The sequence below is a fragment of the Perognathus longimembris genome, chromosome 9 (assembly GCF_023159225.1).
Source record: "Perognathus longimembris pacificus isolate PPM17 chromosome 9, ASM2315922v1, whole genome shotgun sequence".
NCBI lineage: Eukaryota > Metazoa > Chordata > Mammalia > Rodentia > Heteromyidae > Perognathus > Perognathus longimembris.
Window position 1 is genome coordinate 57,762,416 of NC_063169.1, and position 284,091 is coordinate 58,046,506.

The window sequence follows — 284,091 nt, forward strand, 5'->3', positions numbered from 1 at the left end:
TTCTAAGGACACCACCTAAAGAGCCAAGAAGCTTTAAAGACTGACATTTTCCTCGTCAGCAAGCATCATGATTGAAGTTCCTTCCAGGGCATCGGGAAACATGTCACGTCCATGCCGGGCCTTTGCCAGCTCTGAGCAGTACATCATGTAAGCAAGGAATCATACAGCAAAAAATGCAAGTCAATTGAATATTAACAATGTGCTTTTACTCATTGAAAATAGACCTCATAAGGAAAAGTTCCCTAAAGAAAATACAAGTCAGCGGATCAGAAAACATTTAGAGGAAGATCTACAGTGCTACAAACAGCTGTCCTGGGCGTATAGTTCATTTGGGTCATGTTGATGACATTTCTATCAGCTTCAAAGGAAAAAAAGAGATAATTTGAAATGGGATCTGAAATTTCCTTGAAATGTTGGGACAATGGGCTGAATCTAGCTAGTACCAATAAATCTTACTTCCCCTACAGGTCTTAGCTAAATCATATTTCTTGGCAAAAACTTTCCCAAATCTTAGACCAAATATATGTTTGATGTCTTTCTGTAGCACCATTCTTTGTCTCTTTTTCCTTCCATCCTTCCTTCCTTCCTTCTTTCCCTCCTTTCTTTCTCTCCTTCCTTTCCTTCTTCCTTTTCTTCCTGCCTTCCCTCTCTCTGTCCTTCCCTCCCTCCCTCCCTCCCTCTTACCCTTCCTTCCTACCTTCCTTCCTTTCCTCCCTCCTTCCCTTCCTTCTTTCTTTCCCTCTTTTCTTTTCCTTCCCCTCTCTTCTTTTCTTCTCTCCTCCCTTCCCCCCTCACTGCCTCCCTCCCTCCCTTCCTTCCTTTCCTTCCTCATTTCTCCTTCTCCCTCCTTCCTCCCTCCCTCACTTCTTTCCTTCCCTCTCTCCCTCCTTTCCTTTCTTCCTTCCTTTTCTCTCCCTTCCCTCCCCCTCCCTCCCTTCCTTCTTTCTCTCCCTTCCTCCTTCTTTTCCTTCCTTCCTCCTTTCCCTCCTTTCCGTTCCTTCCTCTGGCTTCCTTTCTTCTCTCCCTCCTTCCTGTCCTTCTTTCATTTCCCTCCTCCTTTCTCCTTCTTCTTTCTCCTTCCTCCTTCCTCTCTCCCTTCTTTCCTTCTTCCTTCTTTATTTTTATTTTTTTTTTGCTTTTTTTGTACCAGGTCTTGAATTCAAGGCCTCATGTACCAGCTCTAGTCCTAGCACTCTGCCATTTGAATCACACATCTCATCCAGCACTTTGCTAGTTAACTGGAGAAAAAGTTTCACCGGCTTTTCTGCCCAGGCTATTCTCCAAGCTGGGATCCTCCAGGTCTCAACTGCCTGGGTGTCGAGACTGAAGGGCCTGAGCCATCAGCACGGATTTTCCTATCCTTCTCTTTACAGCACATTGTAAGTTTGTTGAGGAAAAGAAAACAAACCTCTCCATCATTGTAGCTGTAGTGTCTATCACAGTCCCTGGTGCATAACAAATGTTCAGTAAATATATGTTGAAATAATAGAAGAGTGAAAGATTGTCCTGGAATAGAAGGATTATCTTCTACTCACAGGAAACAGAGCAATGCATATAAATTACAGTGAGATCAGTTTTGGCTTCACAGAAGGAAAAATATCCTAATAAATAAAGCTATTTAAAAGGCTATATGCTTACCCAGCTTTTAAAAGTGATACTACATAAATGTACTCTGAGATGACAGGTGATAAAAGCTAAATTTGATGGCTTTATTTTGCAGAATACAAATGTGTGTATGCACACCCATGCCCACACGCACACACAGCTGGAACATCTAGAAGCAGTCTTCCAGATGTTATCTGTGGGATGGTGCTAGAAATATTTCTAATTTTCTTGTTGTACATGGCTGTTTTCTAAAACTAGGACAAGAAAAGTCCTTTTTTCCCCCAGTCATGGGGCTTGAACTCAGGGTCCCAGGCACTAGCCTTGAGCAAAGAAAAACTCATGGACAGCTTTTCTTCCCTCCAGGCTAAAAATGTACAACTTTAAGCCAATGTGCCACTTACAAAAAATTCTTAATAGTAAGGAAATTATTGTACAACAAAATAGAGTATGGAAACTTCCTGCTTATTGGGGGCAGTTAAATGTCTTGTTAACTGACAGAATGCAAATGAATAGCCCATTACAGGAAGATGGCTACTTCCTCCAATAATTTCAATTTCTGTGAGTCTAGGCCATACCATATTTACTGCAATTAATAATTACAACTGTTATGAATATAGGGCATGCATAGTTAGCAATAATTGTTCATAATGGCTCAAAGCCAAGGACTATATAAATCTTCTTTTCCAGCTAATACAGTCTATCTAAAAAATGCTGTAGGCAACAGGTGTACACACATGCTTTCTGATGGCCAAGATGCCATGTCAGTGAGACACTACAGAAAAGAGGTATCTGTTTTTAAAATAGCCAGTCCTCCCATGGGAGTTGCCTGAAGCCACCTTCCTCTATTTATTTCCCAATCATGAGATAACACCGTCCTTCCACCTTACAACACCTCTCTGATCATCAATCTTTCAAGATTTCTCTGGGCTTGAAATTTTCACCTTGTTTGTCAAGTGACCTAATACTCATTCTTTCATTAGTTGTGTCTTGGGTACTGTCTGCAAATCCATTTATTTTGGGTTCTGCTCAGCCAGTCTGAAGCCTTTCAGATGGAATGACTCTAAGTGGAATTCAACACGAGAAACCCAACTCTTTGGAAAGCCTCTGGTAAAAATAGAAAGTCTGGGCTATGTTTCTCTTGCACATCTGAAGGTGTTCAGACCCTTCCTGTGTGTACTCTGTTGGCTTCCTTTAGGCACCCAGAACCTTTCCAACCCTTCCGTCCTTGGCCACATCAGATCCAAAATCCAACCCCACAAGAGAGACCCCAAAGTATTCTGTAGTTAATGCCAACAGTAGGAAGTGAGTTATCTCCTACATACCTGCACTGAGGAGGACCCCTCCCCTCCCCGCTTGAGGAAGTGAAGTCATAAAGACCAGGACTGTTCTTTTTACAAACAGACAAATTAGTTGGAACATAAGCTCAAAGAATCATCAGGTAAGCCATGTAGCAAGAGTCCCATGTTACAAGAGTGAATGCTATTGGTAAACGGGACTTCAGCTCAGGACATATTAGCTGACAAATCAGAACTCCCTGAACAGAAAGAGGAGATTGTTGTACATTGTGTGAGTCATGCTCCTGAGAAGATGGACTAATGGAAGGGGCGGCTCTTTGAGGAATGTAAGGGCTCTGTTATAGGCCCACTGGAGGGCAGGTCATTATGCTGTCACAGCATTCAAAGCACCACCCATGGACCAGCATCCTAGAAGCAGAATTAAGAATGCCATGGACAACTACAGCATCAGACATAGACCTAGGTATGTTACAAGATCCCTACCTGGTTCCTATTCATCGTTAGGTTTGTGACACTCTGGTCTCCTTGGTCGTTATTCTGCTCAGTTTCTTCCTACCTTGGTTCTGACCGTATCCTTGCTGCTGCTTCATCAAACAATTACTAATTTGTAGCCCCAAACTGTCGCAGCTACGAATTTACATCGTTACTTAACTTTAATATGTTTCTAATTTATCTCCCCTTCACTTTTCTCATTCATCCATCAAATTGGTAATTAAGAATGACAGGTCGTCAGCATCAGCCCAGCAACCAGGGAAATACCCAGCATCCTACACTAGGGGGCGTCTGAGGACCGGAATTCAGGCCCTTGAATCCGCACCCCCCCCCCCCCCCCCACCAGCCCTGATGATTTTAGTCACTGTCAACTGACTTCCCAATGGCATTACATGGAAGAAGAGAGACTTGCTAGAAACTTCCCCTACACTTACCAACCAGGTACCTGAGAAAGAAAGTGCTCCTTTCCCCCACTCTCTGCCCCAGCCCATTTGCCTGAGATGGGATTCAGGTGACCTACACACACAGCGGCAAGGAGCACGCATGTGTTGCAAAGCGCTCAGATGGGAGGTGAGGCTCTTAATCGTTCTGTTTTCTTTTCTAGTATGTTTCCTGTTCAATCGGGCAGCACAGAAATCGGTGCTGAGGTTTTGGCATTGCCTATCTTCTCTTCAGATCCCCTGATTCCAACATTCCAGAAAGCTTCAACTATGCGATCGAATTTTAAAAATAAACAAACTCCCATTCTGTTCTTTTATTTGAAGATGCTAAGAGATTTCCAAACAGAGGTGGTACGTGGTGTGGGGGTGAGGAAAGCAGAGATGATGCTGTGGACTGCCTGTCAAGTCTCTCTCTCTCTCTCTCTCTCTCTCTCTCTCTCTCTCTCTCTCTCTCTCTCTCTCTGGCCTGGAATATAATTAGAAAAACAACAACAACAACAACAACAATGTTTCAGTCATGGAAAAAACCTTTCCCTTTCTCCAAGGGAAGATAATACCCACTCTGTGGTTGTGTCTCGGAGAATGTCCTTACGTGTGTCATGGGCAAAGGGTCCCAGGATTTTGAACAATAAATAACTTGCCGTAACATTTTCAGTGTTGTATGGGACTCCTGAAAGGTCCTTGTGCTGGTGAAACCCTTTCAGAAATGATTTGCACTGTGTGCTTGCTAATAAGGCTCAGTTTCAAACTTGGAAAGAAATTATTATTTGTATCAACATGCAATCCTACACTTGAAGAAAATTGGAGCCCACTCCAAAACAAAATTAACATGGTTTCAAAGAATGACAGAAAAACACTTCTCTTGGCAGAAGACAACAGGAAGCCAGAAGGAACCGAGGAGAAATCCAATGGGGAGTGTAAGCAGCGAGGGACCTTCTCCATATGTGTGGCCATTAAACCATGCGTGCAACCCCTTATGCTGCACTTGCAGGGCGCAACTCTAACTTATTTTTAAAGCTTGTTTCTCTCTCGCTCTCTCTCTCCCTCTCTACACACACACACACACACACACACACACACACACACACCATTCCTAACATATTACCAAACCATTTCTTTTAGAAAAAGAAATACATAATGAAGCACATACAAGGAAAGTTTACAAAAAGACCTTGAGCTAGGTAATACACCCAGGTGACACTCAAATTATGACTGATTACTGTGATTGACATTTGTTTGGCAAAGGGTAAGCATAGGCGATCGGGAGGGAGGGACAACAACTTAGAGAGTAAGAGCTGGCTTCCTCATAAGCAAGGTATGTGACGTCAGTGCAGCGTGTGATGTCACAGGCAATGTGTGATGTCACATGCCACATGTGATGGAACGCGTGGTATGTGATGGCATGTGCAAGCATGTGATGTCACATGCAGCATGTGACATCATGTGCGGTGTGTGATGTCACATGCAGTATGTATGTAACATGCAGTGTGTTGTGTCTCCTGTGGTGTGTGGGCAAGTGGTGTGTGATGTCACACGCAATGTGTGATGGCATGCGTGGTGTGTGATGTCATGAGTGATATGTGATGTCATGCGTGGTGTGTGATGTCATGCATGGTGTGTGATGGCATGTGCAGCATGTGATGGATGTCATGACCATTATTAGCATGTGCACCAGTCTAGCTGCTGTGCTGCACACTTTCCCACTCCATCCCTCGTCTATAGCGCTTGGCGTGGTTTACATCTCTGTTGGTCACCTTCCTATCAGGTGGTCAAGTAGCTCACTGGACTTTTCCCCTATGACATATGTTTTCATTCTATGATGTAGTTGAGTGACCTCAGGGAAAGCAGACTGATGAGTTGCTATATCCTGTGTGTTTATTCCTACTGGGGAAACACTAGTATCAGTGTTACCTTTGCTTGGGCCCTCAGGTCTTCCTCCAGTGAAGGAAACGCTTGTTCCCTCTGAGGTGAACCAAGAATAGATGTGTCTCGCCTCTTCATTACTTTAGACCTAATATTACTTGCATAAGTCTTTTATTACCACAAATATAACTATTAGCAGGAGCTCTGTGGTGCTCAATCTTGTATTGGGAACATGCAAAAAAAAAAAAAAAAGCCCAGTGGCTTTACATGCTCCCACTTGGCTCGTCACAGTCACTTCTACTGCTTCACAGAAGGCACCAAGTAGAAACTACCCCATCTGCAGAAAATAAAATGGATCTGGTGTCCAATCTAGATGATGTGTACAGCCAAGAGGAGAGGGAAGGCCATTTCAAGGCCATGTGGGGATGCAGAGAAGCAGCGGGAAACTAGCCAGAAGAGGGGGTGTAAAGGCGTACAAAGAGGAGGATTCATCCCCAGCAAAGAAGCACGTGGAAGAGGCGCAGAAAATGGTTTGTAGAGTGCCCTGAGAGATTGGTGTGGGTCGTGATGGTGGTAAACCAGGCAACCAGCAGCCATGCCAGGGCTGTGAATCGAGCCGGAAGTCAATGGGGTTAGGGATACTGCAAAGGCCTGTAGTGGACATGGTGAGTTTGTTTTTAAGGTCTTTCTGCTTAGAACTGTCTACCAGAGAGCTAGTGAGTTTAGGCTAATCAATGCATGGAAGTTTATTATGAATATGCCAAGTCATCTTCAAAATGCACTAGAAGGAATTATCCTAGGCTTCTCTGACCATTTCATTTCCTCCTGTTTGCCTGTACACACAGACAAGTTCTGATAGTCCCTATACAGACACCGCAAATCCACACCCCCAAATTCACATCTAAGCCAAACCTAAGTGTTCTTCTTTATCTTTGTTGTTGTTGTTAAACATAGGACTGTGGTTTGAATTTGGCTTTCCTAGGCTGGGGCTCTACCCCTTGAGCCACTCCACCCGCTCTCTCATGTGTTGCTTATGTTTGGAGATAGGGTCTCACTTTATGCCTGGGCCTGCCCGGACTGCAATCCTCCTGTTTGTGCTTCCTCATGTCACTGGGAAGACAAGCACCTGTCTTCAGGCCCAGCCATTGGTCAAGATGGAGTCTCATGCACATTTATGCCAGGGCCAACCGGGAACCCCAAGCCCCTAATCTCTGCCTCCCTAGGGTCACAGGCTCGAGCCTCCACAGCCAGCTGTGCATTCATTTCTTTAAATCCAATTCCAAATTCCTAAGAGAAAATGCTTGTCCAACATGGATCAATGAAGCTCTGGTGCAATTGTAGCCAAAGTGGAAGGGTCATGGCCCGTGCATGCCTACTTGAATTCCCTTTTGTGGAGAAAGGGATGATTCCTGGAGAAATGCAGTGTCATGGTCAGACACAGATTTCAAAGGGTGTTTACATCAACCTGCCAGAAGTCAGTAAGGAGGGTTTTTTTTTTAAATCAATAATACCAGTTAGGATATGTCACAATGTCAGCCACGGTATGTTACAAGGATAGGAGGGTCTGGACAAAGCTGAATAGGGAGAGGCACTTGCACAACACAGCCCAGGACAGTGTGCATTGTGTGCAGCCCAGAAGAATACAAAGACCTAATGGGGAGCTGTTTAGAACAGCTTAAAGCTCCACATGTGCTGCTTTCTCCATGAAGATGAAGCTGGGCATACAGTTTCTAAACAACTAAGCAAGACCTACCAGTTCCCCAAACATGGAGAGCATTCCCAGTCAGATTAGTCAATTCACCACGTCATGACCAATGAACTACCCAGTGCTTGGTGCTGTTTGATGTTGGTGTCTTCTTGAGGCAGGGCTAGGAGACAGTAGGGTCACCCTTGGCTCAGGTAGGAAGTCCCTCTGGGCTTCTGAAAAGTCCTGTATGCCAGGAGAGTTCCCAGCCTCCTCTCACGCTCCCTTCCATTCAGACAAGCACGTGCTCCCCCCACCCTCCTCTCCTGCTTGCCAGAGTTTCCAGATTTGTTCTGTTTTGTAGTTGCGTCAAGCAAGCCACACTGACTTCCAAAACTCACAGAAGGCATAAATTAACATTTTATTATGTGTACTTGTTAGGGTCTCTTAAAGTAGACATGCAAATTTGAGGCTCCCATAGTAAATTGGGGCATACCCAGATTAGCTGAAAATAAACCAAGTTGCCCTGGCCAAACCTCAGAAAGCCGGGCCTCACAGAGCTATCCTGGGACAGAAATTCACCTCCCTCCTGCCCCCGGGTGTTTACCCTGGCCCCTGGCCACTTCCTGCTCTATTTGGCACCCAGGTCTTCTCTGTCCAGATGCCATTGGCTCATATGACTCCTGGTTAACTTTCATTAACAAGGAACCAATTTCACAAGCAGCTGTAGGTGAGCCTTTTACAGTCCTCTGGCAAATGACAGAGAGGTCTCAGGTCTCCATCAAGCAGTTGGCCAAAGAGATTTATCCCGGCTTTCCTTGGGGACCAGCTATTTTGAGTCTACCCTTTGATTTGCTCTTCCTACCATATAGATGTAATTGCAGCTTATAGCTCTTAAAACCTTACAGAACAAGAACTTGAGTCCAGGTAGAGCTTGATTCAGTTTGGCACATAGTTCTGGTTTGAAGAATTAGCAAAAATCAAAAAATGAGAACTACTTGACATGCCACTTACTGTTCTACCAGATTGCATTAAATGATTCTGTGGCCTTTCTTTGCATGCTGAGTTCGTTATATATTTTTCTATGTTGATTGAAGAAAAGTAGGCAGGGAGGTGAGGGGGAAGGCACAAGGGTGGGGGGGGGGAGAGGGAGGGAAGGAAGAGGAAAAGACTCTTCCCTGTTGCCACCGGAAGTTTTCAGGCTCATTTTTAACAGCCCTCATAGTTTATATGGTTATAAATAAGTTCTTTAAGGAGTATGTATGGAAGATCTCATACAAATGAGAAAAGGCAGGAAAGGTGCTTCAGTTTAATCTGGGAAATTCCTCCAAAGGCCCTGTGCTCTCGCACAGGCTCAGTCCCCAGGTTGACGTTATGTGGTAGAGCCTTTAGGGGGTGGAGCCTGAACCGAGGTCTTCAGGTCATTGAGAGCTTGCTCTTTAAGGAGATGAGGGAACCAGTCTCTTCTTGCTCTCCTTCATATCCTAGCCACAAGCTAAGCACTTACATTTCACCATATAATCCCTACCATAAAATGCTTCCCTGCCACTATCCCAAAACAAAGTAGGAGAGGTCAACCAAGCATGGCCTGAGACTGCCAAGACTGCAAAGACTGCCAAGACTGCCATCCAAAATAAACCTTTCTTCTTTGTAACCTCATTAACTCCGATGTCATAGCACTGGGAAGCTCCTTAACACCCAAGGAAAGGAAGACAAGGGAGTCTCCCATGGCCATCCAGCCTCCATCATGGACAGGAAGTCCTCCATCATGGATAAGAAGTCCTCCATCATGGATAAGAAGTCCTCCATCATGGACAGGAAGTCCTTCATCATGGAAAGGAAGTCTTCCATCATGGGTAGGAAGTCCTCCACCATGGATAGGAAGTCCTCCTTCATGGATAGGAAGTCCTCCATCATGGATAAGAAGTCCTTCGTCATGGAAAGAAAGTCTTCCGTTACGGGTAGGAAGTCATTCATCATGGACAGGAAGTCCTCCATCATGGAAAGGAAGTTCTTCATCATGGAAAGAAAACCGTTTCAGTGGTTCTCATCTTGTAGGTGGAAGGTTAGAACCCTGAAGTCCAAGAGCCATGTGCCAGCCTTCCTGTATGCAGACAGCACCTTGCAGGGGCTGCCGTTGGATCCTCCCTACCTTACTGGCTGTCTTGGAAATCACCTTCACATGAGTCCTAGGATGGACCACGGAGGCTCACATACCCGTGGCTGCCATGCTGCGGCCCCACTGCTCACCTGCCATGTTCCTATCCCCATTTGTTTTTCCTTCCAAGCAAAGGTTTTGAACCTCCTTCCTACCTTCCCCCACCTCTTGCCAGTTTTCCTGCTTCCTTTCTCATCTTGTTTCACTCCTTTCTTAGCATCTCATTTCACCTTCCAGCTCTGCAGAGAGCTATGTGTGGGTCTTACCTCCCCCCAGTGGCATTTAAAGTGTTTCTTGGTGCAAAACATCCTATTCATTGCCATAGAAACAGGAAGCTCAGTGTGGAAAAAAAGGAGTCTGACACTCTGAAGCTGTGCAATTCTGCTATTTTGCCCAAATCCATAAATGGCAACGTGCTGGGAGAGATGCAAAAGCCAACCGCTGCTAGCATAAGTGAAGGAAGGGCCTCCATTCCTAGGAGACACTCCACAGGCTTTAAAGCAAGCCCTGGAAGCAGGCAAGAGCCGCCTTCCATAGAAAAGACAATTGCTTCCCCTCCTGTGAAAAGTCCCAGCTAAGGACCGGGAGGGAGGTCAGATGGCTTTGCAGATCTGCTTTCTCATAGCAATCCTGCTTTTCCAATGCTCTGGCGTTTGAGAGTGTTCTTCCACGAAGCCCTCCCAGTGTTCTCAGCTACAAATCAGGACACTGACATCTGGGAAGCCTTGCTGTAGAGGTCGTGAGGGGAGTCAGAGTGACAGCTTCATGGCACCCCCTGAAGTGCTCACCACACCCTTGGACAGCAGGAGTCCAGGTCATCTGATCTCAGCTGTAAACCCCTCCCTCACGTAAAACTTGGAACGTCACATTCACGCCATTCCGAAAATGAACCCTTGCCAACTCCAGCAGTCCTTGAAATACAGGGAGAGGCGCTTCACTTGAGGAAAACCTGGAAAGGAGCTTCCATTCAACCACTAATTTAAAAAAAAAAAGTCCCCTCAATCTATCCTCTTTTCTACCCTTAGCATTGGTTCCCAAGCACCCTGCCCACTTAGGAAAGATGGGGTTCTAATCTACAATGAGTGGAAGGACAGGGAGAACTGACCTTCAAGTCACCGTGTTCAGCCACCATTAGCCTGGTGACATCTCAACGATGACCCGAATTCTAAACCCAGAAACTCTTCCTCTCCCCCAACTGGGACCTTCCTTCTAAATGTACTGTTAAGAGTCTGTGTGTGTGGTAGGCATTCACCAATCACAGAGCCACACACACAGGCAATGTTGCTTACATTTCTCCTGAGGTCCACACTCAAGAGAGCCACGGAGGCCCTGTTATAGATTCTCCAGCCGAGCCCAGCCCCACCAAATTGCCACATACCTCCCTTCATTTTTGGTGTTTGCTCCTGCCCTAAATCCCACAGGGCCAGGAACCAAATGACTAGGGAGTACCACTCCAGTCCTGAGCCCGCTGAAAGGGTTCAAATGAAATGATCCTAAGCTGTTTTCCTTGTCCTGCCTGCCCTGCCCCACCCATGGAAAACACAAGAAAGGCTCTGGGCTCTGCCTTTCTCTCCCTCCTCTATTATCCTGGAGCTTCTCCAGATGACCCTGTGCAGCAGGGGATAGACATTTCTCTTGGAAACTAAAAAAAAAAAAAAAAAAAAAAAAAAAGTGATCTCCATGGCATTAGTCTCTCTGTGTTATCCCTCCATCACCTAGACATCCTTCTTGCTCACCTCTGTCACCTCAGCCACAAGGATATCCTGGTTTCTCTCACAAGAGTCACCATTAGGGGCACACCCTGTACCAGGTCATGCTATCTTGATACTAGTCCAGCAGTGTTTTCACCTGTGCACAGGGGGACCGTATGTCCATATCAATGCCCTCGTTCACTCTCAGACCCCTCCCTCTTTGGCCTGGAAATCATATGTATACTTTAGTATGAAAGACAGAACATTAATCACCCATTAAATAGACTTAAAAATATCTTTTTGCAAGAGAACTAATCACAACTTAATCATTTGGTCTCACATTTGCACTTGAGGAAAGGATCTAAATGAACGTGACAGCTTTTCTAAAAATATCAGTGTTTGTCTTCACATAATAGACAAGAAGTTAAAGGAGAAGAGCCAGCTGCATGAAGTTTATACACAAAGCAGAGCTCAGAAACATGATTATGTAAAGGTTTCTTTAGTGAGACAGAGGGTGTTGTCCACCATGACTACGAAACTGAACAAAGAGAGGAGTCACTATGGGCCAACTGAATGCCAGGTCCTCCCATGTAGTTCAATGTTTGGTTATGGAGAAAGTACTCTGGGCTAGACACAATGTACTTAGGATACTAAGAAGTCACTTCAGTTGCTGCCATAACAAGCTTGTACTATAAGGCAAGAGCTTACCACACATAGTAAGTGTTTCCAAAAGATGTAAGCACAAGTTTTTAATAGAGAAGCATGTTTCCCATTCATGAGGGTTATAAACTAACTTTACAACTAAGTTTGAGGTGTGTTATAAGGGGGAAAAAAGGATAGTATATAGTAAGATCCTAATTATGACTGCACCAGTGTGCATAGAGACTATTGCCTAAGGTTCTAGAAGCCAAAAGATGAGCAGCTAAGGAAGCTATAGGGTGAGGCTGGAGACAGTCCAATAAACAGCACATAGCAATTGCCCTGCATGTTACAGACCTGGCCCCTAAGTCCAAGAATCAGAAAAAAAAATCACAAATGACAAAACAGAGAACTGATGATGAATAGTCCCACTTTTCAACCCATCCCCACATGTCTCTCCTAGTCTTTAGGTACAAGACTGCTGCATCTACTTGCTCTTCAACTCTCTAGCCTTTGTTCCCGGGAGGAGGAGCAGGGTGACTGGGTGACAGAGACAACTTCCCCCCCATTCTCTCAGGGAGGCTGACGGAGGTTGTTTGTAATCAAGCCTGAAAATCCTCTGACACACAGCTGCACTGTCTGTGATAGCACATACGTCAATGGGAAGAATTCATGATTTAGGAATGCATCCGAACTATGTTTTGCTGCTCCCTGCCCTCGCCCTCCTCAGATGTAGAGTTGTTTTGGTCCTCAGCAGAGTTATAAATAAAAAGCCAGCTCCAAGGATTTGCTGAAGCAAACCCAAGGCCAAAGGAGCAATCCTTCTTAATTGACCTGACTTACACAATATTTCTGGCATTTGGTCTTGATCTCCCCAGGCAAACCAGATTTCTATTTAAAAAGAGAAAAAAGAAATACAGAAAATTGGCCTCAGCATTATTTTAGAGCCATGGAATATGAGATGAGGGCTATTTAGAGATCATCTCTCCCTGTGCTTTCATCTTACAGATAAGGACTGCCAGCAGTTGCAGTGCTATTTACTGGGATTCTTCAACTGAGATTCTTTCTCATTTCAGAGGTAAACACAATTAGATTCAAACCTCAGGGGAGGGGGAGAAGAATTTTGTTTTATTGCTAAGTTATAGGTGGCAGTCTCTGTTTTGTGATTTGTATAAACTAGACAAAAGAGTAAAATAGACTATGGTCTGTACCCTGAAGGTGTTCAGTGCTTCATAGAACAGCCCTGGAAACCCAAAGTGACATCATTCGGCCTCTTCATTAACTTCCCCTCCTTGGGATGATTTGCTTCTCCGGCTCGCTCTCTCATTTCCCTATTCTGCTCCAGGTTATCAGAGCTCTGGCAGATGAAAACGGTCTGATAAATTCATCTACTCCAAAGTGGGGACAGAACTTCAAGGGGGTGAATTGGTAAAACAATGGCCTGCTGAGTAATATTTAAAAAAAAATAGTGGCCAGTTTTGACTACAAAGAGCATGTATTGCACAAACCATTTTATTGTGTAGTTTTATTTAATCATTGCTAACACTCAACAAGATAGGTATCATATTATTCTAATCTTTTTTTAAAAGAGGAAGAAACAGGGGGAGTGATTCTTATCTCTGACTCCAGGCCATTTTGAATTCAAAGCCCGTAATAGTCTTACTATATTGTTTGGAATGGGGCAATTTCTCCCCCAATGTGACTGCTGTAAATCCCAGGAACAGCAAGGACAATAATCACTTCTTCAAAGGCACTAATTATGGTTGCTTAGACTAAGTACACTTCCTTATTGTGTCTTATTGTGTATATTTTAGGTATATAGATGACTGGATATAGAGATAGATAGATAGATAGATAGATAGATAGATAGATAGATAGATAGATAGATAGGTGTTCACTGCTAACTAATTGTCCCATCTGGTCATTTTACAAAGTCTTCCTATCTCCTCTTACAACATATTTTCCTGTGTCTCCATCTCCTCCTCTTACTTTGGTCCTAATAATTTCAATAGCTTTGAAAAATCCCGTATCAAGCGGAGAGGTTCAGATAGTAAAGCCTCCCCTGCTTTACCAAATCAAGAACTGAATTTCTATTTCCCTCCACTGGGCCCTGTTCATGTTCATCATCATTACTGCATTGCTTACTTTCTCCAGGCTCTACTCGAAGACCCTGGTTCCTGGAAACAGTCTTCATTACAATATGTGGCTGAAGAGAGATGGCTGTGAACTGGACCTGAATCTCTCCCAAAACCCCATTGTCGTTTTTCCTTTCACTTCCTCTTTATTTCATTCCTGCTGCTATTCAGAGCTTTACTCTTGGGTTTTTTGCTTCCCTGTCTGCTGAGTGAGACATTGTACCAGAGAAAGAAGCCTGGGACAAATCCTGGAACTTGCTGGAATAGTACATTTCATAAGGAAATAGTCAAGCCCAAACCAGATGTTCATCTTCAGCTCTTAGGCATGTATGACATCAGCCATCTTGGCCCCAACACCCAATGACATTACCCAGCATGGAGAGAGAGAGACAGAGACAGAGACACAGAGAGAGAGAGACACACACACACAGAGAAACAATGTAACTAACTACCTACACAATTTCTTCAATCTAATCTGGAGTGGCATGACCTAGTTCTAATAGGAAAATTTAATCCTAGGTATCATGCTCAGAATGATCAATTCTGACAAAACCGTTATCTCTGCAGGGAGGTTTTGTCTGCATCAGCTAAAACTAATTTACCTTTCCAGACTCTCTTCAGTGAAACCCCACTTTCTAGACCATTTTCATTTCAGTCACACTCTCTTTGAGATCCTGGGAATAATTAAATATCCTTGATGACATGGTGAGTTTGGGGCCAACCCTACTTCTTGTAAGATAATATATGAGTGAGACACAGCAAGACCAAACTCTCTGTCCACAGAACCCAATCAGGGCCCTCCTTCCACATCCTTTCTCCTAAGCCTCCTCCAAACTCCCCTCTAAGAGAAAACAAATGTACCTGGGAGATGGGCATAGACTATATTGGGACGTTTATGTCAGGAGTTAAAATTACATTCTTCTTTTAGGGTAGACATGTTAGTATCATTTCTCCTTAGACATACATTTAACTTCTAATTGTTGAAAGGTGTGATTGTGTTACATATGGCATAGAGAGTTTTGCAGATGTGGTTAAGTTATATATCCTGACATGGGAAATTTAGAGTATCTAGATGAGACTGATTCAATCACATAGCTGGCTGTGAACAAAGAAATGGGTAACAGACAGGCAACACTGCTGACTTTGAAGAAAAAGGAAGAGATTGTGAGCCAAAGAAGGAAAAAAGAAACCCAAGGAAAAAAAGCTAAAAGAAAGAAAAGTCAAGAAAAGAAATCACCTACCCCCACCTCCAAAAAAGAACAAAACCCTGTTAACACCCTAAGAGTAAGGAGTAAGTTTAGCCTCTTGTAACTTTGTGTTGTTTAAAAATTCTGAAACTGATGACAGTTTGTTAGAGCAGAAATAAGAAACTAATGCAGTCCTAAGAGAGGGAAAGAACAGTCAAGGCCTTTGAATTACAAAATATCGACCTATGAACTGAAAACTTCAGATCCAGAAACACATTGGCTCTCCACTCTGCCTTCAGATGGGACTTTTTGCTACTTCCTGAAGAGACTCAGTCCGAGAAAATTTGAAAAATGAAAGAACAAATGTAAAATACCAACATTATCCAAGTGATCTAGGAACATGCATTGCTGGGATTGGGAAAGACATGGCCTGTTACATATTAATGCTTCAGTTCATTTCCAATACAGACTACTAACCTTTAAATTCCATGTCTTTTTTAGTTCAAAGTAAATAGCCATGTTGCAGTTATACATTTTTTTCCTAGGGTCAGAAAGCAATACTGAGAAACTGAGATCTTTTCTATTAAGCATAAGTAAACTCAACTCACTACTGAAGCTGGACAAATTGTTGTAGGTCCGTAAGTACTCATTGTGGAATTTGGGAAATGTGCAGTGACTGATCACTGAAGACAATGGGCAGAGAAGACTAGACTCAACCAACAATGAGAATATTGAGATTGAAATCAGGAAAGCAACTCCATACACATTTACACACTTAGGAATTAACGTAAAGATGTGAAGGACCTCTATTTATGAACACTTTAAAAATCTGAAAAAAAATAAAATTAAAGCAGGGCTGGGAATGTGAATTAGCAGTAGAGTGCTTGCCTAGCATGCACAGAACTCTGGGTTCAATTCCTCAGCAACACATAAACTGAAAAAGCAGGAAGTGGCACTGTGGCTCAAGTGGTAGAGTGCTAGCCTTGCGCAAAAAAGAAGCGAGGGACAGTGCTTAGGCCCTTAGTCCAAGCCCCAAAGAAAGAAAGAAAGAAAGAAAGAAAGAAAGAAAGAAAGAAAGAAAGAAAGAAAGAAAGAAAGAAAGAAAGAAAGAAAAGAAAAGAAAGAAAGAAAGAGAGAGAGAGAAAGAAAGAGAGAAAGAGAGAAGGCAGGAAGGAAGGAAGGAAGGAAGGAAGGAAGGAAGGAAGGAAGGAAGGAAGGAAGGAAGGAAGGAAGAGAAGGGAGAGAGAAAATTAAAGCAGATTTAAGGAAATGGAAGAACTTTCCATGTTCATAAATTGAAAGGATTAACAGTGAAAATGGCAATATTGCCCAAAGTGATCTACAAATTCAATGCAATACCCATCAATACCCCAACAACATTCTGCAGTGACATAAAAAAAAATCAATCCAAAAATTCATGTGGAACAATGAAAGACCACAGATAGCAAAAGGATAGCTAAGGATTCTTAGCAGTATTGGGAGAATTTTAATACAAAATTTCAAACTCTATTATAAAGCCATAGTAATTTAAAAATAATAGCTTGGTACTGACACAAGAATAGGCCTGATGACCAATGGAATAAAATAGAAAACCCAGAAATAAACCCATGGGCCTATAGCCACCTAATATTTGATAAGGGACTCAAAAACACAGGATGGAAGAAAGACATCCTCTTCAAGAAATGATGCTGGAATAATTAGCTATATCATATGCAGAAAACTAAAGCTAGATCCTTATATATCATCCCACAGCAGAATCAGTTCCAAATGGATCAAAGACTCAAATGGAAGGCCATATATCCTGAAAATATTACAAGAAGGGGTAGGGAAATCACTAGGGCTCTTAAGCACAGGTCAGAATTTCCTAAGTAAAGATGCAGAATCACAACAAATCAAAGAAAGTCTGGGTAAATTGGATTGCATCAAACTGAAGAGTTTCTGCATGATAAAAGACAAAGCAAATAAATAAAGTCCATGGAGTGAGAATTGTTTTTACTAGCTATGGATCAGACAAGGAACTCATATCGAAAATATACATAGAGCACAAAAAATTGATCCCCCCCCAAAAAAAAGCCCTCAAAGAAACAACAACTCAGTTAATAAATTGGGCTAAAGAATTAAAGAGAAAGTTCTCAGAAGAAGTAGTAAGAATGGCCAACAGACACATGAAGAAATGTTCAACATCTCTAGCCATAAAAGAAATGCAAATCAAAACAACATTGATATTCCACCCAGATAGAATGGCCATTATAAAGAAAACTAACAGTAACAGATGCTGATGGGAATGGGGCCAAAAGGAGACTTTATTAACTGTTGGTGAGAATGTAAACTTGTTCAACCACTCTGGAAAGCAGAAGGGAGATTCCTCAATGACCCAGAGCTTCCCTGCAGCCCAGAAATCCCATTTCTGGGCGTTTATCCAATAGACCAGAAACCAGGCTGCACTAAAGCTACTAGCACAACCATGTTCATTGCAGCATTATTTGCCATAGCTAAGACACTTTCCCTTCAGTGGATGAAAGGATAAAGAAAATGTGTTATATATATACATATATGTATATATGTATATGTATCTATATACAATGGAATTCTATGCATCCACCAGAAATAATAGGTATTATACCATTTGTGAGAAAATGGAAAGACTTGAAAAAAATTACATTAAGTGAAGTAAGATAGACCCAAAGAAGCATTTGTGGTAACTAGAACATGCTCATAAGTCTACAAGTAAACACACTGAATGGTAAAAGACAAAAAAAAATTACACTTGGACATGATAAATTATACAGGACTCTAAACATTCACACAGTGAGACCAAAGGAGAATATCCTCAGGAGAGGATAACAAAAGCTCAATAGTTATGTGCATATGATCATATAAAATGATGTTTATCAAAACGAACTCCAAGAAATGGATACAGAGTTTTTTTGTTATTTTGATTTTTTTTCCTCCTTTGTCACTGTTTTTTTTTTTCCTATATCTTTGTCTTGTATGTAAGTTTATTAGTTTTGGTGAAGGAAAAGTCGGGCACAGAAATTGTGGGACAAAAAGTGAACAAATGTAGCAGTGATACTCATTAGACATTATGTTGAGAATGGACTATACAGGGGCTATGAGTGTGGCTGAGCAGTAGAGTGCTTGCCTAGCATGCATGAAGCCCTGGGTTCAATTCCTCAGCACCACACAAACAGGAAAAAGCTGGGAGGGGTGCTGTGGCTCAAGAGGTAGAGTGCTAGCCATTAGCAAAAAGAAGCCGGGGACACTGCTCAGGCTCTGAGTCCAAGCCCCAGAAGTTTAAGAAAAAAGAAAAAGAAAAAGAAAATAGCCTGTACAGCTTGTGGGGGAGAGGAATAGGGAGGGAAAATTCTGTGAGAAAAGGAAGAGGTAAGACAGGTAAAAAAGAAATGTACTCATTACCTGATGTATTTAACTGTAGCCCCTCTGTACATCACCCTTACAATAACAATAAAAAAAAACTAAAATCATACACACAAAAAGTTGCTGTTTGCTGACCGATCAACTTACATGGCAGGTCCTTGAGTCATAATTGCATTTGATCACTTAATTAAAGATCCTTACTTTCATTCATGAAAATAGATGAAGCAATTGAAACTCAGAAAAATTGAAATATCTTTTCAAAAATTTGAGAGAGAAGTGGCTAAACTCAAAACATCTTCATCATCTTTGATCAGGGGCCTCTTGGTTTCATTCATAATTTCCTAGGTTTTCTGAGTGTGCCATGTGTTCAAGGACAATAGCAAGAATAAACAAGTGGGTCTGTAGCTGGTGGAAACAGTATTAGGTCACAAGTTCATGCCTTTATCCCCCTTCATCCTCCTGGTCTGGGTTTTTACTACCATCAGCTTCCCTTTCTCAGATGAATAAATGGGGAGCTAATAAACCCCTTCTTCCTCTAAGAATGTGATTTCAATCAGTTATCAAAGAAATTTCTTTTATGGGACTGGAATGGAGCTCAGTGGCAAAGCACTTGCCTAGTAAGTACAACATCCTGGGTTTGGTCCCCGGTGCCAACAATGAAAACCAACAACAACAAAAAAAAAAAGCCACCCAAATTTCTTTTATAATGGTTTCTCTAAGAGCCTTGAAAAATGTAGGGACACCCACATGCTTTGCAAAACCTGCCACACCTGGGCACCTGCGACTTAGGTTTCCTTTCTGCTCCCCAACATCCTTATATAGTCCTTGTGGCCATGCAAATTAGTCTTCCTGCTGTAGCAAAGTCAGTAGCCACCCAATATCCCCTCTATAGCCCACAACTCCACCTCTACTTTTTGACTCACCTCACAGATGGTTCATTTCTGTCGCAATGGCTGCTGGAGAGCAACGCTGGCCTCCTTTCTTCTCTTTCTCTTTACTGCCTTCTTCGGACCCTCTCATCCTTTCAGACACTAATATGGTATAATTGCATTGATGTTGCAAGAATGATCATGAATAAATACACTAAAGTTGTTTCTGGTTCCGTTCTCTGGAAACAACAATGACTTATTTTTTTTTTCCCCAAAGAAACCAACTTGAGCTCATTTAGGGTAGTGGTTAAGTATCTGAGTCATTTCACCATGTATATGAGTCTGTCATTAATATGCTATGGGAATCGATGAAACAAATCAGAGTAGTGGTGAGAAAGAAAAAATTCTGTTGGTTTGGACGATGGTTTACAGAGTTCGTGGGCAATGTACCTGTAGATAGATCAAAATACGTGAGTAAGGCCTTATAAGAAAGTTGATTACTTCTTGTTGAGATTGGAGTACTGTTGAGAATAAAAGAGAAAGCAATCCACCCAAGCCTGGCCTAGTTTTCTGGTTTGGAGTTCTGGCCCCAAAGTAAGAAAACCAGCATTCTCTTCCTGTGTTGGCTGTCTTGGGTTTTTGGGGGTTGCAAGTAACAAGTTGGCAGGGGATTGTAAGCAAAGAGAAACAAATTTCCTCCTAAAACACTGGGCAAAAATTCAGCTATGCTTTAGGCAGGCTAATATAGAGTGACATTCAAGGGGAAAGATATAAAGATATTAGGAATCAAAAATAAAGCAAAACAGAAAGCTTTATGTCAATTCAACATCCGAAAACCTAACTACCTATAATTTGCCTTAATGAGGACAAGAGTCAAATGTAGGAATAATAAACAAGGGAGAGATGAAAAATAAACTGCAGGATTCACAGGTGCCAGCCTGGATGCAATCAGACTTTAAAACACATCCAGATTTAATGGCAAATGTTCTGGTAGAAAATAGAGTCAGATAAATCTTAGATTTATTATAAGGCCCCTTGATACATACATTCCTCATGTTACTCCGCTTTTCAGTTGTTTTTTGAGGTAGGTGCTCTGTATGCGGCCCAGGCTGGCCTTGAAATCCATCTTCTAGCCTCATTCCCAAGTACTGTGATTACAGGCAGGTGGCATCAATTCAAGCTTCAAATTGCAGTATTAAAAATACATATCTCGAGGCCATGATTTGTCTATCATTTCTGAGGGTTACCAAATGCTCTATAAATTTCATTGGATGGATTTACAGTATGAGAGGTTAAGGAAAGATATTGACCTTTTTCTCAGGTAATTGACCAACAATGAAGTAAAGATATGTTGAGTAATTTCTTCCAATGCATATATTTCACTTTTAATTCCAGTTAATTAAAAAGTTACTTTTACCAGACAGATGATTAAGAACAAATGGAATACTCAGATAAATTAAGGTACCAAACAACAGTCATAACAGCTCTCCCTGCTGGGAGGTACTGAAAAAATGACTGAGATGATCAGGATTTGTTTTTCGTTTTTTGGGGAGGGGGGCTTTTATTCCAGTCTTGGGGCTTGAACTCTGCTTCCTGAATGGGGTGAACCACCCTGTAAATCCTGATCAGAAGCTGGGCTCAGGTCAGGATTTGGAGGGTCAAGATCTAGAAAAGAAAGGAAATGGAGAGAGAGAGAGAGAGAGAGAGAGAGAGAGAGAGAGAGAGAGAGAGAGAGAGAGAGAGAGCTGATGATATTTTTCTGTGAGCAGGAAAATTTCCCTTTGGGGGAAATTGCCAGTTTTAGTCTCAGAACCCACTTTATAGAGCTATAGCTAATAAGCAGAGAATCAAATACGAGCTTATAGAAATCTCAGAAGGCTGCAGTTGGGAAAGAAAAAAAAAACATTATGGATAAGGGTGGGGGGAGGTCAGGTTGCCAAAGCAACCTCTCCCAGCACAGAATCACTGGTGGAGGAGGGAGACAGAGAAGAAAATTAGATATGCAGCTCGTACTTGCAGCAGTGTGACTTTATACTATGGGGCGGATGGGCTGTGCATGCAGTTAAAGCTATGCTTTGAATGTAAATTTTTGATCATTTTGTGGCTAGGGATGTATGGTGTAACATCTCTTCCAGTGCAAGTCACCACCTCCCGGCAACCCCATAATCGTTAGAAGAAGCAGCTCAGGTCTCCACAGTGTGCTTGTGGCTCAGCTAGAGTGCTCAGTAGGTCAAGCACGTTCGGTGTACTTTTGATTTGCAATATTGTCATCTGAGGAAAAGATATTTTTTACAGAGTGTAGTCTCATCTCAAGGAATGTCACTGCTTATTCTCTCCTAGAGGCATGTGGAAAATTCATAAGCTATACACACACAGTCACACACATGCACGCACACACACACACACACACACACACACACACACTAGGAGTCAGGAAGTTATAGTACAGCACTTCTGGCCTTCTCACAGAGTGGACGTGACAAAAATTGTGCCGAACTTGACAAGGAGAAGAGGCCGCTGTCAGCAGATGCTCCATTCCGACCTCTGCGGGCTGTGCTGTGTGAAGGGCAAAATCGACGATGGAACTTTCAAATGGAGTGGATCAGGTCTCCACGCAGTTGAATTCCTACCCCACCCTGTCTACACACCGGTGCAGCTCTCTCTAAGGGGAGAGGATTCCATCTACTCTACCCACAATATTTTTATACACAATATCTGGCATGTAGTCAAAGGCAATTATGTCAAGGAAAGGAGCCAAGCAGAAAAAGAACAGGCTACAAAATACACAAAAAGCCCCAGACCCAGTAATATTCCAGTGATTAACTTTATTGCACTTGGATTGTGGTGACAAAATGCATGTGAGAAAATACAGGACAACAAAAACCAACAGCAAAAAGCAAAATAAGGGGCTGGTAGAGTGCTTGTCTTGCATACATGAAGCCCTGGGTTCTATGGTTTGATGGTTCAAATTCTCAGCACCATATATATAGAAAAGGCCAGAAGTGGTGTTGTGGCTCAAGTGGTAGAGTGCTGGCCTTGAGCAAAAAGAAGCCAAGTACAGTGCTCAGGCCCTGACTTGAAGCCCCAGGACTGACAAAAAAAAAAAAATAGCAAGATAACAGAGCACAAGTCATCATGGAAATTGTATCTTGCTCTCACCTAGCAATTTAAACTCTGATCAAAATCATCAATGAGACAGAACATACTGAAAGGACCATGTGAGGGCTAATGTATGTGTCAACTTAATCAGGCCACGTTCCCAGGTATGGGATGCCACATTATTCTGAAGGTTTCTGTGAATGTGAACCTTGAATGGAGTGTGAATAAAGCAGATTATCTTCTGGTATATGAGTGTTAATGGTCCTCACCCATTCAGTTGAAGACTTCATAGAACCAAGGCGGAGCTCAGGCTTGTCCACTCTTCCTGCGTCTCTATCCTCACAGCCTTCAGACGGTACCTGCTGTATCAGCTCCTCCTGTCTCTGGCCTGCCTGCCCATCTTGCAGGTTTTTAGCATATATAATTATATAAGCTCATCCTTAAAACAATTTTTTGCATGTACATACATCCCATCAGTTCAGTTTTTATGGACAACTGTGAGACTAAACCAGGGGAAATTTTTGAGATGTCTAATTGTCTCAAGAGGAGATTGGGAAAGAAACAATATTTATAATATAGGACTTAATATTTCGGAAGCCTGGTGGGCAAACTGAGTTCAAGGGGTAATGCAAACATATATTTCAGGTAGGAAACTACAATATGTAAAACTGAGTGCTTATTTGAATAACATCATTTATCGATGGTTTTGTCAGGTAAAAGGTTCAGAGATCCAACTCCGTAGACTAGAACTCATGATTTAAAAATTCTATAGTATACAATGTGCATGTGGCTTTTAGTTTTGTTTAAAAAATATACCACAAAGTCAATGCCTCTCTTGCTCTAGCAACATTAAAGAAATTATGAGCCTCTTCATTTGGCTCCAGAATATTAGACACACCCAAAGTAGTGCAAGCTTTTCTTAGAGGTACAAGTGTGTGTGCCCGCAGGAAATGAATGTGGGACTCCCCACTCTTACTCTTTGAAACTCCCTCTGGATTTGGAATGAGCTTTCTATAGAACAAAGTCCTATGACAGCTTTCTTGAAATAAGTGTATCAGTTGATAGCCAAGCATCTGTTTCTCCCATAAGCACTTAGACTTATGGAACTATCCAGAAGGCCCAGGGGAAATGATGAGATTCTATTTTTTTCTTTCTGATTACGAATGATGCACAACGTGTTAGGGAACTACCAGCCTTTCTGGCATGTGTGGAACTCGGGGTACAGCATGTCCAATGGGTAAGTTATTTTACTGACCATGAACTTGGGTAACCCCAACAACCTCAAGCATCTTTCCCCAAGATCCACTCCCACATTCTCAGTCATGAAGGCACCACCAGAAAGATGCCATCTGCTACAATCTGGTGAACTTTATACCCCTGAGCAGCCTACAGTCACCAAATCTTGCAGAGAGTTCACTCTTTCAGTCCCTACAGGCAAGAATATCTTACTTCCCACATTCTGCTGTCCTACTCAGTAACTGTGTCTACTTTTCAAGTCCTGATCTCTCCTAGTCTCATAATCATTGCTTCTTCTTGAGATTCATTTACCTAACTTTGTGTGTGCATGTGTGTGTGTATGTGTATATAGCAGAAAAGACCTTTGCTAATGAGTCTCTATGTCTTACATTTTCCTCTTCTGTAGAAATCCAGTGGCAGAGTACTCCAAAGGCAGAGTAGCTGTAAAGGAAGGAAACAAAGGGGCTCCAGTGATTCCCAAAGACCCACAACAGTTTAGCTTCCTGAATGTCAATTTTACATATCAACTTTTAGAGTGAATATGTGAAAGAGTGCTCTCGCTTTAAAAGAGGAAGGACTGAAAGCCAGAGATTTAGGCTCCAATGATGTATTAAAAGATAAGTCACTTATGAAGAAATGGGGATTGTCCCCACACTCGCAAAGCAATTCAGTGAGAGAGGAGACTAGAGCTAAGGTGGCTTGATTTCCCCATGTGTGCATTTTCTCTTCACCACACAGCAGGGAGAAAGGGTAAAAGAAACAATACTTGTGTCTTTGTTGTATGTGTTCATGATTACAATATGTCTTAATTGAAACCTAGGGTTTCATTGGCCAATGAGAGTGCAAATGTAGCCATCGAATTGTCCCATCCTATAATTGTGACCTCAGAAATCTCAGGAAGATCAGAGATGAATGAAGAAAAGAGTTGAAATCTTGGGCTAAAGAGGCCCTTTCTACGTGTGACAATCTAAATTCTGAGATGTTCACAGCATAAAGAGGCAGTAGGAATCCCAAATGACCCTTGACAGAAGCTCTTTCCATCAGGAAGGACATGTGCATTATACAGCAGCAGTATCAAGAGCTTCTTGCATATTGGATATTTGTGAAGTTGTTCCCAGAGGAAAGTAATCTGTATTTATCTAGTCAAGAAAACTTTCATTGGCTGGGAGAATGATTTTACTAGCCAGAATCCTTTGTAAATGGATCCATATACACAGGGATGCAGAAGAGTCTCATAAAGGGTTCTCCTAAGTTTTAAATCTACATGGTGTTGGTAGCACGAGTGAAGAGAGGCTATCAATCAAACATGGAGGTGAGAATCATCTGGAGAGCTTTAAAAAAATCCTGAGGAGGTAACCAAGAGTTTCGGTAGGTAACACCTTGACATTGGTATTGTATGATTTCTCAACTGATTTTAATATTTGGCCAAAGTCCAGACATACTGAGGGAAAGGAATCAAAAGAACCCAGAAAATTAGGAAAATTAGCACAGATGACAGGGAAAGGAAGATTTCTTTGTTGCAACCTACCAAAGTGACTCAGTGTGTAAGCAAACTTCATAAATGCGGAGTGAGCCATGCTAACACAGAATGCCACACAGAGTACCGGGTTGCTGAGCCTTGTGGACCCCAATGCACATCTCTGTCAACATAAAACTGCATCTGGAACTCTGCCTGAAAGGCAGCTACCCAATCCTCAGGACTTCTGCCTCCACTCCTGAGAACTGTGACATAGAGGGGCATGAAAACACATACACCCTTCCCAGACACCGCGGTTTGTGTGAGCCTCTTACACACTTGTAGCTTCTTCTCACTGCAAAGAGGAAGGAAACGCTGAGACAACAGATTTTTCTCTCAACTGAACCCCTTTATAACCTTTGCATATTTCCAAAGTAGTGGCTGCCCAAGTAGCCAAAAAGCTGGAGCTGGTGAAGATGTGATCACCGCTCCTCATCGGTGCTTAGTCTCTAGGAAGGCAACAGTGGGTCTCCAGCAAGGCAGTATCCAGTGCTGTCCTACACATGAAACAGAGATGTTTGTTGTTTGTTTGATTGTTTTTATTTGTTCTGGAAACCTGGCTTCGTTCACCAAAGAATTGTTCATCCTCCTCAAATTGCCCATGCCCCACAAACCCAAGAGGTTCCCAGATAGCCTATAATTCTGCCCCAAGAAAGGAGGGCAAAATTCAGGGAGCGGGAAGAAAAGTAGAACTATTGCCTTCCTGCAAATAGTGCATCTTCCTTACTTGTTTCCATTCAGTTAGTAAAAGTTACTGAAATCTGAGAGTGGGGGAAGGGAGGAGAGAGAGGAAGAGGGAGAGAGAAAAGGAGAAGAGGAGAAGGGGACAGAGGGAAAGGGAGAGGGAGAGAGAAAGAGGAAAGGAGAAGGAGGGGGGGCGGAAAGGGAAGAGCTCCTCCAAGGCAGATGGGAAGATGGATGATAATTCCAGGAGTCTGGAATTATGAAGTCTGGACCTTGCTTCACCTCTCACGTGCATAGGTCTAGGAATGGGCTCTCGTTTCCACATCCACTAACCAATAAGACTACTAATGGAGATGAGTGACCTTGCCATTATTGTGGCTGGAACTCAGAATAGAAAATGACTAGAACACAGAAGAAATTCTTTGAAAAAGAGTCACAGGTTCACCAACAGCAAATCAAAAATACTGTGTTTAATGCCTTAAGCAGTGGATAAAGGAATCATTATATTAAGGGAACAGTGAAGGAAAGAATTGAGACACTGGATTGCAGGAAGAAAATGCTATTCACATTTGGATCCGTGGTGATGCATATAAGAATGGAGTGTTCCCATTTCCCAAACACACATAGCCTTTGTTCCCCATATGCTGCTTGGATGCTCTGTGTTTTCACTTCTCATCAGAATTACTCAGAGCGCCCAGATCTTGGAGAACTGGGATGATGCTGCATCTAACAACTTGGCTTCCAATTTGGATCTCCTGGGAAATGCATTTCCAAGGGGGAAACAGTCCAAATGGAGCCCCACCGAGAAGCTTACAGCTTTCCCAGCTCCCTCCGTAATGCTGAGAACTGCAGGCAACCGTCAAGAGGCGATGAGGAGCCCAATGTGTTCCACAGATAACATCCACAGTGTGAAGGAGCCCGGGATATGGGAACGCCCCTGACAGCCCAGGCTGCTTCACCTCGGACCCAGAGGAAGCCCTGTCACTCAAGATGTATAACTGGCCAGAGAGGAGGCTGACATCTCCTGAAGGCTCCTCACCATCCAGGCAGGGAACACCGCCCGCCCCCCCCCCCCCCCCCAAGTGTGTCCTCATTTGAAAGGTCTATTCCTTTGCGGGTTTCTGAGGATCTGCAGGCGGGGAGCTTCCTGGGATGAACAGAAGGACAGAGTCTGTGCATGTTCACACATCTCATTTCATTCACTCACACTTCAAAAAAGCTTCAGCTTCTGTTCAAATTTCAGCTCCTATTCTCCAATCCAATTTGGGAGCTGGCAGCAGTGCAGCCGAGTTCAGGTATAATATATAGCTCCTAGCTGCCTCCCACTTCCAACCCTTGCTACCAAGTGTGTCGCTCACATTTCCCTCCTTTCAACACAGACCTGATGCTTTTCATGCCTTCCTCTGTGAGTGATGGATGCGAACTGAGCTAAATACGGAGACAGGGGTTGCAGACACATTTTGTTCCTGTTAAATGTTCAGCTTTTTTCTTGTGAATGCTTTCTCTGCTCCGCATTAACTTGCTTCCTTCCTGATTGCTGAAAAGTAGGTGCTTACCATGGAAGTCCTGGATGGTAAAGCAAGACTTTAATTTCTCTATCTACCTTTAGGTCTAAAAAGCTCTCGTGTTTACCTGTAAGATTTCATTTGGATAGAGAAATCCAGTCACTGTTGTGACCTTGGATAAACAATAGACAAATTAAGAAATGAAACATGAGTTGTGAAAATAGCCTTTCTAAAGATCCCCACTGAAAAGTCTCTTCTCTCTTTAGTAAACTAAATATGCTGAATCTTGCAAAAGCAAAGTCTCCCGGCTTTGGAGATGAACATATCCGGTCAGACTCCTGTTTCGGCCTCTGATAAGCCTGTGACTCTGGATGTCATTGTTGCTTGAAGGGCCTTGTTTTCCTGAACACCAGCACACTTTGGCAGCTTATCTGTTTCATCTCTTTAACAACTCAAGCTGGGGATGTGGCTCAGTGGTAGAGCCCTTGCCCAGTACAAAGTAAAATGTGGGTTCAGTCCCAAGCACTACCAAAAGAATAACCACAGAGAGATAGAGAGATAGATAGAAAGATCTATTTATTTTAAAATTTCATTTACTGTTGTATTTCTTGACAAGGATATTTTTGAGTAATTCAAGACAGTTACTGAAGAATGTCCCACATTTTGGAATTGTTCTATTACTTCCTCATAATTTGGTTCAATTTTGAAAAGTACAGCAAGAACACTAAACAGCCGATTCACACTCATGCTTGTTGCCCCATGCCAACCTACCCTTCAGTGCTGATGCCAGGTTATTTGCTTAGGATGACTTTTGTCCAACCTGAACATTCAAAGGGACTTTCTTCCCTTGTGACTAATGCATATCACTCAGTGGGATACATTTTTACACTTCATGAAGTTTAATTTGTCAAAAGCCTTTCGACTACTTGGGTCTTCTAGTCTAATAATTTTCATAACATGGACCATTTATTCATTTGTCATTAAGTCATTGAGGTTTGCAAAATGATTGTTTATAAAGTTTATTATTCTTGATTCCTCCCCTTTTCCTCTCCTCTCTTTCCTTCTTCTTTCATCTCCTCAGTTTGTGTTATATATGTAAACACCCAACTATTTGACTCATTCTGATAGTGAATTTCTTTTCTTCCTCCTTGTTCTCTTCTTTCACTTCTCCTTTTTCTTTAGCCATGCTCTCTGTGATGCAGGCATTTTCTTCTAAATTGCAACTTTATATGGCCTTTTTTTCTGCATTATCTAATCAGCTGGTCAATACCATCTAGTGTATTTTTCATTTCAGCTATGATGTCTTTCATCTTTAGAATTTCTGTTTGTGTCTTTGCATTTTATTTATCTCCTTATAACATTCATATTTTCCTTACTTTCAGATACATACCAAGAATAGTTATAAAAGTGGTTTTGGTATTGTCTCCCCATTCTATCAACCTCAGTCATTATAGGGGTGAATTTGCATGTATTTCTTTCTTCTAGATAGTCTTGGTAATATGTCTTTTACAGTAATTTTAATTGGATGGTGGACTTGGAGTTTTTAGTTTTTCAGAACTTCATTTTCTTGTATCTAATAATTTACTAGTATTAGAGTTTAATTTGGGGCCTCATATTTGCTCAGGTTGCTTACTAGGCTAAGGCTCTACTACTTGAGCCATGTCTCTAACTGCATTTTTGTTGTTTATTCTGCAGATAGGGTCTAGAGAGCATTCTGTTGTTGTTTAGCACGGCTTCAAATCACTACCTCTAAATCTCAGCCTCTGACATTGCTAGGCTTATAGGTGTGAGCCATTGGCATGCAGTCACCTTAATGGTTCAGTAATCAAAACCATCAGAGAAATTTCACTCCTGTCCCAGTGCCCTGTGTCTCAATCTGTGTACCCCACAGTAATGACCATTTTCATAACTTAACATCTCTTTCTTTCTTTTGGGAAAATGAGTGCCCACATATGTATGAGCATATATGTGTGTCTTCTTTTTCATATAAAAAACACACTGTAAGGCCTGGGAATATGGCCTAGTGGTAGAGTGCTCACCTCATATATATGAAGCCCTGGGTTCGATTCCTCAGCACCACATATATAGAAAAAGCCAGAAGAAGCACTGTGGCTCAAGTGGTAGAGTGCTAGCCTTGAGCAAAAAGAAGCCAGGGACAGTGCTCAGGCCCTGAGTCCAAGCCCCAGAACTGGCAAAAAAATAAAATAAAAATAAACAAAACAAACCACACCGTATTTGTGTATTTCATATACTTGTTTTTTTCTGACTTTTGCTGCTTCTCTTTTTATCCAACAATGCACTCATATGCTTTCTCTCTGACATCCAATTGTAGGTGTCAAATTGGAAAATTGGACATTAAGTATAAAATTCAGAGGAAACATAAGATCTCTCATGATCAAGTGATATTTCATTATACTTTTTTTGTCAGCTTTCAAGGAATACTTCCTTTTGTTTTTGTTAATGTCCACTCCTCTTGAATTTTCCCATAAACCTGAAGATAATAACAAACATTCTATTAAAGAGTTTTAAAGGATAGATTCCTCTTTTTTTTTTTGGCCAGTCCTGGGCCTTGGACTCAGGGCCTGAGCACTGTCCCTGGCTTCTTCCCGCTCAAGGCTAGCACTCCGCCACGTGAGCCACAGCGCCGCTTCTGGCCGTTTTCTGTATATGTGGTGCTGGGGAGTCGAACCTAGGGCCTCGTGTATCCGAGGCAGGCACTCTTGCCACTAGGCTATATCCCCAGCCAGATTCCTCTTATTCTAGATAAACTGTAACTCCACTATCTTCTCATCATTGGCCCCATTTTTCAAAACTCAATTCTCTCCAACAATGACCTTTGAGAACCTTCCGCAGTAATCACAGCTTGATTAATCTGAAGCAGCCCATTAATGAAATTGCCTCTATTCAGATTAACTTCCTATTCCTTCTACATATTTCTCTACAGGAGAAGAACACATTTACAGTAGCCAATATGAAATCAAGGTTTCTGATTTCTTTTCTTCTTTCAATTGATAATATTTTTAAGAGGAAAAACAAGATTTGGGTATGAACAATCGCAGCCCTGAATAAATCTTGCCATCAAAGAGCAAGCAGGCATGCACACGGGTGCTGGTCAAGTAACGCCTCTTGTATATTCTCTTGGAAAGATCTTTAAATAAGAAACAATTGAAGGTGGACATACCTATGATCCTAGCTACTCAGGAGGCTGAGATCTGAAGAGTGGTTCGAGGCCAGCCCAGGCAGGAAAGTTCGTGAGACTCTTTGCTCCAACTAATGATTAAAAAAGGCAAAAGTGGATATGACTCAAGTGACAGAGTGCTAGTTTTGAGTAAAAAACTCAGAGTTCAAGACCCAGGACTACAGTATACACACACACACATACACACACACACACACACACACACACACACACACACAGAGCAATTGATAAATGATGACAGGGACATGAGTTCTGATGGATATGTTTCATAAACTTCTGAGGCTATAAATTAAAAGTGAACCTTTTGATGACTGAGGAGAATTTTAACAGCAATTAGTGGCAAGGGGTTTTGTCCTGAGTCAAAAAAAACCTATTGGAGGCCATTGTAAGAGATGGGATAGCAGATAATAGAAACTTTAGCTAGGATGATTAAAGAGAAAGTGGAAAGGACAAGAAGAGATTCAGAGATCAAATGTCCAAAAATAAGAAGATTTAGAAAAGTCACTGGTGGCTGCAATATTGTGCTGTTTTGAAAAGAATGCTAAGAGTTCCTACCTTGAAGACTTGGAGAAGGCAAAATGGGTTTTCTGATGGGTTTGTTCTACTTTCTTCACAGTGCTGTCATATGTATTAACAAAAGTAAATGTGAAAAATATTTTGTTTATTGTGTGGTATTCTTATTTCCATTAACAAAAAGCCATAATAATATGGTTATTTAAGGGGGTTCCTTTTTCCTGTATGAAAATCTGTAACAAAATTAATTTTCCTGTGTAAAATAATTCTATACATTTCTGAACGAGCTGTTCGGAGCTACTGCTATGAAGTGCATTGAATTCCACAATATTGCAACAAAGCCTTCTAAACTCTTTTTTTTTATGCAGGAAAACTAGTTTGATTTCCTTATGGAGTGAATCAGTTGGATCACAGTTCATTTTTTTCCCCTGAGTGTGAATACATTGTGGTAATTAAGAGTTTCCCGTGATCCCTCTTCCCTACTTCTGTTCAGAGAAATGCATGAAAACTAGTTGTGAAACAAATAATTCGATTCTGTTAGCAACTTTGCTCTCCTCTGCTTTATACAGTGTATGTTATCCCAAGGGATAAATTCAGGCACAAACTTCCCAAATGATGTCGTGTTTGATTACATTGCCTTCTCCAGCCCCTGTTGGTACAGGCACATGGAGCACAGTGGCTACAGCACAGTGTATTTTTCTTCTGAAGAAAGAAATGAAGAATACCTAGTAATTATTGAGTGCATATCACATATGTAGACCATGTTAAAATGGTCTGATTCAACTGAACTTCCAGTCACTACTTGAAATATTTATTTATTCTTAACTTCATTTTACTGATGAGAAAAGTGAAGCAAAAAGCAACTCAACAATTTATCCAAATAACACAGATAATATGTGACGATGTCTGAATTTTAACCCAGGAAGTACTCCTTCAGAATGCATATCTTTAAGCACTGTAGTTTGCTGCCTTCAACAGTGTATTCCAAGGATTAAGAATGGGAAGGACAGAACTTGTTGGAGAATAAGAAAAGGAGAGAAGCCATTGAGTTTATGTTTCTTTGGGTCTGGCTCACTTCATTTAGTATGATTTTTTTTCCAAGGCTTTCTCCCATTTCCTCATGAATGGGGCTAAGTCATTCTTTCTAATAGGAATGTAGAATTCCATTGGGTATATGTACCACATTTTCTTGATCCATTCATCTACTGAGGGGCATCTGGATTGGTTCTATATTTTAGCAATGACAAATTGTGCTGCAATAAACAGCTGTGCTGATAGCTTTAGTGTGATCTTGCTTGTAATCCTTTGGGTAATTAGTAATTGTCTAGGATAGTACTAGAAGAGGAGTACAATAGCTCAATAGCAATGTACATATGATCACATAAGATGATGCTAAGTAAAATTAACTACAAGATTTGGAAATAAGTGGTTTATCTTTCTTATTGTTATTTTTAATGTCCCACATGAAATTATACCTTTTTCTTTTGTCTTTCTTCCCCATGGTTTTACCCCTGATGTCACTGTAACTGACTTTGATACATGGGGTATTGCATGTACATTTATCAGGACTAGAGAAGGGGAACAACAAAATCGAGAGACAAAGGGTAAAAGGAGAACCAATGCAACAGCAATACTTACAAGACAATATGCTGTAAACCAACTGTACAACTCGGGGGAGGGTGGAAAGGGAACTGGGGAGGAAGGAAGGTGGGAGAAAAGCAAACAAGGAGGTAACAAGTCTGATAAGAGATGTACTGCCTTACATATGAAACTGTAACCCCTCTTTACACCACTCTGACAATAAATCAATCCATAACTTTTTTTTTTTTTTTTTTTTTGGCCAGTCCTGGGCCTTGGACTCAGGGCCTAAGCACTGTCCCTGGCTTCTTCCCGCTCAAGGCTAGCACTCTGCCACTTGAGCCACAGCGCCGCTTCTGGCCGTTTTCTGTATATGTGGTGCTGGGGAATCGAACCTAGGGCCTCGGGTATACCGAGGCAGGCACTCTTGACACTAGGCTATATCCCCAGCCCCGCCATAACTTTTTTTAAAAAGAAAAGAAAGAGAGAATTCCAGGTAGAGGTATGAGGTAAGGGGACAACAGTTTCCTGGGTGAGAAGCTAGAGAGCAGAGCAAGTGAAAAGGTCTAGGTTTGAGCACATTTTGCAAGTTGTTACAATTGTGACTTTAAAGGGATCTGTGTAAACCTTGCAGGACCTGCTTCTTCATTTACCTAGTGAAGGTGAAAGTAGTACAGATAGCAAAGTTGCTGTGTGTTTTATAAAGCTTAGGCATGAAAAGAGTCTTGGCATCATGATCGCACAGCACATACAATGTAGTTCCATTATCATTATTATTGTAATGAAGAATTTGCCTCCCAGGAAGACCTCTGAAGAATAGAGTTTTGCATCTTCATTCTCAATTGGTTGATCACAGGAGCCAGAATATGTTACTGCTCAGACAGTGAGAAATATGAATACAGGAGGGACTGAAGGAGCACTAGAAGATGTTTGAGGAATTGAGAGATTTCTTTGGGCAAAACTCAAACTCTCTACCATGAACTCCCTGGCCATGGCCTGGACCTGAACTTCCAAAGGCACCTCCTTCTTCCTTCCTTCCCTCTCCCTTCTCCCTCCCTCTGTACTTCTCTTCCTTCTCTTCCTCATCCCCTCCCTCCCTTCTTCTGTCCCTCCCTTTTCTTCCTTCCTTCCTTCCTCCCTTCTTTCCTACTTTCCCTCCTTGCTTTTCCCAGGACTCCACCATAGCTTCGGGCTTTCATGGAGTAAAGTCTCAGAATTTAGGCTCCTTTTTTATCACTTATATTTGTGAGACAGAGCAGCATGAACACAGCAGCCTGCTAGACATCCACCACTCGCTCAGAACACAAGGAGATACCGTGTCTGCAAGGACAAGCCTTGCTTTGAGGAGAAACAAAGCCTCCTAGATAACTGACCCAAAGCTAGAAGAATGTCAGACTCTCCATGCACAGGTAAACTTAGGACAAAAATCTTAAATTGATATGGATTCAACTCCTTCCTTAGCCCATGAGGAACTTCAGAAATAGAGAAGTGGTTGGCTAACGATCATTTGGCTAGGGTTTAGCAACCATGGGAATGGTGAAATTGCTGCTCCAAAGGCCAGTGTTTTACACTCTGTCCATAGGAGCTCCAGAACTCAGCTGGTGCCCTTCAAGATATCCAGAAAGGAAGAAAGCAGTCTTTTCTGGACATTTCCTCAAGAAATACATCTTTTTAGGATATGTCTTGCTTATGAGGCCTCTGAATAACACCGTTGATGAGTAAAGGCCTCCCGGAAGTAGAAAGAGTTTGAGAACCACTGCTGTAGCGCTTTCGTCTCACAAACTATCATCACGAACGACTTCTAGAAAACAAATTGGAAACTTTTTCAACAATGGAACCTTTCATTACATATTTTCAGGTCATGCAAATCCTGAAGCAATGACGTTGAGCTCAGGATGTTTCCATGTCATATATATGTTCTCTGAACCTCATTACTTTTCATACTGATGTGCAATAATTTGGATAGGATAGATGCTGATAGATTAATAAACATTATCTATTCAAAAATATTTATCAAGTGCCTACTGCCTGCCTCAAACTTCTTTAGTTGCCTGAAAAAAGTCACACCCATATATTCTATCACTTACAAATATATCTGGATGATTTTACCACTGATAAAATTCAAACGCATCTTGAGAGTTTGCAGAATTTATCATAGCTTTTAGCTATGGCAATATTTTTCTCACTCAAACATTTTACTCATGTCCGCACATTTATTTTTTATATGAAAAGAAGTTTTGTGTGTGAAAAATTAGGAAACACTGATTAGACCATAGGACAGAAATAAATGTGGAGCACTAAATTCTGCATTTTTATTGACATAGACAAGGCAAAGATTTCTGCACACTTGCAGGTTATTTCAGACTTTTACATGATTTGTGAGACTTGCCACAACTATTCTTTCACACAGTATTACTTAAATTCAAGTTTCTGAGCAGAAAGCCTCACAGGAAATGGATACATTTGCTACACATTAATAAGAATAAAAATATTTTCAAAGGTATGTACATTCTTTATTGTTACACACTACATGACAACCCTGTAAATGTATAGGTCAATAAATCCTTATCCAGAAATAATAGCAGCATTTTTTTGGTCAGTTGTGGGGCTTGAACCCAGAGCCTGGGCACTGTCACTGAGATCTTTTGCTTAAGACTACCACTCTAACACTTTGAGCCACAGTGACACTGGAAGTGAACTTCCAGCTCAGTGTTTATTTGGTGAGGAAAGGAAAATTATAGTGAGGCTCAATTGTAACAAAGATGTACATTCACTAAGATGCTACCATGCAAATATCCCAGAACCTTTGGGAATATTGACTAGCAAATCTTTTTTTAATGCTGTTTCTTTTTGGCTTAGTCTCCAAACATAGTTTGGGTGGTGACTGCGAGGTAGTTGGAGATTGAGGAAGAGGCCACCCTCTTGCAGTTGAGAAGACCAGAGGAGTAAGAGGCAGCATCATAATAAGGAAGGCAGAACCCATCACTAAGAGTGCTGCAGGGACACAAATTGAACTTGTGCAGACAAGAATGTAGCCCTGCCACACATCAGTGGTTCACACCTGTAATCCTAGCTATTCAGGAGGCTAAGATCTGAAGACTGAGGTTCGAAGCCAGCTGGGACAGAAAAGTCCATGAGACTCGTATCTCCAATTAACCACCAAAAAGCCAAGAGTAGAGCTCTGGCTCAAAGAATAGAGCACTATCCTGTAAAAATGCTCAGGGACAGTACACAGGCCCTGAGTTCAAGAACACACACACACACACACACACACACACACACACACACACACACACAGTGCAAATGAGTATGGCTTTCTCCCTGGTCTCTAGTCTTGGCCCAAGAGCAGATACATCTTTCATAGGTGTTCCTAACATGAGTCAGACACATAGCTTGTGTGGGAAAAGCTATCTTTTTGCTAGCTCGCTCAGAATGAATACCTTAATATTGTGGGAAATCCCAATGCTTAGCCAAGAATGATGGAATGTTTGGGTGTTTGTAAACTTCTTGAAATTCTTTGACACTCTTTGGTCAAGTTGTTTTATCCAACCGTCGATACAACAGTGAAGATAGTGTCTCTTCAATCACACACACACTTCAATCACATATACACACATACACACAAAATAGTCATGTGGAAGCTCTACCTGCCCAGATTTTTTTTTTGGTTTTGTTTTTTGGGTTCTTTTTTTTGCCAGTCCTGGGCCTTGAACACAGGGCCTGAGAACTGTCCCTGGCTTCTTTTTGCTCAAGGCAAGCACTCTGCCACTTGAGCCACAGTGGCCACTCTGGCTGTTTTCCATATATGTGGTGCTGGGGAATTGAACCCAGGGCTTCATGTATACAGCCAAGCACTCTTGCCACTAGGCCATATTCCCAGCCCACTGCCCAGGTTTTGATATTTTTGAAATGAAACCTTTGGGAGATACTTATGTTACATGAGGTCTGAAGGGTGGGGCCCTAGTGATAGGACCTGTGCCCTTGTATGGAAAGGACACCATGACACCCGTGGGAGGACACCTGAGAGGAATGACAACCCTCGACAAGCAGGGAAGAAGGGCCTCATTAGGAACTGAGTCTGCTGGCATGTTTACCTTGAACTTCCAATATCAAAGGCTATACTAAAGGAAATGTCCATTGTTGAACAAGCCATTGGGTCCCTCCTATTGTGTTACATGAGCCCAAGCAGAAGAATGCAGAATGACAAGAACACAATTACATCTAGGTCAAATGGGTCTTCATAATAAATTGGCATGCATTACCTTCCCTTTATTTTCACCAGTCCACTGAAAATTCTTTTGAGTATAGACAGAGTTACATGAAGAACTCACAAATAATTCCCAGAACCCTTAGAAACTGAGGCACTGAGCGTAATGAGGATTTGTGTGTGTAACACTCATGCTAGGCCAAAGTCAAGGAATAAATAGAAAGGATCTTTGAGAATTAAATAGAAAAGAATTGAACCAAACTGGATAAACGGGGCCATTTCAAGTCAGGGCAAGCTCAGAACACTTACCAACAGTTAAAGACCATGACCTACAGACATTGTAACAAACTGCCGGAAAATGATTTGGCAGAATTCCAGGTAATACCTCACTTAGAACTGCTTCTAGAAAATAACTCATGAAATACCAAGAAAACTATAGATCCAAGTTATGAATCACAGCCTTCTTTCCTCAGAGCAAGATTTTATTTTTCATTCCCACCCATGCATGATATATTGGGTTTTGAGGTTGAAAATGGTATCTGTTTGATACCATTCCTTTTGGAATATGTGTTAAGAAAAATCTCTCACCTCAAAAAGTTTTAAACATATCATCCCTTGGGGAGTGAGAGAATGAGGAGAGCAAGCAGGGAACAAAGCTCTAATGGGAAAATGAGTCTGAAATCACATTCCCACAGACATTACCGTTTCCAAACAGCTGGCTACAAATTCTGGGTTGTTTCCTTTGTCTCTGCTTCCTCTTCATATCAGCAGATCCCCAGTCATTTTCTCCAATGATGGAAGGTCAGTACGTCAGCATCTAGGCCACTCCTCCAGAACCTTCCTTTGCATTCTCTTGGTGAGTGCACGCTGTGGACTTTATTGCTTTAGTGAGTAAAGATCAACATCCATGCAGCCTGCCTAGGGATTTAGTGATGCACCAGTTATAGAACGAAATGTCCTCAATAAATCATATTCACTGTGTTCTCTATTCATGCAATACAGGAAGTGCTGTCTCCACAGGCCCCTCCTGGGCTCTCCGAGATAAAGAAGTTTCCGCCATGTCCAGGGTCCCTAGAATAGGCCATTGGAATTATGTTCTAGACCCAAAGCATGGCCGCCCTAGATAGAAGAGAAAGGAAGTTATCTCTAAGTTGTCATCACTCACTGAAACTGCCCATCAGGACTTGGGAAGTTTGAATGGCTGAGATTCCTCTTAACATTGGCTACTTGACAATGGCCACATATGGATTTATAGATAAGCTTATGTCTATTACAGATCTAACTATTGTGGGATTTCAGTCGTGGTAGCAAAGGATATAATAAGTGAAGCAGATCCAACTGTGTTTGGTAGGTTTGCCTAAGAAAGCAGCAGATTTGACAGCTCAGGGTCTGGTTTAGAGGATCAAATGAATCAATAGATAAATTATTAATCATTTTGCTTTATGTGGCTTGAAACACATTCCCACCCTGAAGCAAAGCAGTAGACAAGCAGTAAAGTAAAGCATGATAATGAGTTGTGTTGTCTGCATTGTGGAAGATTGATTTCTTTGGAGAGTTATTCTGTGGGGATGTAGTAAGGTGTGTATGTGTGTGTGTGTGTGTGTGTGTGTGTGTGTGTGTGTGTGTGTGGAATAGAGTAGGGAATGTGGAACAAAATACTTGTAAAGAGAGGACATGAATAGTTCTGAATAGTTTAAAATGGGATAAAAACAATAATGTGCTTCTGATGATCAACACAAAGGAAAGCAGTAAAAAAAAAAATAAACCCATCATGAAACAACCAATACAACTTCTGTGTATAAAGTAGATGGGTCTGTTCATGTGGTGGAATGAAATAGAGACATCAGAGTGAGTTGTGACATACTTGCTGGACACCCAGTCTGTCCTCATGTTCGTCATAGCGTACAACTGTTTTAACAAGGGGCAAAGTAATTCCTGCTTCCTTCGTCAGTTCTTTGGAATGTGCATTGGCTGTGTGCCAATGTCAGGGGATTCTGCACAATACAGGCATGCCTGGAAAGCGGGCTGACGTTCCTCCCCACTTCTCAGAACTGTTCCTATTAGGAATGTGTGCGTACTTCCTCAGCCCACAGTCTGTCCTTTCTGATCCCCATATCCCAAACACTTCCATGCTTTAAAGGAAGCATGGGACTTCCTTGTTCATAGAAAACCTGTGCCCCTCCCCACATCTGGTAGTGAGCTACAAAACAAAGTCAATTTTCTGTTCTTTGAAAGTATCACGATCAATTCCACTGGAAATTCTGCCAATTAACCCATGCCTGTTGCTCAGATGAAATCTTTAGGTGTGATGTCTTTCCTTTTTCCTTGCACCACATGTGCTCTCCTCGTAGTTCATACCATCAAAGAAGAACTATGACTGTTTCTCCTGATGTCACCACTGTCACCCTCCAAGTTCCTATCATTGCTTCCCTGAGCCGTCACAATGTCTTCTAATTGGTTCCCTGTTTCCCCAAGTGCTGCTCTAATGCCGCAGAGTAGCAGGAAGGCTCTTCCAACATCTTGGAAACTTGTTGAAGGAAAGACTCTTGAGTTAGTGCATTGGACCTGAGGGACTTGCTATGGATTTGTGATTTCTGAATGTGTTAGTGGATGTGTGGATGTTTCTGTATGCATTGAGGATATGGACACACACATTCAACACAAAAGACATATTACAAGGGGCATTGTGAACTGAATAAGATGAATATAGATGGTAGCTTGGATAGAAGCATTATATTGATGCCCAATTTTGGAATAGAACAACTGTGCTGTTGTTAATCTGGGTGTATTAGTTGGATTTCTTCAGAGAAACAGAATCAATGGCTCTATTACATGTTGGAAGGAGCTTGTTATAATAAATTTGCTTACATGATCATGAAGGCTGGCACATCCTCGAATCTGCAGAACCGATTGGCAAGCTGGAGACCCAGGAAAGCTGATAGTATAGTTTTTGCCCAAAAGATGACAGTCTTACAACTCAGGAATAGCCCAAGTTTCAGTCTGAGCCAAAAGATAAGAGGGGGGAAAAACCAAAGACCGATTTTCCAGTTCAAAATCTTCAGGTAGAAAGAACCCTCTCATCTCTTGGGGAGGACCTATGCTTTCATGCTGTTCAGGCCTTCAGCTGATTGGACAAGTCCCACTCATTCTAGGAAAAATGAATCTCATTTTCTCAGATTAGTGATTTAAATTTCCATCCCACCCAAAACCACTCTCACAGGAATAGCCAAAAGAATGTCTGGACAAAAACTTGGCTCTCTGTGGTTTTGTCAAGTTAGACATAAATCAATTCTTAATCATATAGGGGTTACTTTTTCTTTATTAGAAAATATATACTGATGTGCTTAGAGACACAATGTATGTTATCCCTCTCAAATAATAGAGACGTTAAGAAAAATGTTTTAGAGACCTAAATGATGATGAAAATCAGGCACATATTAATAAGTGAAAATGAGTTTCTCTTTTTTGTACTCTTTACTTACTTCTGTTGAAATGATTTCCAAGTCAAAAGGTTATTTTTTCTTATGGCTGTCATTGTTCTGCTAAAAGTACTTCAAAGGTTTCCTGCTTACGAAGATTTTCTTTACTCAGCCTGCTTTGCTATAGGAGGCCCACCTCTCACTTCAGCTGCTCTCCATCTCCTCCTGCGTGGGCTGATATGGATAAAGGATCTATCCACAGGTGTGTGTATTGGCAGGTTGAGTTTCCAGTGTTGAGACTGGGAAAGGGTCCTTGCTAGAATTGTTCTGTGAAGGATATGGTAGTCCTTGAAAGAAGGAACCAGGCTCTCCCCTTCCTTTCTCTCTGTTTTCTGGTTTGAGATGAGACCATTTGTGCCTAAAGGTTCTCCTACCATGAAGGGACACCATCCATCTGCCTTATCAGATACTGAAACAATAGAGTCACCCAGTCTTAAACATCGAACAGACAAAACTATGCATTAAATAAGTCTCTTGCCTTCATATGTAGCCTGCTTCAAGTAAATCATTAGAGTAACTGGTAGCTAGACTCATATACCTCTCCACATTGAGCCTTCACTCACCCTGCACACTTTCTTGTCCTAAAATGTGTTCAGCTCCTTTCCATCACAACCTTCACCCTTGGATTTCCCTTGGCCATTTGTTCTCACTGCTCATGTGTCTTGTCAAATGTTTCATTCTGCTCTCTGGATCCACCAGGGAGACTCAGCCTTTGCTTTTCTGTTACACTCAATGGGTGTACATTTCCCAAGACCTGGCACCCATCCTGTTCACTGGTACATCTTCTCTAACTAGTCACTGCTTGACATAGGTAAGCAGTAAAAATAAAAACAAAGACATGTTTCACAATAGCTGGATAGTTGAGGGCCTGCAATCCCCAATCCTTCTAAACTAAACTTCTTTTTCTTTGGCCAGTTCTGGGGCTTGAACTCAGGGCCTGAGCACTGTCCCTGGTTTCTTTAGCACTCCACCACTTGAACCACAATGCCACTTCTGGCTCTTTCTATATATGTGGTGCTGAGGAATTGAACCCTGGGCTTCATGTATGTGAGGCAATCACTCTACCACTAGGCCATATTCCCATCCCCTAAATTAGACTTCTTACTCTGTTTGATATTTGTGTTTCCTTCCTTCATATAGAGTTTTCTAGTTGTGGCAAGAATTTTAATGATAAATTCTGTGATACTGATGGAGAGCACCAAATATAGAGATTTTCTCTGTGTCTCTGTCTCTCTCTCTCTCTGTCTGTCTGTCTGTCTGTCTGTCTCTCTCTCTCTGTGTCTCTCTCCTTATTGATCATTATGTGTATTAGGTAAGCCCTTTACCACTTGGTACATGCCACCTATCTTTTAAAAAAGTATCATCTTTAGGTAGTTGTACAAAGGAGGCACCATTTAACAAAGCAGAACGTGAACACATTGCATCTTCATCAGGGTCATCCTCTTCACCATCTCACTCCCTTTCCATTCTCCCCTTTCCTTACTTTTCTTAATTTTGTGGTATAACCCATGAGTTCTCAACTATGTTCTTCCACCTTCTCCCTTTATTTGTCAACCCTGCTCCCGTTATCCTCCCCCAGAAGTAACCACTTATGTTTTTCCATTGAATTTTGATTTTGAAATAGAGTCTTATTAACATTCCCCCTGGGCTGACCTTGAGCTCCATTTCCTCCTGAATGGCTGGACTCACAAGCATATATCACCATGCCCAGCTAGAGTGGCTAGCATATTCTTTTTAAGGATATAAAAGAAGTACTATTGATTGATGGGAGAAAGCACATTTTTTTCAAGTAATCCTAGAGTTCTGAGAATTGAACGAGGCTGACCTAGTTTAATGTCCAAAAGCTGATAGACATAGTAATAAGAAAATCCCTTAGGAACAGGTACCTGCATTCAAATATCCAGTCCAATATTTAAGAACAAACACAATAAAGGGAATCATAAATGCTTAACAAGTACAAGAAATAACCTAGCAATGGTTCAAAGGCAGATCACGCCAGAGAAAGATTTTTGAAGAAAGAGGGTTGGCTAGCTTCACAGCTTCAAATACTGAAGCAGATTCACTTATTTTAACTAGACCACGAGTTCTAGAAAATCAGAGGTACTGGTTCCCGGATGGTGCAGGAATAAGATTGGCAAACAGGTTGACACCCACCTCCTAACAGTTGCCACCTTCTTATTTGTTTCTGTTTGTTTGGGGGGGGGGGTTGGTTGGGGCTTTGGGGATTTTTTTGTACATTCAGTTTAACTGATGACTCCTTCTTCCTAATAAGACATAAGCTAGCATACAAGGCATTCCCTGTCTGCATTCACTGAGGATGAAAGCCAAGCAAATAGAAGAAATTACTTCCTCCTATCACTCAAGGAGAATGAGATTTCATTTGCAGCCGTGTGATGAGCAGGCCATAAGCTTGTCCTCTGTGATGCTCTGGCCTCTTGCGCTTCCATTCTGCAGCTGGACATCAGAGCAGCCACAGAAAGGCGCTCTTGTCGTTTCTGAGGAAAAAAAATCTAAGAGCTAGGGTCATGGCTCCGGTGGTAAAGTGTCTGGCTGCAGTAAAAATGTACCCAGGAACGTGTAAAGCCCTGAGTTCAAATCCAAGTACGCCCCACAATCTAAATTTCCAAGCTCAAAGTATTTAGGTGAAACTACAAATTCTAGAAGGACCTCCTTGCATCTCATTTGTTGCATGTTTATCTCCCTCAAATGACAAGGACACATGGACTTAAGTATGACTGAGCTCTTTTAGTCATCCATTTTTAAAATTCAAGTTACCCTTATGGTTGTGAATCTGTTCAATTACTCTCAACCTCTTCACTAATGGAAAATCAAAGTTTACCCCTAACATTTCCTAAGTTTGAGAGAAAACATAATTATCAGTCTAATTTTGTGTGTGTGTAATTTTGGTACGATTCGTATGGAACAAAACTCACCCTTTTAATAGTTAACTCTGCAAGTCCAGACAGATGCCGGCAATTGTGGAACCACCACCACCATGATATGAGAGTGTCACATCCTGGCCCCAAATTCCCTGCTGAGCCCTTGGAACTGAACTCTTTCTCCATCTCTATCCTCAAGAAATTCTATCAACTCTATCTTTGTATAGGAACATATTCATCTAACTCCAGTAGAGTAAGTAAAATATGAGTTAATTAGAAAGCATCATGAAGTCAAAATGAAATTTCATCTGCAAAAAGGAAAAAAAGGCAAGTTAATAATGATATCATTAAATCTATGACCATCAGATATCATTTGAAACTATTTTCTTTGTATTACATCACTGATATGTAGGACTCATTTAATAAGAAGAAATAATGGTGAATGTCATGGTAGATAATTAAAATAAAAAAGAGCAGTTTGGTCCCCATGGTGAGCAAATGTCATTTCTATAGCACTACCTAAATTATTAATTAGCTTATATTAACCTTCTAAAGTGATTGATAATAATTAAACAATCCTCCTAATCAGGAATGTGAAAATGTCCTCAATTTGAATCCTAGCTAATTGCTAATGGCTGCGTAAAGTTTTAGGTTGCACAGGATTTTGAGATTGAAAACATAAATAATATGATGAAACATTTAAGTCTTAGAAAGCATTAAACATTAAGTATGTATTATCATATTTTAATAACTATGTGAAATCCAAGAAAATATTTCTGATGTTAATGCTCTAAAATAGGAATATAAATTTTAGGGAGATGAAATAATTTATTCTAAGCCAGTCAGAGGTAAGAAATGATAGAACTGAGATTAGAACTCATGTAGCCAGATCTCAGAGGTATTTACTAACTTTGCCATATTACCTCCAAGCAATGAATCGGAGTGTGGAAGGGTAATGCAAGTGTTGAGGTGGAAATGGATCTGGGGTGAAATGTGAAGCAAATGTTAGAGAAAGAAGAGAGAGTGCTGGGGAGGAAAGAAGGCAGAAGGCACTGCAGACATAAAAGCCCAGTTGGTATAAGAACAAGGCAAGTAGGAGGAACCCAAGTTTTCAGGAAGCAGCCCTCTACTCTAGGTATCTAAGTTAAGCGAAGGATTCTAATCTTCCTCCTCAGTATTGGAATACTTGGAAGGTTTCAAACTGTCTGGTGACTGTTAGGTTTTTAAAGTAGGTAGCCGGTAAAGGAGAACGCCACGCGGTATTCAGGCAGGAAAGAAAGTTTATTACCGAACTGCTGGCCTGTGGCCAAGATGATCCATGGCCGGAGAGAAGGGAGAGAGAGAGAGACCCCCACCCAGCCCTGCCTTATATCTAGGGCAGGGGCAAGGGGTGTGGCCAGGTGGATTAGGATGTGACCTCAGGGAAAGGGGAGGTAACTGCCTCCAGGTCTGCAGGTTACCCAGGTAACTGGATGGAGACTTAATGAGGTGGGGGCGGCTACATGGAGCCCTCAGGGAGAGGACCTAACAGTGACAAAATCAAATGTAGATCTTCCAAATGTCCCCTCTGCATGTACGGGAGAAGGTTGTGTCTCAAGGCCAAAAAGGGAAGAAGAGCAGTTAGAAGGCCCTTGTGAGCAGTCCATTGAGAGATAGTAGCATATCCTCACTCTGCAATCCTATGCTTTATTCTGACACCTGGGGCCCTTGCTGCCCCTGGACGGACTACTGCTGAGGGATTTAAGTAACTCCTGGAGATAGAAAACCATGGCTGCTAAGCCTTGTCTGTCATATGCAAACTGAATCCTTTATCCAGCTCCTGTACTGCCTACTGCCAACTACCTGCATGAATTACCTCTGGGCCAAATACCAAGGGGGAGAGGCAGCTCCTGTCCTGCAGAGCCTGCTGGAATTATTCCACCAGCCAGTTCTAAGCCTGTGCATCCTCCCTGGCTCATTTTTCAAAACTACAAAAGTCTTTTTGTGGGGTTCTCCCTCACTCCCTCCGCCTCCTGACCAATCCTGCTGTGACTCTACTCCCTGCCTCCTGCACACACACAGAGTGTGGCAGGGCCCTCCTTTCAGGACCTGTGAGTGAAAACAACACGATGTTCTCTCATAGGCGTTTGATTACTGATACCTGCCAAAAGGGGAAGGAAGGGGCTGTGTTCTTCCTATAGCTATCCTTATTCTAAACTTGAGTTGAAAGGAACAGGGGGCAAAAAAGGCATAAAAGTTCTACTTTGAATACATTTCTATTGAAAACCCACTATGTGTTCAATATTATGGAAAGGCAACCTCATATGATAAAGTCACAAATAACAGCCTCATACTGCTCTTTCAAGAAGTACAAGAAGAGTTGAGCTCTTCTTGGTGGCTCATGCCTGTAATAGTAGCTACTCAGGAAGCTGAGATCTGAGAATCCCACCTCAAAGCCAGCCTGGCCAGAAAAGTCTGTGAGACCCAATCTCCAATAAAACACTCAATAAAAAAAAAATAAAAAGACCCTTATCTACAATAAACCACTTCAATAAAAAGCTGGAGGTGGCATTGTGGATCAAGTGGTAGAGCACTAGCCTTGAGCACAAAGAAGCTCAGGGACAGTGCTCAGGCTCTGAATTTGAGCCCCAGGACCAGCACACAAACACACACACACACACACAAATGTACAAGAAGGGTCAATGTTTTTTTGCATTTTATAAATCCCACACTGTGTGCTGTTTTGTCAGCTCCAACTTTCCTGCTATCTTATCAGGCAATCTTGATATGCATAGACCTGTAAATATGGAAGCACACAGCTTTAGCATGGAAAAAGGGCTTGGGTGAGTACCTCCTTTCCTTAAAGATGTGCAATCCTTATTTAAAACAATCAGGAAAAGAGCCGGAAGATTCATTCCTGAAGGTAGGGATGGGCTTATTGTGGATGGTCTTAATCACATCAAAGTCCACACTGTACAGGGTTTCTCAAAAGGAAAGAAAAAAAAGGAGACAATCTTCCTGGGAGAAAACTGGGAAGGAAGAAGTCAGCATTCCAAAATACCACTCTTGCTCATTCTCATCGTCCTTCCTCACCTGCGAGGCTTTGTTGATATTGGTGTTTATAGTTACTACTGGCTTTAAAATAGCTATTTAAATTCTGTGATCTTACTCATGGTTAAAGAATGTGAAGAGAAGGTTTCTGTGGTGATTTTTTTTTCATCTTAAAATTAAGGTGTAGCTGATTAATCTCTCCTATGAAAATGAATAATGTGGAAACAGGTTGTCAGAGAAGAAAACAGCTCATTAGTATTCATTCCGGTCTTCTTCTAAGACTTTTTGTTTTTGTTTTGTTTCCTTGTTCAGGATGATATGACAGAGAAGTCATTCTGATTTATGAAATTTACTTACACAATATCAAAGCCATAGAGAGAAACAAATTATTGTACATATCTATGTGATTTGCCTTGTATTTGTGAATATCTCCATCATTAGGTGGTGTGATTTGGTTCTGTCCCAAATTGTAGAAATACAGTCATACACAATGCAACCAGCAGTTGGTTAATTTAAAAGTAAATTAACCATGTATCAGTATACATGATACTTCAAATACTTTTTTTAACTTAAAATGTTTTAATGCACACACATCGACTATGTTTTACTATGTACACCATCTGCCCTTTGAATTTGGGTCTGATTGAATACCAGTCAGACTGACTGGTCCTGCCCCAGTGGGTCAGTATTTCACCTTCACCAGAGCAAAGTGGAAATTACGAGATATTTTTATTGACACTATGATTGCAGGCTGCTGCTGGCACTTAGCGAATCAATTTGAGAATGGTTGAGTTCTAGCAATGTGCATGAAAGTTCTGTACAACTTAAATGTCCCTCCAGAAAACACATTTATGAATTCAGTTAAAACTGAATTTAGGTTTACAACCATGTCAGTCTAGAACCTAACTGTCTGATCTCAAAGATAAATAAGGGTGCATAGATGTTAATGCCATTTCTACTGTAAGAAGACACTCATGCCCCCCCCCAAAAAAAAAACCTCGTTGTAAAATATGCAATATAAACCACAGCTCTTACAAGGAAATCAAGGCTAAGGGTACAACATTCAAAAATTGTAACAGTGATACATACAGAGAAAACAGAATGGCAGTAAAAATGGCAAAAAGTTTGACACATTAACTGGGTAAGAAAAGAACTAGAGGTGTGGCTCCAGTGGTAGAGTACCAGCCTAGAATGCAAAAATCCAAGTGGGAGCCCAAGGCCAAGTTCAAGCCCCAGTATCAGCACAGAAAGAGAAGAAAAGAGGAAGGATGGAAGGAGGGAGGGAGGGAGGGAGGGAGGGATGGATGTGGGAGTTTTTAGCCCCCCCCCCCCCCAATGCTCCCCTGACCTGCAGGAGAGACAGCTCGCACCCAGCCCTCCCTCACGGGAGGACAATCAGAGCATCTGGGAGTCAAGTTAGCAACAAGATCTCGTTTATTGAGGGGAACACATGTAAGGCACAGGAGCCAATCAGATCAAAGATCGGCAGGAAGGGGAGGGGTGTATGTGCACCTAACTAGGGACTGTAAGGGGTGGGGCGGAAGAGCTGGGGACCAGTCCTAGAGGCAGCCAGATTTTTCGTCACAGCCTACAGAACCGCCTCTGGGTTCATGTCAGGCACCATCTTAGCCACACGTGGCCCCAGGACTGAGAAACAGGTGGGGCCAGCTAGTTGACTTCCTCTTTCTGATCCAGGTGTGCCCCACAGAGGGAGGGAGGGAGAGGGGAAATGGAAAGACTTGGAGGAAAATATATTAAGTGAAGTAAGCCAGACCCAGAGAAACGAAGGTTGCATGGTTTTCCTCATTTGTGGTAGATAAAATGTACCTATAAAACTATAAGCAAACACAAAAGTGGGTGGTATGCAAGGGGCTACAAATGAATTAACTGAAGTATAATAGACTGCATGGAGAGCTCAAATAGTATAACTTGTAGACAAAGTCAAAGCCCAACAGACTCAACACCAAGAAATGAGTATCTGCAAGAGAGAGATAGGGTCAATACAAGAGAAGTAAAAGAATAAAGAGGAGAAGGAGGAAAGAATACCATCAAAGAATTCATTGTATATAGCTGAAAAATAAGAAAACTAAGGGAAGGGGTGGGCCGAAGGGGGTGAGAATGTTGAAGAGGATGAGACTGATCAAGATGCATCATATACATACACTGCTTTGTTAAATGGCACCTCCTTTGTACAACTACATAAAGATAATTTAAAGTTTTACAAAGAATGAAGGAAAGAGAAAAAAGGAAAGAAGGTACATCAGTTTGATAATACAAATTTGAAAAATAAAATAAAATAAATTTTTAAAAAAAGGAAAGAAGGAAGAAAAAAAGAAAAGTTAGGAAATACACAAGTACTACAAGAAATTCATGCCTAAAGTTTGCTAATGGCTGTGGGGATAGAAGAGATGCAGTTTGTGAATTATTCTGAAGTGGAAGAGCAAGGTGACCTGAAGTCTAATAGAAAAGTGACAACACTCCAAGTTATGTACAGGTGTGTCACACATCTTTCATGAGATGAGGCTGTCAGTTGATATGTTAAGTGTGATCCGGTGTGCTTGTGTATTACTATATGGAACCTTTGGCGAAGGGCTGATTTCTGCACTCACTAAGTGTTCCTCTGTAAAAAGGTCATGAACAAGTAAACCAATAAGGTTCCCATTGTTCCATGAAAAATCAATTGCACTGGAACAAATTTTAAAATAAACATAGAAAAACTAACTATAGAGTAAATTTTTCTCTAGGAGGGTAGATACTGTCACATCCTAAATGGAGTCACTTTACATTGGCTCTTTCAAACTTAATCAGAGCCGGGGGAATCAAGGGATAGTAGCTTGTCCATCTAATGTCCATACCTGGCTAACTTCTACCTGGATAGGAATTTACATTCTCCAATGCAGCCTTAGACCAGCATACTCTCCCCTGCCTCATTACCAGATGTCAGAAGTAGCTGGGGACATTTTCTACCAACTCCAGGACAGCCTGGAATGCTGGAGTCATCCAATTTCCCTAAACCCTTCCTTTGGCCTTTTGTGTGCTCTCTTAATACTTCTTTAAATGGAGACTTCTTTCAGGATCCATTCAAGGACTTGCATCTACCACCAAGGGACAACTGCTGCTTGCCCTCTCCCAGAGGGGCCATATTTCCACCTTTTACCCCTAATGTCAACACCCCTTGCCAGCAGGAATTAGCCAGAGAGAGTCTATATCCTTTTTCATAATTTTTAAAAGGCCAGAATATAAAGTCCTCCCCAGAGGGCTCCATGCAGATACTCCCCTACCTGCACCCAGTACCTGCGTTTAACTAAGTAACAGGCACACCTGGAAGCAGTTACCTCCCCCTTCTCTGAGGTCACATCCAATCCACCTGGCCACACCTCCCATCCCTGCCCTAGATAAGGCAGGGCCCAGCAGTAGGTCAGCCCTTCTCTCAAGCCATGTATCACAGGCTAGCAGTTCAGGAATAAACTTTTCTCTCCCACCTGAATACTGCATTGTGTTCTCCTTTATTGGTTACCTACTTTAATAAATCTTACAGATACTATGCAATTGATTCAAATTTGTATGTTGCTTCATTTGAAATGTCTATTTTATTTTTGATTATTTCAGGAAAATCACACCCTAATGACAACATTATTCGTGGTCTGTGAGCTTTCAATACAACCCATTGGCATATAATATGTAGTTACCATATTCACGGTGACCTACATAGAGATAAAATATCTATTTTGTTATATTTTCTACTACAATTTAACTATGCTATAGAGCATTAACCTATTAGAAGAGATTTTTATTATATTTTCCTGTCATTTATTTCTTATATGGCTATTATATTGAATTTGTGCGTGTGAAGGTATGGGGAGTGCATTTGCCCTTGTGTGTGTGTGTGTGTGTGTGTGTGTGTGCGCGCGCGCCATATCTGGAACTTGAACTCAGCCCTGCGGTCTGGCTTGACTTTTTCCCACTGTAGCTGGTGCCCTCCTAATTGGGCCAGGCCTCCATTTTCTATTATACTTAGAGGCAGATTCTATCAAAAGAACGCTATATGGTATTTGATAAGACTGAACTATTGATATAACGTGCCAAAAAAGTGAAGGAAATGTAGATTTTTTTTTATCAGTTAAAGATTTTATCAGGATTCCATGAGATAGTATATTGGACTTATGGTAAATTTAAATTAATTACAGATAGCATTGCTATTGATACAATGAAGATTCTTGGTTCTCTACTGTTTGAACATCACACAGACCCTTCCAATTCGGGAAAGCAGTCACCAAACTGATCCCAAGTCCTCTAAGCCTGCTTTTCTCCTTACTGTGAAAAGATATTTTCAATCCATATAGATGGCTCTTTCCCATCTGAAAGCTCTTGAATCACTACCATCCCAATCAATTCTACCTGCCCATTTATTTCAGATCTATCTTCGTTCCTCTATCTGGGCACCACATTTTGTTTAGGCCACTGATAGAGAAATAGCTACCTAGGGCTGGGGATATGGCCTAGTGGCAAGAGAAATAGCTACCTAGATGAATTCAATGTCCCCCTTCTTATCTCTCAGACTTGATCTCTCACAAGTTCTGCCTGATAGAAGCACAGTGGGAACCAAGTGCACAGTTACAAGCTTTGTGGCACCAATGTTTAAAAAAAGGACAATGATGAACTAATTTTAGTATCATTTTTATCAAATTCAATATACCCAAATTCATGTCAATAGGTTATTGCTCTGAAAAATTATTAAGGTGATACTTGATATTCTGCCTGTACTATGTCTCCAAAACTCAACATTTATCATGTCAATTTATCCCAAGTGCTCTTCTGCCCCATGTAACTATAATTCTCATATTAGTATAGCCTGAAGCAGAGTCCATTGGCTTGTTAAACCACAAATCCTGTCATACTACTTTCCTGCCTAGTATCTTCTCATTAGGCACATGTCTAAATTCCTAAAAATAAATGAATAAATTAAAAAGACTGGTTTTAGGGCTGGGGATATAGCCTAGTGGCAAGAGTGCCTGCCTCGGATACACGAGGCCCTAGGTTCGATTCCCCAGCACCACATATACAGAAAACGGCCAGAAGCGGCGCTGTGGCTCAAGTGGCAGAGTGCTAGCCTTGAGCGGGAAGAAGCCAGGGACAGTGCTCAGGCCCTGAGTCCAAGGCTCAGGACTGGCCAAAAAAAAAAAAAAAAAAAAAAAAAAAAAAAGACTGGTTTTATTCATCCTTCTACTTTATCTCTTACTATCTTTCTTTCCTGACCCCGCCCCTCACAATCTTTACACTTGTGTATGTTTTGTCTGATCTCTTGCTAACATGTCCTGATCATTATGGGGTCCTCACCTTGGCCTTTGTAACTCTTTTTTGTTGTTGTTCAATTTCAGCTCATATTTGAAATCCAATTTAGACACTTCAGTCTGTCTTGTCTCATATCCTCATTCCCGTTGCAATGAGTCTGTTACTAAAGGTCTTGTAATGCTATCTCTGTAATCTCCTGCTCACAAGTAGTCTTCTCTTTTGAACATAAAGCATGGAGTTCACAAAAAATAAGTGCTTTTAAATGGATAAACAACAGAATGAATTCCCTCTAAAAGCTTGCAACTATTAATTTACACCAAACAAATGATGGAATCACAGAATGGATGATTCTGGAGTCAGACAGACCTGATTTTTTTCATATAATTATGGGTAAGTTGTCTAACTTTTATTTCTTTTCTTCCAATTCTTCACTGATCTGAAATGGGAATAACGATGCACACCTTAGAAGGGCTATACAAAGTAGATGAAATAATGTAGCACCTGAAACGACACATATATATTTAAATCTAATAATTTCCTTTGTGTCACAGGAATGTCTGGACATCTTGACTTCAAGGTTAAAATTTACATAATTTCCATTAAAACAAGGCAGATTTATTTCAGAGGAAGATCAAGGTATTCTCCAAGTAGTATTAGCCTAACACAATTGTTTTCTATGATGTGTGTGTGTGTGTGTGTGTGTATGTGCGCGCGTGCAAGGAATTTCCAATTCTGGCCAACCTATCACTGTTCTTCACCTGGATATATTTCTTTTCTGATTGCCCAATGGCATGAAAATTAGGGTTCTGCTAGAAATCCCTAACATATTTGAATTGTTACCTTCCCAGACACTTGGTAAGGCTATTCTCAGGGCACTGGAAACTTAAAGTTGCCTGGTTGCTAATCAAGAGGTAAAGGGTATTGTCTTTTTGGAATATAAATTTGTTCTGGGGAATTTTACATGACAGTGTTTGGGTGTGGGGCATTTTAATGTTGTTGGCAGTACTGTGACTTCAATGCAAACCCCCTGGTTGGCTTTTTTTTTTTTTCTAGTTTCCTTTGTACACTCATATATGGCCAGCAGAAAAGCAACACAGGACTTTCAGGCCAGGGGCACAAAGCTGTCTTGTTACAAAACCTGCAGCTCCAAGGTAAAACCAGTCAGCAGAGCCAGGGCTCTTCTTGGAGCCTCTCCACTTAAACCTACAAGGGATTGTGAGCATTTAGAATAAGACAGAGAGGTAGAGTCTACCACATGTTCCCCCCAACCCCCGACATTGAGGAGACTGTTGTGCTTCCCTAAAAGTTAAAACTAAACAGAATGAAGAGCAATAGATGAAATGGCACCACCAATATCCTTTACTGGATACTTAGTTGTAAGCACCAAACATAATGCTCCTGTTCTATGACGGAGGAGCTGTAGTTTTCAGTTCGCTTCATTTTGTTGTTTTGGTTGCTTTACCCTCAATACCAAGCTTAGAACTGGTACACCATAGAAGCTGCATATTCACTGGATGAATGAATGAATGAAGAGAATGAATGAATGAATGCATCCAGTGATATGCGGCATGGCATTCAAAGAGGGAAAAAGTTCAGTGCATACCCGTGGCTGTCCACAGGAGCCACTAGCCACATGTGGCTGCTGAATTTTCTAGCAAAAGAAATAGAACTTGAGATCCATTTGGGGGGCGGGGTCAGTCCTCACCACTACATTTCAAGTTCTCAATAGCCACATGTGGCAATTGTATGTGCAAAGGGCAAACACAAAACACTTTTATCACTGCTGAAAATTCTACTGGTCTGCTCTGCTTTAAAATCTAATGCCTTCTCTTCTACTTCCTAAATCTATTAATTCAAACTTAATCAAATTGCTGTCCTCAGTTTGTATGAACACTAAGTGAATAGATAAAAGCATTTAAAGCAAGGCCGGGATATACTTCATATTATTACTACTGAAAATATATTTTTTCCTCAAAATTTTATTATCAAACTGACGTACAGAGAGGTTACAGTATCATACGTTGGGCATTGGATACATTTCTTGTACTGTTTGTTGCCTTGTCCCTCATGCCCCCCTCCCTCCCCCCCTTTCCCTCCTCCCCCCTGGTGTTCAGTTCACTTACACCAAACAGTTTTGCAAGTATTGCTTTTGTAGTTATTTCTCTTTTTTTACCCTGTGTCTCTCGAATTTGGTATTCCCTTTGAATTTCCTACTTCCATGTTATGGAAACAAGTGATATATCACAGTTGTAACCACTTTCAACGTCCTATGTGTATGTGTAGTTTCTATTATAGATAATGTTTTGTATCACCTTCCTATGTTTGTACCTACACTATCTCTGTAATCTTATCTGAGTATATTGGAAACCGTGTTTACTGAAAATATTTTTGTATTGGGATGCTGCCTGTGTATAAAGTGACTGGACCTTTAAACCATATATGATGTGTGCGTGTGATTTTTTTTTCCTACATGGCACAACAGTGAAAGACTCATCCAGGATAATACTTTTGAGTCTGAAAAATCTAATGCTACTACCTCCCTACATATCATATTGAAGAGTATTCCTAAAACTAAGTGCTGGTCTTACAAGCTAGAATTCAAGTCAGATTCTCCCTCAGAGTGGAGTTGTTTGGGATTTTTTTGATGAGCGTTATGGGCCTTGCCCTTTCAGAGCGGGGCCTCTGGTCGTCAATGAATAAAGCTTATGAAGATACAGATTGCCATCAGCTCTGATTGGCAGAACAAGTACTTAAGAAAAAGGAGCCAGCTTCCTGCCACCATACCTTCTGTTCATATAAGGAAGAAGCCAGCACAGCTACTCAGGTAATGCCAACTTTTGCTCCTGCTGGGGGAGTCACGTTGGACCTTTTGTGCTTTTTCTGTCTTATTTACAAAGAACCCTACCTGACCTTTCTATTTTGTCTTGGAAGATAGGAACTAATGTCTTTTATGAGTCCTTAGGTATTTTTTATGAAAGAGTTTCAATCTTAAAGCATTTTTTTAAACTCCTTAACCTGATTTTTAAATGAACGAATGAAGTATATCCTCAAAATCACTGTATTCTTTGGTTTGCTGAAATGCATTATACTAATACCAAAACATATCACAATTTTATTTCAAGAAGATAAGAAGGCTTGAAGCCCACTTGGAAGTATAAAACATGTCAAGATCTATTGCTGACTTTGAAATGCATTGTCTTGAAATGTATTGAAATGTATTGAACAGAATCAGGTGGTTTGATTTCTGGTGATGCCTTGCTTTTTCTAAGCAATGGATATACACTCACAAAACTATCCACAGAGATTTCTTGAATATTGAGAAATAGTGCTTCTCCCTTGTTGATCTTTAGACTCAGTTTAATGCTAAACAAAACATACCACCTCCACATACAGCCACCACCCCCACCACACACCACCTCCACAAACCACGTCCACACCCTGCCACCACCATACACCACCACCCCCCCACACCTCCACATACCACCACACACTATCACCCCCACTCCCACCCCCACCACACACCATGTCCACAAACCACGTCCACACCCTGCCACCACCATACACCACCACCCCCACACACCTCCACATACCACCACACACTATCACCCCCACCCCCACCCCCACCACACACCACCTCCACAAACCACGTCCACACCCTTCCACCACCATACACTACCAGCACTACACACCACCACACACCTCCACACACCCTAGCATACCACCTCCACATACAGCCACCACCCCCACCACACACCACCTCCACAAACCACGTCCACACCCTGCCACCACCATACACCACCACCCTCACACACCTCCACATACCACCACACACTATCACCCCCACTCCCACCCCCACCACACACCATGTCCACCAACCACGTCCACACCCTGCCACTACCATACACCACCACCACCACTACACACCACACACCACCTCCACATACCACGTCCACACCCTGCCACCACCATACACTACCACCACCATTACACACCTCCACATACCACCACACGCTATCACCACCACCACCCCCTCCACACACCACGTCCACACCCTGCCACCACCATACACTACCACCACCACTACACACCACCACACACCACCACCACACACCATCACATACCACCTCCACATACTGCCACCACCACTACCAGACGACCACCACACACACAACCCACACACACCACCACCACCATACACTAACACCACTCCCACTACACACCTCCACATACCACCACACACTATCACCACCACCACACACACACAACCTCCACACACTGCCACCAAAACCACCATACCACCTCCACATGCCCTGACCACCACCACACACCACATCCACACATCACCACACACTACTACCACCACCACCACATACCACCGCCACCTCCACACCACCACACATAACCACTGCCACCTCTACACGCCACACCACCACCTTCACACATCACCACCACCACACACCACATCCACATACCACCACACACTACCACACACCACCAACCACCTCCCCAACCTCAATCCATCACCTCCATATACCACCACACTACCATACACCACATACCATGACCATACATCCCCTTCACCACCACCAAACACCGCCTCCACACACCACCCTCACACACCACCATCAGTGCCACCACCACCACACCAGGTTCATAAGGAATTAAGACACAAAAATCACCCTGCACTCTCAAAATGTTCCAAGGACTCTTTTTGGTAAGATACAGGTGTTAAGCTACTGAGTTGTGCTGCCCTTTAATTCACCTTCACAAAAGATAGTTTAAAAGAAAGACAGTCTGGCTCATAAAATAAAATAGGTAGGTTGTAAATCTACCAATTTGAGATTTTTATAATGCAAATGCTGAGATTTTTTTAACCTTTCATAAGCCTCTGCTTTTATTACTAAAAGGGATCTACTCTTTATCACAAAAGTCCTGTGATTTATTGATATTTTATGATGTATTTCATAACATACTAGGAATCTCAGCACAAATAAAGCGTTTCAGATGTGTCTCTGTGGTGAGAGGGAGGGAGAAGAGCTGTGGTAACTTGCTCCATTCCTTACTTCTCTTCAGATATAGTGCATACTGCCCAAGCTTAGATGTGGAGGGTTCCATTTCTAGGGTCAATAAGGTAGTGACCACCATCTCTTCTAACCAGATGGTCAATGGAAGCCAATAACCATCTTGCTGTTTGTTAAAACCTTTGTAACCAGCAGGCCTCAGGGTTGGAAGAGGCCAGCAAGAAAAAGTATGTACGGTGTCCTAGTAGCACCAAAATTCCTTCAGAAACGAAACTGGGATATTAAAACGTAAAATAACACATAAGAACTAGACACCTCAAGCATGTAACTGTATATTTATTTCTCTTTTTAAAGAACACTCCTTAATGTAATTCAGTATACAAACTTGGTTTCACAGAATTATAATCCACTATATAGCACAAAGATAACCCCGATTGTATGTGCGTGCACACATGCGTGCATGCGTGCACACATGTTGCTGTATCACTCCCTCTGCATTTCCCGACCTACAAAGAATCTTCCCATCTTTGACACACATCCAAAGCCATTCTGAAATGTTAAATACAAAAGGCATCATCTTTCCCAAAGTTCCTTTTCCATGAAAACTTCTCTTCTCCATTCCCCCTGAGACAGCCAGGAGCCTGACACTTTACCCCATTCAAAAGGGTAAGGGGACTTCTCCTAACGCTGGTGTTCACCCTGTTACCTTGCCGACAGGCTGGTGGGAAGCCTGGGGAGGGGGTCTCTGCCCCCTTCCTGCTTCCACACTCAGCCCTCAGAGTCCAAGCCCAACCCCTCCATGCATCCTTAGTTACAGTTGCCACCCTATGCTGCAAGAACCAAGGAGACTTCTAAACTCAGGTCTTCATGGGCAGCGCACGGCACTGCCTGCCAAGCCACCGGGCCGGCCGATAACCAAGCTCTACCTACCACAGTCCCATGTGCTCTGTCACTTTAATTTCTAAAGACACCCTAGCATAGGTCTGTGGCAACCTAGTGTCCAATTTAGTTACATAAAATTGTACCAGTGATGCACTTGTACATATTTACATGGGGCGGAATGTTTTCCCATATTTTAGATGAGTATATAGATCAACATGTTCACGTAAGACCAAATACTTTTAATATTATTTATAACTGATTTTTATAAAGCTTTGAAAAAACTCACAATAGCACATTGTTTACTTTAATGCTTTACGGTACTATCAGTTTAAAATCACAATCAGCACTTAAGTTATAGTCAATCCAGCAAACAAGAGACAAAAAAATTTACAAGAACTGACTGATACATCCTTTATCTTGTTTTGTAACTAATGCATAAGTGCAGAATAAGATACTCTAGTTTAAATATCTTGTTTACAATGTACATTTTTGTTCTAGTTACGCAACAGTAAATCCCATGCTTCACATAGAAAAGCAATCCACAACATTAAGAAAAAAATGTATAATTTATGAAACAAAGTAAATAAATATTAGTATTACAGAATCAGAGCTGTACATAAAAGCTGTTCAGTTTTTATCATATAAAAATATGTTTTAGTGCAACCTCACATATATATTGATGCTGTTTTGCTTTACATCATTTCGATCCAAGTGTCCAAAAAAGGAAAGAAATTACATTTATTACAAAGCAGATACACAAATTCTAAAATATGTACAAATTACTGCTAAAAAATGCTTATAAGAATATAAGCAAAGTAAAGAAAAGGCACAAACATCTGTACAATTTTAAAAGTACCAGACCCAATAGGTTAATTTCAAATTTTGTTTTGGTCAGGCTCATGATGACTTGTTAGTTTACCTAATTCTTCTGAAATAACAAAAGTATATATAAGAGCAAACTACCGTAACTTAGGACAGGCATGCTATAAACTTGATTAATCTCTATTCCTAGAAAACCAAAAACAAAAAGAGGGGAGCCATGTGGAAAATGGAAGTCTCCATGCATCTTCGATCAATGTGGCTGACTCTTCTCTGCTGAAGGCTCCTTGCTTTCGTCTGTGCTTAAAGGGAATTCCTTGCTCCTATGGAAGTCCGAGGGCTCCTCATCCACACAACTCTGATTGTAAAACGTGGAGGGAGCTACCGCAGTCTGGGATGTACCAAAGTTGTCCTTTTCAGCATCATGCAAGTCAGGGTGGGAGGCTGAGGTACCGGGCTGACCTGGCTCAGGCCCACTAAAGTGTCTAATGCTAACGTGTGCACTTTCCAAGGGGTTCTGGGGGGTCTCCGGCACCCGAGCTGGCTGGTCGGCCCCAAGTAGGGCTGCCTCTTCTGTGGCAATCCGGAGAGAGGCAATGGCTTTTGTACAAGTTTGGATATTTTCTTCCTGTTCCCTCTCGGTTGAATTGAGGCTGTCTTCTGAAGTGCTCTGTTTCATCAATAGTCGAGGAGAGGAGGGGGTGGTGGGCAGACCCGATGCCGACAGAACGTAAGGGGCTCGCTTCTCCCGCAGCCTAGAGAGAACATAGGGGTCCTTAAGGAAGGGCTCCCCTTGCCCTGCTCCTTTCTTCTCCTCGGAGCCCTCCACTGGCAGAGGCAATGTGGGTGGAGGATGTAAACCAGAAAGGGCCGGTGGCATGGAGTGGACCATTTGGATCCCACCAACTGGCACCATGGGGATAGGAGCTCGCACTTGTTGTTGAGAGTGAAGTGGAAGATGACTGAAGACATAGTCAGTAGGACCCTCAGGGAAAAGGCTGGAGCCTGGATGTTCATAAGCACCTTCTTGGTCTCCATAGAGACTGAAGTAAGGAACCTGAGGTAATCCTCTCCTTAAGATCTGTATGGGAAAACAGAGAGCACAAAATTCAGATTCAATGGTTCTTCCTGCCTAGTCAAGTGACTTCACTCTTGCTAACTCAACTCGCTAGCTAGGCAGGGTAGCTGTAGCAAGTTTGCATTTCTCAAAACAGAAGGGAGACAGGTCTCCTGCAGCTGCATCTTCTAATCCCTGAACCAGGGTGCCACTCTTGCTGTTTGCAAGCAGCAGGATAATAATGCACTCAGTGGGTTTGCCATCAGAGACACCTCCTAGGATGAATAGTCTTCATAAGATAAAGAGAAGAAAACAGTGGATAATCACTAGACCACCCCCACCCCAAATCTATCACCTATTTATTTCATGGGAAAGTTTTCCACAGAAAGGCTGACCAGTGATTATGAAGAGCCACAACGGTTCTTCCAGCACGCAAGACACTGATCTAAAGGAAGAAACTCCTACTCCAGGGATGTCCTTTGCAAAAGACAAGTTCATTCATCAAATCACACATCAAGCCCAGTTAAATCCTATTCCAGCAGTCTCTTCCTAGGCAGGCACTTTTTTTTTTTTTTTTTTTTTGGCCAGTCCTGGGCCTTGGACTCAGGGCCTGAGCACTGTCCCTGGCTTCTTCCCGCTCAAGGTTAGCACTCTGCCACTTGAGCCACAGCGCCGCTTCTGGCTGTTTTCTGTATATGTGGTGCTGGGGAATCGAACCTAGGGCCTCGTGTATCTGAGGCAGGCACTCTTGCCACTAGGCTATATCCCCAGCCCCAGCAGTCTCTTCCTAAGAAAACGGTCTGAGTAGTTTTTAACAGAACATTTGTATTCAGTTTGATAGCTGGAAAACTAAGATGACTGGGTCTTGATTTGTCTGTTGATCTTATTATTTTCATTTCAACATTTTCTTGGAATTCATGAATTAAGGATATTTCAGCATACCAGGCACTGGTGGCTCACACCTGTAATCCTAGCTACTTAGAAGGCTGAGATCTGAGGATCACAGTTCAAAGCCAGCCTAGGCAAGAAAGTCCATCTCCAATTAACCAGCAAAAAGCCGTATGTGGATCTGTGTCTCAAGTGGTAGAGCACTAGTCTTGAGCAGAAAATCTCAGGGACTTTGCCTAGGCCCTGAGTTCAAGCCCCAGTATGAGCAAATAAACAAACACAGTAGCTGGAGGTGTGGCTAGCAAGCACAAGCCCTGAGTTTAAACCCTAGTACTGAGGGGGGGGGGGGGGGAAGCTTAAAATCTGGAGCTAAAAGTGTTTATCTTTTTACTCTGGTCCTGAAAATGGGAAATTTATAGTCTACATATGTTTCTGAGCAGAAGTCAACTATATTATCAGATTAATGAGTTTTTAATTATATCTCATCTTATTTCCTATGACTCATTCTAGTAATTGGTTGCCATTTTAAAGGACTTCTACTCTTTGTTTGGTTTGAGAACTTAGATAAAAAGCTTCTCAACTATGGTAGTAATCTAGGAGAAGGACAAAACTGTTCTAATTCATTTCAAAGATGTTTCTTTCCTAAAATCCAAGCAAAACTCTATACCCTTAAGCATTCATCTAGCTTTATTTAGATTGCAGTCCGGCTCAGGAACTATAAATTATGCATTATCTCTATTACTGTGTGCCATGCTTGGCATTTACTCTGCTCTGGGCTTCACTGTATTCAAACTGAAGGGGGAAAAAAAGAGATTTATTCTGGAAATGCATATGAAATGGTATTATCACCAGGATGTCATAAGCTAGGGAAGGTGTGAATTTTGAGTGTATTAGGAAGAATCAATTAAATGTCTCATACACACAAAATCTTTCTCATATTTGCTCTGGTTCAGAAAAGGGCATTTCTCTATCACACTCCCTTAGAGCAGGAGAACTATCATGCACATGATAACAATCTTTGAAGGAGATGAAGTGAATTTTCTCTTAATCACATTTAGGATAGATTTCAAGTTTAAAGAAATTCTGCATGGCCATTTTGTCCATTTTACTTCTGGTGTCATTTCAAGGCATCCATTGCATACACCTCATCAAAAAGTAGATCTGGGGACAGGGGAGGGGTGAAAGCCAATGGGAAACATGTGCCATTACAGGAAATCACTTGAGATCCTTGAACCTGGGTTGCAAATGGAGTGCCGAATTGTCTTCTAAAACCAGAATACATTTCCTATGTCCTAAAGCTATTCATCTTTTCAACAGTGCATCAGTAAGGGAGCTTTGGAAGCACGAGTAGAAAAAGAAGGCTTCCTGGGGGGCAGCCAGGAGCAGGACAGTACAGCATGAAAAGGTCAGGGGAAGGGTGACTGATCTATGTTTAGTCATTGGGGGGGCACTGTCAAGCAGATGAGTCCTTATCTTGAAATCAGCCCTATCCTGGGAGTGCTAGCAGTAAAGACAGTCAGCTCTCAGCATTCACTGCAGAGGAATGGCTAATTCAGAGACAGACATGTACACAGCCCCATCTCATGCGCTGCCACACTTTTATAAACTGTGGCCAAGGGCTGAAGCGACTTGTCCACGATCACGCAGACAACTGCCCCCCTGCTCAGGGGAAAGCCAAACTTGTCGTTTTTTTTTTAATGGAAAAGAAAATAAAAGATAAGTCTAGATTTATTCTATTTATGAAAATGGAAATGTGTTTGTTTGCTTAAAGACAAGACTAGAAACTCTGTTACTCTAGCCATATCCTTGAGACATACACAGTACCTCTTCAAAAATCATCACCTAGCCACGGAAGCAACAAGTGGCTCATTCCTGTAATGTTAGCCACTCAATCTCAGTATCATGGTTCAAAGCCAGCCCAGAAAGGAAAGTTTGTGAGATTCTTACCTCCAATCATAGCCAAAAAGCCAGAAGCTGAGCTGTGGCTCAAGTTGTAGAAAGCTAGCTTCAAGTGGAAAAGCTAAGGAACAGTGTCTAGATACTAGGTTCAAGCCCCAGTACTTACATTAAAAAAAAAAAACCACCAAATGAACATTCTTAATGTTTAATTCTAGTTATTTATCTTGAAATAAGAACGAATCCAAAGGTATTGGGCAGAAATGATAGTGTGGTAGGAAACCCAGTGACACACATTGTCTCTATACCTGCACCCTGGGTTCTGTGTCCAGACTAAGCTAGAAAAATCCATTTATCACACTGGGCTCTAAGGTCTCTACACACTAGAATCACCACCCTGTGAATTCTCCATCAGTGATAAAAAAGACAAAACACTGTTATCAGGAATCCTCAAAAAGGAATACTGGTAGTATTATTCCACTTGGGTTTGGTCATAGCATAACATCTTCATATGACATCGTCATCAGGAGAAATAGCTCTTGGGGCATTGTCAAGTCTATTTTTCTGACCACAGGCACATGTCTGTTGCGCCCTGTCCTCAAAATGGCATGAGAAAGTATCATCTGGGAACTGCTTGAAATCAAAATGCCTACATTTCTCAGATCTATTCTATCATATCACAAGAACAAAGTAACGGGTGATAGATCCTCTAAAGAGAATGAAACTGAGCAAGAGACTAAAGACTTCATCAATGGTAAAGTCTAAGATGTCTAGTAAATATAGAGCTGAGCTGATACTTTAAAACAGCAACAAAATGGAACCCAACGGCAAAGTAAAAAAAAAAATACTGGTGCAAACTCAGCAACTAATAAAACCAATCTCTTTTGGACAGCAAGACAAATTCCTTACGTCTGCTCTTTCAATTGCTTTGCCTAATGTGATTTTGGGTTATCATTTTTACAACAGTGTGCTTGTACTCGTAGCATTGTTTTTATGATGTAGTTGCACAGGCGAGTCCCGATCCACTGGGCCAATGCTAGGATGAGAGGTGCGGGGAGAACGGGGTGAGGCTGTGCTGATGTACCTGTGTTTTTATGAGGAAAAGGAGTTGACACTCATAGCAGCTCTGCTATCAGGAAACAAGGGATTTATGGCTCTCTATTCACGCTGCAGTGGCAAAGACAGCAGAAGATCACACCTTTCAACTTTTCCAGGACACGAAATCCAACAGAAGCGTTCTTTCTTTTAGGTTACTGATTTCTTTTTACATTTGTGAATAAGATATGACTGGATTGGTGCTCATGTCTCTGTAGGATCTGCACTATCCAGATGGTACCAGGCTTGAGAAAAGAAGAGACTGGGGTAGGGACTGGGGTGGGGGCCGTCAGAAGGGAGCAGGAAACCTTCCTAAAGTTTATAATGACAGCCTGAGCTTATGAAGGTGATGGGAGGTGAGGGGAGTGGCTACCAAGACATATATAGGATTGAGCTAGGATCTACCTATGCTTATTATGGCTGGGAAGGATACTGCTAAAGAACCCAGGGTATGAAGAGTTCAAGAAGGAACAAAGGCCAGCAGGAAACCAAAAACCAGGTGTAAAGCAAACAAATTCCTAAGATCTCACACACTCTGCCTGTGCTAAGTGCCTGCCTTACTTTTGCAAATCCTCCATCATCAACAAAGGCACCGTGCTAGTCTACCAAGTCATAGCAAAAGAGGGGCTTTTCTATGGATTTGCATTAAACCTTTGGCTTCCACATAACCCACGACCATCTGCTGTCATCTCAGTTTATAATGAAGATGCGTACTAGAAATCTTGGAATCCTGTCCTGGCTTTCTGTCAGCAAGAGTACCAGTTTCACATGTCCTTTCACTCACACCAAAAACATTTATTTTACATTTTAATTTTAAATACAGTGAGTGCATTTTTTACCAAGGCATTTTGGAATCCTCTCCCGGAGAAGAGTACGTGTCAGCGATACCTAATGCCCTGTGTCTCTGCAACCAGGCATTCAAGTGGTTCCATCTTTGTTAGTCACATAAAGCCTGTGTCTATAATTAGTTAAGCTGCAAAGGCCTCACCTGTTCCAAGTGGAAGCTTGGACTACCACTCTGCAGCAGGGCTACTCTGGGAGTAATGCCACAGCTGTGTTACTGACAACAGCATGCAATAGAAATGTCTTCCTACTATTTTCAGCCAGCAAGTTCACTCCTCCCCTTGAGAAAGCCCTAGGTATAGTGCATGCCATAGCAGTGTGTTATCAAGAGGCTCCAGGGAGCCTCAGCTTACACAGAAAGGGAGAGTGAGGTATACTTACAGGAGGCCCCAATACAATTGGTTCTGCTTGCAAATACTGCCCCATGGATAATGGCGGGTTGTGGTATAAAGCCCTTCTGGGAGACGGTGCTCGTATGGTGGTCATGTATCTTCTCTCTCTTCTGGGAGAGAGGTCTCTTCTCGCGGTGATGTCTTTCCCGGGAGACATTGGCCTCCTGGGAGACAAATGCCTTCTTGGGGAAGCATCTCTTTGGGACATCTCTCTCCTCAAGGCAGCTTCCTTTCTCGGGGATAGATGTCTCATGGGCGACAGCTCTCGTCGAGGTGATAGATGTCTTCGAGGTGACAAATCTCCTTTGGGTATCAGATACCTCTTTGGCGAATTATCTCGGCAGGGAGAAGAATCATATCCAGGTGAGGAATGGCGGCTTGAGGGGGAGAAGTCCCTCGGGGAAGAGCTGGGCTCTGAAGATAGCATGCCTTCCTCATCCATGACGCTGGGGATGTCCAACCTGTCTTTGTCTGGTTCTGAATCTGTACTTTTGCTCTGGAACAACCTCTGGTATTCTGTCATCTGAGTATCTTCACACGAGTCGCTGGGCGTCATGAGCTGAGTAACCTGAATACTTGGCAAAGTCACCAAATAGCTGATCAAGGAAGAATGCCCCAGGGAAGTGTCAGAAGGAACGCCATGGGGCACAGTGCCAACGTTTACAGGCAAGGAGGAGAATCTAGGAGGCTGAGGACTGGTGCTTCTCGATCTTGTTTTTGGTGTCAAGTCTCCCTGGTCATCGAAGTCATCATCATCTTCATCATCGTCATCATTATCATCTCCGTCTTCACCATCTGACTCCTCAGCATCTGAGAACTGATGGTCAGCTGAAATGCTGGACATACTATGCTTCTCAGATGCTTTGTGCAAATCTTCCATAGTTTCTGAAACAATTGTACAAGGTAAGACAGAGCAAGACCCCCAAATCTTTCCTTCCCTTCCAGCCACCCAGGCACAGTTACACCTGTGATGGCAGATAGTTCTCATGGGGCACACGCATTAGTTCTAATGCTTCCATATATCGATTTGGATTCATCCTTGCTCTATAAGGACTCCAGAGGAAGACCTAAATATCACTTTACCCATAGAAAAGCCCTAACCAGTGGATATTGCTTTACTCATTTACTTATTTGGTGGTACAACAGTTTGCTTTGTGCCAGCTAGGAAGGCACTCTACCACTTGAGCCATAAGCCAGATGTTCTGGATCTTATTTTAGATAAGATCTTGCTTTATGCCTATGCCAGCCTGGATCTAGTATAGTCCTCCTATTTATGATCCTCCTATTTATGCTTCCTTCACAGCTGGAATAATGACTGCCTACCATGCCCACCTTTCATTGGTTGGGATGGGGTGTCTTTTGTACTTTTTGCCTGGCTGGCCTTAAACTATGATCCTGATTTGCCTCCTGAGTAGCTAGGATTGTAAGTGTGAGCCACTGCACATGCTTCCAATTGGCTTTTTATATCACGTTTGTAATCAAATGAAATGCTATTCGTTTTTAAAAAATAGCTACATTTATTTCTCCACTGTGCCACAAAGCTCCCCACACATGGCAAAGAGGAAAGGGAGCTCGAAGATGACAAACCTGCTTCCTCAGTTTCCGTATCGTCCACCGATGTCATCGACACTCCCAACTCCAGGCATTTCTTCATGTGTGCTTTAGATTTCATATGTTTTGTTAGGTTTCCTAGAAAACACAATGAGAAAAGAGAGAAAGGGATTGGTTATCAAATGGTGACGATGGCAAATCCAAGACTCAAATGAACAAATTCGGAAGAACATAGATGTGTTTATATCTATTACACCTGGATTAAAATGGAAGGCAAAGAGCCCATTTCTAAATCTTGAGTTTTCTTTCTCACATTAGAGCTATAGAAACCTACAGTCACATAATTTCAAAAGTAGTGAGACAGGTGATCTTAGGCCTCCCTGTCCCCAAAGTCCTTAATACCTGCCCCAAAGGTCAGACTCCCAGAACTGCGCTTGAACAAATCGACATGGGCTGGGACACACACCTCAGAGAAATTTCAGAAAGAAATAATCTTATTGTGCTCAATGAATCCTGGACCGTCTGACACTGTTCATATAAAAATTTATCTCTAAGGATCCTCACTGGACAGAAGAAAAATGACACCAACTAATATGAGAGCCAACCTTGTAAATGAATTGAAAGATCCACACAAATACTGAACTAACTACTTACAGGGAGTATTATTTCTGTCATTTGCATTTACATGTTGGGAATACGGACTCTAACTTACAATAGCCATTTCTAAAATTTCTGAAACAGCAATTTTACCTTTTTATTTACCTTGAGACTTTATTATTCTAAGAACAAGAGAAGGGCTTCAGGACAAATACATTATAAGAATGATGATATACATAGTTGTATGTATCCTTATGTGTATATATTATCTATACTCATATTTATAGGTCTGTGGATATACCTTTTTGGTGTCTGGAATATTAGAAATTTTGAAAACACTAGTATAATCATCCTTATTTGAGATCTATAGAAGCAGTAAAGGAGAAGAAAAGAGAGAAGAGAAAAGGAAACTGAACAAAAGAAGAGGAGGAGGAGGAGGAGGACAAAAAAGAGGAAGAGAAAAAGAAGAAAGTGAAGAAAGATATTTTACTGGCCTTATGATTCTGACACACACACACACACACACACACACACACACACACACACACAGAGTCTCATAGAGAAAAATCTCAGGATAAATGATTTCTTGCTAAAACTCCAGGATAATGTATTAGACCCATGTTTAATTTGATTTTCTAAAAATGTATCACTTCTTCATCTGGTTTTTATAGAACTATATCCCCTGCAAACTCATATGCACAGGGAAAGTGTCATTTATTATTACTGTGAATTTGCCCTGCGTTCTAAAATAAAGGTTTTTATTTTCTTATCTCCTAGGGAACCTCTCAGAAAACATATAAAAGGCATGATTGTGCAAAGTGGAAGGTATTTAAAGGATCTTATGCAAACACTTCTTACTTTTATTTTTGCTTCAATGGAGGCATCCCTTTCATATAAATGCCTTTCAATAAAGAAATAACAACTATGTGGAAAGGCTATATGTTTACACTTCTGTCATATCAACACAAAAAGTTAGGATGTGGAGCTATAAAACAATATACACTTTTCTACTGTGTTATTTTAGCTGGCATTTACCTGCCTTCATGGTATTATGTCAGATTACTTGATATTCAAATTTAAAGTTAAGGCATTGGAAATGGTGAGAGGCTGGAGAGAGATGTCCACAGAATGCATTAGGTCTGATGGAAAATACATTTTTCTATACAAAATTCAAACAGCCTTGAGTGCACTACTACAGAACATCAGACTTAGTGACAAGTTTTTATGCTAGAACTGTAAATGAAGCAACTTTTGAGTAAAATATTTTTGAATGAATCAGCCAGTTAAAAAACAGACCTTAAAATATGAGAATGATAAAATGTCATTTCTAGGTATGCCTAATTCTCTAAGATTAACAGTTGTGGCCTTAGAGTAAGAAATTGTCTCTGTGTTGATAAATACTCAGGATGGAAGCTATCTGATTTCTATGCATAATTAATGCAACTGTGAATGGACGGCAGGGCCCACCTGGGAGTCTGTGTATCTCTCCATTATTTATAAGTTTGAAACTGACCATGAGCACACGAATTCTTCCCAACTGCTGCCCCGTTTTACTACTGCTCTGTATGCACTGTCTTCCTGCAGTCTCAATACCAATGCAAATATTACCTAGACCACATTAACATTTCCAACATGAAGTAATGGCTATCCAGGCAAATTCTTAGCCACTTCCTTTGGAGACAACTAGCCTAGCTCTACAGAGATAGCTCTTAATTAGTCATAAAAGGAGCCTTGCAGTCTCACATAACATCCTTTGATCACCACTGACATGAGGGAGGGGGGAAAAACATTTCATGGAGTCACATTTACACAAACAAAATTATCTTACTGCTTGCTTTATGTTTTTTAAGTACTTGGGTTTGAACAAAGGGCGTCATGCTCCTTCTGCAAGTGCTCCATTACTTGAACCATGTCCTTAATTCCTCTTGCTATTACTTACCTTTCAAGTAGGGCCTTGTGATTTTTGCTTTGATTGGCCTGGGATCTTAATCTTTCTACCTGTGCCTCTCATATAGCTGGAATTACAGGCAAGAATCACTGTGCCTAACTTTGAGGTAAAATTCCCTAATGTTTTTTTCCCCCCTGAACTCATGAGGAGCCATGATCTTCCTATCTCTGCCTCTGAAGCAGCTTGGATTACAATTTAAGTCAATACCTGGTCAAAACCATCTTACCTTTGATTAAAGTAAGTGACAAAGTAATATTCAGAATCCTAAATAGTCACAGAAAAAGTATTTTTTCCTCTCAAAAAAAGCATACTTGTACCTTTCGTTTTGAAGGCGAAGTTACATAACTTGCATACATAAGGCCGGACATCTGTATGAGTGCGTATGTGTTTTTTCAGCATGCTTGGTTTCTTACAGCGAATCCCACATTCTTCACAAATATACTTTCCTCGTCCGCGTCCTCTCACATATACATAATCTTCATTGGATTTATACCTATTTTGAAAAGAACCAATCCAGTATGTTTTAAATACTATTACCAGGTTGCATGGCCTGGGAATCTTTTCTGAACAATTATTCAACTTTCCTTTCATAAAATGTATACAGTAAATGCCAAGAAAAATTAGATTGTCAGTTGATTACTACAAGCAAAATGCAATTCCACATGCAATTGACAGTGCTATTAAGTGTAAATTTATAATCCTCAAGCATATATGCTTTAGTGGGCATACACATGCCCAAAGAGTTACAGATCTGGGCTTTCCTACTCTTTGATACCACTTAGCCTTCAATCAAGGGACAGCCCAAAAGGATATCAACGTATTGCAATCATCATGCTTTATGCATCGTTTGTGAACATTACATCATCTAAAATGTACATGTACAGACCCCCTCAACATTTGCTAAGATAAATATAACTGGTAACAGAGTTCCTTCATTTCTGCTTCTACTCTATTTTTACAATCCTGGCATGCAAGTGCTTCAGAAATTCCTCATTTCACACAGGCTGCGCTCATCCCACCAACTGTTGTCTACAGATTTGAGCTGCTCTCCGGGGATCATGAGTCTGTACCAATGTGGAGTCTACATTTCAACTGGCTTCTTGAAGGTAGTGTTGCATAATGAAAACTGGAGGTTCTATTTTTAATTTTAAAAAATCTACATTTTCCCACAAGAACTTCATAGAGAGGCTTGAAAGGCTATCTAAGGTCAACTAGTCCAATCAAAGCAGATAGATGAGGAAAAGATTAGCTCTTTCCCTTTGACAATCAAGAGAAGACACCTACCCAGAGCTCTAATATTCCATTTTGGTTACAATACAGTAATGCATGATGTATCATAAAGTGAAGTGGAGGCTTACAGAATAATTAGTTCAATGAGTAGCCTTATTTCTTAAATCACAGCTAGAAGTACAAGTATAATTATAAGTATGATGTCACTTTGGAAGTTTTTCCATTCTGGGGGTTCTCCTCATAATTTCTAACGGCAAACTATCATTCAAGACACCTCCGTTACTGTGGATTTACTTAAGAGAACCAGATTTGCATATTTCCCACCCATTAACAGCAAGGAAACCAAGCTCAACTTCAATCATCCGATCACTGAAAGGATTCATAAGAGAAAAAAGCCATTTATACATTTAAATTCCAATTCTGCTATGGATGCTATGCAATCCGAACACTTATCTACTTTATGGCCAGCATTAACCCAAGTGATAGTTAACTAGAATCAAATATATGAATTCATTAATTTTGCCTGGCTGCCTTGTTTAATTTTACACTTTCGACAAGAAATTCCATGAAATAGAACAAAATCTAAAAATTCAAAATGCCTTTCACCATTCAGTTTCCCTACACTGACATTGCTTAAAGGGCATAGAATAAAATAACTTTACAGAAAGCCAGTTTTCTTCAGGAAGGGCTTATTCCTAGCTTACTGCAGCCCCTCATTGTGGATGAGAAGGCTGAATCTTCAATGCCTCTGTTTAACTTCTTGCCAGAATAAAACAATGTAAAATGGTGTATAAAATTTAGCTGCACATTAGAAAAACTCTGTACAAAAAATATTTACAATAAGCGGTTCTGAAGACCTACACATGTGGATTTTGAAAGAAAAATTAAAAGATTTATTTAACTAAATGATTAAACTTATCAAAAGAGAAACAGAAAAGAAAAGAAAACAAAAGGAGAAGGGGAGAGGAAGGAAATCAGGTTCTACCACCAGCCAAACTTAGAAATGTGACTGGAAAAGGAAGACACTTAAGTAGGCAATCTTTTTTTTTTTTTTTTGTTTTTGTTTTTGTTTTTCCATATAGAAGTTCAGGACTTTGCCTTACAACTGGACATTTCCACTGGCACTTACCCTCCTTCAAAAATTTTAATTCGGATTGGCTCAGTTTGTTTAGATCCAATATCTTTATCTCCATGAAGATCTCCTTTCCCTCTTTCCTTTAAGATATTCCCCACTAATTTCCTTTCCAGTTTGCTGCCAAATATAAAGGATGCATCGGGTTTCATCTGCAGGACAAAAAAAGAGAGAGGAACTTCACATGCTTTCTCCAAGACACAGGAACCTACCCAACCCAGTCATCTGTTGTCTCAAAAATTAGCTTAAAAACCATGCCAAAAGCCTGGCTGCCTAAGACATGGGACACTACTAATAAAATGAGAGAAAAATGATGACTTTCACCCAGTCATTCAGTATTTGTTAAATATATATACACAGGTACTCATTAGCATTTACCCTGTGCAACTATAAAGAGACTTCAAGACCCTCTGCTTTGAAGTAGCAACCAAGACAATCTGCAATCTATATTAAAGAAGCAGTCTCAAAAATTGGAGGGAAAGTAATAACTGATAGAAATTTAAAAATTTAAATCCTAGCTGGGCATGGATGGCTCACAAGGCTGAGATTGGAGGGTCTTTTTTGGAAGCCAGCTTGGCAGACAAATCAGAGTCTCCAATTACCCAGCAAAGAGCCAGAAAGCATGGCTTGAGTGATAGAGCACTAGCTTTGAACAAAAGGCCAAGCAAGAGTGCAAGGCCCTGAGTAAAAGCCCGAGTACAGGCACACATTAAATTAAAAAGTTAACTTCTATATTTGCTTCATTTTTAATTTGCCATGAATTCCAGTATGTTCCTTATTAAGTTTTTTGTAATTTTCTATGTAAAGAAGTAACTGTCATACAGAAATAAATTTGTTAACATTTTGGAAAAGTTGATTTTGAAAGAGAAAATACCTGGAATAAAAATCTTCGTGAAAAATTCTGTCAGTGACCATCAGGCCTTAGACACTGGCCAATTACACATCTGTCAGCCTTCACCCCTCCTTCCCGATCTGGTCTTCCATGTCTGGATGCCCTGCCCTGTTTTATGTCTCCATTTTGCAATTCTCTGAACTCCTCTCCTTTCCCTGTCACTGACATCACTCATGGGAGAACAACCCACGGGGATTCATCTCAATGGGAGAACATCATGGCACTTGGTAAAGGAGTTATTTTATTTCTTGCCCCAGAATCCTCTGAACTAAAGACAGCCACCCACTTCTCCATCTCAGAGTAAGGCTTTTGTTCCTCAGTGCTCTCCTAATTCTGATCTTCTACTTTTTAAAAAATTAATTAATTTTAGTGTAGCTACCAGGGCCTGATCTATGAGTTTCAGGCTCTTACTCTCTTGGCTTTCTTGCTCAATTGGTGCTTCACCACATGGGCCATGCTGTCAGGCTGGCTTTTTGATGGTTCATTGACAATGGAGATGCATGGTCTTTTCTGCCCAGGATCTGAACAACTATCCTCCGGGTCTTAGCTTCCCAAATAAGTAGGTAGAATTAAACTCGTGAGCCCTCCATGCACAGATCCCAATTAGAGTCTTAATTTCATCAGGATATTTTAGGCCATCTTTCCGTCACTATCTAGTCTGCTCAGAATTACACTCATTACACCAGAGCCTTCAGAAATAGTGTGTTACCTGCGCAAACTGTTTCCAAGCACTGGATGATGTAAGCTTGCCAGTTCCTGGCCGGTGCATAGCAGCCAAGGTGTAGATTTCTGCTGTGATTTTCTGCTTGGACCGCAGAAGAGCCAGTGTAGTCTTGGTGTTCAATCCTGATGGGTTGGGGTTACAAGAACTAATGCACCATGAAGCATAAACCGAAGATTTGAAGGTGGCCTGTTGGACAAAATTGGGTTTTGTATAATTCAAGAAGCACCAACTCACAGTAGTTGTTGTCCGCAGACTGGGGAACTGGAGAATCTGCTGGAAATCTGCCACATCTGTGAAGAGAAGTGTGGAGTTTGCCACATTCCCGCCAGGGCCAGAAGCCACGTGGACCAACATGCCAACGGGCATTTTCTGGCCCTTCCCTTCTTCTTCTTGCTGACTGTCTCCTATTGGCAGTGAAGAACTCTGAGGACTCAGGCTCATGTCTGATGCTGTCTCGTCAATATCTAATTCATCTGAGGACTCTTTGCTTTCTGAATGCCCACTGGACTTCTGCCCAGAAGGGGGCGCTCTGGAACCAGAAAGCATCTCCCTGCTGGGAGGGAATGGCTCCCTGGATGGCCCACTGGCAGATGGATGGTCTTGAGATGAGGAAGGTGACAGGGAGGAGAAGGAAGATGACCTTGACTGCAAGCCATCCTTTGGCTCAGAGGCACACCCTTGTCGAACAAGCTGGGGTTTCTGGGGGCGGGAGAGGCCCTTCTTGATGTCTGAGTTAGTGAGCTCCACCGCACTGAGCTCCTCAACTATCTGTCCGTACATCTTCTCTTCTTTGACCCGTTTTTGCTGCTTTGTTTCCATGAAGAGCTCCAAGCTACTGGCTGGAGACAGCATCCGCTTGCTACCGCCAAGAGAGGCAGCACTGTCCGAGGTGGAAGGTAAACATAAGGGGATGGAGGAATCTAAGCCTAGGGGTAGGGTCTGAGGTACTTTCCAAAGGGGGTATTTTTCCAAGCCTGCATGCTGCCCCAGCACCTGGGCGATGTTAAATCCTATCCCTTGCATGGCCGCATTAGTTACCAGTGTCCTTTGGGTCATATTCTCATCAACTTTGCATATGACAATTGCAGGGCTGTTCTGCCCCAGTATCTGGGAAATGCTTGTGTACATGACACTTCCGTAGGAGGGAACGTGTGTCTGGATGCGAACAGGCACCACCGTTCCTGGAAGGGACTGCAAAGGCCCAGCATTGGCCGAGACAAAATCTTCTTGAAGAAGTTGCTCGGGAGCCTCAGTGGATTTACTGCTGGGTTCTGACGGAAACTTTGGAGGAAGGTTCTTTGAATGTAGCCCTGATGTTCCTGAATAACCCGGGTAGGGTTGCTCTTTTGTGTGCCCATAATCTGCAGATTTCTTTCCGGTGTGTTCCGCAATGTGCTCTAAGGGATAGCCAGAATGTATTTCTGCCTGGAAAGAAGGCTTGCTGTAGCTCTTCTGAGGATGTTGGGTAAAGGAAGGAGGGAAATGAGCCTGCCACCAGGGGGGCTGCTGTGTTGGTAAATGAACCATACAGACAGTAGGATACTGGAACTGAAACAGAGTGCTCTGGATTGGAGAAAATGGAATCGTCTCTTGATGTGCAAATAAATGTGGCGGTTCCGCTAAGTGCTTACTTGTCATGTAGGAGGTTGGCTGTATCAAGGGGTTTCTCGAAGTGTCCTGGCTGTCCATGTGCATGATCTGTGGCTGGGCCAGGTGGAGTGGCGCTGAGCTGAGCTGAGCACAAGGACCCACCACCTGCTTGCCCGGGTCATCCGCAGGAAGAGGTGGGAGCATGGAGGACGGGCCGTGGAGCCATGTGGCCCTGAGACCTGCGTGCAGCTGTTCCATCTGTTCTTGCTTGACACCAGGGTCCATGCCAGCTTCACCTTGTGCAATTTCTGGAGAGCCACTGAAGGAAGCCTGCCGCACCAGAAAGCATTTCTTCCTCTCCCTGGAGGGGGACAACGTGGAGGTGGATGCTCCAGCCACAGGGGCATGGGAAAGATTCCCATAGTCAAATGATTTGCTCCGAATTTCCGGGACTTCTGTTGGGTGAGGACAAGGCATCTGCTCCGAGGAACATCGTCGCATTTCTTTTTGGTGGTGATGGCCCGGAACCGACAACGAGTAGGACCCAGCAGGGACAGTCAGAAACTCTGAATGCTTTCCAAACTCATCCGGCTTAGGAGGTGCGGCAAGCTTAACGGTTTCCTCTCTCTCAAAAGACATTGAAAAGCTGGAGCTGTGGGACAAATTGCTTTCTTGACTGGGGCTGCGGGAGAGGCCGGTGCCTGTGGACTCGAAGCTCGACTCCCCGGAGGAGTGTTCCATATCTGCCAATCGCAAGCGCTTCTTTTTGGGTGGCAACTTCTCAGCAGGGAGCTGGGAAAGGGTCTCACTTCTCTGGGGCCACTGGAATTCCTCCACAGGCTTTTCTGGCTCTTTACTCTGCACTTCCTTTTCCTTTTCTGGTTTATCAGGCTCCTCTGTGACACGGATCTCAGGGACCTGAATGTTGTGCTGGCGAACCAACCGGGGCTGTACATGATAGGATTGCTGTTGCTGTTGTACTTGCGGGGACGGGGAGGGCTTCCCCCCACTTTCTGTGCTGTCCCCGGAGTGAGCCCACTCGGGGCTCACTGGGGCTTCTGAAATTTCACTGTCACCCATCTCGGAAGGGGAAGGGGCTTTATCTTGTGTCCCGGCCACCAGTTCGGCTGACTCCGACCTTTCAAAGGAATTGGGTCGGCTCAGCGAGTTTGTGTGCTGAATCACAGAAATCACATTTCCAGGAGGTTTCCTGCCCAGGTCTGACATCTTGTCAGAATCGGTGGCCGATGACTCTTCTGACCCGAGAGATGGGCTTCCAGATTGCAGTGGAGGTCGGCCGTGGTCAAAGCGCTCAAAATGTCCATGCGAGGGGTTCTCGTGTCCAGCCATGACAAAGCCACTCCTTCCTCCCTCTGGCATCTGAAGTTTGGGGTCGTAATCGGCAGCCATCAGGCCCACGGGGGTGCTCACGACACTGCTGCAAATCATAGGCGTGTCCTCCTCATCTCCCACACTCTTCTCTTTCCGCCTCTTCCTGTTCTCACATGGAGTCCCAAACATGGTCGGCACCCCCTGCAATGGCACAGAGGGATCCATAAAATATTCTCCTCCGTGTTTTAAAGAACTTAAGCAGGAAATCTCCCTGTAGCTTTGCTTCGGTGTGTCCGAGTCATCCCACTTCTTGTAGGGCTTCCGGCAGACATCATAGTCATAGCCAACCAATTTCTTTTCCTTCAAGGATGAGCCACTGAGACTCTTGGACATCCTGCCAGGGTGCTCGACCTCCATGTGCCCCTCCTGTACTGATGGCAATTCAAATGCTGCTTGTCTTCTGAGCATGCGCTGTGGGGGTATACCCACTGTGCCTGGATAGAACACATCATCAGACCCAGTCATTCTTTCATCAAATGAGTGACTTCCTCTCAGTGAAGGCGGGACACTTAAATTAGTTGCTGAAGAAGTTGGCATTGAGTTGCTTCTAATCAGCGGGGAAGAATCTACAGGAGCTTCTAAGAGCATTGGGTTGCTGCCTGGGAAATTTGTGGGATAAAGTTTTCCTTCATTCCTGACAGATGATGGAATCGTCTGGGGTTGCCTGGACTCACTGTTGAACTTCGTGGACTTCAGCAGGCTTGTTTGACTGGGGTCCACTTCTCCCTTGCCAGAGATGAGCTGTGAAATGGAGTCTTCGAACATCTTGACATCTAACCTGGTGTTTACATGAGGTAATGGTTCCATGATGCCTTTCCTCCCCATGGTGACGCGTTCCTGACCTGTGGGTGTAACACTGAGTGTATTTCTTGGACTAAGCCGACAGTATTTCCCGAAGATGATTTCTTCATAAGACTTTGCATTTGTGTTGGGAGGGCTTATTTGCTGCTCTGCACTTTCTGAGCGAGAAAAGTAACCAGAATCAGTGCTTCCCTTGCTGTGCGGGCTCAGAAGGTTGAGAGATGGCTCAGAATCTTGCCCTCTTTTCTCTGACAGTCTTAGTGCAAGTTTCTGCTTCACGGTGTGAGAGTCATCGGCCTTCGTATTTAAAGACGGATTTGGTAGCATGTCAGAGCTAATATACTGAGAGCTTTCATTAGGGAGTGGGATCCCACTTTTGGGGATAATCAAAATCGGTACCTTCATTGGACCTCCCAACGATTCTTCCAAAGACCCATGGTAGCCACCACGGCTGGCAATATCCAACGGGATGGGTGGGCCAGGGCTCATTTTATCTGAAGTCTCAGCAAATAAAGAGCTTTCCTCATCTGTGTCTGTACTCTGTTCACCATCTGAATGGATTTCTGCTTCTACATCAATAAAACCCGCCTCCAAGTCCAACTTAGATACAGCTGACTCTGTGAAAGGTACCAATCCCGCCTTAATCGCATGGGCATGCGACTTCCTGTGCTTGTACAGATTGCTTTTTGTCTTGAAGGAGAAACCACAGGGTATACATGGGTATGGCCGCTCACCAGTATGGGACCTGATGTGTTTTTTCAGAACACTTGGTTTGGCACACGCCCTGCTGCAGTAAGGGCAAATGTATTTGCCAGGCTTTTTGGGTTTGTGCTCTTTCTTGTGAGCATCTTCTGCTTGTTCAATACTTTTCTGGGAGTATTGGCTGTAAGCAGGGTTCAGACTGGAAATCTTTTTTCGGGGATAACCACCACTGTGGCCGTGGAGAGGAAAAGGATATAAGTCCTCGGAGGCAACTGATGGCAAAGGGCCAGGGAAAAGCCACGGAGGGCTTTCGAGGCTCTGGTGTGGCTTGTTACTGTGCATGATCCCCTGTGGCAATGAGGGCTGAGGGAACGAGAGTGAGTGTTGGCATGAGTAAGGACTCGGACGGTGCGGTGGGTATTGCTTCTCGGTGACTTGCTGCAGCACGTCTCCAGGTGAGGCCAGCTTTCCTGAACCAAATAGTTGTGGTGATGCTGTGTTTCCAATTTGCTCAGGATCGAGCTGTGGTTGCCTCTGTCCTTCTTGACTGCCGAAAGTGCTCATCTTAATAACAGCAGATTGTTCCTGTCTCCATCTACCTGGTGCTTTATCAGTTTCTCCAGACCTTGAGGTAGCTTTTTGTCCTAGAGCTGTATCCCCAGTGTCCATTTTCGTATGCAAAGGTCTTAAGTGCTAATTTGTCTGAAAGCCGAGCAGACTGATGGAGTGTCTCCAAGGCTGTGCTTTTTAAAGCTTAGTGGCTTCCATGTTCCAGGGAGTCTGCAAACTTGCTGATCGCTGCTTCTCTTTAGAATCTTCCTCAACCACACACTGTAGTCAATGGGCATTAGATGGGAATGTCCTTGGACCAGGCTATAACACAGTTCTCTCCATCATAGAAATGTCCATCTGAAAGCTAAGTGCACATCTACCAAGATTTCTTATGGCATTTGATTATATTCAACTAAGATGCAATTGGGATGACAAATAGTCTAAGAGAAATTTTGCCCATCAACTACAGCAAAGCTCAACTGCCAGTTTCACTAAGGTAAAAGGACGACCTGAAAGAAAAGAAGACAGATTGTCATAACATTTATCAAACAAGACACCACAACCAATCCTCAATAACCAGTCTGAACTTGGGTAAGTTAAAAATGTTTTTCATTCCAAGGAACTAATTTTTATACTGGCTGGATTAATTACTCCACAATTAAAGAGTACTGATTTCAAACTTGGAATTATGCCATTAGCATTCATCTCTTTCATGTTTGAGGTATGGTCATCCTTTTATAAATACCTTTTAATTTTACTTAGAGAACTACTTGGGGCCTAGGAGTGTTGCTCAGTGTAAAACATGTGTTTATTAGCATGCACAAGAGCCCTGGGTTTCATTCACAGCATTTCCTTAAAAAAAGTGGAAAACACTTTTAGACATTATTTGCAATATCATTTTTTTCCCCAGTCCTGGCCCTTGAACTCTGGGCCTGGGTGCTGTCCCTGAGCTCTTCATCTCAAGGCTAGTGCTCTACCACTTGAGCCACAGTACAATTTCTGGTTTTCTGGTGGTTAATTGGAGATAAGAATCTCATAGACTTTCTTGACCGGGCTGGCTTTGAACTATGATCCTTTGAACCAGATCTCAGCCTCCTGAGTAGCCAGGATTACAGGCGTAGGCCACAGGTACCAGCCAATATCATTATTTTTAAAGCCTTCATTAATACACTTAAAGCTATTCCTAATCATGTTCTATGATCTGCACATTGAAATATATTACATATACTTATATGAAGATATATTTGTTAGCTTAATATGTAATAAATACTTGTACCTAATATCTATATTAATACATAATGTGGGATAAAAAACATATGCCATGTTTTATAAAATATTTAACACTCATAAAGTACTTTATATAACATATGAATATACCTTTTAGAATTTAAAAACAGTGGCTAGGCCAGAAGCTGGTAGCTCACACCTGTAATCCTAGCTACTCAGGAGGTTGAGATCTAAGGATCGCATTTCAAAGCCAGCCTGTGCAGGAAAGTCTGTGAAACTCTTAGCTCCAATAAACTACTCAGAAAAAACCAGAAGTGGCACTGTGGCTCAAGAGGTAGAGAGCTAGCCTTGAGCACAGAGAGGCTCAGGGACAGCGCTCAGGCCCTGAATTCAAGCCCCAGGACTGGCATAAGCAAAACAGTAACAATAACAAAAACTAGTGGCTAGTAAAACTAAATTAATTAAAGAAGAATCAAAGACAGCAACAGAACTTTGAGGACAGAATGAGTTCAACCAAACAAAGTATCTTGAAAACCTTCATAATATAGAAAGTAAAACCTGTTTGGAAGATAGTTCAAGGACTACTTAAAAATGAAATGATTACCTGAACAGTTTGGAGTTCTCATGGGCATGATTGTCCTGATGCTTCCTGGGTACAAAATAAATATGGTTAGGTCAAGTTATTCCATTAAATGGTAGCATTGCTATATACAAACACAAGTTCTAATTTCCAGTTCACTATGTGTGGGACTCATAGTGCTTTGTGCCCTAAAACAACAGCAAGAAATGCTTCAGAGTGCAAGGATGCAGGATAGCAAGCCTTGCATTAGCAAGAACAGCAGCCAGTCAGTGCTTTGTGATTGTTAAAAGTCTCAAAAGATTGTCCCAAGGAAAAAAGTATAAAAAAATTAGTTAGCTGTAAGCCAACAGCAAAATATAGGAAGGAAAAAAATCAAGACAGTAATCCTATTTATAATAGCTACAAATGGCATGAATAAAGTTAGCCAAGAAAGTAAACGATCCCTACAAAAATTATAAAAGCGATTAAAATGATTGAAGATGACATGAAGGAAGAAGAGGAAGAGGAGGGGGAGAAAAAGAAGAGGTGGAGGGACAAGGAAGAAGCACATCTCATGTTCATGGATGGGAAGAATGCATATTGTTAAATGGTCACACTACAAAGCAATCTACAGATTCATTGCATTATATATAAAATATAAATGGCATTCTTCAAAAAAACTACAAAAAGCAATCCTAGACCTCATATGGAGCCACAAAATGATTGAGCAAAGAGAATAAAACTGGAGGCATGCAGTATGTGACTTCAAAATATCATACAGAGCTGTAGTAATCAAAACAGGTACTAGCTAAATACAAACACAAAGAACACTGGAATAGACTAGACAGTCTAGATATGGACAAACACATGTGCAGCTGACTTTTGGAAAAGGAATGAAGAAGACACATGGAAGGACAATCTTTTTTCAATAAGAACTGCTAAGAAAACCTGGAACTAGATCCTGTTTTTCACCAGTAATAAAAAAAAATTACATTCCAAACAGATTAAAGACTTAAGTGCAGAGACATGATGAAACTACTATGGGAAAGCACAAAGGAAATGCTTCAGGATAATAGAATGTGTCATTCCTTTTTGGACAGATGCAAAAAAGTGGAGGAAACAAAAGCAAAGATAGACCATGGGATTATATCAATGAAAAAGTTGCAAAGGAAGCATTCAACACAATGAATAGGTAACATACAAAATGGGAGAAAATATTTACAAACACATGTGACAAAGAGTTGATAACTAGAATGTAGAAGGGACTTCAAAACCTCAAAAGGAATAAAGAAAATGAAAACCTCACACACACACACACACACACACACATCCAATTAAAACTGGAAAAGAACACACACAACAGTGGCTCCACTAATCATCAGAATCAAAACCACAATGAGGGCTGGGGATATAGCCTAGCGGCAAGAGTGCCTGCCTCAGATACACGAGGCCCTAGGTTCGATTCCCCAGCACCACATATACAGAAAACGGCCAGAAGCGGCGCTGTGGCTCAAGTGGCAGAGTGCTAGCCTTGAGCGGGAAGAAGCCAGGGACAGTGCTCAGGCCCTGAGTCCAAGGCCCAGGACTGGCAAAAAAAATAAAAAAATAAAAAACCACAATGAGATACTGCATCCTCCCAGTGAGAATGGTTGTTATCAAAATGCCTAAAGATAACAAGTACCAATGAGGATGTGCAGAAAAGTTCCTTTTTACTCTGTTGATGGGAATATAAGTAATTACTGCCACCATGGAAAATAAAATAGAGGTTTTTTAAACTAAAAGTAGAACTACTATATCGTCCAGCAATTCTACCACCAGTGACATATATCCCAAGGAAACAAAACTCATATGTCAAAGAGACATATATCTCCCTTGTTCATGGAAGTTGTTCACAATAACCAAGAAACAGAACAACCCCAGTATCCAATAGATGATGATGAACTGATAAAGAAAATATTGTACATCTATACCATGGGATACTTATCAGCCATAGATGGATGAAATCCCATTATTTCTGATGATATGTATAACACTGGACCATCATGTGAAGTGGACTAAATCAGGCATAGAAAAACAAGTACTTAATGATCTCACTCATATGTGGAGTCTAAGAAAGTTGATCTTAAAGAAGTTCAAAAGAAAATAGTGGTCACCGCAGATAAAGTAGTCAATGAATAGTAAGTTACAGTTAGGAATGAGAAGTTCTAATGTGCTATTGTGTGGTAGAGTCTGATATCAATGCACTGTACATTCTTTTAAAAAAAAAACTAGAAAAGGTTTTGAAAGATTTCATCATCAAAAGGACATTTGAAGACAGATATATTGAATCTGATTTAAACATTATATAATATGTACAACTATCAAAACATTTCATGGTAACCAACAAATATGTACAGATTTTTATGCATCAATTAAAAATATATGCAATTAAAAATGTAAAGTCAGAGTAGCATTCACTCTGCATCTCTCTTTTATGTGTGTCTGCTGGTACTAGGGATTAAACTCAGGACCCTGGCATTGTCGCTTAGCTTTTCCACTCCAAGTTGGCTCTCTATAACTGGAGCCATACCTCCACTTCTGGCTTTTGGAAGTTATCTGGAAAGAGTCTCAAGAACTTTGCAGCCCAGGCTGGTTTCGAACTGCCACCCTCATATCTCAATCAGTCTTGTGAGCAGCTAGGATTACAGGTGTTAGGCAATGATATCCAGCAATAACATTTTCTGAGGTAAGATGACTACATCAAAACTTTTGGTTTTTGACATTTAGTACTAGTCCCCTAGATATGAAAAGGTTCTGAACTGTAGCTTTTATTATACCTATAGTTTTGAACACTGAAATCATCATTGCCTCCTTTCAAGGAAGGTAACTACATCAAGAAGGATGACAACTTAGGTAACTTAGATTTTATGTGAATTCTCTACTCCCCTAAAAGAATGGTCAGTGGCCAAGTTGTACACATTACATAACCAAGAATCCAGGGGATGCTGGGATCCATTCACAGCAACTATGAAAATATGAGAGTTCATTTGCATTGTCTCAGAAGTCCCATTCTTTGAAGTCTGTCCTAACAGATTTCCCTGTACAAAGTTCACAAAGATATGCGCACAAGGACTCTTCAATAAATTAACGCCCAACCATAAAACTGAGCCATCTAAAAACGGACAGAGAAAGCTCTTCAGGAAATAGTGAAATACAAGAAAAGCTTGTTATAGCCTAGTATGCATCTTATAATCTCACTTGTGTAAAATTGAAACAGGAGATAAAGACCCGGTTCCTTTGAAAATGCCAGGCAGATTTTTCACAGCAGTGAAATCACTAAAATCAAAAGAAATAATTTTTTTTAACTTCTCAAAACCTTTTAGCAATTTAAATATGTGTTTATTTGTCTTACTATAAATGTGTTTGGCTTTTTAAATAAACTACTGGTTAATTTTTTTTTAAAAAAGATGCTACCATGCAGATGTACTGTACATTTCCAAACTGAAACTCAAATGCTACTCTTATTTCCATGGCAAATATGCCTCTTATTACACATCTCTAGAGTGATGGTGAGAAGGCGAGGGAGCATAAGCCTGCTCATAGGAACACCAAGCCTTCTGGGTGAGAGATCAGTAGCACCCAGACATTTGTAAAGACATCTGTAGTGAAAATGTCCTTCTGCCAGTAGCTATGAGGCAGAGGAGGTTTATAAAGCAGTTGTCAAAGAAACTAAGCCACAAACATTAACTTCAGTTGGCCAAAAAGTTTCTCAACTGAATTTTAAGTTCCCCCTCCCCAAAGATCACTGTGGAAGAAAAGGGATGGCTCACAATACTGCACTGCAAATTTACTTCCCACATTCTAGCATCAAGGTTAGAAAACAAGACTATGCAATGCTGAACCGGAACTGGTGGAATTTTATGTTTAACCAAGTTCAACTAACTATTTAAAGTTCATACAGGCATATAATCCATGTTGGACTTTTAGAGGCAATACCCTCTAAAGTGGAGGAAAAGGTTATTTCTAAATGAACAAAGAAATGTGTGAGTTGTTAACTAGAACTCAGAGCTTTAAGCAAGTAATTACTAAGTTACTTTACAGACTTAGTATTTTATACTGATGTTGAATGATGTATGAAATTCCATTGTTAATTTAGTTTGATCATCCTCAGTCATAAACTAAGGTCTGAAAGGCCCTAAAATCCAAAGGATTTTTTGGGGGGAGAGGGAGGTGTATAGTACTGGGGCTTGAGCTTAGGCCAACGCCTCTATTTTGGCATTTTCATTCAATGTATTTTTCCATTTGAGCCGTATTTCCACTCTCCGCTTTTTGCTGGTTAATTGGAAATAAGAGAACCATAGATCTGCTTGCTCACATTGGCTTTGAATCCAGGTCCTCAGATCTCAGGCTCCTGAGTAGCTGGGATTACAGGAGTCAGCCACCTGTGCTCAGCTCTAAAGTTTTGTACCAACATAATGTTACAGGTAGGAAGTTCCAGCACTGACCTCATGTAATGGGTTACAAAGGTCAAACATACTAAAAGTACCACACAAAATTACCTTCTATAAGATATATGTGAATATTGCGTTAAGACTTGGGTCTCCATCCTCAAGGTACCTTGTTGTGTGTATGCAAATATTGTAGAATTTGCAAATTCCAAACACTAAGGGCCCCAGCATTTCAGGTAAGGGATACTCATCCCACACCAATAATTATTAATGGCTGCTACTTCCTGTGCATTTGCTATGTGTCATGCTTTTAAGTTTAGAGTTTCGTGTACATTATTTTACTTGGTCTTCGTGACACACTTAGGCTATAGGCATTACTACAGCTAATCGACAGTTGAGGATCAAACTGTCTGAGTCAGAATTCAGCTGTTTGGCTGGCCTCTGATCAGGTAGTCCCATCTCCATTAGTTGGGAAGTCTGACCACCACTTAATCATCTATCTTCAACACGCCCCCTAAATGCTTTCACTTGTCTACATTTGACATGCCTCAACTTTTAATGTTTGAAGTACAGAAAGTTGCTTCAAAATGCCACTTCCTGGGAATGAAAAAAACCATAATTTTAACAATGTCATTTATCTACCTCTAATAGTTGTACTAACTAGGCAGCTCCTTATGAGAAAATGTTAAACTACCCTAAGAAATTGTGTTCCTTTGTTCTGTGAAAATCATTACTTTTAACGAAAGTAGTTTTTAAACATTTATCACTTTCTATTCTTCAGTTGACATGGAATATATAATTTTGATTAAAATGTACACATGTTAAACAAGGACATATTATTCAATATGTTAATATTGTCCAATTGAAAGCAAGACTAAAATAATGTCTTAATTTAATAACCTTTATAAATCAGGCATTTAACTTTTATATTCTCTTAATAATAAGTTAAAATCATTATACCACACACCAGACACAAACATTTCTTACTCACTTAGTACGTATCATATTATAGGTGGACTAAATGAAATTCAAAGATAATCTTTTCCTATCCAAAAATTAGACTGAAAGATGAAGGAAAGGAATTTTTACAAAAAAATATTCAAAAGCATGTATTTAGATCTTCAGAACAAAACTTCTATAGAACATTAAGTTTGTTGTTGAATTTAAGTTTTAGAAGCAAAGAGCTAATCAGAAAAAGTGATGCTTACTACCTCATTAAAAAACATTAATTTCACTAAAGTCCATATAAGGCCCATCCTACAATGTTCTTAAGATTCAAAACTCAAATAGTTTTTGTCAGAAACATTTCTTCCTTTGATACTGAAGTCATTGGTAGACTCTGTATGTTAAGCCTACATATGATGTCTAATTAATTAGGATGCTCAATGACATCCCAGACCACGTACTCTACTCCTGGGTTAATTTGCCATCTCCGTTGGAGCTGGAGAAACATTTCATGTCAGTGAAAAGCTGAGAATGTTTACTAGAAAGCTGGAAGTCAGTCCTGTTTCCCATGCACGGTCTCCATTAGATTTTAAATGTTTTGAGGAAAGCATCACTCCCTCAAACACTTACCTTGGGGAACTTTCACTAACTGCTACCCATAAAAGTCACTTCCCTTGGGTTTCTGAGATATATAGAGAAACTAAGTGGGAGAGAAAACCAGGGATAGGTCCTTTGGGGAATTTACTGATTATAGTCATGAACCATAACAAATGTGGACTGGTTCTATTAACAACTTGTCTAGAGTTGCTTTATCTTGCTGAAAAACATATGCAAAGGAAATCATAAGAATTATGGATCTATTACCAGGTGTGGCATGTCTTTTTCTATATAACCTGGCAGAATTTGAGAGTGTCCTAAACTTTCTTTGCTGCTTTCCTCACCTCAACCTGCAGAAAAGAAATTCACTGTGGCAACTATTCAACTTTCAAAGTTGAATATGACGGTTGATAATGATACCGTTTTTAAAAAGGTGATATATTTAATAAGTGACTTAGTTTTCACCGAAATGACAAAGATTCTGGAGGTTGTATTTTATCACTAAAGATATAAAAATGTTTTTCATATGGAAAAACAATTTTCAGGTGGGAAACCATTTTGTAAGTATATTAAGAAAAGACTATCAACATTAAACAGATCATTCAGTCTACTACAAATCATCAATCAATGTGCCATTGTGTATTCAGAACTTTAGCCTAATTCTTTTCAATACAGATCTGCTTAGTGCCAAAAGATCTATAGTAATGTTATTAAGTATAGTTATCTTATTTGTCTATGATCACATATTCATTTTTCATATTCTTGATTATTATGTGAAAAGCAAATTTCTAGTTTTTCCCCTAATCAATTGTTCAGTTTTAATATGCCCTATAAGAACAATTCTCATGCAAAAAGACACCAGCTAGTTATCATTTTATTCACTGGGATTTCTTTTTATGGTAAGTAAAACCCACGCAAAGTCATTTTTGGCATCCATTGCCAACAAAGGAGCCGGTATTCCAAACAGAGCTGAACATTCACATTACATTTTTTCCCTTAATGTTCTTCAGTGCTGTGAGGATAAAAGTCAGAGGACATGACTTTTGAGTTTCCCAGGGATAGTGCTACAGCCCCTTGGTGCTCTCCAATCAGTACAAATAGTCTGTATGGCTATTCAGAGGTAAGAAAACTGAAGGAATTGAAACAAAGGAAAAGAACACGATGCATGGCAGGGCTGCCAGTTTTCTAAAAGTGTGCCCTCGCCTTGGCTACTCTTCATCGTCCCACTCAAATAAATCTGGCACCAAGTTAAGCAATTTTCTTAAGACAGGCCCCAAAAAGGAAGGCCTAGAAACAGCCTCGTGCATAAACCTCCTCCAAGGTCTCTTCAGGATAATGTCTGATCGGACTGGCAGTAAAGCAAGCTCCCTCTGGAAATGAATAAAGACCTACATTTATCCAGTTCTTCACGCTAGCATCTTCTGCTAGGGAAAAAATTGTTGCTTCAGAAAATTAATTAGTAATTATCTGCTGCTTCTCTGGCAAGAGTCGAGTGACCATTAAACAATAAGTCTAAATAATAATGGAAAAAAATGATGACAACTTCTCTGTCTCTTACTATTTAGTGAAATAAGACATTTGTGAAAAATCAAAATGGTAATTTGGTCTTTTTCAGAGAATTTGGCAGGATTAGACTTACAAACAAAATATATGTCTTATGACAGCAATGATAGAATGGCATTTTAGAAGTGATCTCCATGACTTTATTTTCATAGAGCAGCTAAAACTGTTTCATCATTGCTGTTTGACACTGTGCCGCACTGCTGGCCCACTGTCAGAGCTCGGGGGTTCCGAGGGTACCAGAATACAGACAAAGGGCTTACCAAAAGGGACGGCCAGTGCTAAAGTCCAACTGAATACACCCCTATGTCCACAGGATGATTTACTAAAGGCATTTTCTGAGAGCCAACTTCATTATAAATGCTCCTGTCAGTAAAAATCCCTATATACAATCTCAATTCTTCCTAAGGTGAGTAAAGGGCTAATAGGAAAAGAATGCTGTATGCTATATGAAAGCCTGATGAGCAATTCAGAGAATTTGGGAGAAAAGTACAAACTGACCTGACATACTTACAACATAACTGGATAAAACCTTAAGCCTGGATTCAAGGCTGAATTATATTCTTGCCTGTGGCTGTAATGCACATACCACACAGATATCTGTAGAATGTGCACACATAGGCAGGATATTCATGACATATTTTGATTCTAGCACACTGCTTTTAATATTAGGTCATAAATGTTTTTATAATCTTTCTGAAATGATGATTTCACTTTTCCAGTGGCCTGTTTTCCCAGCATACAATAAAAGTTATCACTATAAGATTACCAAGTATGTGCTACAAATTGCATATGGAAATAAACATTGCCACCAAGAAATTTTTTTTTCCAATGGGGCTATCTTAGTTAAGAAGATTATGATTAAAACTGGCCTATTATGAAAAACAAAATAAACACAATTTGCCCAGCACTTTTCTCTCTAAAAGGAATATATATTGTTTTCTTCTCTGAGTTGATGCCAAAATCCGTTTATACAGAAGTTCATGGTAGGCTCTGATTCCAAGACTGAATACTGGAGCATGCTTGCACATGTGCACATACACACACACACACACACACACACACTCATACACGCACACACATACACACATAGAAATTAAAAAATTAATAGAAGAAAATGGTGAATTTTAGTTATTAACCTGTTGTCTTCATATCAATAAACTGCATCACAACCGTCGTTGCTTTCCAAGATGGTAACTTTCTCCACAGGAACTCATGCACAACTTCTGGAAATCTGAAGAATGAATAAGAACATTTAAGATATGATGGTGCTTGGAATGAACTTATAGGCCTTTTTATTTTTCATCCACAGAAACTGTCTGCTTTTAGAAAATCTAACCTGGAACTGCAGCTCTAGTTATAGTTTTTTTTTTTTTTAATTCTCTTTCTTTCATCATAGTGTAAATCCTATGTTGAAAGGGAACTGCCTGTAACAGAATGGAAGCAATTACAAAAATAATGCTGGAGTTAAAACTTAATGTATTGGAAATAGGAACCCACAGTGGCCCAGACTACCATTCTGCCTCCGAGCTGAGATTTCCACACAGCTTTTTTTGAATCATCATCAAGTAAGCTGCATAGTATGCTTCTCAGATAACCTCACAGCAAATTCCTTTTTCAGCTGTTATGTTCTGTGCTAAAATTAATTTCTGAACTAGGAATCCAAAAACAACCAAAGCAGAATCTGAGTCTTCAGTGACTCTAGTATGAAACGAAGAGAGTGAAAACCTTTCTCGTACTTAGAATTAATATTTATCTAAGTTTGACCCAAGGAAATGCAAAGAAGATAAAGCTACTTAATCTAAATAGATTGATCCATCAACTATGTTAAGATGGTTTGTCCCTTAATATGAAAAGCCACAAAAAAGTCACTATACCACCTAGCACAGTTGTTCAGAGAAGCAATGGCATACTCAGAAGGCTGAGGTCTGCAAGTTCAAGGTCAGCCTAGGCTACACAGTGAAAGACCTTATCATAGTATCTACTACACTGTTCAGAGATGGTCAGTGTATACCTGTTATTTCTTTAAACCAACAAACAACACTGGTGTTTCTTCCTGACAAGTGATTTCCATATCCCTTTCAGAAAGAACTAAAGTACAGAAACCTGACAGTTAAAATGTGGGTCCCTGAGGACCATGTCATATTAGCTTTCCAAGTGCTTCAAGGAAATCATGTTTTCATTTGCTTCTCCTCTCTGCACATCACCACAGTAGGACTTTGGGACACCCTGTGCACTTCGAGACATGAATCATCATAAGCAAGTAGGCCCACATGGTTCCTCAAAAGATACAAAAGCTGCAAAAATAGCGTCTGCAATTGAAACAAGAGCCACGTCAGCAACCAGATGAATGTGGGTGGTCAGATAAGATTCTGCTGCTGCAAAGGGCAAATTATTAAGCAAATGTTAGAATTATTTTCTTTTTTAAACTCTTGTTCCTATCCTCTTCAATCAACCATTTGCTAGCAATCAAAAATGGCAACTGACATGCTCTACCCTTCTGAAAATTCAGAGACCCATCAATGCCAAAGAATAGGGCTGATTATCACTGAAGGCACAGTGGTGGTTTCAGGACAAGAACAGACACAATGCTTAAGATAATTATCTATATACCTTTTAAAAATCTTTTTTATTGTTATCTTCAAAAGGTTTCATGCTAACATGTCCATTACATGTACAGTGCATCTTGACCAATCACCCAACCTTCCTTCATTCTCCCTCATCTAGTCCACCTCCACTCATTTCAAGTTTCCAAGTACATTTGTCATGTACATTCATTGACTGTATTCCCTTCAACTATACTGTGTGTGTGAGAAATAGAGAAAGAGAGGGAGACAGAAAGAGACACAAGAGGGAGAGAGACCTGGGTATTGAACTCAACCTGTGAGTTATCCCTGAGCATTTTTGGCCCATGGCTATGTCTCTACCACTTGAACCACAACTCCACTTCTGGCTTTTTCCTAATTAATTGGAGATGAGAGTATCATGCACTTGCCTGTCCCAACTGGCTTTAAACCACCATCCTCAGATCTCAGCTTCCCTGAGTAGCTAAAATTACAGGTATGAGCCACCAGTGCCTAGATTTACATCTATACTTTCAACACACCAAATAGCGTCTCTTTTTTAAAAGTAAAAGGGCTTCAAAAATATCTATACCCTAGAAATATAACCTATGCTAAAGTAAAACGTATTTCTCAGATTTAAAAGATCACTGAGTTGTTTGCATTTTAAGCAAAACACACCCAAGACATAAATGGGCCATGATTCTATTAAAGATACAACTGCTTATAGAGAACAAAATTTTTATAGCATCCAGTGACACATGACTGATAATCCTATAGTCATTAGGTCTAAGAAGCAAGAAAGTGGGAAAAAGAGCTTAATTCTCACTAGGCTAGTACCAATCCCAAATCAAATCTCCATTCCTACCAATGGCCTCCATAGACCAGTCACAGTTTGTAAGCCTTCCCCCTTAAGTTGTGACTAAGGCAGCATTCTTGATTCTGACTGGGACAGTGAGTCATGGAAATGGGAAACACTGAAATTTCAGAGTATAGAGGATCTCTCTCTCTCTCTCCCTCTCTCTCTCTCCCTCTCTCTGTCTTCTTTTTACTGAATAGGAGAATTAAAGAATTGGCTCAACAGACATAACTGCGTGACTCATAATCTTGTTAATGATGAGTTTTCCTTTAAAAGACAAAAAAAATCAACACTAACAATGCCATGTTTATCTTTTACCTTATAGATACTTTCAGGAGTCTTTAATTTCCATTTTCTGCTTAGCAAATAGAAAATGTTTCTCTCTTTTTTCTATTTCTCCCTACACTGACCTTATTACATAAATCCTTGATAAAACTTTAAAATAATTAAAAAAAGAAACTCCCCCATAGTGATTTTAAAGCAAATATCCAAATGATACAAAGAAGAAAGATATGGCATCAAATTGAATGTCCAAATCACTTATGCAGCAAATTGGAATCAGTAATGGTCTTCATAAAATGAAGACATGGAGATACCATCTCAGAATTTTTTGCACTAATTTTAAGTGAGTTTTGTGCCTCAGTTTTTACATCACAATAAAAAGAAAATCTTTCCTCAAACAGGTCTTCATAATATAGGATGAGGCTCATATGTTTCCTGGAATTCAGCAGTTCACATAGTACACTAAATCAATGATGTAATATAAAGGCCAGATGGTCATTTCTTTAACTTTACTTCAAGGTTATTAGATTCATGAGAAGTTATCAGGCAATGAGATCTTAATGGTTCATAAAACTAACACGTTTTCAAAAGTAGTGCTAACAAACCTTGTAAAATGTCACCAGGTCATTTAAGATTCACTTCTATATATATGAGGTAAAAATTACCTTTTACTTTCTTAAGCACAAGCTGATTTTTCTGAGGGTTTATAGACAAGACCCTTAAAAAAGTTTCCATTCATACATCTCTTGTTCGTAAGAAAAACTTTGTAAATTTGAGTATCATTATTTCTATCCACATCATTTCTCAGCCTTTTTTTTAGAAGAAAAAAGTCCTTGGCATGAGGTATTATTGGAGGCTTGTAGGTTATTATCATTTAAGATAAGTGAGGGTAAAGTTGGGCTAATGATTTTGCCAAGGAGATAAGACATCTGAAAAATATACATTTGCAGTAGGATTCTTTATTTCCATTATCTACTATTCTAAATTAAAAGTTATGGTTTAGGGGCTGGGGATATAGCCTAGTGGCAAGAGTGCCTGCCTCGGATACACGAGGCCCTAGGTTCGATTCCCCAGCACCACATATACAGAAAACGGCCAGAAGCGGCGCTGTGGCTCAAGTGGCAGAGTGCCAGCCTTGAGCGGGAAGAAGCCAGGGACAGTGCTCAGGCCCTGAGTCCATGGCCCAGGACTGGCCAAAAAAAAAAAAAAAGTTATGGTTTAACATGACTCTTAGATGAGTGTTGCAAGATGCCACGGTTTTGATGACAAATCTATAGAGCATATTAAATATCTGTACTTGTTTTCCCAAGGCTACACAAAGACCTACTGCATCATAATTTTAGGAGAAGACCTGACAAGATAAACCAGTTATACATTCGATGAAATAATAATTCGATAATAAAAAGTAAAAAAAAAAAAACCAATTGAATCAATTCCATGAAAAACTAAGAGACATGACATGTACATGTTCAAATGATGAGCATTACTCTTTTTTCCCTATAAGAGAAATACTGTCCTTTAATTTCATGGGAAGGACTAGAAAAGATTCAAAATTAGTTGTAAAGGTGGGAGACGGGCCCTGAGTGAGAAACTGATGCTAAAGACATGCTGTATCAAATTCACAAGACTTTGCTTCAGAGTTACTTTACCCTTCCATTTAAAAAGAAGAAACGCTAATGATCCATTGTTCCACTCTGGAGTGGAAAGAGTAGCAAGATAGGAGTTTTGGGTTCTACAGTCAACATGTATACTCTGTAAATATGTACAGTTACTATTTAATTACTGAAATTTGGGGGCTGAGGCATAGCTAAGTGGTGGATGGCTTGTGTAGCATTAATGAGCCCCTGGGTTTGATGTCCAACATTAAAAATTGTAAATAATTCCATAGCATCCTTTGGTCTTCTATTGATTTTATGGAGTACAAAGCAGGCATGAGACAAAGTACCGTGTAAATTAGAACTGCTGTTTGTTTTTTTTTTTTAAAGGAAGTATGAGCTGGGATGTAGCTCAGTAGCAAAGCACTTGCCTAGCAAGTACAACGTCCTGGGTTCAATTGCCAGCACCAAAAACCAAAAGACAAAAAAAAAATAGAGTTAAAAAAAGGCAAGTACATGTATATTCGAGATTGTCACGTAAGCTTCTCTAACTAGTTTTTTAAATTATGTTAAGACTATTTGAAATAATTATGGAATGCCTACACTGTGTTAGTTTAAAAATACAAAAAAGGAACAGCTATGCACAATATTTAAGAGCTCAGACCTTTAAGAGGGAGACATGGGAACAAATGAGTTCAACAAAATAGTTTGGGTGTCTTAATACCAGTATAAACACATTACCAGGGAGATGGCAAGAGAAGGAATTGTCAGTGCTCTCTAGAGCTCGGAAATGCTTGATGGAGACAGCCACTGAGCCAATCTTTTAAAGAAACTAAGTATGAGAATACACAAAAGTCCAGAGCTTTCAATGTAAGATTTAGGAGTAAGTACACTTGTTAGATGAAGTGAAAATACAAGACTCTATCATTCCAGTCTGTCTAGAGCTATCTGTGCTTCATTAGTGGATTTGTCAAGATGCATAGGGAAAAAATAAGATGTTCTCGTTAATACAGCCTAGTGGTTAAGTAATGAAAGTGGACGCTATGGTTTCCCTCATAGGGAATAATCAGCACAGGTTTAGGCTAGTCACAGCAGAGGATCACAAGAGCCCAATAGCTATGCCCCTGTGAATGCATAAGATGGTGCTAAGTGAAATGAACTCCATGTTATGGAAATGAGTGTTATATCACTGTGGTAATTACTTTCAACATGCCATGTGTTGATAATCTTTTGTTGATGATCCTCTTGTATCCCCTTCCTGTGGTTATACTCGTGCTATCATTGTATCTCATCTGAATACACTGGATACTGTATATACTGGTATTAGAACTAGGGAAGTGAAAGGGAATATCAATATTGAGAGACAAAGGATAAAGAAACAAACAACTCCAAAAGCAATACTTGCAAAACCATTTGGTGTAAACCAACTGAACAACTCATGGGGGGAGAGGGAAAAAGGGAGGGGGGAATGAGGGAGGAGGTAACAAAGAGTACAAGAAATGTACCCAAGGCCTAACGTATGAAACTGTAACCTCTCTGTACATCAATTTAACAATAAAATTTTAAAAAAGAAAGTACAGACAGTTATTTCTGTGAGTGATGTTATTCTCAAAAGTGTATTAGCCTTCTCCTTGAGCTAATTACAGTCTACTGCACATAATTTAATCTTTCTTTCAAGATTTGGGGTAGTATTGTGCCTTCTAGTCACTATTCTGCATCCTGGATATGCTCTGCTGGATTGTGAACCCTCAATATGTGTTCTTAAACATGCCATGTTTTGCAAGGACAGGATTACAACTGAGGTTTGGCTATACCTCATCAACTTCTGCTATCTTGTTTTTAGATTATTCTAAACTATATAGGGAATGTTTCACACTGTGAAAGAATTTTCAAATTGTGAAGCCAACTGAGTTGGCTGATGAATGGAGGAGGAAGGAGGAGGATCAGAGAAGTCAAAATCCTGCTTAAAAACTCAGAGCACATTATGATGATGTGTCTTGCACCTATGTCTTCTTCTTTCAAGTCAACTGTTTTCCATTGTCCATACCACGTTTCCTTAACTGACCACAACACAGAAACCCATTGAATAAGTGGGAAAATACAACCTGAAGAATAAAGGATCTTGACCTTTGAATGAACAAAGACATTTATCATTAACACTTTAAAGTTGTATCACTCACAGATCTAAGCTAGGAATAGTGTTTGTTTTTTAATTTAACTGGCCCATGAACTATTTGTCAACTTTTACACAAAGTAAAATCATAAATTTTAATCTTTCAGAAAAAAAGTAAGTTAGCAAAACTGGATGCCAATTTCTACAAACAGTGCATTCATTCTTAAGTGTCCCAAAGAAAAGCAATTACTTAATTTGTAATCAGCTTTCAGCCTCAGCTGTTTCCTGTTCTCAAAAACCTTTAAAAGTCAGTATTTTAACTACAATCATAGGATTACCTTCCCTAACACTGGTCACTAGAAGTCCACAATACTAAAACTTTGCCTGAGTAGCTGAGAAGACAGAGTGATCCCATCTCCACAAGTACTTCTGCTCAATGATGCACATTGTACTGCTTCATATGGCCTACCAGATAAAGTGGGGCTTTGTTTTGTACTTCTTTTCTTTTCTCTTCTTTTCTTTTTTTTGGGGGGATGGTTACAGGGCTTGAACTCAGGGCCTGTTACTGTCCTTGAGCTCTTTTGCTCAAGGCTAGCTCTCTACCATTTTGAGCCATAGTACCACTTCCGGCTTTCTAGTGGTTAACTGGTGTTAAGAGTCTCCTAGAATTTCTTGCTGGAGATGGCTTTGTATGGAGATCCTCAGATCTCAGCCTCCTGAGGAACTAGGATGATAGCTGTTAGCCATAGCACCAGGCTCCAGATGAAGTTTTATACAATTTTTAAAAAAATCACATTTTCCCCCTCATTTGTGGCAAGTCTTCCCAATTTTATATTTCTTTCCTTTTCTTTCATTTCCCTCTATTCTATCCCTTAATGTCATTATATAGGTAAATAATTACTAAGCAACCATAAATATTTACTATTCAGAAGACTAAAGACAAAACAAAATGATTATTTGACTACTATACTGTAATGACAAATATGACAAGTTCGTAATTCTACTATATTTTTTCTCCAGTCTTACTTTATGTTAACTACTTGATTGCTACCAATTTATAAAATAAATTCCAGGTTCATTCTCCTGGTTTCCTTTTACTCCTGAATGACATATAGATAAACATAAAAAGAAATCAAAGGTAATTTGGGAGTTACGTAAAGAATGTGAATACAGATACCAATTGTAAAATGTGCATTGTTTTCATAGCTATTCATAAAGCAAGTATACCTTGCCCGAAGAAAATTCGTCTGTCAGGAAAGAACATCCCCTCTCAATGGAAATAATACCCAAAGCACTGAAAGCATTGATGAAAACTAGAATTGTATCTCATATTCTATTCAATGAATGAGTCTCAGAATTATGGAGGAAAGTTATCCTCAATTTTCTTTTTTTTTTTTTTTTTTGGCCAGTCCTGGGCCTTGGACTCAGGGCCTGAGCACTGTCCCTGGCTTCCTTTTGCTCAAGGCTAGCACTCTGCCACTTGAGCCACAGCGCCACTTCTGGCCGTTTTCTGTATATGTGGTGCTGGGGAATCGAACCCAGGGCCTCATGTATACGAGGCAAGCTCTCTTGCCACTAGGCCATATCCCCAGCCCCCTCAATTTTCTTAAACTAAGTTCCACACAGAGGAGATATCCATTGAAGAGGATCAGGGCAAGGCCTATGTGTGTGTTAATCTCACCACATGTGCTCCATCTATATGTAATAAGCTGAACTGCTTAAAAAATCATTGTCTTTCACATGGGGCTAGGCAAGTGCCATACTCCTTTTGCTTTTAGTCTTTCTCGGATAGGTTCTCAAGCTTTAACCCAGACTGGCTTCAGGCCACAGTCTTCCTTCCAACTTCCACTTCCCATGTAGCTGGAATTACAGGTCTTTATCATCATACCCTGGCTTGTTCTTGAGATAAGGCTTCAGTTTTTTGCCTTGGCTAGCCTTGATCCTCAATCGTTCTGTCACGGATACTAAGTAGCTAGAATGAACATAGGTGTGTACCATTAAAAAAAAAAAAACATTTCCTCTGTTGACAATTTATCCAGAGATTAAAAAAAAATTGGCTCATATGCCTGTATAAAAATAAATGACCTCAGAAAAATCAAAAAACAATTTCTGACATCCCAAGATCCATGAGACATATGGGGTAAACAGATTTTATCTCCTTTAAAACTTTAGAAATGGATGGAAGATCAACACGCTGAAAATAAATTGAACTTCTGAAATACTCTGAGGTTAAGAAGCTATATGATATATATTTGATCATATATATGATCAAAAAAGACTTGAACAACCAGGTAGGCAGACAGAAGTAAGTGATTCAAATGCACGCCATGCTTTACCCAAATGAAGTAACTAAAGAAGCTTTATAATTACCTCTGCTACATGGTTATTTAGGAAACTCTTAGCACTTTGATCATCTCTGAATGGCCTTCATTTTTTCCTGCTCATTTTAGAATATATCATTGCCTGCAAAGTTTAGGGTTATAAAAACACTCACATTTTAACCAGGACTTTTCAAGGTAGTATAAGGCAAGTTCTGAAGGATTCCATACGTTGATCTAATCACTCAAGTTATAAATTGTACTCTTCCATATCTTGCACACACTAATAAAATATCACTAAATGTATATTTCTTATATATATACTTCTATATTTGAGTTTTAATGCAGATACTACCTCATTTACCAAAAAACCTACATAACCTGCAGTGTAAATCAATTTCAATGACACCAGGTACAAACAGAGAATAATGTAGGCTGGGCACTAGTGGCTCATGCCTGTAATCCTAACTACTCAGGAGGCTAAGATCCAAGGATTGAACTTAAATCCAGTCCAGGGAGGTGTCTGGGGAACTCTTAACTACAATTAAGAAACAAAAGGCTGGATGTAGAGCAATGAGCTGTGGCTTAAGTGGTAAAGAGCCAGTCTGAGTAAATAAGTTTAAGGGATAGCACCCATAGCACCCAGGCTCTGAGTTCAAGCTTCAGTACTGGCATTAAAAAAAAATGTTTGAAGAATGTGCATGTTGTAAGATTCAAGAAAAGCAACACAAGATTCCCACCTTCAAAGAACTCCTTGTATAGTGGATATGGGAATATATAAACAACAAGATGTAATTGCAAGAGACATAAATGGTACAGTGAAAGTAGAGAACAGGAGACTGATTGACAATGTTGTACTTAGAAAGAATTATGGAGATTTTGAAAGGCTTATACTTGGTAGGTAGAGATATAGAGGAAAGGTATTTCATATGAATATATTACTGTGCAATAGACAATAGCAAGGAATGCTGAAAAACAGTCTGTGTAACTAGAACAGTAGACAGAAGTAACAGGAGATGAGGCTGAGAGGAGGTGGCAGCATTTTATTTAGCGCACAGTGAGAGCCCTTGGCAGTTTGAAGACAATCACTACAATCTTAGAGATGTACTTTAGAAAGTTCAAACTGAAATCTCATCTCATTTTGTCCACTTTTAGGCCAAGTTCTACTTGTGAAGCCTGCAAAAGAATCAAGACTAAGAGGAAGTTTAAGAGTTACTTGGTGCTGAGGGGAAAAGATACAAGTGATAAGATTATTAATGAAATGCAATCTTGAGAAAACTGGGATAAAGGGAGTTCAAAAGCAGAGATAAAAGGATCAATTCAGAAGGAAGATTGGAAATTTCCCTGTTTTACACGGAGGGAAAAGAGGAAAGAATGAAGCAAGATCACTGGTGGTCTTATCTTCTCAGAAAAGTAGAAGAGTGGATCATCTAAGCGAAGGAAGAAGGCAGAAGTGACTAAGGGCTTGAAGTATCACATATCCTGGGGAATTAATGCATGTATATCTTAAGAAGAAAACTATTTCCTACTAGAACATTAAAAAATTGTTTTGGAGCTGGGTGCCAGTGGCTCATGCTTATAATCCTAGCTACTCAGGAGCTCAGGAGGCTGAGAACTGAGGATGAGGTTCAAAGCCAGCCAGGGCAGAAAAGTCGCCCTGAGACTCTTATCTCCAATTAACCACTCAATAACCAGAAGTGCCGTTGTGACTCAAGTGACAGAGAGAGTGCTAGTCTTCAGCACAAAAGGCTCAGGGACAGTGCCCAGGATCTGAGCTCAAGACCCACAACTGACCAAACAAAAAGTTGCTTTGGATCACAACATGCCAATTTTGTGCTGATAAATTCCCAAGATGGTAAACAAAACCACTATCTATGCACAGATTTAAGACAATTTTTAAACATTTACATGCATTTTAGGCGCGTTCTTTAAAGCTGAGGAATATGTAACTAATGTATATCTATTAGTTTTTATTTGGAATAAGGATGCTCTGACTCATTATATTAGCTGTTTACTGTATGCTCAACCATTAGAATGTCCCACAGGATACAGGACCATGGCTGGCACTATAGGAGGTCAGCAGATATTTTTCAGGTGAATGAATAGATAAAACAATAAATGTGAAAGTGTAAATGCATGAACTAATGAGTGGACGTGAATTGTTTGATATGTATGTGTATAGCATCCAGGGATAAAGTTCCTCTTGCTTAAGAATGAGCAAAAAACATCTAATAAATCCTTAGACATGGAACATGGAAGAAATGCTGGCGAGTCCACCAGCATCGCCACCAACTCAAGAAACAGAAAGCAAGAGAGACACAGGGAGAGACCTAAACTGGACTCTTCCAAAAAGTTAAATAGCCCCAAACTTAAAAATAGATTTGTTTCAGAACTTCTGGCACTTTTCTAGCTCTGTAACATTCAGAGAATCCCACCCCCCTCCACATCCCAGCTAAATGCTGAGAAATAAGGAAGTTTGACACCTTAGAAACTTAACATAGCTAGGGGGTTGCGAGGGAAAAACTGGGAGAAAATGAGGGAAGAAGTGACACTGTTCAAAAAGAAATGTACTCATTACCTGGCTTATGTATCTGTGCATCACCTTTACAAATTTTTTTTAAAAGAAAGAAGTTTAGATAGCTATTCAAGAGGTAAAGTCAGGGAAACCAAGGTCCAACGCCTGCCAGAGAAAAGTTAGTTTGAGCCTCTATCAGTAAAACAAAGGGAAAACTCAAAGGATTGAGTCTATGGCCAAAGGGGAAAAGTACTTATTAGGTATGGCTCTGAGTTCAAACCCCAGCACTGCCAAACAAAAACTAGATGAAAGAAAAAAATGAAAATAAATGTCTATTTTTAAAATCAAATAATAAATTTAAACATCAAACCAGTTTGCCTTTGACAAAAAAAATTACGAATTAGGTTTAAATCTCTTTAAATCTCCTTCTGTCTTTCCAATCTCCTACTTGTTCCCTTATTGAAAGAATTAGTGGGGTTCATCATTAAAGCACCTGTGCTGTCTAATTCTGATCCTACCTATACTTATGTCAAGTCCATAAGTGTAAACTCAATGAAAACTGGGGCAGGGAGAAGAAAGATGGCTCCTAGATCTTGAAGCATCAGTGACAGCGCAAACTTCTGCCTCTGCCATCAATGAGGATTACAACCATTGAGCAAGACATGCTGACACAAATGTCCTCCAGGATACAGAAAATCATCCCTTGGGGTTGCTCATGATCACTCCTTTCTTTTCTTTTCTCTATATATTTATGGAGATTCTGACCTGCTTGCTATCTAGACAAGAAGAATGGTATTGTATTTAAAGGACTGGATTTCCTAGTGCTGATTAAGCACGTATTAGTTGTGTGACCTCAGAAATCATCGCATACACGAAGGTAATCACATGAGTACCATCTACCACATTCAACTTAGAATTTAACAGGTGACATCTAATTTAATGAACTAAAACATTTAGCACAATGTCTAGCAGATGGCAAATATTTCTGGTATTATTCTTGTTTTTATTATTATGGGTTATACCTTCCCTCAGAGTCTTAGCTGGGGCTGATTCTAAATATTACCAGAGTCCAAAAATCAACCTAGAGTATGACAACAGTGGACACAAACTTATCTTTCCTAATCTAAACCCTTGAGTCTTAGCTGAAAATATCTTGCACATTTGTGGAAAGGAATACCTGGTTGCTGCCATGTACAGCCAGGAAAATCTCTACATGCAACTGATCATTCAAATATATTTACAAAATTGTTGCAGTGAAGCGGAAAGGGTGTCATGCAAAGAATTTCATTTCAATATTAAATTTCAAGCTAGGTATTTCATCATCTTATACCAATTTTAATACTTGATAGCTGGGTAATCGTGGACAATTTGCTTAACTTTTCTGATCCTCCTACTTCACCCATATTCCTTGATGTTGTAACCTCAATGTCTGGTATAGTGGAAATTCCATAAGCTGGTTTTGAAAAGATAATGGGATCCAAAGGGAATCCTGTGATGAAGCACATGTAGCAATAAAAGATGTTGGGCTGGGTATGGACGGGAACATCCATAATCCCAGTGCTTGAAAAGTCTGTTTGAGCTATATACAGCAAGACCCTGTCTGAAAAACAAAGGAGAGATCAAATTACATAATTCTATATAAGTAATCAAAACAGCATATTGCAGCAGTTATACTGTGCTCCTTCTGTTGGCACTTAAATATTTATTGATGGGCTGAATATCCATTTCCCATACCCTCATTAGTATTTGACGGGTAATATTTCCATGCTTCAATGAATGACTTATGAAATGAAACTGATGATAATGCTATGCCACATTTTCTTTTCCAACTCAGCGATACCAAAATATGTAGTGCTTATGTGACAGGCAAAATAAGATGTCTAGTCTAGTTTATTAGCAATTAAAAAGAAACTATGGTAGCTTACAATATTTAACTGTCTTTAACAGAGAAAATTTATGGAACAAATTTACAAATTTCTGTTAAAAGAAATTTAGAAGTTTTTAAACCTCGGGAAAAATTCACCTTTACTCCAAACTAGCTGTACAGTTACAACGTTTACAGCCTACAGTGTACTTGTGTGATTTGCCAGGAAGCTACCAACTAAGATTTTTCTTCTTCCTGCAAGAAGTTTCTAGGATTCTGAAACATGTGGTTTGTTCACTACCACCATCATTTCCAACTTCAAATACTGTCTCTACATTTGGTGCTCATAGTAGTCGATTTAAACTAAACAATACACACGTGTGTAGCTGTGAGCTGTTTCCAAAATGAAATCTATGTGTATATTTCAATCATGTTTGGTAAGCACAACTATGAAAACAACTGGTTCCAGGTATATTAAGAAAAAAAAAAAACAACAGGAACCCCCTGAATATCTGTCTTTTCCTTCAGCTTGGTTACACAGAACAGATTGTTTGTTAAAAAAAAAAGATTTTATAAATACAAAAGCTAAGGTGTATGTAACAAGTCAACAGTAACACTATTTTTTCCTTCTCCTAGAAACTGTACATGAATAATATGAAAATAATACGATCAAATTATATTATCTTTGAGACATGGTCAAATTTCCAGCTACTGTCAAAGCTCAGGAGGAAATGTAGTAAATGCAACTGACATATTCTTGGGCACAGATAACTTACTCTGGCATATTTACAGTGGACCAAAGGGGATTGGATGAAGATTTTGTATTTGTGGAACATTGGTGGGGTTACAAATGAGATTAATAAGCACATACTTTAACAAGTTCTGACTCCATTTCAAAGTCTCAAATGAACCTCTCTTCTTAAGGCCCAAGCACAAATTATCCTACGTGTAACAAAAATAGTAAATGATGAGATAAATGGCCTGAAAATCATTTTCAGAGGCATTTTGATTAACAGTCGATTTAATTTGATCTTTCTTTTAAGTAAGTCCAAACACTAGAGAATGTGTATCTGAGATTCCTAATTTAGAATTCAGCCAACATTTAGAATTAACCTTTAACATGGCAATATTGGCTTAATTTCTGTGTTCTTCATACTTAAATCATTTGAAGAACGCAATTTAAACAATGCAACGAGAAATTATCCACCCTGAAAAAAAATCAAAGTAAAATTTAAAAAATGGGCTTGTTTCAGCTTTGAAAGCAGTTAGCCAGAACATAATAGACCTAAGAATGGCTTCAGTTCATAAGATACTCAGTGTCTCCACATTAACTAGTGTTACATGAAACTTCACTTGCTCTTTCTCATGTGCCACTGAATAGCAAAGAATTTGCTTGAAGTATCTTAGTAAGAATCCTTTGGAAGGGTTCTTAGTGTAGCTCAGTGGTAGAGTGATTGCCTCCAGTGTGTGTGTGGTCCTGGGTTCAATGCTTAACACTGCAAAAAAGAAAAGAATTCTTTTGGTGCTGAGGGGTACCTCAGTGGTAGAATACTTGTCTAGGATTAGAGAGGCCCTTAGTATGATCCCCAGCACAGGAAAAAAAAAAAAAGATTTTTTAATTAGGAAAGACTCATCAAAACAAAACAAAGTAATACCAAGAAGCTGTAACATGGGGGGGGGGGGGCGGGGAAGAGCAGGGGAGATAAGATCAAGTGGAGGCAGAGCTGTATAACTGTACAACTTGTGGGGGGGATAAAGAGGGGGGACTGGAGAGGGGGGAAGATGGGAGAAAATTGAGGGAGGAGGTAACACGTTTGATAAGAAATGTACTTACTACCTTCCTTTTTTTTTTTTTGCCAGTCCTGGGCCTTGGACTCAGGGCCACTATCCCTGGCTTCTTTTTGCTCAAGGCTAGCACTCTGCCACTTGAGCTACAGCGCCACTTCTGGCCATTTTCTATGTATGTGGTGCTGGGGAATTGAACCCTGCCTAGGATTCATGTATATGAGGCAAGCACTCTTGCCACTAAGCCATATTCCCATCCCCACTTACTACCTTATGTATGAAACTGTAACCCCTCTGTACATCATTTTGACAATAAATTAATTAGAAAAAGAATCCAGTGCACATAGATATATCATTTATTGCCAATGAATCACACATTTTGTTTTCAAATCCATATCAAATTGCTACAAATTATTTATCCCCTGTATATGAAAAACCCTATTATTATTTTATTTTTTTATTTATTTTTGCCTAAGAACTTTCAGACTTAGTCATGTCTGGGTTATAGCACAGTGGGGTGACAAGGAAAATAAAAACAACGTGATTTTGAAATGTCTGCATTTGACTGGTGTAAAAACTCTCTTAATAGCTCTCAACTGCCTGAGGAATTAACCGTAGGAAGAGAGCATCATCATTATTAGCACTTATTAGCCACCTTTGCTTCTCCTGTGAAAGGTATACAATTTCAAGTTGGAAAAGGTGGGACTGAAGCTACACTTGCTGATGAAACACTCCATTTCTGCCAAGTTTCCAAGCATTTATCCTCCATTTTTTACCTATGCTCCACTTGTTCTCAAACAAAAAGGTAGAATGAATCAGAATAAGTAAATTTATCAGTGAAAATTTACAAAAAAATACATTTTCTCCTGAAGAGTGACAGATGGTTTATCTGTCACCCTTGGAGGAGAAAGAGTTAAATTTGTCAAAAGATTACACTTTGAAATGGAGGTGGGAGGCTAGAAACTGCTTTTTAAAAATACATTCCTAGGGATGGGAAGCAAAAGGAAACAAAAATAAGAGGGTATGGAAGATTTGGGATGTGCAAACCTCCAAAGTGCATGGAAAGTATGTAGGTCTACGGAAGTAATTCAAAGGCTGGATTCAATTTCCTAGAACTGGAGATAACTGTTTGTGTTAAGCCTGAGTATTTCTCCCTGGGCTGTTCTGAAAGTCTGAGGAAATGTATTTTAGCTTTACAGACATCCTAATGGTTGCTTCTTAAGGTTTATGAGTAAAGAAATAATGGTGTAGCTTCACCAAGAATAGCTACATGGGAACTGATACATCTGAGCCCACTGACTCTTACTGGAGTCAGTTTATGTATGGCACAGAGGAGCTATGCATGCAAGACTGTCCAGAAAAATATCAGAGTGGCTTGGCTTGCCCTTCCATTCTGCTCTAATTGGTGGGGGGGGGGGGGGGAGAAGACCAGAAAAAAAATAGGATCTTCCCTTGAGGATCCTTATCTAACCTCTCCCTTGAGGTTAAAGCCAAAGGTCACAGAGAAAGTAAAGGTCAAGGATGAGATTCTAAATGAATTCTCTTCTACTCCAGGACCCCTGATGTTTCCACTGGACCATGGCAGCTCTGTTAACATAGCAGTTCAGCCCTCCTAGTTAGTGCCCTTCAACACATCATTTAAAATTAGTGTGGCTTGGTTTCACTATCTATTAAATGGGTACAAAAAATCCCTGTCCTGCTACCTTTCTAGGTTATTGTAAGGATTAAATAAACCTACGTATAGTATATACTACATAATGATGTTTCAGTCAATGATGGACTTGATTTACCATAGATTGATCACATAGATTACATTACCTAGTGACCTCAGAGTGTTGTACTCAGTGTAAGCGTGTGCTATTATGTTCACCCAACAGCAAAATCTGCCGACAACGTGCTTCTCAAATTGTGACTCACCATGCACCAACATAATATAATACGACTACAATGACAATGCCCAGATCATAGTCAGATATAAATGCTAACTCCACAGCTCTTCTCAGTCAAAATCTTCTATAGGTCCCATCTCAGTTTTTCTGTGTCACGACTTACATGCTAACTTGGAATTTCAACCCTTCCTGGATCTCAGGAACCACCTAAACCTTGAGCATAGGCTTATTCCTGTTCATCTTTTAGTCTAAATGTATACTTCCCTTACTGATGGTTCCCCCAAGTCCTCCACTGTGACCCCCCCATATAAGACATTTCCTAATGGCTTTGTAACTTCCCTCATATGAAGCTCCAACAGTAGAATGTGAGGGTCTCCCAGGCAGAGACTCTGTATTTATTAACAAGCTAGTGGTGGCTGTAATGAACAAATTCTTAAATATTTATTGATAAATGGTTAACCACACCTTGGGGTAATAAAAAAAACCCAGCACCCTTCAAATTTAGGGCTTCCTGATCTGCAACCAGAACTCTAAGCAGTAAGGGAAGGAAGGAGGGAGGGAGGGAAGGAAGGAAGGAAGGAAGGAAGGAAGGAAGGAAGGAAGGAAGGAAGGAAGGAAGGAAGGAAGGAAGGAAGGAAGGAAGGAGCATCACCCCAGGGAGCCAGATGAGTCAAGTTTCACACCAGATGTTTCATACATTCCAATCACTGGAACCCTGTCATGTGTTTCCTCAAACTGCAGGTGAGCCCAAGAAAGACAGAGCATATACTTCATTCAGTCTACAAACTGCTCCTTGATATACAAATGGACCAACTTAGTACACCTAAGTTTAGGTCATGTTGTAAGAAGGGAAGAAGTTAAGAACTATACTCAAAACATATTCACTGGATTTCAAAAATCAGTCTGTGATCCACGTTGTAATATACCCCACCCACTTTTAAGGATGAAAAGTGACATTGCTAAAACAAAAGTGCCATAAGCAAGACCTTACATTTCAAAGCATAAATACAAAAAGATGCTCTTACTTAGGGAATTTTACAGAGAGAGAAGAATCATGACTTCCCCAGCAATACATTTAAAAAGTTGCAGGTCTATTGTGTAATTTGCTCTAAAACTTTACACTCTTATGATACTGATATAAGAGTCCTGTAATGCCTTTGTAACTAAGATAGAGCTGATGCTTTAATACCTATGTATCAACTCTAAAATTTAGAGATTGATTAAGTGCATGGGTGAAAAACAACACTTGAAAGGTTCTGTTCTATATAAAAACCACTAAAAGCACACCAACAGTGAATGTGCAGAATTTTCAAGGCATTTTAGAAAATGCTATAGCATGTAAAGTTGTGGGTTTTTTTTTTAATACCTTAATTTGATCAGGTCAAGATGCAGTATATTTAATCCTTGTTGAAAGAATTCTGCCCAATCTACATTTCGGCTGCAGTGGGGAGCAAGATGGAAATTCCAGTACTTCATTCATACCTGGAGGCTCCAGCTGATGAGGGTCTGAAACTCATGCTTCCAATCTGGAGGATCACTTTCCTTTAGCAAGATTTGCTTTAGCGCGTAATTCACAAAAATAAGTTTATTTCTGACATTTTAAAAAAGATGTTTCACAGATGCTGGCAAAATAATTACAGTCACATAGGCAAGGTGTGTAATTAGTTGAAGAAGGTGGAAGGAGGGGAACCGACTTCATCTATACTATGTGGGCATGAAGACTTAGGATTAATCTTCCACAGCTACAACCAGTACTGAGGCAAAAACAACAACAAACAAACTCCACAAGTACACACACACACACACACACACACACACACACACACACACAATCTTCAGGATACACAAAAGAAAACACCCTCCTAAACTCAAGTGAACTCAGTCACTTAACATTGGAAAAAGAACTCAGCAGTTACCTTTTCCGCAGGAGTGTATAGCAAAACTGGGATAGAACAAAAGGAGCAGGAAAAACAAGTCCATCTTCTCTTCTTACACTGAAAGGCCTCAATATATTCCTCCAGTCACTGACAGGTGGGGATCTCTCTTAATTGGCACCTGGCAAATGGAAACTTTGCCCCCTTTCTATCACCCCTAAATCGTGAAAGATGAACAGTGGAATTACAGGGAAGGAATCAAATTCTCCCATTTTCATGTATACCTGTTGAATTAATAAGGGTTTCAACTGCTAAACCAAAGGAAGCCTTACACGTGAATATCAAAAACTATTTTTAACAATATTTTTCCGATTCACTAATTACTTTATGAAGTTTGTTGCAAGTTTCTAATGACATATACAGTGATCTCTAGCTCAAACTTTAATTGCACATGGAAACAACAATCCAGTTTATTTTTATCCACCATGGATAAGTTAAAATTGGAAGAATTTGCTCACAGCTTCAACCATCATACCTTAGTGGTGAAGAGCTTCGAGGACATGTGAATAATTACAATGAATATTACACATGGTGTGGCCTGACCAGCCCCACTTAATTTCAGAAAAAAAAAACATTTTGCCAGTGCTAAAGTGATTGGAGGTCCCACAGAAAGGCTCAGAAGATATGCATAGCCATGACCTAGCTTGATACCAGGATAGATTTTTATAACATCAAGGTTCACAATCTTAGTCCCTTGCTTCTGGGTCTAGACTTCTGATAATGAAGATGTGGAGAGTGGCTAGGTAAAGACAAGAAGAGTAATGCCTAAAAGCAAAAGAAGAATGACTATCCTGCCTTGATGTGAATTCCATGAAAGAGCTGTACCCCCAGAGCTTACATGCATGGAGGTCCTGATAGCCTATTTCTCCCAACTGACTTTTGCTTAAGGAACAAGATAAAAAAATCTGTCATATCCGACAAGTACTAGGATGTGGATATTCCAGTCCCTCAGTGTAATACACAGTCTATAATACAAAATGTAATCAGAGGGAGCAGAGTGGATATCATTTTGAGTAAACAGGGCACATGCCTGAATATAGGGCCATTTCACCCATCCTTCAAGACAGTCCCACAGGAAAAGTGCTAGATAATTATTCTGAAAAGACTTTGAAAATATAACAGAGTATGGCTACCAAAATTTTAGCCTTTGTTCCAAAAACAAACACAAGAGAAACATAATCAATATGCCCCTTCACATTGCATTAACAGAATTGTCACACAGCATATGCTAGAATGCAAGTATCTATCTATCCTTCGGGATGAACCAGGATGTATGCGCAGGAGGACTGGCAAGCTTAGCAAATGTCCTTAAGGGGCCCAAGGGATCAGAAGTGCAAAATGGGGGCTGGGGATATAGCCTAGTGGCAAGAGTGCCTGCCTCGGATACACGAGGCCCTAGGTTCGATTCCCCAGCACCACATATACAGAAAACGGCCAGAAGTGGCGCTGTGGCTCAAGTGGCAGAGTGCTAGCCTTGAGCGGGAAGAAGCCAGGGACAGTGCTCAGGCCCTGAGTCCAAGGCCCAGGACTGGCCAAAAAAAAAAAGAAGTGCAAAATGCACGACACTGGGCACTTCTCCTAGCTGACCTAGCACAGAAAAAAATGCCCTATGCTCCTCACACAGGCAAAGGAAGGAAGCAGCAGGGACATTCCCTTCTAAAGAAGCTTCTTTATTGCACCCCACCCTCACAGTTCAGAGTTTTCTACAGCATCATGACTAGAAGCATATCCCTCTACCTACCACAGGAACCTTGTACACAGAGCTTGCTCTTCCCTCTGGTGGAAGACAGGGGCAAACAAGCAATGGAATCTTGCTGCCTTCATTTGCTCTTCTGCAGATCTTGCCAAGTAGGGCAGAGTTTTGCAGGAAGAACTCTGCTGCTGCTGCTTCCAGGGGAGGGCCTTATCAGAACATAGATACCACTGGAGCTGTCCTTAGCAACCAGACCCTAAGGTCTCTTTTTCCATAAATTAATTGCCCATCAATTTTGTGGGCAATTAATTCTGCAATTTAGACATCATCTTACTACCACTCTAATAGAAATATATATGTAGCATACTTACTATATTCAAGCACTATGCCATGCTCTTTTAGAGATGTTTCAGGATAGAGCTTGCAAAGAAATGAGAGACAGTGATTGGCCTCAGAACTTACTAAGAGAAGAAAAAAAATAGCTAGCATGTTTTAGACACATACAATGTGATGGTCCCTCGCTACCTCTTTGCAAACATTGTCGTATTTAATAATCATTAAACAGGAAGCAAAAGATTTTACTTCTCCTTTGTAGGTTAAGTTCATAGTGGTTAAGTTGCTGTCCAGGTTCACCCAGGTTGCAAGGAGCTGACATGGAAAGCAGGCACAACTCCCTGCAAAAGCCTGAATTACAATATGACAAGTATAATTTCTGGAGGCAAGAGTATATTTCTGGTTAGGGTAATAATGGATGGCTTATGAAAAGAGAGTAGTATTATAGATGTTGAAGGATTCAGTCAGAAGGATACCTGAAGAGCAGAGATTAGAGAAGAAGGCAACTTGGGAGAAGGAACAATGTACTTAATGTACTTTGCCTAAAGCTGGCAAAGACAAAGCATTAAGCAAGCAGTCAACTTAGCTAGCACATCGTAGATTTTTGTCCAGGACCTCAGAACTAACTATACCTAGAAAGGTCAGCTGAGGCTAACTTTCCCTTCCCTTCTCCTAAGCAAATATGTATATCTCAGTTTGCATGACTCGAGGACACTACTTATTGATTTGCATCGAGGCCAATCAATACACTGTGATCAAGATGTCTTCTACACAGAATGCTTCAAACAACTGAACCAAAGGGGCAACATGCTTCATTCAAACAGCAGTTAAACTGTGGCTGGATATAGTCCCGGGAAAGTACTTTTGTGTTAAAATGATGTAAACCAGCATTATCTTTTCCATAGAAGTACTGTTACAAGAAACACAACAATTTTCATACAGATGGCTACATACTCATGCATCTACTACAGAATGATGCTTTCATTGTGGATACAGAAATTATGCAGGGTAGTATCATAGTCATCACTTTAATGAATTAAAAGGAATCAGGGCTTTTGTAGGACAGGACAAGAACTGCAGGACTAGAGGCCAAAGTGATTATCAGGAAAATGATTATGTACAAGGTCAGAAACCACTGATCACTGGCCCAGAGCCCATCGGGTCACGTCTCAGGCATGTGGATCAGAGGACTCAAGGGCAACCCAGAGCACCTCTCCAGATCCAAGCTCAGTCTTCACTCACATGAAGTTCCTAAAGAGGTATGTATCTGATTTTAATATTTTTGCTCAAAAACTTTCAGCCATTCCACTTTCTCCTAACAAGTCTCAAAAACAGGTCAACTATTTATGATCTACTATTTACTATTCATCCAACTCAATCTTCCACTACATCTACTCCCAGATGAGAGAACTCTGGCTTAATCACTGATCTCAAGCACGAGCAGGCTTTTCCATCCTCATACCTTTGTGCAGGCCACTGGCTCTGCTTGGCAGACTTGCCTCATCACATCCATCACAATCTATTGAAATCTACATAGACAGGAAGCCAACTCATGTGCCAACTGTTCCATAAAATCTGACACATAACAAATGCCCTGCATATATGTGTTGATTAGATAGATAGATGGATGTCCCGGTAGTGACTATTTCCTTGTCAATGTTTCATAGTGCATTTCTCTTCTATTATGAATACTCCCTTCATACTCCCTCCTTTCATAAATATCTGAACACAGCAGTTAAATGAACCCCGTGAAGGCTGAAATAGTTTTGTCTTTGTAGCCCTCCCAAACCTCGTATAATCTTTATCCAAGAGATTGTGTTTAAATATTTTAAAAATAAGTAATATGGTAGACTTGCTTGACAATGTCAGTTGTACACAATGGTTAGTTTACTATACTGAATGTACAAATTCTAGGCTGGAAAATGGATATTGAATCATCTTATTCTAGATAAAGGTTAGTTGGAGCTCTACTTTGAAGTTAACTTTGGCCAGAGATAATCCAAGTCTATTATCACCCACCTCACCTTCAGATCTCAACTCTGTGTACCATCTTTTCATCAGAGCCTAAAACCATTCCCACTTCCAAAGGATTCTCAGTCTCCTCCCCCAACAATGAACACTCAAATCCTCTGCGGGCAAGGCTGAGCACAGTATCGTGTCCCTGCTCTTCCCATGTGTCTCTCTGGGGACAGAGGAGTTGCCTTTGCTCACCTCACTCGTCTCTCACCCACAGAACACTATCTATCCAGATATAATAGTGTATCTAGCTCTTAATAAACGTTTCTTAGTATTTTATTTTAGAGATATTTAGCTAACATTAGGATTTTTTTAATCTACTAAAGGTGGTCATTCTTATCAAAGTACCATCTGCTACTAATCTTTAAGAGGAATGGAATGTGGCCTGGTTTCACCATCAGGCAGCCTGAAGTTGGAAGGTCAACTCAGCTTCATACAATGGCTGTGATGTTTATTAAATCAGTGACCATCTCTAGACTGATTTCCTCACACTTTACATGGGGATAATCAAAACCTATCCTGCAGAGTGTTGGGAGGAGTAGAGGTTATGTAACTCAGCCACCAAACAGGGTTGCTAGTAATTGGTTGCTACACTGTAATGATGCTAATTAAAATTACTACAACTACACTATGAGGACAGGTAGAAGTAAATGTTGAGATGTGTATTTTTACACACACATACATATAGATATACATGTAGTCCACATTTTGGGGGACTGAAAGTTTTCTGTCATGAAGCTATGACCAATAATCAAGACTCTTGATTCAAATGGTAACAATAATATACAGAAGTCTACAAAGAACGCACTAATTTGATGAAAAGTATGCAAAACAGGACACAAGAGGGGAGGGCATACAGTCTGTGTTCAATCTGATTATTTCCATGGTGTTCTGAGGAGAATTTACACACACATACACAACACACACACACACACAAGTGTGCATGAGAGCAGGAAGAAAGAGGAGGTTTTCTCAACATTAAATATTTAAAGACTGTCTGTCAGTAAGACCACTTTCAGGAATTCTTCCCCAGTCCTGCCTCAGACTCCATATCACCCAAACAGTCAGTGTAAGTGTAAAAGCCAATTCAAAAAATATGTTTCTGACACAGTCTTCCAAGAAAGAATCCAGTGCCTACCTTCTTCCCCTGTGAACAAATATCACCACATTCAAAGAGCCATCACATCAGGAAATTCTCTGAAGTCTTGTTTTCACAAGGGTTAGGGAGTGGAGATAGAAGGTGGAAAAAGATGGAAGAAAGGTGGCAGGAGGGAGGAAGGCACAGAGGGAGGGAAGGAAGAAAGGAGGAGAGGGCGATGACAGCATTCCACCACAGAATGACCTCAGAAGCACTGTAAGAAAAATCATTAAAAATGCAACACATGCAAGCTCTCACACTGCAGATGCAAAGAGGTTAGTGGAAGCAAAATGATCACTTAATATCAGTTTAAGAAGCCTGGATTCTTAGGAATAAGTAGGTGGATTTGCCCAAACCATGATATTCATATCTTCTATACTCTATCATTTGGGGAAATGGCCAAAATTTCTTGCATGGCACAGTCTTTCTCTTTCTCCCTCACTATATAATGTAGCCACTTTGAAAAACATCTGATTGGGAATAAGAACTAAAAAAGAGACTCCATTTTGATGTCTCATAAATTCACAACTAAATTGAAGTCACGCAATTTTTTACTTTAAGTATTTACAAATGGATAAATGGTTCGAAAGAAGCAATAATACTTACATGAAAATGCATATACTCTTAACCCATATTCTACAGACTTATCTCCCTGTCAGCTGTGTGCATTAAGATTGATCCCATATTTAGCAATTTTTAACAGTACTTTGAGTTCTTCAGGATAATGAATATAATAAAAAGAAAGAAAGAAATACCATCCAGGCACTGGTGGCTTCCACCTGTAATACTAGCTACGCAGGAGGTTGAAATCTGAGGATTGCTGTTCAAAGACATCCCAGCCAGCAAAGTTCATGAGACTGTTATCTCTAAAAAATTGCTAGAGTGGAGCTTGGGCTCCAAGTGGTAGAGTGCTATCTCTAAGCAAAGGAAGCTCAGGGACAGCACCCAGGCACTGCATTCAATCCCCAAGATAGAAAGGATGGAAGGAAGGAAGGAAGGAAGGAAGGAAGGAAGGAAGGAAGGAAGGAAGGAAGGAAGGAAGGAAGGAAGGAAGGAAGGAGAAGGGAAGGGAGAAGGGAAGGGAGAAGGGAAGGGAGAAGGGAAGGGAGAAGGGAAGGGAGAAGGGAAGGGAGAAGGGAAGGGAGAAGGGAAGGGAGAAGGGAAGGGAGAAGGGAAGGGAGAAGGGAAGGGAGAAGGGAAGGGAGAAGGGAAGGGAAGGGAAGGGAAGGGAAGGGAAGGGAAGGGAAGGGAAGGGAAGGGAAGGGAAGCAGGCAGAATTGGCCCTGTCAAAGCCTTAGAGCAGTGTGAAATAGCAGGAACCAAATTTCCTTTCTTGCCTGAAAACAACCATAGAGGTCAAAAACACACATAAAACAACAGCTGTCAAGATAACTGGAGACAAGGGACAGCCATCCCTGGGAGAAGGGAAGCAAATGGTGTACGCCCTACACTTGCCCTAGCTCACTGCTTAGAGAATGTGTTCAGGATGCAGCACTGAAAGAGGCATTCAAGCAGAAGTGGGTCTCTAGGTGGAGAAGACAAGAGCACAGAAGCCCAGGAGCAGAACCAGTTAGAGGCCACACAGCAAAGTACTAGGGAAAACTTCAAAGATCTGTGGATAAAGGATTCAGTTCAATATTGAGGCAATGAACAACACATGCACACATGTGTACACACACACACACACACACACACACACACACACACACACACACACATGAACTATGCATAGTTAAAGGAAGAACTGTTTCAAGGTATCAGAGGAAATAGTGCCTGGTACTCACACAGGGCCATGAACAGTATGCATTTCCAACAGTAGGAAGGGGGAGGGGAAGTCACATAAAGCATTAACCAATGCCAAAAAGGAAAAGAGATTTACCTTCATAGAAAAAGTTGAATCTGGGGCTGGAGATATGGCCTAGTGGCAAGAGCGCTTGCCTCGTATACATGAGGCCCTGGGTTCAATTCCCCAGCACCATATATACAGAAAAGGGCCAGAAGTGGCACTGTGGCTCAAGTGGCAGAGTGCTAGCCTTGAGCAAAAAGAAGCCAGGGACAGTGTTCAGGCCCTGAGTCCAAGCCCCAGGACTGGCCAAAAAAAAAAAAAAAAAAGAAAAGAAAAAGTTGAATCTGGAATACATGCTGCCCTGGTACTACCAAGCAGAGCTTAAAAACAGCATATGAAAGGTTCATATTGTTTCTGTTTTAACTATGCCCTACCACAGGGACCAAGAATATTCTTAGGAATGCAAAAGTTCTCAACAGATAAAGTACACAAAATGTGCAATGAAACCTAAAAAATGACCCATATAGAAGAGAAAAATTCATCTATCAGAACTGCCCCAGAAATGACACAGATGATAGAATTAGAAGAAGAGGATATTTATTTAACTACATTCCACACGGTATAAAATCTAGAGTGATGAATATATTACGTTATAGGAATATGGGCAGAAATTTTAAAAGACTTTAAGAAAGGAAATCATCAAAATCTGAGACAAAAGATACACTGAACAGAAAATTAAATACTCATGGAAGCTCACATACTGCAGAAGAAAAGGTCAGAGAGCCTGAAGATACAGCAATAGAAACAAATCTAATGATACAAATAAGATACTTGGACCTACCCAAAGAACCAATTCTGTGTTTATGTACATGCACACATACACAATGGTTTGGATATAATTTGGACTGAAGAGAATTGAAGCTGAAGCTAAGTCCTTAAGTTTTGCGACTCCGTGGCATGCAAGAGTGATGAGGTAATGTGAGAGGTGGAGGGATCTTGAAGAGACTGAGCATGGCAGGAGGTCACTAAAAGCTGCCTTGGAAGGCACCAAAGCAGTTCTCAGAGCACCCCAAGCTAGTTCCCAATAGAATGAACCGTTACAAAGAAAAAGCCGTACTCTCTAAATGCTTGTGGCTCTATGTGTTCTCATCCACACACACACACTCTCTCTGCGATGCTATCAGCAGTGATATGATACCGCTAAGGACAGGAACCTAGCCAGAGTCAATGTCATGTTTAGACATGTTTAGAGACTTCCAGTCTCTAAACCTAGGAAGTAAAACTCCTTTCTGCAAGAACTTAGAATTGGGTATGTTGTTACAGCAATGAAAAAAACACTTACTAGTAGAGTACCTGAAAATGCACCCAGGCCAGTTCTTCCAAGGCTAACATGCATTCTAGAGCTGAAGATTTAAACATTCTAAAGAGAAAGCACTTGGGCTAGGAATATGGCCTAGTAGTAGAATACTTGCATCGTATACATGAAGCTCTGGGTTCTATTCCTCAGCACCATAAGAATATATAGAAAAAGCCAGAAGGGGCGCTGTGGCTCAAGTGATAGAGTGCTAGCCTCGAGCAAAAAGAAGCCAGGGACTGTGCTCAGGCCCCAGGTTCAAGCCCCAGGACTGGCAAAACAAAAAACAAAAAAAACCCACTTATTTTCTACTTTTCAAGTTACATGACTTTGTTCACTTGCCTGATTTTATAATTTGTAATGATGATGGATGAGACATATCACAACCATTGAGCCTTAATTGAAGACTAACAAATTATAAATTATTTTCTGTTTTAAATAACCGATTTGATTTAATGTGCACCCATATCTGTTCCCACCACAGACATATATGCACACCCATACAGCAGGAATGAATACACACGAGTGGTCCATTAGTCTTTTAATCATTATAACATTAATTTTATAATAACCATAGTCAAAAGTGTTACAGGGTTCCTTTTATTTTCAGGACTAATATTCTTAATTTTTCTCATCCAGTTTCTATATGAGTCATCTTTTAAATTATGGCTCCTTATTTTCTGTTGTTAAATGTTCTGGATTCTGGGAAATATTCAGGTTCAAGATTTTATTACTACATATAAATAGATGGACCACATATTTGATTAATATTCCTTACAGTTTTCCTTTTAGTGGAGCAAGAAATGGTATATTGTTAAATCATTTAAATTCAATCATTTATAAGCCACAAGACATTTATGTCTGGATACCTCATCATCAAATCAGATGTTTTTAAAATAAGACAAATATTCACTCTCTCTGCACAATCGTTCCCATATTACTTTATTGACTTACATAATAGGTCCATGCTGGTCCCTAGAAACATGATAATAAATAAGAATATATAGGCTAGATTCAGATAAATACATTTGTACACCTATGTGTGGGCAGAGCACTATGGTAACACAAGTGTAGAGGTAGTGAAGTATGCTTGTGAGGACAAGTGAAAGCAGAATGAAGCATTGTGGAATAGAATTGTCCTTTGAGTCTTCAAGTATGTGTGGAAGAAAGTTTACCTAATAAAGAAATTGGAAAATTACAGTAGAGGCAGAGGAAACAGCAACTGTAAATGCACTAAAACATGAAGAAACAAGGTATATTCTAGGAACAAATAAATGTGGCTGCTACTGAATAGTGACTTCGGTGAGGAATATCAGTGAAATGAGAGAGAGGGGTAAGAACTAAAATAGAAATGGATCTAGTTGTAGCAAAGAACCTCTCATAATAAAGAGTGGGCTTTGGATTTTATGCTAAAGCACAAGGTCACATGTCTTCTCCTACAGAGATGACGAAAGAATGAAGGATAATTCTACAAAGATGATGGGGCTTTTAGTAAAAAGTTGGGAAAAAATGAACCAGTTGTGAAGGTAAAGTATGAGGTTAGACAACTTGAATGTGAAATTTATTTGATGCAGACTGAGAAGAAATAATTACAGAGCAACTGGGAAAACAGAAGAGGATATTTTAAGGAGAAACTTCAAATGCAATAAAAAACTTATTTAATGAGATATGAAAAATGTCCTCAGGAATTGACAAGTAAAAGATCATTGATTCCCCCTTTTTACGAATAACTGCATGTTGAACCCATATTCCTAGAAAAGTGCTGGTGGTTCACATCCATAGATTGGGGCTATCACATTTCTACCAAGGCTAGGCAAAACTTTACATGACCCCCCTCAACTCAACCAATAGCTGGGTATGGTAACATACATCTGTCTGCCCAGCTGCATGGGAGTTTGGGATCAGGAGAATTGAGGTTATAGGCTAGCAGAGGCAAAATGTTTTTGAGAGAGGCCATACTGACCAAAAATGTTGGGTGTGGTGGTGTGTGCCTGTCATAAGCTATATAGGTGGGAAGTATAAATAAGATCATGATACAAGCTCAAAAATAGCAAGTGTAAAAGGGGCTGAATGTACAACTCATGCAAGAGTGCCTGCCTAGCATGAAGCCCTAAATTCAAACCAGAAGGATGCAAAAGAACAAAATTACAAAACAAAGGAAACAGATTCCTTTAAGAATCAATCATAGAAGAGGTAAAAGTCTTCAACAGGCATTGTACTCATAAGTTGATATATTGAATTGAAACTCCTTGTACAACTAATTAAAGGTAACAGAAACAAATTTTTTTTAAAAAAATAAAGGTTACAACATTACTCACATAGATTAGTCCTAAGAAGATCTTGTCATGGGGTTTCTAGTTAACAGATAATGCTAATATTAACAATAATAATTGTGATTATAATGACTATGGAGTAATTATTGTCAGGCATTGTATTAAGCACTTACATACATAATCTTGTTTAATTCTAGCAAAGCTAGAATTCCCAGCCTTTCTCTAAACTAAATTCTTATAAAATTGTTAATATTCTGAATTTTACTTGAATATACTTTTAAGAATAAGAACTGTATCTGGCTACAGGTGGCTCATCATGCCTGTAATCCCAGCTACTCAGGAGGCTGTGATCTTAGGAAGCGAGCCGGAGGAAGAAAACTCCATGAGACTCTTATCTCCAGTAAACCACTCAGAAAAAGCCAGAAGTAGAGCTGTGGCTCAAGTGGTAGAGTGCTAGCCTATTGCAAAAGAAGCTCAGGAACAACACTCAGGCCCAGAGTTCAAGCTCCAGGCAGGACTGTCCCCCTCCCACCCCCACCCCCACACACACCTATGTCTTATTCTTTAATTTAGTAAAACTTGAGGGACATAGTAAAAACTCAATACTTCTACATCTCTTGGATGTAGTTTCAGGTCCTGCCATCCATATGACTTGGTAGTTGACATTAGACAAAGAACATCCCCCACTCATCTCCCCGGCCACCCAATTCTACCTATGTTTGGAAGGTCACTAGTAAGACAAGGAGGCAAGCAGATGAAACTAAATTATAGCTTTAATTATAAATTAAGTTCCATTACACTTACAATAATATGTAAATGCACTGAAGGAGAGATTTCTATGAGCTAGTGTTGTGAAAGAAATGTTAAATAAGGGTTTGAAAATTCTGACAGGCAGAGACCGGGCTTGGAAATGCCTGAGCAAAGGAATGGTTGTATATCTCATAAAGTCAACAGTTCATAGCCAATGATTTATTGAGTCAAACCTCCAATTCTACTGTTCTTTCCCCTTAAATCATTCTATTCCAGCTCATTTTTCCCTATTGCATCGCTTTAGCTCATCTCGTTGATTATAGCTCATGATCATAAACCTCTGTAATTACATCCTATTTAAACTATTTAAATTCTGCCCACCTTCTCAATACACTGATCACTTTGATAGATCCTTAGTTTTATATCTGAAATCTCTCATTCCATTCTACTTGCACACAGGCCTCCTTCTGTGCTGTACTTGTGGATTCCTGTGGGGCACACCAACTGGCCCCACCTGTCCGCGCCCCGGAGGTGTGCGGCTGTTGTGCCCCGGGAGTGAGGCCCTGAAGAGCCCTGCCTGCTTCAGTCCCTGGGGGCGTGCTTGCTTGCACCACCTCCCAGAAGAGGGATCCCCTTTATCCCCGCCTGCCTTCAGGGTCCGGAACTGGAAAGGCAGCTCTAGCTGGCCACGCCTCCCAGCCTTAAGACCATGTGCAGCAAGATGGCTGCTGGCAGTAACCTGGGGGCGGTCCTGCTAGTACTTAGGCCGCCCCTTAGGGAGGTCCCATGGCCTTCCGCCCTTGACTGACAGCTTGGACCGCCAATCATCGCCCCTGGCTAGGTATGTTACACCCTCCTCTTCCTGCTGCCATTGCCCATACTTAAGATCGGGTCCGCCCCACTAAAACTGAGAGCAGTCTTGAACCTCTCAGGAGTCGTCTGATTGTCCAACTGCCGGCGAAAGGTTGGGTTGGGCTGGGTGCGGGCGACTCGCAGCTCGTTACCTATTCTGGTTTCACACTCAGCAGGGTGCGCTTCCTTGCCTCTCCCGCTGGTTGGGAGAGCACCCGGGGTGCAGGGACCCCTGAAGATTCCTAGCACTCTGCACATTCAGATGGGTAGCTTCTATGTCAGACCACTCCAGCAAGACCCTCTTCCTACTTCCTGTATTCTTCTTGGTGGCAACTTACTGCTATTTCTCTCATGCATACTGGCGCAAAGAACTCATACAGCCAATTCCCACTTGCCATTTCCAAGACTGCTGGCTCAAAATCACTCATTATGCTCAAGGCTCATAGTTTATGGCCTGGAAATCTTTAATCCTGAACAGAGAGAAAGATGAGTTTGCTGCCACTACATTGTTCACTAGAATTGTTCAAATTCTAAGACAATTTGATTGTATATCACTTTTATTTACGGTTCCTATAAAGTATTTGTAACAACTTTAGAGAATATGGGAGAGGAGGAAAGAGAGAGGAAGAATGCAAAATATGAGGACAGAAGGAGGAAGAGGAAAAGGAAAAGGAGGAAGAGGAAGTGGAGGAATGAGTTGAAAAATGACAGCTCGTGAGGACCTGTCACATTTTTGTTCACCTTAGTTGAAACCAGGGCATAGGAAGACTTAAGAAATAATCCAAAGGAAAGCAGATCCATTGATATATATTTCAAGCTTTCCTTTGACCCTTGAGTCGAAAAACAAAATAAAAAATAAAAATTTCTCCTGAGATTCAGATGTTTGGCCTCTATATTTCAGAAATATAAAAGTATCTGTTTCTAACATCATTTTGTAATTAAGCCTCCTTGAAAATTCCAGCCACAATAAGGGGTCTTGGATTTAGAATACTCTTCAGTTGCTGCTGACCTAGAAAGAACACTTTGGTCCAAATCAGGCTTTGCTCTCACTGATTCCATTTTCCCTATGTGCTGATTTTGCAACCATTTGGAAATGACTAGGAGCCACAATACAATGAGAATCGAAAGCCAAAACCCAAATTGTTTCATTTCCAATGAGCATTAGCCTATTACCACTAAATCATAGAGGTAAATAGACATTACCAATAAATACAAAATCCTCAAAGTGCGTATCTTGAGAGGTGAACAATGAATGAAGATGCCATTTTAAGGGTAAAGAAATTTGCAAAGCAATAGAGAAGAACACCAAAGACAGAATGGGGCCTCCAAATCTACTTGAGTAGTTATAAAAGAAAGCATTTTTCAGGTGTATTATTACAGTTAAAGGTTCTTTTTTTTTTTTTTTTTTAATGCTTCATAGCTGAATGTTGATGGTTCCTTGACTGTAATTCTAGCTACTCAAGAGATCTGAGGATCATGGTGCAAGCCAGCTCTGGCAGACAAATCTAGGAGACTCTTATCTCCAATTAGATAGAACCTGAGTACAAAAAGCTAAGAGAGAGTATGAGGCCCTGATTTCAAACACTAGTACTGGTACAAACACACGTGCACGCACACACACACACAGAGAGTAAAATACCTCTTTTAGAAATTTGTACTTTTAATAAATTAATATTTCATGCTCATTTCTGTAACTTTCTACCTGCCAATTTAAAAAAAAAAACTTAAAATCTACTCCACTGAAAATGCCTAGAGGGCTGGGGATATGGCCTAGTGGCAAGAGTGCTTGCCTCGCATACATGAGGTCCTGGGTTCAATTCCCCAGCACCACATATATGGAAGATGGCTAGAAGTGGTGCTGTGGCTCAAGTGGCAGAGTGCTAGCCTTGAGCAAAGAGAAACCAGGGACAGTGCTCAGGCACTGAGTGCAAGGCCCAGGACTGACCAAAAAAAATTAATAAAATTAAAAATAAAAAATAAAAAGAAAATGCCTAGAGTCTAAAGTCGTTTAAGAAATTTTTGAAACTTTCAAAATCATATTTGTGTCTGCAGGCATTTTTTCCTGGTGGAAAAGAGCAGTGTTTTAGGCCTCAGGTCTACCAAGCTTTGCTAGGATTTAATTTTTTTTTTCAAAAGGGAAAATACACATGTGACATTCAGTTTCATGTATAAGGAAATGCATTTGATCTATAGTCAGGAAGATTACTTTATTCTATTAATAATGTAACAACTTGGTAATAAGACACTGAAGTGACCCTTACCCATGTTTCCAATAACTACTCAGGATGTTAACAGTGAAAGGATCATTTAGAAAGCTAATTTCCTTTTCATCATGCCTGTTAAGTGTTTACTTTCATTCACATCCTGTGTAACCCTATGGGAAAATTTTAAACTAATACTGGGGGGAAATCCCATAGGGTTACACAGGATGTGAACAGGGCTTGTACTGACTACCTTCAGTTTGAAAAAATAAAATAAAATTAGATAGGTGAGTTTCACTTTCTGTTTGTCATAAGTTCCACATTCTGGCTTCCAAAGTTTAGATTCAGAGTGATCAGTATTTCTGAGATGGCAGTTCTACAGAGTTTCAACAGTCTCACTGTCCTTTAAGAACAGCATTAGTCCACACTGCACTGCAAAAGCCCTGTCAGCAGCAGATACAAATGTGTAGTGTCAATCAAGGTGAGCAGGCTGGGGCACTCCTGGTGTGCTTCTGCATACCTGCATAGTACTACCCCCAGCTGCCCTTTTCCATTTCCTGTGGAGAACACACATCATACCACTTCCCCTATAGAAAAAAAAAAAAAAGCAAGCAGCCCAATTTAATTGCTGATGGAAACCTTGTCATACTTTCCACTGGCCAAGCTTGAAACCATTACTGATCTAACCTTCATTAATTTTTCCACAACAATTTGCAGAAATGTCAGGAAGCAGCTGTATGAAGACTGATTAATTGTCCTTATCAACATGACTTCACCAGGCCCGCTTACTCCCTATCTCATTTACACACACACACGTACACACACGTGTGTGTGCGTGTGTACATGTATGCATAAATTAGTATCTTGCTTTAAAAATAAAATTTGGGATTTTTCTGGGTTGGTTGGTATTAGTTTGGATAGTGGATAGTGCTATGACTTACTCTGGAAAATTCAAGTCTATTCTGGATATGTTCCAATGGCTCAAATCTCTAAGGATCTGGAGGAGAGACCCCACGAAGTATGGGCCTGAATCAATGAAGGAAAAGATTGCTTCCTGCTGATTCTTCAGTTAGATTTGTTCAAACAGACGTTAATGGATTCAAGTATTACAGCAACACTGCATTTATTAGTCAATCACAGGAGTTAAAATTCAGTTCCAAAATGTGAATTAGAAAATCAAATGCCCTTTCCTATTTTCTTTCTTAACTTTCTTTCCTCCCTCACTATTTTAGTTTGCATTCTACCACCTGCATCACCTATCAAATATTGTTCTGTGCATGTCTGGCAAAAAAAACAAAACACACATACAAAAAGAAACACAAAACAACAAGTGACCCTCACGCTCCCATGGGTGGGACCACAAAGCATCTCACAAGCTAGTGAGTGCATGAAGAGTCTGGCCATCTGGGTGACTGGTTATAGCAAGCACTCAGATGTGCGCACTTTTAACTGGTTGGCAAAACGTCAACCAGTGAATGTTCAAGAAGAGAAATACACTCTTTTTCTCAAAACACAAGAATGTAGATGCACATTTTCAAAGTGTGCTCTTGCCAAGTCACCAATGAGAACACTTCAGAAACAAAGATCAAGGCACTGTCATGTCCTTGAAAGAGAGACAGTCCATCCAATCTGGCATTTTGCAGCACGACTGGACTTCTGTGTAAGAACATGTTTTTTCTTCCTCCATATTGTCTTCCTTCTCACAGGCAAGGGATTAAAGCTGAGCAGTCAAGGAACCCAATGATACAGTCTCTTTCACAGCCAAACGTGGGGGTCCAGGAGACTTCTTCAGAGGATCGTGTTTGGTAAAAACCCAAAGGCTCTTTTTCATCCCCAACATGTGCATTCCCCAAACTGAAGAGAAATGAGACGGGGCCACTATGACGTTGTGTCCCGGAAGTAGTAACTGGACAACATCACGGGCTCTGCAGCCAGAATATCTGCATTCAATCCCACCTTCGACACTTATGAAACACACAACTAAATCAGGCAAGGTTCTTAGCCTGACAATACCATAGTTCTCTTCTCTTTAAAATGGAGATTTTTTTTTAAAAAAGCACAGTTAAAACCACTGGGAGAATTATATGTCGTGCGTTAAAGTGGTATCATGAAGTGAACTATAAATATTGGCTATTAATTCTATATTTTCTGTTGTGAGTTCAGGCATAGATGAATCTAAAAGGGAGGATAAAATAATGTGATAAATGCTCCCAAATTGATAGAAGTCAAGCCAAATGCATTCTGGGAAGATTTCCTCATTGTAAAGGGGTACCATTATGGCTCAAAATAATACCATTAAAACAGGATCAAGTTATCAGGGTAAATATTTTATTGTTTTCTGGTGACAACATGCCTTATGATGCTGCAGGACATGAAGGTCAACACTGCTGGATATTATCACACCACATCACCACTGCCAGGCCCAGGAAGCAGAGGAAGAATGAACCAACCGAGTCTAGGAAAGTACAAAAAAGGAGGAAGCACACTTGGCTTACTGTAATGGAAGTGCATGCTAAAAAAAAAAACAAAGGTTCTCATTCCCCAGGCACTAAATCAGGCGTAAGGTACCAGAAGGCCACGTAGTGCAAGAAGGATACTTCTTTGAATTCCTCTTTCACCATGTAACCTTAAGTCTCATATACCTCTTTTGTAATGCACACAAACAAGGAAAGGACTGCTGAAATTCAGGTAGAGATTAGTGAAAAATAGTTATATTTTTCTTTAATCACAGTCACTAAATTCTGTTCACTTTTGGGTAAGTCTTGATCTAAATACATAAACAAATCTCTTATAATTCCAACTATCTAAAATGAGGGATTAAATTGTGACCCTGGCTTTCCCTACAGAGAATACTCAAAAAGGACATAAAACTATCTTGTTCTTTCCCACCTCTGGAGAAACACAAGATTTGTGCAAGAGAAGGTATCCTTTCTTCTCCTAATCCAAATAAAGCAAAGAGTGCTTATTGACTTGGAAATGAGTTATTCAAACACCACCAGGCCCAATCAGAGCACAAGCAAATACATATTCAGCGGCACTAACACCAATTAACCACAGCTCCTGTTCCAGCCCCACCTGCTCACACAGGACCTCCAGGCCCCTTGAAAAGTTCCAACTATGTATTTCTAGGATGTTAGCAAGGAAGACTTACAGGAGCCCCAGGCAGTCTGACAGCCAGTCACAACACCATCTGCCATTTCTTCCTTCCTCTGCCAGCTCCCCCTAGCGTCCCAAGGATGGAACAACTCTGCTGCCTCTACAGATGGCGCCCACAGAGATAATGCAAATACCCAGATGCCCCATAGCCAAGCAGTGCCTATACCTCCAGGCAGAGTTCTTGTCATGGGTCCCATGCTGTAGCAAGCCCATACACCACAAATAAAACCCAATGAATAAATACAAGGCACCATTATAACTGGCAGCCAGATGTCCCAAAACCTTAAGTTCTGACTACAACTACTTAGGCTCCCCAGAAAGCCTTTACCCTAAATCTCTTTTGTATCAGTCAAAAATGAGCAAAGCTTGCATGGTGCGGGGTTTTAACACTGCAGTGTGCAGTTAGCCATCATCTCAAAAGCAGAGTTTAAAGCAGCATTAAGGAACGATGTAGTACCATCATGTCTCTCGGATGGTGTGAACAAAAATGGCTTTTCTTAATAAAGCAGAGCTGTGTAGCGCATCTCCTCTCCGATTTCTCTTAGTGTTCATATCAGTGATTCTATTAATAAATTGATTCCATATTTAGAAACAAATCATATGGTACACACTTGAGCATTTTGCAATTAAATAATTCTTTTTTTTTTGCCATTCCTGGACCTTGGACACAGGGCCTGAGCACTGTCCCTGGCTTCTTTTTGCTCAAGGCTAGCACTCTGCCACTTGAGCCACAGCGCCACTTCTGGCCATTTTCTATACATGTGGTGCTGGAGAATCGAACCCAGGGCTTCATGTAGAAGAGACAAGCGCTCTTGCCACTAGGCTATATTCCCAGCCCCAAATAATTCTTAATCTTATATCTGTAAACATATCAACTGCATGAAACATGCTATAGCATCTAAACTGACACACACATTAAATCTGGAAATGGCTACTTCTATAAATACATCTGAAAACTTAATCACAGTCCTAAATATATATTAAAAAGTTTCAGCTATCTAAATAATTTTGGACTTAAAATTCATTATAGTATAGATTTATTTGCCTTTTAATTTTAACATGCAACATGGACTATATTGAACTGATTAGTGAAGCCATTTGACAAATTTTTACTTATTCTCATTTAAGTTTAAAAGTTTATTCTTAAATATCTTTAAATATTTGTGCAAAGGGTTTCAATTCAATGCACCAATTCATCTTCATTAGTGTCACCCCTTCCATCATTCTCCCCAACCCCACCAATCCCTTCCAGTTACCTAGCTCCATTTTCACACATGAACACTGAAAGCACCAGAAAAATCTAAACAGTCAGTCCACCCAAGTTTTAAAGTCGCCAACAAGGAAAGCGAATATTTACTCATCAAGAATGACCCATATAAAATTCACTTGCAGGGTATTTCAAATTCTTTATTTAATGAAGACTCAATCAATTGTTCAAAACAGTAAAAAGGGAGAGTGAAATGTATTCTTATAAATCTATACCTTGATCAGACCAAATGAAATCACTGGGAATTTCAAATTATATTTTACAAATACAAATGTTGTTACTGATCACATTATGAATATTTGGAACTTTATTTAAATTCTTATACCCTAAAAGCCCCACAGATATTGGCATCTGTGACCTTTCCCCCAATTGTGTGCTCCTAAGACCTAAAATAAAACTGGGTTATAACCCAATCTCATACAAGGGTCTCAGGATGGATGGATGGATTTATTTATTTGTTTGTTTGTTTGGTCTTGTAGCCGTGTAGCACAGTAACTCAGACCAAACCCAAGTGGCCAGTTATAAAATAATGGCTGACTGGTAACATGTTCTAGGAGTGAGGGAGGAGGGGTTCTAAGGTCTGAATCAGATGGAGCTCATACTTATTAAAAATCAAAACAAAATAGAAAAAAATCACTGATCTGGTTTAGGTCCTCTTTGGTTTTTGTTCTGTCATTCCACCTTTAAGATTCTAGGCTGCCTTTTACTCTACTCTTTTTTTTATCTGATTTTATTTTATTTTTTGTGCTCATCCTGGAGCTTGGACTCAGGGTCTGGGCACTGTTTCTGAGTTTCTCCATTCAAGGCTAGCACTCTACCACTTCAGCCACAACTCTTCTTCCAGATTTTTTGCTGGTTAACTGCAGCTCTGAGTCTCACAGACTTCTCTGGCTTCAAGCTGTGATCCTCAGATCTCAGAGTCCTGCAGCACTAGGATTTCACTCTGACTCACTGTTACCCTGCTGCTCCCCCCTCCACTTTTTGTGCATTTCTCTACCACACTGACCACAAGGAATGCATGGCAGGAGGAAGAATGGCAAGTCACTCAAGAGAATGAAGCAGTACCCTTTCACAGGGTTTTGCTCATTATCAAGACTTCCATCTTTCAGGATAATGTGGGGGTGGCCCCTGCTTAAAGTGACACAATGGACTGAGATAAATAAGGTCCAGGTGAAACACAGAGGGAACCAAGCATGTGAAATGGGACAGACAGAATGAAGGCAGGATTGAGTCAAGCTTGTGCAATGGGCCAGAAGGACCATAGATAGGAAAACTAAGATCTCATGATGTTCCTGCACAAAATTCAAACCATGGTCTAAAACAGATCCACCAAAAGGGAGAGTGCCAGTCAACAAAATCCCCCTGACCATCTAAGAGCCAGTCCCAAATGCCCACGAGTGCAGCAGGAGCAGCAAGTGTAGCTCTATGCTGCTTTGCCAGCTGCCCAGGTTCTAAGGAAACTTTGTTTTCACTTATTCTCTTCTTTTACCAATCTAGAGGTGCAAGAAAAAACTACACAACTTTAGTTAGCAAGTTTGGGTCAACAATTTATATGAGCACAATGGCTCTTTTGAATACAGCTGGCCCTTTCACACTGGGAAGTTGGGAGAAATAAAGTTTACTAAATCTGCAAAGTGTGGGACTAATTCTCATAGCTTAAAATTGATAGTTTTAAAAGTTCAGAAAATATATACTGAAGTTCAGTTTTATACAAATATGCACACACAAAGTACAACTGCACAAGAGTCTGAGTGGTAAAATATGGAATGGATAAGTGACTTACTCATGGTCTGTAAGCTATTCAGATCCCAGAGAAGAGCCTTGATTTCCTGACATTTAAGTCAGTGTTCTTTCCAGCCAATCACTTCTCTTTCCATCACAGCCAACTAATTACTTCATGGTCAATGTATTGATATTCAATTCAGAAATCACTTTTTAAGGTTTGAAAATAGAAAACAAAATGTAGAAACCCTGTGTTATCAAGAGTCATCCTAATGTTTTTTTATATTATTAGTAAATGTACAGACTCAAGCATGTTTAATTTTAATAGATGGATCACAAATTATACAGAGCCTTTCCAATTTTAATTCTCTAAGACATTTAAGAAAAGGGTTGAGTAATGATGCTATCACAATTTGAAAATGTGTTCTTCAGAAAATGTTAACGAATTGTATCTGTTCTGAAGAATAATTCATAGTGTCAACCTTAAAATGGAATTAACTTTTTAATCAAACTTCCAAAATAAATCACACATATATGTGTATTATATAGCACATGTAAAATAAAAATATTTATATCTGAGTACATTAATAAATGACTAAATATGTTTAAATTATTTGATCATAAAATATTAAATGTAATTCCAACAAATATGATAAATAAATATCTTGGAATATATGATTAAATTCTCCTCACACACTAATTTGTTTCTGTTGCATAAACAAAATCTTTGCTTTTAAGCATTTAGCCAAGAATTTACTTTGGCAAAACAGGAGAAAGTAAGGAGAAATGAAAAAAGAGAAAAAAAGTTTCCTGCTCCTTGCAGAATATGAGAGTTAAAGACTTCTAGTAAGCAAAATCTACAGAACAAAATTTATATTCTATATGATGTACATAAATAAATGCTTCTGAAAGCAATGTTTAAAAACGTTAAAAAAATGAAATGGGAAACACTGAACATTTCTTTTCAGAATCTGAAGTTAGCTCCTTAAAATAAATCTAATTATTTAGTAATAGTTTAGAAGAAGTTTCCATTATGTATGTGTTTAAGTAACAAGAATAAAAGGGAAGTAGTGCTGTGGCTCAAGTGGTAGAATGCTACCTTTGAGCACAAAGAGGTTCAGGGACAGCGTCCAGGGCCTGAGTTCAAGCCTCAGGACCAGCAAAATAAATAAATAAATAAGGATACTCTACTCAGTTCTACTTTTACTATTTCTAGTAGGAAAGTTAAGTAATCAAAGTATTTCAAGTCATATTCCTGCCAGCTGGTAAAGGCTCACAACATACATATTTTAAAACACAAAGGCAGTTCTAGATGTTCTACAAAGGCTATACAGCCCTTTGATCTGTAAAAGACCAAAGAGAATTTTATAGTCAATTAGTTAATACTTTATCAAAATAATGCTCGTATATATTTCCTGGTCTGCTGCATCTGTTAACAATTCTCTGTCCACTTACAACCTTCTATTTTCATATGTTGTCTAGTCCTACCTAGGAATACCAGTTACAAATTTTACTCATTCATTTGCCAGAATGAAGAACAAAAGTAACCGGTCAATCCCCTATCCTGAATGAATGAATACATAGAAGGAATTAGTGAGTGAATAAGTAAATGAAGGATATAGATACCTACACACCAGACTATCCTTGCAGGAACAGACACAGAAGATATCAATGTTTTAGAAGACAACACAGGCACAGATAATACTATTTAGAAAAATATCCAAAACGAGTGCTTTCCTCTCTCTAGAATTTAAAAAGTCTACAATAAATATCTATGCCATCTTTATCAGAAAAGCACTTTTAATTTAGATTGCAGTATTCTTACAATATTCATAATAGCCTTCCAAATCAATATATATTTTATTTCAAACACTTTAGAAGAGCTACCAAAAATGGATATTCACCAGCTTCAAAAGCTCAAAATTTGCCTTTGGCATAATGAGTGTCCTCCCCCCCCCCCCCCCCCCCACCCCCTGCTTGTTTTTGCCAGCTGTGAAACTTCAACTCTGGGCTTGGCTATCCCTGAGCTCTTTTGCTCAAGGCTAGTGAGTGCTCTACCACTTTGGGTCACAGTTCCACTTCCAGTTTTTGTTTTGTTTTGTTTTGTTGCCAGTTCTGGGGCTTGAACTCAGGGCCTGAGCACTGTCCCTGGCTTCTTTTTTTTTTGCTCAAGGAGAGCACTCTAACGCTTGAACCACAGCGCCACGTCTGGCTTTTTCTATCCATGTGGTGCTGAGGAATCAAACCCAGAGTTTCATGTATAGGAGGCAAGCACTTTACCACTAAGCCATATTCCCAGCCCCCACTTCCGGGTTTTAAGTGGTTAATTGGAGATAAGAGGGTCATGGCAACCTTTCTGCCTGGACTGGCTTCAAATTGAAACCTTCAAATCTCAGCCTCCTAAGTGAGCCACCAGCACCCAGCAAGTCACTTATTTTTATAACCTGCAAATAAATAGAATTTTGTTTCCTTTCGAAACAAAAGAACTCAAGATTAAAAGTCCTACCTCAATAGTCCCATAGATCTCTTAGTTCAATTTGAATTTCTCGCTGTTTAAAATAGACTTGAAGTTGGTGTCTAATTAAACATGACTAAATATTCACAAGTACGTGCAAAATAAACAAGGGGGGAAGAATGTGAGGGTCTTGTTTTCTCATTCAACATAAACAAGCAAAAATAAAAATAAGATAAATCCTGCAAGACACAAACCTGTCATCTACATTTGCCAGTTGGAAGAAAAGTAGAAAACAAAAAATGCTCTAAGGAGAGGAATAGCAAAAGCAACAGTAATTGCTAAGAGACTAGAGGAATACTCCCAATCTCAATGGGTCCATATATCTTCAAGTCTGACTGGTGGTTTTAAAGATTTTTACCCATACTTTGGAGGAATACCCTGAGGGCATTTACAGATACTGTACACATCTTTGTTTTAGATAAGATGGGAGAAAGAAGTCCTATTAAACATCTACACAACTCAGTCTTCTAGGAAAGGGAATCTTACCCTGGGACAGGTAAAGTCTGGTGAGCATACATGGCAATTTCTTCAGAACTGAAGATTTTGCCACCATTAATCTAAGGCCTAAACTGAACTCACAGGTTGAATATGTAATAAGATTCAAAAAGACAGGAAAAAATAATAAATATTCACTTTACAAATGCACTTCCATTCAAGCTATCTATAATATGAAATTTTTTATGTACATTGACTTGATTTCCTTCAAGGGAAATAATTTTATTTAAAATTTTGAATGTCTTTTCTCCGCTTAACATATTTCTCAGGCAGCAGTCTCAAATAAAACAGGTCATCAATAAATGTTTATTGATGGAATATTCAAGCAAAGAATAAATGCATGGATTAAAATTACATATACACTGTGTTTGTATACTTTTGTGCATTTATGGAGTGAAGGAGAAATGGCTTCATCCTCCATTCATCCATGTGCTCTCTCTTTCTACTTCTTCTAAATTACAGGATCCCTGATAAATTATAAATACCTAATATTAATATGAGTGCCCTGGTGAGTTCTTTTATTTTGCCCAATTGGCTATAATACTTGCTTAAACTCAGACACACAGAACAAAACTAAGCACAACAATGATATGAATTTCACCCCTTTAAGTTCTATAGTAATAGGCTATTCGTCTTAACCAAGTAATTTCTGAATATATTATCATTCTTAAGTGTTAATTGATTAATAGTATCCCTTTCCCTCTGGTTGTAAGGCTGCATGGCTGTTCTATTTCCTCACGTCAGATGTGATACAATGTACTTGTCTATAACTGTGTGTTTTGTCTACTTATTGGCACATAAATATCTGTGTGAGCAGGAAAAGAACTGGTCTGTGTGTGTGAGTGTGTGTGTGTGTGTGTCTGTGTGTGCTAATGAGCACATACTTCCCTAGATTGTTCTCCATAGAAATATCCTTCCACGTGGGACAAGAGCCAAGGAGAGCCCTAGGACTTCCCTGATGCTAACTAATCCAAGGGTGTGGCTGCAAGGCAAAGCCCTCACCACTACCAGCAGGGTGCCCTATGGTGCGAAATAAGTCTGGAGGAGGAGAAAGTACAAACTAGGAAGAAATCTGTATCTAGCCTACAAATCTTTTACTTCGAGACAATAATCTTGGAATCCAACATTTTTACTCTATTTTAAAATTTGTAAAGAATTCTCAGGATTGGCACATTCACAAGGGATCGCAGAACACAAAGATGAACTGAGCTTTACATAGAAACTAACCAACAAGGATATGCCATTAAGGCACAGCTCAGCCACTTTGGTCACTGATGCCTTTAACTTTGTCTTCAAGGTAAGAAATGACCTGGAGAATATTCTCACCTCTGCATTCACAAAACATTTCATGGAGAAATCTCTCAGGGTACTAGTACAAGCTTCCTTATATTCAGGTCAGGCATATACTAGACTTACCTCTGTTTTAGGTTTACAGGCAACTAAAAGGCCAAAATGTAGACTTCCTCATTGAAGTATTATTCTACTCCACTGTGATAGCACTCAATTGCATATGGTAGAATTGTCATAAATATTCATTGAATACAACCAAACTAAAGCTTTTTACAAGTAGAAGGAGGAAAAAAAACAACTCAAGTCCTATGTAAGAAGGATGAGAGTTCAAGCCAGCAGAGTGCTAGCATTTATGATGATTGGTGTTCTTAAAATTTCCACTTAAGGCTGATGACAGAATCAAGCTCTGCTACAGCCTATGAATAATTTATTTGTGCACAAAACATTCTGTTAATGGAAATCTTTTTATGGCTCAAGATCTAAAACATAGTTGCGGCCTTATAGTTGAAATGTTTGCTCTAATCATTAGTATACAAGATAATGACAAATGATAACTACAGGATCATTGTATGCTCTTAAAGTGATTTAATAAAAAAAATCTCTTCTAAACTCAAAAAAATTCCTCTATGGGTGGAGATACCGTGGATTACGCCAGCCAACACATGGTTATCATCAAATTTATGAACCTTTTGTGTTGTGAGAGGTATCTCCCATTGAAAGGATAACTTGATCCAAACAGCTAATACATTATTTTCAATTTTAATGCTCAATTAAAAATCTCCCTGCTTCCCCAAACTAGTGTCCAGATCCAATAAATCATTTAAAAAGAGAAAGAGAGAGAGAAGTGCATGTGTTTGCGCATTCCCTAGACATTGCAGCCTGCCAAAAAATGTTCCTTCACTGTGCTATTTCAGCAAGTCGTGAGATGGCAGCGATCATGCCCCTCAAAAGGAAAAGACAGCTATTTTCCCTGTATGTTTTTATTTTCGAAGCCTGAAAGGCACACTTCTGGCTGTTGAGAGTACTCTGACAAGTACACGTGTTCCTGAATTTGTGGGGATTTTGGCACTGTTAAGGTTGAGAACACCAAAAACCACCCCAATCTTTTTTTTTTTTTAACAGATCTGAAAGAAGAGCAAAAAGAGGAGGAAGACAAGTTTTCCAGTGAATTCTGTTTTCTAATTATGAACACTCGTGGAGAAAGAAAATGTGACATATGCTCTGTGTCTTTTATTTCAAATACAACTAATAGAAAATCAAACTGATAATACCCAAATGAGCTTCTTTCTTTACCCTTCTTTTTCTATTAAAACTAATAGCCTTGGGCTGGTGTCTCATACCTGTAATCCTAGCTACTCAGGAGGATGAGATTTGAGAATCATGGTTTGAAACCATCAAAATGCTACAAGTGGATCTGTGGCTCAAGTGGTAGAGTGCTAGCCTTGAGCAAAAAAATGCTCATGGATAGTGCCCAGTTCAAGCTCCAGTACCAGCACACACAAACACAAAAACGTAATATTTAAACTCTTAAGCTCAAAATCGAGAATTATTACTGATACCTTGTTTCTGCTTCACACCTCTAGAGCACATGCATGAATGCATAAACACACCCACACAAACACACACACGGCAATTAGACAATCTTTCACTACTTCCCTCACACTTTCCTTTCTATTGTCTATTTCCCATCAGTTCTTTTTGTGTTGTAATCTCAGTTCAGCCCTTCACTCTGTCTCAAACTCCCACTACACAAAGGCAAGAAGAGATCACACTGTATGCCAAGTCCAACTGGCATACTTCCGACCCAGGGCAGGACTGGGCACAGTACCCTTGGCTAGATGGGCTGTGGGGACAATTATCAGTGGCAGTGACCTGTGGAAGTGTCAAGAGAAACTTACAGAAAACAAGCTGAGCTGAAAACAGCCACAAGGGCACTGGAATGAGAAATCTACGAGACATGAGAGGCTGAGGGAAGATGGAGGAAGTCAGTAAGAAATAATTCCCTAAACTTAGGATGGAAGTATTCAAACTTAGGATGAAAGTATTCATTCGAGTGTTCTAGGTGGCATCTCGGTCTGTAAGTGTAGAAGGAGATGTAAGAGATGCAATCTGAGGTGACTGCTCTTGAGTGAATTCATCATGCAAGTGCACCCTAAGCAGCTACAATGCCTGCAGTGACTAGAGCGCCTACTCACAATGCCTTTACCTCTGCCTCTCACTTTCTAATGCTATCTACCAGCCCCACCTTTCCAAAGTGCACCTCTGATGACATCATCCCTCTGCTCAAAAAAGGATCAAGGCCTTCCCACTCCAGCTACATGGAATGATCATTCCTTATGGTCTTGACCTAAGGCAGCTGGGCTCCCCTCTGACAACATTTACACCTGCACTCCCAGCATCCTTTACCTCCTCAGGCCACATTTTATTACATCACAAGTAATCCTTTCAGATGGTGGTGATTTGGGTTGTCATGACTGAGACAAAGGAAAGAAAACATACTTGCTTGGTTTGGTGAGGAAGGATAATGCTATTACTCTACCTTATGAGTAATGGGGTGTTGTTGTTTTTTTTCAGTAAATACGGATCACAGAAAATGTACAAATTTGTCCTTATGACTCTGCTCTTGATATTTAGTATCAGATTTGCTGATTCATCATACTGATGTAATTAAATCGGTATCCACATATCAATTTTCAGGCTTCAAAATAATTTTAAAAGGAAAGTCACAACACATATTTGTTGGATAGCTATGTTTTTTCTTCTTCTTTTTTTTTTTTTTCCCCAGTGCTGGGCCTTGGACTCAGGGCCTGAGCACTGTCCCTGGCTTCTTTTTGCTCAAGGCTAGCACTCTACCACTTGAGCCACAGCGCCACTTCTGGCTTTTTCCTATATATGTAATGCTGAGGAATGGAACCCAGGGCTTCATGTATACAAGGCAAGCACTCTACCATTAGGCCATACTCCCAGCTATAGCTATATTTTTTAATCACCATCCTTCCAGTCTGAAGAGGACACTGACAAAACAACGATTTCCTTTTGTCCTCAAGCAACTAACATTGCAACATATGAGATAAAAATCCCACATAAATTACCATAAAACTGCAAGCATAGTAATATATACCGGAAGTGACATGAGAAAAATATGAAAGTGCTAAGGGAATTCTTAGAGCAGATGAAATAAAACATGACGATAAGTTACCTTAAAGTAAGAAAAAAAAATTAACCAGACTCTGTCATTAGTAAGTGCTTTAACTGATAGCGCAAATAATAGATGAGGCCAATAATGCAATTCAGAAAGTTAATTTATCTTCTGGGAATTCATGGATGAAGAAGTCAATGTGATACCAAGCTCAACATATAATAAAGATTTCTAGGAGGGAGTTTTTGCCTAATATGCAATTCAAGTATTTGTAGTCAAACATATAGCTCCCATAAGAGCTAGAGTTCAAGAGGGCCTTTTTATAATCTCTAAGGAGGTTGCTTTGGCGATAATGAGATTCATGGATGAGTAAAAGATTGAGTAAACTTAACAGTATCTTCAGACAGGCCATACCTGTCAGAGGTCTAGAAAATTCACATTCTTTATGCCATAGAGTTAGGCATACTCCATTGGACAGGCTCCAGTTGCCCTAATACTGTAAGATGGGACTCTTCCTCAAAATTTCAATATGGCTTGTATTTCCATATGGGAATCATACTAAACACAATATGATGACCACATCTACAAAGCTTCACTACTTGGATGTTGGCCAGTCCGCTAGACCAGAGACCTCAGAGTGACTACAGCATGCTATCTGATGTAGGGAAAGCCAGGGTTAAAATTCTGGCTCTATGATTCACTAGGGCTGTGACTTTGTAAATCACTCAATTGTAACACCCACTACCACCACCAGCCTCTATTTCCTCATACGCATAATAACATATGAATGATATCTCTAAGATACTTCTTTTCTCAAGTAAGGTAATGAACATAGATGCCATTTGGAAATAGTAAATCATTACCCAAAGTGTATACATATGATCATAGAAACAAAGTATATGACCATTCAATTCCACCATTTAGGTTTTGTATGGCCAGTGAAAGAGGAGAGATTCACCCTTCTCTGCTACTATGTAGTGCAAGCTGATAGAAGGAGACAGGGAAAAGGACAGACAGAAGGAATATTATAAAATAAGAAAGCAGCCTTCCACAGGGGTTTCAGATAGCTACAGAATGCTCATGAGATCAAATGTGCTTTGCTCATGCTAATGGTTTAATGAATGCTTGCTAACTGACCCAGGGGCAAACAAATGGATAATTTGCTAAATCCATGAATGAATGCTGATGTAGCCAAGTGAAAGGCTCAAGAAACAAAGTTGGCAGAGTCAAGTCTAAAAACTATCTTTCATGTGACTGACAAAATATAATTCCCATTACAACTTAAACAGTGTTCAGAATTCAACTACTCCTGATAGTAATTACTGGTAGTTTCTGAGTTCCTAATATTTGTTTTTAATTCTCACAAAACCTTGTGAATTAAGCAGTACCCTTATTTAATTCAAAACAATCAGTATTTCAAAGCACATTGTCACAGTGGGCTGACTGAGCCATTAGAGACTAGAGCGCAGTGTAATAAGCAAGAAGGTCACTTGCACTCCATGGCCAGACCACAGCATGCTCTGAAGGCATTTAGGAGACAGTCTCCCACACATAGTTTAAATTAGGTGCCATCAATAGAAATTTCACCCTGAAGCATATTTTGGGAATAGCTGCAAAAGCCAGGCTTGAGAGCAGACAGAAAACTCTATGCACTGAACAAAGACATTTCAGTTGGTATCATATGCTAACCTAGAAGATCCCTACTGAAGAAAGTAAAGTGTTGCCTTTAAATTTTTTAAACATTTCTTTTCTGATGGGCTTTTCATCTAATTGCCTTATAAGATTATATATATTAAAAAAATCTAAATGGCACTATAGAGCCATAACTACAAAACATTTCTGGTCACAAGTAAGTACTGAATCATGAATCTGACAAACTGGATGAAAAGACGTTCTGGAGTTTTACATACTGGATTTTTACTCTGACTTGGTACTCCAAAGCTCTGCAAACAAATCAAGTTTCAAAGGTGTTTCCTCACCTCAAGGCAGATTATTTTAGACAAAGCTAGAGAACTGTCACAAAAAAAACCCCAAAACACCACCAATCCTCATGCCTTAGGATGATCACAGTTCTGCAGACACTATTGATTAGTGTAACTTTGAAGCTGGTTATTTTCCTCCCTTCTTCACTACCACTTACCAGGTTTTAAAATGGTTCCAGTGTATTTGGAGAGAAAGTAAAGTAACATGCTGCTTGATTCTAGAACCATGAAAAAAAAAAGCAGAATCTGAGAAACTCAAAACTTGTGACTTAAATGAGAAAAACAAATTTTGTTCCAAAATTTTCTGTTATTTGTAGAAAGGGTTAATTTAAGCATGAATCTGCCTGCATTTAAAAAAAAATTACCAAGTCCTAAAATCAGTATCATTTAGATTTTTGATGCCAAAAATCTGTTTGACAGTGCGGGCTTTACTATACTGACATTTTAACAGTAGCCAAAGTCCTGTTCCCACTAAATTCGGTCTTGGCAGTACCAATAATCTGCTAACAGCCGAAACTCCTCCTGGTTCTGTGTTCTTTACTCCAAAGCTTCCACAGCAACCCAGGGAAACGGGGAAGTGGGATCAAGCACGTTTTGGCCTTAAAGGTCAGTCCTTATTACAAAGCCCAAAACTTCTGTGACACAAGACATGCTCTAAAAAAAGGTAAGATGCTAATTTACTTAAAAGAATTCAGGCTTTAGATGTGACTCTGACAAGATGCAAGTGTGCATAAAAACTCTCAGAGCAAAGTCTGACATAGTCATACAGAACCTCAAGATGACGAAAAGCAAAAGTAAAGTAATACTAAAAGGGACTAGAGGTTTAACTCAAGGGGACAGCCTGTAAAAGGACCCAAATGAATCTCCAACATCAAAACTGAAATAATGTAAAATAGAACAAAACAAAGCACAAAAGTAATAAAAGGATGAATTTCACACCATAAGGTGACATTTTCCAATGTTCAGCTAAAACTGGGTATTTCCAAAAATACAAGCAATTGCATGTATAGACTTAAAATGCTTTCACTGAGGTAACAGCCCAGACATCAATCACAGACTTTGAGGGGCTTAAACCATTACCCTCCAGGTTTTCACATAAAGCTTACTTAATATTGTACTTAAGAAATCTTTCTCATAACTTTGAAATCAAACCACATAGAAAGCACTTCGTTCAACTTACCTAATGGCCAAATGTTAAAGAACTGGGAAAAGAATACTCCAACCAAATCAATTCTGTGAATTTTTCAAGTAGATCTGATTACTAACGTCTTTTTAAAAAAGTCAAAGACTCCACCTAAAAAGGAAAATACAAACAAAAACAGTACATAAACCAGAGGTGCTTTACATCATCTATATGCTAATAAAACAAAATTTAAATTGAATCAACTATTATATGCTTTTCCTAGTTAGTGCAATTAAATTGTAAAACAACAGAATGATCAAAACAAGAAGAGTATCTGAAAACTTGTAGAGTGCAGATTCTGAAAAACCATTAAGCCCTAGCTACATGTAATCTCTATTCAGGGAGAGAAACTAATACTTACAGAGATCACTAAACATAATAATGGTCAAATACTCTTGGATGGACTTCCCTAGCATGAATTTCCAAATCATTCTGTGAGTGATATCTTGTTTCTCACAGAAAGTCTCTAGTAAAGACCCATAAATAACTTAATTCTGGCTTATAAACACAAGTTTATGTTGTTTGTTTTACCAGGAGAGGACCCTTTCTAGGATCCTTCTACTTTACTATCTCAGCTCTAAATGAAGGATCCAGAGAAAGCAAGAAACATTTCAGTGGTGGAGAGCCTAAAATGAACCTTGATGTGGAAAGGGAGTTTACCAGAAGTAGGAAAAAAACATTAGTTAGCTTCCATCTAATCCCAAATCAAGCCTTCCAGAGGTGGATTTATTACATTAAAAAGACTAATATTTTCAAGTCCCAGAATATCCAATACAACCATATTCAAATAAAAGTTCAAAAAAATATGCCAACGCCATAGTAAATACATGGTTTGTATTACACCGTTTAGAAAGAGACACATTTTCCATCCCATGACTCTCATTTCACATGTTAATGAAGTATTAAAAAATAAAGGCTGAAGTGGATTTTCTATCCACTTCTAATCTCAGAAGGTAGGTATTTGCTAAACAACAACAAAAGTTGCTAACCATGGAAAGATAAAAAATAATAACTACATATACTAAGTAGAACCACACAGCAATTAGAGAAATATGTTTTAATTTCCTAGAAAACCTACATCCAAATTCTAGTCTTATTGCTATTCAAGGAGCAATAATCTAGGAAGCTCATTTGGGCATATCTCCAAAGACTCCTTCATTAGCAGAAATAAACAGTTTTAACTACCATTCCAGATATCTTGCCATTAGTATGATGAGACAAATGTCATTTGTTTTGATTATTATTTTACATAATTTTTGTGTGTGGCACTGGAAATCAAACCAGGGTCTCTGCTCCTAAGCCACACCCCTAGTCCATTATTTGGGTATTTTAACTTATACTGAATCAATAAATACGATCACTATTCAGTGAACTATGACATGACACAAAATATACATTTTTTCATATTTGAATACCTAGAACTGTGAAAATATAATTACTTTCTTTCTCTGGCATTTTATGGGAAGTTTCGATGATTCTCTCAAGTAATGGTGATAGCTATCTCCACAATACAACTTCTGAATATTTCCCAGGATAGATTTGTGCAAAAGCTAGTACACCGGTGAACACCTTTTCTTTCTGCTAGTCATTTACCAAAAGTGATAGGGAAACACCGGAATAACCTTGAAGAATTATTTTTAAAATCCTCTTTTGCTAAGTTTTCAGTGTACAATGTGAAAGTGACTTATACAGAAGTCTACATCTCTCATTCACTTTTCAACCCTTATTCATATTCATTTTGTGAGTACAGTATTGTTCTTATAGTAAGTAATTCTTCCCTCCTAGGAAGTTTCAAGTACCTGAGTGTAGCTAGTTACCAAGCCAATATATCAAAAGGCTTTTCACCTACATAACAGCAAATGTGATTTCATTTCTACCTAACTATGGCTGTCTGAGTAGTCAATTATTTCAAATGACTTAGGCCTTTTTCATTGCTTATAGAGTACTTAAAAATAGGGGTATGGTCACCTCATATCAAAGTTCAAAAGCAGTAAGAACTATATACATTAGTCACCCATATGGTTGACTCAGTTAAACGGCTGCCACCACTGATCAGCATAAAAGGTAGCAATACATTGCCTATATAGCAAGTAAGCTTCAGATACACATACTATAAGATAACATTCCTCTAGAAACATTCATTTCCTTGAAAGTGACCAATGATTACACACTTGATATGTGGCTGAAGCTAGAGAGTCCATCTTGAGCAAAAAAGCCAAGTGAGAGCAAAGCATGAGGCCGTGAGTTCAAGTCAGGTTACCAGCACATACGACAAACAACAAAAAAGAGCAATGACACCTCACATTTATGCTCGATTCCTACAATATCTACGCTACACCATAATGTAATACATTTTAAAAAATCATAATGTGATTTAAAAAAAAAAGAGGCTGGCTCTAAACTACTTTACCTTTAACATTCATCCATCCATTCAGTCAGTCAGTCATGCTGAATGACTGGTCTTGTGCATGCTAGACAAGCACCATTTTCACTAAGCTACAGCCTCGGCCCTTTAATTTTATTTCATTGCGAGCCTTACCACACCAGTGTGAAGTGAGAGCTTCAATCAGTGGCATTTTTCACCTCATCAGAAAATCTAAACACACTTAACTCTGCATTCCCATCAGTTATAGAATCTTAAAACAATGGGGCAATCTATCATTAGCTAATATTTGATTATGCTGGTGTACTCTGATTGGTCTATTTCATCTATTTACACATAATAAATCAGATACAGCTCCAATGCTGAGCTTTTGTGGCTTCCTCTAGCTGAATTGTTTGCCCTGGTTAGTACACAGGAACCACGCTCTCTAGGTTCACAGGACACGCCCTGGGAGTAGTTTAGGTGACCGGTCTGTGGCTACACTGACCACAGGAAGTTCTGTTTGGGAGAACCCTTCAGAGAGACAAACAGCAAGCTTGTGGGTCACGATGTCTCTAGAGACTACTGATCTTCAGTCTCCTTTTCTTGATGATGAAATTAAAGCAATTTCTCACCCAGAGTATATACTAGAAGCAGGTTTCCTGACAATTATACTATTTCCCTCTTCAAATCTACAGCCCCTTTGACACTCAGGGTCAAAATGTCAAACCATTGGCAGTGGTTTCTTGGGCATCTTTGCTTTTCAGTACAAGACAGGAAGGGAAAAAGACATTAATATGTATATAATGAGAGAGAATAAACCCTAAATGTCACAGGCTTCATACCACTCTATTCATCATATTACCATCAACACACCTCAGGACAACCCAAGAAAGACGGTCCAAGGAGAATACTGAAGTCAAGAATAATAGCTTTGAATTATGTAATATTCAGTTTGAATGAAGTCATGCCTTGATGGCTAGTTAGCAAAGCTGCCCTACTTAGTTACTTATATTATTTTCCCTTACCAACATGAAAGAGCACTAAAGAGCACAAAGGACACCCTTAATCCTATGACCCAAATATAATTATCTGTATTTTTAATTTTAATCTAGCATTTGTTTCAATGAAGGCCTATTTTCACATAGCTGCCTTTTTTAGCAATACTGGATCTTGAACCCGAGGCCTCATGCTTGCTTAGGCAGGCAATTTACTGCAAAACAATGCCTTCTGCTCAGCTCTCTTTAGAACTGGTTCCTTTTGAGATAAGGGTCTCACTTTTCCACTGGCATGCCTAGACTCTGATCTGCCATTCTACACTTGCTGATTATGGAGGGACAGGCTTATGCCACCATGTACAGCTTCTTCCACTGAGATGGAATTTTGTGGATTCTTCTTAAACTGTCCTAGAACTGCAGTCCCATCATCTCAGCCTCTAGAGTAGCTGGTATGACAGAGATGCACCACTGTGCCCAAATGTTGGTAGCGAAGGAACATGTGCCCACACAGCCCCAAAGCCTCAATCCTTCCCATTTCAGCCACCCAAGAAGCTAAAACTACAGGCATATGCCACCAATGTCTGGCTGCAAGCAAACTGCTTCACACGGCATTCATTTGTATTAGCCATACAATATTCCACAGTTAGCATGAAGTCACTATTCCCACTTATGGTACACATTTCCCAAGTTCTTATTTGCAACAATAAAAATATAACTTTTCCTTAAAATATAATCATAAATAAGATTATTTAATCAGAAGATAGGAATATTTTTCCATTTCATATTTATAGTCAATGATGCCAAAAAACTCAAATTACTTACAAAGTTACCAGCAGTAGACATTAGAAATGTCATAGTGAAGCCATTTACTTTGTACAATTAATATATGGTCATAAAAATAAATCCAAACAATAATGTGTACACAAAAACTTGGTTTATTTATACAAATGGTACTTATAGATTGCTATTTTGATGGTGGCAGTAATTATTTTCCCATTTAAAAATAATTGTGGTATTGTACCTTTAATGTGAAACCTACTGATATAATTTGACTGTGCTTAGGTATTAGGTTTTCTTACATCTTTATATGCTATTTATACATACATTTACATATGTTTATAAATATTAGCTTTCCCATAAAATTCTTTCCTATAAGCTTATTTAAAAATATTTCACCATTAAATATATTGGACATAAGGGGGCCATTTCTGGGCACCTCACTGTTTTTCTGGCATCCACATATAAATGAGACTTTAATTCATATGATAACATGAACTTGGTGTGCACGTGTTACATACACACTTTTAATTATTGTTTCATATTGTTCTGCTCTTTGTTCTCATCTGTTTAAATACTCCTTGCTATTTCCTTATACTCATATGTAGACTTGCAAAATTCTCAGCCACTTTTCCAGAAGATTATTCTTTAATCAAGTGCATTACTTCCCTCCATATTCAGTAATATCAAATGAAAAAAATCCTATTTGAAGTTATCCTATTTGATGATAATTGAAGTAAGTGTGTGTGTGTGTGTGTGTGTGTGTGTGTGTGTGTGTGTGTGTGTGAGAGAGAGAGAGAGAGAGAGAGAGAGAGGTTTTCAATTTTGGTTTACCATGTTCAAAAAACATACTGAGCTACAATGCATATCATCTGTTTATGAAACTTTACTTTTACATCTCAATGGTCAATATTCTTCTAGTCAGTCTCCTGGTTTTCTTTCTTTTCTTATTTCAATTTCACTTTGATGAAACATGTCATGCCTTACATCATGCAACTAATTGTGTTAATTCCTCAGGAGCCCTCAAATGTTATCCTTTACATGAGGGTAACAGTGATTAAATATAAGACAAATCTTAAAAGTCCTATCTTAAATAAAACACCTGGATTTCCTTGGCAGAAACAAAGTTATTCTGTAAATAGCAACCACTACAGAATAATATTCCATTTCAGTATATAACCACGACTGAATTCACTTAAAATGTAGCTGAATAACTGATTCAGATGACCTAGTACCCTCCTCCCTCTTCCCCTACCCCTCCAATGTCTCCTATTTCTGCCATCTGTAAACTAGGATGGATTAAAAGATGGGGGGGCACAGAGAAGTAAGTAACAGTGAAGTATTTAAACTTAAATCAGACTGAAAAGAAACTACATTTTGTTGTACACATCAGTCAATTCATGTACCATCCTCGATTTAAGGTACTTTCAAGGAATTTTGTATTTCTGATAACCTATGTGGTACATGAAGAATTCTACACAGTATGATAAAACGGGAAAGAAAGACAAACCATAAAGGACCAAAGGAAAAATAATAATAAACTTGAATGTCTGTGTAGGACCAGAACAATTTAAAAATTGTGTCCAAGTTGAGTGAAAGCATGAATGGCATGCCTCACTGTTTTCCTGAAGAAACACAGAGAGAACATGGCAAATATTTAATCTGAGCCTTGTTTTCTTTAAGACTGCAAAATGCCCACAGATTTTCTTTCCCAAGAGTTCAAAAAATAGCAAGCAGAGTAGGAGGAAGCACTTCAAGTGCAAAGAGGTGGGGGAGAGGTAGTTAACTTAGGAAATGGAAATTGTACTTTCTGCCCCTTAGTATGATTATCTGAGATGTCTCAGGGAGGCCATTTAAAAAGATACATGTAATGTGGATATAATGGTTGTCCTGAGGCAGAAGACAAATACAATCCAGATGACTGTGGCCTTCCAGGCACACCTCAGTCTGATCTATGTAAAGACTAAATTGATAATATCACATGACAAGAGCAGTGAGAAGTTCTTTATATAATCGAATACCTACCTACATCCCCAAAAATCCTTGCCCAAAGGGAAACCTAAATGTTGCAGGGGTCCCAACAGTACATTTTTAGAACTTTAACAGACACAGGAATCACCGTGGAAGCTTCTTAAAATGCAGATTCTGATTTTGTAGGTCTGGGAGGAGCCTGAAATTTCCTAGATGATGTGAAGGTCACAGATGATGTGTGAGGGTCATACACATTGAAAAACAAGACTCGAAAGGCAATCAGCCAGTTAGAAGTGTTTGCTAAGTACCAAACACTGTGCTATTCGTTGTAGAAAATACAGCCCATGACATAAGCCTGAACACACACACACACACACACACACACACACACACACACACACACACACACGTGTTTAAGATAAAGTTCTACATGGTAAATGGTGTGGTAGAAATTCTAAGAATAATAGCAGTGGAGAACAGAAGGAGTTGAATGGGGCTAGAGTAGTTACAAATGACTTCACAGAGCAAATTGGAGGGGAACAGGCCCCAAGCTGAGAGGCAGAGCTGGGAGGGATGGAGGAAGAACAGGGTTCTATCACAGGCAGGGGAGCCAGGAGCATCAAGAGAAATCTAAGTGTACTTGCTTTGAATTACAAACATCAACATGGGAAACTTTTAACCAGGGGAAGGAAAATTTCAGCTCTGCTTAAATTTGTACGTTTGGGAATTATAAAACTACCATCAAACAGTAAAGAACAGGCAATCGTGCCTTAATCTTATTCAAATTTTCTCTACTGGCAGCAGCAAGGGTGTTATAGATGATGACATTTTAGGCTTAAATCTTAGAGCAGGAACATACCACTTTTTTGTACATATATGTAGGCCTTTGATAAAAGATTTTCTTTAATGATCAACAATTTAAAAAGCATTAAAGCCCTAACTTTTCCCTACAATAGAATGAATACTGTCAGAGTGTTTGAACTGTACTTTCATTACAAAAATTCTCTTTCTTCTATAAAATACTTGTGGATGGCACATACCCACACAACACCCTCATCTACAGCATTATTCTTCCCTTTCCTCCCACACTGGCTGACAATAGGAAGAAAACAAACTCAGAAACAGAATGTAATCATTAATGAATTATACCTTAATTTTTAACCTCCTTTCGGAGTTCTTCCTGCCAGCCCACGATGTTGGATATATTGTGCAATGGATTCAACATATTATTCCATATAAACATGAAAATCCAATCTCTATAGAGGGCTAAAGTTACCAACAAACTTCAGGAGAAAAGCGAAACCTTTGAAAGAGAATCTGGACATTTTAGGATTCCTCTATCAGGTCACAATTTCACTGAGTCCCAAACCCACCATTTCATCTTGGAAGTACCAACTCATCACTTCACAGAGAAATGACATTTGGAAGACCTGTAAATACAGCATTTCATACTCATATTAAGTGCCATAACCATGGTTTGGCTTCACTTGCTGTCCCAGATAAATTCCTACACCACCAAACTTCCCGGTGCTTCATGTCTCTACTACAGGCGTCAGAATCTAGGAGATATATTTTGGCACAATTCTGTCCTTTCAAAACATCAATGTTTGGACATTATGAGATATCTGTATCATGACAACTCAGGATATATCCATTGACTAGCCATATTCTAATCTAATACATACACATACATATGTGAACACTCACTACTGACAAGAAAAAATATTTTCTTATGGATGTTAAGTGTTACCAGTGGTTGGGTGCAAAACATGAACAGGATGAAAAAAGTTCAGAAGTCAGTCTTCACAAGTCTCTCCTCCTTTCTATTCAGAATTGCAGCATCCACACCCCCGCCCCCAACTCGGTCATACAATTGAACAGGCTATATGTGGCATCCCTTCTACAAAACAAACTCATAAGTGTCTTCACAGGAGCCTGCCATTATACTGAGTTCTCATTATGAAAAGAATGTCATACATATGTGTGTATGTGTATATACATATATATCAGAAAATCTGAGACATAAGCTTAATACAAAGAAACAAATAACTCATGAAGAAACATATTATAAGGGCAAGGGATATATTCACATATTAAAAATACGAAACTCTATTCTTAATCCTATTACAATGTCTCATGTCCCATAAAATAGGACCAGACACTCTGCTTTCACTTTCTAAGGCTGTTGCGATTGGAACTGAATTGGCCATTCTGAAAAGATTAACAATGAGTTCTTGCTTATTTCTTCTTCTTCTTCTTCTTCTTCTTCTTCTTCTTCTTCTTCTTCTTCTTCTTCTTCTTCTTCTTCTTCTCTCTCTCTCTTTCTCTCTCAAACACACACACACATACACACACGCATGTACATTATTTGTCTAGTTATAGGACATAGTGCCAATTTCTCCTCTTCAGTGTCTATCTGCTTTTGGAATTACACAAGGGAAATCGCCAGAAGTTACAGATCTGTTTGCCACCGCAGATTCTAACTACAAGGCTGAAACCACGATGGAAGCAAGTTTCACTTAAGAAAGATTTCCCAGCCAGAACTCATGTCCTCACTAACCAGGCTGCCAGGCTTAGATCAAATGAAGGTCAATGCAGTGTCCCCAGAGAAAGCTGTTCAACTTGCTGGGTTGGTTCCCCAGAGCCTGGCCAAGGAGGCCCTTCAGACTGACAGCTGTCCTGGCAGGACTGGTTTCTTCCTCCAGGCAGAAGCGCAACTCCCCCAGGCCACAGGCAGGGTGCAGACACTGCTTCCTCAGACACCAAAAAGAAGCACAGCTCCTTGGAGCAGATGGGGTCAGCCACTTGTGGCTGACACAAAGGCAGGCTCCCTCTGCCACAGGACTGGGGCTGTCGAAATGTAGATTGCAGACAGGACATCCCTCCTGGCACCCAGAGTGAGTGAAGCCCAGGCCACAGCAACAACAGCTTGGCCTGAGGACAGCCTGCACCACACATCAAAGCCAGAGGCCCTGGGAGGCTGGCAGGCAGCCAAAGTCGCCCAGAGCTGCAGGGGAGAGTGTTGCCTTAGGACAATAGCAAATTGGATGTGGTGGAGTCTATAAATTCCAAGCACTGGGGAGGTCTTCTCAGAGATTTTACCCTCTCCTGTCAGGGCTGTGATTTAATTCCCACTGAAGGAATAAAAAAAAAAAAAAGGAACAAGAACAAGAAAAAGAATATACATTCTACAACTTCCAGTCTAACAAGGCAGACACCATAATGCAAGCCTAACACACTCCAGTCCTTCCTTGCCTGTGGCCAAATGTCCAAAACAATGCAACAAAGTAAGATGTGGCATCTCCTTTTCAACTTGAGAGGGCTTTAAGTCTATAGAGTCAATTAAGATCATTTAAATGCTAACATCATAGTTCCACTGCTACTATCCTCCCAGATATTCCCCCATCAATTCTGTTTAATTACAGTCACATCAAACGTTAATTATCACTTCGCAGCATTATCAATGTGGCAGGGCACAGCAAATAGTCATTTTAGGGTACAAGAACTTACACACTAGTTTCAAGCTCTCAGTTAGAAACATGACTCAGCTCCTAGACCAAGAAGGTTCTATCAAAAGGCTTTAGTGCTAGCACAGGAATCATCTTATGCTCTCACTTTATCTTACAGTTTTTTGGCTGAAAAAAAGAGGAGAAAGAAGAGGAGGAGGAGGAGGAGGAGGAGGAGGAGGTATATATGTATGTATGTATGTATATATGTATGTATGTATGTATGTATGTATGTATGTATGTATGTATGTATGTAAAGGATAAAAGAAAAATCAATCTCTTTCCCTTCCATGGACTTGAGCAGTGATGAAGTTCTGTGGTGTCAGTTCAAGCCAACCAAGTTTCAAACAGCCACATGGCAGGCACATTTAGGTCTCTGAGAAGCCCCTGCTGCACTAACACTCATGAGAACAGAGTGGGACTTGTTAGCCTTCCTTTCCGAGTAAGTGAAAATGAGTTGAGGTCACTCAACTCTAATCCACCCTGTACATTGGGTTAGACTTCCTGAAGTACATGCTCCATTAAACCAGCAGTTTGTCTTAGCCCAGCATGTCATCCGTAATGGCATGCTGGGGGTGGAATAACTTCCAACTCCTTTGCTAATCCTGTGTGGGGAATGCCAAGGTACAGAGTTTTATTTGACTGCATAAAATGTAGAGCTATTTTCAGCTTCTGAATCACTATTCTGGCTTCTTCACTGATCCTAAAGCCATATTACAACCCTTGAAAAATATCTTTTCTATTCAATTTTCACTGATCTTGACAGAAGCAAACACTTAAAGTAACCAGGTAAGACTTGGAATGATGAAACCATGAACTATAAAAGGAACAACAACCAGAGAGAGAGAGAAAGATACAGAGAGAGAGAGCTTTACAAATGTTGGCCATTTAAAATGATCACAGCTGCATTGGATAATGGGTCTTCAGTTGTCTTCAAGCTCTTTACAAAAATTCAGGGCATTTGGCACCAAGTAAGGCTTCAGAGTCTGAGGATACCGATCAATTTCATTCTGGTCACAGTTCTGAAATGACTTTGAAGGGAAACATTAAATAATGAAAATTTAAAAACTGCTAACTGATATAGGGAAGGACCTAGCTATTTCTGTATACCAACTCCACTGGGATTTGTGTTGAATATAATAAAAACAGGATGTGTTGTTTGTTGTTTCGCATAAAAGACTACCAAACCATTATCAAACACCAAAACACAGTGACACTGCAAATCTACGTGAAATCTTTGTAATATTAAAAAAAGACAAAAGAAATTTTTGTTCATGTATTTAAAACTTTTTGCTCCATGGGAGATGACCTCAGAAGGCATGTTTCTTATTTTTATGAATGCCAAAAGGGAAACACAGTTACATAACTCAATCCTGCAATGGTTCAGTGTCACAATGCAGAGAACTTGCTTCTAAACACCAGCCTGTCATAGCTGAATCTTCACTGCTAAGAGTTCTGACTTTTTTAATTAACATAGATTAGATTCATGGTAACTAGATATCTGTGCTGGGTAACGAGATGCTAACTTAACAACATAACGATTCCAATAACAAACTTTCCCTGTTACTTCAGTTCACTGTGAGGACGCTACAAAATAAACATGGAATAACAATGGATTCAACGATCCTCTTTTTAATTATATTTTTATTATCTTGAAGAAGTTGCACCGAAAGGTTATCATTTAATAAGTCAGTTTATGAGTACAATGTTATCTTGATCAATATCATCCCTTTCATCATTATCCCCCATCTCTTCCAACCCCAACCATCCCCCAGTTTTGCCAGTTTCATAGGATATGCATTAAATATTACGACTGCATTATTTAAGTGTGTGTACCTAGCACACATCTTCAGTCCTAGCTATCTTGAGTGAGGTGGTAACACTTCTATAAATAAGATTGTAGTTTCTTGTTACTACTTTCTGCCTCCACCAATGGAAGCATACCTATCCTCCCCCTTTATCCTGACCCACAAAGCCCACTGGAGAATGTAAAATAAATGACCAGGAAGTACATAGTAGGAACAATATCACACAGGTATTCCTCCAATAAGATAGCTGGGCACTGTTTTCTCCACTCAACTGACTTTAGGAAAGAACTGGAAAGGTTTGTCAAACAAGTATGTGTGCTGCTGCAGTTTCACAAATGGGTCTCCATTCAAACAAATGAATTCAAGCACCAACCCAGCCCCAGTCTGTGAAAGGAACTAGAAGATTCTCTTCCTTTCTAAAATCCTGGAGGCTACATCCAATCAACAAGGCTCGGTGGGTTTATTGTTTATAAAACTCCAAAAAGTACCTTTTTAATCCTAACCACTGAAAATTTTTCTATCTAATGAATGTTTTGTTTGCTTTTTTAATCTCTTTAATTGGCTATTTCTATCATGTGAGCCTATTTGAACATTCAGCAAGCACCCCTCACACACCATTGGCTGCTTCTTGCTGCTATATTTGAACATACACAAATGTATTTTGTTGTTGCTCGTTGCTTGTTTTTGCGGGAGTAGAATCTTGTTATGTAGCCCAGGATGGCCTCAAACTCTCCAAGCTCTTGCCTTGGCCAGTGAGAGTGCAGAGATTTTTACCCTCAAAGAGTACCTGGTTGGTAGAAATATGAAAAATGCTGTAGATCAAATAACAGGAGGACCCACATAAGGAGATGGGGAGAACGCTGCACAAGGAAGGTCTGAGGGTAGAGACAACTGTACAGAGTCATCCACACACTTCTCAGATAGATCCGAATAAGAACAAGTTTGACGGAAAGTATGTTCAGTTTAGAGGACAAACTAAGATTGGAGGACAAACTTAAAAGCACACAGGGAGAAATGTCCCAGCAGGAAGTAACACATGAAGGTATATGTGAGCTTGGAATATGTGAGCTGGAAACCTAGCTTGGAAGACCTCTGGTATCATTAGCATCTGGAATGATAATTAGAACAATGGCCTTCTGTAAAACACCCAGAGGGTCTATACAAAGTAAAAGGACCAAGGGTTAAAATTTGGAGAAAATCAGAACGACAGGTACAGGAGTTGAGAGCAGAGGAAATGGCATTGGGGTACAGTGTTGCTCAACCAAGTGAAGAAAAATAAATAAATATCATCATGTACAGCTACCATAGGTAAAATAAGTCAACGAGTGTGGTGATTATGTTAAGAAGTTATTGACACATTGCTAATATAAGTGATCCAAACTATGAAGCAATCAAAACAGGTAGCATAGGAGCAGGAAAAGTCTTCAGGGTTATTGATTTTATTGTTTGCTTGCTTTGCTTTCAACATGGAAAAGGATTTGAGCATTTTTAAATCTACCACTTTGAGAGACCTTTAATAAAAGAGACTGAGGGGAAAAATAACCAACAATGTCCTCATAAGATTTTACTGGATTAAATTCTGGCCACACTGGAGAGCTAATTATGACCTGATTGTATTAAAGTATAACTTCAAATTCTCAACAATTAGCCAACCACTAATATTGATTTATGGATTCAAGGAAGCCTTTAATCAACAGAAAATGCTGCTCTGCTATAAAAGGAATTAGTAAGAAATCACACAAAATCGTGTAGAAATCTTACCAGAAAAACTACTTAAAAGGAAAATGCAAAATTTCATCAGACAATGTCCAAACTGAACAAAACATTAAAGATCATTCAAGTAAACTAACCTTATTTTAAAAGACTTAAAAATCAATGCAGTAGTAATAGCTTCCAATGGAAAATATCTAAATGAAGTTTAAATTGTGCAAAAATACCCAATCCAAATTGAAATAATGTTTAGTACACAGAGGCTGACAAAATTGTCCAGCTCAAGAAACTTTTTAGGGAGAGTTGCCCATCCTGAGGCTTGAACTCAGGGCTTGGGCACTGTTCCCTGAGCTTTTTTTGTGTAAGGCTCGTCCTCTACCGCTTGAGCCACAGCTCCACTTTTGTCTTTTTGGTGATTAACTGAAGACAAGAGACTCAAGAATTTGTCTGCCCGAGCTTTGAGCTGTGACCCTTAGATCTCAGCCTTCTGAGTAGCAGGATTACAGGTGTGAGCCACTTGCACCTTGCTGAGGAAACGTCAACATTTTATTCAGTCATCTCAATAATATAGAATCCTAAAACTGGTAGTTGCATGTTATCAATGGGCATAATTAAGGATTTCTGATGTAGCACCTTGAAAGAATCCACAGGTCTCTCAACTCATCACACCCAGTGGATTGATCGTGCTCAAGATGGAGTCAGGGTTCTCATTCTCAAAGCTGATATATGACAAGGAAACAATCACATTGGAAACAGTCAATTAGAAACTACACCATCTGAAAATTATATATGTAGCTTTATTTACATGATGAAAAATTCAGGAAAAGGGTGTTAATGCCACACTTATAAAATGATAATGTGGTTCATTTCTGGAGAATGTTTAAAAAAAAAACAGAAGAATTTCCATACTACTTTTACAAGTTAATTTACTATTTTCCAACTCCCTTTACCTTTGTGTTTCAAGTAAGAGATGAAAAAGTGTAACCACACTAAGAAGCAGTAGGAGCTTCACAAGGACTGACACAGATACAAGACCTACAAATAGTATTTGGCCCCCAGTGACCAGGGGCCCCTTTATCCTCAGTATTGTCTGGAAGACTTAAGAGTTGTGGCTCTTAGAAATGTAGACACATATGACCTCAACCATTCTCTAATTTCTTTATAAGATGTAGCAGATCATTTAGCATCCAAGACTCTGTTTGGCTACTCTGGTTTCTATGAAACAGCAGTTTGAAAAGTCAAATTTAGTACTGGACACTTACGAAGAAAAAGGTCCAGAAATGGTAAGGATTTTTAGCATCATCACAGAAAAATCAAAATAGCCAGTGGTGCTCCATGACTTATATGTTTCCCACTGCATCTTTTCTGAGGCAGATGTAATCATTACTGGCCACATGGTGCAGAGAGGGCTGGAGTCCTCACAAGTTGAAGAAACTTAACCATGGCTTCACAGTAAGTACTACAGTTTGGTCTTCAACAGATAACACAGAGTGGCAATTTAGGAAGAGTCTTGGGTTGAAGACAGACTAACATTTAACTTTCAGTTCTAGAAATTATGGTTCTGAACTAGTAAATAGACCGCAGCACCAAACCAGAAAATGTTAAATATACTGGACTCACTAAGCTGGTAGGTCTGATTCTAGGACAGGATTGGTTCACAAATGTTACCCAGGTCCTTTTACAATGATAGAATGCTTTCATACTTAGAACAGTCACTGTGCTACATACAGTAACAAAATCACAATTCTTATTTACTCAAAAGTATTGTTTTATCCAGCTCCTTGTCCTACTTTGCTTTGCCACTGAGAAGTACTTCTTGTTCTAATGTCAAGTGACAAATGATGAGGTTAGAGAACTTTATTCACCCATATTCCACTAGATTTACTGTGGAAGAAATGTCATACTTCCTCTCTCTCTCTAGAAAGTATAATCTATTTCTTTTCTTTTAAATAAAAAACACAAATTTCTAAAAGAGAAACAAAGTTTCAAAAGATTCTTTTATATTTTGCTTTAACTTCATTATTAGAAAATGATTTATTTAATTTTTTGACTGAAAAGTAGCATTTTACTTTTCTTTAAAAATGTTTCATAAAGGATTTTATTTTTAACTCTCATTTATTCAATCATTCATACAACAGATGGGTGGTGCTATAAGCCATGGTTCTCATCCTCACGGGGCTCAAAACTAATGAATGACAGACGTTTAAAAAAATGACTCTTACTGTGTGGTTCCTGTAACAAAAGGTATGTAGTATTATCACAAAGCTATATAGTATTTAATGAAAGCAACACTCTTTTAAATGTGAAGGCAAATATCTGCCTTTCATATCTGAAGCCTTGGTGATTGAAGCAAACCACCATGACAATTGTGTATTTCTCCAACTGTCACATGTCTCAAGCAGACTGACTCCATTTCAAACATCACCACTAATACATTCTAGATACGTCCCCAAGGTAGTACTTTCTAGCTTTGAAAGATTTCTTACTCAATCTCACGTGTCCCTTGATGAATTTACAAAGGGAGAAATACATATGAATATTAGAATAGATAGATCCTCTAAAATCATACAAGTATTGATCTTTTCTTTGTATCCTTCTTAGTATAAAATGATAAACATTCTTGACTTTGACAATTTCAACACGAACATTTATCATTCCACATAGAAAAAAATGCATTTTGTGCTTGTGTTTTATTCAATCTACACTGTTTAACTACACACTTCTACAACATATATTTTTGTCTTCTTTCCTTCTAGAACTAGCTAAGATTCCAGTTATTTTCCAACTGATTATTTTCAGTTAGCATTTTAATATATAGATTAAGGTATCTTCTTTTTCTCTCTTGATACACTAAGTAAACTTGGTAAAGACTATATATAGAAAAATATCCATATGGAATCCAATATCCAAATTGCCACTGTTGAACTGTTTGTTTTTTCCACATCAGAGAAGTGAGCTATGTAGCCATATATCTGTGCCCTGCCCTGCCCTTTGAGTGTAGGACTTAGGATGCCACAGTACAACCCCCATGGGGAAGACTTTAGGCTGGCTACCCTGAAAATTTCCTTCTGGTTTTAGAGAAAGCCTTACTTATAACAGGTGCTAGCTGACCTCCTGCACTTGTCCTTCCATCTCTCATAATGGCTCCTACTGAGTTCCAAAAGTTTAATGATTAGCCTACTATTTAAAATGTGGAGTATGCTTCCTTCTAGACCAGTGTCACAAATGGTCATTGCAACCCAGGCCAATCTTCAAAAGTTTATAGAACCCTATGCAGAATTAGCCTAAGGCAATATAGTAAGAACATACTAAAACCTGCCAACCTTAGATGGCACCATTTCTCGCCAAACAGTCAAACCAAAGACTTAGGTCAACATGGGTCATATGAGTCCAGGTAGAACTCTAAGGGGCAAACAATGAATTAAGAATACCTAGGTGTATTGTCCAAGGGTGATGTGTTAGTCCAGAGGACACTCCATGTCTCTAGTCTTTCGTTAGAGGCAACGGCTTTGTCCAATCATTGGCAGTAAAAATCTTCACTATGTAATAAATCTAACCCTCCAGGTCATTACTTTCTTACTTTGATCTCTTAAACTCAAGCTTCATGCTGTTAGAAATTCAGATCCAGCTGATAGATGTACAATACTCAGATTTATTTATTAGCCTAAATTTATTCTCAAATCAGGGCAATTTGTACCCCATGGGATATCGAGCAATGTCTGGGATTACTTCTGGTTGTCAAGCCTAAGAGGGAGGAAGGCTGGGTTATTGTCATCTAGTGTGTGCAGGCGTTGGATGCTAGTAATATTCTATATACAGTTTCCTCCACCACCACCCCGCTGCCATCCAAGAATTCCCCAGCCAAAATGGCATCTCTCTTGTGAACATCATTGCTTAACCAAAGGAAATTCTACAACCAACCAACAGCAAAAAGTATGGCATTTGTTTTTGGTTTTGACTTCTTTCTCTTTTCTTTTATTGTAAAGGTGATGTACAGAGAGGTCCTAGTTACATAAGGTTATGAGTATATTTCCTTTCAGTGTTACCCTCTCCCACTTTCCTTCACCCTATTCCCCCTCCCCTGCAAGTTGTAAAGCTCATTTCCAACAGTGACATTTGTTTTGTAACTAATAGTATAAAATCAAGACAGCCAAACTTTGAGAAGCTGTCAGAAAGGTCATAGCATCAGCTTGGTGTCCCTGGATCAAAGCAAAGCTTTCTCAGGCAGGGTACTTAGCACTGCTTCTTAAGCATGTCCATAACCAACAGCTGCATTTCTCACCCAACATCAGATACAAACTAGGAGTTAGGAGCAAACCCCCTACTATGCTCATAGTCAAGTGACACTAAAGCAATCCTCTCCCCCAGGAAACCCACTTCTGGACAGTCAACTGAAAAAGAAGGGAAAAGGGGCTATGTATGAAGACATAGACTACAGGTACACTCTGCCACAAATCAACCTACAACCTAGACAGTAAATATCACCTCTTTCTGGACTCTCTTGCCTCAACTAAGAACAGAAAGTGGTTGACCTAGTCATCTCCAACTTCCCTTGTGATTCTGACCACCATGGTTGGTTTTTTGTTTTTGTTTTATCCAATGCCGAAGAGATTTAGGCCTGCTCCAAATGAAGCAGATTAAAGTGATCTTGTGAAAACCTCTGAACATGTGTCCACGAACGGATGGCAAGAGAGGATCCTGCCCAGGGGACCCCATCCCTCTAGAGAAGCTTTTTGAACAAAGGGAAGCTTTCCCTAAGCTAGACAGAATGAGTTTGTATTCATCTCCAGGGCTCAGGAAATTTTAGAAATTTGGACTGTAAAACATCAGGGAACAACAGGGGAAGGCCTGCTAATTACACACAGGCCTTTTCAGCCACAACTTTCGCACAGGTAGTATCACCTGAAGATCACAATCTTCCCATTAGGAAGGACAGGAGAAGAGAACAGTGTGTTTTTCAGCTGTGTCTCCCTAAACATACAGATTGGGAGGGCAGCAATTACATGAACCTGAGGAACCTCTGGTCAAATGGACAAAGACTTGGTTTATTTAGAAATGCATCCTAAGTAATGGTGAACGATCTACTGACATAGTTTCCAATCTTAGCTCTGTGGTAAGAAAGCTATCATCCTGGGGGTCCTTCTGAAGTTTTTTATGCTGTGTTCTTGCTTATAAGCTAACATGTAGTTATTCAAAGAGGACAATGACAAAGGTACACTAAGGCTTGAGCTATGGCTCAAGTGGTAGAACACAAAGAAGCTAAGGGACAGAGCTCAGGCCCTAAGTTCAAGCCCCACAACCACCAACAACAACAACAAAGTTAAACTAATAAGAAGCCGGGCTGGGAATATGGCCTAGTGGCAAGAGTGCTTGCCTCCTACACATGAAGCTCTCGGTTCGATTCCCCAGCACCACATATATGGAAAACGGCCAGAAGGGGCACTGTGGCTCAGGTGACAAAGTGCTAGCCTTGAGCGGGAAGAAGCCAGGGAAGGTGCTCAGGCCCTGAGTCCAAGGCCCAGGACTGGCCAAAAGAAAAAAAAAAAAAAGTAATAAGAAGCCATTTTTTCTACCATTTCAATATTTCTCACCTACCTAGTATGAAGTTGGCCTAGCTGAAACATAAGACTTTAACCCATATCTCAACGTTGAGATTTTATGATACAACATATTTGCTTGTGGATTTGGTTGTTTGTTGGCATTTGTTGTTTTCCAAGTAAGATCTGGCACCTTTAAAAGTATCTTTCATCCGTATTTGAAAGTACTTGACAACCATTATTTCATTAGCTTTACCATATCCTGGTAAGAGGTAGATGATATCTATCTTCCTCTTTTTTTCAGTAAGAAACAGCACGGAGGGAGGGAGGGAGGGAGGGAGGGAGGGAGGGAGGAAGGGAGAGAAAGAAAAGAAAATGAAGGGCATCAATGAATGGCCCACATCTGTAGTATTAGCTACTCAGAAGGCTGAGATCTGAGTCATGGTTCCAAGGGCTCCTTGGCAGAAAACCCATGAGGCTTTTATCGCAAATTAACCAGCCTTAAGAAAAAAAAAAAAAAGTCAAGCAAGAGTCTGGGGTCCTGAGTTCAAGTCCCCAGTACTGTCACAAAGGGGGGGGGGGAGTAGAGAAGGGAGAGTTGAGAGAGAGAGACAGGAGAAGAAAAGAGAGGAGGGATGAGGATGGGGAGGAGGACAGGGAGAGGAAGGAGAGGTCTTCATGTCCCTCAGGTCTGATTACCACTATCCTTTACTGCCCAGGATTTTTCTTGAGCCATGCCAGAGAATAACAAAAGGCATTTCCTTCAGCCAGCATTACTGTCAGCTAGAGACTAAAGACTGGCCTGCTGAGAACTTTGTGCTAAAAGTAAAGGGCAGATGCAAAGAGTTTCCTCTCCTCTCACTGCAAATGACTCTAACATGACCAATGTGCTCCAGAAATCAATAGCAGGAATGATTGCCTTTTTTGGAACTGACTCAGTAGTCAGCTGGAGAAGGGGCATTGCTAAGCCCAGGCACACTGCCTGGATCAGGCACTGAAAACAAGCTTCACAATAAAGAAGCGTGAGTAATTTACTTATTAAAGAGACAACTGTAAAGTCTGATACAAACAGACAAGCGTAAAGCCTTCAATGCACAAACCAAATGCTTGGCTTGAAGACCAGAAAAATACAATAAGCAATGAAATTTAGGTTGTATTACTCAACTTCCAAATGCTTGATGCCTTTTTTATCCTTAACATGACACAAAGAAATGGCCTGCAAGGGAGAGGTCTACCTTAAAGGGGCTCCCCTTGACAACTAAGCCACAGCAGGAAGTGGAAGGGAAACCTCAGTGCCTGGTGTGAACTTGCCTGGGCCTCCAGGTACAAATACAGCATCAATAAAGGGAACTGCTACACTGCACATTGCTTCTGCCCATTCTGCGTTGTCTAGAAGGACAAAAGTCAACTCAACAATTGTAAAAAAAAAAACAACCAACATGTCTTGGGGGAAGGGGGGCTTAAGTGTTTATTTTTTTAAAATTATTTTTAAGTAGTTATAGAATGGAGGTTCAATTCAACATGTCAGTTTGTGAGTACAATGCATCTTGATCAGTATCACCCCCTCATCCTTTTCCTCCATCTCTCCCAATCCCACCAATTCCCTCAGGTTACCTGGTTCCATTTTCACATATGCAACACTGAATATGATGACTGCCTTTGCCCCTTGTGGTTGTTTATCCTATGATGTTCAGAAACAATGGAGTTGATGCATGTGTGAGATTCTAAGGACAAAACACATTTCTGTCACCTCAATTTAAGGTTTTTTAAATCCAAACAGCAAATTTCGTCCAAAACAATGACATAAATACACACATACATATATAAATACATAATTATGTGTATATACGTATGTATATGCATGTACATATACATGGAGAAAGATCTAAAACATTGCTAGATAATTAAGCTTCAGTGAATAAACCCATCAAGAAAACATGTGTTACATCACTTTTGCCCCCAATTTTTCTCTGTCCATCTAAAAATCTAAATAAAGACAGAAAATCAACCTGGTTTTCTGCATTACCTATTGTATGGCTCACAGGTCTGGGTCATTCATAACCGCCGGAAATAACTGCATATGCACCAAATGTTCTTATTTTGTATGTTCTCCGGGCTTTCAGGGCTTGTGCAAATTGTTTTCCAAACACCATCCGGCCATAATGACCAGGTTACCACTGATAATTATGTTTGCCTGTCTATAGGTTTGTCAGCTAAAGAAATCCACAGACGCCTGTCATAATGAGCAGAAATCGACTTCTGGCACAGCTGTGTTGACCACAATGCATTAGAAAAACAAGCCTGTTTGCAATAACCAGTTCTGGGCATCACTGGTTAAAAAAGACTAGTTTCCTGTTTTTCTCAAAAACTTCAGAGTGTGGGTATTTCTATTTTTTTACCCCACCCACACTTTTTCTCTTTAATTGTTGAAGATTAGATGCTGTAAACACCTAATCATGGGCATTTTTATATTTAAAACTCTGGGTTTCATTTCAGGTGGAGTTTGTCCTTCGGGAGCAGGCCCAGGGCCTCGCCTTTGCTGAGACCCACAAAGGAGCAGCCTCCAGGCATAAGGCAGCATATAGAGGTGGGGTGGGTAGAGGTTGGAGCTTCCCCAGCCCCAAGCCATCCCAGGCAGCTGTCCTGGTCGTCAGCTGCCCACAATCTAGGAAACCTCAACTCTGCAAGATAGGTAGTTGTAGCTGACTCCAGGAAGAACAGGTGAAGAAAGATAGAAGAAGAAAGAATGGGGACTGTTGCCCCCTAGTAAAAGGATCTCAGCTCAGGTTTGGGCAGCACCCCACAATCAATGGCTCTGGGGCAATATCAGTCATTAGGACCTTTGACTAATCACCTCATTTGTGTCCCATTAAGTCATCCCCTTCCTCACTCCGACACATCACTTACTTTTTCTGAGGGGACACTGAAGGACATGGACGCCAAGTTCAGTTTAAGAGGATGTTCTCCAACTTAAATCCCATCACTTCATTCAGGTGTCTGCTCAAATGTCACTTTCCCTAGACCCTGCCTAATGAACATGTGTATACACACACACACACACACACACACACACACACACACACACACATACTGGGAAGATATATCTAGGTCCGTCCCACACTATGTTAAGTGTTCTGAGAAGGCTACACCATTCTTTCTATCCCTAAAGCCAGTGCCGGGCAAACAGATTCTCCTCCCACTCCACTGTTATTCCTGTTATCTCCTTTTATTCCCTTCCTACCTTGTGCACCTCTCTGGAAACTCTCATCCTGAAACCTGTTTACCTTTCATGTTGTCATAAACAAAGAGCTCCTGGAGGTTGAAGACTGCTTAGCACACCCAACACCAAACAGGTGCTCACTGAAACCTTGATGACTGTCTGTAAATAAATCACTTATGACTGTGGCTAAGGAACTATACAGACATGGTTAGAATTTTAAAGGAACAATGTAGGTCCTGTGAGAAACACACGTGTCTATGGACAAGTTTTCTAACCAATACTATAACTTTTGTTCACTACAAGAACACTCTCCGTTATTTCTTTAGTCAAAAGTATGCAGTTGAGTCAAGATAGCAAGACTTAAGCACATGAGCAGATGGACACAGAAATAATCTTTAAAGCAAAGAAGAAATATTCATTCCTGTGTTACTAAGCTAGAAGTTAAAGTTCTATCCTATGAAAAGCACTGGGGAGAAAGGAATTCTAAGCCAAAATTAAAATCTTCATTTTGATTGAAGTTCACAGTAGGGAAACTATAAATGTATTTTTTTCTCCTGTAAGTTATTTTTTAAAGGGAAGGCAGAAATTCAGCCAATTCTTCTATCCATTTGGACCTTCTACATCACTCTGAAATATATATATACATATGTATGTATATTATATATATGATAAGAAAATAAGAGCCACAATAGTACTTAAATACATGTCTAGTGAATGATTTCACATGATTCCCACTGATGTTGAGAACCAAGAGAACAGAACTTAAATGAACTCCCGATATGAGATGTTGTACAATTACATAGAGCACTTGACTATAGTTTCAAAGAAATTAAAATCTCCTTAGATCATACATGCCTACATCAGATCAGTGAAAACTGCCACAAAAGAGATGCATACCGATGAATGACAAATGAAGGAAATCCCATCAGTATGTTCAAATTCTCAGCCTCATTCACAAAAGAAAGTGCTGGATAGAATAACAGATCACTTTGCTTCTGTGTGTTTATAAATAAACATGATCATTGTCTTATATATTATTTGGCAAATCTTTGCCCATCAATTGACAGATCAACTAGAAGGGCTTTCTCTTGGTATTAATACATATCTAGTGTATAAGAAGTAATTTATTCATAATGAAGACCTCAGACATGTATACAATAGGCTTGAGGTAAGCAAACTATCATTTTTATGCATTAAAAAATGGCATGTCACAGGCAAACCACCAGATCTGATAAAAAAAAAACACCACTCCCATGAATTATAAGCAATATGATCAGAAGAAAAACCCATAAACCTACTACCTGTGTATGCCCTAGGATAAACTAGAATAGCACCTTGTAACTAACAAGGTTTTGGGGTTTGGGGTTTCGCTGTTGTTATTAAACATATGAAGAAAAGGTAGTATTCCAAGTTTAATACTCCCTCCACCCCCTCACCCCCCCAAAATAGATCTGTTTTGGCATTCTTTTTCCAAGTCATCAATTAAATGCCCTTAAAATTAGCCTTCTCCCTCTAAACAACTTAATGTCATCTGAGTTCTAAGTTGTCAGTCCCACACTTGCAAATTATAAATAGATACAACTCAGCGTGTGGAACTTCTATTTCCAAAAGGATTGCATTTCAAAGAAGCCTCCTAAGAAAGAAATGGTAAGTGAGCAGACCAGACAGGACAGAAGCCTTACTGGAGATTAGAATTCAGTCACCTGCAAGAACAGGTGGCCGTACTGGACAGCTGCAGAAAGATGAGGAAAATAACTTGAGTGCTATTGATTTCTGCTGTAATTAAAGACAACAGCAATAATAAAATAGTACTGAACTTCTTATTCTGCTACTACTTAAAATTTTTTTCCAAGAAATTTAAAGTTTACAAAGTTCATTTAACACATCAGCATAGCTTCCTGTGTTTATCAGTGAATCTTTTTACATCCCTGAATTCTTTCTTGCCAACATAACAACCTCCACAATAGGGAAGAAACATTCCTGGGTTTGGTTAAGTAAAATAATTCAAGGGAGTATGAAACAAATTTCTTATACAACATAACATATGTGAAAGGCAAGTGGCACCCCTTCAATTTTTACTAAGATTAACAACTTTTATTTTATTTCATTGTTACTAAGGTGATGTACTGAGGGGGTTACAGGTCTATTACTCAGGTAAGGAGTACATTTCTTTTTGAACAGTGTCACCTCTTCCCTTGTTTTCTTCCAGTTTTTCCCTCTCAATGTCCCTCCCTCAAGCTGTATACCTGTAGATCATTTTCAACATGGTGTGTAGTATCACTGATGCATTTGTTCACACTTTGTCCCATCACTTCTGTGCTCCCCTGTGTCCCTATCCCAAAACAGAGAAAAACGTTCATATAAGACAAAAGGTACAGAAATAAAAAACATTGACAAAAGAGAGAAAAAAAACAAGAAGCAAAATAACAAAAATCCTTGTTTTCATTTCTGTGACTTCATCTCAATAAACATCATTTTATATGGTCATATGCACATAGCCATGGAGCCTTTGTGATCCTCTCTAAGAATATCTCCCTTTGGTCTCACTGTGTGAATATCCAGAGTCTTGTATAATTTATTATGTCCAAGTGTCCATCCAATAGTTTTAGGGTACTTAATAACTTGTAGATATATATGCACATGCTATCACATTTTGTAGGTAAATGGCCTTATTCTGCTCTTCATTACTTTTTTTCTTTTTCTTACTAGATTGCTTTCTTTGAAAATAACAAGATTCAATAGATATCTCCAAAACTAAACACATCCAGTGTGTTCACTTGTAGATATATAGGTACATTCTAGTTACAACAAGGTGCTACACATCTAAGGTACTACGCAGACTGCACCTTTTTGAGTTTCTGCTCTGTCAATCTCTAGAACAAGAGCTAGATCCTAAGGAACAAGAGATATTCTATCTGGAGAACTTCACATTCCAGTGGGTGCTGATTAAAAATAAACGTAACATTCAGTGTCCATAGGTCCCCCAAACACATTTGTAAGCAAAACCCTCACTTGAAAAGTTCATCCTCATTATTTGATGAAGCTTTTGTTCCAGTGAGGAGAAATGTTTACATTGCTGTAAACAAGATTATATTAAGGAGCCATGTGTGTGTTTTCAATTTTCAAATTAAAGCTGTACGATTTACCTTCGTCCCTTCCTTGGGAAAGGCCACCCAGTAAACCAGACCAGTGAAAGGAGTATGGTAGAGGTGGGCGTTGGGCTTTCTTTCCTTTCAACAAGACTAACCTGGTTGAGGATTTCACTCTTTTGCCTCTCTCTCTCCCTCAGTTCTGTATCCTGTAGCTAAAGGTTAAGATGACTACTGTTCCTACACTACCTCCATTCTAGGGGTAGCCTGGAAAAGAGAGAGTACTATTTACCTCAAAGATTTTGCTCCCCCACCCACACCATTTTCTACTCCAAATGAATTTTTCCAGAAAAACTGACTGTCACAACCCTAATAATTTAAATACATTACAGAGCCAACTCAGCTTTTATAAATTAGCAAGGAAAATATATATTCAGTAAAATTGTTTATAATCTAGGGATATGGCATATGCCTAGGGAGAAGCAAAGGAAACTGGAATCTATAGGATACCTGTCCATTCAGTAATTTGGGGGCACTTATTTAGTGCCTGTCAATATATGCACGTTCTGCAGTTAAATGGCCTTATTCTGCTCTTCGTTACCTTTTTCTTTTCTTTTTCTAATTAGGTTGCTTCTTTCAAAAGTACCAGGATTGAATCGACATCTCCAAAACTAAACAGAATGAAGAGGAAACACACTGCACAGAAATCCGTCACTCATTTCCTGTGGTGTACCCCATGTGGTCACTATATATGATTTTGGTAAACTGGATATTGTATATATGTTTATCTGAGCAAGGGAAGGGAAAATAAAATGAGGGAGGGTGTAACAAATATGACAAGAAATGTACTCACTACCTTGTTATGTAACTGTAACCCCTCTGTACATCACCTGGACAATAATTTTAAATTTTTTAAAAATTTTAAAAAAAGAAAAGAAATCTGTCACCCATATGAATGGCGCTCCAGTATTCTTTGTCCAAAAGTCTTATCCCCAGGACCAGTACAGCCAACACCATCACAAACTGCAGTTTTCTCTCAAGAGGCCCAAACACCTCTCCTACTCATCAATTTTCACACAGTGTAAGTCATATATATATACCTATCTGACTAAAGGTTAGAAATGAAACTCTGACTCTACATAAAATTATGGCCACAATTTCATTACAGACTATTTTGTTTGTACACGTAAATTTTGTTTCTATTGTCATTTTTGTTGTTGTTCTCTAATAAGAAAAGAAGTATCTTGATAGCTCTTATAACTGTAAGAAATTAAATCTGTTCTGAATGGCTCTAGCTGCCCACTTTGCTACCATGTTTATATCTGAAGTAGAATTTGGAGAGCTGTATATAATGCATAAACTCAAATTTTTGTGTTCTATTGTGCATTATTGGTTTTTTAGGTAGAATGTGGGATGGGGTGTTGGGAATATTTTTTTCTTTTTTTTATTAATTGAACATAAATTTTTTTACAAGGTGTTGTGCAAAAAGGGTGCAGTTACATAGTAGGGCAGTGTGTACATTTCTTGTGATATCTTACGACCTGTTTTTCTATCCCTTGTCTAGGTCAGGTAGACATATATGCAATATACAATGTATCAAGAACATATACAGTATTCACAGACTTGGTCTCTACTGTCTCTCCGTCTCCCTTTGTTAACAGTCATATATCAGGGAGATCATGCCCCTTTGTTTTCTGTGTTCTAGGCTTGTGTTGGGAACATTTTAACAAAATACAGAGTAATTGAGAAAAATCCCAACTTCATTAAAAATTATCAAAAAGAAGACATTATGACCATGTTACTAACTAAAGAAGGTCTCAAATTATTAAACCGAGAACAGAAAAGGGAGGATTTTTAAGGAATAGTATTAAAACTACTTTTCCTTTTACTGAGTTTAAAACCCCTGCATAATTAATACAATAAAGCTTGATACATATGAACCTACCACCTCTCCTCTCTAGCAGTTTAATTAGGTGATTGACTTCAGGCATACTATAAATTATAATGGCAATTTAATTACTTTTTTAATCTGCACACTTAAAAGATTTATAAACAGACACAGAATAGCCCAGTACATTAAAGAGAGACACACAGAATGCAATGAAGTATGCCCATGACAATGACAAAGACAGAAAATTCCTACAAGATAGAGTTGAATCAAAATGGATTTCCCATGCTCTTATAAACATGGCTTTACTTCTTTACCATAAAGTAAGAACTATCCCTATAGGCTTCTTTATAACCTTAAGTGTCTTTTAAAAGAAAGCAGACCTCTCAGCTTTCCAAAGACAGCTTGCGCCCTCTCTCTTCTCTCTCTCGCTTTCTCTCTCATTCTTCTCTCCCTCCCACCCTCCCCCTCCCTCTCTTTCTCTCTCTCTCTCTCTTCCTCCCTCTCTCCCTCTTTCTTGTTGCTAGGACCTAGAGGTTGTCCCTGAGTTTCTTTTGCACAAGGCTAGTGGTCTACCAGTTGAGCCACAGCTCAACTTCAGGCATCTGTTGGTAGTTTAGTGGAGATGAGACTTTCCTACTGGCACTTGGCTTTAAACTTCAATCCTAAAATCTCAGCCTCCTGAGTAGCTAGGATTACAGGCATGAGCCACCAGTGTCTGGCAACAGCCTCCTCTTACAGAGTAAAAGCAGACTCGACAGAATAAAGCCTTGATTAAAATCCTTCCTCAGCCAATGACCAGCTGGGTGACCTTGACAAACATAACTTCCCTCAGACTTTCTGGAATTTTTTATTCATTTATAAAGCCTATAAATGAAGAAAATAATTTGCTTTGCAGGGAAATAGGGAAAATTAAATTAGATAGGCAGTATGGTGCATTGGTTAAGAGGCATGCTGCAAATTCAGACCTTCTGGATTCTAATTCTGGCTTTGCCTCTAATGACGTCACAATCCTTAGGTAAGTTATTTAGTCTCCTTGTGCCTCATTTCCTAAGATGTAAAATGGAGGAAATATCAGTAATTACCTCCGAAGCTAGAGAACTCAATAAGTTACTATGCAGCCAGCGCTTCTGCCTGGAACATGCTAAGTGCTTAATCGATATTAATAAATACCTAAGCATAACCATCAGCCCCTAGGTGTTATTCGAGCACATTAAAATGTTTTCTTCTCCCACCTGCAGTCACACAGTTATCTCAATTAATATGTAATTCCTGAAATTCCACTTCTACTCTGAAACTTCCTTGTAGAATTAGGTAAGATCTTAATCATGATGTCATAGTCCTTTATATACGTGGCCATATCCAAGTGCCAGTCTTCATTTTAAGTTTCCAGAAGGCAAGCAATTAGTTGGGGAGGTTCTCTTCATTATGAGGAAAACCTCTAGCAATCCCCAAAGCAGTATGTAACCTCTAATTCTGACAATAAGGAGAACTACCGGATAGGAGACTAACATATAGCTGGACAAAGAGGTTTGTTCATATCAGGATTTCTTTTTATCCAACAGTGTTGAAGTATAATGAATCAGAGCCCAATATGACTAACTAATCACTTTACAAATGTGAGAAAAAAATCTTTCCCTAAACCATCCTTCTAAACAGTAAAAAAGGAAATGAAAGATTATAACACTTAAGTAATATATTGCAATAATGTAATACTTATACTATTGATGATGAGCTTTAGTTCTTCTGCATTGTAATGAGAGACATTGAGACATGAGACCCAAAAGATTAAAAGAACTCTTAGGTAGAGATGGACTGACTCTTGGGTAGATGGTACTGACTTAATCTAACCTACCAATGGTAAGTACTGAGGAACGAGTTCTGCAATAACCACCTGCATGTCTGACTGGGTGTAAATACTTCATTAAATTCAAACACGTGTATGTAGAAAACACCACTTCCCATTCATGTCAGAAAATAAACCATTTCCCTTTTGCTACTATATTATTTTATATACTTATCATATACTTATTATTTATATACTTATCATATACTTATTATATACTTATCTTCATATGCTACAAAAAATAAAATTTTTATATACTGACAACTTTAAAGGAAGGCTATGACCAAAGCCAATCAATACTACACATTAATGATGGTTCTTATGCAAGTCATACAATCAGACATATTCAGTCAATTCTTATTAAGGATCCATGTTATTTATTGCTATCCACTCTGCTATACATGTTGTCAAAGATAAAACAAGTATCTGGTTTGAATTACCTTCTGCAAGCCAGTTGTTATCACAGATTGATTGCAACAGATATGCTTTTGATACACAGAACCTGAACACATTATCTCTGACTCTTCCTCCACCCACTTCTGTGCAGCTTTGGTCAGCAACAGCTGCAGTTGATATATTACTCTACTTGCTTGAGAAAGTGGCATAAATATACAGATTGGATGTCATAAAGCTGTGACTATCAAAGCTGTGACTATCAGATACAGCTTTTCTAAAGTCTTCCTGATCTAGTCAGAAAAAAAGAAAACAGGATGTGTGATGAAAGAGTTCATACACTGCATAGAAAACATGCCTTCAGGAATGAGTGCACCAGTAGAGGATGAATGTGATGCAAAAGTCAGAAGGCACCCTAAAGATTTCAGAATGACAGATATAAAATGTACTTGGAGAAGGCTATGTATTTTTGCAAATATTATTTTAACAAACAAAAAAGGAAATTTCCAAGTGTCAGTCACCTGAGTCACACAACTTCAGGTCCTATATATCACCATTTTAGAGTGTTGTCTGGCACAGATTTGCAACAGAAGGAAACACATGCCTATAATCTTACAACTAGAAAGACATCACCTTGTAAGACTGCTGTGTCAGTAATTTCCGTTTTTGAGAGTTACACAATGCTTGAACAATAGTAACCCTACCGAGCTCCAGTTCACACAGTCTCACAGTCCCACTGATGACTGATGAAGGGTCAAGAGGGTAGCAGACTTTGGGTGCACAATATCCAATCCTTTATCAGAGATGGCAAGAGTCCATGTGCTACAATACCGGGACAAATACTTCCTTTCACCATCCAGCCAATTCCTTCCTCTCATTGGCTAACGCTTCAGCCAGAGTTCACAAGTACCAAAACATATTCTATCACTAAGAAAACATATCTCAAAGAGCAGCCATTTAGTTCCAAGGGAAATGCCTATAACTTTACAGTAGCTAGTAATCAGGTGAGTCTATATGATTCTTTTACTAGAAAATGTCTACCAATAAGTCCACAAATAAACTTCTAAAACTCAACTCTTGAAAGGTGCCAGTGGCTCATACCTAGCTACTAAGGATGATGCATTTAAAGCCAACACACACACACACACACACACACACACACACACACACTCACTCACACACCTCAGCTCTTCAGCATAAATTCTTTTCGTGTGTGTTGGTGCTGAGGCTTGAATTCAGGGCCTAAATGCAGTCCCTGAGCTCTTTTGCTCACATGAGCCACAGCCCCACTCCACTCCATTCCACATTTGGAATTCTAGTTAACTACATTTTTGTTATAACTGATAATTAATCATAAAACATATATGCCCAACCCACATTTCAACCCAAATTCTTTCTTAAACTTTTATATTTTTCATAATTGATAAGTACTGCCTCATGGTTCTCCTTTGATAGCGGGCTTGCAAATATCCATTAAAATTTATAAGCTTAAGGTAGTTAAATATTATTTTGAAATTTTAGATCAATAGTTTTCCCATTAGGATTAGTTTCTGTCCCCAGAGAAATAGTTTGCAATGTTTAAAGATGTGTTCAGTTGTCACAGTAAAAAAGGGGGGGAATGCCACTGGGATTTATTGGATGAATGGCCAGAGATGGTGCTGAACATCTCACATTGTACAAGACAGCTCCCCACAACCAGTTATGTGGAACCAAATGTCAACAACGCCAAGGCTAGATGTTACTTAAAAACAACAAAAACACAAAGTCATGCCAGGCATCGGTGGCTCCTGTCTCCAATCCTAGCTCTATGCAGGAGACTGAGATCCAAAAGACTATAGTCTGAGGCTATCCCACAAAAGTTATTTTGGAGACTGAGTCTCTAGCAAAAGACCAAGATGGAAGCCGTATCTCAAATGGTAGAGTGGGAAATGACCATGAGGCTGTAAGCTCAAACTGTAATACTGCTAAAACAAAAAACAAAAACAAATTGATAGTATCCTGTCTTCTAATTACCTATCCATTCTCTGAAAAATGAATTATAAAGCCAAAAATGTTTAAATGGGTTATGCCTAATCAAAAATTTCCTGGATAAAAAAGTCACTTATTTTACCAGCTCATATTATACCAGCTATTAGCTCACTTACTTTTTCTTTTTGGTTTTTTTGGTCGTGAGGCTTGAACTCAGGGCCTGGGTGCTGTCCCTAAGCACTATTGCTCAAGGCTAGCGTTCTACTTTGAGCCACAGTAACACTTCCTTCTGGTTTTCACTTAATTTTTCAATATGACAAGCAAGGCAATGAATTGAGGACAGAAACCAGAGAGGTGTGCTTTACCACTAAGTTACAGCCCCAGTCTGACAGCCCAACTTATGAAGCTGCCTATTGTCTTAGGACCTAAAGAAAATATGTAAAACCACTTTGTAAGGGAAATATGTAAAAGTGCTAACATTTATTTTTTCTTTTTCTTAATTATCTTTAAGTAGTTTACAAAGAAATTTGAATTCGACATATCAGTTTATGAATTCAGTAGGTCTCCATCAATGTCCGCCTTTCCATCATTCTCACTGCTCTGTCACCACTAGCATTTTAAAACATACACTTGATACCGATTTTACCTACTGCTTTCAAATTTATTGACAAAGTGGCCTGGGTTAAAAGTATACTAATTCTAACAAACAGTGCATGTTTTCTCTCATATATGCAAGCTAGGCCTAAAATATACAAGGCCATGACAAATTATACAGAACTCTAAGCATTCACGCACAGACAGTGAGACAAAAGGAAGACACTCTGAAAGGAGGAAACCAAAGACATAACACCACTGAACATTTAAAATACTATTTATCAAAATGAATTCCAGCAAATAGAAACATGCATTTGATTTGTTGCTGATGGTAGTGGTAATGGTGGTGGTGGCGCTTGCTTCAGTTTTTTCTTTTGTTTCATTTGTTCTTTTTTCTGCCTAGTGAAGGAGGCGCAGAAATGGAGGGAGGAAGAATGAACAAGTGCAGGCATGGTACTCGCTAGGCAATATGTGGGAAAATGAACTATGCACCGTGTGCAGAAACAGGAGGGCCAAACTGGGGTAAAGTGATCCTAACTTATGAAACAGCAACCCCTCTGTACAACAACGTAATGATAACAAAATCAAAAATTTTAAATTATACTAAGTCTAGTAATCTTGTACAACACGTGTTCAGCCACGAAGCAGATGTACTTTACACCTTTCTTCTTAATAAAAGGGAAAGACTGACACTTCATTTTCCCCCAGAACACTGATCCAGAATAGTCCTTTATGGAAATTAAACTCTGGCTTTGCTCTAAAGCCAGAAGAGCCCAGAGGGGCCCCTGCCCCTCTAGCACCAACAGTCAGTCTGGCCCTGATTCCCTATGGAATCCAGCTCCAAGGATCCCAGCCACACCTACCTCTACCTGGGTCTGCAGAAGCTCAAGACTCGCCACTCCATTGGGACTCAGTGCTGAGGGCTACCGTGGGCATGAACACATTCACATGGCAGAGAAGGGTCAGAGCAGTGAGGGAAGGGAAGGGAATGATGACCAGAATCCATGAGGTCTCTTCCCCTAACCTCTCTGTGGCACTCACTGGCAATTTGGCTGTCAGACAGTCTCTATGATGCAAGTTCCATATCTGAAAAATAGGGACCGTCATGAGCATCCACTAAAATGAAGCATATCTAAAAGAAATTTACAATTGCTGAACCTGGAAATGCAGATGAGTGGGGTGTGTGTGTGTGTGTGTGCAGGTCACAAAAGGCATTCTCACCTTTCTTTAGACTTCCCTAGAAATCACTTCCTCTTACAACTCCTGTCCTTGCTTTTCTCCTCAAAAGAAAGATCTCAAGCTCAAACAAATTTCATCAAGTACTATCTAAAATAGCCCAAGGGATACAAATGGCATACTCCAGCAAATGAACAGAGTCCTTTGTTTTTGTCATCTACATTGGTACCCAGTGCTCTAAATACTATTTCCCCTTATACATCACAAAAACCCTGTCACATAACCATCACCCCACTTTACAGTTTATAAAACTGAGACACAGAGAGATTACAAACTTGTCCAATCTTTTCCAACCTAGAACTTAGGAGATCATTATGAGAAACAAGACAAGTTCATTCCAATTTAATTCACAATTTTAAAATAAAAAATAGTGACAGCAATGGTAATAACACTCATGTCTTCACCACCTTCCATAAAGCTTCCATATACATTATTCCATTCAAGTCTAGCACCCAGGCACAAGAGAAGGAAAATATTTCCAAGTGTTGAAAAGCAAAAGGCAAAACAAGTGGTAGAAAAAACCAAGCAGAGAACCAATGTCTTAGTTATTCATTCAGTGATCCAACATGCAATTTTTCTGAAGAACTAGAAAAGGATACACATCTTATAATTACAAAATAATTTTCCTTTTTCCACACTTTTTAAAGGAAAATAATAAAACAAAGTGAAAACCTTATAAATGTAATACTATCTGCATTTTATATTATAGATGAGACCTAGACATGTAAAAATTACCTTATAGAACACACTAAGTGAATAGCCTTAGAACTAAAATTGCGAAAGTACATATTTGTAAAGCACAGTAGCATACGTTCGCACATACCCTACTTGAACCTCTTCTATATTTATTGCTCATTTGCACAATCGCTACAAGGCCTTATAGGCAGCAACCATACCTCAGTTTGCTCATGCCTCCCAGGACCATCAAGACACGCATTTAGCAGGCAGAAATTAGGCCGTTAGTCTATGAGTACAAGATTTTTTTTTAAGTCCCCACACAAGTAACCCTAAATTCAGCTGCAATGCAAGCCTGAACAAAAGCAAACCACAGATTGCTGTAATGCAAAGAAAATGCTTGACAGTTCCGAGTCATTCAGACCCAGAGTCACACACAAGGTGCAGTCCTCAGAAAGTGCTGTGGTATCTTCTGAATCACAGCCATCACCCGAGAAAACCCCAGGAAGTGGTTTGACTGAGTAGCTGGACCAGTGAGTAGGTATCAGCTGATGTCTCACACATACAAGTCATAACAATAGGGACTTTGTGAAACCAGGAATAACTTTCTTTATCTTTGGGAGTTTGGGAAATGATTTCTAACCCACTGAGTATATAACTTGGGAACAAGTCAATGGTTAATTATTAACTGAGAGTTTAGTAATTAATCTGTTTTGGACCAAGTATTTTTCAGACCTGAGTAACATAAGGACGTCCGATGTCTGGAACAATGTGTCTCTGAAACCACTTCCATAAAGCAACAATTTTTCCTGAACAGTTATAACCAACTAGGAACATAGCCTGAGTTAGACAGCAGCTGGCAAAAATTCATTGAAATAGACAGTGATTTCATGGACCCACCCAAACTCAGTCTAATGTAGTGTACAAAGGGGTGCTTATCTTTTTCTGCTCAAACAAATAGCTGGTGCTGAAGCATCTGGTGGGTGAAAAGCCAGAGAGCTTACCAGGAAGAGAACCACAGAATATCACAGAATAAATTCTCATCATGCTATTCAAATCCCTACCTAAAAACAAAAAGAAAAACTCCATGTGTTCCCAATCAAGGCAAAATTAAGTGATTATTAAGATTTCCCTCAATCCACAGGTAGAAAATAGTTACTCTTGTTTGCAATAGAAGTTAGCTTTTTCTTGGCCACAGTCAGAAGGCTGAAGTAAGATTTCACACAGTATTAGGATTTCCCATTTGACATTTTTCAAGGTTTTACTAAGTAATTCCGCCCACCCCCACCCCCCACTTTTTTGAGGCACCTTGAGGCCATGTTTTTTCTACATACCCAGAATCCCCAAATCCTTAATCCCAACCTCTGCAGATATTAATTCTCCCTGAGATCTAATAAGGTCACAAGAGCAAGCATAGGACATAACTTTTAACACTTCTCAAATCAGAAATGTCCTCTTCCAACAGAAATAAATTGCAACACCAGTTCTAAAGCACTACACAAGTATTTCCAATAGACGTGACAAGGCTGAGACAGCTCCACACAGCAAGAAGCTGCTGCATGAGAACACAGAACAATGTGGTGGTAGTTAACTAGTACTGCCCAACTCATGGAGAACTACCACAACATCTTGTGAAATTCTTTACTCATAGGGGGGAAAGGCTATTTGCCCCAATTCCAAACAAGTTACTTATAAAGAAGACATTTTTCTTTATGCTTGTTTTTCCAAAAGAAATTGATGCTCTAAGAACAAACTCGTGGGGGGCCTGGGACATAGCCTGTTCCAACCCTAAGTTCCACCCCCTGTACCTCAAAAGAAAAAGTGGACAAACTTTCTCTGAAAAAAACAATAAATTCTGGGATAGACTGACCTTTAATCTTATCACCCCTAATTTGTTAGAATGACAACACTATTCACCGGTTATTAATAATACAATTGGATTAAGTGTCTTTTGTACTATTGATAGCATAAAATATACAAGCTGAGCATTAGTGGTTCATGCCTGTACTCCTAGCTACTCAGGAGGCTAAGATCTGAAGATCATAGTTTGAAACCAGCCTGGGCATGAAAGTCTGTGAGACTCTTATCTACAAATAACCACCAAAAAACCAAAAGTGAGTTATGAGCTCAAGGAGTGCCAGCCTTGAGTGAAGAAAAAAAAAAAAAAAAAGGTAAGGGACAGCTCCCAGGGGCTGAGTTTGAACCCTAGTGCCAGCACTGAAAAATAAAAATTACATTCCACTTTATTATTTGAAAAGCATAGAATGTGTGGTTATTCTCCATTCTGAGCCCACATGTTTTTCCAGGCACTTGGGATGAAAGGAAACTTTCTATTTCTGTTCACTGAGTTAAGCATCATCAAATAACATTGAGTTTACCTATTATGAGACCAAATGAGCCTGTGATTTTCCTTAACACTAACTCTTCCTATTTTGTCCCATGGGAATTTTCAGAGCAGCCTCTAAAAAGATGCTAATAAATCATCGTATTTATAAAAGGAGTATGTGAGGTGCTCCCTTGCTGCACAGATTTTTGGTGCTGACCAATAATTTGTTTAATGATCTAAGGAATGAACAACATCCTTTTTGAAACACTGAGTTCTCAGGGGTTTGACCCACATCAAAAAGAAAATCCAGTCTCACCAATTCCTGAGCCCTGAGTATGACTTCAGCTGGGAAGGGGAGGACATACTGTACTTCAGCTTACCCACTACAAATGGTTACCCTCCACTCAGCCATTTGCTATTAAAAGAAACAAGCTGTTCTGAAGATAAGCAGGAAGAGGATATTCAAAATGTGTAGGCGGGATATTTTCACAGCGCGTCTCTAAATTCCAAATACCTGAACAAAGTGAACCAAATGAAAATCCCAACTCAAACTCTAACCTGAGTGAACCATAAAAACAATGCCTGTCTCTCATTTCCACAATGTTTTGTATGAAAAGAAAACGCTGTCACAAAATTTAAGTTTGGTAAAGTGTGAAAACTTGTAAAGTTGCTACTACATGTTCTGAGCTGGGTTTTTTTTTTTTTTTTGCAGTCCAGAATTAGTAAAAATTTACCTTTTGTTAAAAAGAATAAAATAAAATTAGTTTGCTCCATATAAATTAGTATGTAGGTCAAATATTATTAATAATCTGAAATTCATACTTTGGAAGACACCATGCCCTTGCTATCAAATTCCGAGGCACGATGTTAAGTGTGCTGGATGCTGAGACCATAAGAGCTGCCTTGGAGATTCAGGAAACCTGACAAGAAGCCGCAGCCCATGCTTAAGAGCATATAGGAGGGCAAACAAGACATGCATGCATACAAAAATTACATTCTGCTAAAAGAGGAAAAAAAAGACAAAAGGAAAAGCCAAGAGTGATGGCACATGCTTGTAATCCCAGCACTCAGAAATATGAGGCAGGAAGATCAAGAGCTTAAGGTGGGGGGGGGGGGGTGGAAGAGAGAGAAGAAGGGAAGGGGGGAGAGGGGAAGGGAGGGGGAGGAAAGGGGAGGGGGCGGGAGGGATGGGGAAGAGAAAGAGAGAGAAACTACATTTGGAAAAGAAGGAAGGACACATTGGAGTAGATAATAAGACCTGAGTAGGCATGGCCCATTAATAGGACGTAAAGGAGGTAAACTAGACTAGGTGAGAGGTTAGGAGTAAGACAGTGTCAGAGCTCACCAGACATAATACTGTATTTTTTTTTTTTTGCAGGTTCTGGGCTTTGACTCAGAGCCTGAGCACTGTCCCTGGCTTATTTTTGCTTAAGGATAGCACTCTACCTCTTGAGCCATAGTGCCATTTCCAGCCTTTTCTGTTTATGTTGTGCTGATGAATCAAACCCAGGGCTTCGTGCATGCTAGGCAAGCACTCTACTGCTAAGCCATATTCCCAGCCCCTAATACCGTTGTTGTTGTTGTTTTTAACATATAAGGAAAGTAAGTCCAAGGTGGAAAATGAGTCAAGAATCTCTATTCACAATGTATTCTGACAGGCCATGAGATGCAGAGGATACAAAATGAATAAGGACGTGTCATTAACTTCACAGCCTCTCTCGCGCTCTCTCTCGCTCTCTCTCTCTCTCTCTCTCTCTCACACACACACACACACACACACACACACACACACACACAGAGATCATTAAATTGCTGTTCCTATGAAGAAAACAAAGTAATAAAGTTGAACTAGGGATGGGGGCAGGAATCTGTTCAATCTTCGGTCAAAATGACATTTGAATTGCAACTTGAGCATGGGAGAAGTCATGCCTGAGGAAATGAAAATTGCAAGCACCGCAAGAAGATAAACCAGTAAGGGCAAAGTCTAAAATAAGGACAAACTTGGAAAATTCAAGAACACAAGGAAACCAGATGGTTAAAGCCTATCCAACAGGTATGAAACATGTGAAGAAAAATGGGCCCAGAAGAACGAAGAGCTATAAGTGATGGTGAAGAGCCTAGATTTCATTCTGAAATCAATGATAAATTACTAGGAAATTTTAGCAAAGGAATGACTTAGGTAACTTACTCTTCAAGCCTACCCTAGGGAGGATAGAGTCAAACAAAGCTGATCAATCAATACCTTTTGCAAAGGACTAGGCCACACCTGGCTGCTTGGACTGAAACTATAGCCGAAAAGTTAAGGCATGACACCATACCCAACAATTATTTTGTAGAGATCCAAAAATATTTATTGGACTGGATGGGAGGCTAGAGGATTGGAAGAATCAGAATGAATTCTGAGTTACTTAGGAGGTGAAGGGCGGAGTTTTGGTTGCAGTTACAGGCCAGGCTGAGTCAAAGTTTAAGGAGGCCCTAGCTGGATGTGGTAACCCACTCTTGTAATCTCAGATACTCAGGAGGACAAAGTAGAAGGATCTCGGTCTTAGGCTGGCCAAGGGAAAAGCACAGAACCTTTCTGGAAAGCAAACTCAACCATAAAATGCTGTGGGTGTGTCTCAAGTGGCAGAGGGATGGCTTACCAAGCACTTGGCTCTGAGTTTAAACCCCAGTACCACTGGAAGGAAGGACAGAAGATGAAAAGCAAATTCTGGAATAGTGGCTTAAGAAAAAGGGACACAATGGTTCTATTTCCTGAAAGGAGACGAGACTGACAGTTCCTTTTTGTCTATCATAACGTGGCTATGTCCACCAGTCAATCAAATGCACATATACCATACAGGAAATATACAAGTTGGGAACTTGAAGGAAGAGCCTCACACACAGAGATAAAGAGACAGCATCCTAGTGATAATTGAAGCCATGTGTTTATTTGATATCTGTTAGAAAGATGGTTTAGATGAATAAGATAATGGGATTTAGGACAGAATGCTAGGAGACTGTGACATTTAGACAGAAGGCAAGGAGACTGAGGAGGTAACATGGGAGAAAAGCCTTTGAGTACATTGTCATGGAGAGGAGAGCCAGCCATTCACTGGGCAAGGTATGGCAAGATTAGGGGTTGCAAATTTTATGAAGACTTGAGAAGGTACAACAAACATGACTACTGACTTAGGCAAGATGTATGGGAAGTAAGGAACTTCAGACAAGTTGGTGGAGACATGTAAATGTGAAGAGTGGGGTAGAGAGTGGGATTGCCAAAGTCACAAGACAAGCAACTGGAAAATATTTTGCAGGTTAGCGGAGCCCACCTCCTATCTATTGTTGTAACTAAACTGTCTCTTATCTTCAGTTGGAAGTAAGGACTACCATGCAGGATTTTGAGCAGATAAGAGGGGTGCTACAGGAGGGTGACTGTAAAATCAATGTGATCGTAATGTACAAGATGAGTTAGAGGTAGAAGATGCTGTGGTTTTCAGGTACAGTGAACACAGGCTGTGACTTGTTGAGGATAGGAGTGGAAATGAATAGGTCATAAAGCCCCTCTAAAACACACACAACACCAAGGCAAGGTAGAATGATTTCCAACTAAGTGCCCCTGAGCCAGCAAGGAAGGAGAAAATAATGTGGGAAAAGATGAGAAAGCTAAAGGCTTTGGACAAAAAGCTATCGTCAGCTACGGCACGTGAGGTCTCTTTTCAAAGACAGCATAATTGTATCCACCAACATATCAAATTGGTCTGCTTTTTACTCATTCTTTAATTTTATCTATTGTAAGTAGGCTTCTTTCATTACTAATGATTAGTATATTTTAATCATCGCTCAACTTATTGTGAAGTCCAGCAGCATGTGTTAACAAGTTCATTAGCTGGACATGGTAATGCAGGCTTGTAATGTCAGCACTCAGGATATGGAGATGAAAGGATTACAAGTTTGAGACTAATGCGCGCTACAGAACAAATTCAAAGCCAGATTGGCAACATGGTTAGAGAATGCCTTAAAAGAAAAAGAAAGGGGGCTGGGAATATGGCCTAGTGGCAACAGAGCTTGCCTCATATACATGAAGCCCTGGGTTTGATTCCTCAGCACCACATATAGAGAAAACAGCCATAAGTGGCACTGTGGCTCAAGTGGCAAAGTGCCTTGAACAAAAGAAAGCCAGGGACAAGTGCTCAGACCCTGAGTTCAAGGCCCAGGACTGGCAAAAAAAAAAAAAAAAAGAAAGAAGACACTCATACTAATATAGCAAGTTATTTTTCATCAAGAGTGTCTTCTTTATTCAATTATTACTATCTTACAAACTAATTATCTAATTATAAGAAGACCCAGTCAAGAAAATATGGTCAATGCAGAAATCAACATTTCCAGTGAGTACATTTCCCAATAATTTTTTTGTAATTATCTGGAAGTTAAATAGTGTAACATCAATGGTTCTCAATTAAATCCTCTTTTAGGAGCATTTCCACCCAACATTATTCAGAATTTACACATCTTGCTGCCTCCTTTAAATACTTAACAATCAAAACCCAAATTGCATCTCACTCAAATATGTTGTCTATCATTGTATCCTTAGATAAACTGGAGAAATTAACTAAGAAAAGCTACAACTTGGCAGTTTAGTCTTTCCTATCCCATACATTTACAGCCTTTTAATTCCAACATGTGTAAAGCACAAGGAAAATGGAGAACCAAGCAACTCTGCCTCCTGAGGAATTACACAAGAGTCCCCAAGAGGAATACACCAAGCAAAAGAGACAGAAGACAAAGAGGAGCACAGCATGGCCTATAAAATCTATTATGACTGCTGTTCCTTAGCTTTTGCTATGCCCCCTTCATCATGGAAACCCAGCCCAATGGATGTAAGTCACAGTTTCCAAACAGATGTTGGGATTTTATGTGTGTGGATGAGTGTGAAGCCCAAAAGCAATGCAATACCCTCACAGTGTATTATTTAACTAATTCTCATGAATCTCCTTCACTATTTTTTTTTTTTTGGCCAGTCCTGGGGCTTGGACTCAGGGCCTGAGCACTGTCCCTGGCTTCTTTTTGCTCAAGGCTAGCACTCTACCACTTGAGCCACAGTGCCACTTCTGGCCGTTTTCTATATATGTGGTGCTGGGGAATCGAACCCAGGGAGGGCTTCATGTATACGAGGCGAGCACTCTTGCCACTAGGCCATATTCCCAGCCCTCCTTCACTATTTTTAATAGGAGAGGAGGCAATTCTTTATATTCCAATGACGCTCATATTTTTACATCATCTGAGCTTCTGATGTAGTAAATCATCTCACTAAAAAAAAAAAATATCTAAAACAAAACCTGACCAATTCCAAATGACACAGGCTTTGGTACACTGAGAACATAATGGAAACATAGTATTCTAAAACCATGTTAACACAGACTCATTCACTGATCACTGCACAGCTAAGAAATGTTCCCTATTTTAACATATATTTGGAACCAGGGTTCTGTCTCCTTCTATGGACAATACTTTCAAACACTAGTCATGTCTAAGTGGATAACAAATTTATACAAATTTATATAAGCATGAATAGCTCAACTGACATTTTAAAAGAAATATTCAGACGTTAATTTCCTCTAGGTAAAAATGCAAAGCCTGTGTCAGAAGCACTTCTTCCTGAAGAAAGAGTAAACTAGTCCTGGCGGCAGTGAAAAATCATCCAAAACCCATACACAACCAGTGACAGCCCTCTCCAAGTTCCATCTGAGACAAGCAGGCGCTGAGGATGCCATCCGGGAAGTACAGAGTGTTTTCTGTGTTTCCCCAGATGTCCTGGCAGGAGACAGGCTTTTCCCAATCTAAGGGAAAATCAGCCAGGAAATGTGTCTCAGCTGACAGCCCTGGTTCACAACTTCTGAGCAGTGACAGAAAAGTGATGGTAGGGAAGGATGCTAAGAGGCCTCTCTGCTATGCTGCTGGAATTGAAGTCACTGTGTCTCATCACCTTAATCACAGAAGTTAAAGGGTTAGAATACAAATGGGGTGCTCTTAGTAAGGTACAGGTACTCAGAAGGCCTGTCTGTATCCGGGCTCTCCCTCTCATGAACTATGAGGCATTGGTTGTGTTATTTACCTCGTCTGTTTCTCTATGATGACAATTATAAACTTAGGAAGTGGACAACCTCTCTCCTATGCACCTTTTAAGTTTTGCCAAGACCCAAAGACACTAGGAGTACAAAAAACCTTGATGCATTTTTAAAGTCCTACGGAATGAGAATGTCTTATTTTATAGATGAACACAGCCTTTAAACTACAAGCAATAGGTAGCTAATAAACATTATAGATATTTAACCTGTTAAAATGGCATTTTAAGAGATGGAATGAGAAAGCGATCACATATAATAGGATCAGCATATAATAGGCTATAGTAGACCCAGTGTGATGAAACCAGGACCTTTCTGTGGTAGTGACAGTTGAAATATATAAAAGAATTTTTCTGAGGAAGAACTGAATGATGGATATGAAAGACAATAATAAATCCAAGATGAATACTCCATGAGCTACTATTAGAATAAACCTAATGACCTCTCCAGTCATATTCCCAATTTAACCTCATTATCTTATTGGACCTGTCCTCCATCTCAAACAGATCTCTACTTGTTCATGCCAGTCTCCTTTGTCTCCATGCTTTTTGTGTCTTTCACAGCTGCTCCAGGGCTCTGTAGTCTCATGTTGGATTCTGGTCTCTTAATCTCAAGCATTCCAGGTGATCTGGTTTTGACTGTCTAAACAACCGTGGTCCCCAGAGTCAGATATTTTAGTAATACCTTCTCCAGACTTCCACAATCACTTCTCCAAACACCTCAGATGCTTCTTTCTCTATTTCTCTGGGTTACATTGTAATCCCATAGAGGGCCAAGAATCTCTGTCTTCCATTGAATTCTTATTTATTTTTAATTATCTTCAAGTAGCTTTAAAAAGGAGCTCCAATTCAACTCTTCAGAGCAAGGGATATGGATGGTTCACTGCTATATCCACAGAGACTGGCATAGAACACTGTCAATATACTTTGAATAAATAAAACAGATAAATTTAGAAACTCTATAATCCATCTCTTCTACCACTGCAGTTTTCTTGGCTCCCACCTACCTTCTCACTGCTCTTCTTTGTCACTAACTGATTCTATTTTTCTTCCTGACCCACAGTAAGAACATCTCTCAGGGTTCCAAGTTCAGTTCTCTGTCTCTCTGAAAGAGATGGGTTCCCACCAACGAATAGAGGAGAATGTCAAAGCATTTCAAACGTGTATTCTCACCAGGACCCAATTCCAATATGCTCCTACCAACATTCCTACAACTTGAACCCTACCCAAAGAGGTAAAGCCTGAATAATAACTGGGGGGAGAAGGAACAAAGGTCAGAGAGGAATCAGACCCTCCCAGTGGGGACAGCTGAGCCTCAATGGGACTGACAGGCAAGCCTCTGCCACCAGAGTCACCAATGTGTCCTACATAGACAACAAAGAAGCCTCTCTTCTCAGGGATCATTACTGGCCTTTAAAAATCCAGGTTCTCTAGAGCCTGGAGCTTTGCAATGCTAGAGGCTTTTGGTGCTTTCCTTTCATACAGTCTTACACATAAAAGAAGGATTGCTTCAACACTTCATTACAAATGGAGAAAACTGACCTATAGTTCTAAGACCCCACCTGCCCTGCTGATCCACGTGGCTTTAACTCATTTGACAGCTACCACTGAACTCTACCTTGAGCTCTTCCTACCTCTCATTGGCCAAAAACAACTCAAGTCACCATCATATCCCCAACACCCCCATCTGCTTCACGGTCATGTTAAGCCTTTCCTGTCCTCTCAATTCTTTGAACTACTGTGTACAATGCAAATCATTCTAGATACTGCTAGCACTCAATTTGGACCAAGCTTAAGACATCATCTATCAGTACTTTCCCATTGAACATTTCTTTAAGGCAGTTTTAGCTTATGTTTTACAGTGAAAATGCTTATATTCTTTTTCATAGTTGGTACTATACATTCCTGGACATTCTTAAATGTATCCGCTCAGGAGGAAGATAAAATTCTTTATTGGACTATACCATGTGGCTTTATGTATACCTCCTCATGCATATAAAACTAATCTAAACAACAGATGGAACCAATTTTAAATATGGCCTTCCTTAGTTCACACAGGAGTCAGGCTATGATTTTATAGGAAATGAGGCATTTGTGGGCAATTTGTTAGTTAAGTATCTGCAAATCTCCATGTCATGAATTTTTTTTAATATATAGTAAAAGAAAAAAATCTAAAGGTTTGGGGAGGAGAACATTTTTTTAAGTGTAGCAAGTGAATTCTGGTTGGTACCAGCACAGATAATCACAGCACTTGCTTTGAGACCCAGCAAGAATTCCCCTACACGTGGGACTGGATTGGAGGATATTCCTGTGATTCCTCTGGTTTGAAGGCAAGCAGATGGTGTCACTGAACTATAGTGAAGTCACAAGAATGCCTCTGGTGAAAATGCTTGGACTGCAGTTACATCATCCATCGTCGAAAATAAGGCCTCTCTAGTCCTGCTTTCAGCTCTTAGGACAGTTAGAGCCACCAAGTTCTTTCTGTTATAGAAAATTTATCTTCTTCAAAGTGAATAGCAAAGAACAAGATACTTTCAATAGAGCACATTTATCTCTATGTACCCTGCCTACCCAGAGATTTGCATCTTATCCTGAGCTCCCAGTTGCCTGCCCTGTGAAAGTCCTTCCTTAAAGCTGCCATTCCATTCGGCAGAAGCTTCTAATCCTGCTGACTAGAATGATGACATCTTGTTGTAGAAATCTGAGTATCTCCTCCTGGATCTACGCATCAGTCACTGAGAGCCTCTGCCAACCTCTGCCACGGGGAGATTAAGACAGCACAGTCAAGAGCTGAAAACATTGCCCCAACGAATTATCAGAGTTTGTTACCATTATCAGGGCTGCAGAAGGACTTTGCCCAGAAGCCACCAAGCACACTCCTGACATCAGACATATGAGGTCAGAGCTTTTCCTCACCTAAGCCCCAGCAGATAAGATCCAATGAACTGAGACTGTCCTTTCACTGCTATGGTTATTAATATGTAATTTCACATATAGGGCCAATCTGTTTGTTAGGCCACCAATTCCTCCTCTGTACAATGCCCGCAGTAAAACTGGAAGTATCTTAAAACTTGAATCACCAAAGAAGAATTCATAAAATTAAAGAGTCCTTCAACACTATTAATTTATTAATGACAGGGGAAATGTGTAAGAATCACTTAACATATAAAATAGTTATAGCCTCTGGGAGGAGTTTCTTAAGTGGTTCATCCAATGATTCCGGCATTGTCAGTTGGGTAACATCATAACTGTAAGTACTTTTGAGGGCTTATCTATTTAACTTATGAAATGCTAGGTAAGGTGCCTATAAGAAAGTAAAACTAAGTACCATAGTTCCTCAATACTCTACGACTGAGGCCGGCTTTTGTTGCTTGCAGGGGTCTCGCAGAAGCCCAGGAACCTTAGTCCAAGGACCATTTTTATTGTTTCTTTTGTTAATTTTGTTTTTGTTGGATTGAACCTAGGCCCTCCATGTTCTCTACCACTGAGCTTTACCTCCAGCCAAGAACCACAAGTTAACCAAAACTCCATGAGCTGATGTGCCTGTTGATAGAAGAAATACTTATAAATATCCAACACTCAAACAGACTTATCTTCCATAAGTAATTAAAGGGTCTCCAAGGAAACCAAGTGCACAGTGGAATCTGCTCATAGTGTGGGATCTGCTCAGCAACAAGGCTTCACTCCTAGTCAAGATTTTGCTCTAAGCCAGGTTTACAACATCACTATATACTGGTACCATCAGATCTTACACCTTTGGAGTTTCACAATCCTGAAAATTACAAAAATCTCTGCACATGGAGAGAAAAAAAGAGAGACGAGGAGAAATAAAAACTGGGAAAGCAATATTCGCATATTTCGTTGCAGAAATCCAAAAGCAGATTCCATGTTAAGCTCTGCCAAAAAAGAGAGCAATTACTGTTAGCCATCAGCACGCAGCTTTGAAATTATATTCTTTTCTCTGAACAGAGGCAGTCATCAGATTATCCAAATGAGGTTATCCTGCCTAAACTCAAATAGTTCTTATAGGGAATAAGCACAATGCAATCAACAGACAAGCAGCTATTTTCCTCCCACACAAACTATAATCTTGTGTGAAATATATTTTTAATGAAGAATACATAACCATCCAACATGTTTGGCTCTACCCCCACACTCCTCCACATAAAAGCATACATTCATTTTTTTAAGAGGGTAAGAATTTTATAGCTCTTAATAACATCCCCTACAATATAAGGCAAAGAAGAATGCAAGCATCTGAGCTAACCCCCAAACGCATCTCCCACATAATGATTCTCTTAAAGAAGTGAAGCCAGTCCCCAATGGCCTCTGTGGGACACACAATGAAAGAAACATAAACAACAAAGCTCCCCCATATTTTTATTATTTCCTTCTAAGTGGATGCATTCTAAAGGCCTATGTCATTATACTACCCATGACTCAAAACTCCTAGAGTTTTGGATTTCAATCCTTCACAATCTTCAAATTATAAATTGCTTGTCATGAGTCATCCTACTTATTCTAGATGCAAGTTTTCAAGAGGAAAGAAAAGTTTTCTTGTAGGTGAGGTTTACAGTGACACTTTTTTTTTCTTTCTCCTTCAAGTCATTTGAATTTTAAATGAAACAACACGACTTGACAGGTATTGGATCTGTGCCATTAGGAAAGCTCACTTTAAGCAAGGCTGTGAAAATAGTTATGAAATGCCCATGATCACTTAATGGAACTGTCTGAGGCAAAACAGGCAGAAATAAGAAACACTTTCCATTAGGGCTTTTTGTACCCCACACACATCTGTTTGAAGGTAGTAGACTTTAAGATTATCTCATTATTTGGTTCCTAAGAGGCAAACCATTAGGTAATCAGTTAAAATAGCAAGTAATCGCAGGAATACAGTACAAGTGTCCTTGTTTGAAGAAGAATAAAATTGGTAAGCAAAAATCAATAAATTTTCTTATGACATAGTCTTGAAAGACCATAAAACCAAATATTTCCTAAGTGAAGAAAACTGCACTCCCCTAAAGCATTGTTTTAATTTTTTCTAAATGATATGTAAAGAAAATAATTAGTGAAAAGTAGCCTGTAAATATACATAGCCCACAGTTCCTAGATTCAAGAGGGCAACTTCACCTCATCTGTTCAGCACCATCTCCCTTAACTCATCAAGTCAAGAATCACTTTGCAAACAAAGGAGCACCACAGAATGACAGAGAGAAGGGGGGAGGGAGGGAGAGAGAGAGAAGAGAAAGTGGAGAGGGAAAGAGAAGTGGGGAAGACAAACTAGGGGAAAAGTTTAGAAGAGAGCAAACAGCTGTTTGCATGCAAGTGACAATCAGAAACCTTTTTGCACTCGTGTATGAGGGAAGTGAAGAAAAGAGAAAAAAAGAGAAAACATTTATGTGCATGAATTATAATCATTTCCATATACAAATGCTCTGCTATCCTCCCTGAAGCATAGCAAAATCAGGTGCAGGTTAATTTAACCTCCGGATACATAACCCATACATAGCTAGGTTAAAGACAGAGCAGAATTCCTCCTCATAACTGCTGAACATATTTACATTTAAAACCTCTGGTCATGGTCATAACTGAAATGTCCAGCTGCTTGTGGATCAATCAAGCTGATACGAAAATTAAAGACAGCTCTTCCCATCCATAGAGTTGCCCCATGCCAGCCACAAGGCAAGGTTCTGACTGTTTACTTTCGTGGGTCCAGAAAAAGCACCTTTCTGCTTATGCAGCCACAGAGAAGGGCTAAGGAACAAGCTAAGCCAGAACTGCCGCTGTTCACAAAAGGAATTCCCCCTTCTTCCCCTCCCACTTCCCTCCCTCTTCTTCTCTTGTCCCTCCCCCTTCATCGCTGGTGAATAATATCACTTACTACCTGCTTTAATCAACGCGGTGAGTCCCTGTCTTGAAGCATTCAGAGAATTTAACAGCCTGGAAATTCCTGTTGTCCATTCGCTGAGGTCAGATAAAGCTAAACAACAGCCAGTGGGCTCCTTCCCATCAATCATAAGTCACTCACTGATAGAATGTATGGTAGGAGACCTGATGTAAGCCAGTCACCAGAGAAAATACCCACTGATGACGCATATCCAGGCTTAAAAATAGTTACAGGGCCCTCAGAGGGATTATTCAACAGCCTACATTTAGACTTTCTTACAAGAGACCTGAAGTCAACGTGCTAAAGCAGCTAAGTGGTTGGAGAGAGTGGAAGTTTAAGCTCTTCAACAGACATAACCACAAATCGTCGGTTTAAATAAGCTCCCACAATAACAAGCTGTTTAGTAAATGTGAGCACAGCTTTACAAGCATGAGACGGTACCTCCAACTCTCTTATAAAATGCCACGATTGTTTATCTTACTCTCATTCTCCTTCATGTAATAGTTCCATTTTTTAAAATTGTTGTTAATATATGTGCTTCCTCCCCAAACATGAATACTACTTAATCGGACTAGAGAAATCCAGTTTTGTTTAGTTTCCAAAGAAATGTCAGGAAAGTAACACATACAGCATCTATGGTTCTTCTGAAAATATGCTTTTAATTAAAATTTAATTCTAATTTTCACTCAAGAAGCTGACACATTTTGCCCACTGTATCTGCAGTTATATTTTTATGAATTGATGGAACATTTAAAAGATAATAATCATATATATTACATATACTTATTACATACAAAATCTTGCATAGTTTAAGCAGTACTAGTACTGCTGCTCAACTAACAAGTGAATGAACAAATGAATGAGGCCATCAACAAAATGCTATGTAAAAATATTTTAACTGAGCAAGTAAGAAGATGGGTAAGATATTCACTGAGACTCAAATTCTGGGTTGTTAGGTTTGGGTTTTTGTTTTTTTTTTAATGAGGAAAATAACTTTTTACATGAGTAACAATTTTAATAGTTTTCAAGTCATCTGCTATATTTTTCCTCCCACTCAAACATATGCACAGCTACCCTACAAAGCAAGTCCTTCACAGAACTTTAGATCACAAAAGGCTGAATTTGGGCTCATTTTTCTATTTGAATATCTAAAAATGTTCCCTTCCCTGACTCCTTTAAGCAAATATGTCGACACAAATGATAATGGAGATTACAGAGCCCAGATTCTGTGTGGGACTTCAAATCTTCCCTTGCTTGCAATGACCTATTTAATAGCCTTAATTACCAATCCTTCCCTAATAATGGACAGATTTCATTGTCACTCTGTTCATTATTAGCCACAGAATACTTGTAGTGGACTTGGCTATCTCAATATTTACTGTTATTAACCATCTTGTCTACACAACTGGCAAAAACTTTTTAGCAACATTACTGCAATTTTGGACAGGTGTACTTAGGGCTTTCGTGTAGAAGGTACTTCTCCAGCAACAGTTAATAAGATGACCTTTTTTTTTTCTTCCTGTATTGGTAGGTTCTATATCACTTTCCTCAAGTATGATAACACTGCTAAAAATACAGGTGAAAATTATTTTTAGGACTAAGATTTCACCAAGTATTCACGTTTCTCTCCCTGTGCATATGTGTCAACAGTATGTGACCTAGTTTAAAAGAATCTAACTGGAAGTATTTGCTGAGGCCCCAAGGTGAGCATCACTGAAGCAATTTTGAAGAAACACACGTCTATCTCCTCCACCAAACCAATGGTAAAGACTGCAGTCCCAATCAGCAACTCATCAGCCGTTAAGTCCCGAGATAAAATGTGAGCTCACAAAGCAAAGTGAATTCAGAATCTCTTTCATTTCATAGGACTTCACTATTTATTTTCTTCAGTGAGCAATAGAACCAAACAGAAAAAGAAAATTAAAAAGACAATGTAATACGACACCTTTGCCAAATAAAAAAGAAAGTGCTGAACCAAAAAGGTTTCACTAATTTCCCAGAAGCACATGCTTTTTAAATCGCACAAAATGAGCCAAGACACCCAGAAATAATCAGACGTCACCCTGCTTCACATATTTGACTGCCTTCAGTCACGGTGGTCTGTACTTGCTCATGTCTAAACTGAAGATCCTCAGATCATTTAAACCAATGCCAGTCTCCAATGCTGAGATCATTTCAAATTTCATAGAAAGATTAACTATCAGCCCAGAGTACATAGATTAAGTTCCATACAAAATTACTTCCATCAGCATTCCTGATTTTATTAATTCCATGCCTGTTAAATTAACTATCAGCAAAACAATTGATAAAATTTTTGTTCTGCTTTATTTTAAATAGGACTACCTTTCCCAGATTAGAAACTATGCTGCAACTCTGTTCACTGTATCATTATTTACCAGAGCTAAGATATGGAACCAATCCAGATGTCCCTCAGTAGATGAATGGTATATATATACAACATGCTTCCATCAGAAAGAATGGCATTGCCCTATTCATAAGGAAATGGAAAGACCTGGAAAAAAATCATATTAAGTAAAGTAAGCCAGACCCAAAGAAACATAGGTTATATGGTTTCCCTCATTTGTAATAATCAGTATTGTTGTGCCAAATTGCAAGACCACCACCAAGAAGACCACCGAGACTCAGACATTCCGAAATGCAAAAGCAAGGTAAGGCTTTATTTAAGCAACTCAGGCCTTGTCCTTCCTACTGACACAGCAGAGGTTAGGAGGGAGAGCCTCCAGCTGCGATTACACAGAGTTTATAAAGGCAAAAGACAAAGTTACAACAATCAGGTGTTCAAGCAAGCAAGATTACGGGTACAAAGCTGATTGGCTCAGGGCTCGATGCATTCTGGGGGCAGTTAGAGTTAAGCATTCCCAGCGGTTAGAGTTCTAGACCGACTGGGCCCTAATGGGCTTGTCCTGGGTCTGCTCACAGGGCCTGCTTATCTCAGGTTCACGTGGTAAAGTGGGACCTGACTTCAAAGTCTGGCACTTCAGTATATGTCTAGGATAGTTGTAGCAAAGGATCACACTAGCTCAATAGCTAGGTACACATGACCATATGAAATGATGCTAATTGACATGAATTCCAAAATATCAAAACAAGAGGGTTGTTGTTTTTTTGGGGGGGGGTCTGGTTTTGTTATTAATGTACTATGTGAAGTTATTTCCTTTTCCTTCGTATTTTTTTGCATTTGGTTTGCCACTGTTTTCCTTTGGTTGTAATTTTGGTACCCTGTGTCATGTATATATGTTTATCCAAACTGGGGAAGGGAAGGAGAATATAAAAATGGTGAGGCAAAGGACAAAGGGTTAACCAATACAAGAGCTCACAAGATATTCACAAGATACTTATGTTGGAAATAAACTTTACAGCTTGGGGGGAGGGAAAGTTGGAGAAAATGAGGGAGGGGGTAACAATGTTCAACAAGAAACGTACTCATCATTTTATTTAGGTAACTGTAATCACCCCTCTGTTCATCACCCTTACAATAAAGTTTTCAAAAAGAAAAAGTATATGCTATCATTAGGGTTATTTAAGCCTGTAAAATATTTCTTCCAGTGTCTACTATAATACAGAGGTTAAAGCACTGCTTAAAATGAAAAATTACTAAAGTGTATTTTAGAAAGTAGTTGTTTTATCTTTAGAAACAGAAAAAAATGACTAGTCAATAAATGTATGATTACTTAACTACATGGAACAAATTGGGGTTAGGTGTGGGCATATATTCAATATAGCAAAAAGGAAATAAAGGAAAAATAAATCCTTTTGTAACATTAGGCTCTTTAGAAGCCACACTTAAGTGCATCCTTGTAACAGCTAATCTTAATTGTCAATTTGATTGGATTAAAAGACTCAGGAGATTAGTAAAGCACACTGTGGGTGTGTCTGTGTAGGAATTTCCTGAGAGGATTAACTAAGGGGAGAAGACACACCCTAAATGTGGGTGGCATCATCTGAGGATAATGGGCCCAGATGGAATGAAAGGGGAAAAAGAAGAAAATATTACAGTAACAATATTGCAGACATACTCTCCTAACCCCTTCCCTTCTCTCTGCTTCCTGGTCACCAGAAGGTGATCTGTTTTGTTCTACCAGGTCCTCCCTGCCCTGACAGCCCCCATGAGCAAATATGATCACAGTGACAAATTCAAACTAACACAGTCTCCTGTGTCACTAACAGAATACTATGCTAATAAATATTTTGCATGTATTAAAAATGAAAGAAATAGCCTTCTACTTCACTCTCATATTCCCAACCTAAAGCAGATTAAAGTACTACACTATAAAGATACTGCTCCTTATGAGCATTTTTGCTTCCAACACAAATTTACTCTATTTTAGCTACAGAGATTTAGCCCCAAAACTACTAAAAGATAATAAGATTATCTACCTCCCATAAGCTCTTCTAAAACTTTATTTACTTTATATACAAAGTTAATACATTATATGTCTCTCCATACAAATGCACTTGGCTATGCATCTTTACTAAACCTGTAAATTCAAGAAGAATAGAAACAAGCTTGCTTTCCATTTATCCAATAGAGTATTCATGCTGGATGAATCCCAACATAACATGCAGACATAGATTACAGTAGCAAATGCAAATGATTTGGGGCCAAACCTCAGTTCTACCTCTCAAATCTAAATTCTGCCATTTATTTTCTATGATGTCTGAAAAAAATCATTGGACCTCCTCTCTAACAATGGTAATACTAATTACAACTACTCTACAGTAATCAAATGAGATCATAATAATCAAATTAGATAAACCAAGCATATAAACACTAGTGCAAATGATGTAACTATAAACATTCATGAAAACAGCATTTGAATCTCTACCTACTATGCTATAGAAAATAAACGCCTATAAATATAAGCAATAGCAATGGTAAGTAATAGCAATTGCTTACTAATTTGGATTATATCTCAATTTTTAAAAGATGAATTTTAAAATAAGTACAGGAATGATTATACTTTCATTTGTAAACTCCAATAAAGAGACTCACTTGTTCATTATAGTCATTACCTGAAGTGTACAATCCCTAGCTCACCTGTCTATTTAATTATATACTGTGTGTGTTACATATGGACATGGTTCAATAACCCTTAACAGCATTTGATATAATGATTTGCTTTCATTCTCTGTTTTTCAGTTCTCAAAGTACATTTGCCTACATTCTGGTGTTCTGCTGCTTGTTTGTTTTGTTTTGACAATATTGAGGTTTAAACTTAACAGCCACAAATTTACTAGGAAGGTACTCTACCACTTGAGCTACATGTCCAGCAGTTTTTGTTCTGGTTATTCTGTTGTTGTGTTGTTGTTGTTTTGTGTGTGTGTGTGTGCACGCGTGCGCGCGCACCTGGTCTTCGGGCTTGAACTCGGCCTGAGAGCCTGGGTGCTGTCCCTGAACTTTTCTGCTCAAGGCCAGAACTCTACCAATTGAGCCACTTCTGGCTTTTTTAGTAGTTAATTGAAGATGAGTCACTGGACTTTCCTGCCTGAGCTGGCTTCGAACCATATCATATATCAGTCTCTTGAGTAGCTAAGATTACAAGAGTGAGACACCAGTACCCAGACTGCTCTAGTTATTTTTCAGATAGAATTTTACTTTGGGCCTGGGCCAGCCCGAACCCATGATCCTATTTATATGTCTCAACCATAGTTGTGGTGATAGATGTATGATACCACACTGAACGTTTTTTTGTTGAGATGGGGGGTCACATGAGCATTTTGTCCTGTTCTGGTCTCATAATGAGATCCTTCCTAATTCATTCTCACTAGGATTACAGGCACAAATCAGTGCATCCAACTTCACCTATTTTTCTTAAAGTTGTCTTCAGCTCAACTCCAAAAAAGGCTAAAAATTGTATTAAAGCAATAGTAGAGTTAGCAAATAAAACTATGAAGTTGGCTCTTGTCATTCATACTCTAGGATTTCCTAGTGCTTCACATTTCCAAAAGAGAAGCCAGGCTTTGTCCAAGTATTCCGACAAGAATACTGTTAGCTCATCATATGTATACAATTTAATACAAATATTTTTTTTTAATTTTAGGCATTTTCACCCACACTCGCTGAAGATCCACACAGCAAAGATAAGACATGCCATGTAGTATATATAGTCAAGCCACATAGTACAGACAAGGTTACAGACAACACACAGTTACAGACACAGAAACTGGGGTTTGGAAACATCTCAACTCTTATGCAGGTTATGCAGGATGATGAACAGCAATGTGTACTGAACGAGGGGTGCAGGGCTACTTTCAACTAGCTGAATGACTTCAGGTAAGTCATACAACCTTTCTAGGCCTCATCTTCCTTCCAGATAAAGACTTTTGAATCACTATTATTTTCCTATTAAGTGGCATCACTAAAATAAGGTCCAGATGGTAAAGCTGTTTCTGGGTCTTCAACCTTTCCCATAAACTGTAGATAATACCTCTTATGACATCTCATTGTCCCTCCATTAGTAAAATATTGAACCTAATGGAGAAGCTCATCCTGTTTGTTAGTTCATCTTTATTGAGCTTGAGACCCTGTTTATGTACCCATTTATTATCTGATCCCTTAGTCATACTCAGTAAACACATGCCCGGACAACCATGTACAGGCACAGGGGTCCAGGGATAAAGGTGTTGTCCTCTCATGAGCCTTTCTCCCTGTGCTACTCTGCCATTCTGAGCATAGTAGGTGCTTGTTTTAATGGGTTTGATATCATTTTTACTGCTAGTTTTCAAAGAAATAGCACAAAAACCAAAGGTGATTTAAAAGAAAGAAAGAAAGAAAGAAAGAAAGAAAGAAAGAAAGAAAGAAAGAAAGAAAGAAAGAAAGAAAGAAAGAAAGAAAGAAAAGATTGGCTCTTGTACCCAGGTCCTGGGATGAAACTGGAAGTCAAGTAAAGAAAGTGAAACAGTCCATCCAAGAGTCTTTCCACACAAAAGACAGGTATAGAAGTCAAACCCAGTGCCCCCAGATAAATGTAGGATACACACACACACACACACACACACACACACACACACACACACACACACCAGTTGGCACAGAGAAAGCCCTTCCTGCATCTCAGTTGCAGAGCCAGAGAAATAAGCAACTTGACCCTGTGCAGAGTCTTTGGAGCCCCGCAGAAACCTGAGCTGCTCTGGGTTATTTTTACTGATGGCTAGTGGTTCTTAAAGGGACTCTGTTCTAACTACATGTTTCCAGACACAGTATGCATACAACAGACAAATGAGAAGAGCTCAATCATACATACTGTGATATGGTATTGGTGCTTGAAAACATGGGAATGTTGAACAGCACAGAATTCTATTAGCTAAAAATATAAAAAGATAATAGGCAATACCTAAGTGTCCTCAGCACAAGGCTGTTACTTAAGTAGGCAATGGGGAGCAGAGATTAGAGACAGTATAGGATGGGGCCCTGCAGTTACTGTTCCACTTAAATACTCGTCTCCATCTTAAGAAGAATAGTTATCCCATTGTACAAAAAGGGAATGCAGAGATCAGAAAGACTTCATAACATACTCAAAACTTATGAGTGGGTGGATGCACACTCCTTCTAATGGTCTCAACAGGACTTGTGTGGTGCCTGTTCCAAAAGCAAATACCCATACAGAAATTTTCAAGACACCATCAGTTCTTTCATTCATTATCCCATATTCCTATATTGGCCAGGGAGGAATAGAAATAAACCAGATACAAGAGAAGTAAGATCTGAGTCATAAAGACCCAGATTTATAAAGCTACTCCATCACAAACTTGCTGGGGTGACCTTCGCCAAGGCGGTTATACTTGCCAAGCCTCAGTGGGGATAACAACAGACCTACAGCATCAGGTTGTTTTAGAGACTCAATATATTTGGACTGGAGCCTGCTACAAGAATCCCCTCAATGAAATAGTTGCTTTCATCAGGTGTATCAGTACTGGTGTTCACAAAGTATGTAACTCAATCTGCCTTAAGTGTTCCAATGTATGACCACAGCAACAACAAAAATCGTGTAAGATCTACCTGCTGATCAGGTGCTTTATATATATCTCCAACACATACAAGTTGGCCATGTAATTGACTCCACTCCCTTTGGCATATGAGAGAACTCCAGCTCACAGAGATTTAGTAATTTTCCCAATTTGTAGCTCGTAATTAATAGAGCAGAGGTCTGACTTCAAACCCTGTGCTTCTCTTTTCAAGTGAGGAATAGCCAGAGGAAAGGCTTGGGAGCTACAGGAACCATCCTTGGGTTTAGTTCTAGTCCTCACTCATTAACTGTGCCCCTAGGTCACAACCAAAACTTTTCCAACCCTGTTTCACCTGCCAGCCATGTATTTCCCCTTTCTTCTTTTCACCTAATCTCTGTAGCAATTTAACTATCCATTATCAGACTAGCAGTAATTCTACAGAAAATAAGATTCTCGTAATCCTATTAAAGCATATTATTCAAAGTGTTCATTTGTGAGCCAGAAAGCTTCAGAAATCTGTAAGTGTTGGGTTATGTAAGTCAAAACAAAACAACACAGATGTACAAAATCTTACAGTTCATATAGCATCCTCATAAACAACTCATTTAATTGACAAGCCAGCAAGGTGGTACTGAGTCTTTTTCTCAAGTGGAAAAACTAGACAGAGATTAAGTCAGTTGCCTGTTAAATCACATAACCTTTAAATAGTCATCACTTAAGTGTTCAGGTTAGCTGATATATTTCAGTCCTATCCACTTCACTAAATGTATCTCTGAAAAAATATAAACATTTTTCTTGTGTGATTTGCTATACTTCATAATATATCAAGAAATGATTTTTTATTAGCATTTCTTTCTGTCTTTCATGGACTACCTTTCACTTAGGTTGAAAGTCAGAGTTTCATTTAACTTCTTTGTTATCTCCCAAAGAAATCAGGCCAGTAAGACAACTTCCCAAAGCTGAGAGGTCGGAGTCCACATCACTTCATAGCATGGAACACGTGATTTCAGGAAGGAGTAAGTGCTCAATGATTTTTCTCAAGATAATTATAATTTTATTAAATTATATACCTATCCTTTTTTTTGGGGGGGTGGGCAGTGCTGAGGTTTGAACTCGAGGCCTCCTCCTTGCTAGGCAGGCCCTCTTCCACTTATATCATAATCCCAACCCTTTTCCTTTAGTGATTTCTCAACTAGGAGCTCATGTTTTTCTACAGTCTAACCTCAGACCCTAGTTTTCCTACAACAGTCTTCTGTATAGCTGGGATGATAAGCACATACCACTACACCCAGTTTATTTGTTGAAATGGAGTCTCACTAACTTTTTATTGGAGCTGGTCCAACACTGTGATCCAACAGTGTGATCCTCCTTATCTCTGCTTGCCAAGTAGCTGACAAGTTCAAGTCTCTACTCGTGGTCTATGTTTCCATGTTTTAAACAGGACTATAGAAGTTAGGTTTCAGGATAAAATTTATTAAGTATGCACAACATTACTCTGCACAGATGCAAATACTTTACATTTACTAATTTATCATTAGAACCTTTCTATTGGTGGGCACCTTTACTCTTTGTAATTTGCAGAAAAGGGGGAAAACCCCAGTTAACTTACCCTAGAATATAGAGCTAGGAAACTGCATAGCTCTGATTTGAATACAGGGTCTCTGGCACCCACCGCCTGTGCTCATCATGTGCTATTATGTGATTCCCTTTGAATGAATGCCAGATAACTATTCTCAGACTTCATTTGTTCCTCACAACCAACCCCTCCACACAGGAGCAGACGTAAAATCTCAGAAATCGAAAGCTGCCTTGGTAATTAACTGGCATGACTGATATTCAAAAGAAAAAATAAAATAATCCAACTTAATTGTTTATAACAGTTCTGCTCCATGACCAAAAACATATGACAAACAGCATAGTCATCACAATTTAAATTTGATATTACATTTGACATTAATTTTGATATTAAAAGATTGAATTTATGGGGCTGGGGATATAGCCTAGTGGCAAGAGTGCCTGCCTCGGATACACGGGGCCCTAGGTTCGATTCCCCAGCACCACATATACAGAAAACGGCCAGAAGCGGCGCTGTGGCTCAAGTGGCAGAGTGCTAGCCTTGAGCGGGAAGAAGCCAGGGACAGTGCTCAGACCCTGAGTCCAAGGCCCAGGACTGGCCAAAAAAAAAAAAAAAAAGATTGAATTTATAACCAATTTACCTGGTTATAAATAGTACTTTTATTTTTTTCCTTATGCAATTTCACCTTATATTACATGTCATCTTACATTGTTGTAACTCTATCTAGCATCCATTGGAATTTATCTTTTTTCATAATGAGGAACTACAGAGACTCATTTAGGGTTTCTTATTTCTCTCCTACCCTCATCAACTTCATTTTGTTGTCACTTTTTCTTTGATTCCCTTTCCTTTCCTGTTACTTACTTTATTTTTATTTTTTTGGTCAAAAGGACATAGAGTGGTACCCAATGCCATATGAATCTTCCCCAACTTGAAGCTGCATAGCAAGATTCTCAAAGCTGAGTCTAGAAGAGCCTTTATCAATTTATTTCCAGCCAAATGGCTTAGGTATATTCTCTACCTATTGGGTGATAGGACTTTCATCTCTCCATTCCTGTAAATGGCTCTTCTATGGATGTTTTCATCATTCAGCACTGAAAATGTGCTAGGGCCATCAACGTAAACTTTATACTCTGGGTTCCAGGGGAGAGTGCCATCTTTATGTACTAGATTTAAACAAAATTAAATGAAAGTTTCTTCTACCCTTCTGTCTAGAACCCACTGTCAACAACTCCATGTTTTCTCTCATCAGCATCTCAACTTATTTATTACCTTGCTCTTCACACCCATCCTAAAAGCCTTTCAACTTTGAATTATCTCTTACTGCATTCCTGTACCACCTATTCACAGTGGCTGAGGAAATCAACTCTAGAGACAGAGCTGTTTCTGTTGAGACCTCTAAGTATTAGCCCTATCGTTTCACAATGCTCCTCTGCTTAGCACGTTCTCCTAACTCCTCCACAATACCAAATGTTCCCCATTTTCATTAATATTATCAGCTACCCCCAGACACATGCATTTGTTTTCTTTTTAACACTACCATCTACCATCACAATAAAATAAAATAAGGAAACTTCCTCAGTGCACAGCTGTAGCCACAAGCTTAGTTGTACTCTTACCCCAGATTAGACTTCTCAGGAGCTCAGAGCACTCTGGCCTCATCAAGATTCTACTCAATTTTCATGTTCCCTTTATGGTATCTACCTTTCCCCCTCACCAGCTCTGTAAAACTGCTCTCCCTTGCCCCTACCTCTGTATTCCCAGTAGATCTCAGACCTCCTTGGCTCAGTGAAGCTTTCTGAAAGGATGTCAAAACTACAAGCTTCACAAGGGCAGAAAGTATGACTGCTACTCACTTCTCTGACTCCTATCTAGAATAGTTCTTAGAATGTCTTCAAGGGGCTTAGAAGTGCTTCAACAGGCACTTTATAAGAGTATCCAATGGCCAAGAAACAGATGCAAAGGGACAGCTCAATGTTATTAACCATCAGAAAAAGAAAAATAGACAAGGTTTCATCTTTAAATAACCATCATTTGATCAAAATGAGAAAAATGAATGTACCACAGCTGGGTGGGACAGTTGGACTCCAGATGTGTTATTGGAAGGAGCAACAGCTGGCACACACACTTTCAAAAGGCAAACGGCAGAAACTACTCAAGTTGAATACATATAGACTCCTAATCCAGAAACTCCAATCCTAGCCTATATGCAAAAAACATCCATAGAAACGCCATGTGTCAGAGCCAAAACCAAAAATAACACAAACTCATCAATAGCAGAGGGAGTAGATTACATTCATACAATGGAATTTAACACAGCAATGAGAAGGAATGCTTGTTACACACAACAACATGAATTAATCTAACATACTGTTGAGTGAAACAAACCAGACACCAAAGAAAATAAAGTGTCTCACTTCCTATATAGAAAATACAAAAAAATAGGCAAAACTAAGACAAATAGTATTAATCAGGATGATAGTAACTCTATTGTGACTGGAAAAAATCAGGAGACATGCCCTTAGAAAACTGATAATATTCTGGCTTTTGACAAATCTGCTGTTTGGTTTTGTGAAAGTTTCTCAAACTGACTACATTCTTTTCTAACACAGAGAAAGAGAGAGAGAGAGAGAGACCTGGATATATAAGTTTTTCCCTTGATCCTCTCCTTATTCAAAAAGAGACACTTGGGGCTGGGGATATGGCCTAGTGGCAAGAGTGCTTGCCTCTTATACATGAAGCCCTGGGTTCAATTCCCCAGCACCACATACATAGAAAACGGCCAGAAGTGGCGCTGTGGCTCAAGTGGCAGAGTGCTAGCCTTGAGCAAAAAGAAGCCAGGGACAGTGCTCAGGCCCTAAGTCCAAGCCCCAGGACTGGCAAAATAAATTAATTAATTAAATTAAATAAGAGAGAGAGACACTTGATTCCTTTCTCAGTCTATGTAAACTCTAAGACCCTTGAAGACTAGGGCTTCCTTCATTCATGAACAGACTCCAGGACATATGTCTGCTCACAGAAATGATTCTAAATGAAAGAGTGAGCATGTGGTCTCAGCCCCACTGATCATCTCTGTCTTTCATGCTGTTGATTCTAAATCCTGCATTTTTAACCTCTTTGCTGAGCCCCAAACCTAAGTACCTTCTTAAAGATCCTCCAGTGACAGTAAACAGTTTGATTTTTTTTTACTAGAGAATATCTTTAAATCAAGAACTTCATAAAGATTATCTTTTTCACTTATCACAATCAGCCTGCAAGTTAGTAATTATGATTTTCTTTTTACAAACCAGGAAACTAAGGATCCTAGAGAGTAACATACATACCAACACATAGGGGAAAAGTCAGAAAAGTAAACCTGACACTCAAGTCTTTCTTATCCCAAATCCAGAATTTACATGACCATAGATTTATAAAACGTACACCATTGCTTTTCTCACAGGCCTACTCCTGATAATCCTTCTGGGCAATGCTGTCACTTTATCACTCAAGCTGTAGTCCTGGGGTCTGTTTTCTCTCCCTTTGCCCTTCAAACTGACTCAATCACACACCACTGTTTCCCAAGCTGGAGAATCCATCTTATGCACACTGTTCTTAATATCACAGCATTCATTCATGCCTATATTTTATTTTTCTTTCGAAGGACACTATAACTGCACATGCACTGTCTTCCAAGGCCAGTTTAGGTTTCCTCCAATTTCTTCTGCCTACAAAATTTGTATAAAATGCAAATCCAAGCATGACTCTCTTCCTTGTCTACAGGATAGAGGTCAAACACATGACCATAGCATAGCTGTGCTTAAATTGGTCCATGCCAGCCTCTCTAGGTCTTTTCCTGTAACTCTACTCTTTCTCCACCCACCCTGTAATCAGCCATGTGAAGATTGACTGTCCATTCAGGAAAGCACCTTGCTTTTTTCCCTGTATCTAGTCTCTGTGTGCCAGGGCTTTATTTTCCTGGAATTCCCTTCCTCTCACTGGCTGTCAAATACTGGCCCCTCCTTCTGGCCCCTGTCCTGCAAGATGCAGCTCAAGCATTCACTCCTCTATGGAACCCCTCAAGCAAAGCTGGGGCATGGTTTTCATGTCACAGCTAAGTCCAGCACAGCCTTTTCCAGTAGCCCAATTCACAAAGCAGCCGTGACTTGATGTAATGCGAAGTCTTCCTTTCACATTAGCTCTCAAGGGCAGACCTAAACCTGTTGATTTTTGCATGCTCAGGCCAACAGGTAAGTCACAGATATTCAAACAAGTGAATTAACAAGTGAACACAATTCTACATGAATAAATTGAATATGTTACATAAGTAGTTATACTTGCTTACGATTTCTGTAAGTCAATCCAAAAATAATGTTCCAAGTGGAACTTCTCTTTATGGATTCTACTAAAGAACAGCTCAACGTACTAGCTGAAAACAGTTATTGTGTAAGTATTCTCTCTCTCTCTCTCTCTCTCTCTCTCTCTCTCTCTCTCTCTCTCTCTCTCTCTCTCTCTCTCTCTCTCCCCCCCCCACCCCCAGCCTCACAACCTCCTTTTACTATGGCCAAAGTCATCCAAAATACTGAGGAGGAATAAAGTTCAGTAGTAAAGGGAAAAAGTAAAGATGCATATGAAATAAGGTTAGCTCTTGAATCCCTAATCCCTCTACCAGTTGATCAATTCTCAACCTCAAATTTCAGATGGAACAAACATGGTCAAAAAATTATTAAAATGTATTTTCAGAGTAACTAGGAGAGAGCAGAATCTTCTATTTATCTCCTGGGTCAGCTGAACCAGAACACAGCAAAGAAAGTTCTTTTTCAGGCTGTTCTAGTATTTCTAAGATGCAGGGCATGTACATAGTGAAGCAGTGCATGCTGTCTTTCCTCCTAAAGAAATGAAGCAAAGGGTTATAGGATTGCTAGGGGTGCCTATGTGGCTGGGGAGCACAGAGAAAGAAGAAACATTTGAAAGTTAGGCCTAGAGACTGAGAGACATGGGCACCACTATTTTCTTCAGCCACCACTCACTCCACAGCCACATGGCACTGGAATAGCAAGCAGGGCAGCAAAGGCCAGACCTATAGATGGTGCTCCTCCCACAGAGCCAAGAGCAGACGGCAGCATTCACCAGCCCTCTCCACTTAGTATGTGAAGGCTACAATTTACCAGCTCTCCCTGGAATGAGACTCTGGCCCCCAGGGGCCCCCCAGAAAACCAGTAACTATGCTGACATTCCGAGAAGAGAGGAAAAGCGTGTTTTTCTCACAGTAACATTTCTGAATTGCTTTTTCTTGCTTCCTGGGGAAAGAGGGAGGAGAGGTAGGTGATTTGTGACCAGGGATGCAAATGGGAAAGATAAGAGGGCAGCTGACAAGGACGCTAATCAGTGCTCCTTCCACAAAGGCCTGATTCTAGCCACATAGAAAACCCTGTAGGTAGTCCCCTCTCCCCCTCTCCCTCTGCCCCACTCCCAACCCCGAGCTTTGAATGCATTTGTGTACACACACCCTCTGTCAGACTAGGTTCTTGAGGTTGCCATGGAGCCAATATCTCTGTGGTTTAGATAGAAGGATCCCACTGCTTTTATACTTCTAACAGCAGAGGTAAGAATTACTGCATATTATTAATTCTACTTCTATTTCAGCTTTGCAGTTGTCATTTTGTTCTACACAAACTCTATTTGTTTAACTTACTCTGTATAAGATTCCTATAATAGGAGCTAGCAAACATTGTTTTGGCAACATCCAAACTTGAACCCATTAAGATCTAGGAGCCTTCCCCCATCTCCATTCTTTCAAACACAAATGCTTCTGGCCTTATCATATCTAGAGGAGTTTATAAGAAGTGCAAAATATAAACCAATCCATCTTTAACAGAAATACTATGAAACATAAATGATAACTAGAACGTGTTTTCTCTGGCATGACGCATTGAAATTTATTTATACTCTGATAATTCTCAGATAGACTTCCAGAACCAAAATCCAACCTAGAATACTTTTTTTTTTTTTTGGCCAGTCCTGGGCCTTGGACTCAGGGCCTGAGCACTGTCCCTGGCTTCTTCCCGCTCAAGGCTAGCACTCTGCCACTTGAGCCACAGCGCCGCTTCTGGCCGTTTTCTGTATATGTGGTGCTGGGAAATCGAACCTAGAGCCTCGTGTATCCGAGGCAGGCACTCTTGCCACTAGGCTATATCCCCAGCCCCTAACCTAGAATACTTTTACAAAAGTAGATATACTACTGCAAGTTGCTCTTGGATGTCTTCTCCAAGCTCAGCTATTACCTACTGCTTAGGAATTAATTAAGGAAAGCTTCTGAAAGGAAAAGAAAGTGATCATGATATCCTAGCACAAACTCAGTATCTCTGTCACCCCTCTTTTTTAAAATTTTGTATCTCTTAAGAAAATAACAATTTTTTTCTGTGAGACAAATACAAAGGTATTAAAGAAAACAACTTTGATGTCCTACCTGAAAATCTGCTTTCGGTCCTAGTCACAGGTTCCCAAACTCTTGAGTCTCAATTTCTCAGGTAAATTCACCAATCTGCTGACAAGAAGTTTCATATTATCACTTCTCCACCCACAGTACATATATTAAAACATGATTCTGAAAATGGACTTCATGTTAGCCAGAGCTGCAAAACTGAATCTCTCAATTCAAGACAGAGGAGTATAAGAGTACAGAGGGAGAGGTAAATGGGTAGATGATACAGGTGGGCATGTAGTACCAGAATGCCCAGTAAAATAAAAATTTTATGCTAAAAAGCAGTTCATGAGCAACAAAATAAGTAGTGATGGCATTGGATGCTAACCCAAAAAATAAAACAAACACCCATGAGTCCATACTGAAATCAGTCAATAAAATACATACAGTCCCTGCTCAAGAGAATTCATCTCCCTTTTAAGAAATACAGAAAGAATACCCAGAGGCAAGAAGTCATTTTACAGTGGTATACCCGGGTCAGCTCTGAGTGATCCGTTTATGTCACCAATGATAAGGGCTGTGTAACATTTCCCTTAAAGAATGCATTCCCCTTCAAGATGAGTGCCCCATCAGTGAATATTTTTGCACCAAAACACATCTACGGAATTTCTGACAAATACTCTTCAAAAACATCAATCTCTATGGAACAAGGGGACCATACAACATATATACTATGTTATACTATTTTGTCATCTGTGTTTCGTATTATTTATATGGCCTCACCAAACATTTTTAAAGTGACTAGCTAATGTGTATCAAATGAACTTCTCAAGCAAATCAAATTCTTCTAAACCTATTAACCAACCACTCAAGGAGACTGGCCTTTTTCAATACTGATTTTTATTTTTACAGTAATTTTCCTTTCTCTGATTTTAATGCTACCATAATTCCTCAGAGTGACAACTTCAAATGCTGTACTCCAGGTTATATTTTTGTCTTACCATAGCAACATGTATACATGACCAGCACCAACATGCCTGTTACTGTTTCAGTGGTGCAATGCCTATAGTACAATGTTCAAGACTTTCTGAGCACCCTGAGCTGCTTGTGGACAGGCATTCCAGTCTCTTGGTTGCATGACAACAACCACAATATCCCACAGGGACAGTGAAGAAGTGATGAATAAAATGGTTAGTACTTGTGATGAAACAAGATGCTGGAGAGCACACCAGATCGGATACAATATCTCAACTACTAATTAAAGCTAATTTGGAAGGATTAAAAGTGGCCCTTTGTTGTAAAACTCGTAGCTATAAAGTGATAGATGATTTTTTGATATATTCTTCCTTATTAAAAGTAAGTAAATACTGCTGTGAAACATAATGTCATAAGACATAAGACGTTGGGTTTACTGAACTGCCAATACTATATTATAAAAAGGGTAACTGACCATTGAAGACAATTCAGTGATTCAGAAGTCACTGTTTTTTCAGGACAAAGAACACATTTTCAAGAGATCTGCTCTTGCTATTGGTTTAATGTAGACTTTAAATCATTGGTTTCCCTCTCATCTATGTCACTTAATAACAACAATAATACTACCAGGCTCAAGAAGACTTAAAGGCTTTTGTCAAGAGGAAATTCAAGAATTTTGAAATAAAAGACAGTGCTTCACTTACACAGATGACCAACTCAAAAACAACACTTTCATGGATTTTCAGGACTCAGATCTCTCAATACTCAATATTCTGATAGGTGATATCAATGTTTAAAGAAACCAAACAAAAGGGCAAAGTAGTAACTATGGTGGTACTCCTTGAAGTGCATTTTTTAATACGTTAGCTATCATCAGCTATGTCTTCTGAAAGTCCACAATATGCATTTCTCCCATCTACTTCACTTTTTCTTTATTAATAACCATGAAACAAAACAAAGGAAGAAATACTCGAAATTAAAGCACATCCCAGTATCTAATTATTACTTTCAAGGAATCTCTGAAAACCTCTTCCACAGGAAGTGTCCTAAGAGTAGTCATTTTGGCAATATATACACAAGGAAACAGGAAGAATGTCAGCACCCAGGCTACAGAATGAGGATAAGAACAAACTAGGCCAAAGATAGCAAGCTCGCTCACTACAGGATAAATATGAATATGGAACTCTACATCAATATAAAACTAGGACTTAGCATAGTTTTTAGACTTAAAAACTCAATTTTCCTGAGTTTTAAGCAGTATGTGATAAGTGTTTCCAAGTGAAAAACTTAGCTTTGTTTCCTATGCGCTATACTTATCATTTCTAAATAAGATTTACCCACCCCCCCGTTGTACTTCCCTCTAAAAATCACTTCTAGAAAACTTCATAGCTAACATTTGGGGAAAGTGTTACACAAAAGAGGTTATAGTGACACATATACTTTCCATTATAATATAATAAAATTTCCTTAGGAATTGGGGGTGATTGGTGCTTAACAAGAAGGGGCCAAATTTGGGGCTGGGGATATAGCCTAGTGGCAAGAGTGCCTGCCTCGGATACACGAGGCCCTAGGTTCGATTCCCCAGCACCACATATACAGAAAACGGCCAGAAGCGGCGCTGTGGCTCAAGTGGCAGAGTGCTAGCCTTGAGCGGGAAGAAGCCAGGGACAGTGCTCAGGCCCTGAGTCCAAGGCCCAGGACTGGCCAAAAAAAAAAAATAATAATAAATAATTAAAAAAAAAAAAAAGAAGGGGCCAAATTTGAAAAGGCAAAATAAAGCCTGTGAGAAAATATAGTAGATGCAGAACTAGATAAATATAATATTGCATTCCAAACATGACCCACAGGCAAAATTCATAAATTTCCTATTAGTATATAAAAGATCTAAATCCTAATGTGATATAGACTTTTGTCCCTATACTCTTTTTGAATGAAATTAAGCCAACTCAAAGCAACTGAATGCATCATCAGTGTTTGCGACAGTCTTTTCTCAGCCTTCAAAAAAGAAGCAACACCGGATAATATCTTTATTCTTTCTACCAAAACTGAGCATAAAAACCCCAACCTGTCACTGTCAGGGTATTTATTATCACTTAGTTTTCATCTACCCCAAGATTCATCTTAAGGGTTTTCAGGTATGAGATATTCAATTTAACAGCCTCAGATAAGATTTGTCAGTTTAGTTCATTTTGTTATATTTTGTTATCTTTCAAAACTACTTAAAGGAAAGTAATTTTCCATTAGGTTTAAATTTTATTTTTCCCTTCCCTGTATAAAACACTAGAAGATATATATAGAACTCCTGTCTCTAAATCAGTATAGAAATAATGCTGTCTAATTATATATAAAGTATTTATCAGATAACTTGGACTACTTAAAAATTATTATTTTTAAAGACTATTGAGTGAGTGAATGTTGAAATGCATTGTAAATTCACAAAGTATCTCCTAAATATATAATAGAGTCTGACGCTCTGAAGAACAAAACAAACAACAAAGAAAATAAGCATCAATGACCTGCTAAGGTGATTTTTGCAAATGACCAGTGATTTGAAGACATATTTTAAAAATCATTATTGCTACTTAAGTTTTAAAATTAAAACACTGGAAAGTAGTGTCACAAATGAATGCTTAGCCATACATGAAGATTTTTGCTTCCAAACATAGAGTGTCATAAAGTATTGCAGAAATATAAACATTAACTATTATCTTATCTTTTTAAGTATGATATTGGATACATCTCCTAAGTTAGCAGCCAGACACTCACCATATTCAGAAACTCTTCAATATGGTTTTCATCTACTGTCTACAATCTCAGTCAGTAAATCTACATTTAATCTATACACATTAACATCTCTACATATTAAAGGTAAAAACTTATGATAACTAATTGCCCCCTAGTGTGTCCATCCTGTGATTCTAGATCACATAATTCTAAAATAATCTAACCTAGCCAACTGTAGACCCAGAAATGGCATAAAAAATGAAAATCAGAGAACCATGGTCTTCATAGCTTCAACTTTTAGTTAAATTTGAAATTTTACATGGAGAAACTAACAAAGATCATCCAGACATGATTAAGCTACAATTATTCAATTCACAAAATTGACAAGACACAAATTAAGTCACATAGAGAAATGGAATAAGTATAAAGATCAAGAATTAAAATATACAGTGTATAAAGAATTAAAAAATAATTTGAAAAAATTAGTAATTTAGAATGTATACAATTTATAATTAATATAATTATTAAGTAAAACCTTATAGTAACAGATAATATATGACAAGACAATTCAAAACAAGAAACATAATTAAGAAAGAAAAGACACTCCTTATTTCAGAACTGCAAACCAAAGCAACAACAGAGTGAAAATTTTTACTTTGGTGTAATTTTTATTTTAAAAAAATGGAAAGCAATGTGAAAATGGAGACAATAGGCAATAAAAATCTTCATACATTTTAACAAACACCCCAAAGGTAAAAAAATCAAATATCCAAACATAAAAAATTTGTAGAATATTGTAGATATTAGATTACATCAACATTGAGCAGCCATTAAAACTAAAATATGGAAATTGGCAAAATGGAAATGTTTGTAATAATAAGATTTTGAGGGGGAAAAGAATAGTATCGATAATAAGGTTATAACTCATTATAACTATTTCAAATAAATGTATGTGAACTAAGACCAGAGAGGGGGAAAAAAAACACCTTTAAATCAAACTGGTAGATTACAGAAGATAGTGGGATAAATATGTGTTTTTTCTGTATTTGTGATATAATATTGCTTGTGTGATGAATTAAAAATTTATGAGAACCAAGGAGTAAAAAGTAGTATGGTCAGCTCTAAAATAAATTCGCTCAAATGTGCCAATGTTACCAGTACTTTCCACAAACCCTCACTATTCCATAGGAGAATTTGTCAAAGACAGGATCTCTAAAACCAAAGAAAGTCTCTTGTTTTACATAAATGAGACTGTGAATGGCCCATAGCATATCCAGATTCTTCCGAACATTAATCCAAACCCAAGTCTTTTCAAAACTTGCTGGAAAACTTGATGTTAAGGATGGTTCATTTCTACCCTTTTAGTTGTACCACATCCATTATTTCTATGGGAGTTCTTACATACCACCCAAGTCATGTTGTTTGAACACAGGCAGTTCTCAACTTACAAACACTTAACAAAAACCAAAAATAAAACCAGCTGCTGCTGTCCCAGGGTTGCTGCCTGCTAACACTAACAGAGTACTTGCTGTTACCCCTGGAGAGAATCAGCTGTTGTGAAGAAATCCTAAACTTCTTCAAGTATTTGTTGTAGGAAGCAAGAGAGAAACCAAAACAGGACCAAATAGGGAAGCCACACTAAACAGGTGCTCAACAAACTGTGAAGGAATGAATCAATGAATGAATATGAACATGAATGGCCATGTTCACCCCTGTAACTTGAGCCTCATTAGTTGGCTCCTATCCTGCTCCAACACGAACCTCCTTCTGAGCTTCTGATTCATGGAGAAGGAGCTAAAGTCAGAACTACAAGCCCCAAATAAACACCTTTGATCAACAGTCCCTTGATTGGACCTAGGAGAAAGCTCTAACCCAGGGTGGACCTAAAAAGAAGTATATTTATAAAAGAAGTATAGGGAGGAAGAATGTGATATAGAAAGAGGATAAGACCTAAGACAAGACACAGATAGTGAAATAAAGTTGGAAATTTCATTTAGCAAAACCTTTAAAAATCTCAAATGAGATACAAGGTCTTGAAGTGACACAGACACAAAAACATGATAGCAAGTAAGGATAAAAACCAGGACTGACTTGGGGGTGAATCTTGTGACTTCTCCAACAGTTTCAGTTTGGTGAATTACTGAACATTCACACTGTTGGCCTTAATAATTCAGAATCATTTAAAATACATTTGTAGTAACTTCTCAACTTATTTCACCTTATCTATTACCAATCATTTATCTTCTGAAATTTTTAGTCATTTCATTGCTCAAAATTATCTTCCTCAGCTCCATCTTATCAAGTAAATGAGAAAAATCACAGAATTAAGTAGAGAATTAAATGTGTTTTCCAGTTCAATACAAGGCAAGGAGTGAAGAAACTCTATTCTTCCATTCAAAACTCATCATTATCCAAGTTATGCTACCTGTGGATCTCTGATTAGATGCCTGCACAAGTCTTGTCCTCCTGGCTTTCATTCACACTCTATTCTGCACAATAACATGGGGCACTATATATATGACAACCTGGTGACTGATGCTCTCAGGAGTTTATGTAGTAATAACTAACTCTTGCACAGCCACCTGAGGTGATCCCACTTTCATCTGTAACATTACCTCCAGCAGAAATGCTATCTCCCAACCCCATCTAGCCTTCTGAAGAGGCTACCCACAACTCAAGGCCCACCTGTCTACCACACCATCTTTCCTGCTTTCTACAACTGTCTTAATCTTTTTTCTCTCACTTTTCATTGCACTTAGTTTCTCCCTCTTCTGTCTTAGTGTGATGACTTAGTCATAGTGTGTTATCAAATCTGAATTATATCCTCCCTTAGAATACAAATGGCATAAGATTCATCTTTCTTTCTATACAGTTCCTGGAACATTGTCAGACTCAGGATAGGTATTTATATCACTGCTGACTGGACCTTCCAACTGTGAAGGGAAAAAGAGACAATTCAGGAACTAGAAAAGACTGGGGACCTGGTTTTGAATAAAATCAAGTATAGCAATTTGAGAACCCTAAAGGTGGATCTGAATATCTTGCTGCCTTCAGGCCCAGTAGGTTGAAAGTACTGCTTAGTAGTAAGACACTACTGTCAAGGACATGCTCTTTACCTTATTTCAGGAGATTGCCTTAAACCAAATGTGTACCAATGGAAGACTTCCTCAAATCTCCTGCTTCTTCCCCATGAGAAGAAGTATATTCCACTTAAAAACACAATCAATTAAAAACACAGTTTTGAATTTTATACAGTATCAAAAATGTTTCAGCTGGACACAGTGGACCTGTAGTCTCAGCTATTGAGGAGACTAAGGCAGAGGGATAATTTGAAACCTAGGAAGTCAAGGCTAACCTGGGCAACATGAGGAAACCCATCTAGTTTTTTTCTTTTATAACAAACGAAAGTCTACAAAGGGGAAAGTTTAAAAAACATGACTCTGAAACACTCAGAAAGCAGGTATGTAATTTTAGAAGCATCTAAATATAGCTTTTCTTATTACATGGAGACCCACGGAGCTCATGGAGCGCACCCACACTTGATGCATTTTTGTCATTAGTATTCATGCTAAAATATCTATTTTTAATAGATATACCATGCTCCAGGGAAACCATGATGATATATAAAGGGATAATTACTGCATAAAATATGATTTAATATTAAGTATATAGACACATCTTCAAATTGATATACACAGATATCTAATTATATACACAAATCTATGTGATTATTTATTAGTGTGTATTCACTGTACAATGTTTCATTGTCATGTCTCCACACATGCACATAATATACTTTGATTAAATTACCCTCCTCCATTACCCTTTCTTATCCACCTTCTCATCTTTTCTTCGAATTTTAGTGTTTCGTTATTTTCATAATACATATCCGAAGGCTTTAAAATAGGCTGTATTTATGTGACTTTGGTATGCTGCACAGTGGTTGATAATTCAAAATGTTTTAGTATAACACTACATATTCAGGAATTTACAGTATAAAAAATACATATTCTATGCATTTCAAGACAATTTAAGTATGATCAAGACAAGAGATAGAACAATATCAACAGTGTACCTGAGCATGAGCTATATACTAAACAGGCCAGACAGGCCTCCACATACCAAAAGTACTTGCAGTTGTACAGACTAAAATGAAAGAAAAAAATTAAAAAAAAAACACTTGCCCCTCTTTCTAATCAAGAGTGTTTCCAGATAATTATCACTGACAAAGATTACCATAGCAGATCTGCAGGCCTATTTACACATTATTTCAGTTATAGTAGAAGAATCTTATAGTGCTGCTTCTGTGAGTGATACACTAGGTTAAACTCTGTGGGGAAAGGCCACGCCTATGGAACAGGTGTGGTCTCAGCCCTGGTGAACTTAGGTAAGTGGGAAACTCACAGATCACTACTGTCCACTGGGTACGGCTCTCAAGAAACCATCAATGTGCCTGTCCTTTAGTTCTTCAGGTTTCCTTCTCATCTACATTTGTTTTTCTTTATTTTGAGGTCTTGTTTATGATATTTTTTTCCAGTGGGGCTTGAACCCAGGGTCTGGATACTGTCCCTGAGCTACTGTTGCTCAAGGCAACAGTTCTACCACTTTGAGCCACAGCTCCACATCCGGTTTTTTGAGTGGTTAATTGGAGATAAGAGTCTCGGGGGGACTTTTCTGCCTGAGCTGACTTCAAACTTCAATCCTCAGATCCCAGCCTCCTGAGTAGCTAGGATTATTGGCGTGAGCCACTGGTATCCAACCTTGTTTATGACTTTTACATTTTATCTATTTCCTTTATCACTTTCAGGCTGTCAGCTATTTTTGGCAATCAACAGGTCATCTGTTATCAGTGGCACTCTTTCCATGTGTTTTCTGTATATTGTCCTAATCTTCATTAGAGACTAAGAACATCAACCCTCTTAAAACTGAGCCTGGAATAAGGACAAACAAGCTCATTCTGAGGTCAAACTTCAGTGTTCAACTTACTATAGCCTACATTTCAAAAGATAATTTAAATAAATGTTTTACCCATAAGATTCTCCATTTCTTCTTCCATCTCTTTCTTGGAAAAACAAACCTACATTTAGCTCTTACAAATGGTATCTTAATACATAGATCACTATTTTCAAAAAGCAATCCTTAAAAGGGTGTGACAATTCAGGAGTGATACTCACAAGACACTATGTTGGAAATGAACTAACTATACAACTTTGGGGGGGGGAACTGGGAGAAAATGAGGGAGGGGTGTGACACTTTTCAAAAATAAATGCACTCACTACCTGACACATGTATCTGTAAATCTCCAGACCCTGGGTTCTCCTCTGTAAATCTCCTTTTCAATAAAATTTAAATGTTAAAAAAAGCTGTCCTTATATCACATACATCAGAATTACCTGAGTTGCCTCTTAGAATCCATTTTTACACAGCCTGGGGATCAGATTTAAAGCACCTTTAGAAACTGCTGTGCATCCTGAAGACGTCAGTCTGTGCCCTAAAGCCCTGTGTCCTCTATTTAACTATCATGGTTCCACATTCACTGAGTGTCACTTTCTTCTGCAAAGCACTTGATAACATTAAATGTTAAAAGCCCAAGGAAATCAAGTTCAAAATATGTCTCTGCCCAGGGAATTTCCATTCTAATCAGGAAGACAAAGCACAAACCTATGAGAAAGACTCACAATAATTCACAGCACCATTTCATGGGAGTCCAGGGCATGCTGGGTATAAACACACTGAGAAGGGCAGAGTCAAAACTGAGAAGAATAAAGTCAGAACTCAGAAAAGAGCAAGAATTTAAAAGGAAGTATTTCAAGTGGGTCTTGAAGAGATACTGAGATTTTCTCACCAGAGGACATTTATGATCAAAGAGAAAATATATATATAATCCTATCTCTTGGTACCACAGTCAACATACAGAGAAAGAGACATGATCTGCATTTATAAGAATCAATCTAAAAAAGCTGAGATTCTGCTTTGGAAAAACCAACCAGAAAAAAATTGCTTTTCCAAATATGAATTTTCTTTTGTAGAAGACAGGTAGTATTGTTAACCCACTTAGAAAGAAGATAAGGAAACTGAGAAGTAAGGAGAATTGTGGTCATAGTAAGGTTGTATGGCCACTCCTATAAGGCTATCGTTTACTTGGAAATATCATTTATGCCACATGTTTCCAAGGAGAAAAAGAAACATGAGCTGCACTGTGGTTCTGTGATCAGCTGGCACATAGACACTAGGCTCTGGCCACTGCACTGTGACAAAACCAGCATCATGGTAGCCAACAGAGGACCCAGTTGCTTAGGCTTAGGATAAGCCTTTCACAAAGAGTTTATCAGTTAATTCATTCATAACCATGCGGGTGCCTCCCAGTGTGTGTAATAAACTCTATGAAGAGCACAAATAGTATTCTTTAGAAAGACTAAGTCAAAGCCTAACAAAATGAGTACCAGGAAATGGGTACTTGCCAGGGGGAGGGGTCAAGTGGAGAGGGTAGAAAAATGAATGGAGGAAATGAGGCAAGAATGCACTGTATATGCCACAAACTGAGAAAATTAAGAGAAGGGGTGGGTGGAAGGGAAGTGAAGATGTTGACGACATGACACAGATCAAGATGTATTGTGTACATAAATTGCTTTGTTAAAGGGCAAAAAAATTCAATAGATAACCTAAAAATTAAGAAAAGTAAAAAAGAAAGCAGTGTGGGAAGGGTGGGTGAGAATGTTAAAATGGTGACATGGATCAAGAGAGGCACTGTATTCATAAACTACTCTGTTGAATGGCAAATCCTTCGTACAACAACTTAAAATCAAAATATAATTTTGTTAAGTGTTTGGGGCTGGGAATGAGGCTTAGTGGTAGAGTGCTTGCCTACCATATACAAAGCCCTACGTTTAATTCCTTAGCACCACATAAACAGAAAAAGCTGCAAGTGGCGCTGTGGTTCAAGAGGTAGAGTGGTAGCCTTGAGCAAAAAGAAGCTAGAGACAGTGCTCAGGCCCTGAGTTCAAGCCCCAGGACTGGCAAAAAATAAAGTGTTTAGCAGTTTGAGTCCTACTTATACAATTACAACATCCTCAAACCTTGAGCCTCAGCATCCAGATGAAAACGACTTTGGCTCTGAGAACTGCTTTCAGACCACAAAAAAAAAAGACATTTGTGCAAGGACCCAAATAGGAAAAATATATCATTCTCAATTTTAAAAAAAAAACTATTTGAGGGAAAACCCCATGTATGGAGAAAGTATATACTGGAAGGTGGAAAATATTAAAAAGGAAGAGAAATTGATCATTCTGTACCTCAACGCCTACTGTTTATTCAGCTCACCTCAATACCCTTTCCCATATTTCACCTAGTGCCTGGGCACTTTCCCACAAGCCTTGAAACTAGAGATACCTACAGGGCCACCATCAGCCAGACAAAAGGGAACTTCACAGGAAATGAAACCCAGCAACCCAGCAACAACACCTCTGATGACAAGCAAGAGATGCAAGATACAGATGGTGTGGGGTGCTGAGGGAGGCCTTCAGAGGAAGTGAAACTTAGAGTGAAGACACACCATTTTCCACAAGAAGTCACCCACTCTTACCTCAGTCCACACCTGCATCTCTCCACTCACCCCCACGGCCTAGCCTCATCGGTAACCCTACAGATTTGTTTTGTTGTTGTTTTTTCTTAATGCCACACCAAAAGACCAGCTCTACCAAGTCCCTGATCAGCCAAATCACCAGCTGAGAGTTGCACATCTGTGCACATCTCTCTCGCTCTAATGGACCCCAAATCTTGCTCCATCTAGAGCCTCCTGAAACAAGATCAGGTTTTGAATATGTGAAAAGAGCATCTAAGAAGTACTTAGGGCTTTCAGTCAAAGTAAAGGGTGTGGAACACCATATTTAAGGGTTTAGGCTCTGGTACTAGGCCCTTGGATGGAAATCTGGGCTCCACTGTGGACCAGAATGTTACCTGACCTTTCAATGCCTCTTATTTCCCAATATGTCAACTATAGTCAAGGTATGTTATGAAAATTAAGCTATCTACCAATGCTAAGGCATACACATTTTCCCATATTTTAGCATTTCTGAAATCAAAATTTTTCTTTTTATCAATGGTATCTTTCAGTTAATCAGAATTAGAAGTACATCAAATAGGTCTTATAATGATGGCACCTTAGTCTATGAAATAAAGTATAAACTGTAACATAACTTGATAAAGATTAAATCAATTAAAGTATTTTAAATTATTGACCTTAAGCATCATGCTGCTCAATTATTATTAGTTACTGCCACCAGATCAATGATTCATAAGGACAAAATCTTCATGTTTTTACATATAAAATATGAATTAAAATGGTGGTTCATACTGGGCACAGTGGCATGTACCTATATAGCTACTCAGGAGTCTTACAAATGACAGTAACTTAAGTACAGGAGTTTAAGGCCAGCCTGGACAAATTCTGAGTGAAACTCTGTCCCACAAATTTTATTTCAGAAAAAAAAAAAAGACTGATTCATGAATGTTGGCCTTAAGGGTAAATGCTTAGTCAATTCGGATGTATCCCCAGCCCCTGTCACTAAGTGTTTCATAGTAAAGTCTCAGTAAATAACAATGGATGAAATCAGTTGTTAAGGCCCAGGCTTATTCCTGACAAGAACTCCCTGTGATATACAAACAGAGGATTCTTACTTTTAAAAGACTGTGAATAAGCACTTTCCCAGTTTTTTTCCCATGTATCCTCCATGCTTACACTTTTCACAAATTTATATTCTGAACCCCATGCAGTTAGAAGACCCTATTCAAAGGAAAAGAAAAATGAGGGTTTAACAGATAAGACAAGAAATGTGGGGGCTGGGGATATGGCCTAGTGGCAAGAGTGCCTGCCTCATATACATGAGGCCCTGGGTTCGATTCCCCAGCACCACATATACAGAAAATGGCCAGAAGTGGCACTGTGGCTCAAGTGGCAGAGTGCTAGCCTTGAGCAAAAAGAAGCCAGGGACAGTGCTCAGGCCCTGAGTCCAAGCCCCAGGACTGGCCAAAAAAAAAAAAGAAATGTACTCACTATCTTATTATGTAACTGTACCCCCTTTGCACAACACCTTGTCAATAAAATTTAATTAATAAAAAAAATTATTATTGGGCTGGGAGGATGGCCTAGTGGCAAGAGTGCTTTGCCTCGTACTCATGAAGACCTGGGTTCGATTCCCCAGCACCTACATATATAGAAAAACGGCCAGAAGTGGCGCTGTGGCTCAAGTGGCAGAGTGCTAGCCTTGAGCAAAAAGAAGCCAGGGACAGTGCTCAGGACCTGAGCCCAAGGCCCAGGACTGACACACACACACACACACACACAAATCATTATTGGAAAATAAGGGAGGGGGTAACAAGTTACATATGTAACTGTAACCACTCTATATATCACCTTTACAATAAAATTAAAATAAAAAAATTTCAGTTCCTCTAAGAAATGGTTTTCTCATCTAATTATCAATCCCCCATTTCCTTTCTTTGGATTCTTAAAAATCACATTTATCTCAGCTACCTAGTAATTTGGCCCTCACTAGGCAAACTAATGCCATCAATCTTATGTTAAAAGATGTGCAAGAATGGGAATTGTATTTTAATTGTCACCACCTCCCCCTAGAAGGACTAACACTTTCGGGAAATCCTCTTAGATTGAATTTCAGTCCTCTTGTTATGGACTGAATTGGCTTCTCAAAAAAGACAGAGAGAAGTACTAACTCCATAGCTCAGAGCGTTACTATATTTGGAAGTAGGGTATCGGGTAGATGTAATTAGTTAAGATGATGTCATAGAGGAGTGAAGTTGGCCATTAATCCAACAGGACTAGTGTCCTTATAACATAACAGAGAAAGACCGGGAGAAAGGCACGTGAACATGGACAGAGATTAGGATGAAAAGCCAAGGAATGGCCCAGGATTGCCAGTGGTCATAAACTAAGAGCAAGATCTGAGAGGTGATATCGCTCAGTCAAAATTTCAAATCTGGTTAACTTTATTCTAACAGACAAAACTTGAATAAATTACATAGCAATGCCATATGTGATATACATTAGCTGTTGGTTCTATCATTGATTAATTCTTTCTCCTCCAGAATTATCGACCCACTGGGTGTGGAAAGTAATGGTAGTAGCAATGAGAAAGCTAAAGAGTGTTAAATCCAAAACAAAAGAGTCACTTACTCCAACCCAATGGAAAATGGTGGTATGAGTACAGACCTCAATGCAGTGATTGGGAAAGGAATGGCAAAAGCCACCTCTGCAGAAGCAAGACAGTGACTTACACACAAGCAGTGGCAAACGACTCTATGCATGTGAATTCCATATTGACAGATTTTATTCTCATTAAATCATGATAGCAAAAGAAACACATCTTTCCTAAATGTCTGGAAAATGTTAGCACTGCAGAACTTATGTCATTAAAAAGGAATCTTAGAAACAAGTATTATCTGTCCCCAGCAGAAATATCATCAGTACATTTGTGCCTTGATGATCCCTTGAACAAGGAAGTTCAAAGTAAAGACAGCAAAGCTAAGTAAATCCCCAAATAATAGCATCCATATAGCAGATAAACAAATCAGATAAACATTCTACTTTTCATGTAGAGGCATCCACTCACAACACCGTAAAGTTGTCATATAGTGTCTTAATGAGAACAATTTTAATAATAAAATGAAAGTACCATCAATCTGTGTAACTCAATCTTCTTCTCTCTACCTTTCCATTAGGGTTTATTAAAGGAGCTCAGAGGTAATGCTACAAGAGCACCCAAACAGTCTTCATGGCTACAAAAGAAGCTACCTCCTCACTACCATGTATCCTAGTAGATTCTCTTAGCATTTAGTATTTAATAGAAATGCTGTTATGGCAGCAGTAACAAAGCAGATGCCTCTCCACTAAAGCAATCAGATGGTCTGCCATGGCTTTGCAACTCTGCAGGCCTGTGGCTCTTTCAGAATTGTCTGGGAGACTCATGGCCATGAGGTCATGCCCAGCTGACCTCTTCAGAACGTGATACCCTGAAGCGCAGCTGTAAAAATAGAGCACTGTCTAACAACTTCTTATTCACCAACAAACAACAACATGCTCTCTCAATTTCAGAGGACTAACACATTCATATAATTCCATAAATACAAAGGGAAATAAGTGAATGAATAAGCTTTAAGTTGTACAAATGTATTTTCCCAGGACCCAACTATAAAAACAAAAACAAAAAACCAAACTCACAAACAAGTTCCACTCATTTGGAAAACAGTGATGGGAGGAAAGCAATTAACTGAAAGAACTTGAAGTCTCAACTATTATTCCCATTGTAATTCTTTTAAAAAAATATATAAACATTTATATTTAACACAACCATGCATTTCTTCAGAGTATATAATCCCCTACCAATTAATTTAAGACAGAAAGTTTGGACTCTTTCATTTTTAAAAAAATGAAGTGTCCTCTTCAACTCTAAGTTTACATATCAACCCCATTTTCCTACTTGGTTTACTAACATTTTCCTTAATGGTTTCCTTAATTCCCACATACATTCAGTGTGTGCTTTTTTCCCTTAGGTCCATAAAAACACAAGCAACAAAAACTCTGAAAAATTGTAATAAATTTTGAGACAAGTCACCTCTATTTATTTTACAAGGCAAAAATCAAAAGAAAAAGAAAAGGCATAAAATGGTATTGAGTGCCTTTTATTTATGTAAAATGCATGCAAATCTTCTGCTCTCCTTTTCTATTAGTGGTTATCTTCACCAGTTTCAATATTATATTGAATATATAATATTCAATATTGAATATTATATTGAAAATATTAAAATACAAGCCTTGTATTTTAATATTTGTCTTATAATTGTATTATTAAAAACTAAAAAGTAAATCCTCCTTTTCATTAGGTAAGTTGGGAATACACTTCACTCAATCCAGGAACTGTCTACAAATATCTTCTATGCAAATCTAGGTCCAGTTATCTCATAGGCAAATTCCTCCAGATCACATTGCTCTCTGTGAAACACATACCATAATGCAGCTTATAATACAGACAACATATCACCATTCTATTTAAAGCCCCATTTTCAGGAATACTTTTATTAGCCTTCTACAGTTAAACTCCACATTCAACTTTAGTAGGCCTTAGAAAATAAAACATAAGGGGCTGGGGATATAGCCTAGTGGCAAGAGTGCCTGCCTCGGATACACGAGGCCCTAGGTTCGATTCCCCGGCACCACATATACAGAAAACGGACAGAAGCGGCGCTGTGGCTCAAGTGGCAGAGTGCTAGCCTTGAGCTGGAAGAAGCCAGGGACAGTGCTCAGGCCCTGAGTCCAAGGCCCAGGACTGGCCAAAAAAAAAAAAAAAAGAAAAAAAAAAAGAAAAGAAAACATAATATACATTGACTACTCAAGTTAGTAAAATAGCTTTTAAAATATTAGAAATTTTAAGTCTATCTAGTTAAAGAAGAAACTCTGATATCCTGTATTGCACACTTACTGTGGCTATTATATTCAAGTCATATCAATAAATTGTAAATAAACCTGTCAACTCTACAAATCTACATTGAACACCAATGTTACACAGCAAAGAACCTAAGTCCTCAAAAAGGCAGAAATGTATTCTCATGATGAAACTACAGGAAGTTCTGGGGGAAAACAGAAAACTTTCTAAATATATTTTTTGTCCTTAGAAATGAATTAACATTTTATAAAGTATTTATACAGTAGAAAAGTTCATCCCATGATGTAAAGTTATTCTTTTCACTGTAAAGACACAGTAGCTAAATCTTTCTATGAGCCCAGCAAACATTTCCTTACCATTCATTTAAACTCAAGGATAAGAATTATAGCCCCGTTTTGTATAACTACGACATAAGGTCACAGAATTACGGCTAAAAAGAAAGTCAAAAACAAAAGAAGAATGCCCCTTCTGTTGCATTCAGCTACTTATCTGTCACTTAGTTATCCTGGTATCTCCCAAGTCTTAGCTCTCCAAAGGTCATGACACTCAAGACTTGCCTTGGTCCAGTCCTGCGTCACATGGTAAACAGCTTCAGACTCATTACATTTCCAGTGGTGGTCCACTTCTGGACCACCTAGATAACTGGTTTGTCATGCTGCCACCATGCCCAGCAAACAACACCCCAGGCACCACAACAGAAGGGAGAACTCAGATGACAATTTCCTACCTATGAAGAAAAAAAATTGCCAGTACTTAGACTTCAAGGAGAATTAGTTTAGCTATATTAATATTTGTATTAACAGAAGAATAAACTTTCCTTAGAGAAATAATAGGTGCCAACCACCAATAGAAAAAAATAAATTCGGATTGCTAATCTAAATAAAGAAATGCTTAATCCATTTGTCATTCAACCAGTCATTCATTCATTAATCTGGCAAGTGTATACTGAGCTGCTGCAAAGGAAATAACTGAGGTAGTCATGGAAAAGCGAAGCTAGGACTTGAATTCAGACTGCCTAAACTCAAGTTAAAACATACTAGCTATGTGAACGTGGACAAAATATTTAATCTCGGATCATCATAGTTTCATGTATAAACTGAGGATACCAACAGCCTTCCTTATAAAGTGGGTACGAGATAATTAAATATGCATACAAATTTATTAACACAAATAAACCTAGGAAAGTGGCTGGCACTCAATTTTCTTTGAATTAATCATTATGAATTAAAAACCCATCACATTCTGAAGTAACAGTGATATATCAGGCTATGTTGCCCTGCCTCTACTATTAGTTATGAATCAGTTACCATAATCTAATATCAAACCAATGATTTATCCTAGAACCATATCCTAGAAATGTACTGTAAAACTTCTTTTGGAAATTCTCTTTTAGTCAGAAGTTTTGGTGTCTAACTTAAATGTCTCCCCTACATATACCAAGAAGCAGTTTAAATACTCATTCACACTAAAAACCAAATGACAGAATAGCAGCCATCTCCTGATTACTAATCACTTTCAGTGCTTCTATTACTTGACCTCTCTATAGTGTCACTGTTCTCAATGCTCAGAGCTTCCTGTAGGAAACTACTGAGTCTGTGTTTCTAGGTGAAGACTTTGGGTTCACTTTCTGTCTCTGTGCACTTCTTTACGATCTGACCACAACTGACATCTCCACTGCTATAAACTTCAGCCATCCTACGCTGCTTACAATTCCCCAAGCACACTATGCATTCTTAAACCAGGACAGCCAAGTTGTCCTGGATTCCCCCTATACTCACAAGACCAGCTGAGGGAATGTTCCATCCACTTAATCTATCCCTCAAGGAGGGTTTAGTGTTTCTTCAAGGCTTTCTTATCACCCTCTGTTTCTCTCTACTTTTGCTTTTATTACACAACATCCTAATTCTTGCATTACAAGTGAGAGTTCACTTCATTCAGCCATGATGTTTTTGAAAGGAAAGAGCAATGTAAAGGTCTCAGTATAAATAACACCAACAGGCAAATAAGTAAACTTCTTAATTTTTAAGATAGTAAGAGTCAGAATGTCCTATACATATTTTTCTCCAACCAAGCATTTACTAAGGGTTTACTAAAGGATCCTTACTGTAACTCATTTCATTCTTACAAGGTCTTATTTAGGGGTTTCTCTTTCTTTTACATATAAGGAAACAGATTAAGAAAAATGACCTCACTAATCCACTCATACAAGGATAAAGTAGCCAATGCAGCCTTCAATGGTAGACACCATCTTCAAAATCCACACTTCTGGTCACATGTCATCTCTTTTCCTCATAATCTGTTTAACCAGTAGAGCTGGCTCTCAGTTAAAAAGTATGGAATTAAATACTAATTTTTTTAAGTCTTTCGCCAGGAACATGCAAATACTTCCTATTCTCTAGGAAATAATGATACTTTAACAAAAATCCTGACCAAGGGGCTGGGGATATGGCCTAGTGGCAAGAGTGCTTGCCCCGTATACATGAGGCCCTGGGTTCGATTCCCCAGCACCACATATACAGAAAATGGCCGGAAGGGGCGCTGTGACTCAAGTGGCAGAGTGCGAGCCTTGAGCGGGAAGAAGCCAGGGACAGTGCTCAGGCCCTGAGTCCAAGCCCCAGAACTGGCCAAAAAAAAAAAATCCTGACCAATATGTGACACACCATTGGCAACAAATCCATTAATTGGGAGCAAATCAATTGGTTGATTATCGATAACTAACATCACTAGTAAGAGGGAGAAATATTTCATAATTACTTATTAATTAATCATTAGACATGAACAAAAATACAGCTGCGCATACAGAAAAAGAATGAGGTATACAGTCAATGCTACCCACAGTAATTCCCATCACCAGTCTTCTAAGTTCTGTAGTATTTTTACTTAGCTCCAACCAACTAAGAGACTATATTGAACCTTTTATGAAAGAATAACCTTTTTGAAGAATATTCATATTCAATTCCAAATACACTGGGATTTCTGTTCATTTGTTTTGTTTTATTTTTAATATTCAACAGACCAGTTTATGAATACAATGCCTCTTGATCAAAGTGACGCCTTTTGTTCCATTTTTAATTATATTTTTATTATCTTTAAGGAGTTGTACAAAAGAGTTACCATTCAACAAATCAGTTCAGGAGTACAAAGTGTCTTAATTGATGTCACCCCTTTCATCATTTTCCCTCTTCTTTCCCAATCCAATCCCTCTCCTCAATTTTCTCAATTTCACTGGATATGCAGTTGGTCGACATTATGACTATATTTGAGAGATCTTACTGGACATCTTCCAACCACTCATGCCATTTGTCACTGCACTGCTTACAATCAAACCAGTACCTTCAGGAATATAATCTAATTCCCTGAATTTTAGTCAAGACACTCCTTATGTCACAAATATTACCGAACACCAGGATCAGCTACATAATTACTAGGGTCCAATACAAAATAAAAATGAAGGGACTTTTGTTCAAAAAATTAAAATTTCAAGGTGATAGACATTAAACCAAACAAGTCCCTTCTGACGGATCTGAAGGCCAATGAGACTACAAGATCACAAGCCCAGGGAGCCAACCTGCTGAGCACCTTACTAGACAAGTGGAGGGACAGGCAGGACCTTTTAACCCAGAGTTTTCCAGAAAATTTCAAGTACATTAGTGATCTTATTAGACAATCAGTGATCAAATATCATTATACTTAAGAGCTTAAAGGTTGTTTGAATCTCAAACTGCTGCTTTGCAGAGCCTTCCTTACAAGTACTAGTTAAAATTATTCATATTCAGCATCACTAAATGTATAGTATCATAAATTAACAAATAGGTCAGGGAGCTTTTTAAAAATGATTCTCACTAAATGAAACAGGTGATTATGCATAATTAGCACATAGACCACCTGGGTGTCAGTATTGATAGATATCCTGTTTTTTAATATTTCAAGTAGATGTTTACTGTGCACATATATATTTAAATCCCATTTTTATAAGACCTAACGTTCTTAAACCACTTGAAAAGCAAGGGAATTCTAAACGTCAGACCAGGAGCATGGACAGTACCTGAAATCTGAGAGATGGAAAAGACAAACAGCAGACCACCAATTCTTTGTAAAAATACTTAAGCTTTAACACTGCTCAAAAATACTATGTAAAGATATTGCAAGGTATAATTCCAAGATATAATGAAAGATTGCATTTATCCTGGGATTTCCTTCCAAGAAATACAAACTTCTTAGTTGAGAGATAAAAGGTATTCTTCTACCCAGTCTAATGAGAAATGTAGTTTCAGTCACTACAAGGACATATCATTTTTCTTCCGCACAAAATGTAGGCTATATCAAAAGTAGATATACTTGTATTTCATGTAAATGTAGTGTTTGATTCAGATTGTTATAAAAATTCAGGTTCTGTGAAATTTAGAAGTACTACCAACAAACTTGGGAGGCTGGGGCGGGGGGTGTTGTTGTTGTTGTTTTGGAGGCTTGAACTTGGGGCCTGGGCACTGCCTCTTAAGTTTTTCACTCAAGGCTGTTGCTCTACCACTTCTGCCGCACCTCTACTTAGCTTTTTAGTGGTTAATTGAAGATAAGAGTCTCACAAACCTTCTTGCTAGTCTAACTTGGAACTTTGATCCTCAGAGCTCAACCTCCTGAAGAGTAAGGATTATAACATAAGCCACAGGTGCCTGGCAAAAGCTTGTTTTATATATCAATATGTTAATCTCCTGGTGATTCGGAGATTCAATTAATACAAGTAAGAATCTTAATTAGAAGCTCCAACAAGAGCTGATAAAGATGGGGGATTACTGTTAAACACAAATCTCGAGTAATTGATCCTTACAATAATACTTCTAAATAAACACATTCATAATGCTTGTTACCCATGGCCAAGCTGGATTTAGAAGAAAATAAATTTAACAGAGAGCAAATGTAGGGAACCCAAATACAATGTGGGTGAAACTGGCATTCACTTGAACAGCTCTCCTTGTTAGACCAGACATTATAGGGGAAAGAGAGGGAGAGAGTAAGAGAGAGAGAGAATATCATTTAAAAAAAATCCTCTCCAGCTTGAAAAAAAAAAAACACCAAAACATTTTTACTCTTATTACCCAGTTTACTCCTGACTCTGTTTAATTATTAAGAATTTGCTTAACCTCACTGAGTGTGACTCAGTAGTCTAGTCCTCATGTAAAATGCCCCAGTATGCCCCAGACCCTAGGTTTAATCCCCACAGCACAAGGGAAAAAATTTAATAGAGTTATTGGGAATCCTTCTATCTTTCACATATACTCTAAATATAATTTCCTGAGTGTGTGCATGTGTGTGTGTGTGTGAGAGAGAGAGAGAAAGAGAGAAAGAGAGAGAGAGAGAGAATGTGTGTTACTGGGGCTTGAACTCAAGACCTTGATTGCTATTCCTTAGCTTTTTCCACTCACGGCTAGTGCTCCATCACTTGAGCCAGAGCTCCACTTTTGGCCTTTAAAAAAAAAAAAAATTTGCCAATCCTGGGGCTTGGACTCAGGACCTGAGCATTGTCCCTGCCTTATTTTTGCTCAAGGCTAGCACTCTACCTCTTGAGCCACAGCGCCACTTCTGGATTTTTCTGTTTATATGGTGCTGGCACTTTTGGATTTTCCTGTTTATGTGGTGCTGAGGAATCGAACCCAGGGCTTTGTGCATGTTAGGCAAGCACTCTACCACTACGCCATATACCCAGCCCAGACTTTGGGCTTTTTGATGGTTAATTGGAGATAAGAATCTCACGGACTTTCCTGCCTGGAGTTGTGTTAGCTAGGATTACAACCATGAGCCCCTATTATCCAGCTCCCTGATTTTTGACTTCCAACAGCATTCCATTAAGGGGGTCACTAAGAATGTCAACACTACTGTGTTTTGGGCATTTCATAACCAAGTTTTACAGAGAAAATAACCTGAAGGAGTCTCAGATGGGAAAAAGAGGAAATCTGTGTTATATTCCATCAAGGGAAAATGGAAAAACTACCCACACACACACCAAAAAAAAAAAAAGACATTTAAATGTATAATTTTAAATAAAAAATGATTGCCTCTTATTACAAATCTACTAAGATACCCTTAAAATTCCCTATTGTGTAAATCAGCTGATGCTTTCCCAAGGGAAATGACACTGTCCTCTACACACATCTAATGATCACACGGAGACTTATTTTCAGGGAGCAAAGCACAAATGAATAGCTCATTGCATGTCTCAAATTTAACTTTAACATGCAAACAGTGTCCATCCGTGCTAGTGCAGTAAATTTTTCTAGGTTTACCAGGAACTACTAAATAATATTTTCACATAGTTAGATCCTTGCTGTCAAGACTTTGACATAAGAAACTTAAGCAGACCTCTCAGTGAACTTTGGCATTTTGGCTGTGTGGCCAAAAGAACAATCTACCATTACAAAGCCTATTCATGAGTCAACCACGGAAATAATCACACTGATGGCTCAGCTCAAAATATTCTTCACCGTGCTTACAAGTACATTAGATGCACAAGATTCGTGGTACTTAGCTACAGATTGCTAGTACTCAACACTGATTCTAAAATATAATTTGAAGTATTATTAATGCAAATGTAAACATTTTGTTATTTTAAAAACCCAGGTTGATTTCCTTGCTTTCTTTTCTTTTTAGCCTACCTACAGGGGGAAACAGATTCCTACAATTCCAGGATAATAAATTCAGGAATACTATATTGTCTTCAAGTGTGCAAGATGATTTCTATTTTTTAAAATGAAATTCACCATTTTACCTAAATGAGGACCAAAATCATGAATGCTGAGACCAGTGGCTGGCAAGGAGTCTGTCTAGCAGTAGGACAAAAGGTTTGTACTTTACATTAAACACTCCTGTCTGTGTATTCACCACCACGTAAAAGACGGCAGATGGTAAGTAGCAAGACACAGACGGCTAGCTCCTGTAAACCTAGCTAGTCAAGAAGCTGAGATCTGAAGATCGTGGTTTGAAGCCAACCTAGGCATGAAAGTCTGTGACACTCTTATCTCCCACTAACCAGCAAAAAGCTGGAAGTAGAGCTGTGGTTCAAGTGGTAGAGTGCCAGCCTTGAGTGAAAAACCTAAGGAACAGCACCCAGGCCTTGAGTTCAAGACAAAAGAGGAGAAGAAGAGGAGGAGGAGGCAAAAGAAAGCAAGAAAGAAAAGAAAAGAGGGAGGAAAGAAGGGAGGGAGGGAAGGAGGGAGGAGAGAAGGGAGGGTAGCAGGTAGAGGAGGGCTGAGTAAAAGACAGGTTTCCAAAATCCTATTAAAGCAAGAAGAAGTCAACTGGAGCCCACTGATGCCAGCTTTATGTAGCACTATGGACCTCATTTAGGGAGCACCCTCACCCCAACCCTGGATGTTCTTGGCTCCTAGCCTGATGCCCTCTCAGTCAGGAAAATAGAGGTGTTGTGGTCCATATCAATGATGACCAGCCCTTCCTGGGCTTCTCCACACTGGCAGCCACCCCGCCCCCTCAGGCTCTGTAAAGTGAGCCACAGCACCAAGAGGGTGCTCAGTGCATGCAGCCTGAAACTAAGTCTCTGCTGGCCACCTGGAGCAGCAGCAAGCCCCACTTTCTCCAGGCAGGAAGGGGGAAGGCTGAGAGTATTTCCTGTTGTGCAGCTGAAAGTAGCAAAGACGTCATTGCATTCAAACTGCCTCTGGTGTCAGCAGCCCAGGGACCAAAGTTCAGCTGCAGGCAGCCAAGGTGGGGCAGGGCATGACAGGCTGCACTAGCCAAGGCTCCCTCCTCATCAACACCCACCACCCCACCCCCCACTACTCACCCCTGCAGAAACCTGAGCTCCATGGGGGAGGAGCTATGCTGCACATCCCAGGAAGCCATGGTCTCTGGGGCACTGGATCTGTTAACTTCCTGCTACCCACCTCCCAGGGAAGGAGGAAAAAGCAAGTTTTCTGGTGTTGAATGGAAGCAATTTTCCTGGGCTAGTGTTCTAAGCTTAATTTTAAATGTAGTTTACCTACCATGAATGTCTTTCCATCAGGATTATTCTGAAATCATCAAGTGAAAAGCACTTAAATATTACTGGTGCAAACTGCTTTCCCCTCAGTTTCTACCCCTTCTGCAACTGCAGATTCCTTAAGTCACCCTCAAGTGATCAGATGCATAGCTTCAGATAGGGCCAATAAAGCCAGAAAAAGAAAAAAAGAAAAAAGACAGCTCTAAAAACATATTCTCTATTTACAATATTTAAATAATCACTGTACAACATATAAATCCCTTGCACTTATCAAGTCCTTGCCTTATCATATCTAAACTAATATAAAAAAGAAGAGTCTTACCATAAGTGCTGCCCACTTTTCTAGTAACAAAGTGGCCAGAATGCTTAAAAACAGAAATGAACTATTTACGTTTTTAAATCAACAATTCATTTCCTTTATCCACAATTTCCAGTTTTCCACTTAGTCCCAAACCTTACTAAACCAGATCACAACCATGTGTAACTCTTCAGAATCAGTGGCTTAAAATTGATAGTTAAAAATAGGACCATAATGTATTGTATAATCATTATGATTTTTTTCTTATTTATTCTCAAAGTGATGTACAGAGAGGTTACAGTTTCATACGTTAGACCTTGAGTACATTTCTTGAATTTTTAAACTTAACTAGCTTAATTTCAGTGAGATTGTTAATTACAAGACAAATCAAAGATTCTGTTCTCGTGGTGAACCAATGCTACAGATATTAGGTTGTGCCAACTGTGCCAACATCTTCAGTATTTCAACTGAGCAATGTTTCACAACTGGACAAGATTTAAAATATTTAGGACATAACATAATGTAGAGAACAGATCTCTGCATGATCATTGTGTTTCACCACAGGGTCTTATAACGAAGGTACCACTTTGATACAGGATCTTGGTATCAAAGGCTATGTATATAGGTAAATTCTCTACAGTTTCTGAACCTAAGATTGCCCAAGAATGAACTGTTAAATATATACATATGGTATTTATAAATAAATGTAATGGTAGATAAATACAGTCATAATATTTAATGTACTTGTGTGAAAGTGAAACCAAGTAAATTGAGAGGATGGGTAGCGTTGGGAGAGATGGGGTAGAATGGTAAAAGATTGACTGTACCCACAAACTAAATCCCTTTGTACAGCTAATTAAAGATTAAAAATAAAGAAAAATAGGTTAGTTTAGGCTTAGCGCTGACATTATCATGATCCAAAGACAATTAGTATTTAATCTGTTGCCTTATTTCCTCAACATCTTAGTAAGATAATTAAATACTTATCACATAGTACCACTAAGTTTACCATTTACTCCACATATACAGCTATTCTCATTTTTTCTTACAAAAAAGTAAAATTAGAGAATTGAAATCTCCACTCACTCCAAGACTATTAAGAGTCGTGAAGATCTAAGCAGTGCTCCTTTCAGAGATTCCCAAGTTCCTGCCATTCCCAAACTCCTAACTTCAAACTAAATCTATAAAACTCATGACTAACAAGCAGTACCTAAGAAATACTCCATCCAACTGCTTCATTCCCTTAGCTGAATATACCGAACTTATATAACCTACAAAAACTTCCCAAATAGTATCAAAGGATTGTTCATTATCAAAGGCATTCCAATGTGTCCCAGGAAATATTGGGGTGATTTGTCTGTCTCCTGAGTGATCCTACACCATTCTTTTATCCATTAAAACTATGCAGTGATTTCTGTATCTATTAGAGTATAGTTTCACTTACTCTGTCAAATCATCTGCCAATGGTATATAATTAGCATGCCACAAACTACAAGTGACTGTCCAAATAGTGTTTAAGCTCAATGAAGATTTTACTCATGGTTCATGCTCTTTGGCTTACTGTTGATGATAGAACTTGGATAGAACCAGAGGGATGGCTAAAAATGATCATAGTTTATAATCCTAAATTATAGGCTATATGAAATCAACCACCATACGTTTTGTATATACTGAAGATACAAAGATGACTATGACAGTAATAAAATAAACAACTTGTAAGTAAACATATCATTGAAAATATAGGAACTGGAGGTAAGGTACCAGTTGTCAGAAACAAAGTCATGCAAGAGCCCAAAGCCTTGAGTTCAAACCCTACTACCAGCACACTCATACACAAAAAAAAGCACAGACCTGAATATTAAACTGTGAGTGCTTCAGGTTCACAGTACAATTTCAAATGTAACTCTTGTTATAGCATGAAAGAAAAAAATGATGAGGGTAAAAGGCTATTCTACAAAATAACATTCTAACTTTCTCTTTAGGAAAAAAAACAACAACATTAAGCACTCCAATTTTGTAGCCCAAATACAGCACGAGTGGACAATTCACACCAAAATAGGCATACTATCATTTCATTCAATGAAAAAGATTAGGACCTAAAGTTTCACAAGTTAATCCTCTGAATCTCATCATTTAATTCAAGACTGGAATTCATTCTGTGGTGTATTTAGAAAAAAAGAGTAAGAGGAAATTGTTAGTATAACATTTGTATGTCCTTGTTTCTGAGACAACGCGCCCCCCCCCCAACCCACCTCAAGAGTCTCTACAGTCTCGAAAAATCTGATGATTAGACCATAATAGAGGCTGGCTTGTTTCACAAGTTGGCCTCTCTTCTAAAAATATTCATAAGGGCAGGGCACATTTTTACTCTTCTCTCACAGTACCCAAATTGAGTAATCTTTTTCTCAAATGAGCATACATTTGCTATTTCCAGAAAACTGGCTCCCAAGAAATGCAAAGGCAGGATCACCAAGACTCTTTTCTGAAGTTCTCACTGTATTTCCATATTGTATAACTGCATCGTTCTTTAAGAGCCAATTACTATCCCAAATCACAGCTAAAACTCAGAGAAAGATTCCATGAATGAACAGACATGTATGCAATGAAGAGGTGTGTTTCACACAAACATACACTCACACACACACAGGAGCCTACATGAATAAATAGACCTACCAATGTGCTTCACAATCTTTAATTCCAATATGACCATTTTCCTACTTCTGAGCCCAATAGCTTTAGCTACTTGCCTAAGTGCTATGAAACTACAACTTCCTTTAAGCAGACTTCAGCTTAAATTACTAGTGCCTTGGTTCCCTCAGGGCTAGATAACTAAGCCAAGTATAGCCTCTGTAACTAAGAGAATCCTGAGACTTATAGGTAGCTTTACCATTGCTCTTCTTTCCTCTAGATCATAACAAGATCCTTCAAGCTTTTAAGTCCTAAGCAAAAGTCAACATATTCTTCAGATGGTAAATACATCCACACAGTATTCCAATGTTTAAAAGCCTATCTCCTTTTTCAGCCTTAATCTATATTTAATACTTCAGAATAGGTCCTCAATAAAACTTAAGTGGTAGTAATTGTTCAGTTGGCCTATAATCACAGGTTATTAGAAACACCAGAGTTCTCATATGCACTAAAGCAAAAGTAAAAAATTAGCAAATTGAAGAAAATATTTTATGATGACACAGTAATTTTATTCTCTTAGTCCCTTGAAAAGTTGACTTCTCCAAAGATTAAATGTATAATTAAAGCTAAAAGCATTCAGGATAATTTCCCTAATGATTGAAAGAATTCTAAAAACAATTCAGAAAACAATAACTTTTAAGTAACTTTTAGTAAAACAGTCTTTAGGTATCTTCTTTGTTGTTGTTGCCAGACCTGGAGCTTGGACTCAAGGCCTGAGCACTGTCCTTGGTTTCTTTTTGCTCAAGGCTAGCACTCTACCTCTTGAGCCACACAGCACCACTTCCAGCTTTTTCTGTTTATGTAGTACTGAGGAATCAAAACCCAGGGCTTCATGCATGGTAGGCAAGCACTCTACCACTAAACCACATTTCCAGCCCATTAGGTGACTTCTTTACTGTTCAGATTCAACAACAAAGTATATAATAATAAAATGACAACTTGGAGTCTGATATATGTCACATGTTTCTCGTCAATGCAATTAAATTTTCCGCATAAAAATTTCCACATACATACTTGTCATCTCTTTGTTCATTTAACTGTGTTTGAAAAGCTAGGAAGTTTCCAAATTCAGGGATCCAACTTTCAATGTGGGCTGGTACATCTGTCTTTATCATTTCAGGTACAAACTCCTTGAGCTAGAATGCCAAGTGTACTGCAGTCTTTCTAATTTTTTTGGCCATCATTTACTTAATATGCATTTCATGCTGCAACTCAAATCAGACACTTCTCTAAGAACACTCTTAACAATTTCCTGTGTTTATTCGTTTTGTCTGTCAAAATCAAGGCCTCATAAAGCAACCCCTTCTGCCAAGAAACCTCTCCTGAGTCCTCAAACAGGGCTGATTTTGCATCTTTGTAACACTTTGCATATACTTCTCATGTGGTGCTTGCCCTGTCTCTTTTATAAATAGCTTCCATTCCATACTTCTTTTCTTCAATATGGTATAGTATAAAAGTTTAATGAGGTTTATGAAATATGCTTTTTTATATTTTACATGCCATTTATATTTTTATTGTAGCTTATATCCCATATGTCTTACACATACCAGAATCTCGATAATTGTATTTGTTGAAGTTATACTTGTTGGGATTGAACAGTTATTCTAACTTAGTTCTAATATAACATCAGTATCTCAGAAGAATGGCTGGACCATTTCTATCATTGTTTTTCTGAAAAGTAAACACAGATAAGAAACTTATTTTTGAGGACTTATAAGAAACAATAGCCTAGAGTAAATTTCAGCTCTGAATTACCTGATCCATGAATAATATTTTTTTTAATTAATATGACCTGAAAGACATGGGAATGGTTATCCTGAGGGGGAAAAAAAGTAGGGAAGATGGTGAAGATGATTGTTATCTTTAAATAATTGCAGGACTGCCTTGCAAGATGAAGAGTAAACTTGTTCTGGATAGTTGCTGAAGGCTAAACTTTTTTTCACCAATCCTGGGGCTTGGACTCAGGACCTGAGTACTGTCGTCCCTGGCTTCTTTTTGTTCAAAGCTAGCGCTCTACCTCTTGAGCCACTGTGCTACTTCTGGCTTTTTCTGCTTACGTGGTGCTGAGGAATCGAACCCAAGGCTTTGTGCATGGTAGGCAAGCAAGCACTATACCACTAAGCCACATTCCCAGCCCCAGGGCTAAACTTCTGATAAGCAGAAATATCCAAGAGCAGAATAGGCTTTCCTAAGAAAGAAAATGGTGCTTAAGAAAGGACTAAACACAGGCAGTCTGGGGTGACTGGTCCTGGGTGATTTCTCCCAGTTGGGGATTAAATGGTATCTCCAATGGTCCTTATATAATCCTGGAATTATATATAAATAAGTTATATATATATATTAAAAAGTGTTCTGTCATCAGCTGACAAACCAAAGTCTAGAATATTAATCAGCATTATTTCAATTAGACAGCTTAAAAGATGGTCTAAGTCACCATGGCCAAACTACAAAATGCACCAACAGTGAAAAGGAGAACTTCTCCGGTGGTGTTCATTGGCCCCATATAATTCCACCTGTTTTGACCCATCAGGAAAAAGCACCAGGAAAGGCCCAGAAGACCATATACATATTGCAAGGATCTTCAGAATCCCTCTCTTTATACTTTTAGAAATATTGACACATCAAGTACAAGTAACAGTTGCCTCATTTACACAACTGTATGGTATACTGTCAAATTTTCACAGTAAGTTTAAATGAAAACCAGTTGGCTCCAAAGAAATCACCAATGATACCTACACCAGGAGGCACTGTTTGCTTTTATAGCTACAGGAAGAGATAATGCCATACTCTGAAACCCTCCATAATCACAGCAGGCTTCAAAGTATGGCAGATATTATTATTATTATTTTCAAAGTGTCTTCTTAATTTGCTTTACTTTGCTCACCCTCCTATGTCACCCCTAAAAAATTGTAAGAAAAGACAAATGATGTGAACTATTTCTTCGTGATATAAACTCATGGAATTACATGCAAACATATATATATTTCCAGAGTAGTTACTATCCATCATGACCACTTTCAAACATCATTAAATTTAACACTAGCAATTCTCACCTAAAACAGCCCCAAAATCAGCTGGTGAGCAAACAAATTTGGAGTCCATCCATTAGAAAAACCTAATCTCTATGCTTAGCATCCAATTACTTACTATACTCATCCAGTCAGATGATTTATTTTAAAAGGTCATTTAGAATATTCTCAGCTACTTGGCCCATTTGAAAGGCAACACTTGATTAAATCTGAGTACTCTCAGTTCATCATGACTATTTTAAAGCCATTTCAATAAATGAACAGACTATTCAAAACATACACCTTTGGATTCCTTCTCTATTTTGGGAGGATTCTGTTTGCTTAAGTACGGGTATAGCGATCTCAATATTTTATTACACAGGTGCATTAATGACCTGCACAAATCTAAATTCATGAGGGGTTATTAAAACAAGCTGTGGGTCCACTGACTGTTATTTTTCTCAAAACAAGTACATATGCCTATAATAAACTGCATCAATAATAATGTTCTCAAGAATATTGCCTTTAACCCTTGTCACAAATGTATTGCTGTGTGTCATATTTTTCTTCCAACAACTAAATTATTCTCGAAACTTGGTGTTGCTTCATGCACCAAAAATAGCCGCTCCAATTCTCCTGTGTTAGCCGGCACTGTTCCCAGGAGGCACAGCAGTGCTGTGAACAGTGCTTCACTCTTACACATAAAGAAACAATGACATAGAACAGAGGTACAGTCACTTGGCCTGAATCATGATGAAAATCAAGAACAAGGCATGCAATGAACTAGTTGGGTCAAGGTTTAAGTGATCCATGCTGGCCTCTGCTGCCTTAGTGTGTGTTTTAATAAGCCCATCCACACAAGAATAGAACAGATATTGGAAATCCTCATTTTATTCAAAAAGTCCATTATTTCTCCCAACATAAACTGACATAATGTCTACTAAAAAGAAAATAAACGGAATGCCTATGATCTTGGATTTTTCTCTTGCTTACAGGAACTGAGATTATTCTAAATGTAAGCATCAGGAGAAGAAAGAAAAACCCAAGTTGATACTTACCCCATGGATAACTGTAAGCTGAATCCCCATGACCTATCCACAGTGTTGGGTCAGCCACTGAGACTGTCCCATGGGACATTGCAAAGTGGCAGAGAGACGATTTCACCACAAGCTTCGTACGAAAGGACATTGTCACCTACACAGCCTTCCCTCCTCCATTTCTCTTGGCCTCCATTGAGCAAGGCTAAGTTGAGGAAAGGAACATATTCCCTCAGCTGTCCTGAACTCATCCAAGTAGACCACCAAGAAATGACTCTTCCTCATACAAAGTCCTTCTCAGAGTATACTGAACAAAAGTAACCAAAGTAAACGTTCTATGAGGAAGAGCCTCAGTTCAACTATAAACTTGTCTAAGGCCCCATGATGGTTCTATCTGCTCATCTGCTTTGAAAACAGAAGTTTAGAGCCTAGAAATCAGCTGACTGTAGCTGGAAGAGGTCGATGTGTCTCCTGGGTATACAGTCAAGAAGGCTGTTTTCTAGGCTTCTTACCAAAATGAAAAATGGTAAGAAGTACTTACAGGTGAGCAGACTGATTCTGGCCACTGGAACCAAGACTACTCAGGATTCAAACCATGGTGGTGGATTTCCTCCTTCATTTGGCTCTAAGGACCCTGCCCCCATCTTAACTATGTGACAAAAGTCTTTCCTTATCATTTTCCCTATAAGTTTCTTCAAGATCATGACTTTAAACATTTAACAAATATTTATTGTGTGTCCACATTTGCCAAGTACTGGGTTTGAGCACACTTCAGTGAATGTACTCATTTACTTGAATTTTATTATGAAACAATTTTAAATCATTTAATGATTAAAATGTAAGTTCCAAAAATAATGTGTGGGGCTGGGAATATGGCCTGGTGGTAAAGTACTTGCCTCGTATACATGAAACCCTGGGTTCGATTCCTCAGCACCACATATATAGAAAAAGCCAGAAGTGGTGCTGTGGCTCAAGTGGTAGAGTTCTAGCCTTGAGCAAAAAGAAGTCAGGGACAGTGCTCAGGCCCTGAGTTCAAGCCCCAGGACTGGCAAAAAAAAAATAATAATAATGTGTGGTAACCGAAATAACCGAAGCCTATGAATGCATTTTGTAACAGAACAGTCATATGCAATCTTCTTTTCTTCTTGTCCTTCCCCATGCCAGGACCTGATTCTACAAGGAGCTGATGCTACAGGTGTGAAGGACTACAATACGGATCCATAAATGAAATTTTTAGTGCTATGCTATTGTTATATAAAAACATTACCTTTTCAACACACACACACACACACACACACACACACACAGGAATCAGATAATTTAGTTCTTTCCTCACTGGTGTAGCATACTGGCTGAGCTAACTGAGAAATACCTGAGATTTTAATTGGTATTTCCAGTTGCTAGCTGTTGAAAGCCATGTGTGTTGTGACATTGTTATTTAAACCATTTCAGTCAAGAGTTTAATGGACCATTTGAGAATGTTTAATATTTTACTGTCACAACCATTTGAGTTCTTTTGTGTTTCTCTCTCAGTTTAATCTCTTCATCTCTCAATCACAGCTTCCAGGTGTTAGAAGCATACTATGTGTTCACTGAGAGGGATACACGAAGTCGCATAAAAATGTCACAGTGACCATCACTTATGTGGAAAAGCTCAGAGAGTTTGAGTGACTTTTCCATATTCTCCACACCAGCTATCAGCAGGGCTGGAACTCAGCATTTTGACTTTAGTCCCAAGGATACCTGCTTAATCCACTGGTGTACACCCACCTACACAGGACCTCACCAGCAGACACCTGGTAGTGTATGTACTAAGTGACTAAAATAGTGGCCTTTCTGTTTTAATTTCTGAAATAACTCACATTTCAACCATTGCCTGTGCTACAAGGATAGCTTTCAGAGCCATCCTTGAGTTGAAACTTGATTCCAAAACTGACTTACCAGAGTGTCCTCACAAAAACCAGGGAAATTTCTGAAATGTCAGTTTCCTTACCTGTTATCATGAAGATGAGAATGCCAAATCTTCTCAAGGTGATTGTGGGAGCTAAAAGAACTAACGGGTGGGGGAGTGTCTGCATGGAGCCTGGCGCAGGGCACGTACTCTTTAAACCTCAATCCATTCCTTTCCAACAGATTTGCTAAATTGGCACTCTGTTAGTTTTTTTTAAGTGTTTAGTTCATCCTGGTAATACTATAATTACAGAATAAAAATGACAGTGCATTCTCTAGAACTACGAAGTAGAGTTTTTAAACTGATATAAAATGAGTTGGGAGAGGCTCTAGCAGCCATCTGTTCCAATCTCTTCCACTTCCAAAATGGTCCAGAGAACGTCCATGACTTGCTTCCAAGTTTGCACAGCAAGTTCATTGCCAAGACAAGACTAGACCTTACATCCTTCCTACCCCCACCCTCATTGTACCATTGGCTTTTGCCTCACATTACCCAGGCATGGCAACACATGTAATTTTGAGACAATTAAACAGTATAAAATAACCTCAACTTAATTGCATCCAATTAACAAGCCAAATTAGCGTTTCATATGTACACTATTAAACTAGTTGTCTGGCTTCCAAAAGAAATAAAGTACTGTTTCAAATGAATCTAGCATTTTAGTGAACAAAGCTACTTACAATTTAAATTACCTTTCCTATAATCTTCTTTATATGGAATTAGACATAATCTCCATCTTAAAAGAAATAGTTTCTGCAACCAATCTAGATGGGAAATCATGCTGTATTTCTAACTATCAAAATTTTCTACCAGCCCGTAGTCCTAGCTACTCAGGAGGCTGAGATCTGAGGATCGTGATTCAAAGCCAGTCCAGGCAGGAAAGTCTCTGAGACTCTTATCTCCAATTAACCACCAGAAAACTGGAAATGGCACTGTGGTTCAAAGTGGAAGAATACTAGCCTTGAGTGAAAAAGCTCAGGGATAATGCCCAGGCCCTGAGTTCAAGCCTTACAACTGACAAAAAAAAAATTCTAACAGAAGACATGATTTTCTTTTTTTTTTTTTTAACTAAATTGTGTGTGAGGGTATGCGCGCACGCACATGCACTAGTACTGTGACTTGAACTCAGGGGCTGGCACTGTTGCTTAGCTTTTCCACCCAAGGCTGGCACTCTACCACTTGAGCTCTAATTCCACTTCGAGCATTTTGCTGATTAAAGATGACAGCCCCACAGATTTTCGTGTGCAGGCTGGATCTGAACCTGGGTCTTCAGATCTAAGCCTCCTGGGCAGCTAGGATTACAGACATGAGCCACCGACACTTATTAGGCCATGGAATTTCTAACGTTTGTATGTTTGTTTGAGGGCATGCATACCCCCCCCCCACCACCACATGAATGCTTACAGATCCCTAAGCAAATACAAATAAGGGCAGGTCTACATTTACTCAAAGCCTAGTTACAAAAGTCTCACCTTCTTGCTGGACTTTGGAAATCCAGTGAATCTGACACATTGCAAGTAAGAGCTTTAACGATCAGCTTTCTTTTAAGAGAAAACGAAACCACCCAATAAATCTTTGCCAAACAAAGCTCTGTATTTCAAACACACTACTGTCCACTGTCTGTCTAGTACTGTCCGATTTAGACACAATTAGGTGTCAATTAATGTTAATGAAGCGTTCAATGTGTCACCTATCCATTTCTTATATACTTGCACCTAAAATACTCTGTACTTTTAAGCACAAACACTTTTATCTCTTGGTATTTGTGAACATATATGAATATTTTATGAAGTAAAATGTTAGCGTTGAAACAACAGTCCTGTGCTTCACATAAAATGCGGCTCAACCATGCAACAGAGTCTTGTTTTTAAAAGATATTTTGGCCACTTCTGTTATTTATTGTATCTAAGATGTATTTAAGATAGCCATTAATAAGCTGAAAGTATTCACTTTGTCATGCATAGATTCAACCTCCATTATTTATCTTTTGGATGTTGTGGGAATTTGCCTCCCTTATGTCCTTACAGCCTTTCTGAAGCACACACTTCATGATATTCCTCTGCCCAAAATCCATAAGCAAACTCCAGCTTCCACAGCCGGCCGGGTTCTGGGGTCCCACAGGATCTGGAACCCTGTGCTCTTACAGGCTCCTCCAAATCCTCCCCTACACCCTCGCCACTCCAGGTCACTCCTCCCATAATGCAATTTTACTCAAATTTTCCAGGAGTCAGAACTGATTGATACAGATGCACTGAAAATGGACATGTGTTATACAGAAATTGCCTTCAAATTCTAGGTTCTGTCCCTCCAAATCCATTCCCCATTCATCAGCCTATAATATCCACAACAGTACAGTAATCACATGCCCTGGTTTATCAAGAGCAAGCCTCATTTTGCCTGGTTAATCATCCTTGTGGTCAATCAACCCCTGGAGTCCTGCTTATATAGTCTGGCCTTATGTTGTACCTGTCTTTTGTTATCTGCCCTCAAGCCCCATCAGCTTGCTTCCAACTCCTGGAAACACTGTACATTCCTCAACCTCAGGTATTTAGTCCCTCTTTCTATCATACTCTCACTCTCACTCTCACTCTCCCCTCCTACGTTTCTCTACTTGACTCTGCTCACAAACAGAGATGACATGCACTCCTTTATGTGTCTTCCATAGCACTTAAAACAAATGTGGCGTTACACATAATGGTTCACAGTGTGATTAATATCTGTCCAACTAAGTAGATGATAAGCTTCTATTCTTGTCTGAGTCATCATGATACCCCCTTCGTGGCTAGCATAAGGCCTAGCCCATAGAAAATACTTGTTGAATGACTCAATGAATGAATTCTATTGATCCACAATGATAGGACATTGGTCACAGTACACAGGAGTAAGAATAAGTGAGTGTCAGGTCAAAAATGTAGACCCTGAATAATTCCTACCCTATTTTCAATCACATTGTGGCCTCGATTTAGGTGAAACTCAACCTGCCTTGTTCCCAGAATCACCATGGCACACATATAGGGATACCGTTTTCATCTCTTCTCTCCAAAGTACTTTCTTCACACAGGCCAAAATAATTGAATCCAGAGTTTCTAGCTGATAGGAAACCTAATGTCACAGACACTTATACAATAGAGCCTGTGTCAGAGAAAACACTTCAAATGGTGTATTCACAGGAGTACATGTTAAGATTGCCATGTCTTTGACCCAGAACAATAGTGGCCCAAATATTAGGCAGCACTGCCTCAATTCCAATGCAATTGTAAAGCCAGCATAATCTACGTTAACCTAGTACTGGTATTCACAGTCCATCTCAGAGACTGCACAGGACCAGAAAGATGTATTGTTCTTTTCTACATGAAGAGTTTATGAAGTCATGTCACAAGAGTAAAGCACTTAAATACATTTTCAAGTTACTTAATAACATCTCATAGCTGCTGCAAATATTAATTTACAGCCTCTTTTGCAAGCTTTGCCACAAACAGCACACAGGAAGCAACATTTTAATTCTAATCAATCAATTATAATCAACATGTTAATTGTAATCAGAAACAAACACAAAATAGTATTAGTTCTCATACAATTTCTTTCAAATAAGCAGTCTTATTTTTTTGGAGAACTTAGTTCTCCAAGTTTCCTGTAGTCATCAGCGTTCATCCACAACGTTACATGAAGCCCTCCTTTATATATGCATTTAAGCTTCCTTTGATATTCACTGACAAGAGTACATATGTAGTCAGTGTGAAGTTCCTTAGGAAACCTCAAGTCCACTAAAATGATATAACAAACCTCCTCTACTCCTTTTTATACCATCACTCTGAAAGTTGCAACATTTATATCACCAAGTTTTAGCCAAAGCTAAAACTTCAAGACCATTTCATATCTATAACTTCAGGAATGGGAAGCAAACCACTGAAGCTTTCAGATGGAGATTTGTAAACTGGAACCATTTCTCCACCTACAGGAGTAATATACAGATCAACAGAGTTCTGCTGGCACTGGCCGTATGCTACACTGAAAATTACTGTGAGTTTTTAGCACAGAGATTTGTTGCCTATGATCCACGGCCTATGTCCAGCTGATCACAGCCATTTTTTTCCTTATTATATAGTTGTCACATCAGGGTATTCAATTTTCACATCCTAATGGATTACATTGTCACACTGCCAAACAGGATCCTCTACATGCCTTTAAAATTTGTTGAAATGTTCAAAAGAACGTTGGTCATTAGCTAATGACTGGTTCTAATTCAAAACTCTAGCAGGAATGCAAACAGTGGATTTGCTGTCCAGAATTCCAAGACTGAATTTTTAAATAAGGTTCTTCATTTTAAGTTGAATAAGCATAAAATATTCAGCCTGGGCTTTTGAATAGTGTCAAAGTGCCAAAAGTTCAAGCAGACACACGCACCATTATTCTCCACGGAACGCCTGCATATATGTTGTCTTCTGTTTTGTTTTCATAGTAACAAGAGCATTTGTAAACACAGCTCATGTAAAAGGATGGAAAGGCTCTGCATGTTAATTTCTCACTGTGGTCAAATGGCATCATTTCTGTGTGTCACATTTTACACAGGGCAACTTTTTCATCCCATGCTTCATGAAAGTATAGAAATGTTTTGTTGATTTTAATAGTATCTTACCCAACATCTCTACAAGGATCTAATTAGTTAAAAATATCTACTAAATTTTAAATTTGCAATATCATTAATATACTACCATTCCCTAAATTGTCCCCAAATCAATCTTAAATCAATTAAATCTTGAACACCTTTACATCAATATAATCATTCTTTAATAAAATCAACCACGCAAAATATAATCACAGCAACATAAATATAGCTTCCGTAAGTGAATTTGTTTTAGACTGACCCATTCTCAAAGCAAGAAACTATTTGTTTCCCAAAGATTCACCAATATAGGATTTTTCTGCCTGAATATGAGAAATATAATGCTTAGTTCAAACCTAGTGGCCAAAAGGATTATGACACTTGAAGTACTTTTGTCATTACATGGCCTGGATATTACCCTTTTCACTCCAAATAAAAACACACAGTTGTAATCTACTACCATGACTTCCTAGGGCTCCAATAGAATTCTCTCTTTGCAATGAAAACGATATCCACTTTACTCAAAAGGAGAATGTAAAATGGCCTATGTGCTAAAAATCAGACTCAAGCTCCTCATTATGCAATGTACTCGGTTAAATTTTTGCTATGGAACTCCTGTATGGTTTAAGAGTATCATTTTCATATTCTAAATACATATAAACATAAACAATATGTGCAGATATATAAAATCCCACCTGGTCAAGGATAGATAACAGCAAAATTTACTATGTCACTAGAAAAATATTTCCAATAAAGTTAAACGGCGTTTTTGTAGGAGGACTGATCATTGCAAATTAAATGAAAATGAATCTTATTAATATTTCAAGCAATTTCTGGGCTTGATTATTCACTGCAAAAAGAAACAACCATACTGAAAAGAAAAATCAATAGCCCTTGACCAGGGCTTATGGATGTGCTAGAAAAACACAGTCCTCCTGTGAATTACTGAAGTCTGGCCTTGGGGGTGGGAGCGGGTACACATGTTTTTTCTGAAGATAAACCGAGTTCTTTTTTAAATGGCAGAAACGGAAGGCGAAAAAAAAAATCAGTTCAAAATTTCCATTATAATGAAAGTACCGGAAACAAGCCTTTCTATGCTCATTTTAGACCTAAATAACTGTGCAGAGGTGGGGGGGGGGGAGAAAGGGTTCTGCAATGTCAGTTGCACACACAGCTTCCTGTGTGAATCTGAAGCTATTACAGGTGTCCAGTGAAACCTATCATCAGGAGATTCCTCCAGGCTCCTCCAAGCCGCCTCCGCTACCCCCTCCATCCCTCTCTCTCCCTCCCTGATGAGGTTCAAGCACCCACTTTCCCTCGGTGAAGCACGTTAAAAAAAAATAAAAATAAAAGGAGCTTTTCCGTTAGGGAGGACTGGATCCTGCAGTCCTTTTCAGTTAGACTCTTCCAAGTCAGACAAGAGTGAGGAGCCACCAAAACAAAAAAAAAAAAAAAAAAAGGAACCCCCTCCTTGCCCTCTGCTTTTTCCCCCACTCGAGCCACGTCCCTAAAGGACAACACCTAGAGACACTTTCCAAGTCCCTGCCCCCCACCCCTACGCCGCGCGCACCCCCTGTCAGCCGGGGGCGGGGGTCGCGTTTCCTCCCGTCCTCTGCTGCACTGGATGTGTTATGTAAGAGAGACAGGACGCAGGAGGCACATGCGTATAAAGCCAGCGCACGGATCTGTGCTAACAGCTGGGGTGACAGAGCTGAGCCGAAGTGCCCCCCACACCAAATACGACAGACACCCCACACGCACCTCACCCCCGCACACACGCACATTCACACGCGCGCACGCACACACACCATACACACACACAGCAGTGTTTTCCCGTCTCAGCCCCACCAGTACCAGACGCACAGAAGGGCCAGGCGAGGGGTGGGGGTGAAGGGAGGTGAGAGGGGAGACGCAGCGGCTGCACATCTGCCCGGATAGCGGCCGGGCAGGGCGGCCGCGGCAGAGCGAGCCCCTCGTTAACCCCCTTCCTGTGGCTGCACCACGTCATGGAACATTCCCGGAACGGGCCAACGTTCCACCCACTTCAGGGAACAGACATAAAGGCGCAGACCCAGCTCCCCATAGGGCACAGCCCCGACACACATGTCCCCTTCCCGATCCCCGGCCAGACGCACAGACAAACACGCATGCAAGCCGCCCCCACCCGTCTCCACGAGCCCGGGTCCGGCCGGCGGCCACCGGAGCCGCGTTGCGGCCGGTGCACCCGCAAGGCGAGGGCGCCTCCGCCTGAACCTTCCATGGAGACAGTCCCCTCCTCCTGCGTTTGCTTCTTCCTTCCTTCCTTCCTTCCTTCCTAGCTCACGAGGAGAAAGCAGTCATCCAAATGCCCACAGCCGAGCGCCTCGCCTGCGCTAGGTCGGCCGCAGGCCGGCGGCCCGGCCCTCGCGCCGCCCGCCCGCCCCGCGCCGCCCCGCGTCGCCCCGCGCCGCCCGCGCCGCCCCCGGCCCGCGCCGCACGCCGCGGCCCCCTCCCCCGCTACCTGACAGCGGGCCGCCCGCGGCCGCGGCAGCCGCAGCGGTGGCCGGGCGGTGCGCGCCGGTGCACGTCGCTCATTAGTAACCAGGCACATTCCTGCCTCCGGCGCTCCCGCGCGGCGCCCTCCCCCCCAGGACATTACGCAAAGCAGCCTCCCCTCATCTGCATAGATCCCCGGCCAGGGTATTCCCCGCACCTCCCCGCGCGCCGCCCGACCCCCGCCCCGCGCGGGGTCTCCCTCATCCCCGCCTCCTTCGACCCTCACCCTCGGGAACCCCGGACCCACCGGGCCGGGGAAGCGCGCCGCCGCCGATGGGGACCACGGAGTTGCGCGACGGCGATGTGTGGATAAAGTGAAACAAGCGCCCCGCGCTGAAGGAGGCAGGAAAAACTCGGCACCGAGGCCACTTACCGGGCCGAGCAGGGACCCAGATTCCCGCCGCGCCGCGCCGCTCCGCCAGGGCCGGTCCGCCCTCCACGCACCCCGAGGCTCTGCACCCCGCACCCTGGAGTTGAGGCGTGGTGGCAGATGGGGTGCGATCCCAGAGACCCTCCAAGTTGTTCGGGGGCTCCGGGGAGATGTGTCAACGTCCAAAGCACAACTTGGCAAATACTTGTGCCACCGTCGCTGGAGATGGGTTATTTTTTTTTTCCTTTCTGATTTTGGGGTGTCGTGGGGTTTTTTAAATTTTCTTTTATTTTGTTGCTTCTTTTTTTTTTAATTGGCGGAGACCCCCTTCTTCGCCGCCGCGGAGAGACTGCGCTCGGCGGCGCCCGGCTCTCCGGCTCTCCACCCCCTCACCTCCAGCCCGCCTCCCGCCAGCCGGCTGCCCGCCTCCGGGCCGCGAGCCCCTCGGGCGGCTGTCAGTTCCCGGGGGCCGCCGGGTGGTGACAGGGGCGGGAGGAGGGTGCAGATCCGGGGAAGGGGTCGGGGAGTCCTGGCAGCCGCGGCGGCCGCTCACCTGGAAAGTCACCGCCGAGGAGGAGGAAGAGGAGGGCGAGGCGGGGAGGAGAGCCCCCCGGTGCCCGCGCTCCCGCTGCCGCGGCGGCCGCTCCTCGCCGAGGCTGAGCGTGTCTGGTGGGGGGGGTCTGGTAGCATTTCCTTAAGGACAGAGGGAGGGCGGGCGCGGAGGGAGGGAAGAGATCCCGACCGCCAGCCCAGGCTCCTCTGGCCTTTTATTTATATATTTATTTTTTTCGGACACGGTACGGACCCGGGGCCAGGGGGCCACCACCGGGCCGGGGCCGGAGCCGCGGGGCCCGGGCCGCAGCTGTCTGCGTGCGGGAGCCGCAGCGGCCGCCTCCCCTCCCGGCTGTGGACGCACCGGGTTATTCCTGGCAGCGCCTCCCCGAACAGAAGTTACTAGGAGGAGTGCACGGCGAGGGCGGGCGGGGAGAGGTTGGGGGGGGGACGGAGTGTGGGGGGGAGGCGGGCAGGGGGAGGGAAAGGAGGAAGAGGGAGAGACTCAGCCAGCGACGTCATCGGATCCCCCAGCGCGTCCGGAGGAGGGAGGCCGAACCAGAAAAACCAGTCTGGAGTCGGCCAGCCGGGAGGGGTGTGCGGCGCAACCGGACGACCCGGAGAGCCGGGCCCGGCGGGGTCGCGGCCCCTCGAGGCGGGGAGACCACCACCGCGCTCCCGGGGGACGGGGAGGGGCGGGGGCTGGGAACTCCCCGGAGACCCGGGCTCCGCGGATCCGGCAGAAACCCCGGGGCGTCTGGAGGAGCCTGAGAATTTCCCTGAAGGATGTGGGAACCTCGTCCCTAGCTCCTCCCATCCACCCCACTTCCCAGGTCACGGGCCCCAGCCTTCCAGACAAACGGAAGAGTAGTCGCATGGCCCATGGGGCTTTCTTCTTCTTTTTTTTTTTTTTAATTTTCCTTTTGGTCTCGGTAACCCTGGACCCTTTGCTTCGCCCTTCCCCGCCCGCCCCACCTCCACTCACGATGTGGTTCTCCGTCCATAATAATAACAAAATCACACTGGACGCTTCTGGCTCTTTGTTTGGGGCGCTTTGCAAAGTGTTTTCCTAGCGGGTTTTTTTTTTTCTTTCCGTGTCCCCGCTCGGGGGAGCCCCCCCCCACCTCGGGGCACCCAACTCCCGGGACGCGCCCGGCCCCCACTCGTGGCGTTCACGTAGGCTGAGGACGGCGTCGCGCGGTGCCGTGGCCTGTCCCTCCCCGGGGGCGAGCTGCCCCCGCCGGCTGCGCGCCCCTCCGTCCTCGGAAGGGATCCGAGTGAAATCACTGCCAGCCCGCGGAGAAGCGGGGCACGGGGGACGCGAGGGAATCCCAAGCGAGTGAGGCCCGGCGACACCCGGGGGACACCGGGGCTCCCTGGGGCCGTTCCCCTGTAAGCGTGGACTCGCGTGCACCCTCGGGGGTGGTTCCCAGGAGGCCGCAGTGCCCGAGCGCGGGGAGTGGCTGCAAGGCCCACGCGGGACGCGGCGGCGCGCCTCCTCCGGGTGACCTCGCTGGGTGGGGGGGCGGGGGGTGGAGGGGGAGGACCCCCTTGCAACCGCCCATCCGGGGCGCCCAAGCCGCCGCCGCGCCCCAGCGAACTTGGCCTCCCGGGGCCTCCACCCCACCCCACCCCGCTCCCCGCCGGGCCCGGGGAGGAGTAAACAAGAGACGCACCAGCGCTGACCTGGCGCGACCCGGCTCGCTGGCCGGGGTTCCCCCGGAGCAGGTGACTCCGTGGGAGGGGTGGAAACGAGTCTCAGGAATTCCGGGCCGAAGCCATGAGCTGTGCTTCGGCTGCTAGCGCGCATATGTCACCCGTGGCGAGGGAATGGGTGGCGTCTCCGGGTGCCGATTTCGCGGAAAGGTAGCAAAATGTCCAGACTTGGAACTACTCCCCTGCCCAGTCGCTGAGGGCGAAGGCGCTCGCCGGGAGACGCGGCCCCGTTCCGGGCTGCCGGGGCGGAGCGCGCCGCCGCTTTCGTTTTGGGGTTTGTTTTGCTTTTCATCTCGACTGTAATCAGTAGGGTGTTATTTTTTTTGGGGGGGTGGGGTAGGGTGGGGGTGCAACCTATGCAATGATGACTTTTCTCCGATGGGCGATTCTCTGAAATACAACAGCGATCCAATCTATGATTCATAGATTTAGGGGTTTTTTTTTTTTTCCATTGAGAATAATCTGAATGGCTGGGAATAAGTTCTTCTAAATTCTTCTTTAAGGTCACTCTCATTTAAATGTAGGACCTATATCCAAGAAAGCAGTTCCTTCCATTGTACAAGTTATTTTTTTTAAATATTCAGCCTTTAAAAAAATAACTTTGAGTCTTTATAAGGGGAAAAAAAATCCCCCACCGTCGCTACATTTTGAAACATCGTATTTAAAACTGGAAATGTAATTTTCAGAATGATTTTTCATTTTCAAGCCCACCTGCTACATACACCCAGAGCTCATTTTATTTAATTGCTTAATAGAGAAGATTAAGCTGTTTCTTTAAGAATCTTAATTTCCCTTCAACACACACAACAGCAGCTGCCCAGGCTCAAAGATACTCAGCAAGGAAAGTCACAAAGTTTACCTCACTGGAAAGAGTGTTAGTCAAAACCTTAAATGCCTCTTAAAAGACTACATTAGTTAGTATTAAGATACTCAGGTAACTATCATTAAGATAATTTATAAAGCATATACATCAACTATGGTGTTCCGATCCCACTGTGAACAGACTTGATTCAAACTTTGACACTTTTTGAATTGTTTATATTTGATGGTTTCAAAACTATCAAAATCTAAAGAAGATAGCCTGGATTATGTTTCAGAGGAAATAAAACTATTTGTGAACATATTTTAACATCCCCTCTGCTGGGAAGAGTCACTATCTGTAGGCAACTATATTGTTGACCTGTCTCAAATGTGTGTGATGCTGCCAGAGGGCCACTTGTACCACAGCCCAGAGCGAATCAATACCAGCCATTCCAGAGCCAGGTGTCTAGAGGACTTTTGACAGGGAGCACTGTTGCCAAACCCCAGTGTCTCTGGCCTGTAATCCTAGCTACATGGAAGGCTGACATCTGAGGACAGAGGTTTGAAGCCAGACTGGGCAGAAAATTCCATGAGACTCTCTATCTCCAATTAATCATCAAAAGCCCAAAGTGGAGTTATTGCTCCAGCCTGGAGAGAAAAGCCAAGGGACAAAGCCCAGGCCCTGAGTTCAATCACTAACACTGGCATCCAACACTCCAGTAAGAGCACTCTCTGAGAGGATGTCCAGCTCAAGGTCAGCCTGGGATGCATAGCAAGTTGCAGGTAAGATGAAGACAAGTAGACATAGCAAGACTGTCTTGAAATTCAAAGAGGAGGAGAAGAGAGGAGAGGGGAGGGGAGGAAGGAAGAGAAGAGGAGGGAAGGAGAGAGGTATAAGACAGGAGGGTGGAGCTTTTTGGAACCTCTTCCTGTGGTAGGTCCCATTGGCCTCCTTCTCTGGAGTTACTCTTGGCAGGACCTTTCTCTTCCAAAAGAATCTCCCTTCTGACACATATATTAAGACCCAAGCACATCATCCATATCTGACAGATGCTCAATCAGCCTCCCAAGCCCTAACTGGCCTTGGTAGGAAACTGTGCTGCTCTGTGAAGCTGTGGGAGGCCAGGCTGATGGGGGTAGGAAGGCGTGTCCAGACACTCACATGGCACAAGAGCAGCCAGACAGAACTTCCTTCATTTGTCCCTCTTATTACTTCTGTTTGAAAGGCAAGGAAATTTTGGTAATCTCAATTTATAATGTATTAAGAAAGAAAAGTAATGAATTACTACGGGCAGTATGACGTTTCACGGAGTGTTGTAAGAAACCCACTTAGAACTGAAATAGTGTTCATTCAGAAATGTTTACTAAGTGCCTAGTATGTGCTCAAGACAGAACAAAACGAAGACCTATATTTCATGGAGCTTACATTCCAGTGGAACAAGAGAGGTGGCAAGGGAACAGATTACATAATCAATAGAAGAAAGAACTTGTACATGACTTTGAAAGGTAAGGAGCTGGAGAGGAAGAGGGCATAAATAAACTACATGGGTGGAGTGGGAAATTCTCTTTTACTATATAAAATTGGGAGGGACAAGTAAGACTTGAAGGAGAATTCTACCAAAAACATGAAGCATGTATCTGCAGGACAGATTTTCAGGTAGATGGCTGAGATAAAGCCCAAAGTCCAAATAATGTTTGTAGATGTCAAGGGGAGTAGTGTGGCTAGGAAGGATTGTGACATAATGACCAGATCAACCCACTGCCCCCACTCCCCAGGGTACTATGGGGAGGCTTCTTACTCTGAGAGGGGAAAAAAAGAAAACTTGGTAAGAAGCAGGCAGTTGACTTGACTCTTGCTGAGTCCAGGACCATGTTGTTGTTTTTTAATCAGGTATTAGAGGCGAGATTTATGCATGCTAAAGCTCCACACCTACTGCTAGGAAACATGGAAGTGTATATGGGGGGGGCAGCAAATCGGGGAATCTTAGCAGGAGATATTGTTCATAAAGTTTCTAGAAACAGGCAGAGACATCTTGTTAAGCCTCCCTCAGTCAAATCTGCAATTCCAATGAGTTTGTGGGAAATAGATTTCATTGACTTGTACAATTAGAAGCTGGGAATTAACTTCCAACTCAAGGAGATTCTGTAGCTCAAATGCCATCACCCTAGTTAAGTATTTCTCCATCTCTCAGCTCTTCTATGTTTCCTGCTGTCCTTCAGACAGACATTCTTTAGAGTGGTGGCGCAGTCTGAGATTATCACCTTCCCATTTTAGAAACTCTGGTGGGAAAAGACCTCCTTTCCCAGGTAGCTCTGGAAGCCTTAGTCATGCCTTGTATCTGAGCCTCCCACTGAGCTAGAGTACTGTGTGATTTGATTGGTCAAGCCTAGGCATGGATGGGAAAAGCTATCATACAAGGGTCTTATCTATAGATTCAGAAAGGAAGGAGGAAGATACCCAGTGTATTTCTAACTTATCCTTGATTTCTCCACTTTTAAAAATTAGAGAATTGGTCAAGATGGCATAGTGATGCTATAGATACTATAAATTCTCTCTAAACAGCTGTAAAAAGTCACTTCTGTAAACTTGTGCAAAACTGAATCAACTGGCATGCCATTCATTCACATAAGCATATAATACTATAAATGAGATGGGAAAGGGGTAACCTGTTCTGAGGTGCTGATGAATGAACGCAAATATAACTTTAAGTCTTAGTGACAACTTACAGCCTGGGTAATAGCTCTCCTACTTCCCATTCTTCTACTCTGGTGTATGGAGAAAAATTAAGCAGAACCATGATGTGTGGCACAAAAAAGACAAAGGTGAAGAAAAAGCATGTTGAGGGAAACAATGCCTGTCTTGTTGAGATGTTAGTAGATATTAGTCTAAACATTCTAGCATAGGCCAGTGTCTCTCTCACTACAAGGTCCTTGACTGGGAACAGAGGGAAGTGGTGATGACAGCAGTGCGGTTAGCCAGAGCTCCGCTGTGATCCAAGATGACATTATTAAGGCTTTTCCTCAAGGTTTCAGAAGATGGTGGAGCACCCAGACATCCAGATAACCACAAATCATCACAGAGGTCACCCCATGTCCCTTTACAAGTCTCATTCAAAAGACCACCTGTGTAACATCTAGGGAAATGTTTGACTCAAATTCTTGTAGGCTCCAGCCTTGATTTGTAAAATGAAAATTGTTGAGTTTCAAGTCTGGAAAAGTCCATGCTAAGTAAGATCTCCGGATGATGCCTGTTCTTAACACTTGAGAGCCACCACATTATACTTTGTCCTGAGGTTGAACTGGGCTTGCTGGCTGCCTGACAGTTGCTTTCCCTCCTTTTTTTTTTTTTAATCACATTCCTCTGGTTTCATTTGATACTTTATGACAAGTTGGTCTCTTTTCCTCCTGCAAAGATATTCATGTGACTCCTTTACAAAAGTATATCTTATATGTGCAAAGAAATAGGACATAAAAGAAAAGGCACTGGTGAATGATCAACCCTGGGAATGGAAATAGTGGGGAAACACAAAAGCATGCTGGATCCCAGAATATATGCCTATGAGGAAAAAAAGCCAAAGGGAAAAGTGAGCTGGGAAAGGGGAGGGACGAAGGCATGCAGATCCAAACTTTGATGGTTTTGTAGTTTTACTTAGTACTGACCCTGTCCAAGAAAGGATAATGGAATTTGACAGTCTTAGCATCTCGTGTTGAAGAGAACACTCAAAGCGAATTCAATGATGTCTCATGGATAACCTTCTTAAGGATTAAAGATGGAAAATCACATTAAGAAACAGCAAAGCTAAGTGCCAGTGCCTCATACCTGTAATTCTAGCTACTTTGGAGGCAGAGACCTGAAGGTCATGGTCAGAAACCAATCCAGGCAGAAAGAAAAATTGCTAGATTTCACCTCCAGTTAACCAACAAAATGCTAGACTAGAAGCATGGTTCAGGTGGTAGAGCACCAGCCATGAACAAGAAAGCCAAACCCAGAGTTATGTGGCCCTAAGTTCAAGCCCTAGTATTAGTAGAGGGAGGGAGGGAGGGAGGGAGGGAAGGAAGGAAGGAAGGAAGGAAGGAAGGAAGGAAGGAAGGAAGGAAGGAAGGAAGGAAGGAAGGAAGGAAGGGAGGGCCCATAGGAATAAGATTCCTCCAAAGATAACATGCTTAAAATCTGAAATACCACCCTAGATGTAGGGAAATACAGACTTAAACATTAACAATTGAGGAGCATCAAGCATGTGCACACGTACACATATATGTACACACACAAACATCCTACTCTCTCCCATCACACTTCCCAACTCCAGAATCAATGATAGATAAAATGCCTTCCCTTAATAATAACTGCCTTTGAATCCTTAAATACCTCTGCTTGCAAACTAACTACAAGTAGCAAGTTCTCAGTAGATCTGTTAATTAGTCATTAACTTATGGAAGAGAAATTCTTCAGATAGTCTCTGCAGAGTGACAGCTAGTAATTCAATTGATTTATTTTGACAATGTATTGGATGGGGATAATCCATGTAAGTTTGGGATGGAGTGAAACCGAGAGGTTCACACCTTGATCCATCTAACAGAGGTGGAATCACTGTGTGACAGACAGATGAACGCCCAGACCAATGTCTCTGACTGCAGAGGCTGTCTCTGCTCAGAGCCAGTGGAAGGGCAGTTCAGATGGTCAGACTTCCTGAGTCGGTGCAAAGTGGCTAGACTGCAGCCCCAGGCACGAGCCCCACTCCTGACCCTGACCTCCATTTAGATCCATTCCTTCAGATTCCACTTCGTCATCAAATGAAGAGCTTCCCTTCCAAACAGGAGATCCCCAAATCTGCACTCTCTAGCATCAGAGATACAAAAAAAAAAAAGGAAACAAAAGGACATGGGATTATAGGGTAGAAAAAATGGAGAGAGAGCTTTCCAAGGACCTACAAATTCCTTCAAGGTCCTTTTAGTGAACAACCTCAAAGAAATTGAAGCTTATAGACAAATGGATAGGAATGGGTGGATTTTTAAAAAATTCACAAATGTGGTTTTTTCTTTTATTCAGACCTAAGTCATTATTCTTTTTTTTTGTTTGTTTGTTGTTTTTTTTGTGTTTTTTTTTTTTTTTTTGCCAATCCTGGGCCTTGGACTCAGGGCCTGAGCACTGTCCCTGGCTTCTTTTTTTTTTTTGCTCAAGGCTAGCACTCTGCCACTTGAGCCACAGCGCCACTTCTGGCCATTTTCTATATATGTGGTGCTGAGGAATCGAACCCAGGGCTTCATGTATGTGAGGCAAGCACTCTTGCCACTAGGCCATATCCCCAGCCCCTCCTTATTCTTTTGTAATTTCAGAGAACAGTGACCTAACCAAGTAATCTCTCTACAGGTTTGATTTCTGGGGGATTTGACCATCTGTGAGACAGATTTGAACAGAAAGAGAAGGAGACAAGGAGGAAAGTAATGTCAAATAGTTGTTAACATATCACTAATATTGTTTAGTGCTTTGTGCCCTTGGCTAGAGATTTAATAAAAATAAGGTAGTAAACTAAAAGCATTATATCAAAGGGAGGTGTGCTGGTAGAGAGTATTTTCTTAGAGCTGGAAGAGTATTCTTAACATGGACAGAGTTACTAAAAGTGATGCTGCTGGGGTTGGGAATATGGCCTAGTGGTAGAGTACTTGCCGCATACATGAAGCCCTGGGTTCAATTCCTCAGCACCACATATATAGAAAAGGCCAGAAGTGGTGCTGTGGCTCAAGTGGTAGAGTGCTGGCCTTGAACAAAAAGAAGCCAGAGACAGTGCTCAGGCCTTGAGTTCAAGTCCCAGGACTGGCAAAAAAAATGTGCTGCTGCTGTGTAGATGAATAATTTTTAATAGAGCCACCCTTAAGATAGTCCTGTGAACCTATCAAAGTATGTCATAAACCTAAAGCTCAGAGAGTCACAGTGTGTCACAAGAATATATTTTGCTTAAGAAGAGGGAATCCATGATCCCTTTAGAAGGATTTTACAAGAAACATTAAAATCATTTAAACAATATTGTATATTCAAGAGGGCTAATAATTACTTTTGACAAGTCAGCGTACAAAGTTGGGATTGCTCTTGGTGACTTCTGTAGAGCATAACAGTATTAGAAAGTTAATTATTTGTTTCACACATTAAAAATACTTTTATACAAAGGAAGTACCTAGCATTATTATTATTAATAATATTATCCCCATTGACATTCTGGTATACATAGATGAATATGTTTTTAAAAAATCTTCTGGTCCATCAAATTGAAATAGTTGGTTCCTTCCTAGCTCTCTAAATTCCTTTCTCTTCAGACTCCCTTAAGGACTATGAAGTCCTCAACTAATAGACACTGTGATGACAAAGTATTGTGTCAATGTAGTACTCTGTATTTAACTTCTGCATTTTTCTGGGCTCTATGTACTAAGCTATCACATTGTTGTTAACATGTACCTAATTCCCTTCATTAAACAAGGTCTTATGCAATGACAAGGATGAAGCATACCCAAGCAAAATGAATGGTCTGTGTTCTTGGGGAGCCCATCCTTCTGCAGCCATGTTTTTGAAGGCAATGACTGGTTTCCAGCAATCACAGATTCTTTGTGAAACATTTCGAGACATCTCGCCCATGCGACAGTGGTATAAAACTCTCCGAAGGTCATGCTGACAGATTCTCTCTAGATCAATTCACCATAGGTTATTTCTCTAAATGCTTAGATACCCAACAAAAGCAAAAGTAGTCATAGTGTACAACCAGATTGATTTTTGCATCTCTTTGTGGATGCTCATGTCACCAACACTCTGATAGTGAGAGTATTTCCCGTATCCTGATTGTGCCCTATGCACTTTTCTCAGTTAGTAAATCCCCAAGGTAACAAGTATTCTAACTTCTATGTGCATAAGACTGGCACTTGAGTAGAGATGCATGGTATATTTGTGTCTTTCTCGAAAGATACCTAGAATGCCTTGTGCCAAGCTGCAGGAGAGGACAAGGCAGACACGAAGCCTGTAAGATCTGTGGAGAACTAAGAGCAGACAAATAAACACATCAGATGTTTCCAAGTCATAAAAAAAATGGTAAGAAGAGTAAACTAAGGCACAGCAGTGGGCTAGTAGAGAGAGCAAGACTGCATGGGGCCAGGGAAATCTCGTTTTGATATCTGGTCTGAAAGGTGACTGATGAGGAGCAGGGAAACAAGGAGAGAGAGAGAGAAAGAGAGAGAGAGAGAGAGAGAGAGAGAGAGAGGAGAGAGAGAGAGAGAGAGAGAGAGAGAGAGAGAGAGAGAGAGAGAGAGAGAGCTAAGGCTTATGCCCTGAGGAACTAAAAGGCCAGTGTGGCTTTGGAAGTGTGCATTTGGGAAGCGGAAGGGGGAGGAAAAAAATCCTAAGAGATGACTAAGGCAGGTAACTAGGAGCTGGAGGGAAATGTCTATGTTAACTTTGTCATTTTCAAAGCACAAGATAGATACTGGGTATTAAAAAATATCTGGTATGTTCTATTAATTTTTAAAGCATCCCCTCCCCACCAAAACAACCTTTAGTACTTCAAAATAAATAGGGGCTGCTGACTATGACTTGAAATTAGGTGGCAGGTCAGAAGGGGAGGGATTCCAAATCAGAGGACTTTCTGAAAGCATAATTATACATATCGAATGTAACAAAGGGAAAATAGTTTTTAAGGTAGCAAATCCTAAAGAGAATGCAGATAATGTGGGTGCTATTCTTCACATTTTTCTATAGCTAATTAGAGAGAGCTGGGAAACACACAATGCTGCCCACAGCCCTGCCAACCGTTATGGGCACTTCTAATTTCAGATAAATGGAGCCCATGGTTACCACCCCCAGGTTGTCTTAGAACACCCATTGTATTATCAGAGTAGATGGGTAAAAATAATAGCCTTCCAAGTATCTATAAAGAGCACCTTTCTCTTACGGGTACATACAAGTTTAAATCCCATCTCCATGTTAATGAAGCAACTCTTGAATTTACTTTGGTCTTTAAAAAAAATCTTTTATACAGGCAATGTGACATTCAACTGAGTTGCCTTAGTTAGAGCATAATAATTTTATGTGTAGCTAAGTAGAAATCTCAGCTAAGTATGTTTAGCTATCTGTCAATGTATGTCTTCTTTTCAATAAATACTATTTGTGAATTTCTCATGTATAAAACATTTCTAATATTTATTGATCCATATGTACACATACATATGCTCAAAGATATGCTAAAAATGAATAGCCAATTGGCACCTTTATTAAATAATACATGATGCATTTTGAAAATACAATGAAATAATGTATGATTAAAAATAATGAATTCCATAGCTAGATTGAACTTTTAAGGAGAACAGTATATCAGAACAACTGCATTGCTGTTTCAGTTTTCAACAAGACTTTGTAGCATTGGGCCTATTGCATTTAGGAAAATATAAGAACAGTGTTTGTAATGTGTCTCCAACTAATATAAATGAAAGCAGAAATAAAGAAAATATGCATGACCTTAAATATCATGGAATCTGAATGATCAATAGTTATTGTTCTATTGTTATCCAGTTTTAGCTTTAGTTGAACAGATTGAAAACCTTTTACCATTTTGATATTGTACAACTTAGAAAAGAAGCTACCCTTCATTTTGGCTTGCCTACCATGCATGAAGCCCTGGGTTCGATTCCCCAGCACCACATATATAGTAAAGGCCAGAAGTGGCGCTGTGGCTCAAGTGGTAGAGTGTTAGCCTTGAGCAAAAAGAAGCTCCAGGATAGTGCTCAGGACCTGAGTTCAAGCCCCAGGTCTGGCAAATAAATAAATACTTATGCTCAACCACTAATTTTTATATGCCTGTAAAAAAAGAATTAATCTCTAGGCCTGAGTGTTCTCATCTATAAATTGAGGGTTGAGCAAAGTAAGTCCTAAGTTTACTTCCAAGTTCAATATTCTGTAATTCTCACTACATCTATGTGCCCCCAGTTTCCTCATTATATATAAGGGGCATATTAAAAGCACTACATCATAGAGTATTGAGAAGATAAAATAAATTAAAATAGAAAATTTTAGCATAATGCCTAGCAGATAAGAAGTACTGTTGAGAGAATAAAATAAATTGAAATGGACAGAAATCTTTAGCACAGTGCCTAGCAAGGAGCAAGTACTTGATAAAATGAATTGTGATGATAACAATAATGATGAAGAAGATGAAGATGATACCAAATATTAATGATATGGTCACTGTAAAACATTCTCAGTATTAAATCAATAACTCTTTTCCAGATAAGGTTTTATTCTTCAGAGATTCTTCAAGACTAAACTTAGTCACTTTGCACAGTAAAATATATGTTAAGATTTCCCATTGGAAATGTCCTAGTGATCTAGCATTCTTTTACTTTTTCCTACCAGTTTCTTAAGAATTTTACTGCCCATTTATGGCCATCTTTTTGTAACCATGTATATGTGTTCACTTTCATTCTAAAAAAGTGTGTATACACATGTACACACACACACACATATATATACACACATATAAATGACAGACATATGTATCCAAAATCCCACACATGTTGACAAATCTCACTAAAGTTTACATGGGTATTTCCTTGTAGTCTCCTGTTTCCAATTATTTTAAATAACACATAATGTAACCAAGTAAATCAAACCTGCTAACATATAATTGGCACGTGAAGAAAAGTTTTGATTTACTTGTGTAGGTCATTTCCTCACTCTCTTTAAGCTTATAACAAATGTGAAATGCAACATACAGTTAAATAAAGCCAGCCGAGCCAAATGAACTGATGAGGGCATTATAAATAGCAACCAAAGTTATACTTCAGAAGCTAACTGGTTTGTCCTGATTTAATAATGACTTACATCATTTGACAAATAAGACCTTCACCTTTAGCTCTCTGGTCCAAATTTCTAATAGTTGAAATGTATTATTACCATCTGGTGTCTGGCTTCTCAAGTGCCCTGGTGATATCTGCCTCATTTCAAGTACTTGAGGCTTGTATGCCAAAAAAACACTCTCTCCTTAGTGTCTTGATTGGCATGCCCCAGTGAGAAGGCTTAGAACCAAAGGGACCATAGAGATACAGCTCCAGCTGTGCAAAAACTTTCTAATTCAAGCCAGGCTCATTTTCTTAGTTGGCACTACAAAGAAACTGTCACTATCAAAGTTGTTATTTTTGTTTTGGATCACAGTCCTGAAAGAATGCCATCCTTATATGTTCTCAGGGATGTTTGGATCTCTTTATAAATTGTTTCACACCTTTCCAAGATGGCAATAATTATAGCACCTTTCATCTTCAGGTAAAGTAATTAGAGAAAGAATCTGAGAGTGATATATAGGCTTGAAGTGTTAACTCAGTAAAGCAACATGAATCTGGCTATTTATTTATTTATTTGTGTTCCTTGTGTTTGTGTTAGGGTCTAGAAAAAAGACCACATCAGTCTTTTTTTCAGAAAAAAATTTTAATATGGGAAGGAGGGCAAATCACATGGAGAACAACAGGTAATGACATAGAGGTGTAAAAGCAAGGGCCAAAGAGAATGGAGCAGATCCCACTTATGAACAGTTTTCTTGGTAGGAGTTATGGACTAAATTTGGAATGTGCCTCCCAACATATGTTGAAACCAAATCCCCAATGTGATGGTGATGGTATTTGCAGGCGGGGCCTTTGGGAAGTGATTCGTTATGAGGGTGAAATCATCACAATGGGATTAGTGCCCTGAAAAGAAGCCAAGGGTAACTCACTGTCTTTTCATCCAGTGAGGACACAACCAAAAGTAGTCAGCACTTTGCAAACTAGAAGAATACTAATCTCGGACTTTCAGTTTGCAGAACTGTGAGAAACAAATTTGCTTGTAAGTCACTCAGCCTATGATGGCACTTTTTTGTAGCAGCTGTAATTAAGACAATAGGTATGAAAATAAACATTTTAAAGGATGAAATTTAAAAAACAATTACAACTGAAGTGCAAATAATATAGAAAGGGACTCTAGAGTACACAGTGTCTGTGAACTGCTATGTGAGTCAGTTAAACATGCTATGCCTAGGCAAAACATTTGCACCAATAACAGCAAATTCGTCCAAAAGACAATTAAGAGCCCATATTTGGGGAGGCTGGGGGCTGGAGAAGCTAACTTGTCCATGATCACCCAGCGAGCAAGTGAAAGGAGGAACTCATCCAAGTCTAAAGGCTCAAGTTATTTCTCAGACTCCACACAGCTGCTCTAGAAAATGGTGACCCCTTTGGCTGGCTCTGCTAAAACAGTCACATATACATGAGTGAATTGAACAGCTCCAATGAAATATATCTGGCCAATTAGCATGAACCAAGACAGCATACGTCAACTGGACTACAAGCTCATCCTCAATCTACATATTTCCATTTCCTGCCATTTATCTCGCACTTTATCCAGGAAGCTTTCTGCACTTTGCTTAGAGTGCATTGATTAAAGTTTTAAGATTCCAGAGAGTTCTAGGTTAGCAGAGCCCATAAAGAAACTGGTTCAATGATATGAATCACTCACTAGCAGTGGAATTTCAGGTAGACAAATACCTGGTAATAAGAACTATTTGAAAATGATATTATTTTCCTGGAACTAACATCTCACACTTGTCATAGGAGACGTGGCTAGCTGGTTGTTTGAACATTTATTATCTGCCAGCCACATGGAAATATATGGATATATTTAGAGGCAAACACTCTAAATTAACAGAGGTGTTCTGCCCGCTATGTTCAACATTACCCAACATTAACCTGTATTGGAATTTCTTATCTAGTTCTGAACTTACCAACTTAAGAAAAATATAGGCAATTTGGAGAGCATTCAGAAGAGACTACTGAGTAGTCTCAGTAGTAACAAGTGTTCAATGTCTCTCTGAGTAGGATAGTGTCAGTTTTGTAATTTTTTTTTAGTGTAATGCATCTTGAAAATTACATTTGTGTAGGATTCTCCCATTGTGCTCACTTCCTTTTGTCTTTAAATTGTATATTCTTCAAGGACAGACCTTTCAGGAGTGAGAGCAAAATTCTGAATGTGACTAAATGTTTAAAGTTCCTAGTGTGATGTTTCAATAAAATGACCTCAATTTACACATGTGCACCAATACCAAATCCTTGAGTACTGTGTATGAAATCTAAGTTAAAACCCATTGTCACCCCAAACATGCGTGCTATGTAATGTGACACTCGATTTAGTTATACTTTTGACTTCTGGTTTTCTTACATTCTATTTTGAATTTGTAAACAAAAAAAATGTCTACAACAGAATTGACAAAGGCAAAAAAAGTAAGTGAATAAAATGAGTATGAAAAATGGTGGAGACCACAGAAAAACACCACTACCTAGAAACGTAAAAACAGTCAATTCAGGCTCAGAGAAACCACATCCCTGACAGCAAATGTTGTTAAACATTAGAACATGTTGCTAAGGAATGTTAGGGAATCTCCCTTTCCCGAAAGTCTTTAAAAATAGGATCACATCTGTTTGGATGGGAATAGTGTGATACAGCCTGATGAGGCAGCTTCTTGAGTAAACTTATACTCCTGTCCTTTTCCCATTTTTATTTCAGATTGTGAAAAGTAACAACTTTACATTGCTTGAAAAATGGGGATTTACAATAACTTGTCATTTGCATTGTATTACGAAACTATTTGCATTGTTACTTGCAGTAGAAGGTAGAAGCTGACATCCAGATATGCTTCAGTATGCAGCAAAAGCTCAAACCTTACTTATTTGTAATATGTCCTCCAAATATGATGAAACCAGAAGGACACTGAGTTTTGTGTCCATATGGTAGAAGAAAGTTAATATAAGGCAATGAATGTACAAATCCTACGTTCAATTTTTAACTTTTAACTTAGTACTGTCTGGAGGCAAGAAGAAGGTCAGATTGCATAATTTTTATTAAAAACTAGAGTCTGCCGAGAGCAGTATGCCAACAGGTCAAAGGATATGTGTTCCCTGGGATCGAATGAACCTTGTGATCTGGATGTATTTGAGCTGTTTCCACATAACCAAAATTTCTTTATGTGCCTCCAACTGTGTGTCTCCACTCCATATAATTGCGCACGTATTTGCTAAAGACCCAATATCTTGTCCAGGCATTCTGAGGAAAAAGTCTGTCCTTAAAGAATATACAATTTAAAGACAAAAGGAAGTGAGCACAATGGGAGAATCTTACACAAATGTAATTTTCAAGATGCATTACAGTAAAAAAAAAAATACAAAACTGAGACTTTCCTACTCAGAGAGACATTGAACACTTGTTACAAAAGTGAAAAGTTCAATACCAGAAAGTTCAAATACAGCAAAGTTCAAATACCAGAAATATCACAAAATCTAGCTAAAGTCCTATAATTTTTAAATTAATTCCATCCCTAATCTACATCTAGAATTCTGTTTGATTTTATATTGCTGGATTTTGCTATATATTTTTCTTTGGAAGGGAAAAGGACTGATGATGCAATCATTGATATGATTGATCAAAATTTATTTTCTTCCAGGTTCACAATTTACTCACAGTTTTAAGAAGTGACGTCTCAGGATTTTTAACTTGTCAAATACAGAAAAAATCTCAGTGTAGTTTCTTTCATATACAACTTGTCATATTTATAACAATTCATATTACTGGCAGCTTTTTAATGTGTGAATACTTGTAAGTACATTTTAAACTGATTCTTTTTATATCCAGCTTGTCAATGGTGTCTTTATTATAATACCATATTGTTGGGTTGATGTTTTTATTTTTGTCAGTGTCCATATTGTGTATCAAATCTGAAGGAAACAATTGCTTCCCCTAGGATATCTTTCTCTTCATTAATTAATCAAAGATCTATCAGCCTATTCAGATGTCTCTATTCCTTTTCATGAAGTCTTAGTCTTTGTATAATTTGAAAAGAACCTTGTTGCAACTTGTTTCTTCATGCCAAAATAATTCCTACTTATTTTTGCCCAATTGTCTTTCATATTTCATCAGTTTTATTTGGCTTTTCTCTCTGTTCTTTAATAAATTTATTCATTTATTCATAGATGACAAAATAGTTTCAGTTTATATACACTCTAATCAGGAGTCATTGATTTCTCATGTTTCTTTCTCTTTCTTTTCTGTCAAATTTATTATTATCTCCTCCAAGTACTTGTAAAAAGAGGTTTCAGACATACCAGTTTATGAGCGTAATGCACCTTCATCAATGTCACTCCATCCATCATTCTCCCCCTCTCAGCCTATCCATCCACTCAACTTTTTTCAATTTTCACATATACACACTGACTATTATGGCCACATTTACCCATCCTTCCTCCCTCATGATTTTTAATTAAAAATCTCTAAAGCATTTATCTAAATTGCAGTTAAAGCTTTGCTTTTGTGTCTTATTCATTTCTGAATAACCTTTATATTTCTTATATATGTTTGTGTTTCTCCTCCATAGTGTAGGGTACATACTTTAGAGTCACTAATTTGCACTATTACAGTATTTTAAGATTTGAGTTGCTTTGGTAAAGGCCAGGAAAACTATGTTGTCAGCCTTAGAGTTTTGGAAGAAATACTCAGCATTTAAAAAAATTGAAATACAGTTATCACTCAACTCAATGTGTTTTGAATACACTTGTGCAATCATAGGTAACAAGACAGAGACCATTTCCCGCCCTGAAGAAAGTTCCTTTTGCCCCATTCCTCGTGTCTTCCTCATCCCTCCTCATACCCAGGGCACCCTATCATATTTATCACTATACTATCTGGAAGACTTATGTTCTTGATCAGATATCATCTGTTCTGGAAATTCTGACTCTTGAGAAGGTAAATTCACTTCTTGTTCTGAAGTGGACCCTGGGCTAGTGGGCCCCGAGCTAGTGGGACCCCATCTTAAATTTAAATTCATCTTAGCTGATGGGGGCAGTGTGACCTTTGCTTACTTGCAGAGAAACACCCACCCCACCTTCAAATAGAGGCCAGATTCCTGAATGTAACAAGGGAGCCTCTGGCCGCTCTCTCCCGGGGAGACTTAATTAAAAAACCTTCCTGTTTTTAAAGAATGTGGTGAGGCTAAAATCAAGCAAACCAGAAAAACAAACATGTTGTAATGTCACTCAACCACCTGCATAGGGGGTTTGAGCCCACCTGTAATCCTATTTGTCTATCAGCCCACACCAAATTTAGAGTAAAAGGATAGGTTAGTTTTAAGCAGAAACTATATGACAACTTGTGACCTCATTGGCCATCTGCGTGTGGCCAGGTCTAAATGTATGATTTTTGCTATAAAAGCTAGCCTGTAAGATCCGGTGGGGTGGGGTCGCAGTTCAGCTCTGGAGCCTGACTGTGTCCCTGGCAGAGTCCCTCTTGGAGTTTTTCATACTGCATATTGTTAAATGCTCATGTGAAATTCTCTGTGAACTCTTAGTGTATAGAAAGCCATTTAATTTTGATTCATAAAATAGTTTTTTTATCTTATTTGAACATGGAAATAGCTGTATTCTTTATTTTTTGGACTTCTATATACATCTCACTGAAACAAATTCGAAAGTCACTAATCTATCATTCTTTCTGTTGTTTTTAACTTCCTTGTTTTAGTTATTTAAACTTAGTATCTGAATACAGTTTTGTTATCTTGTTTGACTTGGATCATTTGGGCAATTCTGTTACATATAATGTAAGCTGAGTCTGTATTTAGCTGAAGCTTGACTGGTAACTTTCCTTGGCAGGAATATGGAAAGGCTGAGTTTAGCTTTGGATGTCAGAATGGTTAAGCTCACTCCCCAGACCCCTTTCTTACTCTCTCTCTTCCCCACCCCTCTATTTCCCTGCCATGCTTAACATTGCTGGCTCAGAGTGCCTGCAAGTACAAAATCAGAAGCTTCTAAGGTCTTCTTAAGGTTTAGGCCCAGAACTGACATTATATTGCTTCCATCACTTTCTCTTGGTTGAAGGATCAGCTGAACTCCAAAGCTAACAGAAATAGGCTCCACCTTTTCAAGAAGGAGGAGGAAAGAGATGACAAAGAATTTGTATTTGTATTCAATCCCAGGACCTCTTGTGAACTGTGAGAGCATCTTCTTACTCATACTGGAAAAGCCCCAAGACAGATCTGAATACTCAAGCTTCTTGTCACCACAGCCATGTCTGTGTTTGTTGGTGTTTTTTCTGATACTCAGGATCAATGGTGAATAACCAGGCAAGCAGCTAATAGGACCCAGATCCAACAAATCAAATTAGGGAAAACCTGAAAGACTACCATCAGTTCTAGTCATCTAAACCACATCCTTGGGACAAATTCAGCCGTGACCTGTTTTTATAAATAGAGTTGTACTGGAATACTCTTTATCAATGGCTGAGTTTGTGCTACAAGTTCACAGTTGAATAGTTGGTAACTAGATAACTGATGTACTCACTGCCCTATTATGTAACTGTACTCTCCCTTTTTTTTTTTTTGCCAGTCCTGGGGCTTGGACTCAGGGCCTGAGCACTGTCCCTGGCTTCTTTTTGCTCAAGGCTAGCACTCTGCCACTTGAGCCACAGCGCTACTTCTGGCCTTTTCTATATATGTGCTGCTGAGGAATCGAACCCAGAGCTTCATGTATATGAGGCAAGCACTCTTGCCACTAGGCCATATTCCCAGCCCCTATACCCCTTTTGCACAACACCTTGTCAACAAAATTTAATTAATAATTTTTTTAAAATAGTTGGTAACTAGGACCATCTGGCCTAACAAAGCCTAAAATATTTACCATTCGTCACTTATATTAATAGTTTGCAAACCCCAGGTGTAGAAATTATGAAATAAAAAAAGCACTTTTTCACTGGAAGACTCTACCCATACATTTGGAAATATAACATATTGGCAAGTTTTAAATCATTTTTCACAGAGACAAAGGTTGTTTTATGTTATTGCATGTTCATTCTTCCTTATTGTTGATTCTATTCTAATTTTTATCCATCTACCTATGAGTGGACATACATGTAAGTCATTTGAAATATTTAATTGTTACAAGTAAAACTGCTATGAACATTTGTATCTATTTTTGAGGGGCTGTGCTGTTATTTCTGTTGTGTAAATATGTAGGTAGCAATGAGTAGTCATGTGAATGGTGGGTGCTCACCTAAGGAGCTTACTAGATGTTGAAAACATCTGCACCAGAAGTCTGCCACAATTCCTGTTCCTACGCATCCATGCCCTTACTTGCTATGATGAGCCCTTTCATTTCTATTTCAATAGGAAAGTAATATAATCGCGTGGTGGTTTTTGAACTTGCATTTTCCTGATGACAATAATGTTGAACATCTTTTCCTATGCTTGGTTGCTGCCATGTACCTTTCTGATGAAGTATGTTGAGATCAGATTCACATTTTCAAAATTTGAAGTGTCTTTTTTGTTGATTTTTGAGCGTTCTTTACATATATTATGTCTTACAAATATTTTCCTTTAGTCTATGTGTTGCCTTCCATTCTCTTTTGAAGAGAAGTTTTACAGTTTTAGGAACCCCTGTACATCCATGGTTTCCTTTTATGAATGATGCTTTTCCTCATGTCATCTGAGAAATCCTCATCTATTCCAAATTATCTAATATTTCCACTTATGTTTTCTTCTAGGTCATATAACTGTTTTGATTTTTACATGTAGGTCTATGATCCATTTTGGGTTAATTTTTCAAATAAAGTGCAATGTAAGTATTCAAGCTCACTTTATGTCATTTGGTTGTTCTGGCACTATTTATTGGAAATTGGAAGAACTATCTTTGGCCCTGTTGAAGTTAATTTGCCCTTGTGTCAAAGATGAATTGTCTTTATTTCTTGACTCTATTCTGTTCCATTGTTTCTATTGATGTCAATACTGCACTGTTTTAGTTACTGTGACTCTTGCAGTCAGAAAGTGTTAGTCAATTTCTATCTAAATATTAGCCCATTTCCATCTAAACTTTAGAATCAGTTTCTACTTCCATCTTTGGTGAACAATTCCCATGAACCCCAACAGCTGGCTTCTTTAAGCAGCTACATCTTTGACTGAGGGTGTTCACTGCCTGAAGAACATATGTAGAAACATGTTCAGTCCATGTGCTGGCAGTCCAGAATGCCTGAGAGTTCACCCCTCACCACAATTCTCAACCACAGGGAGATCAGAGCTGGAAAACAGTATCTGACTTTCTTGTTCCTCAGAGGAAATATTCTATGGTGTGATTTAGACTTTCCAAGGATCCCCAACAGAATTAAACTCCAGCTTCCTGCTCACTAACATACCGATCCACACATATTTTATTCCCATTACCACCTTACTTTTCTTCCTACTCCTTCCTTGCTCATCTTGGGATTGCTTGTGCTAAAATTCTGCTTCAGAGAGGACCTAATCTAACATAGTACCACTAATGGCTCTTGAAAATAGAACTTTGGAATGAAGTTGCAAAATTAAATAATGTATAACAACTTCCTCTTATGCAAAAAGTTCTGAAACACCAATACAGATCCTCAGTATGATTGGAGACAGAAGACAATATATGGAACCCTAGATCAAATACATCTCATTACTGGTCCATAGACTCAAAATCGTGGATGGTAAACAGATGCTAACAATGTCCTCAAAGGTTAAAGGAAGCTGGGATCACATTTTCTCTCACAGTACTATCTAGTTCATCATCATGTCTTTTATAAAAATAATAGAAGGAAGCAGAGCAAGGTAGATTACAGTAGCTGCTAAAAATCATAACTATGTGATTATGATCATAAGTGTACTCTATCTCTGTGGTTCCTAAAGTGGGTTCCCATGGGTGCTAATACTTGACATGCAGCTATTGACCTGGCAAATGCATTCTAAATCCATTAGGAAGAGTGATCCATAGTCCTCTGGCTGGTGGCCACACATGTATTTAGTTTTAGTTTTTTTTCTTTAGACTTCCTTCTCTTTCCAGTTTTTTTCAATCCCTCTACTCCTTTGATTACTTCCCATGGATACAACTCACAGATGCATCCTTATTTTAGGGGGATTTGCTTGGAATGTGATCTAAAGCAGCATAGGAGCAGTGTACCAAAATATAGCAACAACTCCAGTAAATCTCGTGAATAAAACCTGTAAAACGTTCTGAGTAGATTTTTCTCAAGGATTCTGGGGATACAGGTTTTGTTTTGTATCTGATTTTTTAAAAATCTGAAGTGTACCTAACTAAAATATAAAACCTGGTGTATGAGCCTGCCTTTACTGTGTGGCAGCCATATAATCTTAGTGACACATAATAATGAGTTCTCCCTCATGCATCTGCGGGTCAGCTTGGGTACAGCTGATTTTGTCTTTCTGGGCTTTGCTCCAAATGTAGGTTGAGCCTGGCCCTGTTCCAAATGTCTCCTATCTTCCATGGACCAGTGGAATACAGACAGTTTCTTATCATGATAAAAGCCAGGAGTACAAGGGAACATGTTCAACATTTCAAGCATGTATTAAGCCACTATCTACATCATCCTTACTAGTATTCTCTTGGCTAAACTAAGCCACATGACAAAGACTCACAAAACACAAGAGAGAATGAGAAAACAAGGCAAGTAATCAATTTACTAAAAAAAAAAAAAAAAAATCCCATCTTGGATGAGCCAGCTATGTGAGAATTACTCATGGTAATGATTGGCTGGATTCTATGGTTAGGGGCATTGACTTTAGATAAGCTGGAAGAAAAGCACTCATGAAGAGCCTTATAAAGGCACACTGTTATCCAAAGAGTAACAAGGAAATACCAAAGAATTTTTAATATAAAGCCAACATGACAAGACTGGCATTTTAGACAACTTGATCTACCCGCAAAGTGAATCCCGGAGAAAACACAAGTCTGGGAAAGGGAGAACATTAGTCCTGGATCTATTATAATAAACATGGGAAACCTCATGTCTGGTTTATACTAGGTTGGAAGTAAAGAGAATAGGGTCAACTGGGTTTAGTTTAAAAAAAAACGAGAGTTAAGACGATTCCTAAATATGCCTGTGAAATTGCTAACGGGTGGTGTGTATAATGGGCTAGGGAATGGAAAAGGAAGCTTGGGATCTGTATAGGGCGAGATCATGGCTTCAATTTGCAAGTTTTATGCTTGATGTCTGTACACCCAGACAGCTCACAACAGAAATCTACACATAGTCATATACACTATAACTAACGCATGAATAAAGAAGCAAGTCAAACATATTATTTCAACTCATTTTTCCTGAAATCAGAATACAGGAACTTTGCTCAGAGGCCCAAGGAAGTCTGGATCAGGTGCTGCTGTCATCAATTCATTTATGTCAAGACATGAGTTAATATTGTTAGTGATTTTTTTTAGACTGGCTGGCATTATTAGGCAGCTCTAATAACTCAAAAGCAGGAGAGCGAGTACAATCAATTTTATTCACTTTGAACTTATTTTTAGCATTTCCAATTGGGTCTGAGGGGTCCTTTGACAGTTTTCCTGTTATCTCTGAGATGAAGGCTCCTGCAGTCTTCTCCAACCTTAGAGGCAGGTTCCACACTCAGTGACAGGACTGAAGAATTTCCAACATATCTCCATATATATATATATTTACATATATATATATCCAACATATATATGTATAAATATATATATATATATATTTTTTGGCCAGTCCTGGGGCTTGGGCTCAGGGCCTGAGCACTGTCCCTGGCTTCTTTTTGCTCAAGGCTAGCACTCTGCCACTTGAACCACAGCACCCCTTCTGGCCATTTTCTGTTTATGTGGTGCATGGGGAATTGAACCCAGGGCCTCATATATACAAGGCAAGTGCTCTTGCCACTAGGCCATGTCCCCAGCCCCTCCAACATATTTTGATGACCAAGCCTAGAGTGGCTTCTATCATCTCTGTCCAGAGACCATTGATCAGACAGTATCATACTGTGAACTCAGTTTAAAGGAGCGAGTAATCTAGACCCCATGTATTTCTAGGAATAGGATCTAAGATGGATCTTGCTTGTGCTCTTATGCAGATTTAGTTTTGAAAAACGTGAACATTTATTGTATACTGTAATTGTGAAATAATACTTAATACCATTTTCTGCTCGCTTAAGGCACGTGGCTGTTTGGATGGCAAAGGTTTGCTTAATTCTCTTAGAGAATTCAAACTTTCATGCTAATGGTAACACTTCATAGTTCTTCACTTCTGCAGCCAGGAACATGAGCTCGTGCACCCTCTTTAGAGAGGAGAATGTGGAAAAGTTAAACAGGCACACCTCCAAGAAATGTTATTACTCAGATGTTTCAAGATCCAAAATAATATTATTTAAAAAAAAGTCTTTCAAGAAACATCCTATTGAAATAACATCTGCCATTATGAATAGGAATACATTCTAGTCACACAGTATCTTGAACATGAATTGTCATCTTTCATTAGAATGACTATATAATGTGGCCCTTTATTTGCCAATAAGGGTACCAAGATTTTCTTTTTTTATTTTGGTGCTAACAGGGGTTGAGTTCAGGGACTCATGCTTGCTAGGCAGGCACTCTGCCACTTGAGCCCCAACTCCAGCCATTTGAGCTTTGGTTACTTTTAAGATAGCCTTTTTCCTGTCCAGTCTGGACTATAATTCTCACTACTTAGCCACTCTTCTGTTTGCATTTCCATGTAGGTGGGATGACATACACACAAACCACCCAGTCTAGCTATTAGTTGAGATGGAGTCCCATAACTTTTTGCCCTGGATCCTTGAACTGCAATCTTCCCTATGTCTGCCTTCTATAACCACGAGTACAGTTTTGGACATCTTCATTCTGCCTTGGCAGAAGATACTATTCCTCATCCCCTCTTATATTCCTACTGTTTGAGTGGGGCTGACTTCACTTCCACCTTAGAAAGTAGATCTATGGCTTAGACATAGCCAGCAAAGCTTCACATCTGCCGTGATGCAGAGACCAAAGACAAAATCCAACTCAGGCCAATGAGCTATTGTCAGTCATTTTTGCACTACTGTAATGGTTCAGGAATTGAACTATTTTTCTGAATCTACATATATATAAGCTTAGAGATCCCGGAGGTCATCTTGCTCCACCCGAATAGCTTTCTAGAGAATAGAGTCTAAGCGAAGAAAGCAAAGCCAGGGCACAGAGCATGACTGAATCCTAATGACAGTGTTTGAACCAGGACCCAGAACCTGTGATGTAAAGCTATACTGTGTGCCAGTGTGTTCTACTCATGTTTCCTTTGTCCCATTGTGAGGTGAGCTTCTCATTTGACGCTGAAAGACTCCTATACTTCTGGTTGGGGTGTTATTTTCCTTATTTCATAGGAAAATAAATGAGTTTAGAGAGCTTAAGCACTTTTCTGTCTCTATGTGTCTGTCTATCCTCTCTCTCTCTTTCTCTCTCTGTCTCTCTTTCTCTCTCTCTCTCTCTTTGTCTCTCTCTCTCTCTCTACACACACACACACAATTTATTGTCTACCTTGGTTCAATTAGGAATAATGCAGAAATTAATGTACAGTGCTTCAATTATGTTCAGTTTAATTAAGATTCTTCTTAAGTTCTAAAGCAAATTTCTTTTAAAAGCAAGGTTTAAGAAGTTTTTCCAGGATAGAATAATTATTGTACTGTATCTAGAACATTCAGCCTTCCTAATCTTTATTGGTAGTTATGTAGATTTTATTACTACAAACACAAATGGCTCAGTCATTCTTTAGAAGTAAGTGAATTTAAGTATTTGTAAGCCATGCCATGGAAATTTCAGCTTCTCTTCTGTATTTGAAATGCAATTTTTTTCAGTAGTTGAGTCCCAGGTCTGATCTAAAGTCAATAGAGAAGATTTTTAAATACTGCAGTGTGTGCTACTTAAGAAATTTAGTGGTTTTAAGAAGGAAAAAAAACATGTATGTACTGTATACTTCCAAATAGCTAAATAACAGTATTCTTAATGGGGAAAAAAAATCTCATTTTTTTTCCTGGAACTGTGAATGGAAAACTCAGCTGCATACCATTCCATTTCAAGGGTCTGTAATCTTAGACCATTGAAGAGTTCCCCTTTCCAAGGAATGTTTCTCCGTGTGGTTTCTAAACCTCCTGACTCTCTGCAAAGATTCAGCAGACGCTGGGAAGCACAAGAAAAATAACAACATGGAAACATCAGAGGTCTTCTTTAGCTTTTATGCCTGGCAGGGAGTGTTTCCATTTTTACTTCTCCTAGTTAGTCCATACATATTTTACTTCCACTAAATTTACTACATATTTAGAACAAAATAGACAACTATAGGGGAGTAATTAGAATTTCCTCTTTCAACATAAACACAGAGTCAAGTTTTGTTTGGATCCAGTCTTAGATGCTGCAAAGACATGTGTACAGTCCAATCTTTAGGACTTCGATGCTCTGCTCTCTTCCCTTAAAAGGAAATAGTTATACTGTTAGTGAGCCACAGTAGCACTCTATGTGTGCACACAAGGATAGAAATATCTATTAATGCCTCGTGCCTTTTTTTAAAAAAACGACCAACCAACCAGAGTCACAGAGTGCTGAAGAGGCTGTTTTCACCTCTGCGCAGTGATGATGCATAGCAGAAGGCTCCTCTGACATTGGTACCCAGGTGTTTGGTTCAGAAAACAGCATCTGTACAGAAGATGAAAAATTTGAATCACTTACCTTTCCTGGCCCCTGGGTTTTTGATCCAGGCTGGCACTCTACCACTTGAGTCACACCTTCACTTCTGGTTTTTTGATGGTTAACTGGAGATAAGGGTCTTATGGACCCTTGCCTGGGCTGGTTTTGAACCATGATCCTCAGATTTCAGCCCCTGATTAGCAAGGAGTAAATGTGTGGGCCACCAGTGCCCACCTTGGGTTTCCTTTCCTGTGATATTGAAATACTAATGCTTCATTTATGGGAATGTGTGAAGCCTGAAAAGTTAAATGCTCTTTTACTTTTAATTTACTTATTGCTCATCACATATCTCTATGGGAATACATAATATTTAATATAATTTAAGATCAATTTGTCACCCTTCTTCCTGCCAAGCTAATTATAGAAAAAAATACAAAATCTTAACTAGTCTCTCTCTCTCTCTCTCTCTCTCACACACACACACACACACACACACACACACACACACACACACACCATGGTAAACTAAAATCATCATCAAGGAAGTGTAATTGGACAACTAAATGTCATCGTGGAAGACAATCTTATATATGGATCTACACAGAGAGAACTTTAAGTGTATCCAAATGGAGTGATCAGATGTGAGACAAATTCCTCTCCAGGGGCTGAAAATATTAGAGGTGATTCCCATGGCAGGAGTCTAATGACTCATACCTGTGCTGGCATGACTTCTTCGTCCATGTGGACATCTTAACTAGTCCCATCCTCATTTCTTTCATTTTTACTGTAACTCAGCAACTTTAGGTTGGATCAGTCCCTTCCCTCCCACACCCTCAGTGTAGTCTAGCAGCTGCCAGCCACAGGGAGGGCCAAGTGGCAATAATGATATGTAAACACAAGTTGTCTTTACTCCCCCCACCACCCATTTCCCCTGTTACATTTTCACTTCAATGATCGTTTTCCTCTTCCTCCTAACCCTTTCCTTATGCCTACCTACCTACCCACCCCCAATACCCCAAAACACCCCTCACATGGAATCAAGTGTCTGTAATCACAGCTTTCCACTCCTATTTTTTTTTAAAAACAACTAAGATAAATGAACTTTAAAAGAAGAAATGTTTATATTGTCTTAGTGTTGGATGGAGATTTCAGTGCATGGTGAAGCATATTACGTTGGGGATCTATGAGCCATTGGGCACTTTATTAAGATGGAAGGCAAAAAGCACTGGGATCTCAATATCATCTTCAAGGGCAAATCCCTGATCACATCACTTCCTTCCATCAACCTACCTTTTAAAGGTCCTACCACCTTCCAACAGCACCACAGTATGGGAACCAAGCCTTTAGTACATCAGCCTTTGGGGGCCAATACCCAAACTATAGCAGCAGCTCAGCTGTTTCCTCTCCTTCTCGCCTCTTCTGAAGAATCCTCTGTATAGAATCATCACCACTTCCCGCCCAAGCCTTTCTTTCAGTCAAACACTCTTCCTTGGTCTTTTTCTCTCTTTGTTTCTTTCTTTTTTCATTACTTAATTAGTTTATCTATTTATTTATTAGGCAGTACTTTGAACTCAGGGGCTTCTAGTTGCCACGCAAGTGCTCTACTACTTAAGTCACACATACAGCTCCTTTTGCTTTAGGTCATTATTCAGTCAGCGTCTTGAGCTTTGTGTTCTGGCTGGTTTTAGACTGTAATTCTCCCACCTATACCTTCTGCATAGCTGGGATTCTAGACTTGAACCATCCTGCCTGTTCCTGGTTTATGTGTTAAGGTGGAATTTTACTTTTTGTCCAGACTGGCCTTGAACTACATCCTAGTGACCTCTGCCACTCAAGAAGCTGGGATTAAATATCTGAGCCACAGTGCCAGGCATATTCTTTCTTCCTTTTTTTACAAACATGTATTTTTTTAAATGTTGTCAAAGTGATGTACAGAGGGGTTACAGTTTCATACAAAAAGCAGTGAGTGCATTTCTGATCAAACTTGTTACCTCCTCCCTCATTTTTCTCCCACCTTCTCCCTCCTTAATTTCCTCCCCTCCCCCCCGAGTTGTAGATTTGGTTTACAGCATATTGTCTTGTAAGTATTGCTGTTGCATTGGTTCACCTTTTACCCTTTGTCTCTCCATTTCGATGTTTCCCTTCCCTTAAAACAGTTACAGTGACATCAGGGGTAAACCATGGGAAAGAAAGACAAAAGAAAAAGGCATAATTTCACATGGTAAGTTGAAAATAACAACAACAATGATAGACATCTTATTTCTATAACTTGAAGTTCATTTTGCTTCTTCTTATGTGTTCATATGTACATAGCTATTGAGCTATTGTGATATTCTCCTAGGACTATCCTAGACATCTATTAATTATTACAAATGAGGGAAGTCATAGAATCTATGTTTCTTTGGGTCTGGTTTTCTCTGAAGAGGAAATGAGAATGTCCAAAAGACAACATGAAGAAGTGCTCATGGCCATAAAAGAAATGCAAATCAAAACAAAATTGAGATTCCACCTCACCCCAGTAAGAATGTCCATTGTCAAGAAAACTAATAACAACAGATGTTGGCAGGAATGTGGCCAAAAAGGAACTCTACTACACTGTTGGTAGGAATGTAAACTTGTTCAATCACTCTGGAAAGCAGTGTAAAGGTTCCTCAAAAGGCTAAACACAGAGCTCCCCTATGACTCAGCAACCCCACTTTTGGGCATTTACCTAAAGGATTACAAGCAAGACCACACTAAAGCTACCAGCACAACTATGTTCATCACAGCACAATTTACCATCACTAAAATATGGAACCAGTGCAGATGCCCCTTAGTAAGTGAGTGGATCAAGAAAATGTGGTACATATACACAAAGGAATTCTATGCTTCTGTCAGGAAACAACATTGCCCCATTTGTAAGGACATGGAAAGACTTGGAAAAAAATCATGCTAAGTGAAGTGAGCCAGGAATATTATTTCAAACTGATCTCAGCAAATTCTAAACAGAGAAACCAATTAAGCAACATCAGCGTTTTCCAAAAAGGGTCATTACTGAGGGATTTAGTGATCATTTCTGTTTTCGATAGCAAACTTGACAACACAAATTTAGTTCTTGTTATGGGATGTGAAAATTACTTGCAGAGTAGTGGAATGAATCCACAAGGAAATAAGGTTTTACCTTTGTACATACATGCACATACACACACGATGTGAAGGAATATTTCTTGTACATTCACGGACAAATCTGAGAGGGGAAGAGGAAGAAAAGAATGAAGGAGAGGGAAGGGAAAGGGAAAGGAGAGGAGAAGGGAGAAGAGGGAAGGGGAGGGGGAAAGGAGAAAAGAGGAGAGATAAAAGAAAGAAGGGAAGGAAAGAGAAGCTATTGGAGGAAAGCAGGATGGAAGGGAAGAGAAGGGAAAGGATGTGAAGGGAAAGGAAGAAAAGGGAAGGGACGAGAAGAAAATGGGCTGAAATGACCTAAATTAGAAAAGGAATACTTGCACAACCTTGTGAATATAGTTTCAAATGGTGAATTTTATGGTATGTGAATTCTATCTCAACAAATTTTTTATTTTTCAATCTGGATGCTTAAGTGGCTCTATTTTAACTAACCCAAATATATTGTTGAATTAAAAGCAGTTTGCAAAGAAACGTAATGCACAGGGAGCCTACTGATGTTAAGGTGTATACCCCACAGGTGAATATAAGGAGATATGTCACTTTCCTCAGGTGCTGAAATAAATTACCACAGACTTGGTGGTAGAAGAGCAGTATAAATTCATTCTCTCATAGTTATGGAAGCCAGAAGCTCAAAATCAAGTTTCAGAGGGCTGGTTCCTGTTAGAGGTTCTGAGAGAGAAATGATTCCTTGCCTGTGTCATAGCTTCTGGACACCTGTGACAACCTTTAACATTCCTTGGCTTGTAGGCACATCGCTCTAATCCCTGCCTTCAAGTCTCCTTTATGTCACCTATCTTCCCCATCTTCTCTTCTTTAATGCCATTGGATTGCAGGCTACTATTATCTCATCTTGAGATCTTCAGCTTAATTATATCTACAAAGATGGTTTACTAGGTATGTCAAACCTGAGAGGTTCCAGTGGACAGACCTTTCTTGGGGCAGCATTCACCAAACTATGTATCTACAGGAAAATATTCCAATGAAAACTTTTGACAGGTGTGGTTTGGAGAAAATATCACTTTTTTCACTTGCTTTACTCTACCTTAAACTAATTATAATTAACATAAATTATGTTCTCAAAACCAACAAGTTTGTGGAGAAAACTGAGGAACTGATGTTTTCAAGTACCTTAGATATCATCGTAGGTTGGGAGATACTTTCAGAGGACAACTGGGTACATTAATTTTTAAGAATTTATGCTGTATATTTTTACAAAGATGTATGTCCAATGATGCCCATTATAGCAGTTTATGGTGGCAAAAAATGTAAAGGAAAATCTTTGTGGAATGCATTTGCCCTAGGCAAAGCTTCCTTATAGACCCAGTGCAAAAATAGACACACAATTCTGTCTTAAGCAGCCATGGAGAATAGAAGAAAGGGATCATTTTCTGTATGTTTTCAAGGATTAAAAAAAAAAGCCACATTATATAGTGAAATAAAAATAGCAAGTTAATAGCAATATTTATACTATGATCTCATTTAAAATTAGTATTTTATACACAGGGGAAAAAACCCAAAAGAATGTAAGCAGCAATTACATTTTTAAGGGAAGACACTACAGAATTTTCATTAGTTGTTTTATTCATTTCTAGATTGCATGAACATTTTACAACGAGCATCTATTATTTCTATTATAAAAAGGCAAACAATGAAGATTCTTTTTTAAAAAAGAAAAGAACGAAAGATCCCGTAGAGAGTGGCATGGTTCCAGGACTGGGTCCTGGGCCAAGATATGGAGTCTGCGGCAGCGCAGCAGTGGACAGGCCCTCCCTCAGCTGGATCCTGTGAATAGCTTGACTGACGTCCTCTGTCAGGCCTGAGCTTTCATGCATCTGGCAAGGCTCAGCTGGGAACCCCCTTGAAATTCCACGAAGGGGCCTCTCCTCTGTGTGTGGTACTTACCGCATCGTCATTTTCTGTGCATCCAGAGAGCCAAGAAGATTCCCTACAGAATGAAGCCCTGCTCATCTAGTTACCTCCTAGCGGTAGGACGTTCAGTAAGTGAATGGCTCTAGACTGCCTACCTCAAAGGTCAATTTGGGGGAGGAAGGATGAAGTAGGAAAAAAAAAAAGCAGCAAATAAAATTTGTTCATGGATCTTCCAACACGGTAGGTTCCAACCAACGTCAAATGACACACGGCTTCTCCCAATGTGAGTTCGCTGGCAGGTGAGCAATGTGGGCAGTGTTTTCAAGGAGGGCTGTGGTAGAAGAGGAAGGATTTCTTTTGTTGATCACCGTGGCAATAAATGATGGACTCTGATTGGATCCTTAGACGGGCACCAGGAATGACAGGGATAGAACCAGGCAAGAAAGACTCAACTGTCATCTCACATAGCATTCCTGTGACCCGCAGAACATTGGTATGCGCTAAAACCTGCTTATATTTTTTGAGCGTGTGGAAGTGACTTCCATTTTATATAGTAACACTACGCTCCTCAGCTTTCCTATGCAAGACTATCTCCTGCTTTTTTTCTGTGTTTTGGGATTCATTACTTTTCTGAAATATTATGTTCTACTTACCCTATTTGAATCTCCCAGTACAACAAGTCTCCTTGTCTCCTGCCACCTGCATTTATCATTGTCACAAATTGACTTGGTACATAGGTGCAACCATCTGACTACGTTGTTATGTTTTCTAGAATACTGATTCCTAAACATTTTGTGCCATGCAGTCCATATTTAACTGTTGTTAGTTATTTTCCCATTCCCCTTTAAATTTGTGCATTATGTTGATTTTTAACAATACATGCATATATTGTATTGTCAATCACTCTTACTTCAGGATAATAAAAGGAATCTTATAAAATATTTATGACCACAAGAAGACATGAAGGTTGAGAACTAGCCTAGAAGACCATAAGTTTTCAACCACAGCCAGAAGTCAAAAGGAGGGTGTTCCTTCAAATGAAATAGAGTAAACAATTACATGCTTTTAACATAGTGTTAAACACAAAGTTCTGTGCTCAAGTCCAAACAGTGTTCCTTCCATCCCCAATTCAATTATAAACCAGTGACCCTGGCAAAACCACTATTGTTCCAGTGTTCTCATTACTACAGGGATCAAGGGTACTCAAGATTACAGCCCATGTGGGTCCTTCAAGAGCCAGAATCAAGGAGGCCATGGCAAGACTAATTCCTATGAGAAAGAGCCCTATATGATAGATCAAATAACCTTGCTGGCCTTCCTAATTTATCAAGCATAAACGCAAGAGATACATTGTAGAAGAAGTGACAGGGAATAAGAGGGGAAAGAAAACTGAGCAGAGGTGGGGCTAGCCATTGGCAGGTGAGTTTAGAAGTTGGATTAAACATTGTAGGGGTATTTGGACTGCAATATCTCATCAATAAGTGGACATGCTCCTAGGTCTGTGTGCTTTTAACTCAACCATCCCCGTTGCATGGTTTCTAAAGGTATCATCCAGCACCTGAAAGATAAGACATTAAAGTATGGGGCTTATTCAAGTCTCTATGCTGATGGGTTAGAAGATAGACTAAAAATTATATAAAGCACCATGATTTACATTTGAAAATATTTCATGGTATCTTTATTTTAGCACACATCTGTTGGAAAGTTTTCCTTCACAGATTCACCAAGAACACAGTACAGGATGAGCTGAGGTGGGCCCAGTTAAGCTTTCATATATTTCCTGGCTTGGGGAGATAACTGACTATCCAGACTTCAGGCTACAGAGAACAGCAAGAGGAAAATAACAGCAAGAACAATGAAGAGTAAGTGAATATGGAGAGACTATGAGTTCTCTGGTCTAGTTTATTTCAAGTCAAAACAAGTTGAAAACAAGATTTGCTTGGAGTAATGTAAAAAACATGGATATTCTGTGCCCAAAGAAGACACTAACTCCATTACAATGAGGAAGGATGTCTGGAGGAGAGAAGACAGAATCACTAGACAGAAAAGAGTCAGAAAGGAAATAAGACATTCTATACAGATACATGGAGATCTTGAGGATGGAAACCATAAGACTGGATGTAACCAAGTTAGGGACCATGGGCCAGAAATCAATGTACTTGGTCCACTTTTGCCTTTGGGTCTCCTAATAACCCCATGCATCCCAATAATTTTGCTAGCCAGAGATTCACACTATAGAAGAGGACTGATCCATTATGACACAGGTTTTTCTTTTTTAAAAATCTAAGTAGAAGCCTCTTTGAAAAGACTATTCAGAGACAAATAAAGAACAAATGCTATGCTGATTGAGAAGCCTTAAAATTTTCCATCCTAACTTTAAGAACAGACAACTGGACTGGGGCTGTAGCTCAGTCTTGGAGTGCTTCTCTGGCATGCCTGAGGCTCCCTTGGTGAGAAACAGAGGCAAGTTTCTGAACAACATAGTAGCAATTTAAAAGACACATCAATATTTAATTGTAGTTGCTGTCATAAACAGTTGAAGGGAAAGATTATAAGGGACAATGGGAACCTCTTAGAAGAAGAACAAAATGTGTAGAGTGTGAGGTTTTATTTTTAGGGTCTAAGAAAGGGGAAAGAGGTTGCAAAAGGTATTTTAGATAAAGCAATACCATAATGTGAAGCAACTCCACATAGGAAAATGGGGTATTAGGATGAGAAGTGTGGAAAGATGCTACCACTGAAGATTACTCTTGCAGCAATTGTCATTAGTACCAGTAGAAACTTTAGACATGTATTAATCAGCTTCCCACTCCTATAACAAAATACCTGAGAGAATTAACTTATGGAAAGAAAGTGTTATTTGTGACATGGTTTGGCTTATGGTTTTGAAGGTTCCTTCCTGTCCACGACTGAGTGGCCTTATTGTTTTAGGTCAATGACGAGATAGCACATTATGGTGGGAGCATATGGTATATCAAAACTGCTTATATCTCCTGAGGCAAGAACATCGCACTGGCCCACAGTGTCACTCCTGGATCACATTCCCAGTGACCTCAGCATCTCTCACAAGGCTCCTTCTCCACTGCCTCTCAGTAGCGCCTCCTAGAAACCATGCCTGTAACACATAAAGCCGGGGAAGAACATCCAACATCCAAATGTAGTACAATGTCACTGGAATTGACCAGAAGAAATCTCTCCTCATCTAAAGAAGGTCCCAAATCAAAGAATAGTCAAGGGGGAGGGGAAAAACATTGAGGAATCAGAGAGAGAACGCAAAATATAAAGGAAGAAAACAAGAAATATGCCTGGGTCTCAGAAGTTAGTGAAGTGTACTGATCAAAGTTTCTATTTTATTATTATTATTATTATTATTATTATTATTGGTGGTGGTGGTGGTGGTAAGTATGGGCAATTGAACTAAGGACCTCATGCTTACCAGGCAAGCACTGTACCACTTAAGCCATGCCTCCCACCCCTTTGTGAACTGGTTATTTTCAAGGTAGAACCTTATTTAGTGCCTGGAGCCAGTCTGGGCTGCAATCTGCCAGTGTGTACTTCGCAGTGTGGCTGTAGATGACAAGCGTGTGTCACTGTGCTTAGTCATTGTGTCTTCCTATAGCTGGGATGAAAGACAAGGTCACCACGCCCAGCCACTGAATGAGATCTTGTGAACCCTCATGCCTGAGCTGGCCCTGAACCACAGTTCCTCATTCTTAGCCTCCCAAGGAGCTACTGCATTTAAATAGATCGATACGTTTTTTCCCCTAGTCCTGAAGCTTGAATTCTAGGCCTGGGTGCTGTCCCTGAGCTCCTTTTTCTCAAGGCTAGCACTCTATCACTTGAGTCACAAAGCCACTTCCTGCCTTTTCTGTGATCTAATTGGAGATAAGTCTCATAGCCTTTCCTGCTTGGGCTGACTTTGAACTGCAATCCTCAGGTCTCAGCCTTCTAAGGAGCTATGATTACAGTCATGGTGACGGGTGACCGTCTGTACCAATATATATATATTTTTAAATGACTAAATACTAGAATATTTCTGATGGCTTGATTCTTGCTGTTTTTAAATTTCTCCATTAAGTAAAAATTGTGGAACCTTTTTAATAGGTGGGAGAGGGTTCTCTACACTCACAATGCCTCTCTCTGTTAGGCATTTGTTCTGTCCACTCAATGGACAATGCAGAAGCAGTCGAGAGGCCAGGGGGAAAAGTCATGACAGGGAGGAGCGGCAAAACAATGGAAACAACGAGAAGAGTGTGGGCAGTGAGAGTTAAACATTTATTTCTTAATACTGTCTAGATGTAGTAAATACATGATCACATTCAACCTTCCCCATGGTCCTGAGAAGCACATATACAATTGAAGAGACAGGGGATGGAACAGCTTGTCCAATAGCACAGAGCTACAGTGAAGCTGAGACTGTACCTAGACCCTAGTATCACCACCTTCTTCTCACTATGAGAAAATTAGTATTTGGAGAAAATGGAAGACAAGTCATTATATAGAAAAAAAAATCCCAATACTATGGTGTAAGAACATCTCAAACCACCACCAATGGTCCAATTCCAAGTTGTCATTGATCTGTTAAGGAAAATGAGATTCGATTATTTTTTGAGGAAAAGCTAACTAAGAAGATCTCATTTTCACATATGGAGTGGTCAGAAGAGACTTGAACAGTCTGGTGGCACAGAGTAGGAAAACTGTAAGTAAGGACAAGGATACCATCTTACCTCTGGCATCATCAGAATGTTGCCAGATTGTGACCACAGTTCAAAGCTTGTGGGAAGGAGACAGTCCCCACCCCCAGAAGACTCATCCATCCTTCCTTCCTTGTGACCCCTCCCGCCACCCCCAGCTTCTTCTCTCAGCCACTCTGACTTAGGGAAGTAAAAATGGCAGGAAATTCAGCATTTGCTCTTAGCAGTACTTCCTTTCTCCTCCAGCCACCCACCACACTTCCCATTTGTTCACTCCATTAGACTAGGTCTCCACCTCCATGTCCTTCATAAGTGTTCTAGTGTCTACTTCCAAAGTGACTTTCTAAAATGCCATTCATCACCTTGAGTTCAGATAGGCTGAACAGATCAATGCAATACAAAAATGACTCTTCCCTGCATAGGACATTTCTGAAAATTGTTTATTTCATGAGCAATGCATGACAGATGGTGTGCGTAGTGGTGAGGATTCAGAACAGAGCAAAGTTTCCTACTGTTCTGTCAGATGTTTCCAATCTCTGTTCCATCCACTAAGTGCTGACTTATTTTTCTCCCATAAACTTCAACTTGGCTTTTCCAAAAATACATCATGCTTTTGGTATTCGTTTTAAAATTTTCTTATGCAATTACTATGAGCCTCAATTTGAAATGTAACCTTCACACAGCATAGAATTGGTGAGTGGAAGCAGCAACTGTAACAGGACAAATACAATGTGGTGCTTATTGCTCAAGAGCACCAAGTTACCTGCGATCATTGACACCATTAAACTCAATGTGGAAACAGTTACAGAATTCATTTCAAATATGTTTAGAGAAAGAAACTTAGCATTAAAAACATCCATTAAGTCCAAATTAGTGTAATGGATTTGCTAACATAATACCTCAAGGATGGTTCTATTAGTTTACATTTGTGTAACCAATGAATGATATTCTCTTAGAAGCCAACTCTACCTTACGATTGAGAGTTAACAATGTTGAGTTGATAATGGATAGGGAAGCATTCGTGTGCCAACATGCACACATGTATGCATGCACATGAGTCAACCAACACATACAACTTTCAACAAGGCACTGTTTAAACATGATATGTGTGAACTGCGCCTTCCCAGTTCCTACATGGTGCAGATGCTTCATGCCTTCATACTCCTCTTTAAAGCAGGTTTTGTCCATTTCCCCTTTGCAGATCCTCTAAACAGCAATGGTGGAAAAGGAAAAAAAAGGAAACTTGAAGAGGTGTGGATGAGGATATTTTAAATGGGCATTCCAGACAGAGTATCATATTTTCCTTTTTCCTGCTGAGTCAGATCCTTTATAGAATCAAGTAACTCCTTATGTGCTGGTCCAAGATAGAAATCAATCTTATTTATCACATTAGCCAGCAATTTAATTACTCTATTACAGACACTAATATCCAAAAAGAAACAAAAATTTCAAACTTCTTCTTAAATGAAAGACTCCCATTAAAAGAAAAGGTTTTGTTTTCAACAACACTCTATCTACTGAAACTTAGAGGAACATTTTCAAGGTTATTCTGGAAACCAGTGGACACTACTTGGGCACCCTTCACCAAACAGAAAGTACTGTGGTTTCTCCTGCCAATTTTCTTGTGCGCAACTGACGGGCCAATAAGAACCAACTCCCCAAACTGTGTTACTTTAATTGTCCGTCTCACTGACCAACAAATCAATTAAAATAATTATTTTATTTTTACAGAAGACATTTTCCAAGTGGATTGCCATCTGTAATTGTTTTTTTTTTATACAGCATTCAGTAGCATAATTGGCTAAAACTGTTGTTGACAGAATCCTAATGGTAATTACAATTGAAGAGAAAACTAGGATATTGTAATCTGAGTATTTTGGAGCAGCATTCTTTTAAAGAAACAGCAAAATAATACTGCTTTGCAGATTTGCCTTCTAGATTTACTTTCACCCAGTATTCAATTCTGTGGCTTCCTTGCATCCATTTAAGAAGTATGTATTGATTATTCATTTGCCATTGCTTACAAAGATCATATAAGTTGCAAACAGCAGTTTCACTGTCATTAGAAACCCCATAGATAAAGAAAGGCATTTTTAGGGTTAGATCTGTTTGTTCTGATACAGGGATTGCATTATGATTCTGTTGGGACTAAATGTTCCTTTGGAGTTAGGGAAGCAGAGCTATGATTATCATTTAAGATTCATTCTGTTCAGATATGCTAGCTAGTATTAAGATTTTTTTCTCATCCATTCCATTCTCCATCTCAACTAGATGTTCTGTTCAAGTTGTAAAGTATCAATGGACTAAGATACACAATCCTTACATATTTTCCTCTAGATCATGGTTGCTACTGTCCTTAGGAGAAACTACGAAGGTTGAGCAAATGCAGCAATGGTATTCACTGGACACTATATGGAAAATGAACTATATAACTTGTGGGTGGGAATGGGAGGGAAAAACTGGGAAAGAGTGAGGGAAGGGGTGATATTGTCCAAAAAGAAATATACTCTTTATCTGACTTATGAAACTGTAATTCCTCTGTACATCACCTTCTAATGGCAATTTAAAAAGAATAAGCCACAAATACCTTCCCAGGGCATGCTGATTTCAGCTTACCACTATGCTTCTGCCACTAAGGTTTAGCTCCACATATCCTACTTGTTTTCCTACAACTTTCCAAGTTGCTTTGTTTTATTTAATGTTTGTTCTCCCTGTATATTCTTGCTCAACTCAAATATTGTCTCCTCAGAATCACTCCCTCTGTTTTTCACTGTTACCATTACTTTATCTTTGTATTCTTCAATGAAATATCTATACTTCAAATCCTTTTCTTCTGTTTACTTGTTTATTTCCTACCCCTTCTGGTTCAAAGTAAAAAAGAAATATAATGGAAGTATAAATTTCATTTTCTTTTCCATTGCTGTGTGTCCTGGGCCTAGCACAGTGTAACAATGCTTGACATTTCTCAGATTAAATGGCTGAACAACTGGACCCACAATTCTAATCACCCACTGCCAACTACAGACCAAATAGTAAATGAAAATTTGCCGAAGTAAACAATCCATTGGTTTTAAATTGCATGCCTGCCATTTTGAGTAGTATGATGAAGTCTCACTCTACCCTGCTCCACACCCTTTGTTCCTGGGGGTTTCCATGGTATGCACTGACTGCTCCCTAGTTATCCAGCAGTTATTTTGTTTGTCTGATTTTTTTTCTCTTGAGTCAATTCAGTGCTTATGTTCAAGTAAGAAGATCTATAATAGTCTACATGGTACCTTATCATGCCTACACCATAGGTATGCAGCAATAGGGGGAAATATAGCAAATATAAGATTCAGGGCTCTCTGTGGTTTCAGTCATTAGAGAGGCATGACTGCAACCTATCCCCTGTGGATTAAGGAGACTATTGTAGAGGAAAGAGCCTTGAGGGAGATCTCTGTTCACAAAGCCTACTTGTTATTGGTTACCTGATTCCTATCTTCCAAGACCTCCCAGTTTAAATAGTTTAGATATTTCCCAGCTCTGTGGACTCCCACCTTGCTGTGCTGGCTAGTGTCATGGTTCTAACTATGGATCTGCTTATGGAGATGAAATCACGGGGAAGGAGAGAGAAAGAATGGTGGAAGGTAATTTCAAAATATAACCATATATGAAAGCAACAGGATGAATCTCAATGAAAGCTACTGAAGAGGTTGTGCATAGGGAAAGAGAAAGCAATAATCCAATTAAAATAAAATCCATGTTCATCTGCAATATGGTTAAACTCTTTGATGCAATGAATTCACAGTAAAAAAAAAAAAATGACTGAAAGTAAAATAGGCCCTGTTTGTGGGAAGTGAGTATCCGTGGGGAAGGGTCAATGAGAATAAATTTGGTCAAAGTAGCTTATTTCCATGTATGAAAATAGAATAATGAAACTTGTTGACATTGTTTTAGAGGAGTGGAGGGTGAAGTAGAAGGGGATGAATTTGATCAGGATATAATGTATGTATGTATAGAAATGTCAAAATGAAGCTTCCTCTTGTAAATGTAATACATGTTAATAAAATCATAACAATATAAACATAACAATAAAGTTTTAGTGACACAAGAAAAAGAAAGCTATGTTGAAATATTTTAAAAATTGTTTCTGACGGTTTTGTGAATGTTAAGCCTCGTCACATGGGTTCATGTATCTAGCAATGTATAGTAATTAAATAACCATGGACTTCTTCTTTTATAGTTAAAGAAATAAGTGGAGTGGCACTGGGTGAAAGATGGAGAAGCCGTATCTCTTGTTTTATGTAAGCAGAGCACTGGTACATGCCTTAATTATTCCACTGGACCAGGGTAAAAATCTGCTTGCTCAATATCTCCTTTCCCCCCTGGAAGAATTAGTTTTTCCAATGCATTTATTGCAAATGTTTATTTTATGCTTTTATTTCCTATTTGTCTGGTTCCGTGCTTTTGTTTAGTCTCCTGGGTCCTCACATAGATACGAGACTGCACAGGTGAACAAGGATTTTTTATTAAATTTTGAGCCTCTTTTTGTCCCTAAGAATGTCCTTTATTATACTTCCGCATAACAATTTTATCCTTTAAGCTATGGGTAGCTTATGGAAAAAATGACTAAGAATATGACTAGGAAAAGAAAACTTTCAAAAGTAAGTGTTGTTTTAGATATACTAGGCTGAATTTTTCTTTGCTTTTTGATTAATTGCTAAATTTAAACATGTTTAATAAATATTACATATTTTATTATGTGTATATGGTGTTTTGAAATATACACACATACATATTCATAACTGCACATAATTATCATATTCCTTGAGTGAGAAAATCATACTTATTAAGATTTTCAACAATATAGTACATTGTTATTCATTATAGTCAGTATTTTTCTAATATATTCTTCTGAACTTAATAATTCTAATTGAATTTTTTATACTTTTGGCCATCATCTTCCTATCTTCCTACTGTTACTGTCTATTTACATAAATTTCTTTCTACATGCTAGTGATAATATATATAAAACTAATATATAAAATGCTAAAGGAAAAAACTGTCAGACCATTTTGCTTTAATCACCAGATGTATCTTTCAATTTTCACTTAAGAAGAAGGAAGAAAGGGCTAGGAATGTGGCCTAGTGGTAGAGGGCTTGCCTAGCATGCATGAAGCTCTGGATTTGATTCCTCAGCACCACATAAACAGAAATAGCCGGAAGTGGTGCTGTGGCTCAAGTGGTAGAGTGCTAGCCTTGAGCAAAAAAAAAAAAAAAAAAAAAAAAGAAGAAGAAAGAAGAAATAGAAAACTTTTAAAACAAACAAACACAGCAGGGTGCTGGTGGCTTAGGCCTCTAATCCTAGCCACTCAGGAGGCAGAGATCTGAAGATTGCAGTTCAAAGCCAGCAGTGGCAAGAAAGTCCATGAGACTCTTATTTCCAACTAAGCACCAACAAAGCAATAAGTGGAACTGTGGT

At 39.8% G+C, this 284,091-nt stretch overlaps 1 protein-coding gene across 7 annotated transcripts; it reads right to left on the reverse strand.

Moving 5' to 3' along the window:
* Positions 1-56,992: 56,992 nt before the first annotated feature.
* Hivep2 (HIVEP zinc finger 2) lies at positions 56,993-243,276 on the reverse strand. 7 transcript variants are annotated; one of them, XM_048354205.1, is made up of 11 exons: positions 242,858-243,276; positions 201,716-201,790; positions 137,830-137,943; positions 88,112-88,206; positions 79,489-79,533; positions 72,606-78,166; positions 71,002-71,156; positions 68,960-69,135; positions 66,134-66,235; positions 64,536-65,431; positions 56,993-59,456 (listed from the first exon to the last, which is right to left on the reverse strand). In XM_048354205.1, exons 6-11 carry the CDS (start codon positions 77,772-77,774, stop codon positions 58,629-58,631), a joined length of 7,326 nt encoding a protein of 2,441 aa, XP_048210162.1. In that variant the 5' UTR covers positions 77,775-78,166; positions 79,489-79,533; positions 88,112-88,206; positions 137,830-137,943; positions 201,716-201,790; positions 242,858-243,276; the 3' UTR covers positions 56,993-58,628. The 7 variants fall into 7 exon arrangements, with proteins under 7 accessions (XP_048210162.1, XP_048210163.1, XP_048210164.1 ...); XM_048354206.1 differs by lacking the exon at positions 242,858-243,276 and adding an exon at positions 241,900-242,001; XM_048354207.1 differs by lacking the exon at positions 242,858-243,276 and adding an exon at positions 241,564-241,761.
* Positions 243,277-284,091: the final 40,815 nt, after the last annotated feature.

What these genes read in the sequence shown, in the direction of transcription:
- Hivep2 (XM_048354205.1), bottom strand. Translation starts at nt 77,774, where the DNA reads ATGGACACTGGGGATACAGCTCTAGGACAAAAAGCTACCTCAAGGTCT. An exon ending in ATTAAAATTTTTGAAGGAGG is followed by an intron (nt 69,136 to 71,001) that starts GTAAGTGCCAGT and finishes TTTTCAAAATAG; the next exon opens with GTATAAATCCAATGAAGATT. An exon ending in TACGGAAACTGAGGAAGCAG is followed by an intron (nt 65,432 to 66,133) that starts GTTTGTCATCTT and finishes CAATTGTTTCAG; the next exon opens with AAACTATGGAAGATTTGCAC.